We start from the raw sequence: 284,158 nt of genomic DNA, 5'->3' as shown, positions 1-284,158 counted from the left end.
TTTACAGTCTGGACCCATGGCTCAGAAAGGAAAGACTTTTCAGAAGTGACACTTCTCTGTGAGAGAGGAAGTGACCTTGCTGTGGGCTTGAGAAATCCCAAGGCTTCTGTCTGCATCTCAGGTTTCTGGCAAAAACCACACGAGCTGGTTATGTGGAGAAGGAAGCTAAGGATACCCAGTGAGACAGCTCAGAATAGTGCTCCACTTCTTCCTTCTCTCTCTTCTTCTGTCATTCACTGTCACTGATGTTGGTGCTGTCAGGTCCATGGCAACCTGCATGCAAAGGAAATCTGAGAGGAGGCTGAACTGTTCCCAAGATGCCACAGTGGAGGCTTCTGTTCTTAGCACAGTATATGCTATGTAAACTTACTGGCAAATATTTATCTTTCTAAAATTTTAAGCTAGATCTGCACATGCAATCTTGTCTCAGTGTCCCTGAGCTGTCACGGTGCTTTATGGAGTGATTTTGTGGTGTCTGTTTATCCAAGGGACTCTAGGAGCACTTGCTCATAGATGATGTGTCCAGCACGTTGGGAAACTGAGCAGGTTCTCCTCTACAGCAGGAAAATTATCTGACTGTGGGTAATAGGACAAATGTTTGTTTCCCAAAGTGAAGGTACTCACCTTGAGGAACTCTAGCTATTTATAAGTAATCCATAAAAAACAAGTGTAAACCACTATTGCAGTATCAGTGAAATTATCTTTCTTTGATTCTGCCATTAGCTGACAAAAACAGATTTCCTGGTAGTAACTTTTCATATACTTTCATGTATACATGTATGTGTATGCACATGTGTATGCATATCCATAAGTATGTATATATAAGGAATATTTTTAAACACAAATATCCAGGGAAGCTTATGATACCTCATAATAAATCTTGCAGTGTCAACATTAAATGTCGATCAGTACTGACATTTACCTCCTGGCCTGTCTAGTGAGCTTGTTGTTACTTAAATTCTTTGATTAATGGTATGCCAGATCAACAACTCTGATATACAATGTATAATTAAACTGCTGCCTATGAATGGTGCTTTCTGTGCTGTTCTCAGTTCTGTATGACAAAGTAGATTCCTGCATCAAAACAAAACTAGCCTCCATTGACACATTTTCCTGAGTCAGAGGCTTCTACATGCAGTAGATGGCAGTGGTCTTGCTTCTTTTTCACAGCACAGTCTCCACAAAGTCTTGTGAATACGTTGCCTATTCAAGTCATCATCTCTGTGGTATGTCTGTAGAAGTAAGACTTCTCTGCCCACCAAAGAATCTCACTACTGAGAGACCTCTCCATTAAAAGGATTTCCCTACTAAAAAGTTAGGAACTTTTCATAATCACAAGTCATAGAATCATAGAATCACTGAGGTTGAAAATGACCTCTAAGATCATCTAGTCCAATTGTCTATCCTCTACCGATGTTGCCCACCAACCACATCCCTCAGTGCCACATCTGCACAGCTCTTGAATACCCTCTGTGCAGCCTGTGCCAATGCCTCACCACACTTTTTGAGTTTTTCCTAATACCCAACCTGAACCCTCCCTGGCACAACGTAAGGCCATTATCTCTTGTCCTAGATGTCAACTCCCTTCAACTGTTTTTTTCTTGTCTGCCTTACCTTATTCCTCTGCCAGATTGCTATCCTCTCCTACCAAGATTTGTTTGGTCTGTTCTATTAATACTGTCAGAACTTAAGCATCTGTGTCTATTACATCTGCTTTTCCCTTCTTTTTTGCTCCTGAACATAGAAACAAGACGTGTGACTGCTCTGTTACAGCTGTGGAGAGCTACAGGATTTTTAGGATGTGAGACAGCAGCCTCTCACTACATGCTGTTAACTGATACTATTGCATTCTGCATAATGTGCAGGATGTGAAAACGTCTCAGCTGAGAACTGCTTTGGGTAAATGAATGTTTGGCCCAAGTCATGAGGAAGATTAATTATTATTCCAGTGGATTTTACTCTCCTTCTTTTCAGTTGATTTTGGTTTACTTTTATTCTACTTTGGCTCACTCCCATGTGTGACTGCCAGATCTGCAAACAAAAACATCTGTCATGGGCAGGAGGAGCAGTGAGCTCAGGTGCATCCCCTGGTCCTCAAAGGAGCTGAGAGCCTTCCGGGCAGTATGTTCAGGTGCATGGCTTTCTTCAAGAAGAAATCAATGGAGAAATGACAAAAGTCTGACTACGAATATCCCATGGGTCTGGGATTTTTTGTATGTGTCACATTGGAAACCCCTTTGTGGTTCTTCCCATCAGTGTCATTGGACATCCCACCATGGCTTTTCTCATCAGCCCATGTCGAAGTGGGAGTACCAGGCAGCATCGCTGTCTGAAAAAGGCACAGCCACATCATTCCCTGCTATTAAGCTCTGAAGCCAGCTGTGACACAATGAGTGTTTGCTCATGATCTCACAAGGGGATCGGTTCTACCATGGTGTGAGGACCTGCTGCAGAGAGATCGAGGTAAGGTAACAGCCCCTACAGCGCTAAGGACTGTTTACCTCTTTCTGGCAGCATTTGCAGCCAAGTGGTCAACCTCACTGCCCACAGTGGAATTGAAATCTGAAGTGCTCCTGTGGAGAGCTCCTGCAGTCTGTGTTTCTGTGCTGATGGTGGCCTCAGTCAGGCGTGCCACACTGACAGTTAGCATAAGGAGTTGCCCCAGCGAGGACCAGCGTGGGTGATAAGTGCTGTCAGACAGTGCTGATAGCAGCTTGGTTTGTTTACTTAGGGCTGAGGTAGTGAAAAGGCATTCTGGGGCCCTGGCAGAGCTTAGCATGGTGGCATTTGTTCCGCAGACCCTCCAAGGAGCCATGCAAACTGTAGGCTGGCACTTGTCACGCCAGCCAGGACCTGTCCCCTGCCTGGTGCCCTTCCCTCAAAAGCTGGCCCTGTTCCTAGCACGGCCGTCCCAGCAGCGTGTGGAGCACTTGGCGTGGCCCAGCAGCGGCCTCCTCCCACGAGAGCACACAGGCCTGTGCCCTGTGCCTGTGGTTGCTCCCTACAGCTTTTGTTGTGCTGGGCAGAGCCAGGCATTAGATATCATATCGTTAATGAGGTTAACTCCCCTGGATAGTCACAGACACGCTGGTAAGGCTGCTCTGGGAAACAACTCTTGTTTTTAAGTACTTTAAAAGCAACTCTTTGTAGTAAGGTGCAGCTGTAGTCATTTGGTGCTCATATTCACCTTTTTTTGGCTAAATATAGCAGAATGTTAGCATACTTCCAGGCTAATCATATTGCTAATCATTTTGCTCAGAACAGCTGCTGTAGACACAGGCTACCAACGCATTGCTTGTCCACTTATTTCTTCCATACTCAATACTATCGGACACCTCTTATGAAAATCAAAGGCAATTGAAAAAATAAATCACTGAAAATCTGTCCTGTGCTACTTGGGACTTTAACTGGGTTTTGCTTTTATGTACTCATGAACACAGCTGGGAAATACTTTAATGTATTGAACAAACACCTTGCAGTAGTCTAGGCTGAATGTTGTGAGCATAGTCCCTTTTGAACAGGGAGTTTCTGTGATAAGTTATTAGAGATAGAAAATTCTGGATGTTATTGCGAATGAAAAATTGGTTCTGGATCTGCATTTATCCTTCTAAGTTGGGAACCTGATAATGAATCAGCTAAAATGGAATCTCAAACAGATGCTCTTAACGATAGCTCTGCATATCCTATCCCTTTGTTTCCTACCTGTGAACATTTCCGTTTAATCTTAAGGGGTCCCTGGGTGGAATGCACCTTATTCTTTATAAATTTGACATTAACCCAAATCATACTGACTCATCAGGGCAAGCAAGAATGTTCCCATATCAACTCAAACCATGAGATAGGCTTCAGAATAGCAATGGGCTGAACTGATCTCTGCTGTGAAATGAAAGAAGCGAGTTAGGAGAAGGTATTAAATAAAGAAACACTCACAAATTCCTGCCACACAGTTTCCCGTGGAGAAGCTGGATTTATGGTCCTGGCAAAGGTATAACACTGTAACAGAAATGAAGCCTGGTCAATTTATTTGATGCTATCAGAGAAGGTTCTGCATTTTAACCAGGAATGATTCAAAGAAAAATGCATGCACTTCATAGGAGCTAGCCCCTTCCAACAGAGTGTCCTGATTCTTATGCGGAAATTCCCACTTTTCAAAATTCTTGACTGTAAACGAGTAGAACTTCAGCATGAAGGAGAATTTTGTTGTGCCACATTCTGCAAAAGATGACTCTAGGCTATTATCAGCCCAGGGCCCAGAACTCCATCTTACTAATCAAGAACAGCGAGCATCAGATATCATGAAGAAGATGACTTCAAACACCAGGCAACTCTTGCTCAGAAGACAACTAAATAGCCTGGATCCTGGCCTGAAGTTTCTTGTCATTTCTAGTGGCTCCCAGCTTAAGTGGACCTGGCCACTGGTTACTGTTTGGAATCTGAGTGTTTCTAGGTGTGGCAGGCTTCTTTTCCCTTTCAGCACTTTAGAAGCAGGTATATTCTCATTCACTGGTCACCTAGAAAGCCAGGCATGTAAAATTTCAGAAATACAGTGCCCAGGTAAGGTGATTGTACTGTATTCACAGGGCGTGCTGATGATAAGTGGTTGGCATGGAAAGCTTCTGCAGAGCTCTCAACATGAAGGGAAATGGTCAGAATAATCTGAATCAACTAGAGAGCCAACACCTTTGCATTCAAGCAGGGATTCAACACTTGCTTGTTCTTTGTATTTATTTCTCTTGTCCTTTCCACTCTGTTTCTGAAAGATAAAGGTGAAGGCACAGGTACCTGTCCTGCTGCTCTGTGATATACAAAATTCAGCCCCTGAGTTTTGTGAGGCTGAATGTGGCTGAGACTTCAGGTGCTGCTGCTGCTTAGTCTTTGAAAATAGTAGCTTTAGAAAAATGAAAATGTTTTATTGAAGCTCTGGATGGTAGAACAAATCACAGTGTACAAAAACTTAAGACTGAAGGCTTGTGTTCACGAACCACAATCTGATTAAGCTATTGTGTGCTTGCAGACTTCAGTACAGAATATTCAACTTTTTGTTTTCTTCACAGAAACATAAGTCCTGATACACATGCTGAAAATACACATGATGGGAAATTTGTAGACTATGAAAATAATATAGTCCAAGAAGCCAGTAAGAGGCATGCAGCAGGAGAGGAAAATGTGCAACAATTACATTTGTTTTTATTGAAAGATCAGGAAAACAAAAAGCCACAAGCTCCAACACAACATCCAGTAACAAAATAAAGCAAGAGACAAAAGAACACAAGCCTCCAAGAATTTATAGCAAACATTGCAGCTTCATCTTTTAGACAGCTGGAGAATTACTGTCTGACTTCATTGAGAAACATTTCTAAAGCTAAGAAGGAATCTCCTTGTGAATCACCTGTGCAGATCTACAAAGCAGGCATGTCTCTTAACTCTGGAGATCATCATGAACAAATACCCTCAACCACAGGCAGGTACAGAGCTATTGGACCAATCCATATTCATCTCCACCAGGGCTTTCTACCTTCTGGTGAAGCACTTGGTTTCGTTTTGCTGTCTTCAAGGGAACCTCCCAGTCTGCTGCATCAGATACAGCAAAGAAAAGCACAGCAACAGCTCCAAAATCGAGTTCAATCAGCTACCATCATTCAGGCAGCATGGAGAGGCTACCAAGTTCGAAGGGAGCTGGATGACATGAACAAAGCCTCTGCCAAGATTCAGGCAGCATGGAGAGGCTACCAAGTTCGAAGGGAGCTGGATGAAATAAGCAAAGCCTCTGTCAAGATTCAGGCAGCATGGAGAGGCTACCAAGTTCGAAGGGAGCTGGATGAAATGAACAAAGCTGCTGTCAAGATTCAGGCAGCTTATCGAAGCCATAGGACGCGGCAGCTGTTGCCCCTAGGGTTTTACAATTGCTTAAGAGATAAAAAGTTTGCCCTGGATGGAAAGAAGAAAGAAGAACAGGGAACTGTGTCAGTGCTTGGAATGCCTGGCACCCTGGAGTGCAACATGTGGTGTGAGAAAATCTCCCATATTCCAGCTGCTACCATCAAAATTGAGAGTCCAGCAGGTTGTTGCAGGGACAGACACAGTCCGAGCTCTGATGTTATTCCTGGGGCAGCTGTGCACAGTCTAGAGGTTTATCTCACACCCATCAAAGCTGTGAACCATGAAGACAATTTATTTGCCTTTGAGATTCTCCCAGCTGTGACATCTGAACAGCAACTCCAGAATGCTGCAGACAAAATTCAGGCTGCAGGGAAAGAGCACCAAAGCACAGAAGAGCTCGATAAAATGGAAAGACCAGCTGAGAAAAAATCAGAGCAGAACCTGGTCCTAGCTTACAGTTGTCAACTCAAACAAAACTTTTGTGAAAATTTTCAAATTTCAGACACTTGCAGTATCACCGGAGTGCTGAAATGGACTTCGAAGCCCAAAGACAAGGTGCCATACCCCAAACAAAGCCTCACTGCACAGTTAGAAATGAAAAAGAGGAAAAAAGCATCTGATGCTAAGAGTGAAGCCCCATCCATCAGGAAGGTTGAAGTGCACACAGTGGTGAGAAACCTGCCAGCATCCCAGCGGTGCCCCATCTCCCTCCATGTGTCCAGTCCCAATGGAACTGTGGAGTGCTCTCAGAGGGAAATGGCTATGAGGCAGCTGCGTGGGCTGTATGCTGTCAGAGGACTCAGGGGCTCTCAACCTGCTTACATCTCCATCTGCATCAGCGTGGTGGAAGTGGGAAGGGAGGCAGGTGCGAGTGCAGCGTGGTAGGAAAGCACCAAGAAGATCTAGCACTGAAATATCTCTTTTCATCCTGTGCTCGCAAAGCCTGGCCACGGCTGAAGCTCCAATCCTGGTGCAGCTCTGGCAGCACCCACTCCGGGCTGCCATCAGCTCTTCACACAGGCCTCCTGCTGCTGCCTGCTGTGGTCACATCTCTCAAGACAAGCTTCAATTGCTGTCACAAGCCAGTCCAAGCAGAAGCGCAAGATTCGTGCATGCTTTCAGAGCTCGTTACTTAGCCTGGGGCACCCTTATGCAACGCCGCAGCTACAAGCCCATCGCGCTAGGAGTCAGCTTTCAAGCCACCGCACTGCTCTCTCGCAGCAGGCCCAATAAACGCCGTGCAGCAGCCGTGCCCGCGTGCTGCGCTGCCGCGTCCCGCCTGGGAGCGGAGCTGGAGCGGCGCGGAACGGAGGGAGCAAAGTGCGGAGCGGGCGGGGAGAGGGGCCGGAGGGGAAGAGTCGCGTCCTGGGGCGGGGGGAGGAAGCGGTGCAAACGGCTGTCGTGTTGGGACGCTGCGGGAAAGGGTAGCGATGCTGGGCTGCGTGCCAGGCAGTGCGGACATCTGCGTTGCTCTGCCGCCCGCTGTCGGCTCCCGCTTCGCGGTGTTGGGGTCTTCAGTCGTACCCAGTGTTAGGGTCAGGGTCCCGGACACCTGTGGGAGAGTAAAGGTGAACCGTTGAGAAGGTTCAAGTTTCACCCCGATGCTTAAGGAATTTCATCATCTCAGGGATGGAGCATTCACACATTCCTTCCCTTCCACAAAGTGTTGGAGAGGACAGCTGGATAAAAGCTTGTAAGCAGGAGGCACCATCACCAAGCAAACACGAGAAAATGCAGCAGATTATTTCCCAGTGCCCGCCTCTGGTTGTCAGACAACTTTGGCAGCCAGAGATCAGACAGGAGAGAGATCAGAGATCAGACTGTCTCTTGCTCAACCCAGTCAGTGGGTGGAGGCAATGGTAAAGCAAACACACGGTTTTTCCCTCCAACAGCCTTCATGTAGTGTCTAAAAAGCCAGATGGTAGGTTATCCGCATTACCTCCAAGCAGTGGGCTTCTTGGGCTGCATCTCTCCATCCTGCAGTACAGCAGAGTCTAACAGAGAAGTGCCATATGCAGTCTCATCCTGTGACTAAGGTCAGCCCTGCAAGGTGAACATGGCAGGTCCACTGCACTAATAGAGGGCCTGCAGATTTCCTTTGTGTGGTTTGAAGATAGAAAAGCAAACCCACCAATTTACTGTAGGATCTGCCCAGGAGCAACAGATAAGGGAAGCCCACGGCAGCAGGAATCAGGAGGTAAGACACAAAAATAAAGTTTCTGGTATCATAGAATCCTGGAATACTAGAATGGCTTGGGTTGGAAGGGACCTCAAAGCCCACCCAGCCTCAACCTCATACCATGGGCAGGGCGGCCACCTACCAACTGAGACTGCCCAGGGCCTCATCCAGCCTGGCCCTGAATACCTCCAGGGGTAGGGCATCCACAATTTCTCTGGGCAGCCCATTCCATAGCAGCAACATGATTTTGAACTATGTTGACACAGCTTCTTTTTCACCAGAGGAAGCTGAATAACATGGTGAGGTTACAATGCCAGTTATCAGTCCTCTATACGGGCCCCAGATGAGGCAAATATGAATTAAACACAGACTGAGACAGCACCAAAATCTGTACCTTGCTAGAACAGCACACTTTCCATACAAAAGGCAGCAAAGCAAGGAAACTCCTCTTGGTTATGAATGTGCATTAGAGCATGAGGACAATCTCTAAGGATATGCAAATAGGAACCTTTTTGTTTGTGGAGAGCATATAGGAAAGCTGTGCCAGCACAGAGATAGAAAGCATCCATTGGAGCAGAAAGTGTTTTAGGTCTGGATGCAAACTGAAGTAATTTTGCACTGCTCTCCCTTGAACTCAAAAATTTCCTGGGGAAAAAAACAAAAAGGCAGGCAGAGATGTTGAAATGAGTAGGAATGCAGGAGATGAATCCAGAGATTTACGGCATGCTCTAAAGGAAGCTCAGCTCAGGGCATTGCTGCTGTTGCCACACATGGGGCCAGCAGCAGTGTGCACCCACAGTTGTGCTGGCCAGTGCTCCTTGTGAGCACTTTTGTGCTGCTCTATGTGTGTGTGTGATGAGTCAGAAATGGCCTGTCTTACCACCTATAATGTTTTGTCCCATCCCCCCCTTTTTTTTTCTTTCAAAATAGCCATTATACTATGAAAAATGAATAAACTAAGTTAGCTCTCAAGGGAGGCCACCTGATTTGTCAGACCTACAGATACAGCTGGAACAAACAATCTGTCAGGCATTTGGTGTGTTTTGGGGGCTGATTTGCAGCCTGGTTTGGTTCTGGTTTTGTTGTTTTTTTCCCAACAGTAATTGGCAGTATCACAAAATGCATTTCTCCCCCTTAAACACTTTGCCTCACATTGAATCCCAGACAGCGGTGGCTGTGCCACCCGAATTCCACCCCAAGCACATCAGCCAGAGCTTAGGACCCAGAGCCCTGCTTTAGGCTTACGGGATGTGACAGCTGATGGAAAATCAATGAAGTGTGCTTTACGGAGCGTCATAATGATGCAAGATGAGGCTCAAAAGGTGCCTGCTTGCCTTTCAGGCTCATCTGTCTGCCTTAGGTTTTAACCAGATTGTTTTAGCCCCCTACTAGGATGAGATCAATTTGCCTATGAAAAGAAAGGACTATATTTAAAGGAAAAGCTACAGCCATGCCCATGCTGTTTCTGATGCTCTGTGCGCTGTGTTGGAGCCATTCAGGTAAGAGCAATTTCTGCTTCTTCCAAACCGAGCTACAGATGTTCCAGATTTTTTTCTGACATAGAGTTAGCTGCTCTTTGCTGGGATGAGGCAGATACAGCTTCTTCTGGTCCTCATCTAGCATTGCCAAACCAGCAAGGCAGCGCTGTATCAGCTGCTGACTTTGCATTGCAACCTCAGTGGCAATAGAGCTTTAAGATTTACGGTGCATGAGGGGGGTCACAGTTTGGAGTTAAGCAAAGAACCAAGGCTTTGCTCTCACTGCTGTTGCGGACAGACCTCCATCATAGGGAGCACAGTGAGATGCCTCAGATGAGCTGATGAGGTGCCCTGCCAGCCTTTTGCAGGGGGTGCATGTTTGTGTGGCTGAGCCCCTGATCAGCCCTCCCAGTTCCTGACGAGCTGCCACCAGCACGAACTGCAGCAAGGCAGGGAGCTTCTGGCGTAGGGGGAGAAGCATGGGGGCAAATGGTTCTCAGTTACTCGTCTTTGTGACAACCTAATACGGAGCTCCAGAAGTTTTGCCTTCTCTCTATTCTGTGTGATAAACTCAGGAAATCTAGCCTACTGCCCATGTCTCAGTTTTTCCAAAGGCAGCATTGCTTTGTTCAATGTTTTCTCTGAAGCTTTATCTAACTTAATCATCACAGGTGATCAAAAGAGCTCCTAGGCTATTTTCCCCCAGGTACATTTTCCTTCTCATTAAAAACTTGTACTTTTAAACTGTCCCCCTGCATGTACTGAGCCTTACAAGAGCTCCAGTCTTGTTCTTTCTGCTCTTCTCCACAACACCACCCAGGAGCGTTTACCTCTAGCTATCACTCCAGTGGGGATGCTGGTCTTGATGCTGCAGGGCTGCCCCTCCTCAGCTGCTTGGAAGGGGCTGAACCCACTGTACTCTTGGCTGGCAAAGGGGGTAGACTCCCTGTGCACAGTGGGGCTGGCAAGGCATGTGTGGTGGAAGTGAGGCGGCAGCAGGGCAGAACTGCGGCTGGCAGTGTAGCTGTCCTGGCACAAAGATGCAGTACCAGATCCTTTTTCCCCTCTGGGGACTCTGAAGCAAGGTGACATGTGCTCACCTTTTGGTACAGCATGCATGCCAAGGAAGAGGCAGAGTGTCAGTGGGACTGGCATTGAGGAGAGGTGTGAGGTATCAGTTCTGAGCTGCCCTCCCCTTCTATGGTACAGGGCAGTGCTAGGGGAGTCCCAGGCCTTGCAGGTGCAAACCCAGCACTGAATGCATTGCCCAGTTCCTCCTGCTGCCAGCTGAGCACCTTTCAGTTTTTTCTCCCCTGGTGCTGTAGCCTTTCCTCTCCCTGTCAGGGAGAAATCCTTAATTATTATTATTTTTTTTTTCTCCCTGTAATTTGCACCTATCTTTTTGCTAAACTCAGGAAAAGGGTTCACTTCCAAGAGCTGTGTAGGGGTTACTCTCATCTGGTTTACAGGCCCTGCAGCAAGAAAATCATGCAATCCATATCCATATGCTTGGGTGGGAAGTTTCTATTCCAAAAAGGTCATATAAACAGAATCACAGCATGAGTAGGATTGGCAGGGACCTCTGGGTCCATCTGGCCCAACTCTGATTCAGCAGGAATGTGCATAGCAGGTGCCCAGGCACATATCCAGACAAGTTTTGGAGTTCTCTAAGGAGACTCCATCACCTCTGTGAACAGCCTGTGGCAGTCCATCACCTGCATAGCACAGCAGGATCATGCTGTGTTCATGTTTGTCCCCATTGCTTTATGTCCTGTCACTGGCACCACTGAAAAGAGCCTGGCTCCAGAAGAAGAGCAAGTGAAAATCCATGGACCTGAAATGTCCGCAGTTTATTGCTGCTCTTTCTATCTATCAGTCAGGAATAGCCCCACAGCAACAACCATCTCTCCACAGTATCCCACAAGTATCTGGAGAACCTGGGGTGTCATTAGCCAGGATGATCTCCTTGGGCTGTGCCATCCCATACCTCCTGCATGCCCTTCTCTCTTCCAGATGTGGCTGCCCTTGGTTCAGTTGTGGAGAATGAGGACGCGCTCCTGAGACACTTATTTCAAGGCTATCAGAAATGGGTCCGCCCTGTGGAAAATTCCAACGACACCATCAAAGTCCTCTTTGGGTTAAAGATATCACAGCTTGTAGATGTGGTAAGCGCTGTGTCAGGCTCAATAAAGCATTGCTTCTCCTATGGAGACCCCTATGCCTTGCTGTGATGTTAGTTGTGCTGCTGGCCTTGGCCTCCTGACACAACATCCACTGGTCAAGCAACAAAGCACCACCTGGTGTAGTTCCAGGGTGGGACCTCCAGCTGCCCTAGGGCTCCTTCGTCTCCCAATAAACCTGAAGGCCCCCTCTTGTCTGCAGCTCCTGTCATTAAAGCCTTGTCACATCAGAGGCTGTCCCTGGGCCTGCATTTGCAAGATAGCAGGGTACAGGGCTGGGTATTGCTTGCTCCAGGCAAGGTCTATCCAGGCCAAAACCAGCAAGTGACTCAGCCACACAGCGGGGGCCTGGGGTGAACCAGACAACTTACGCATGAGCTCACCATCCCTTTCCCCTCCATCCGTGCAGTGCATGGTGGGGTTTGCACAGGGTGGGAGGGCCAGAGGGTGCCGGATGGCAGCAGTGCTCCTGTTGCTGCGTAAGACAAGTTCTCCTTTTGTGCTTTCTTTATAAGCTTTGTCTTCTCCCTGCCCAGACTCAAGTCAGGTTGGGCAGCATGGGGATGTGAGCCGCCCCGCTTTCTGTCCTCGACCTGTTACCTCCTTGTGCCTCAGCACCTGACCCCATGGGCGCTAAGATGGGTCTTGCTGGATTGTATGTAGGGGTTGTTTCCTCTGGCTGTCCTGGTATTGCAGGCCTCTCTACCTTGTGTTGCCCTAGGATGAGAAGAACCAGCTGATGACGACCAACGTGTGGCTGAAGCAGGTAAATCAGATGGCCTCAGACCTTCCCATCCACTGCAACGCTGCTGAGTACCTTGCATGAGGGGCCGCTGCAGCCTGCCACTCTGTCCATCACCATCTATGACAAACTCAGTGCCACATAGCCCCGCCTGAAGCTCTCCTCTCCCTTCAGCCAGTGCCTGAAGGGGAGTAGAGGCAGACAGTGAGCTTTCAGGATGCAAGGTAGCCTCTTTCTGGACTGCATCCCAGCTATGAGCCCAAGCCAGCTGTATTCTGGGGAAGCAACATCTCCTGGAACCGTGACAGTTGTTCTGGGATGCTGCCTGTGTGCTGAGGGACTATCCTATCTCAGACTTAGAGGTCATCTGAGCACTGTGTCCCTTGCCCAAGCTAAGACAGTTTTCTTCTTCAACACAAGTAAAGAGAAAAAAAGGGTCAGCATGTTAAACCCCTCAAATTAAAATCTGTTGGATTCCTGCAAATTAGTCATAACTCTCTATCCTGCTTCTGGAAGTAATTTACACAAGAGAAGGAAAAGTGCAAGCTGAACTGTTAGATCTCCTTCATTCCTGAAGAACACTGTATTTGGTTTAGATTACATTGCATCAGTTTATTGACCTTGTGACAATTATTTTAAGTCTCTCAGCCATGTGAGCATCTATAGATGTGTCAGATGATCTTAGGGAGAGAACACAAAACCCAAGGCTGGCACAGAATGATGCTGTAAGGAGTAGTTCCCAGGTTTCTGGGCTGGTGGAGGAGAAGTGCAGCTCAGTTTGTGTCCTTAGTTTGATGTCTGCAGCCCTGCAGTGATTGAGCTCTGGGATGGTGTGGCATCCTGGATGCTGTATGGGTACTATGCAGTAAGATGGCCTCTCCCTTGGCTGTTTCCTCTATCCAGGACAAAAAGACTCCAGTGCCCTGGGATAGCCTTCATCCCTCTGCTGTGTGACATCTCCATAGATGTATTAATGCATTTGGGGCAGATCTGGTCAGACATTCGCATGGGGCACCTTTTTGTTCACAACACTGACCTGATTTGGAGCCTGTGTCACCATTCATGCTGTAGGAAATCAGTTCTGCTGAAGGTTCCTCTGAGCATGTTGCAGGGCTAGAGCAATGTCACCATCTTCTCAGGTATGAGGAGGAGAAGAAAGAAACCATTTTTAAAGCATGGATAAAAGAAAGACTTAACCAGGAAGTTGCACTGTAGACATGCCATTCCTCTGCAGGTGTTTGGAAACCGAGCTCAGATTTTAGCCAGGGCAGCTCCCTAGGATAACTGAACACTGAGGTGTTCTCACAGATTTCTGAGCTGTTCTTCCTAGCATTCCTTCTGAGCATTCTAAGGACCTTCAGATAGGCTGTCAAGGACCTAATGAAGTGCAAAGCAAAAAATAAGTAAGACATGGTCATTGGTTTTCACATATGCTGATATCCCCAGAATTATGGCACTAAATACCCATGGTCTGGCCCTGGTGTTCCATTCTAGGAGTCACACATTCCCATAGACTTAGTGTGAGCTGGTTTCACATGCAATTCAATACTTAGAATACTGTTAGAAATTGCAAGAACAACAGCTGAGAAAAGATGCCTAAAACTAAGCAGCATTAAAATATCTTTTTCTTTCGGTTAAAGAAAAATGAAGAATATCAAAACCCTTCCAAAGACTCAGAGCTCCTTACTCTGCAGGAGCTGGGGAGATCAGGGAAGGCTGATAGTCATCTTGAGTGTGTGAGGTGAAGGGGGAGTCTGAGATATCATTCCTATGCATGAACTTGGCTTTTCTTATATGAGCAAAGTCAGATCAAAGGATTTTCTTCTTTTATTTTTCTTTCTTTTTCCTCTCAAATCCAAGTTCTAAAGATGCTGGGAACTGACAGTGGGCTTCCTAGCAAATGTGGAAGGTGCAAAGGAGTTTCAGTAGTTGCTGAGATTTATCTGTTGTTGGGCAAGTTGTAGAATTAATTGCTAAGCCTGGACCCAATGTTTCTTGACTTGGCTTCACTGGCTTAACAACCTGAGCCCAGAGGCAGGAGTTTGGCAGAGCTGGTGGAATGGGAGAATAGTGGGGAATCTGGAAAGGCAAGATGCGGAGAAGAAAAGGCCCTTTGCATCTGCTGCTACAGTTCAAGTCAGCATAGCCCATGGGGAGATTCCCATTTTAAACTGTTCATCTTCAAATTCTTCTGCTCTAGTAAGGAGACACACAACTATTTGCCTTGCAGACATGAAAGAGCACTTTAGCTTGGAGAGAAATCAATGCAGGGCATGGGGGAGGGAGGACTGCTGCAGGTAGACAGAAACCCAGGCCTTCTGCCAGGCTTTAAAGAGCTCTACCAACCTTGCACCCATGCATGAACTTGGGCCCTATTGCTCCTTTGATCCTGGAGGAGGAAGGCACTCTCATCTCACCTGGGTCTCTGCTGAGGCTCTGGGTTGCTGTAAAGGTCTGAAATAACAAGTGGGTATGGTTGTGAAAGGCAGGTGGAACTGAAGCAGTAGGAGCAGGCTATATGACAGAAGAAGAAGCAAAGAAAATTGCTTCTAGGTTTGTCCTTAGCTTACAAAGGAAATTGATCTAAGAAAGCTGATCCCTGAGGAGTTCCTAGTGTCGGAGATTAATGGAAAGTGCTTCATTATTTTCTTCATGATATTAGCCACAATCTGTAGATCCTGTTTCCACTTGCTGCCATTCTTGTGAGCAGCTAAAAAACCATATCATGAAAGAGAACAGAGAGATGCTTTTTCACTGCGCCTCAATTTCTGGGTTGTTGGTGCCACTTTGCTAGGCTCTCTCCAGGTAGCAAATGTTCAATGTGATGAAAATGGCCAGGACTTTTCTTGCTTTTTGCATTTTTTTAAACGTAAAAATAAAATTGTAACCAAATTCTTTGCAACATGATCATATTAATTTTCCTGTAATAGCATGCTGATCTTTCTCATGAAACAACAGGGACAGTGTAATTAAGCATGTAGAGATAGCTGTTTCAATGTAGACACTTCTATAAAAGATCTTACGCACTGACATTATTACCATTACTGAATTATAAAGTAGCTCAAGTCATCTTTGTCTCCCATCCAGTACTGTGAAATATCTATAGGAAAACAGACAGTACTCTCCACTAGTGCCTGCTTTGAGGCTGCCTGGATAGGCCTTTTTATGAGGCTCACCTCTGGCTGAAGGGGCAGTGCTTGTGGGGATTAATGTCTCCCAGCCATGCCTGCATGACATCCTTCCTGCAGCTGCTTCATCATATGTCAAGATCTGACCTCAGTGCTGTACAATACAGAACCACAAGGCAGACGGTGGGGGAAGGAATGAGGCTGCTGGGAGCTGAGCAGGCAGAGGACTCTGTTGACTCTTTGCAGGAATGGATGGACCACAAGCTCTCCTGGAATCCAGAGGAATATGGTGGGATCACCGCTATCCGTGTCCCTTCTGAGTCCCTGTGGCTTCCTGACATTGTTCTGTTTGAAAAGTGAGTAGCATGTTTCTTACTACAGGCTTAGGCTGTAGCATGGATGAGACACGCCAGCTATCAGAGAGCTTGAGTACACTCTTAGAAAGCTGCTTATGTAGGCAGTGTGAATGTTTGCTTTCCTTGCATGGGGCTGTGATGGGGTACCTCTGGGGCACTCTGATCTTGGTACTGTTTCTTTCTGTCTGACGCACAGTGCTGATGGACGTTTTGAAGGGTCCCTGATGACCAAAGCCATAGTGAAATACAATGGAGTGGTGACCTGGACGCCACCAGCCAGCTACAAGAGCTCCTGCACGATGGATGTAACCTTCTTCCCCTTCGACAGGCAGAACTGCTCCATGAAATTTGGATCATGGACATATGATGGCAGTATGGTGGACTTGATTCTAGTGGATGAAAATGTAGACAGGAAAGACTTCTTTGATAATGGGGAGTGGGAGATCTTAAATGCCAAAGGTATGAAAGGCAACAGGAAGGATGGGCTGTACTCTTACCCATTTGTCACTTACTTCTTTGTGCTGAGACGCCTTCCACTGTTCTACACTCTTTTCTTAATAATTCCCTGTCTAGGATTGTCTTTTCTAACTGTCCTGGTGTTTTACCTGCCCTCAGATGAAGGAGAAAAGCTCTCATTGTCCACTTCAGTTCTAGTCTCCCTCACTGTTTTCCTTTTAGTGATTGAGGAAATAATCCCTTCTTCTTCCAAAGTAATCCCTCTGATTGGTGAGTATTTACTGTTCATCATGATTTTTGTGACCCTCTCTATCATTGTGACTGTCTTTGTTATCAACGTCCACCACCGCTCCTCAGCAACCTACCATCCTATGGCTCCCTGGGTTAAAAGACTCTTCCTTCAGAAGCTGCCTCGGCTGCTCTGCATGAAGGGACATGTAGACCGTTATTCCTTCTCAGACACTGAGGAAAAGGAAACCACCTTGAAATCAAAACTCCCAGGAAAGCAGAAACACAAGCAAGCAAAAGATGGAGAGAAGATCGTGATTGTCTTTTTGGAAAAGGCAGCTGATTCCATTCGGTACATTTCCAGGCATGTTAAAAAGGAGCACTTCATCAGGCAGGTAGGTGAAGGGAGGGCAAAGAGACATCACAGTCTCCTAGACAGCAGCAACTTCCAAGTTTTTCCTTTTCTGCATACTCTTCTGACTGCTTCTTCCTCTTGCATTCCTCTTGCGCATGTTCTGGGAGCTTTCCCTGCTGGGTGTGGGAAAGTATGTGACTTCAAGAACAGTGTTGTGTTATGGGACTCTCTGCTCTTCCCATATGGAGGGGGCCATGGCTGGTTGTCCTGGAGAAATTTCTGTCTTGGGAGTATTTGAATAATCTGGTCTTGGTTAAGATGGGGACAGAAGCAAATCTAGAAAACCTGAGTTGCCACATGCTCTGAAAGTGTGTCTTTCACAACTGTTCTAGGCAAGTTTTATGGCAATTACTAGGACTCAGTCTTGGCCTCCCAGCTATTCCATGTAGTGTAGGTGCCCTGTTTTGAGCTGAGGCCTTTGTGGCTTGCACTAACAGAAGTTCATTTCGGACAGTCTTCTCTTCCATCTTTCTCCGCCCAGCAATTCACCTGGCTATTAACATTGCAAATTTTAGAAGTTAATTAAGTAATGTGTCCATAAACAGTGCACCTGACATAAAGGTAGGATAGCCAAGCAAGGTAACCAGCAGCGTATGGAAAGAGAAGAAGTTTTCTTAGCACGCTCCTAGCAAAGGCCAGGGCTTTGTTTCAATTTTATTGATGATGTCACAGTGTGACGAACAGTAAACCAAATGTGCAGTATGTGAGCATGTACTGTCCGTGACTGAAGTCTTCTCTTTGAGGCTTGAGTTACTAAAAAAAAATAAAAGTTCCCTGAATCTGCTTTATAAACAGTGCTTCCATTTATTCAGGGTTGTGCCAGTACACACAGTGCAGAGCCTCCCTCCTAAATGCATGCAGCATGAGCCAGCAGAGCACTTAAGCAAACACAAGCTTGTGGGACCACTTGTACTGCAAGTAACATCTGCGTCAGAGTGCTTTGCTAGAGCCAGCTCCTAGTCCTCCAAGGGAAATGCAGTTATGTTAAAAGAAACCTAAATCATTACAAAGACATCCTCAGGCTTCAGCCTGTAAGTTTTTACCTATGCACTTAGCTAAAAGCTTTTGCACAGCCTGAAAGAAGTCTGATTATCACGTGCTTATACCATGAAAATGCTCTGGTGTTTTGAGAAACTGGCAGGTGTGGCTCCTGAAAAGCTGACCCATGTTGGTTTCAGTCTATGACACGCTGCAATCTTCTGATTTTTAAAAGCAGATTTTTTGGAGTTGAAATATATTTAGTAATACCAACAATGTACTGGCCTCCTTGCTGTTTCTATTTGCTTTTCCTCTCTCCTTCCCAGGTTGTCCAAGACTGGAAATTTGTAGCTCAAGTCCTGGATCGGATCTTCCTGTGGTTATTCCTGGTGGTGTCTGTGATGGGTTCAGTTCTCATCTTCACCCCTGCGTTACAGATGTGGCTGAATAGCACTTTGTAGAAAATGCTCCCGCAGTAACATACAGCAAGCCCTGTGACATGGGATGGTGGTGCCTTTGAGACTGGTTTCTGTTCTTCAGGATGGGAAGCAGTGCAAGAGCAAGAGAAGGTGATGTTAGCAGCAGGCATTGGTTACTGCTTCCTTCATGTGGCTCTGACTGTTACAGCCTTGGTGGAGACTGGAGAAGGGCTCGGTGGAAAACTGAATCCAAAAGTGAATTGGGGATGCATAAATCAGTTATAAGTATTTTACTAGTAGTTTGGTTATAATGCAGCATGAGCCAGGATTATTAGTTATACTTGGGGATAGTAGTTCTGGCACAACCATTATGTTTTACGAGCAGATGTGTCAGTTAAAATACTACTTAATAAATGAAATTAGAGTGTAGTAGCAACATAGTGCTCATTTCTCAGTGCACAGTAGCAAGTCAGTATTCAGTTTAACTACATTACCAAGTAAAAACCATGAAGTCCTTATAGATAGCTTTCTACATGTGTCAGAACTGGCAATTATATAGCATGTGCATTAGAAAAAAAGTGTGAACAACTTTTAGATGGGATACCCAAAACCTCTACTCTGTGGCCTTCCTTCAGGACCAGCTCAAACATGGCAGAACTTAGAGCTCTGCCCACCCACTACCATCCTCTACAGCATGCACATTTTGTCTCTCCTGTTGGCCATCAGGAAGTTGCATTATTATAATTCCATATAATATTCATTTTTGCCTCACATTGTGAAAGATAATTAAAGGCTGAACAAGTGAGGGTTTTTCCCTTGCTCCTCCACATTTGGAAACTATGATTCCCACACCTACATGTTCACAGGACTGGAAGATCACCTGGAGTACATCCGCTGAAGGAACACAACCATGCTGCTCCAAGAGGCAACAAAAATCTTCCTAAGTAATTCAGTTGGAGGAGATACAAGATCACCTGTAGCAAATGAAACTTGTCACTGGTGCAGAAGTGTTTTTCTCTTGAGAGCTGTGGGTGTGTTGGCTGCCAGAAGGGTACATCTTTGGTGTTGGCTTGTCCATGTTTCTCAGTAAATTCAGAATTTCATTGCTTTGGTGCATTTAAATGGAATCCTTCTGCATTATTAGAACAGAAAATGCACAGGTGAGGGTCTCTCTACATTCCCTGGGACAAAGCGCTGCCATCACTACATCCTTTTGAAAACTTCTCTCAGAAGTTGCAGGCATTTTTGAGGCTAACAAGTGGTTGGAGATTCAATTTTTGACAATATAAATGTAAATCTAGTTGCTAAAGCTTTAACTAACCTTGAAACTTTCTCTCTAAGGATGGAGGTCAGAAGGTGTTTAAAATACCCAAAGGTATTGTTGTGGGTGTATGACATGTGCACACCAGACCTCTGTGAGTTCAGGTCATCCCATCTTGTTTTGTCACTGAAGTTCACTTGGGTAAACATAATCAATAAAATTGTGTTTAGTAAATGATTCTCAGAAGTGAGAATGCTCTTATATTGGTCTGAAGGTGTTCTTAACTTTTTGCTTTGCCAGTTCAGTTTCTAGCCCACTTAAAAAAAAAAAAAATACTGGTTTCAAATCTATTCAAATACATAATTTTGCTTGTTTTTGGAAAGTACTCATAACTTTTTACCTGTGTGCATGAGTTTGAGGAAGCAGCTTTCAGAGTTGGCTATTATATTGCAGGATAACAGGACAGATCCATTTAGTTTAGCATACTCAGACAGATGTCTCAGCATAGACACTGGTATATAGATCTCACACATTAACCTGCTCTTCTTTCCATGCATTGTTCAAATCATTTTGTTACCTTGTCCAGTACAGTGAAATATCCATAAGAAAACCTATTTCCAGCAGTCAAAGACTCTTGAAATCAAACAGTGATGGATTTCCCAATGACTGTTAGTGCCAAGGGGCTGCCTATTAGAAATGGTGGATGACAGAATTCTCTTCTGTGTGAGTGCTTCAGGTGCTCAGCTGGCAGATGATCCTGTCCTCACCTTGCTTCAATTTAGTTTCCAACCTGCAGGCAGCAGACCTCTTTGTATTATGTGACCATATGAGACTTCAAGCTCCTTTTTCCTGTAATGTTCGGGAGGGCTCAGGTGCATCTACTGCGAGAAGTGTGAGTGCTGCACAATCCTCTTGGCTTTTGACCTCTGGTGCTCCCAGCACAGCCCCCAGAACTGCTACATTTTTAGTCTCTTTGCCTCTTATTCATGCTGACTGTTCCTGAGCTTCCCTGAATCTTATTCCCTCAGGCCCAGAGATGCATTCAGCACATCTCACTAAAAAACACAATGTGAAAGGACATCTGTGCAGCACTCCTCCCGCTGGGTTCCTTCCTTCTGCTCCATGTGCCTGTGGATGATGACCTTTCAAATTTAAAATCTTAAAAGAAAACCCAGCCTTCTGCCTTCTCTCCTCAAAGTGTGACATCTTGATACCTGACTCTGGTTTGCCAGGACCTGGTGCTGCATGGCAGGACCATGTGTATCTTCCATCCACCAGGAGACAAACACGCTGAACTCTTCTGGGCCTTTTAGTGAGGGAGAGGTGGAAGGATGGTCTCCCTTGGGAAGAGAATGCGATGAGCTGGCTGAGCTATCTAATTGCTTCTGGAAACAGTATTTTTAAAATAAATTCACAGATGTGAACACTCTCAGGGAAAGAAAGTTGATCACCACTGGTGGTATGCTTACTGGTGGAATATATTTAATCAGCCCTGCAGCTCACCTTCAGCCATTCTATTATTTTCACTGTCTGTATGGCCACAGGTTCAACAGCAAATGCTGGAAATCAGATGCCTTTCCTGTCAAAACAAAACATTCAGGCACAGAATGCAGCTTTCCTCTTCAAATTCTCTTTCTTTCCCCTTCCATTCTTGCTGATTGATGAGCTAGCACAGCAAAGATCATTTGATAACATATCTTAACTCATTCTACAGTGGGCAAAATGCAAGCTCTTCAGGTGTGTTCCAGGAGTAACATTTCATTAGCAGGTGGATAAAATAAACAATGGTGTACGTTCATACATCTGTCTGATTGTTGCTACACTATTATGCAATATTCAGGCAGACTATAAAAAAAAATTTTCTTCTAGAGAAGAGTGGCTACATACTTGAAGTACATATTCTTGTCGTGCCACTGTTGCCTCTGCCTTATATTTCAGCTCCACTGTCTTTAATATGAGCAGAAAAAAAATAAAAGGCCAATCAGGGATTTCAGAATGATTCTCTTCTGCCGAGAAACCGTGATGTCTGAAATAAAGACTGGTACATGGCACACTCTGAAAACATTGTACTGATACTGCACAGTTAGAGTTAAGACAGCCTATAACAGGGAAAACCTTTTTACTCTTGAAGCTATTGGTTGGAATAGCAATGATGCCCTTTAAAAAGGTATAAAACCAACAGGGACCAAAATAAGCAAAGGGCCTGAGGGTGAACTGTCCACATAGTTTAGAAACCACATTAGGTGCACAACTACCAAGTGTTTCAGGATTAAGCTTGTTACCTGGTTACCCAAGGGAAACTCCAGCCCCAGAGAATCCCTACTGTTACAAAACAGGTTGCACACCCAGGACTGTTCTGACAGGAGCTTCTGCAGAGCTGTCTGGATCAAAGTGCCCACCTTTGCATAGGATTCATGATAATCTGCCTTCTTCTGACATGGTATGTGTAATCTAATTTGGTCCTGATTTTAAAAACAGATAAGATCAGTGCTGCCCATCCAGTTCTATCTGTGATGGGTAGCTGCCCAGGGACAAATGCTTCCCAAGTGGGCTTATAACTGAACCTGAGCAAGAAAGTATTTTCAGAGCAGCCTCTGTGAACTGGGACCACAGTCAGGCTGATGTAAGGAATGTGGTTTGCATGTCCTCCTGGAGCTGACCACGGATTTTAATATTCAGTACTGGGAAGTAAAAGGGAATTTGGTCACAAATATGATGGATAAAATGGTTTTTAAAGATTTTGAGGTATGTAGATCTCAAACGTATATGCTTTACATTTTAATCATGGATGCCTCAGGTCTTTTCTGCTTTTATGTATTGCATCCAGGTTATTCCCCTCTGGTGCCCCTAAGATCATAGAATCACACAGTCATTTAAGGTTGTAAAAGACCTCTAAATCCACCAAGTCCCACCATCAGTGAATCACCACAATGCCCACTAATCACATTCCTCATTGCCACATCCACGTGGTTCTTGAACACCTTCAAGGAAGCTGACTCTACCACCTCGCTGGGCAGCCTGTGCCACTGCAGCACCGCTTTTCTGAGTTTTTCCTAACATCCAACTTGCACCTCCCTTGGTACAGCTTGAGGCCATTCCTTCCCATTCTGTTGCTGTTACTGGGGAGAAGAGGCTGACGCCCTCATTTCCACAGTCTCCTTTCAGAGCAATAAGGTCTTCTCTCAGCCTCCTCTTCTCCAGACTGAACAATTCCAGCTGCCCATAAGACTTGTGCTCCAGAACCCTCACAGCTTTGTTGCCCCTCTCTGGACACACTCCAGGGCCTTAGTGCCTTTTTTTGTAGTGAGAAACCCAAAGCTGAATACAGTACTCAAGGTACAGCCTCACCAGTGCTGTGAACAGAGGGATGATCACTTTCCTGCTCCTTCTGGCTATACTATTTCTGATACAAGCCAGGATCCCATTGGCCTTCTTGGCCATCTGGGCACACTGCTGGCTCATGGTCAACCAGCTATAAAATAATACCCTCAGGTCCTTTTCCGAAAGGCTGCTCCAAACAATGTTAGCAAGACTGTGCACTGCAATGTATGAAGCAGGTTTGTCATTAGTGGGAAGACCGATAGCTTAAGACTGATTGGGCTTCAAGCATAAAACTAAATACATGTGCTGCTGATCTCAGATCCTCATTTGTGTACATGTGTTGTAGAAGATGGGGATTGTATAAACATTACAGAGTCAAGGGATTGGTTTGATTGTACTTTTATTTGGATTTTTGCCTGCCTTGTCCCAAAAGCACAGTAAAGAGTATTGATCCAGACAGGTAGGACTGTGGTACCTCAACTAAGCACCATGCTGAAGTCTAACATTGTACAAGGGGTGAAAGAGGAAATATAAGAGTTGTGATGAGGAAAGAAAAGTACGACTTTTGTTCTCTTAGCACAAATCACTCACAATGGCCCCCTGAACTGAAACCATGGAAGAAACTCAATAATTTCTGCTCGCTACAGTGACTCTTGGTGCAATTGCTACTGAAGATCTAATTGAGAAGACAGACAGGTACTCTATAAATCTCAGCCTCTCTGCCTTAGAAAGACCAAAATTTCATTTCACATTTTCAGTACCTTTCTCATTCTGCCTTGGATTATTGCTTGCTTCCCTTCTCACCTTCCCACTGAGGCTAGATGCTGAGGGACGGTGTAAGAGGAAAGAAACACAGGGGACAGTTCCAAACTGAAAATGGAATACAAACATACGTGGAAAAAAAGCAGTGACTCAAGTTATGTATCTGCTATTAGTGGCTGGACAAATAATCCAGCAGTCCCAAACACACAAAGGATTATAAACACCCAGAGAAATACTCTGTCAATCACCATAGCTACGTATTTCCAATCATCTTCCACCTGTAAGAGAAAAAAAAAAAGGATAGATTACATATAATGTAACATATAATTGTGAGTTAGCATTTAATGGTAAAAAATGTCCCTTCTTTTTTTGAACAAGGAAGAACGTACATCCTGGCAGAAACACTGCCTGTGGTGTTTATAGCTATTGCAGTTTTCAGGTGTCTTAAGAGGGGTCTATTTTCTTAACAGTATTTATAACTTCTGGGTGAGAACATTAAACGTTCTCCTAATCTTCTACTGATTTTTTTTCCTGAGAATTCTAGACGGTTGGCAAAATATGGCTGTGTCTGACAACAGCAAATAGAATGAGATCATGTAATGGGTGTAGGTTGAGGTGATGTGGCAGGCGGCTGAGTCATCACAGCTGCCCATGGCTGGATCCTGCCAAAGGATCTGGTCTGGCTGCCCTCATACGAGACAGCCTACTGCTCTGGCATGATTGGCTGCACTGCCACTCCAGTTAAACTCACTGCCTCCAGTGAAATGGACAGCTGAGCACATGAGCGTTAGAAAAGCAAACATCCCGAGTAAGCAAAGCTGTGCCATGTGCTGAGCAGGCTAGAGTGAATGTAAGTCTCAGAGTTATGCCCTAGAACAACTTTCAATGAAGTCACTGTCCTTTAAACCATGCCTGTGCATGAGGATCACTGCATCAAAGAGCACTCACTCACATAAAACCAGTGAGTGGTAAAGAGTTCCCTGCTTAAGAGTTCTCTCCACTTGTTTTCCTCCTTTCCTTGCTGTAGTTCTTCTGAAAGGACATACAGCATGAACTCTAGCTACAGTTGTGCTTCCACAATTTTCCTAAGTTCTTCCACAATCTCCAGAGATATTCAAGGTCTTTCTGGTTGCTTGTCTCTGTGACCTAATGTAGGGAACCTGATTTAGCAGGGGGTTGGACTGAATGATCTCCAAAGATTCCTTTCAACCCCAACAGATCTGTCATTTTTAAAGGGCTTCTATTCATACGGGATATGTCCATAATAGCATGCACATAGCTCTATACATCTGAACAAAGCAGAAGCCTCTAGAATAATTTTCTCTGTGCTCACTGGAGAAAAAAAAAAAACATGTTATTTCCCCAGAGAAAGTATTTTTCCCACACGAAAAGTCCTGTTTCCAATCCTTGGTGCACTGCGAAAGATGAGATGCAGAGCTGCGGATGCACACACCAGACTAGGAATACAATTGCATGCAGCAGAAGAGGTTTGCAAAATGTGAATCAGCGTGACTGGAAACGAAAGACTTATCATGAGCTGCATAATCAAAGTGGCACATTATTTGAACTGCTTCACACAAAGTCTCCTCTTATTTGGAATGCACTGAAGAAATCAGCTGAATGCAGTAAGGGTATATTTTCTGGTGCTGTGGCACTGAAAACAGGGCTGAAATGCTGGGATGAAGCAAAGCATTAGGGGCATAGTTACTAAGCAGTACTCAAGTTCAATCCCTGCCTTACTCTGTACTGCTGGACTCCTTTCCTTTTCTTTGGTCTTATCCTATGAAGCCTGTCACCAGGCCTTAGCTATATTATTCAAAGTTATGTACTTTGTTTTCAGATGAATTTTCTGCAGGACATTAAAAAAAGGTGGGGGGAAGGGGGAGAAAGGAGGGAAGGAATGAATTTTGGGATTGCATTGAAATTGTATAAATTGGTGCTAGTTTCAACCAAATATTTGGATCAAAAGAATATCTCTCAATAATTATCTTGCAAAATATTAGCTTTTTTTTGATAGAAATACAGTAGCTTTTCATTTTGAAATGGAGTTTGTCTTCTCATAGCGTCTAAAAAGCATCAGCATTTAAAGTTAGAGCAAAAGTAAATGTTTCATTAGGATCAAAACTCTTTTAAAAAAAAATGTCTTGAAGTGTCAGAGAGTTTTAATTCCTTGTGAGGCCTTGGCAAGTGCTTATGTAAGATAATCTTTATTGGAGATGCTTTTAGTTCTGTGTTTACTCCGAAGAATTGGCTCTTGCATTCTTAAGATTCCAATGTACATCATTTTCTATGACAGCAATCCTAGCTAGGATGAAAGATTTATAGCCTCACACAAGCTAATCTATTAGTTCAAATAACAATTCTCTCTCTTTTTTTTTTTTTAAATTAAAAAAAAGTCTTTTTGTATGTGTGTGGGTGTGTGTGATCATATTCATCTGTTGTCTGTTTTTGTTTATCTGCCTCCCCCAAACTCAAAACTTTTATTTCAAAATTGGAAATAATGTCTTGCTGAAGGCACAGTGAGTCAAACCACTGCAAAAATATAAAAAATTGTCAGAAAACACCATAATGAAACACATACTGAAACCCTACATCAAAGTTTTTTACCTTGCTTGCTATTCAACCAAGAAATGCTGCAAGTGTAACCTTGTGCCCACCTTGGTGGCTACCTCCCTTACCTCTTTGGTTTCATTTTGAGACTTCATGTTCTCTGCAATGAACTGAACATTGTTGATGACATCTTTCACTTCTGGGGAGTACTCTGTGTGCTCTGCCATCCATTTCAATGACTGATGACTCAGTCGACTTCTTTTGATTGAGGTGAGTTCGGCTGCTTTATCACAGTAACAACACCGGTGCTCCTTATGTAATTTGTTATCTTTGTGTTTGCTGTGCTTTGCTTTGCCTGAAGTTTTGGCTGATCCTTTCTTGCTCTCTTTGGAGATGTTTTTTTTCTCCTGTTCTAGAGGCCGCTGCATCAACAGAACCTTGGGGAGCAGGCTAAGAAAGACAGTTTTTACCCATTTGGGCATTGTGTGTGTAGTTGGAGTTCTGTAATGTATATTTAGGACAAACACAGTGATGACGATGGAGAGAGTCACAAATATCATTGTGAAGAGCAAATATTCACCCACAAGAGGTATTACTAAAGAGGTAGATGGAATTGTTTCTGTGATCACTAGTAAAAATACAGTCAAAGAAAGCAGCACAGAGATGCAAAGAGTCACCTTCTCACCACAGTCAGATGGCAGGTAAAAAACTAGCACAGTCAGGAATGAGATGAAGAGGCAGGGAATAATCAAATTTATGGTGTAGAACATTGGTAACCTTCGAATATAAAATGAATATGTTATATCTGTGTAGATCTCTTCACAGCAGTTATATTTGATGTCATGTTTGTAGCCAGAAGCATCAACTATTTCCCACTCGCTATTTTCCCAAAATTCATTCATATCTACTTTGGAGCCAATGATCAGAAGATCAATTTTGGCTTTGTCGTAAGTCCATGAGCCAAATTTCAAGGAACAGTTCTGATGATCAAATGGGAAAAAAGTAATATCCATGGGACAGGAGCTTTTAAATATAGCTGGGGGAGTCCAGGTGATCATTCCATCGTAGCGAAGAAGGGCTTTGGTCTTGCCTTCAACCTGAAAATCTCCCACAGCACTAGAAAGACAAAAGAGGCATAGAGAAGAAAATTCTGTGAGAGGAAAATAATGTATTTTATGGATACAGAAAGAAGATATTTTTCAGAGAAAGGGTGAAATGGAGAAGTGTTTATCATACTTATTGTATAGGACAATATCTGGTTTCCAGATTTTATCTGCTGGTACCCGAACAAATTCAATTCCATCATATTCTCTGGGATCCCATCGCAATTTGTAGTCATTCCAAATCTAAGAGAAGAAGGATAGGAAATATAAACATTGTGTTATCAGCAAGTATCTCCCTCATAGATCTTCCTCACAAATGAGAGGTTACGATAGAGACTGGAAAAGAATCATGAGTAGAAGGGGACAGTGATCTGAAAGACATCAAATCACAAGCTGGAGAAACATGCGACATAGGTGGGCATTGCTCACACTGTCTTGCCATCTCTTGCTCTGTGAGGGGCTATGATAACAACAGCTATTAGCTGCTGACATGCAGATCTCTCCTCTGGCTTGCTACCTCAGTGTATAGCAGTGCTACTCTGCACTGCAAGCAAGAAGCATGGTCCTTGCTGCTGCCCTTGTTGGAGTGGGTCCTGAAGGCTAAAGGAGACCAACATCAAAGGAGACAAACATCCTAAAGGATGTGCTTGTGCATAGGACGTGCTTGTGCATAGTGTCAGGTTGGTGTGGCTGGGAAACAGGCTTTACAGGGGCAGTGAATTATGAGCTCATCATTGCTCTCTAGTGACTTATCACTGGGCTACGGTCCAAGTTCTCACAGCCTACTCTGAAGATCCTGGTCTTAAGTACCATAGCTTCTTAAGAAAACTTTGTGTGGATCACAAACAGGGTCTGGAGGAAACTGTTTTGGTGAAAGACAGCTTGTTTCTCTCAGCAGTTAAGATTTTGTAGGAATCTTTGCTTATGTATATGCGCTTACACCATCAGGTGAAGTTGAGGCATATTCTTTTTGATAAGAAATGTTTTCACTGGAACCTTCAGTATGGAGATGACTTAAGATCACAGAGTTGCATATTTAATCACTCTTAAAGGGTACATTCAACTAAATTTACTAGTGATAAACCAGTGATAATGAAAACTCAGAACACAAGAAAGATGGGATATATAACTTCTCAGAAAAAAAAAAGAAGAAGAAATTACTTATTCAAATTTTGCTAATGTAGTGTCTCCTAATTTGTACCTCTAAAACCATATTACAAACCACTTATTATATAGAGCTAACATTCCATCACATTAATGCAAAGTATATGAGAAATGCAATGCAGTCACTTACGTGTCTTAGCCACAAATTGGTTTCCATAATCTGATTGACTTCATCCTAGAAAGAAACACAGACATGCACCTCTTCACTCATATATCATTTATAGTATGCTGAGATGGCCGTAGTCTTATTCTGATAAAAATAGAAACCAGAATTCCACATTAACTGACATCAGCTATTTTCTGTCTGTTGTCAGTGGCACTTGGGTAGATGATAAAGATAACTGGACAGAGCAGGGCTATTTTCAGGGTGGGGGTTACAAGTTGTATACAGACAACAGCAGCTCTACCAAAAAAATTTTAAGGCTCTGCCTTAAAAATCATGCCCCACACATGTGTGGAAGAGAGCTGCACTTGCCAGAGGCCTGAGTGTATGAAGGACAACAAACTTACTGATCAGCTGCTCAGATCAGTGTCAGAGGAATAAGGTTCTACTGGTGTCTACGTGTTTTGTTTGGCTCAGTTTTTAAAGCACTCTATTTACATAGTAAAGTACTGGACGAAATTCAAGGAAAACAACATCTGCAGTATGTTCTTGCATTTCCATGCAAAGTTCTGTAGCAGATGAACTAAACCTGCACTAAGTTAAATCACTGCTGCAACGAAAACTTATTTTTAGAGTCACTTACTGCTGTTGTCAACCAGAAGTGAATCATAAGGGTGCTGCAAAAAGCACAAAAATAAAAGATGGGATCCTGTTCTAAGTAGTCTTCAGTCTAAAAGTGTTTGGAAAGATACAGGTTATAAGTATATATGAACGCAGCCTATCATTTCCAATGAAAATATCTGTGAGAATATTGTAAACATGTGATGTCAAAAATGTTAAAATACTTACAGACCGAAGACTACAGAAAATGCAGAGAATTCTTATCACTGAGTACGTAGGACTAAGCATCAAGATAGTTTTGAAAGCCTTGTTGAGCTCTTGTCCAATGGGCAAGGTAACTAGGCCCTTCCCAAACCCATGACTTGACAAAATCCAAATGGACCCACAGGAGAACTAGGCTGCATGTTACACAACACAAATACAATCCCATGTCCTTGGGGTAGGCAAGCCCTGTGACTGTGAACATTTGGTACTGCTGCTCCAGATGCCAGGGGTTGCTGCCCAGAGCAAAGGGATTTGACATGATAGAGATAGCCAATGAATCTGTACAATCTGAACCACTTGTATGAGGAGTTGAAGTGACCTGGCTGACAGAATGGCAAACATCTCACTGTGTACACATAGGCATAGACACGATAACATCAGCTGTGAGGGCTGTATGTGCAGACATCATGAGTATGTCTGCTGTTGGAACACTTTCTGTGTTTTACAGTCATGCCCAAATCTCTTCTGTAGTCAATCTTACCACATTTGTAAGCTGGGTAATGGCCAATTCAAAATGCACTGTGACAGGATCAGATACATTTTCCACCGGCCTGATGAACTGGTTGTAGTGGGAGAAGAGTTTGTGAAATAGCCGTTCCTCTGACTCGCAGGCTGTGGTGTCTGCATTGGTAAAGATAAATAACAAGTACTTCAGAGGTAAGGAAGAGGGAAAGTAGGTGCTAAATAACATGCTGCTCCAGTCTTTAGTTCTGTGTATCGAGATACAGAAGCTTACTTCTGCTCTGAAGGATGTCTGTTTGTTAAGTTCGGTGAGAAAAAAAATGGAGGCTTTGTAAAAGAGAACAGCTCTTTGGGAACAAGCACATCCGACAGAGCTGGAACTCCCAGTTAGTATGGGACAGATTAGAGAGCCTGGCAGGAAAAAGGCTTAGGGCAGGCCCTGAATTGCCTCACTGCAGACACAATAATTGTGCTCTGAATCCGTTACATACACCCCAAGTCTGATACAGTCATTTTCCTAGTGCTTAAAACAAAAGACTTTGATTTTAAAAGGAAAGATTAAATCACGTGGTTTCTGGCCTGTGATCACACAGATGTCCTGCAGGAAGATGCTTACTCTAAAAAACACTATTTTCATGTTTGGGCCACTCTTTCCTTGGTTGTAAACCTTCTGCATTAACAAAGCATGCTCAGATTCAGAGGATTATCATGATTTAAAGCTGAAACTTTGGTTATTGCTGATTTCATTTGTGAGTGAGTATGCCAGTAGAACTTGTATGATTTGGCATTTTGTTCCATCCTTTTTGCAACTCCTAGAGAAGAGACATGAATGTCTGCAGAATTTGGATGCTTGAATATTGTGTTTTGTGCCACTTAAAAAGGAAATTGCAGTTTCCTTTTCAGATCTCCTTAGAGCCATCCATCAGGCTGTGAGTAGAAGTCCCCTGTTGTGGGAACACGGGTTTCCTGCCATAGTCTCACATCTAAAGCCAATGAGTCTAAAATCATGTTTGGTCTGAATTTTTCCTGCTGGCTTAGTAACAGACTTAAAGTAACAGAAGCAGGGAAATCTTAGGCCTCTCATTTTTATACTCCAGTTGCAGATGCTCATCCTTTTGGTGTTGCTTTAAGACAATGACTTTGTGCTCTGCTAATATAAATGCTGTAACTCAGAAATGTCCTGGTCCTGCAGGCATTCAGAAAAGGTGTAATGACTTAAAAGCAGGAATCCTGCTGAAACTCAGTGAGATGCATGGAAATTACTGCACCAGAAACAGATCACAAACAGCAGTGAATGAAATGCATCGAGTTCCCACTTTTGGAGGTGTGAGCACAGAATGTGCACACCTGCAGTGTGCATTATTAAAGCAGTGGCAAAATTCAAAATTCAAGCATCGAGCAAAATTGTGAGAGCTTCTCTATCATTGTCATTCTTTGCTAGAAACAGTTCCTCAATTAGTTCTCAGAATAAAATGAAGAATTTTAGCTATGAAAACTAATATTGTTGTAGCTCTCTCAAAATACTGTTGAAATCTTACAAGTTTCAAGTTAGGAATAGACAATAGAAGCTTTAAATTGAATTCTAGAATCAGAAACAGAGGCTAGAAAATACTTTACAAGACTAACATCAAAGACAGCCTACCTGTAATTAAGAATGTGAGCATGAATGCCCACGCACCAAAAGCAGGGAGACACCAACATAGCCGCCTCTTGGGATGCATCGCCAGAAGCAGAACAGACCTTTTGAGAAGAGAGGTTTGAGGTAAGCCAGGAACTGAAAGCAAGAAGACACTGGAGCCCCTTGGTAAAAGAGGTACAAAGATGGACTTCAGTTTTGCATTTGCAGCAAACTCTGCAGCCTGCTAAGCAGAGCAAAGCCTGGCAGAGTTGCTTCCACAGTCACCAGAAGAGAAGAGCTTATGCTGTGCGGAGAGATGGGAGCGGGAGCATCCTATCAGGTGACTTTCACATTTCCAGGCACCCGCACCCTTGCCTCTGGGGGAATGTGTGAGAGTGCAGGAGGAGGAAAGGCAAGAGGCAGGGTGGCCGTGGCTGTGGAGTGGGGGAGGAATTCTCCTGGCTTTCCACGTGCTGGGTAAAGCACGCTTACTCAAAAGCATCTGTTTTAACTATTGCTTGGTCCTCACCAGATTGAGTCTGTCAAAATATTCAGGGATGAAACAACTTCACTTTTCTTGCCAAAGATTGATTCTGCAGCAGGAGGAATGGATATATGCATCTAACAGAAAAGATATCTGAGCCCTGAAATAGGAAAAGCATCATGCGCTGGAATTGCTTGACAGTATTCCAGGCAAATAAATACAAAGGCAAATAGATTTATTGTGGGCATCTGATGGGAACAACCAAGTGTGCTGAATTCTCTCCTGACAGACAAGCCAGCTCACAAAATCCATTTTCCTATGATTTTTTTGTGTCTGTGAGCATGTGCTCAGACAGAGAATCTCCTTTATGTGTGCTCAGTACAGCATAAACACATCTAAGCAAAGGGATGAGTGCTTCGACCAAAACAGAGCTGCTCCTAATTTCCCATCATTACATTGTTTTATAAGCATGGGAATAAAAGAAAAGCCATGAAAGGAAAAAAAGATGCCCTTTTTGTTGCACAACACAGAGGCAATGCTGCAGCTTGGGAGGTGAAATCAAAATACCTTCTATCCAAGTCGTTAAAATACGAGTAGAAGGGAATAGGTCTGCATGGAAGAAAGAGACTTAAGAATGAGTTGTCTGAATAGAACTGATACTGGAAGTGAACAAATTTGCCCATGGCAAATTTTGAGGGATGAAAAGACAGTCTTGGAGGTTACTAGCAGAAAACCTACTCCTAAGTGTACTGGATCCAGTTTGGTGCTGCTGCTGCTGGAGCTAAGTTTGAGCTGAGATTTCCCTCAGGAGAAAACTGACAAAGTAAGGAGAATCACACCGTAAGAACATTTTGGTGCCGGGAACTAGCCTGACCTCTCAAAAGCAGGAGCAAACTAAATGCGATTTTAAGATAAGGAGGTGCAGTGAGGCACGGCTATGAAGCATCTCCAAGCTGAAGTTAGATATGAATTCTTCTGTGAAGTAGTTAAAGATGAAAGTAAGGGTTTCAGCATAGAGATTTTATCCTGCACATTTTCATTTTTTCAACACTCTCTGAGAAAATAAAAAGTGGAAACAACAGGAAATTGTTTTGCTTTGTGTCTGATTTTTCCAAGTTGGAATGTTTGCTAGAGTGATGCTAACAGCCTAGGTCTATAACCTTGCTATTCCTCTACACAATCCAGAGAAGCTCATGTTTCCTTTTTGAATTTATGCTGCCCATGGTGCATTGTATTTCACAGAATTATGCAACCACAATGCATCAGAGGATACCTGCTACTGGATTGGAATGCTTTATGGCATACACCCTCCAGTTCAAGTAGAAGAAGAAGAACAGTAACACATTTAAAGTCAGTGTGAAAACAAATTGACTCCAAATTCAATTTTTGTTCTTCCAAGAAACAGACTGGCCAAGGAATTGGTTGTCAGAAGTAAACACATCTACAAACATGTATCTGGGTTAAATGGGCATCCATAGCTTGCCTGGGTAGCCTGTGCCAGGCCTCACTACCCCCTGTGTAAAGAATTTCCTCCTGGCATCTAACCTTACACTCCATATATATATATATATATATATATATATATATATATATATATATATATAATTAGTTTCAAGCCGTTCTCCCTTGCCCTATCACTTCTTGTCTAGGTAAGAAATCAGTGTCCCTCCTCTTACAAGCTCCCTTTAGGTACTAGAAAGCCACAGAGTTCTCCCTGGAGCCTTCTCCATGCTGAACAAGCCCAGCTCCCTCAACTTGTCTTCATAGGGGAGGTGCTCCAGCCCTCTGAGCATCTTTGTAGCCTCCTCTGGACCCTCTCCAACAGCTCCACATCTTTCTTGTGCTGGGGGCCCCAGGCCTGGATGCAGTTCTGCAGATGAGGCCCCAAATGGCAGAGCAGAGGGGTACAATCTCCTCTGTCTCCCTGCTGCCATCCCTCTGCTGATGCAGCCCAAGATACCACTGGTGTTCTGGGCTGCAAGCACACGCTGCTGGATAATAACCAGCTTTTGCCTACTCTGCTTCCCTACTCCCCTATCTTCCCCCTTTTTGTTACTGTTACTTGTTCTTCTCTTTTTTTCTCCTCTACAAGCATGAAGCCTGACACAACCTCTGTCTTTCTAGTTCTCTCTTCTTTCCCTCTGTATTGCTAATATCTGATATTGTTCTCTCTCTCTGTGTACTCCCTCTCATTAAGGTTTTGTTCTCCGAAGCCCACTTTACCTTCCCTTGTGCCTCACCACTGAAATGTGTAGCCCTGAGCACAAGCATGTGTTTGTTTCCACAGATGCCTAAGTAACCTCCCTCATGTTCAAATGGAGACAAGAACTCAGACAGCTCTTAATATATTATGCTGTGCATGCACATGACTGTCACCTCTATCCCTGTAAAACTGGACATATCTTCTCCAAGTGATTCACCTGGAATCCAGCTGGAGACACTAGCCTGCCAACCTCTCAGATTCCTCAGAGATCTGGTATAACCTCCTACAGCTGAGACATTACTAACAGCAAAATGTTATTACTCTCTTAATTCTTCTTCTGTGCAATGAAGGAACAGCTCTTTTGAGGGTGCTGAAGGACTAAGTATTGTATTACTATACTGCACAGACCTGCTTCGTCAGTGAGGATTATAGCTTCATCAAGGCAGGAGGTTGTTATTGATCTCTGTTGGTACCATGCTGAATGTAGTTAGGATCCCATGTTTTGTTTGACTCTTGCACTCAGCATTCAGTACAAATTACTGGTGATCTTGCATTGTAAAACAGTTTTCAGAAGAATATTAAGAACACAGTTTTGCTGCATCTCTGGCAGATGCTTAACCACCACAGAAGCACTTTCAGGTCGTCACCCTTTGTTCAAATGTGAGTACAGCATGTTTTGAAAGGTCTCACATGGAGCAGTGCACAGAGATAGTTTTCCTGCACTACCTGCAGCAAAGCCATGTGCAAACCCTGGGCTGTGCCTCTGTCCTATTCTGGGATCTTAGATGCCATCAGTGTTTGTTTGCTCCCTGATCCATTAGTCACTGGCTGGAGGCCAGGAGGAGCAGGAGATATGGAGCATGAAAGTGGATGGAACTCAGGGGGCCACTGCATGCAGACGCAGTGCCCCATGCTCTAAGATGATTTACATGAAGGCATTCTGGGGAGTGAGGTTTTAAGTGATAGGTGGGAAGAGGCTGTGAAGCCTGCATCAACCACAGCTTTAGCAAAAACTGAGCACAGAATTTCTTCAGTCCAGTAGTATACCCTATGGTACAGTCCCTTCTTCCTTGTTCTTCTGTTTTAAAGGAATAAAACCATGACAATCTGATAGTGAGGCAGTTGTTACATGCTGAATAACAGAGTACATTAAGGAAGATGCCAATTGAGGTGATGCAGTACCCAGAGTGTGAGACAAAGATCCATCTTTTTAAAGTTAGAACATATTTTTAAAGTAAAAACATCTCTGATGGCAACATCCTTGATGCACCTTACACTGTATATGTGAGTCAAATAGAATCACTCTTTTCAGCTTCCGTGACCTTCAGTTGAACAACTCTTCTTGTAATTTGATAGATACTTCTTATAGGCTGATAAAACCTCAGTTCTAAAGATCAGTTCTAAAGAAAATAAAACTCAAATCAGTAATCTCTATCTGGCTTTTCTACTACTCTTACTAAGGCAAAAAGTCCTGGGAATGTGTTTCAATATGCAAAATTTGTAATTCCACACTTTATATACAGCAATATAAATACCTTTCTTTTGTGCAAACATACTTTAACATTTGCTACAGGTCTTTAATACCAAAAAGGAAATCAAGACATATTTTGAAGCAGCTCTGAAAGGATATAGCAGATAAACCAGTAGACAATTATTTATTTATGTACTTTGTTATGATAACATCAATAATGTAAAGCAACTTAATCCTATACTGATATTTGTAATGTCTCCAGGAGTGTTAACATAGCCAACATTTTAATTCTAAGACATAAGTAAAAACAAGCAGAAGTGTAAAAGGAATCACTGAAAGGGATGCTGTGGCATCCTGTCCTGAAATGATGGATTGTTGGATTCAGTGAACACAGAGGATCTTCCTAATGTCCTGTTTCAGTACTGCGGATAATGGGTAAAGCAGACATACTGTTGGGAAAATATACCAGCAATGAGTATGATGACTAGAAAGAATAGGTGTTTTGAAATGAAAGATAAATGGTCAGATTGAGCAGAAGAGAGAATGGAATATGAGTGAAGTAAAGAATACCCGAAGGCCTGAATTTCTGTAGCTTAGAAAGGGTGAAGGGAAATTACATTATTAAAGAGCTCAGTGCCACAGAGAATGTTGCATGGAAATGTAGAAATGTGTTTTGTAGGTGTCCCTGTAAAACAGATAGTGTGAGATAACTCAGTTTTATATGTGTCAAGCTGGTTTTCCTTCTTATCCATATTTCTTTTCTTGAAAGAATGAGCTGAAGAGTAAGATGTTCAAAATGACAATGCAGAAGCAGAGTTTTAGACCTTACAAATTCATTAAATAATACAGCATTACATGGAGCAGGTTGCTCATGCACCATGTGCGTTGAGCTGCTTCCCTTCCTTTGCAGTAGGAAAAAGATCACATACTTGGACAAGCAGAAGAGATGTAAAGAGATGTATCTCCTGAAAACTTCCTGCCTATCATGTACAGCAGCAAGAATAAATGCTTGGCTACATGGCAATAAGCACTGAATCCCCTCATGCCTTATTAAGCAGATTTCTCCTTAGATAGAAACCTCAGAAATGCACCACACAGACCAGGTGTCTTGACATTCCTCAGTAACTGATTTTCTGTAACAAGAAGAGGGAAAAGCTTTTGTCAGATCTGATACCTGAGTAATAATGTCCATCTTGCTGATGTTGGAGGAGAACATTAATGATGTACTGTGCAATGAAAGTGTAACTCATCTCTTGCACAGTCAAAACGATTAAAAAAAAAAAAAGCTGAAGGAAAATTTAAAAAAAATTATAAACTTCACTCTTTCATCTTTGGTAAAACAAGACAAGAGCTGGGAACGTTGAGTAATCCTGCACATTCCAATCCCTGTGCCATATTCTTATTGCCCTGTGTGTTTTCAAGAAAGTTTCTTGTTCAAGATGATCTCCATGTGGGTATTTTTTACCCCTTCCGGTTGGTAAATATTAATGGCATTTTTTTAACCTTGTTTATTCCCTTGCTGCTCCTAAAGACCATACTCTTACTCTGGAATAATAAAAATAGTAAAAATACTTCTTTTCTGAGAGAATCTAACATTTGCCTTTCAACCGATATTCTCAACAGGTCACCAAAAGTTTCTGATGATTCTTAAAGCCAGGGGGTGGTGAAGATGCAGTCCTATAATTACTGGAGTAGTTGAAGATTTCATTGTCAAAATGAATGTCAACAATTATCAAATAGTAATCCACAAGGTATTATTTTCTTCACGATAAGACATATACACAACCATAATTTCACTTGAAACGAGGCACTGTTTTGCACCAGATTTCACTGGAAAATGGTCACCAGGAGCCCTTCTGCCAAAAAACAAGCACACAGAATCTTGAGAAATTGCAGACTAAAACGAATGATGTGAAGAAGTCAGAATTTATTCCGACAGGTCTCAGTAGTCCTGTTGAAATTCTATGTGGACACAAGAAATTGGTAGACATTCTTCTTTAGACTTGAGGCAAATCTTTCAAGTGTGCAAGTTTAGAGCAGCAGGGACTAATGGCATACAAGGATGCATTCTAAAGATGCTTGGACTTCTCACCAGTTGAACGTTTTGTCAGAATTCTTCTCAGGGAATATTTCTCTCCAGAGAGGAAACCACTGCAATGTCTGGTAATTTCTCTCCTGTTTGAAAAAGAAAATTATTCTCTCTCTTCTAAAACTGACTCCTCCCTGAGTTATTGTTACAGAGCTCGTACTCAGATTGTGCCAATATCTCTCAGCGGTGTTGTTTTGAATGGCTCAGAGCCATTTTTCTGAGCCATTTCTCTGGTCTGTCAGAAAAGCATGAGCATTTTCACAAGATACATTAATTTCACACAACATTAATTACAGAACCAAAACCAATATACAAAAGAAAAACTCAAATTGATGAAAATAAATATTCACCCAAACCTAAACTCTGACAGGGCTGATGATGCGGAGGAGTGTTCTGTGACTGCAGTGACATACAGCAGCCTCAGGAGAGCAAGCTGCATAGTGACATCTCCCATGAAATCTCACCACGACACATCTACTTCATAAAATGTTTCAATTTTGGGTTGATTTATATGAAAAGCAGAGAGAGGACTTTATTTACTCTCAGAAAATAGTACCATCTCTCTGCAAACAGAACCATGTAACCCAAAATTCAGACTTCAGCTGAAATTATTTTCAATCCATTTTAGTAATTACTTAATTGCTGGCTCTCAGAGTGCACTGAGAAAGACAGCTGTGGAACTGGTGGGATATAAATGTGCAGAGGGGCAAAGAACAAAGACATTGCAATATAACTGACCAAAGCTCCAGTGCTCCTGAAACATGTTGTTACCTTGAGAGGTCTGAGTTATATCATTTTTTAACCTCCTAGCAACAGCTTATGTTTGTATGTGGAGCGGAAGCACTTCCACGGTGCCAAAGGAGACCAGCTGCCCATTCCCCTTTAAGTGGATGACAAATCAACAACAGAATCTTCTAGCAAAGCAAGAAAAACAAAATCTACCTTCTGTTATATGAAAAGCAATCCCTTTAAGGAACCAATAACTCTGCCACAAAAGGCACAAATCAGTGCTTTCAGGCGAGATCTTGTTTTTATTAGGTTGGTGGACTTGTCCATCTCCCCTGTGGACATCTTTGTATTTGTAAGAGAAGCATGAAGATCATCAGCAAAGTTCACTTTCTTCTTTATGTTGCAGTGTTTTATTTTTGTTAAATGCCAGTCTGACAGGCACAAAGATGTGTATACTTCTTTTATTGCATGGTTTTGTGAATGCTATGAGTTCAGACATTTCGAGGACAAGCAGAGCCATCAATACCTCTTGTGCCTCTGGCCAAGAAGTGTAAGGAGAAAACCTGATGTCATTATGGTCAAAAATCTTCTTCTCTGTTGTTTTTTAAAGGAGCATTTGGAAAGGAAAAAATGAGAATAACAGCAATGTTGTAGTGAGCGCTGTGATTGAGAGAGGAAATGAAAAAAAAAAAGCAAAACATCTGCCATTATTAATTAAGAAAGATGATATGTTAAGGGGACAGGCTTTGAGTTCTGTGCATACATGTGAGATTTGACAGTGAGGAATGTTTGGCATGTCACAGCCTTTGCAGTGTTGCCTTAGGTTTTGTAAGCAGAGCTGAGAGATTACTACACTTGTTTTAGGCAAAAGCAGATAAACTAGTTAGTGGAGGATTAACTCCATCCAACTCTAGCTAACTATGAACTAGGTGACTAGTTCAAAGATTTTTCTGTCATTAGTGAAGGAAGATGGAGTTCTCTAAGCTCGCTCTTTGAAGTCCACATTCTGGATGGCTTCAGTAACATCAGACAGCTTCCGCACATTTTCCTTTCTTTTTCCATTTGGGAATGGAAAATAGGAGAATAATGCTTTGACTACGTCCAGTTAGACTTTGTTTGCTGTATGCATGTATTCCCCTAAAATCTGCCATATAGACAGTAACAAGGAAAATGTTCAAACTGGTTACAATTAAGGCAGAATTACAAAGATGATGGGAAGAATTGTATTATTTTCAGGGATAAAACAGTAGGTGACAGAAGTGAGCAAAAACATGACAATTTCTCTGCAGGCCTCTAGAGTATGTGCAGCAGGTCATATGTTAGCTTTCTGTTCCACACTGAGGCATTATAATATTGTTCATATATCACACTTGAGCTCATGGCTCATCTATATGAATAATCAGCCTACATTAACTGCACAGGGAAGAATGTAAATGAAGAATCACTCTGAAGGCTGCAAAACACCTGTTGAGCTAGAATGTACAGGATGGGGCAAGCAGAGTTTAACCATCATCTAGATATAGATACAGCTGTTTTGAAACAAAAGTGGTGAAAAAGGTAAACATAAATTGCCAGGATGCTCCCTTGACTTCAGGGGTGAAAATTCAGCAGGAAATTTCCAGAGTCACAAATGCAACAAGTTGGTGCCAGGGCAAGAGTCAGCAGCAAGATGAGCATCAGTGCCTGTCTAACATACAATGCCACTGAGATGCAGCTTGACAGGGGAAAACAGTGAAATTCTCTGCGTAGACCAGTGAGGAGCCAGCAGCAATGACAGCTAGCATTTGTTGCAACTAAAATGCAACTGGGCAAGCCACAGGACATCCTAAACTAAGCTAGCTAGAAGACTTGCAATTCAGAGAAGGTCAAAACCACCTGTATGGTAAGCAGAATTTTTTGAAGTAATTTCCCTTAAAAAAAAAATAATAATAATTTTGGGAGGGTACAGCAGCTTTGTGGAAAAGAAACTGGAGATCCCTGTGGACATCAGGTTGAGCAAGAGCTAGCAATGTGCCCTTGCCACAAAGAAGTCTAATGGCATCCAGGGCTCCATCAGGGAAAGTATCACTAGCGGATTGATGGAGGTGATTGTTCCCATGTCCTCACTAATGAGGCCACATCTGGATTGCTGTATTCAAGTCTGGGCTCCCCAGTGCAAGAGAGACATGTACATACATACATGAGACATGGATAGAGTCCATCTAAGGGTCATTAGAAAGACAAAGGGACTGGAGTACTTCTTCTATGGGGAAAGACTGAGAGAGGTGAGACTGTCAAGCCTGAAGGAGGCTCAGGGGATCTCAACAAACTCGAAACATGGGCCTGTGTGAGCCTAATGAGGCTCAACATAACAAAGTGCAAGGTTTTGCATTCACATCAGAGTAATCCCAGATACAAATACAAACAGGGAGATACTTATTGAGAACAGCCTTGCTGAGAAGAACAAGGGGTCCTGGTGGATGAAAAACTTAACATGAGTCAGCAGTGTGCTCTTGCAGCTTGGAAGGCCAATGGTATCCCAGGCTTTATCAGAAGAGGGGTGACAGCAGGTACAGGGAGATAATTGTCCCTCTCTACTCTGCCCTCATGAGGCCCCATTTGAAGTACTGCATCTAGGTCTGGGTGCCCCAGTAGAGGAAAAATGCACAGCTGTTGGAGAGGGTCCAGAGAAGGGCCACGAAGATGGTTAGATGGCTGGAGCATCTCCCCTACAAAGACAGGCTGAGGGAGCTGGGCTTGTTCATCCTGGAGAAGAGAAGGCTGAGAGGAGACTTCATTGCAGCCTTCCAGTATTTAAAAGGGGATTATAAAAAGAGGGGAATCAACTTTTTACGTGGGTAGACGACAGGAGAAGAAGAAACAGTTTTAAGCTCAAGGAGAGAAGATTTATTCTGGATGTCAGAAGGAAGTTCTTTACTATGAGAGTGGTGAGGTGCTGGAACAGGCTGCCCAGAGAGGCTGTGGATGCCCCATCCCTGGAAGTATTCAAGGCCAGGTTGGATGGGACCCTGGGCAGCCTGGTCCAGCATTAGATATGGGGGTTCGTAGCCCTACCTGTGGCAGGGGAGTTGGAGTTTGATTATCATTGGGTCCCTTCTAACCCAAGCCATTCTGTGATTCTGTGATTCTATGATCTCATCAGGTCTATAATAGCTGAAGGGAGTATGGGACTATGCAAAGAAGACAGAGCCAGGCTCTTTTCAGTGGTGCCCAACTCTGGGACAGGAGGAAATGGGCTCAAACTGGAAGACAGGATGTTCCCTTTGAACATCAGGAAGCACTTCTCTGCTGTGAAGGTACTGGAACACTGCTGCAGGAATTTCATGATTTTTTTTAAATCTTTTTTTTTTTTTTTTTTTTTTTTTTTTTTTGAGAGAGAGAGAGAGAGAGAAAGAGAGAGATACAGTTCCTTGAAAATAAGTACTTGGTTAACTTCAGCACATCCATTCCAACACTACACAAATGGGAAAACCATGCCCTGAGAAATTTTCCCACGAATTACCTAATAACAAGTGTAGTCTACACCTTTATCACTGGACTAACAACCCTAAGGGCAAGGGTAGCAACAACATTTCAAGCAACAGAATAGCATAGTGCACAAGTTCATTTTGTTTTAGCCTGGATACCACTATGAACACATAGTTTTCAGAACTTGTTTCTCTCATTCAGAATCAGGCTAAGGATGAATACAAGTCTTAGGTGCAAAACACAAGTTCTTTCCACATGCATGCATTCTGTGCTTTAGCAGGCTCCTCCTGCCAATACTGAATTTTCTATGGAATCAAGGACAGCTGGTAGGGGGCTCATGCCCTGAAACTGGTCATTAATCTTTAGAAGAAGGGTAGACTACCTTGGGAAGTTGTATAAAGTACTGGCCCAGGTATGAGTATCCCAAACAATTATTTGGAAAGGCAGTGAAGTGGAGAGGATGCTGCAAATGCCCTGGAGGCATTCAAGGCTAGGCTGAACATTGTTCTGGGCAGCCTGATTTAGTGGTTGCCAACCCTGCACATAGCAGGGGAATTGAAACTCAATGATCATTATTGTGCTTTTCAACCCAGGCCATTCTATGATTCAAATTGTTACCATTAATTTATCATCTGATTTATAAGTGGTTGTTATAAACCCGGGCCTAAGGACTAAGGACTGTACGCAAGCAGCTGACAGACCTCTGAAGAAGACAAAGAAGGGGCACAGCAGTTTCACAAACAGCTAGAGATTGTTCTGTGTAACAGCCCTGGAGGAGAGAGAGCACAGATAATTTTCTGTTTTGAAAGCAGCATGCCTGCAGAACTACCCAGTGGCTGAAATTTATGATGTCTTCCGTCCTCTCCTGCTCCTTACCACCAGATGCTGCCCAGACACTCAGAGGATGCAAGAATGCTTCTAACCACTTTCCATAGAGCACTGTCCAGCCCAACTAGGACAGCACTGGTCTTTGTCATCCCCTATTCATTTTCAGAATAGAAGTGATGGTCAGTGCTGCTACTCACAGAGAAGATCTGATGAACTCAGACATTGAAATACTTCAAGTCCTGCAATGCTGAAATGTCTCTAAAGTGTAGCTATTCCTTTAACGCATTAGTTTTAAGCCTTGCAAAATAAAGTAAAACAAATTAATAAATCATTAGGTAAAATGTTTGCAGTGGATCTTCTAAGCTCTATTCCTTTAGTTTCTAAGTATGACTTAAGGGCCTGTTACTCTGCTTTGTTCTGCAGTCCACGATTAAAATAGAAGAGCTGTGAAGCTGCAGGGAAGATACTGATGGACAGCTCTGCAAATTGTTCCAGTTGAACCATAAAACTGTCAAAAAAATGATACATGTTACTTGTGATGGCCCTATGCCTCCCAGAAATAAAGTGGATTCCTAATGGAAGACTTTGGTAAGGAATTAAATATTAATTAGGGCTTATACAAGATAGATATAAAAAGGATTAGTGATAAACTGTAAGTTTGCTGTGAGAACAGTAGAACACAAGCCAAAGCACCTACTTTTGAACTTCAGTGTCTCGACTGATTACAAGCAATATAGACCTACAGATGAGAGAAGGTCGTAGAATAGAAGAAAACTTCTTTATTCCTTGTTTTGAAAGAGATAGTGGCACAATGCCCTCAGTTCCCTTTAACTGGCTTCAGAATCGTGGTGCTAAGTGAGTACTTATATTCTCAATTATTGAAATGGTTCCCAACTGGAACAGCTTCTGATGGGTTGCCTCATGAGCTCATGTTATGGTCATAGGATGTCTGATATGGAAATTAAGGCTATGCGTAGTGTCGAAGTGGCAAATCATTCTGTAATGGAAGTGTTGTTTAATTGAGTATAGTTGTGTTGACTTGTTTAGACAAAATGAGCCAATGAAAGTTTTTCAAAGGACTCAAACAGCAGTCATTTTGATTTCTCTGGAGAATTTTGTGATTTGTTATTCCTGTTGCCTCTGCATCTCTGCAGAACACACAAAATGTCAGTTACATTACATGTTCTGTGGAACAAAGAAATGGAAATGTGAAAATGCCTTTTGTCTTTCCGTTTTTGTGGCTGGTTTACAAATCTGTAGTATTTTGACTGGCATCTAACTTGAACTTAATGCTTAAACTATAAACCATAATAAACATTAATGCTGTCAGCCCAGATGTTGACAACGTTCATTTTAATTCACAAAAGAATTTGTTGGATTCTGCTCAACTGACATTGTGACCCATCAAGAACAGATAAATGAATAACAAATATTCCCAGCTGCAAAATAGAAGCTGACACAAATCCTGTAGCAACTAGGAGCAACTGGAAACTGTTACCAAGAAAGTACTATTGTCCAGCTTTGTGACTGTATTCAAATTTACATATTTCCAGAAAGTGCAATGTGTTGCTGTGAAAGATGCACTGATAAAAGTTCTTCACATGCTAGCACACAGTACTCTCTTGGATGGTAACAGGATTTGAAAGTTTTTGTTTTGATCTTTAGCTATTTCCTCTCATGCAGGGGGAAAAAAAAAAAAAGGAAAAAAAAAAGGTGCTTTCTGAGTATGTTACAGATTCACAGTCCTCTTCCATACAGACCCAGTGCATATAAGATTTCATAGAGATGTGGACTTGTGGTTCTCTTCTACATGTAGATCCAAAGCTTTTTGATCAAAAGTTTCTTCCGTTGCTGCTCTGGGAACAAAATCACTCTGTTCCCTTGCACAAGGTCTCCTAAGCAGGCTAAGCAAACAAGGCTCTTACTAGTCCTTGCATAGGCACTGTGTTCTTTTCCACCCTGGAGGGAATATTTTCCTCCCCATGTTCAGAACCTAGCTCCTGGTAGCAGTGCTCTTCGGAAGGCTCATGTTCCTCTATTTGCTTTGACTATCCAATTTTTTTTAGCCCATTCATTGGAAAGGTGGGGATCAGAGAGAAAAAGTTGTGTTTTTCCTTTCCTAGCTTAAATGTTATTTGCACATGAGAAGAGTAAGTTTGCTGAGCAGAGCAGAGAAGAAAATGAAGTAAAAATAACAGGCCAGAGTGCTGCATCTTTGTGACATCCACTGTATTTGAAAAATACAGTGTTTCTCAGAAGGTGGTCTGGGAAATAGTCCAGTCTGACCTGGGAGGGAACCATCTATACAAACTCACTAGCTATCTGAAATGTGCTAGACTAAGACACATATGAGGAAAAGCCTTGTAGCTGCTCCCTGTCAAGGACAGCAAGAGTGATAGAATCATTAAAGTTGGAAAAGACCTCTAAGATCAGCTTGTCCAGTTTTCAACCTGTCACCACCATGCCCACTAACCATGTCCCTCAGTGCCACATCTACTTGGTTCTTGAAAACCTCCAGGTATGATGGCTTCCTGGACAGAAGCAACAGGAGCTGACACTGAATGCTGTGCTCCAAGAAAGCCCTGTAAATACAGTTTGCAACAAAAGACAAATCTTTTACCTCCGCACCAGAGACAAAGAAGAGTGCTAAATACTCTTCCAGTGTTTCTTTCATATGCACTTAGCAAAGAGAACTGTGGAAATCATCTCCCTATCCTCTATAGCTCCTAAGCACAGATGTGTTCTTGCAGAAATGGTATTTTCTATACAGGACCACAGACATAATAGATGTATGGAAGATGTCTGTTATGTAAAATCAAAGACATCCTTTCTGGTGTCTGGTGTCCCTTTACAATATAAACAAAATCTTGTTATGGGCAAAAGAGAACATAGATTACATGCAGAACTAATCCTTTATTGTCAGTCAATTAATGTCTTCACATTTCCACATTCTACTTAAAATGACAGCAGATAGCTATTGATAGTTCAGTTACAGTAGCAACAACATTTTGGAAACAAAGACTGGTAGTGCATTTAAGTCCTATAATCTGCTCCTGTTCTTCAACCTTAAGCTTAGCCTACAGTTGTCTTTATGAATCCTGATACTCAGGGGAGAGATAAGTTCTCTCTAAGCAGAAAGTGGGTATCACACTGAGTCCCAGGCACCTTGATTTCTTTACAAAGGGGAAGATAGCAATGGCTATAGGATGGTTATCTAAGCTCTGCTAAGGCTATTTTTGTATGTTTTCTTTATAAAGTCTGCTCTGTATTTATTAGCTCCCAGATAGACTTTGAAACTTGGATACAGAGTGAGTCTTCCTCAGATGCAGTGGAGTAAACCCACAACTTTACAACCAGCAATAAAATCTATCAGATTTATTTGCCTCCTCAGTTAAGCACAAATGCAGCACATGCTAGCATCAAATCCAGCACCAGAACACACCTGGTATGTACCTGAGAAATAAGTACATACCATGGAAAAGAAAGAACATTGCATTCTCACAGACATCAATGCTTTCCACATACAAATATTTAGCATTGACGCCATTTTCCACCAGACATACTCCAGCAGAGCAGATTTGAAAGACATGCCAATGGAAAATGTAGAATGGGACCTGTTTGTAGATGGTAGCAGCTTCGTGCGAGATGGAAAGTGGAAAGTGGGAAATGTAATGGTAGCAGTTAAGGAAGTGATTGAGGCCAAAGCTCTGTTATCTAACACTTTGGTGCAGAAAGCAAAACTCATAGCCTTACTAAGAGTGTTAGAATTGTCAAAGGACAAAAGTGTTTATATCTGGACAGATTTAGAGTTTGACTCTGAGGTATTCCATGCTCATGGGGACATTTGTAGACAAAGGGGACATATAACATCTCAAGGATCTCCAGTCAAGTGTGGGTCAACAACTTACAAGCTATCAATCTGCTTGAAGCAGTGGCAGTCATGCACTAATGCACATCAGACTGGAAACAATCCACTAAATACAGGAGAACAGATGGTGGATAAGGCTGTGAAGGAAGCTTTGAGGAGTCAAATATTGTTGGTCCTTCTGGAGAAAATCCAAACATAAAAGGCATAAAAGCTTTCCATATATATCAGAAGAGGAGCAGTTAGCTAATCTTCTGAAAGCAAAAAAAAAAAAAAAAATCAAGAAAGATGGTGGATGACCCCTTCACACCAAGTAAATAGTCACAGTAATTATGCATGAATTGGCCGATAAAAAACATCAGGAAACGCACTGGGTAAGCAAAGCAATGACAGAAGTGCTGAATATACAAGTGTTAACTGCATGAATGACTGAGATAGCCAGAAGTGTAGTAAAGAAATGTGAACTGTGTTTAAAGAATAATCCTCATGCACTCTGAAGACCTTCACAGGGGGTAACAAAAACATTCCGTTATTGTGAAATAGACTTTGCTGCGTTGCTACAGCAAATTGGGTATTTATATCTTTTAGTAATGACAGAAACTTTGTCAGGCTGGGCAGAATCTTTCCCTTGAAGCACAAGAAGCCCACAGAAGTTGCAGAAGTATTGCTTAAGGTAATAATACCAAGGGTACCTACAGGATCATCTTCAGATAGGAGTTCACACTTTATAGCAGAAGCAGTTCAAAATCTAGCTAAAGAAATTGGGATAAATTGTGATCTCCACACTCCATGGAAACTACAAACAACTGAAAAAGTAGGCAGCATGAATCAAAGCTTAAAAAGACAAATGAGTAAAGTTTGTCAAGAAGTTCAGATAAGATGGCTGGGTGCTTTACCCTTAGCCTTGCTATGAATACACATCCAGCCAGGAACTAAAGAAAATGTCAGCCCTTTTTAAATAATATATGTAACCTTATTAGATAACAGAAACCAGAGTTGATCCTGAAATTGTAGGGAAATGCTATTTAATGGAATATGTCATTTCTTTAGGGACATTTTTGCTTTCTCCCTGCACATACATCACAGTCAGCACGATGCTGCCCTTAGATGTTCTGTGCATCAGTACAAACCCAGGGACTGCACCTCTCCTGATTGTATTCATCACCTACATGATAGGCAGGATTGAAAGAGTCACTCTGTGGACATATCATAGAGGGATCAAGCCAGTTTCATCACTAGGATGGACTGCTAAACAAGAGGGACCTTTGTGCTTAAAGTTAAGTCAGGAATCATAAGGTTCTGGATTCTAGGGACTCTGGTGGTGATAAATTGGTCTACTATGATAAATGATTCACAGGTTTTATTGCTACAGGAGCCAGCGTTTGTGGGAAATGTTATCCAAGGAAGTGATTAATCCTTCCTTTTATCTTGATTCAGAAAAATTAGAGGTAGAAACGTATAGTTCCTGTTTAGTAAAGGTTCCCCACCTCTGTAAAAATTGAGCAAAATTACACAATATTAAAGAGCTTAGGGACAAATGCAACCTATAGGAACATCTGTGATATGGGCTGTGCAACTACAAGTGAAATGAAGAGGATGCTGAATGTAAAAGTCCAAGGCATTCTTCCATGCCAAGCATTGTGTTAAATTCATGAATTGTACCTCAGCCTGTAGGATTTTAACAAAATTACAGCCCCATTAAACAGTCCCAGAGGTAAGTTATGCTGAAGCCTACCTCAAGTTCTGCTTAAGACGGTTTTAAGTGTGTGGAAAATTGGCATATACTTATGTTCTAGAAAATACTTCTGGAGGTCCTTGTGCAGTAGGAAGATTAGCCCCATTGTTCATGAATAGAAAAGACCTTCAGGGACCCTGGGAAACACAGGCTAAAGGAAAAGGAGGAGTATTCATCTACATAACTCCCCAATAACTGAATTAATTAGATATTCTACCAGCCAAAGATGCCAAAGAGCAATCTACCTGTCAAGAAAAGCAGGCTGTTTCTCAAGGTCAGTGCCATACATGGGCAAACTGGAGGGAGAGACATTCAGAATTATGGTGCTTGTCTTCCCAGTTAAGCATTACATGTGATGGAGCTCTGCTTCACTTGAAATGGCTGAACATCTGCCTGGTGATGGAAAGAAGGGAATGGATTCCGTTTTTCTCTTTGACTGTATGCACAATTTTACTCAACCTATTAATCTGCCCTTATCCCAACCCACAAGTTACTGCATTTTTACCTTTCCAGTTCTCCCTTCCCCATCCCACTGGAGTGGATTGAGGGAGCAGCTGTATGCTTCCAGCTGCCTTCCATGTTAAACTGCAAAATCATGGTCCAGGAGAACCATTTCAGGGCCAGGAGCTTGAGTTCTTCAATCCCCCTCCCAGCTAGTCTGTAGAAGTGCTGGTCTCAATCACAGCTATGCCAACATCTAGCCATAGACCTTGTTGGCCCTGATTTGTAGACTGATTTCCCATCTTGACCTCAAAACTGCTGTCACCATGAATTTGCTTGATAGCTGGGCCTGTGGGTCAATCCTATCTCTGCTAATTCAGAGTTTGCCTTACTCCTCGATTCAGAGGTGGTGGACAGCATTCCCTGCTGAAGGCAGCAGCTGGCCCTTGTCGCGCTCTGATACATTTTCCACTGAATGGTATTCAGAGAGCTAAACTGAAAAACTTCAGGCAATAGTGACCTGATCACCAAACAGTTGTTACCAAAGCTAAAACAAGTTTGGGCCAGTACAAGCCCTGAAACTGTGTACTGCCAGGTTAATGTAAAACCTTATATAGGATTATAAAGCCTTATTCAGAATCATATGTACCTGGTTACACCTGAAAATAAAAATAGATGTGCAGTGCGCTAAACCGCAGCAAAGCAACTCCCTGGGTCATGTTGAACCAAGGTGGATTAGGAGGCAGCAACATCTCTATGATAAAGTTCATGTCTTTGGACAAAAGAGAAAGCAATTATTGAGCAACCCTGGGCTACAACCACTTGGGTGAAAGCCAAAACTTGTCAGAAGTGTACCTTTAGACAAAAGTGAAAGTTGGTGAAAAAATAAACAAAGAGATATTCTGACACCATGAAAGAAGTAGATGCTAAAGAATCTGAAACCTTGGAGATGAAATATTATATCCCAGCTTACAGAGGGGGCTAAAACACCATGTCCTCTCCTACTCAACTTGCTAATCTCAAAGAGCTGACCATATAACTCTAGGAAGACATCTTTCAGACATCTCCAAACTTTTCAGTGCCTCTCAGCAGAATGCCAACAATTGCATTCCGTTTCTAGCTGGGACTGATCACTGGTGTTCTGGAGAAAAGCAAGAACCAGCCACGGGGATCAGCACCATGGAGCAGACAGTATGTTTTTCTGCAATCTGCACAGTTTGTTGGCAGAAGCCTGCTGTAGAAGGGAGAAACAGCAGGTTTTGGAAAAAAACATGAGACTGCTCCACTGAATAGAAACGTAATGGACAGCTGCAGTTCAAGTACTCACTCCATGGTCTGCTGATGAATGAATGAGAAGGAGAAAGGATATCTCAGGGCTGACAAAGCTCACCAGATCTTGGGGGAAAGTTGCAGTAGTGAAATAAGCTGAGACTCAAAAACCAGCCATCTGTGAGAAAAGGAGCACTAAGATCCATGCTGTTGATGCTGGTAAGATTCCAGTTGGGATATATATATATATTACTGATCAACAAAATCTTTATTACATAACGTGTATGCAATTATGAGCAAGAGGCATTTAAACTGAAAAACCCCTTAAGCAAATTCACAGTGCATTGCTTTTCTCCATGGTGCCCAGATGCCTCCTGACAGACAAAGCAAATGCAGTGGTCGGAGTTAACTGATCCCTGTAAAGGAGACTGATGTGTCTGTTCTCCCAAAACATCTGCAGAGATGCTGCAAGGAGAACAACTATGACCAAACAGTTTACATGACTCATAAATTACTCAGCTCTGGAGTATCATGCTGTCACATTTCTCATCTGCCCAGTTTGAGGCACTGGATGAATTTATGCTGGGCGCAGCTGTCACTTAGGTGGGGAATGGTCAGCCTATACTTGTTGGAAAGAGTTGATTCCCTGCTACTTTCCTTCCACTCTCCCACCATTTCTTATACTTGTGTGCCTCCTCAGGAACACCTCTGGACAAGAAGAGCTCCTGGTCTGTGCAAGGAGAAAGAAAAAGGCTGTTCCAAGACATCCCCAGTGTCCTTTGTCTTAGAGCATAAGCAATGGGAAATCTCCCAGGAAAACATTTTCAACAAAATCTTCTGCTGCGGCCTTCCCACTCTCCTAGCTCCTGGATGAGCAAAAATTCAAACGCAGTGGGGGAGATTCCCTTTGGCTAAGGTCTGTATCAGGGCTCTGCCTGACGGTCTCTAGAATCACACCTATAGCAAGGGGCATATCTGCTCAGTTCTGAATGAAACTTTTATGCTTTGGAAAACGTTTGCTGGAAGTTGCCTCTTGTAACCCTGGTGTTTGCTCTGCTCCTGGGAGAAGATGCCGGGGAGTTCTGTAAAGTAGGCCACTGGGTATTACCGATGTAACCTGGCATTTGGCCTGCAAATGCATCCATGCATATGTTGATCCAGTTGGCTACCTTGGCTTACTAACAGCAATTCATTTGGCCTCTTCTGGAGCATCCCTGCAGATATTTTGGGAATAGGGAACTCTTTTTGCTTTGGTTCCTTGACATGGCAGGTGGCACAAGGGCGGCTGTGTTGAGCAGGAAAGACTTTCTCTTCAGAAAATGTATGTTGAAAAATCTTGTTGTTTTCTCAGATTAGGGTTGATGCAGAACACCCTAATCAAGTTCCCTCTCCGTCTCTCTTCTGGGAAGGGTTTTTGTCCTCCCTTCTGTCCCCCAGCTTTTCGTCTACTGTGGCTGAGGCAGCAAGGAGCACACCTTGGGGAAAACTGTCCGAAACTAGACTGGAGAAGACTTTCCCCGAGCTCTGACAGATGCTTCTTTAAAACACCAACAGAGCCCTCTAGAGCGCTAACCCTGCAGGGCAAGTTTCCTCACAGCGTCTTCAGCTTCACGCTTCAGCCATGGCACGGCGGTGTTTCAGCACTTTTTACAGCGTGCCTGAAAGGACGAGGCTTCCTGGATAAACGGACGTAACTTTTCTTCGGCATCTTGTCTTAAGAAAGCAAACTCGGCTTTTTGGCCACGCCGAAACGGAACACTCCGTTTCGGAAGCCCGCAAGCGGCCGCCCAGCACCCACCGCCTCACAGCGCCGCCGGGGCGGGGAGCCGCGGCACTCCCGCGGTGGGCGGGCTCCCGTCGTCGCGTCCGGGCTGCGTTTGTGGCCAGCGCCGGTTGGCGGTACGGAGCTCCCGCGCCGCCATGCGGGTGCTGCTGTGGCTCATGGTGCAGCTGGGCGCGGGCTCCGCGGCGTACGTAGTGCACGTGGATGTGCGGCGAGCCGAGCGGCCCCTGCGGCACTTTTGGAGGAGCACGGGCTTTTGGTAAGCGCCGGTCGGCAGCTCCCGCCTTGCTGCCGCGCTGTTCGTGGGGCCCCCGAACGCGTCACGTCCTCCCTCCTGCCCCCAAGCAGCGTGAGCTCTGGGACGCTGAACTCGCGGCCCTTCCTGTCAGTTCTGCGGGTTTCTCAGAGCGGGGTCAAAAGCGAGAGGCAGCGTGTTCCGCAGCCCGAGTGTAAACTGATTGTGCTCACTGCCGCTTTGGCACGCATTGGTTTAAGGGGCAGCTGTAAGGCTGAGAGTCACAGCAGCGTTAGATCAGCAGCCTGCACTTACATTTAGAAGGAATTTGTGCGCTTTTTAGTACAGTGCTTCAGGCAACCCTGAGAAAAGAGATGTAACAATTTACGGTGTTTTCTCGTGTCAGTGGAAAAACAGGCCGAGGCCTAAAATCAGCTAGTGTATGTTAATCTAAAAACAAGCTCATGAAGAGAAAGGTTTGAGCTTTCTGGATTTTCGCCTTTTTTTTTAATTTTAATTTCTACTTGCAAGGTAAAAAAGCTGCATTAAATAATACACTTTTCTCATTTAAACCGCAACCCAATAAGCACTCAGGCTTTTAATTATGTGAAATAAATTTTATAAGACTGCAAGTGTGAGAAAGATGTCAGGGAGGAAGCCAAGGAGCAGAAGCAGCAGCTCTACCGAGCAGTTCTATCAGCAGCTGTTCAGTGATGCTGTAATACCTGGCCAACACTGTTAGTGAAGGATCCCTTGAACAGCCACTCTGGTTCCAGTTGTTGGGCACATATGCAGCTGGGGATCATCAGATAACAAAGCCTGAGAGGCTTCAAGCCTTAAAATTTTCACTGATGAGTGCCTTCAATTCAGAAGAGGAACTGGAAGTAACTAACAAAAAATGCTGGTTTTCCAGTATTCTGTTCTGTGTTGTCATGGTCATAAGGTTTCTCTCTGGCAGTTTGAATTTCAACATTTTTATTCAGCACGGGCAGTGCCTGTGAATGCTTTATGCCTTGATTTCTGTCTAGTTTGCCACTGGGTGAAGCAGTGCATTTGTCCAACTTTGAATCTCAGTGCGATCATAAAACACTCCTTCAAAATCCAGCAGTTGATATTATCCTTATCCATTGGAACAATGAAAACCACCCAGATGGCTGGTACATTTCTAGACAGAGTAGAATCAGTAACTTCTCAGTCTCGCGTGTGACTTGAAACAATCTTTGGGAGATGGCATTTTAAGTGCCCTGTGTGCTAGTGAAGTTGCACAGAAGAGCTCCCCTATACTGGCTGATTTGCATGAAGCACCATGGGAATGTAGTAAGTGCCAAGACTTAGCTTTCCAATAAGGATGCAGGAGATGGGGTGGTAGTGTCTGTGCTAGGATGTATCAAGTCTTTTTCAAGTGGGGTCAGGTTTTTCTGCCCTTGGGCACAGAAGATTGTACAGTATCAGGCTCATTCAGTAGCTGCAGCATGTGAGATTAACTTGTAGAGGGAGCAGGGAAGGAGAAGATGACAGTTCAGCTATCTGCAGCATAGTTAAAATCATAGAGCTCCAAAGATGCTGCTACCATTAGCAGCACCAGTATCTACTACCAGTGATGATAACTGAACAGACAAGTTTGGGAATCCTTGCAGAAAAGGGTAATCGTGGCAGAAAGGAGTAATGAGTAAAACTTACTGCTAAAAAGAGAAATTTGAAGTCACACAGCCTGTCTCAACTACCCATCAGAAGAGACATCACAGTAGGCCAAGGATAAATTTGTTGCTCATCTATACAGTAACTGTATTATCTGTAAACAGTATATTATAGTACAAGTTGTCTCCTCTTGCTTCAGGAAGACATATAGAAGTATTTTACCAAACTTTGGAAACAATTATGTTTTTATCTTTCTCGTAATGTAAACAGTTCAAAACTCAGAATTTGCACATTCCTAGGACTCTAATTGAAAGTGGTGAAAGATGCTCAAAGCCAATGAACAGAGCAATGTTCTAAGTTGATGTTCTAACTTGAGGAGAACAAAGAGTGCGATCTCTTTCCATCTTGCAGTTATTTCTCTGTGGAGGTAGAAGCAGCAGGGATTTGCTCTAGTGTTCCTTAATTTTGGTGGAATAGTAAGACACTGAATTAATATTAATATGACTGTTGTTATACAATTTAACGTGCTCAAGGCTTGCAGCATCATAGAAATATCAAGCTTCATACTCCAGTACTTTCTTATGCTTCAAGGTGAGATGAGATATGATGGAGAAATAAAAACTCAGAGTTTAATTCTGCTTCTCACAGATGTAACTTTCACAGCAGAGCAAGGGTTGGTGTCAGCACATAGACTTCAGCAGGAATATCAACCCAGTATTTGCTTTAGCACAGTCCTGGGCAAACCTGGCTCCTGCTCCAGAGCCTAGAAGTCACTGTGCTGTCCTTATCATTGGTTACTCAGAAGTAAAGTGATCACCATTGCATAGCTACTTCAGGCCACCTCTGACTGAAGCTGTTACTTGAGGAGCAATGACTGCTTTTAATACTTTAAGTGTGGCAATGAGATGCACCTGATTTTTGTTCTGCTTTGCCACATCATAGGTGCAGTTCCTTAGCCCCTGTTTCATTTTCACCTCTTGTTAAGACAATGTTCCTTAAGCCAGATAAGATCTTGCAGGTGATACATGTTTAACATAGGGAGTTCTGAATACCCAGTGGAGCTGATTGCTAATGTTGTAATATGTTACTTCTTTTTTGTTCTTTTTCCAAAGCCCTCCTTTACCTCACAGCTCTGCTGACCTATTTGACCTAAGCAAAGATCAAGAGATGAACCTTGCATACATTTCTTCTGTTCCTCATGATGGCATTGAACAAGTTCGAATTCACTGGTTACTGGAATTGATTACTGTCAGGTAAGCAAATGTTTCATGTCAAAAATCTAAAAAAAGAGTTGTGACTCATTAAAGTGCTGAGCAGTTGCTCACTTCGGCAGTTCTCACAGTTTAACTGCAGACTGGTTGTGTTTTTGTGTTCATGGAAGTCTGATGATGGCCAGTGGATTGGAATAGTTTTTGGGGTATATGAGTTGAGGAAAGAGAGAGATTGTCTTGAGAAAGATGGGGCTAACTTGCATGCATTTTGTCCTAACAAGAGGCTGAGGAGCACTTTGAGGCTTCTTTTTGTCCGGTGGGTGTACTGATCATCTCAAGACCATCTCAAGTCATATGCTGGAGTCATTCTGCATCCCCTCTGGCTGCTGTTTGAAGCTCAATGACTTGATTCCCAGTTGTACAACGACTTCCAAAGAGGTCTCACGCTAGCAGAATTGAGTCTCATTACACATTTTGAGGTCATAGTGTAGTATTTTATAATTGGATGCATCCTTTTAAAATACTCCTTGGTAGAGCCTTGAAGACAGGGCTCTTCAGGAGACCTTAATGCTCCTTTAAACTAGGAAGAGCTCTGTTTTGCAGTTGGAGCAATATATGCCAAGTATTATAGAGAGAACTCAGCCAGATTTCAATCAGTGGTTATTCCAGCTGTTTTCAAGTTACAACAGAGTTATTGCTGCTGTTCAGTCCAGCTGAGTTGTTAGTGCAGTAACACCTGCATCTACTCGATCTGAAATGAAGAACTAGGAGAAACCAGACTTTGAGAGTTCATTTTTTTCAGTGTCTAGCTGACTCATATGTACTTACAGCTCCCCCTGGCTATATCCCTGGTTTTGATATCCAGGTCACAGTGTTATGCAGATTTGGAAAGGGAGTTTATGTACCTACAGCTCCCTCTGGCTGTCTTGTTTTAATATTCAGGTTGCAGTGTTACATTCTCTTTCCAAGTAATATGTCTTAGGGGAAGATTAGGAACAGGCTAAAATAGGGTGATAGTTGTAAATTCATTGCATTCCTTACCAAACACTTCAGGTGGGAGTGCTGTCACATGTAAGGAACATTAAGGAAAGCATGCCTCCCACTATAATAAGTAAAACAGGAGAACTAGTGACAATTGATGTAGAGAAGGCTGAAGTTGCCAATTTTTTTTTTTCTCAGTTTTTACTCGCAGTCATTCTTCCCTAATCACTCAAGTCCCTCAAACCCTAGCCAGGGTCTTGGAGAACAAAATCCCTCTCATTGTAAGAGATCAGGTTTAAGATCACCTGATAAATGTGAATATAGATGAGTGTCTAGTGCCCAAGAAGATGCCTTGAGGTGTTCTGAGGGAATTGAATGATGTATTTGCTACACTGCTTATCATATTTGAAAAGTTGTGGCAGTCTGGAAAAGTCCCCAGTGACTTGGGAAAATAGCACACCCCTTTCTAAAAAAAGATAATAAGGACAATGCTGGAACCAGTGACCAGTCATCCTCACCTCAGTGCCTGGTAAGACTGTGGAACACAGATCCTCCTGGAAGCTATGCTAAAATACATGAAAGGCAGGGAGGTGATCAGAGACAGCCAGCATGACTTCATTAAGAACAAATCACACCTGACTAGTGTGGTGATATTCTACAATGGAGTGATTGGATCAATAGATAAGATCTACTGATGTCATCTACCTGGACTTCTATAATGAACTGGCTGGATGTCTGCGTCCAAAAAGTTACAGTCCATTTCTCAGTGTCCAAATGGAAACCAATAGCAAGTAATGTCCCTCAAGGGTCCATACAAGGACCATACAATTTAATATCTTTGTTACTGTCATAGATAGTGGGATTGAGTGTATACTCAGCAAGAGTGCAGGTGACATCAAGCTAACTAGTGCTGTTGATTGCACCTGAAGGGAGGGATGCCCTCCAGAGGGATTTTAATAGGCTTGAGATGTGGTTCTACATAGGAATTTATGGTTCAGTAAGGCCACGTGCAAGATCCTGCATCTGGATTGGATAGTCCCCGATGTGAGTACAGACTGGGTGATGAGTAGATTGCAAGCTGATCTATAGAGAAGGGCTTGGGGATATTGGTGGATGGAGAATTGGATAATGGGCCAACATTTTGTGCTTGCAGCCCAGAAAGTCAACTGTAAGTGTGGAGTCTTGCACCTGGGGAGGAATAACTGCATGCATCAGTGCAGGTTAGGGGGAGGAGCTGGAGAGGAGCTCTGAGGAGAACGACCTGAGTATTCTGGTGGACAGCAGGTTGGCCATGAGCCAGCAGTTTGCCCTTGTGACCAAGAAGGCCAGCGGTGTTCTGGAACACATTAAAAAGCGTGTGGTCAGTAGATCAAGGGAGGTGATCCTTCCCCTCTACCCTGCCCTGGAGAGGCCACATTTAGAATACTGTGTCCAGTTCTGGCCTCCTTGTTTCAAAAAAGACAGAGATTTCCTTGAAGGAGTCCAGAGGAGGCCCATAAATATGCTAACGGGCCTGGAGCATCTCCCTTAAGAGGAAAGGCTGAACAACTCAGATATGTTCAGCCTGGTGAAAAGAAGGCTGAGGTGGGATCTGATTAATGATTATAAATATCCAAAGTGAGGTGGAAGGCAAATGGATGAGGCTTAGTGACAGGACAAAGAGGCTGCCCAGAAAGGCTGTGGAGTCTCCTCCTATGAAGAAGACCTGTCTGGATGCATACCTGTGTGACCTATTGTAGGAAACCTGCTTTGCAGGGTGTGTGGACCCAATGATCTCTGGAGGTCCCTTCCAACCCCTGCAATTCTGTGATTCTGTGATCATGATCTTCATCAAAAGAAACATGGCCAGCAGACTTATGGGGGTAATTATTTCCATTTATTCTGCTATTCTGTGGACTCACCTGGAGTACCACAGCCAGTTTTTGGGACCTCCAGTGCAAGAGATATATGGACCCTTTAGAGTGAGTCCTGAGGAGGACCATGGAGATAATCAGAGGACTGCAGCGCTTCTCCTTTCAGCAGAGTCTGAAAGAGTTGGGGTTGATTAGCCTAGAGAAGGCTCAGGGGAGACTTCATAACATCTTAGAGTACTTGAAGGCTTCATACAGGAAAGAGGGAGGGGGACTTATTAGCAGGGAATGTAGTGATAGGACAAGGAGTAAGTTAAGTAAAAAGAGCATCAATTTAGGTTGGTTACTGGAAAAAAATCTCAAATATTAGAGTGGTAGAATACTACTACAAGTTGCCCAGAGAAGTTTTGGATACCCTTTCCCTAGAAGTGCTCAAGGCCAGGTTGGATGGGACTTCAAGCAATCTGATCTAATGGATGGTATACCCTGCCCATGGCAGAGGGGTTGAAAATAGATGATTCCTTCCAACCCAACTATTCTGTGATAGGGAAGACATTTTTTATGATGAGAGTGGTGAGACACTGGAACAGATTGCCCAGATAAGTTGCAGATGCATCGTCACTGGAAGTGTTTAAAGTCAGGTTGAACAACAGGGCTGTGAGCAACCTGATGTGAAAGATGTCCCGTTCTGTGACTGGGTGTTGGGTTAAATGGTCTTTCAAGGTCGCTTCCTACACAAACTTTTCTATTATTCTGTGATTTAGTGTGCCCAGTGGAATAAAAAATGAAGATCCCTAGAACAGGAGTGATTGCTGTAGGAGGAAACCAAACAGACAATCAATCAATAAATAAAAATCCAAAACTGTAATCTTAAAATTCAGCTTGGCTCAGGATGTTGCTTATCTGATCGCATTTGCAAAAAGGTACATTCTCCAAAGATGGCATTTAAACACTGGATAGACAAACAGTAAATTCAGCAACAGTGATGTTTAGAAAGGGAGACAGCATGAGCCCTGCAGATGAACATTGGGCTTGGAAGAAGGAATAGGTTTAAGGTCGCAAATCAGAACAGGAGAAGTTCCGTGCTGATGCTTACTTCTGTGCATTTGCAATTCTTTTTCTAAACCAGTGATTACCAGAACAACATAGAGAGGTTCTGAACAAGATCCCTGTAACAGCAAAGCTGGCTTATATTGTGAGACTGGTGAATAGAAAGGATGTGATCTACCTACAGAAGACAGTGTGTTGGGAGGTTTCACCACTGAGGATGGCCAGCAGTAACATGTTGCTTTTCTTTCCAGTTGTGCTATGTGTAAAAAGGTGATATAAATATTCCACCCAAAAACAAATGCGTCTATGTAGAAGTGGAAAAACTGTCAGTCTTCTAGAGTGCTCTTCCTCATTGTGTGTTCTAATAATAGTTGCCTCAATTCCAAATGCACCCCTATGTTTTAACTCTTTTCTAGGACACCAGACCTACCTTTTGTCCTTTATTCCACATTACCCTTTTATTTTACCACCCATGAAAGTATACCAAGAGGCAAGCTTAAAGAACTGTTATTTTTATTTTTCAGCCAAAAGCACACATTTATATCCACGTCATGAGACATAGGATTCATGATTACACAGGAACTCATAGTTTCTTTCATGGACTGGACAGTTCCCAGGATTTCATTTGGCAGTTCCAATAAATGTAGCTATTTCTGGAACCTAGACCATGTATTCTGGCTATCTGCCAGTAATCAAGAGAAGAGTTGGAAGTACATACTCTCAACTCTGTGCCCAGCTCCATGGGAATCACACAGTCCTCAAGATGAGGTCCTGTTCCTATTGTTATGTAGCTGTACTAAAGTTTGTTGGATACATGATCTGTGCAAGGCACCATAGTGAACAAAAATATTGTCAATATACATGATAGATATAACATTTTCTAATAGTCATATAACAATTTTATTTCAAAATTAGTATTAACCTAGTTGGAATTACAATAATATCCCCAGCTCCTCTCCCAAGTCACAGTACATAGTTCATGGTACAGTAGGAGAGAAGAGAATTGGCAGTTTGTAACATTTTCAGTCATATGCTTAGTCTTGATGCAGACATTAACCTGATGGAACATTAACCTGATGGAAAAGGGCTTACTTTTTTTTAAGTTACATTTTGTGTACTCTGAAGTAATTCGTGGTCTCCCTACATCATCACACTGAAGGCCATTTCCCTGCTGTGTTTTTTGCTGTCCAACTCAACTTGATTGTGAGTCAGATCTGTCAATGAAACAGGTAATGGTTCTTAAACTTTCTTCTGCTGGATGGTTTCCTTCTAGTAAAAGCTCAAGCCCCTTCTTGTGCATAGAAGAGTTTCTCTGCTCTCCTTTGGTGACATTCCTACAAAAATATGATGAAAAATAGGCTTCCAACTTATTTTCTCAGTCTGATGGGTAAAAAAGAACTGCATGGGCAACTTCTGCTTATTTTTCCCCAAAGGTTGCTGCAAGCATACACTTTCCATGGGGATAGTTGTTTTTCTTTCTTTTTTTTTTTTTCTTTTCATCAAGAGTCAAAGGAATTTATATTTTTTTCCCTTTTATGTTCTAGGTTGGTGACTTGATTCATGAAGATAAATGAAATGTAGATTGCTAGGAAATGCTTTTCTTTTCTATTGAAAAAATTTAAGTTGACTTCCAACAGCAGCTTACTTGGTCACAGCAGCCTAAAATTGTCTGTATTGTTACTAATTGTCTAGCTCTAATTCTTGTGAACCCACTTCCTCTTGTGACTTCCTGGCGAAACATTAAAAGAGATACTCCCAGATCAAAGAATGGTTACAAACAAAAATAAACACAACACTTTGTCCTTGGACTTTGTCCATTTGTTTTTATGACAAAAATAAGCCAGTCGTACCAAGTCAGCACTTTAAAGAATTATATTATTTAATTGTTTTATGGCAGGAATTGGCTGCCAGTGGTCAATCTTGTAATATCTAGACAGGCATTTCTGTCAGGCTTACTGCTCTGGCAGTGCTAGCAGTGTACAGTTGATAGACTTTTCTGTAATGAATACATGAGAATGTCAGCATTGAGTCACTTAGCTAATACTGTGCTACTCTCAATCCCTATTAAGACACTTCTTATTTTGTCTTTTGGGAATGCATGGTTTTTTTGTTTTTTTTTAAATGAAATATGTGCTCTTGAGAACCAAACAGGCTCTGGGGCAACTGGAGAACCTCAGTTTGATTGTTTTTCCATTCAGTGACCTGAAAATTGAAAAAATTTCAATTTGTCGGTGTGGCATTTGTTTTAATGGTATATCTAGGAAATAGTTTCAGCATACATGTAATCTATTTCTGGTGTCTGCTAAGTGTACAAAGCACAACTGTGACAGTTTCCTTCTATGCTTGGTTCCACATGTGAACTAGGCATGAATAAGAAGAGAAAGGTAGGACAGCTGTCCTCCCTTTGATGCGGGTAATTTTAGACTTCACTGTAAGAGTTTTCTGTCAATGCCATATGCTAGAACACTAAGTACCGACAGTACTAAAATCAGTACAACTAGAATCAAAATCTAGATGTATGCTTATTTGTATAGAGAGAGCATACATATAAAGCAACAAAACTGACTCTGAGGGTATCATTTGACACCATACAGAATAAATAACTCAATGCAAATTGTCATGAAAATTAACACAGACCTATAAAACATGGGTTATTAGATGTATAACAAAGAATTACTTGGTGGGGAAAAAAAAAGTCAGTAGTATGTAGAATGGTCTGGAGTGTGGTGAGATTTTTCTAGTGTTTGGGGATACACAACTTATAAAGCATTGCTCTACTTGGATTAGTTATACTGCTGTGGACTATATATACTTCGTTAGAAGTGCATCAGAGAGTATCAGTCTGGCATTTTTGACTGACTAACCATTCCCCTACATGGTAGATCACAGATTAACTTCTCATTCTATCCTCTTTTCTCCTGCTTTCTTCACTTACCCTTTTACCTTTGCAGGCTGCTGTAGGAAGGGCACGATGTGCTGCATTGCAGTCTTGGGGTTTCTATTTAGTGATCCTTGTGTGTCCCTTGATTAGAGTTGCATCAACAGAGGTAATTTTGACAGGGTGATATAACTACTCAGGTAACTATATGATTGCCAGAAAAGCCATTCTGTTCTCTTAATCTCATATATCTTTTCTCCTTAGACACAAGAAAATTGTGCATCGGGGTCATGTTTCTTCCTGTGTTACTAGAGGTATTGAAACCTTCAGTAACTAATTAACATATGGTGGTTCCAATATCACAAGTGACTCCAGGAAGTTATCTTGAGAAGATGGTTTTGAGAGAAATGGTGATAGCCTGTGGTTTCTTCACTTGTGGCAAGTTGTGTCATTAGGCCCATGCAATCAAGGTGACGAGGAGAGGCGTAACACATCCCACAGTACTTTATACATTTTACTTGTTTGCAAGTCCTGGGAGTTGCTAAAGTGCATGTCTTGAATGATGGAATGGACAGGGCTTTGCAAGCCAGAGTTTAAACCATTATGTGTCCATGATCAGAGATCCATTGTGTTTGGATATATGGCTCATCCTTCATAACACAAACAACTGGGAGAGGCAGATGGCTCTTGACAGACTTCCAGCCACAGCTGTCCCATGACACATATATTTGGGCATGTATTATAATGGCAGAAGGAGGAAAACTGCCCCAAGATGCACTTCTTTTTCACCCACATTCTGAAATTGAGGTGCAGATAATTATCCAGCTTGTCCCAGCCTGGCCCCGGACTGCATCCCCAGGGGCTATTCTAAGCGGCATCCAATAAATTGCAGAACTCTTCAGGGAACAATGTTTTGTAGGCCCATTACTGTACAAAACCAACAGTGTATCTGATAACTTAATTATTGCAAACTGCCCTTCTCCATCTGTCACTTTCTTTAGCGTATTGTCAAGGAAAACATGGGATTAAACAGAGCAGTCTGCTGTAAGCTTTTGGTCTTTTGCAAACCGCACAGCATTGTGTATACTGTAGAACAGCATTTCTTGCATACTTCCAAAATCTTTCCCAAAGTAACCTCCTCTTTTCAGAGAGTCTATCACTGAGGGATTACAGCAAGCTAAGAGAACAGAAATATTTAACTCCTTGTAGTCTTTTAGAATTTCCTTTAGAGTATTGACTCCAGTGGTGTCCAAAAATGGGATGGAAGAGCAATCTACTACAAGGGCTTGGAAGTCAATTTGCTTAGGGACTAGTTGCAGAGTGGTGTCTCTGCTGCCCAGTCCATTAACAGTTGGTTGATTTTCTTTTTTCAGATGCTGCTTTTCCTTCTTCTCATATTTCTTCCTTCTGGCAGCTTCTAAGTTAGGATCTAGGTCAGTCAGTCTGTACAGAGACTTTAGGAAATAGTTTCTATTGGCATAATAAAGTGGTGCCTCAAAACGGAATATTTTGACCTTTGGAACCAAAGTGAGATTTTCATATTCTAAGTCATCCTCATAAAAGTTGGTATCTTGGATTTGACCAAGTAGGGCTGTCCGTGGCTGCTGTGTCCGAACAATGATGCATAACATGGAGAAAACAATGCCAACTAATAGCCCTATTTCTGTGCTGATCAAGGCAGAGGCAGACATAGTAACGACCCAAACCACTGTGTCCACCTTATTCACATGGTACCGTGCTGGCACATCTCGGAACTTTCTTAGAGCTCCTCGAAGGCTGACAATGATGATACAAGCCAGGACGCACTTCTGCAAGGAGTAGAAGAGAGGTGCCAAGAAGAGTAGTACCAGCAGAACCACCATTGCACTAATCACTCCAGAGACTTGAGTCTGGCAGCCTGTAGATGTTTTCACAAGTGTTTTTGCCAGAGCTGCACTTGTTGCAAAAGAGTGGAAGAAAGAGGGAATGATGTTGCAGAACCCTACAGCAAACATTTCCTGATTGGCTCGGATAGTGTAAGCGTATTTCTTTGCACACATTTCAGAAAGGGAAACAGTGAAGACAAAGCTGACTACTGCAAGAGGTAAGGCATCTATAGCGACACGGATCATTAAGTCAAAACGTGGTACCTTGGGGGCAATAAATCCTGTTGGAATAGCTCCAGAGACACTGGATGAATACACTTCATTTAAGTTTCCATAATGTGACACTAGTGTCGCCACAACAATAACTACCAGCTCTGTGGGAAGAGGGAATTTCAGCTTATGCTTGTAACGATCTCCCAGTTCCTTAGCAGTAACCAGCACAACAATACAAATGGCACTTGTAATGATATCACAAATGTTAGCCTGAGAAATGTTCCTGAAAATGTTAATCCAAGTAATAACAAGCATCCCATGCCCTTGGCTACGTGGGATTTTTATTCCAATCAAATACTTCACTTGAGCTGTTAAAATTGTTAAGGAAGCGCCAGTTGCAAAGCCATCTAGTACTGATTCAGACAGGTACATAGATACAAAACCCAGACGAAAGACTCCCATTAGAACCTGGGGAGACACAAAAAAAAAAAAAAAAAGAAAAGAAAAGAAAAGATAAGCCTTAAATGACACTATGATGCTGCAAGTAAGTACAAGTAAGTACAGATGAGAGAGAAATAGTTGGAGGCAGATAGCATTTGGCTAGTTGAATATTAAAGTAGGAGTTATCCTTTAGTGCTTCCAATCTGCATTTAAAACATGATTCCTGATACTGTTATGGGATACTGCAAAACCAAGGAATGAGTTAGAAGTTTGAAAAATAATCAAATTGAACTTCCTAACTCCAGCATTGTTCTGGAGTTGTGAAGTGGCTTGTCTGAATTTTATTTCCTAAGTCTAAGAGCAGTGGATCAAAAAGTGCTGTTTTATATATATATATATATATATATATTTTTTTTTTTTCTGGCTAAAGGTGACTACAGTTACAACTTGTAGACACTGCTTTGTAAAGAGAATTTGAGTGACAACAGTGACAACCCTAACCCTAAGTTCTCTGGTGACATGGTTACATTAAGCATGTCAGCCTTGTGAACAGAAGGGAAAGTGGAACGAGGCCTTTATGGCATGCCTACAATGAACAGTGGCAGAAGAGACCACAAACTTTCACACATCTGAGGATACTGTCCTAACTAGTTACTGCTGCTTCTTTTGATAGCTTTGGAAAATTTCCTATTTTATTGTTCATGTACGTGATCTGAAAGTTCTTAGTAGAGGGAAGGTCTTCCCTCTTAATTCTTATGCAGACAATTCAGAGGTATATTCATGGTGCTTCCTTATTTGTTCTCTTGATATCCTTATGATGGGCAGCAGATTGGTGAGTGTCCAATAGTCCAATGAAACCACTGTCTGAAAGTTAGTTTAGTCTACTTCCTCATTTCCTTTCTTCTTTCTCTCCTTTCTGACTTATCACTGGACAGTGCTTTGGTATAACATAGCACCTGGTAGGGAAACATTGAGCAGTATGTTCTGAGCTAGTGTAGAAGTAGGTGAATGAGCCTGCAACTTTATTAAAATATCTAGGGAGACAACATTATTTAGAATCACAGAATCATTGTTTTATTGTTGAAGTACATAGGTACTTCAGAATTTCCCGCATGATGAGATTTGTATTTGATTCACAGTCCCATGAAATCAGCAAGACTAAGAGCTAGTAGTGTTAAAGCAGTGTTACTAGTCTTGCAAAAGATTGTTGTTTTACTTGTGCTTGCTTGAAGCTGATAAAGATGCCTACATCATGTTTTCTCTGAATTGCCTGCAGAGTTAGGCTTCCTGGAGAAAACAGTCCAAGATCATTCAAGTGAAATGATGCTGATTGATTCATGATGTCTCTCATGGAAGGACAGTCAAAACAGAATTTAGGTTATGCAAGAAAGCTTTAGGAATTTCATACTTTGTCTCTAAATATCAGCAACTACTTACCTGATACACTCCAGCCACAAATGTCAGGGCTGTAGCAATGCCAATGGCATAGCATTCTTTTCCACATTCAGCATTCATCCCCTCAGTGGTAAAGTTGAAGACAGTTGTGTTGGACTGGATGTCAGTCTGCAGGGAGCCATGACCCAAGGCTGGTGTGGCATCATCATTCAAGTCAAACCCAGCTAAGAGAAGTTCTCGGTCCACAACTTGTCCCACCATTAAACTTATCAAGCTGAAAATGCCAACTGAGACGTGACGAGATGTGCCCATTAAGAAGTAGATGATGTTGGCAAAGAAAGATGTGTAAAGACTGTAAATGGGCTTCAGGCCTGCCAGTAGTGAGTATGCGATTGCTTGGGGCACCAGAATGATCCCAATCACTAACCCAGACATAACATCACCCCAAATGTACTCTTTGCACTGGTACTTGGGAAGCCATCGTAAAACAGGAAAGAAGTCCATTACAAAGTTCTTCGCTTTCCTTGGTGTGCAGGAGAAGCTCTTCCTCAGCTTGGCTAGCACAATCTCTTTTGTATTAGCCTTCACACGAGTCTTTCTTTCCATGAAAAAGCAGGAAGAAGTGTTGTTTTCCATCTTCGTAGCCTCATGCGGTCTTTCCATTGTCTTAGTGTTTACTTCATGTATTTTTTCCTGCAATGTGAAGAAAATGCCTCTTAGATTGGAGCTAGTGAATGTTTTTTTAGCACAGATGTATTATAATAATAATAGTTTGTCCTCCTTAAAAAAAGCTTCTAAGGAAACATTATCCCAACACAGGGCTCTGGTGGCTGGGCACATAACACTAAGAAACAAATCTTCAAATTGGTCCTTTTGTACAATACCTTAAATATGCCTCTGATTGAATCCAGTTTTACTAAGAAAAAAAACTGAGTTAAAATAGTCATCTCTTTGTATGACAAATAATTCCATCAGCTCTTCCAGATGCTGCATCATGGAAGTCTCTGTCATAGAGGTCTCTGTCGTAAGAGGCAGCAGTTGATGGTGTAAAATAAGCTCATAGTAGTGGGGAAGGGTGTGGTCTTTCTAATAGTATATTTCTAGTAACTGATGTGGAATTCATGTGTGTTACAGTGATCTGTCACTGCAGATGTCCTCAGCACACAGTGGATGGTTTTTGCTAGTAGAACTGGCTAAAACAGAGTTCCTTGGAGTGCAGCAATTTAGTCTCAGGCAAAAAATTGTGCACAAACCACCAATGACTCTTAGAGATTTTGTGTAGTACTAATAACTGCTGTGTAACATCTGGAAGTATGATTGATTATGATTGATAGACAAATGCATACATTGCCAAGCCTGTAAGCTTTTTAAATGCAGGCACCCATAATAGAGGGTGGCTCATTATGAAGTGTTTTATGTCTGTCCTGTTTAAGGTGTATGTCCTGCTTAAGAACCTTTTCCAGCTTCTAACAGATACTTTTGTCAGGAAATTGAAAACGAATATAAACTATGTGCATGAAGCCAATGCAAAAGTCTTAAAAAAAAAATATTCAAGGTATTGTTTTGAATCACACAATGTAAGTGCTATGGCCATCCAGAGTTTAATACCTCTCGAAACAGGGTGCTTAAATGTTTAAAGTATGTAGTTCATAGTATGGCAAAAGGCAAAAAAATAGATTATCGTTGGAGATGTGTGAAGTGGTTGTCCAAACTGAAAATAACCTGCATTTAGTAGTTTAAGTATATTTTTAAATATTACTAGATTTATATCCATCCCAGATACATTAAGTAATCTTTGACTCCGACTGTGTACATTTGTAGACTGTGTACATCTGTGTAACAAGAAGTTACAGCTTCTTTCCATCACAAAAGAAAAGAAATTACAGTTCAAGTGTAATTATTTAGAAAGATCTATGTCAGTTTCTAGTTGTATTGTCAAATTTAGTTTTGACTCTACTGTATTGAGAGGTTATGGTAGGCAAGACATTCCTAGATAGCAAGGCTAGATCTAACCTTCATTAGAATGCAAAGGTGAGAGAAAAGAGAGAAGTTATAACACCAAGAAGATTACTTAAGAGCATATAATTAAAGTTTATGGAATACTAAACGCTAGAAACTGTAATGAAAATACTCGTTTAAAAAGATGCAAAAAAACAGTGCTTCCTCTCTTACCTAGATCAGTTTGAGAGTCTTGTACTTGAGGACTGCAAGTTCTATGCAAATGCCACCTACTTCTTACAGCCAAGTGAATTCAGACAGCCAAGAAATAAATACAGTGGCCTTGTTTAACGTAGTTACAAGCTAGTGGGCAGTTCAATATCCAGTGCTTGCTTTTGATAGGCCACTTAAAAAAAGGTTTTATTGGCTTCTGTACTCTAGGCTCAGATGCTTAATTGTACAGTTACTGTCTGCTGTCTTCTGATCTTGCAGAATTTACTTACAAATAAATTTGTGTTAAAAAGAAATCAACAATAAAACAGCATTAACAGACATTTGCAGTCTGTGCAGCTTCCTGAGGGGATAATAGTAGCTTTTAGTACATAATATTTTTAGAATAGAGTTTCTCTGTCAAATCTGTTAGGAGATATTGTGTATGTGTGATAATTTTGTAGTACGTCTTAGCTGTACTGTATAATCTGTATCATATCTGCTCTGCTGGATAATCAGAATGGTAGTTTGTTGTAAACGCAAATTAAAAAGCTTATTTGGAAAAAAAAAAAACTTCCTATGTATTCTTTCAGAATTTTAGCCTAAGGTTAAAAAACCTTCCTGATGGAAAAATGTTTTTGAGTTAAAATGCAAATACTAACATGAGATCCTTTTCTTCAATTCTTTTTCCTCACAAAAATAAGGACTTCCTTCCTGTAAACAACCATTTCTTCTACTAGATGTATTTTCAAACTGCACGTCAAAAGAACAGGCTAGCTGTAAAATAACTCTAAAATGAGTTTCCATTTTTGGCAGGTACTGTTAATGGTTATAGCTTAATTGAAGCTTTTAGAATGTAGTAAAGCCACAACAAATAATGGAGGGGGTGTTGTTACCAGCAAAACATTTTTCAGCTATGTAAACCAAGAGTTCTTAGACTGCCAGTAGCTCAGCAATAACTTAGTTGCTTCACTAGATGGAAATGGCATTCCACTGTGAATACCAGCTATCACCCTTACCTTTGTGTAGCCTAGCAGAGAGCTGGGTGCTCTTGCCTCCTCCGAAAACAGGATGGGGAAGGACAAATCTGCATACTTGCATGAATGACTAGCCAGTTGATTCTGGCACTGAGATACAACCATTCTTCCTCAGTGGTAATACTTGAGCAATATTCAGGCACCCTAAGGGTGTTAATGAACAGATTCCTCTGCCGTTTGGCTGAAGTGACTTTTCAGTCACTTCAGGGACAACACGTTTCCAGCTGCCTCTTACCCACCAAAGCTTCACGGAACATAATATTTGCCTTTATTCAAGTGAAGGCTTCCCATCACTTACTGAAAGAGCTGTTCTTAGTGGCAACATGCAAATGAAGCATGATATAGAACAGAACGTGTCCATCTATTGCATTTAACTTAGATATTGGAACATTCTCAATTGTTCACTACATGTGAAGGCTGCATGCTGCATGTATGACCTATTTATATCATATCAAAGTAATGGGTAATTTTTGGATGTTTGGATGTTTGGAATCTTAAAGGTTAAGTTTTTTTTCAAATTCTCCATGGAAATATGAGCAAAAAACATATATATTATTTTCTGTTTTAGCCTGAACCTATCATTTGATCAGGGTAAGTGCAGTGATTCTGTTTATCTTGTGAAGTAGTGAAGCAAAGCAAGGAATCAATCAAGCTGAGCAAACTACTGATTTTCCAACTGGCATTAGTCCTTGTCTTTCTTCCTGTCTTTTCACCATACCATGGAACTGACAATAGCTCTCTCAATGAGAGGAAGCATTCATCACAACACCTTCAGTGGGATTTATCTTGACAGATTCCCTGACAGGCAGTCCCTGGTAGGACGCATGTAACCATTCTCCCTCAGTTGTTTTCTGTGAAACAGCACAAGCTGGAAAAAAAAAAAAAAAAAAAAAAAAAGTGTCCTGATGCATCCTTTTCTTTCCCCATCATGATCTTCTTCCACAAACCAAAAAAAAAAAAAAAAAAAAAAAGAAAAAAAAAAAGAAAAAAAAGAAACTGTATGTCTAAAAAGCACAGGAGGGAAAAACAAGATGACCCTGCTTCTCTGTGCTAAAGTGATCTTAGAAAAGCTGAAATCACAATTCTGCACTAGCATCACTCTTGCTGTAACAGTAACTGCCAGTGTAAGATGGGATGAAACTCTATTATGATTCAAGCTAAGTGTTGATGCTTGCATTTTTTTCAGTGTTCAGTGAAAGACCAGCTAAAAGGTAGTATGGGTGGAGCAAGTTTTGCATTTGTAGTCTGAAATTTTATTGTAGTTTTGTTGCATAAATCACAGAAAAAACAAGACACCTCACTTCATCTAAGTATTTGATTTAAAGTGTGTTGGTGTTGAGCCAAGCTGTTCATATTATTTGTATTTCATATCAGCAGCCTTTTCTGCTTGTAAGAAACCTCTCTTGAACTCCAGTGGCTGTGACTACATTACTGTTCTGTTTCTGGGCATTAACATAGTTCTGAAAAAAATCCCGATAGCTTCACCTACTGTGCACTGATTCAGTGTGGAGCAGAGTGTTATGCATGCAAACCAGCCTTTTTCAAAGGAAAATACCCAGAAGCTTTGCCCCTGTGTATCCTGATTAATGGTGATAAAAAAGCCTGAACCAGAAATTGTTTTTTTGGGTGAATTTGAGTAGATGTGGTAAGGATCTGAACTAGACTGAAATAAAATCGTCTGAACTGCTTATAATACAATACTGTTTCAGCATTTGCTGCTTTGATTTATTAAATTTTTATTGTAAAAATAGCGTGGGAACGTTGATGTAGATAATAAGTTTTAGGAACAAAACAGGAAAAGTAAAATGAATGTTTCCTTCTGTCTTGCATAAGAAATTGTGTTTTCGGCATTTGATAACCAGGGCCTAAATGTGCTTGGAAGCAAACTTAAGGAAGGTGCCCACAACCAAAACCATTTATTTAAGAGCTGACCTAGGAAATTTTCCCACTCTAGGCCAAGAATACTGCGGTGCTTTTGAGGAAAAGCATGTGAAACTTGATTGGAACAGTTTATTTTGACTAATTGGGCAAGCTGCCATGGCTTTAAAGCACTTTTCTATTTTTTTTTTTCAATTCTCTGCTTATATGGAAGTGAAAGAGGAAAAAAATATTTACAGTTCCATATTTCTAACTAAAATCTCAAAATCACAGTTTTTACTTCAGGCTCTAAATCTAATATAGCGTTTCCAATGCAGCTTAAGATCTTTTTCAAATGTATGCATTCACAAAATATTTGATTCAATTCCTGTTTCCTCAAAGGATTGACCCTTAGTATAGTGTCTCAGTGAGAAAGAGGACTACCTCAGATGCTTAAAGATCCTAGAGGTGGTATGCTGGCCAGAAGAGAAATCACACAGTCAAACAACAGCTGTTTTTTAAGATCACCCATGGAATGATCAGACCTTGGAAATAAATAAAAAGGTAGTTAGATTGGTTCTCCAGGAACTATTTTTCTTCACGGTTTCCAGAACATGCTGATCAAAATACAGGGAAGATTGTGTTGTCCTTCTGGAGAGTTCTAGGGCATGACTGCCAAAGAGACTTTTTCTGTGGGGGCTAAAGAGCATTCCTTAAAATCAGACTTCTTTCTTTTGGAAAGGTAGCTGGTCCAAGTGAAAGTCTGCTTTTTAAAAAAGTCTTCCAATACAGCTCTCCCCAGACCTTAGTCTTCTGTTGCAGTGATAAACAGAAAACTGTTTTATGCCCTACGCTTTTGCTGGATGCCTTCACCATGGCTGTTAAGCCATTTTAAGCTGTTGTAGAGAAAAATAAATAGATAGCTCGTACTTGTGTTTTTTTCCCCATTATCTTCATTGTTATCTTAGGTTTACTACAACCAATGCAGACAATGCTTATGGTTTCTTTCTCTTATCTAACTGCTCTGAAGATGCTGTTTTACTAATAATACTCTCTGAGCCAGCCAAGCTTCATATAGTACTTATAAGTATGAATAGGAACAAGCCAAATACCCAGTATTAAACTCTTAGACCAGGTTTGTAGGAAAGTTTAGTTCTATTCCAGTTGCAGACTACAAGTTTCAAAAGCCTTGGTCCAGTATCTACCTTATGAATAATATCTATGAAGCACGGAATAATGGCAAAACTTACAAATCAGCATCAGTGTACAAAATAAATGAAAAGAAACAGTATGACACATTTGAGAACAGGCATAGAATGAACAAAACCTGAGTTTAGAGGTGTGAAAGGGAAGGCAAGACTCTTACCTGAATAACTTTCTGACAGAAATGTTCAGCTCTGTTTTTGCATGTTGGAATGAATGAAAATCGTCAGTCTGCCTTTGATCTATTTGCATAAATGATAATTATTAACTAGGCAGTTTTCAAGAGAGGAATTGGTAGTTAAGGAATCTTCGGCTTTCTGCTTGGTAGTGTGCTGTCACTTATACTTCTCTGAAAACTTGGATATATGTGCAGCACTCACTGACTTTGAGTTTAAATACTAAGTGAGATTATTAATTAACTAATAGTGATCCAAAAATTATGCTGAGTTCAGGCTAGCACGTTTCTGACCTTTGAAGCTGCTTCTTATTTGAGATTTTCTCTGCTTTATGCATATAGCATTAGCTTTCAATTTTATGTGCAGTGCAAGAATTGAACTGCAGTCTTGTCTAAGATTTGTGCATTTCATGGTCTGGGGGCAAGTATTCGTCTGTTCTTTGCTGAGAACAGGACTGCTGGAGGTCAGAGTTCCATTCCTCCAGGTCACTGCATTTAGATCACAAGATCTCTGTTATTTTGTGTAAACAAGAGACTGTAAAATGTAGGCAGGTCAGTGGGACAAAGACTGTGTTCATTGTTTGTAAAGTGTATAAATGACCAAGTCACTTCATCAGGGTTGTGCCTGACCAGTGTAGTGGCCTTCTGTGATGGAGTGATGGCATTGGTGGACAAGGGGAGGCAAGTGATGTCATCTACCTGGCCACCTGTAAGGCCTTTGACATGTTTCCCCACTACACCCTTATCTCTAAATTAAAGAGAGATGGATTTGGAGGATGGACTGTTCAATGGATAAGGAATTTGTTGGAAGGTCACAAGCCAGTGAATTGTGGCCAGTGGCTCTATGTCCAGGTGGAGGCAGTGTCCCCCAGGGGTCTGTCTTGGGACCAGCAGTCTTTTTATCAGTGACATAGATGATGGGTTTGAGTGCATCCTTAGCAAGTTTGCTGATTACACCACGGTGAGGAGTGTTGGAATTGATACAGCAAAAGGGAGGGATGCTATCCAGAGGGAGCTTGATAAACTGGAAAGGTGGCCTATGTGAACCTAATGAGGCTCAGTAAAGCAAAGTTCAAGTTTTTGCACTTGGATTGGGATAATTCCAGATATGTGTACAGACTGGAAGAAGAACTCCTTTAGAGTAGCACTGCTGAGAAGGACTTAGGGGTCTTGGTAGTTGAAAAACTTAACATGAGCTAGCAATGTGTGCTTGCAGCCCAGAAGGCCAATAGTTGCCCAGGCTGCAACAGAAGAGGAGTGGCCAACAGGGAGAAGGATTGCTGTGACCAAAGTGCAGGACCTGTTTGGTCCTGTTGAACTTTTTCTCTCAGAGAGTGGTCAGGCATTGGAATGGCGGCCAAGGGAGGTGGTGGAGTGTTCAGAGGCGTGTGGACGAGGAGCTGCGAGATACGGTCTAGCAGCTTGTAGTAGCAGAGGTAGTGTAAAGACGGTTGGACTAGATAATCTTATAGGTCGTTTCCAACCTTGTGATTCTATGATTGATTCTATGATTCTATGAACTTCATCCCGCTGACTTCAGCCCAGCTATCCACCATACCCAGATCTTTCTGAAGAGCCTTCCTAGCCCCAGGCAAATTGACCTTTCCGCTCAGCTTGGTGTGATCTTCAAACTTGTTCAGGATGCACTCAGTCCCCTCATCTCGGTCATCAGTGAATATATTAAACAGGATAGGCCCCGGTACTAACCCTGGAGAGCACCACTCATGAAACAAAATGACCAACAAAATTTGCCTACTCTTTTCCTTCACAGTGTTTTTCCAATATGATCCTTTTTTTGCAATGTTAGATGTTGCAAATTATTTGGGTTCTCTCCCACTTAAAACTTCATGAAATAGACTTCTTTGCATTTCTTTCTGACAGCACCTTTCCCAGGCATTTTAGAGTACTACAGGACATACATTTATCGGTTGATCTCAACTAGAGTCAGTTGTAACTTTCTAACTTTGTTTTCATAGAATCATAGATGGATAGAATGGTTTTGATTGGAAGGAATATTAAAGATCATCTGGTTCCAGTCCTTCTGCCATGGGCAGGAACACATCTCACTAGAGCAGGTTGCTTGAAGTCCCATCTAATCAGGCCCTGAATACTTCAAGGGATATGTCATCCACAGCTTCTCTGGACAACAGATTCCAGTTTCTCACCACCCTCATAATAAATAATTCCTTCTAATGTCTAATCTAAACCTGTCCATTTATTGCTTAAAACCATTACCACTTGTCTTTTCATTACACTCACTGATGTAGGGTTCCTCCCCATCTTTTCTGTGGGCCATGTTTAGGTACCAGAAGGCCACTATAAGGTCTTCCCAGAGCCATCTCATCTCCATGCTGAACAATCCCAGCTATTTCAGCCTGTGTTCATGGGAGAGGTGATTCAGATCCATCTTTCCGGCTATTCTCTGGATCTATTCTAACAGGTCCATGTCTCCCTTGTGCTGGGACCCCCCAGATATGTTGTTAGAAAAATGAACATTTGCAAGGTGCCTGGAGTTGCAGTACTGTCTGTGAGCTCCACTGGTCCCAACAACAGTCAAAGCTAAGAACAGCTAAATGAAGCTCTGAAACAGCTCAGTGAAGGATAGATTACAGATTCTCTGAGTATTCAAGAATAACTGTATAAAGTTCAGCCCATGATTAATATTAAATACAATAAAATGTCAAGAATGCTCCTTTTCAAAGTTCAGGGGCAAAGTATGTAATTCAAACTTAGGCCTAGAAATCAATCAAAACTGCAGACATTTGACTGTGATGTTACAGGAAAGACGAGAGCGTTCACTGCACAGTCCTTTTGTCAAGATCCTCCAAGACTTTCACAGTTAATTTTTTTTTTTTACTTCTCTAAAAGAGCAGAATTAGAGGAAAACAATTGACAGACATACAATGGAAGTTTAGTCCAGAACAATCTGTAGAAATGTTTCTACATCTTTCTGCTAGCTTCCACTCCCCCCTTCTGCTCATATGCAACCCTCATAACCACCAGTATACCAGGATCTTGTAGCAGTGTTGGGAAGGCCACCAAGTCTGCCATCTGTCCACAGAAGAAATTACAAGGACCAGAAACTAAATCCTTTCAGCAGCATAGAGTCTGTTAAATAAAAATCACCGGCACATTCCCAATATTCCCGCAAGCATCACCTGAGAAAATTACAAATGCAGTGTTCCAGCACTTTTGGAAGCCATTGCCTGCTATGCATAACATTCATTCTCTAGCTCTGACGAGCAGAAAAAGTGCAGCTGAAAATGATACATATGTGGGAGTGGAAAAACAGATAGGTTTTTATTTCTTTTATTTCTTTTATTTCTTTTTTCTTTCTGTAGTCCCTAATGTCAGGAGAAACACTGAGATCAGTAAAGTTCAGTGCAAACAAACATATATCTGTATAAAGCTGAACAAGACCATTCTTTAATATGCATTCTTTCCACTACGAACATAAAACCAGTTGCATAGCACTTACCAAAGGCACAAAGCAGCTGCAGTAAATCCACAACAGATTTCTTATCAGTGCACAGTAGCACAGTTCCTCAGGAGCACAGCTTTCTACAAGAGTAGATTAGAAGTTATGTTGTGATATAGATTGAATCTGTCCAATTGTATTACCCCAGTAGTATTTAAAGTAAGATAACACAAATAAATAGTAGCAGTATCTTTGTCCTGTAGAGTGTAATTACAGGTAAAAGATAAGCTTGAAAATGTAAAACTACAGGGGCTGTTAATCTCTGCCTTCTTACTCATCTCTGCTATTCTGTTTTAATACTACAAGGAGCCCAAACAGGAGTATGGTCTGCTTTAGCAGTTGCAAGGGTTTTGAATACTTATTTAGTTAGGACAAAAAATAAACTATATTAAATGAAATTACAGTAAGGCTGTGTGCAGAACAGTCCTTAAACACAGTGATGAGCTGTCCATGGTAATTAATGCAGATGTATCCACTGAAAAAGAATTTTCATGAAAATACATTATAGTGGAAGCTTGGCTGATAACTTTTAGGTCCAGGAAGAATTTACATACTTTCAGATGGCGCTTAGTGTAAAATGGATGAGCTTGTCTGCCTAGTAAACAAAACTGCAACAAGTTTCCAGAATTGATGCCCCTTAGTAATGATTTTCAAGAATCTACCTTAATGTCTGAAAATTACTTTCAAAGATTTTGTTAGTTCCTTTAAAAAAAAACAGGAAAAAAAAATTGAAATCTCTTTCTACACTCAGCTTTTCTGAAACGATGTCATTTCTCCTGTGAGAAAGTTGTTTTCCAGACTGGGACCTGTGAGCTCCTTTTCACATTTTCATCCATAAACAGACAGAACTATGAAGCCTGTTTATTTATCAGTTAGGGATGAATGTTTCCAGTGATACTTTTAAATTGTAGAAGCAAATTTATTATGGCAAGGATAGTCCCTAAGCACTTTTGAAGCCTCTTCATCTGTACACTGCGTTCACGTGTGATCTTGACTGGATATTCAAAAACCCTTTTCTGTATGCAAAGAAAACAGAGCACTTCTTACTGCATTGTGAACTAAATTTTCATTTTCTTTATTTTGAAAAGATTTTCCATATTAGTGAAAGTTTTCAAGAGCAAATAGAAAAAAAAAAGTGTTATATGTGAAGCAAAGAAGACCGTGTGGTGGAAAAGCTATTAGTGATCACATATCACTACCCTAAGTTGTAATGCCAAAACCAGGTTCAGAATAATGTAATTAGCTAGAAGTATACAGAAAGCTATGTATCTTATTGAAAACTATGTGCAATTTATTAGTTTTATCAGCTCATTTATAAGAGGTATTGCTGTATTCTGCATTTCAGGAGCCAGAAAGTGACATGTCTGCTCATTTTATATTGGGTGATAGTGCTCATTTAACAGTGCTGAAGTATTGAGAAACAACTCATCACAAAAATCCAGGAAAAATTAAGAGCAAGTCATATTCACAGTACCTTTTCAGCATCATACGTTATTCAATGTCAGTAAATTAGGAAGTGGACCCAGTATTGTTTATTTCTCATTTCGCAAGTAAATGATATATTCAGAACAATCACCTCTGCTGCCCACAAACCAGGATTAACATAGGAATACATACCTGAAAGGACATTTGTCGTGCAAATAGATCCAGCAGCATCTGGGCTTAGACACCATGTGCTACCTGAACTTCAACAAGGCACTTAGAGAAATACATCAGCTGACTGCTTGCTGAGTGTCCTTGCAACTTTAATATTTAGTCCCTGTTTTTGTTTTTCTATAATTGTTTGCTGTTGTTAGCACTTATTACGGATTTAGTCTCCCTACTCAACTCTCTGAAAGTTTGCTTATAGCTGACATCATTTAGAGTGCCATCAGCAAGAACAGTGTACAATAAACATTTAACTGGTAGTCGTGTGTTAATGCAGAAGCAAGATCATAGCTATACATCAAACCCAATCAGAAAGAAAGGTCTGCTTAAGAAGCCCAGCAGAATCTGAGCCTACCTTTCTAAGTGCCTTTAAATCTGTGGCCAAGAATCAGTCAAAAACAGGTCCCTTTTTTGGATTCTTGTTATTATTACAGTTTAATTCCCTTTGCAAATGAATGTAGACACATCAGATCTCAGCAAGAGATCACAACAAGATCTCACAAGAATAAATTATACAAGCCTAGATAATCTTATGGGATCTGTTCATGTCTGGAGAGGCCAGGTGGCAAAATGCCTTCTGCTATTGCCTAAATTGCTACGATTTTGTAGCCTATTTTCCCTTTTATGTCTTAAATTTATTCCAAAAGTAGGGAGGTGGGGGTTAAAGACAAAACAGACTAACAGTATTTTCCTAGCAAGCTAACTCACCTTGATACAGGAAGCTGCTGATGCTTTGTCTGCCTCTCTCTTTTTCTTCCCCCCACAACCAACATGCACATTGCTGAAGGAAGGACTGTTCTCACAAAAGCAGGCTGAGTGAGAAATAGGAAATCATAGGCCTCAATTAGCATCAGCTTGAAAGCGTTCATTGTTTGCTTACATTTCTGTGCATGTGAGATTTAGCCAGATCACAGATTTTGTAAGTTGCTTTGCAAGGTAAAGGTCAAATAATGCTGATATCAAAGAAAGGAGATAATTAAAATGCTCTATAAATGAAATACAAATTTGATTTTATATATTTCAAAATAAAAAAGATTCAACTGAATGCACAGCCTCCTGGCCGGCTTCTAGAAGAAGTAGTGAATTCCAAAAAAAAAAAAAAAAAAAAGACGTGTTTTGCATGTATGAAGCCAGTTTGTTTCTAAGCCACAAAGATTCGTACCCGTCCTTCATTTTGTGCGTGTATCGTGCTGGTTGGTTGTGTGGATAGATTAACTGTGACAAGCTGTGACATCAGCAAGAGCTGGATGCTGCCTGGCTGTGTAGTTTGCAATGCATCCTCCCTTCCCTTACTGCTGGGCTGACTCATTCACTGTACAGGGTGAGTGTATTACGCTTAGTACAGACCCAGTTCTGTCCTCAGAGAGGCATAGCGTGGAATGATGTCTTTGGCATTCTGCCTCTGTGCAGAAGCCTCTGTGCAGAGGCTGTGCTGTAAGCAAGCAGATTTTAAATCTGTGTTTACACAAATGATATAGCTGAGAAGCAAATAAGGTTTGTATTAATGCTAACAAATGAAACTGGAAGTTACAAAATGTGCCAGTCTTTAGCATGGGTGAAGTAATATTTGGCCTTACAGTTTGGAAAAATTGTCTAAACTAGGCTTTCTGTCCTGTGCCTGTGTGAAAAGCATTGGCAGTGTTTGTTTAGGGACTGGTAGGGAGGAATAATCAGCGTTTGTGAGCCTGCAAACGGTTGAGTGATTGTGGTTATTTTGAGATACAAGGATTTCACAGAAGAGGACTGACTTCCATACACATAGTGATCGTAGGAAACGAGATTGAGTGGAGCAAGAACAAGGTAGAAGAAGCTCTATTGTGAATGAATACCATACTGCCAGCATCCAATGAGTTCAGAAGGGAGAGTGCTGTTTATTAGTAACCCAGGAGTCTGCTGATTTCATAGTTAGTCATTAATGATCTTTGCTTAAAGCTGAGGTATCAATTTAGTAGTTTTTTTAGTTTGTGTTGAAGAAACTTGAGCAATCACCACCTCTGGAAAGGTGAATGCTCATGAAATATACTCTGCCCTTCACTCTGAGGTATCATTTCCATAATACAGTTTTAGGACCTGCTTCTGAGATCAGGAAGTCTTAAGTAATCAGCAGAACAAGAATTTAATGTATACTGTTGGTGGTTTTGGAGCAAACAAGTTCTCTGTAACAGTCTGAACTTTAAGCATTCCTCACAGCTGCCAAAAAACAAGGAAGCAGGATCCTTTTGTGTTACAAGAGGCACTTGGAGGACAGCAAGTTGGCCTCCTGGAAAAGATAAACTTGCATACGTATTCTCTCTATAGCTCTTGACCTTCATCTTGAAGATCCTGTGCCCACAACTTATGTGACTTACTGTCGCTTCACAGCCTGCTTTCCTGGCTAAAGAAGACAGCTACTTCCAAAGATGGGTCCTTCTGAGTAACCTTGTGGCAATAAGAGGTTGAGTTGACAGAGCTTATCAGTGCTTGTGCCTTCATTTTTTCTGTGAACATTTCCTGGAAGAAGTTTCTCCACTTGCATAAAGTAAGACTCAGGGTAAATGGACTTTTTTTTGGTTCATCAGATATATTGCGTCTGCTCTGGAGATTCATGGTCTCTTAAAATGGCATCAAGGATGCTAAAAATGCAGTAAGCAATTCCTTGGGATACTGTATCTAAGGATGCTCGTTATAGTACTCACCTAAAACAGTTGTTTACACTTGAGAGGTGGTGCTTAATTACCATGCACACTATATCACCAGAACAACAGTGACTGCCCAGTGTAGCCAAAAACTACATCCTTGCACTATGGGCCAAAGGAATATACATAGCAAACCTTGCAAGCTTGCATGAACCAGCTTACCAGGACACATAGTGATGTTCCAGCATACAGCTAAACATCTCTGTCAAATTAATACTGGTATGTGATGTGATCATTATCTCAGCTGACATGGTAGCAAGTTGCCTAGTATCTCAGGCCCCACTTCCAGCTATCTCTAGGTAATATAGAAATCCTCCCACAGATGAGAGCCTTTTTTTAGGTGGCTCCCTTGTGGACTTCAGCTTTCAATTCTGAAGCCAGCCAGTGCCCCATGGAAGAATTATGTTTACTGTTAAGAGATCATTTGCACCTCACATCTGCTAAAACCTTGTGCCAATTTTCTGTCCCTGATTTTGTCTGCATCCACAACTAGACCACCAATCTTTTCCAACAGAAGCTTCCAATGAATACGTAGCAGGCTCTGCTGCTCTGAGACTGGTGTTAGCCACCACCACAAACCTGCTAGAAGAGAGCAATAGACAAACGACAGATATGTCTGGCCTGCTGCTACTGCTGTTGTGAGGCACTGATGGAAGCAAGTCAAGTTTTTGACTTGCATGGCATCTGTATCCACCAGAAATGTTAAGGAAGGCTACACAAGTTGAGTGGAATATCTGTATGAGAAAGCACTACTCTAATACATAGGTATTTCCTGTTCATCTTAATGACAAAACTCTCTTCAGTAGAAGACCTCTGCTGATGATTACCCCATATGCTGCCTTTCATTTCCTAATCAGGACTACGATGTACCGATGGAGGTCAGCCACAGTATTTCCTCTTACAGAGAATTTTGATCATTGACGTTTGATAAAATTACCTTCACATGTTATCAGAGATTCAATACCTGTCAGAAGATTACCTGGAACAGAAACACTCCCTGCCTGTGTATTTCTTGCTGTCTTTACAGATAAGATATTTGGTCCAATGTCTGTACATGCACTTGCTTTTCAGACTTTAATTCTGTACTCCTGGAAAGGATCAACTTAGGACAGAAGAGAGAAAGATGCAACCTGTTGAGCACAGGAAGGAAGCTATAGCCATAGGCCAGGGAACAGAAGCAACATCTGTGCTAACTGGCTGTGAAATAGCTTGCTGACTTGCTAAAGCAAACTCATCAGTTCCCCCCATGAGAGATTGAGTGAGTAAATGGGAAATAGACTGAAAGTGGAATGGATAAGATTCACAACATGAAGATTTTACAATATGTTCATGGAATTAGAGAATCACAGAATAGTTTGGGTTGGAAGAGACCTTAAATGTGCTATGTGCAGGGTTGCCACCAACAAGATCAGGCTGTCCAAGACCCCATCCAGCCTGGCCTTGAACACCGCTAGGGATGGGCAACCACAATTTCTTTGGACAACCTGTTCCATTGTTTCACCACCCTCTAAATAAAGAATTGCCTGTATCAAATTGTATCTAATCTTAATTTCTCCTCTTTTATTTTAAAGCCATTTTGCCTTGCCCTATTGCTGTTTGCCCATGTAAAACATCAGTGTCCCTACTTTTAATAAGCTCCCTTTAATTACTGAAAGGCCACAGTGAGGTCTTCTTGAGCCTTCTCTTCTCCAAGCTGAACAGTCCCAGCTCCCTCAACCTGTCTTCATAGGAGAGGTGCTCCAGCCCTCTCTGATCATCCATGGCCTTCTCTGGACCTGCTCTGACGGCTCCACATCTTCCTTGTGCTGGGGGCCTGAATGTACTACCCCAGATGGGGCCTCACAAGGGCAGAGCAGAGAGGGACTATCACCTCCCTCTCTTTCCTGGCCACCCCTCTTTTGTTGTGGCCGAGGACGCCATTGGCCTTCTGGACTGCCACTGCACACTGTTGGCTCAAGTACAGGACTTTGTCTACCAAGACCCAACATCATTCTCCATAGGGCTGTTCCTACTCTGTGTTTATATCTGGGATTGTTCCAACTAAGATTCAGTGCTTTGCACTTCACTTCGTTGAACATTACTATGTTTATGTGGACCTACTTTTCAATCTTACCCATCTCCTTCTAGATGATAACCTTCCTTCTGTCATATCACCTGCACCACACAGCTTGGTGCCATCTGCAAACTTGCTGAAGGTACACTCAATTCTACTCTCTAGGTCACTGCTAAGAATGTTGAAGAGCACCAGTCCCAAGACAGACTGTTTTGGGACACCACCCATCATCAGCCTCCATCTGGATGGAGAGTCATTGACTTCAACCCCGTGTCTGTGGCCATGCAGCCAATTCCTCAAATCCTTATCTTTTCTATTTAGAGATAAAGATGTTGTGTGGGACCATGTCAAAGACTTTACGTAGTCCAGATAGACTGTATCAGTTGGTCTTCCTTTGTTGACGGATGCTGTCACTCCACCCTAGAAGACCACCAGATTGATCAGGTATGATTTGCCTTTGGCAGAGCATTGGCAAGCTGTCCAGGAGCTGCCTATGCACCTGAAAATTATTTTCCTCCATATTCTAGAAAAACAAAACTGTTAACAATGGTCTACAATCTTTGACTCAGCAAAGGATGGCCCACAAAAAGCCTTTTTTCCAGGAAAGAAAGAAATAAGATTTTGTGACAGCAAGCAGGTAGTCCCTACACACACCTCCCCTTACTCATCACTGTTCATGTTCATAGCACAGCTGTTGCTCTCACGAGGCAGCACAGATAAATGGGTCTGGAAGTGAGACTGTGACAAAGACTGAAAAGAAGTGCCATCACTGGAATATAGCAAACCTAGGCCTAGGCTTACAAGGATATTGCTGCCAAAATACCAGTAAATATGCTAACATGTATTTGCTTGTTGTGACTGAAGAAGGGAAAAACTTTATCTGGCAAGTCTCCATGAAAAGCCCAGTTAAATGACTTTTGAAAGCCAGGCACAAATGGGACAGTGACTGCTGCTCCACATCTGACATAACCAACAACAAATTGAGAGTAGTCTCAGCCTGACAGGTGTTCAGGTGAAATGATTTCTTTCTGCTTGCTCATAAATGAAGACAGAGGCATCTGGAAACCATGACTTAGGAGAAATCAGAAAGGGAGAATGCAAAAAAAAAGCAAAAAGAAAGCAAAAAAAAAAAGCTTGAAGATCTGTAGGAGTTAGCAAGTTTATCAGTTATCAAAGGCAATTCAATCTTTTGACTGCTGAGTTGATCAGTTTTGATCTTGTCATTAGTGTCATAAAAATATATTTACTATCACGTCTTGCAGCAGCCTTCACAGTTGAGCCAATATTTGTTAGGCAGAATGTTTGGAAATGATACCATCTTGTCTCAGTCGTGACAGCCAGCATTACTTCCAGACACCTCATGACACGTAGTGGTGCAAGCTAAATCTTACAATTCTTGGTCATGAAATATCCTTCATTAATTTGACATATTACTAAGGGTAAGAACAAAGTCTATGAAAGTGGCAGTCCTATCACTCAAGCAATCATTTTATTAATAGCAGAAATACTTCTTAATCAGTTTGCAAGTATGAAATGATTCTTGTAAAGTGGCAGATGAGCCGAAGGAAGTAAAACATGCTTCTACACTTCAACACACAGTACAACATATAATTTACTGTCACCTCTGTTATGGCTGGCATTTGCATTCTCTTTTAAATGCTTAACTTAGTGGAGGCAGAAGGAAAAAAATAGATGTGTTGAGATCTTAAGGATAGATGTATCCTTAAGGATAGAGGACTGTGTTTACTTTGGTGTTTTGTGTAGTACTATGTTGCCATTAGATTGCAGTTAGAAAGACTTCTTCTGCTATTATTTGGCATTATTAAGTATTTACAAGACAGTAGAGTTAATCATTTCTCTGCTCACTGAATGTAAATGTACAGGTAAGCAAATATTTCAATAGAACACAGGGTATAACTGGAAATAGTTAATGGATCTGTGGGAGCAAGACAACATTCTGCAGCAAAATATTTGTCTTTGAACTTTGGAATGGGACTGCCAGACTTTTTTTTTTTTTTTTTTTTTTAATGTCTGTGTAAAGAAAAAAACCCTCCAAAACCAAAAACCCACTGTTGTTCCAAATAATTATTCTGTAAGTCCAGCAGTAACTTCTGAAATGCTCTACGGGCACTAAAGTAAATACTGAAATAAATCTTTCTTCCATTTGCTTAATTATTTAATCATTCTGCTACATTATTTGACTTCGGCAGGAACAGCAAACCTGTCAGTAGTTGTAGACACTGTCAGTCATGATGGCAGGGCATACCTTGAAAGAGGAAAGTCAGCCTCAGGTCTTTGGTAAGAGTGTGACCTTCTGGGACTAAAAATATGTGCTTGGTTGTATCACAGATGGAATTGGTATGGTAAATATGGCTTGGATTATGGTTTTTTTTGCCTGTTTTGCTCTGCAGATGGTAGAGATGCAGATGGCACTTTCTCTACTTCACGTCGTAATTCTTTATTCAGTAGGCAATTCTGTGAGCCCCTTATTTCTCTGAGAACTTCAGGATTACTATTACAAGTTCTTCAGTGAAGTTTTCCCTTGGCAAGAGAGGTCAGAAGAAGCCTCAACTAAGCAGGCTTGGAGTCCTTCTCCTCTGTTAATGGCATGGAAAGAAATGAATTGTGAATCTCAACACAGAAACCCAACAGTGGTTTAATAGTTCTTCTGTTGATTGTCCTACTCCCACTTTTTACTGTTTGTGCCCAGCATTCCTTGCCAGGTCTAGTCAGTCACAGATCCTGCAATCGATTGTCTCTCCTGCCTCTATCTTAGGACATTGTATCTGCAGCTCCTTTGTACCACCGTAGCAGAGACAAGGTGCCTAGGACAGAGTGGATGAGACAGCAGGGGCAGAGCTCAGGCTGCACTCTATCAGTGAAATCCAGTTTCTCTGGCAAGACTGGAGAAATCATTTCTGACATGGTGCTGGCAAGACCCTGATCAGCCGTCTTACTTGACTAGAGTTGGACTAAAGGAGTGCTTACAAAATCTTTAGTCAGTGCATATTGAGGGCAGAATTTCGACACCAGTCTGTGGCTTGTGCTGAACAGCAGTAAGTTATATTACCAGAATATTTTCAACAAAAGTTAATTTTAATTCCTGGGTGACACATCATACTGGCAAGAATTCTATCCTGTCAGATTTCAGTTAAATCAGGCTACAGGTTCAGAAGTTATGTGAAACAGTACACAACCCATGTAGCACATCATATCTGCTTTCATTGGATACTGTTTAAGAAAAGCCTTTCAGGCATTTAAGATATGTCTTCAAATGTATCATAAATAAATTGCAAATAGAAATTCTCAGCCCTTGGGTGGAAGAATTTCACTGATTCCATGCAGCTCCATTCCCAAATCATGCACTCCTGAATTGCCTACTCCTGCAAGCATTGCAAAGGCAAAGGGAAGCATCATGGGGCATTTCCTAAGTGTTTGAACATATGCATTTAAATGTGGCTAACATAATTCCACTTCTAGGTACAGATGCAAGTTGGAAATCAAAATCATTGCAGATTGAAATCCTAGAAGTGCAAAAGAAATAGGAAGTAAATGCTAACAGTAAAGTAAAAATTGCAGGCATTGCACATGTAAATATGCTGTTCTTTGAAAGGCATGGAGCTATTTCTCAGATGGGCCTAAACTCATAGAAGCAATATTAGTATAGCTGTATTATATATTGTAAATTAAAGAGCCTTAGCAATATGAGACAAAGCTGGCCTTTGAATAGGAAATCAAAAGAAAACTGAAAAATCAGGGTAGCCAAAAGCAGTCTAGGTAAATTTCGCTTTAGCAAAAAGTTAGAGAAACTAACACTAAGCACTCAAAACCCAACAAGCATCTTAATTATATGGCTTTTGTTGCTGCCACTGAAGTAGGAAAAGGGCATGTGTTGGACAAGAAAAATGGCTTGCTTGTGCTGAACACCCTTCAGAGGAAGGAAATCAGTGTGCAGTTCCAAGAACCCTAGTTACATGTAAATTCTGAAAGCCAAAAGAAAGCAGGCATCTGACTCATTATCTGCAGCCAAGTACTACAGTATTTACATTTAAATATTTTATTTTATTTTATTTTTTCCAGAATGATGAATGAGAAACTTTACTACAATTTTACTGCCTTGGATAACCTTATGGATCGTCTGTGGGAAAATAAGCTTATTCCAGGTAAGAGTAGCTCCCTACCTCCAGAGCTTGGTACATCTGCTATTTTGTCCACATTGTGCAATCATCAGATAGAACTATTCTTAGGGAACTTTTTATTTTGATAAAAATTTGGTTTTTTTTTTACTACTTGCATTTACCTCATATCCACAGCAATGTAAACACTCTTAGAAAAACATGATTGGGGTAATAAAGAAAACACAAATGCTTTTCCATAGTTTTCAATGATAGTCTGAGATGTACTGATTGGGAAATTACATCTCTTGGAGAAAGTTTTTTACTAACTAACATGCACCTACTGGGGCCGGAGAAGCAGGTTCTCAAGATACAGCATCCCTTGAATCTCTGCAGATATCTACTGTTTAAAGTTCCCCCTCTGCACTGGATTTATGATGGAAGTATTTCTATTGGTTACTGTTGTCATCAGCAAGGACCAGATGCAGCAAACTCACATCTGAAATATTCCCAGAGGGGACATACAGAAACAGGAAAGAAAGCCAACTTGTTGATGTTTCTTCATTGTCTTTGCTTCTTCTCTTATAAGTTTGCTTCAGATAATACAATAACCCTTTCACTAATTAAAAGGGGATAATATTAAAAAAAAAGAGAAAGAAAAGAAACTCATATTTTGTGTCTGTTTTAGGATTTGAATTGATGGGGAATCCATCAGGGTATTTTCTAAATTTTGAAGATAAAGAGCAAGTAGTAAGATGGAGAAACTTAGTTACACTTCTGGCCAGCAGATATATAGGTAAGTTCCAAAAAATGGAAACATCCCTATTACTTATTCTTTGTAGTCCTTTTTAATTACTTCAGAATGTTCTGTGGCTTGTTGTAGTTTCTTGACACTAGATTTCATTGCAAAACAGGAAAATCTGTATACCAGAATAGCAAATGGGACCCATTTAGCTGATCCACAACCAAAAGCCGGAAACTACAGTATGTGGTTTGGGTAGCCCATTTGACCTGCCCATGAGGACTGAATTTTAACTTATATTGTTTGTGCTGGGTCATTATAGCCTGAATATATCCCACACGGTAGCTTCAAGAATTTCTGACAAGGCAGAAGCTTTAGCCGAGGACTCGTGCAGTCTACATGCCCTGACAAAAATCTATTACTCACATCACCTCACTCTGCAGTTCTGTTCTGATGGTCTTCTCACCTTTCCTCTATTGCTATACCCAAGATGAAAGATCATTTTGAAATTACCCAAATTTTTCTGACTATTTTTCTGACTATTAAACTGAGATCATTTACACCCTATTGTAGCTCTAGGTGCATACCTTCACATACAGCACATGACTAGCTCATAGGATTGTCTGTGCATGCACTGCAGCTCACTGATAAATGAGGCCTCTTGCACAGATAGATACGGATTGGAGCATGTTGCTAAATGGAATTTTGAAACTTGGAATGAACCAGATCACCATGACTTTGACAATGTGTCTATGACGGTGAAAGGTAAGCATATTTTTGAGCACTTACTAGTGTAGTAATGTCAGAAGGGTGTGTGTGTTGAGTGAAAAAGGAGAAATGTTGAATAAATAAAGTAGATTTGAGAGATGTGCATGAAAAATATATCTAATCTCTTATACTATGGCCATGTTACTGACTACAGTAGTTACTCTGTCTCCTGCTTGAACATAAGTATAAATACAGGGATAGCAGAACAGAGAAAACAGAACACAGATTACACTCTTAAGACATTGATTGGTTATAAAATAAGTTTACTAGAGGTAATGTTGCAGTAAGATGAAAATAATTCATTGTCAGATAAGTGCTTTAGGAGCCTGACTTAATAAGACCTTTGGAAGAACCTTAGAACCTTGTGAATGCAGTGGAGGCTTTCATATCTTCTTATATATATTGTCAGTCCAAATAAATGCAGTAATAGAAAGAGTTATCTTTAGTTTTAGATCAAGATTCTGAGTTATCATCATTGTTATGTGCATCTGCTTGGACTTCAGGGTTTCTCAACTATTATGATGCTTGCTCAGAAGGATTAAGAGCAGCTAGTACTGAACTAAAATTTGGAGGACCTGGGGACTCCTTCCACCCCTTTCCCAAGTCACCCATATGCTGGAGTCTTCTGTGTCATTGCTACAATGGAACCAACTTTTTCACAGGAGAGACTGGTGTAAGGTTGGACTACATCTCTCTTCATAAGAAGGTTAGTCCAAGACTTCAATTTAAAGCTATTCTTAAGCAGTTCATCCTAAGTTATGTTTTATTCTGATTTATGATGTTGATTTCCTTGTAAGTGTGCAGCCTATGGAAGGAAATACAATTACTAGTTCTAAAGAAACGTTTAAGAAGAATGTATATCTAGGAATATATTTTCAAAATATGGTGCTGCATCTTTTTGGTTACTGCTATTTCCTCACTTTTACTAAGCAGATACAACATATTGTTGCAGGGAGGTGGGCATTCTCTCTACATCTTGCAACAAGAAGTGGAAGCAGTTGAACAAATACAGAAGTTATTTCCAAATTTTGCTTCCGTTCCCATATACAACGATGAAGCAGATCCAATGGTTGGATGGTCTGTTCCACAACTGTGGCGAGCTGATGTGACATATGCAGCTATGGTTGTAAAGGTAACTCAGTTCATTGACAGGCTTGTCATAGTACAGTCTCTTGAAGCATTAATGCAATTGTAAAAGTAGTAAAAGTTTTGCAAAAGTTGTCGATTTTCAATTTTTATTATTATGATAACTTAGTAACGGAGACTAGAAAATACAGACATAGCTGGTGTTTCCCTGAATTCTTTGTCCCCAGTAGCTTTATTTAATTTATATTAAATTTCTTCATCTTCCCTTAAAAAAGATAACTGGCAGATAGCCTTCCATGTGTTGGAGAATGTGTTGGATATTGTATACAGTCTCTCAGTTAGATTCACTTGTAAGACTACCCATTCTCTCTCTGTGTAATACTGCTGTTGCCACTTCCCTTCTGTGGGACGTTATTTTCCAGACTCTTCACAAGTTCATTTTGTCAAGGGACATCAAGTACAATTAAGAAGTAAATTGATCTCTAAGCACAGGCCTGTTCTTTGGCTTTGGATAATGACTCCATACATATGGTCTTATTAATTAGTGCTAGTCATTACTACTCATGCTTGGAAAAGCAGAAGTAGAAGAGAATGCTCAGGATGCCTTTGCAGGATCTGTATTCTGTACGCGATGCAAGCTCAACTTTTGCCCCTACATAGCAACAATTCCCATTGTATGTTTGTTGTTCTGTGAGTCACTACCTCCTATAGCAACCATGGCAACATGTGTTTCACCCAGAAATGTGATACATCTTTTCACCTGCACCTCTGGGACAAGGGCTTCTACCTCGTAAGTCTTCTCCAAAGCAGCAAGTCACTGGCTGCATCACAGGGAATTCATGAGAGCAAACAGCAGTGTTTACAGTGACATAGAGTTATGAAGGAATAGAAAAGACATATTCAGCAGAAAATTAACTCTTTGGTAGATAGCTTTTAACCTGTGTGGTTAAAAGCCCTTATTTGAGGAGTACAACTATGAGACCTTCTCTGTTCTAAAGTACCATTTGATTCTGATTTCTAAGCAAAATATGTTAGGCAGAGAGGTTGGATGCTCTGACATTTTGCAGGAAAATGGCAAAGTAACCAGTGAAATACTGAAAGAGAATTTATTCCACATTAGTGCCAAATGCGTAAAACTACTCAATGAGAAACAGAATCCAGGAGCAACTTGCAGGCCCAGCTCCCTTTGTAGTCCTTTGTAATGGCTGCAAGGTATCTCCAGAATGGAATAAATGTTTTTTTCAGATGGTAAATCCAGATTACTAATCTACTGTTCAAACAGAGGAATATTATTTGTAGTTCAGACACCAAAGAAATATATTAATAATTTATGCAGACTACCAGTAGTGCTCACTTCAGTCTTTAATTAACTGAGCTGTGTGAATACTTAAATTTTCCCATGTTTAAACTTTCACTTAAAAAATACTTTTCTTCATGAGCTGTGGTGAATAGTTTAATTCTTCACACTTTTCTAAATGACAGTGACATGTCTTTCCAGTATGCTGTGAAGTTTAAAAATAAAACAAATAAAGACATCATTGTGTTTGTTGGATATTTTTCATCTTCTCTGCTGTTTTGCAGGTAATCATCCAGCATCAAAACTTACTAATTTCCAAAGCCAACAACACCATTAACTACACACTGTTGAGTAATGACAATGCCTTCATGAGCTACTACCCGCATTACTTCACACAGCGGACTCTGACAGCACGTTTTCAGATGAATAATACAAAGCCACCTCACGTCCAGATGGTGCGGAAACCAGTGCTGACTGTCATGGGCTTGCTGGCACTGCTAGGTACAGTAGTCATTGATTAGGAAGTGCAATAGTTACCTCATCTACGTAGATATTTCATACATGAGAGAGATTATTTCAGCCATCTCACCCCAGATAAAAAGCTGGATTTTTCCTACTCAACTGTGATTTTTAAATAAAACAAACTCTCATTTTCTTGGAGATCAGGAGATCTTCTTGACAGCTTATCATCTCTTTGATTTAATCTACTGTTCTGTTTATAAATTCTGCAAGCCAAACATTTCTTTTTAATGGACTTGTAACTCCCCTTGTGTGCCATCATTTCAGGCTGCAAATGACTTTAAGAAATACTCCCAGCTGTAAGACTCATACAGCCCAGTAAGGGGAAATCCTAATTCATGGTTGCATGCTTAGACATTGTTTCTTGAATTGCTAAATGTAGGACTTGCTGTAGTGCCTGCATGCTTTTCAGTAGTAAAAACCATACATAAGCTTGACTGATACTACACCTGGTAAACTAAGCTAGAACATAGCTCAACCTACAGACCCCTATGTTTTGACCCTTCTTGCATCAGAAGTTGGATTGAATAGCATGCTAACAGAGTTATCACATTTTTCAAAGGAGAAAAGCAGATTTTTGCGGAAGTAAACAGCAATGGAGGTGAAAGCACTGAAAACAGCACCTTTGGTGTCCTGGCATCTGTGCACACCCCAAGTGAGCTTCAGCCCTCAGACAGTTGGCAAGCTACTCTGCTGATGTATTCAAGTGAGGATAACAGGACTTCATCCAATGTCAGCACCATCACAGTGAACGCCACCCACTTCCCCAAGCTTAGAGGTAAACACATATCATGTAGGCAATTCTAAGAATTGATTGTGAGGACAGAACATGTTTTCAAACATCTCTGCTTAGTTGCTTTTCCTGGTAAGTTTCATTTGCTAGCTCTCTTACTTGTTTTTTGGGCACTCACAGATATTCTGAGATACAATGGTGCTCTTCTAGGAAAAGTTCTTAACATTTTGCTCCTGCTTTTTATAAAGGCAGGAAAAAAAGCTAGCTTTTCAGAAAGCTCTTCATCTGAGTTCATTAGCTGAGTGGTATCAGGCAACAAATTATCTTACTAGGATCACTCAACCACTCAGCATGACTAATGACTACGTGATTACACAAATGATGCAGTTGTCCAACAAATGCTTGCAGGACTTCTGCAAAAAAAAAAAAGTGGGTTTCAATTCTGGGTATGGAATTTGGCAAGTATAATTACAGAGCTTCATAAGAATGCTGGTCCTATTTTTACAACTTTGCAGTGGAAGCAACTCTAAAGTGCTGAAATTACTTTTGAGAAAGTAGACTTCAACATCTTCTGCTAAATTAATTCATGTTGGTATTTAAGTCCAATTGAAGTGTTTACTGTCTTTCATTTGTGTTCTGAAGAGCCAGTGTATGTGATGTATTACCTGGACAACAACCAAACCAATCCCTATCTGAAATGGAAAAATCTAGGAAGCCCTGACTTTCCTTCCCCAGAACAGTTCCAGCAAATAAGGGATGTTGAGGTATGACCATGTCTTTGCTTGAAGTGTTGTATGGGGTATGTGCTTGTAAGTTAGTTAATTACAGCTAAAGAGGCAAAACACCAGCTATGGTAGATAAAATTTCCATCTCCTATTCAAGTGACTTGCAGCCAAGCAAAGAAACGTAACTCACAGATAACTGATAGTTTTGCATCCATTTTATACAAGGGTCTAAATGTTTATCATCAGTTTCTTTGCTAGTGGCCTGGAGTAAGTTGCATGGCCATGCATGCATTACAGAAGGGCCACACCACTTCAGGAGACAGTTGAAAAGAAAAGACCTCAGTAACAAAAAACAACTTCCTGAAGTGTAAATTCAGAAGACTCTTGGAGCTCCTCCTTGCACCTCTTAGGGACTCTTGGGAAAGCCTGCAATTTCTCTTTCTCCTCACTAATTCTGATTTCACCCCATAGGGGATCGAGGAATGTCTTTAGATGTCACCTCTTCATAAGAAAAGCTATGCCCAGATTGCTTACTGTATATGCAAATATATAAGTAGATTATCATTTAGGTTCTCTCATATTGTTCAGCCCTTTGGGTTAAAGTAAGGGGACCACCTTTACCACCTCTATGCTCAGAGAAAGTAATTGCCTTCTGATGTTGGTATACAGTATTGTATCTTCCCTTCCTAGTCACTATACTGCTGAAGTCTTTGAGATCCTATAGGAGTCATACGGTCTGCCTTCAGCAAGAAAGCAGAAAGGTTTTAGGGCCTCTTGGCCATCTTGTGATACCTAATCCTCAGTGAGCAAGCTGTGTGATTGTTACAACTAGCAATCACTTTCACTGTACACTGGTGATCCATAGCAGAGAGGTAGAAAAGGTGGGGAGTGCACAGACTCAGACTGAGCACATAAAGTATTCAGACTCTACTAGAAATTTATGCCTCCAAAATAAATATGCAGTCACTTTACTTGGATGTAACAGTTAGATATTATGTTCTATAACATTAATGAAAGATTATTCACAGGGCATGTTTTTGGCTCCACAGGATCCAGTGGTAACAGGTCCCTTGCCTTTTCCTGAAAGTGGCACCTTGACACTGAAGCAGGACTTCCCTATTCCATCAGTCTTTTTGATCCACATCTGTTCAAGACCCAGTTCGGTTCCTGATCAAGTATGTGTTGTATTCTGTCATCACACACCAAATTAGGAACTGCTTCCTTCTTAAAATCTCATTAAGGAGAGCTAGACTAGCATTTGGGCCCATTATATATTAGAAGCACTGTGTAGTAAATAAACAGTTATTCTCTCCTTTGATAAACAGGCTATCCAAGGCGTAATTCAAGATAAAACATTTCCACTGAAGTGATAGGAGCCATCCCTGAGATAAATGCAAGTTTAACATATATGGTGGGAAAATATAATGTAATAATGCAGTTTCTTTTTTAAAATTATATGATGTGCTACCGGGCTTGACAACAGCTCTCCAGTTAATAATTTATGGCTAAAAATAAACTGAAATAATGATGTCTCAGATTAGATAACTGCTTCTGCTTGTTCAATCCCAAACGATTAAAATGTTCATAGTGGTGTCCAGAGCCTCTGAAAGTCTTATGCAAGGTTTAGAGGTTGGAGATCTCTACACTACAAAGCCACAGAACCAGGAATTTTGGTTTTTCCCTGTCTTAATGGAAAGAATCAAACTCGGTAAGGTAGGGTGAGCACAGAATATCCAATCTAGTTGACTGGTTTTGTACAGCTTTCTGACATGGGCATTTGTCTTTGAACAGGTTACTGGTGTTCGTTTCATCCCTCTCACAAAGGGGCAGGTTGTTGTGCTGTGGGACGATGGCTGTGTAAATTCAAAGTAAGTGACTTCTAAGATAGGTACAACCAACATGTGAATTGTTAAGTTGCCACCAGTACTACAGATTCACTAATTAATGACTGCTTGCGCTTCGAATGATACTACAGTGCATTTCCCTGACAAAATGAAGTGTTGGATTTCCATGCAGCATTTACAGAGAAAATGCTGTTTGCACAGGAAAACCTGCCTGCTGTTCACAAGCAGCCAATGACATTTTCGAGAGATATTCCTTAAGCATAGCAGGCAGGAAGATCCATGATAAAAGTTGCTATATTAGCAGTAAGCGCCGAGGAATCATCCACAATGGGTATAGGCTGGAATAGAAAACTTCATATTTCTTACTCCAGCAAGCTGTACTAGAGTAGCAACTCTATGTAGATGACCTATCAGAAGTCCAAGATAGATGCAGTTTTCCTCAGGAAGCACTGACATAACCAGTCTAGATGCATCAGCTTTGTCTCTGTGATTGAGATTTGATAATTTATTGTATTGTAAGTTATGTATACTGACTTGTCTAGTTCTCTTTTCTAGGTGTATAAAGACATTTGAAGTTGAGTTCTCACCAAATGGAAAAATCTACAAGCGGATTAATGCCAAAGACACAATATTCACTCTGTATGTCTACAGTCCAGGTAAAGTTAGACTATACATAGTGTTATCTGTCATGTTAATAGCTCCACTCATGAATGTCTGAAAGTTCAATTAATAAGTTCCAAAAATATGTAATTTGTTATTGTACACATTCCTATCACAAGAAGAATATATCTTTTTCAGTAGGACTACATACTTTTAAAAGCCTTATTGTCAACACAAGCATTTATTGGAAAAAAAAAACCCAGCAGTTATGAGGACATTACTAAGAACATTGCATTGAGTAAATTCTTTGTCACAGAAACCAAGGTCACCCAGACATAGGCCTGGTGTGCTCTCTGGAAGGAAAAGCAACTCCTTTGTCTCTATTCCTAGCTGATGTGGAGGCATAGAAAAATGAGAACAAAAAAACTTTCTCCACATGACCAGAGTTCAGCATTGTGCTGATTGTGTTGGTAGTAGGCTCAAAGCAAGAAAAGTCTGAGGTCTAGGCTCAATCCCAGTGGCCTTGAGTCAGCTTAAGTGTGTGGCAAATACAGTTTGTACAGTCCTCTTGGCACAGGGTGATAGGAGCAAACAGCTTTGGTAACACTTGTTTTGTACCACTGAGTTTTGGGGTGTTAAACTGCCCAAGTACTTCAGTTCAACACACAGATAAGTGTGAGTTCACGTCCACCTTTTGAAGAAGAGTTGATTTATGCATGCATTTATCGTGTTCTTAGCTGCAAGAGTGGAAGTTTGCACTTTGCTCTTCACCTGGTCATCAGTCCTGCGCTTACACCCCCTTATGGTTTTACAAGCTATTGAAGTTCTCACTTTTTAAGAACTAAAGATGTCCTTCTGTCAGGCAGTTTGTTCTAACATCTGAATACCTAACCAAAGTGAGATGTATCTCTTTGCTCTTTCCTAGAGCTTTCTTTTCAGATACAACTAGCTGCCTAAGTTTTAGATATTTCACATTAGAAGGGAGTTCATCTGTGTCAACAGATGTCTTGCCTGGAAGTGATACTAATAAACTGCAAGCCAGAGAAGCTTTTGCCAGAAACAAAAGCTCATTTTAGCCCGAGAATGACTTAGCATCAACAGTGGGCACACAATAAAGTTCAGAGCCATGATGTGTTATTGCAACAGGAAGGTTAGAAAAAATTGTAAACCATGGCTAAGGCAAATTTCTGAGATTAGAATCAATTATCATCTAGTGCTGTTCATCTGAGGAACGTACCATATTTACTTATTTGTTAAAAGAAAAAAACTTTTTGAAAAAATTTCCACATCTTTGCAGCTTTTTTTTGCTAGATACTTATTTATTACTCACTATTCCACCCCCTTCTTTTTCTTTAGGAAAAGAAAAAATGCTAAAGCTCAGATTTAAGTCAAGTAAATAGATTACAAAAAACATATTGCTTGTGAAATTGAAGTCTTTGCTAGTGAAGACTGTCTTCTTTGAGCTAGATAAAGGATGAAAGCTAGCAGAGCTGCAGAACAGCAACTCACATACCTTTGGAGAAAGCCGTCCCACTACTGGAGTTGAACAGAGGATTTTCAGTCAGCTTGCATAATCGTTGTTCTCCTTTGTTGATCCTGTCCGCATATAACCTGTCCCAAGCACACAACAATAGGCAGAATTCAAGTCAAAAAAAAGGGAAATTTCTAGAGATATCCTAGCCTTCTTTTGGAAAGGCTGCTGGGAAGGCAGTCCTATAACTGTAGAAACAGATCTTAATAACAAGAGAGAAGGTGCTCAATGCTCGTGAAAGTAAGAGCTAGCATTGGCCCTGAGGATTTTATATGCCTTTTTAGTTAGGCAGGTACAGCACACTTATGTAGCATTCACAGCAGAATTAACTGCTTCCCACAAACCTACATTTTATCAGAGTATTGCCTGTTCCACATCCTCCAAGCACCACAGCTATCAGCCTTTCACACTGACCATTTCTAACCTTTTCATTTGCAGGAAGCTCAGTCTCCGGCTTTTACAGGGTGCATGCCATTGACTACTGGGGAAAGGCAGGCCTGTCCTCTGTTCCTGTGGAGTATGTTGAAGCTCTCAAGTGACTCTGAAGAGTGGTGCCTGGTTTGTTGACTGAGTGATGTATTCCTCCAGCAGATAACAACTCCCCAGAAAAGTAAACTCCTCCCAAGCTAAGGGGGGAGTATAGAAAGGACCTGATAAAGCAAGTTAGGAACACAAGTTAGAAGAAACTGCCCCTATTAACTCTTCAGAGCTCAAAGACAGTGTTATCAAACAATCACTGCTGACAACAATTATAGGACTGGCATTCAGTTTGGTAACTAGAAATTTCTGTTTGCTATTTTACACCGATATAATACGCAGAACAGACAAATATTTATAAAGGTCACAAACTGCAGCAGGAGCAATGCCATCACTTTACTATATGAGTGAGGAAGGCAGTAAAAACACAAGGAGAACCTGACTGAAAGTGAGCTGCCTGCTTCAGCTGCCTGGCTATCTTGACATACAGAGTGATAGAAGAGCAGACGGCAGCCAGACTTTCACATACAGATCACAAAGTGGAAGGTCCTGTCTTTCCCACCAGTTAATCATACATGCTCCTGAGGGTTGTTTCAGAGCATTTCTGCTCTCTTTAGATGTACGACGCCTGCTGCTTTCTGCGTTTGCCTAAGTCACCTTCTTGCCTTTGTGGAAGTCTTTGTATTTGTACAGAGCCATCAGTTACTTCCTTTTTAGGGTGAAGACTCTAGCTCCAAAAGTTTCTCTTCCTCTCCATTCCACTCTTACCTAATCTCACTTTATACAGCCCTTCAGGTAACATCTCTCCCTAGCATGCTTCCCTTCTAGAGTTTCATGCTTAGATTGTAAAGGAGCTGAGGCTTGGCTTTGGATTCCCAGGAAAATTAAAATGCTGGTTAAAGCCTTTTTTGTTATAGCATAACACACAGTTACATTTAACAGAGGGCTACAGCTGAAAACCAGCTAGGAAACTAATCAAGAACAGTTGAGTTTCCATATTTCAGAAACCACATACTCAAGTGTGTTATTGCTCCAGATAATGAGCTGCGGAACACCTCTGGCTGTCCTTGCAAATGCCAAACACTTTATGCAACAACAAAGTTCCTTGAAATTGCAGGGGTGTTTTTTTACTCACCCCTCTTCACAGCCAGCACAGTTTGAGCTGTGCCTTTAAAATGCTTGTAGAGAGAAAGATATTGCCAGTGAAAACAGCTGGAATGTTTTCCATTAGAGGAGCAACTTTGTCACACAAACATCTCCCCTGCTGCTCTCTTTGCTGACGTCAGACACCTCACCAGCCTCACAACAAAGCTTGCATTTTTGATGAAACACAGACAAAAAAAAAAAGTTTGCACAGTAGGAGATAGCTGAACTATCTAAAATGGCTGCGTATTTAAAACATGGGAAAGAAACATATACAAAATGTTGGTATGCATCCAATGATACTTTCTAGTTACTTGTTCACGTGCTTATACTAAAAGGTAGCCTTAAAAGATCCATTTGATCTCAGAATTCAGGTGGAATATTTCTTAACTCACTGAAGTTTGACTGAGGAGTGATTGTTACATCCTTATCTGCCAATTCCTTACTTATAAAGACTTGTACACAGCAGGAAAAAAAACGTCAGAGCCTTCTTAGTTGGTAACTCTTCCAGTTTCAGAAAAGCATCAGTGAGAAGTTCTACCAGAATGGGGATAGTAAAAATACATTTTAATGTTACAACTACGTTCAAGTGAAGAGTCTGAAAATGAAGATAAGTAGATCCAGAGTTTGCTAGCATGAAGTGGAACCACTGAAAAAACAGCTTTTAGAAACATTTAGGTATGAATAGTGCATCTGAAATGGGAAAAATATAAAAGTGTGAGAGGACAGTTAGGATGTCATGTTTATGTAGTCTTACTTATGATGAATCTGTGTTTCATCAACTTACTTATGATTTTCCTGCATGGGCAGCTATTGCATGTAGCAATAGTTTTCAATTCAAGGACTATACAGTAATTATAAAAATAATATTTGCAAAAGCAGACCTAAGAATATTGTAGATGCAGGTAGAATCTATTCTGTCAGGACCAACTTCAGCCACTTTGAAGATCTGTCACTAGCAACCTCTTTTAGGTCTCCTACATTAAGCATCATCCAAAGTGTGGATGGTGCTTTTTCAAATATTTCACTGGCACTGGCAACTGTGCATGGAAAACAGCTGACCAAAAATGATGCACTAACTGTTCAGAAACAAGTTTTACATATTCAGCAAGATTTATTTATTTTTCTACTTCCTCTTCATTGCGCTAGTATAAACTTACTCCTTTAAGCAATGAGCAAGTCTAAAAATCTGTGATAGAGAAGAGGAAGTTTCTAGGCTAGAATTTGTTTCCAACAATGTATGAACTTGCTGCTCTGGTCTTTTCTGTGTTTCAGTGACTACAAAATCTGCTATTTAGTACTTGAAACTTGAATTTTCTATGACTGTTTGGCACTGACTGTCTAATAGGGCTTCCAACATTGCTTGCTTAATTGTTCATTTCTACCATCTCCTCCTTTACTGGGAAGTAGTTAGCTCTCTCCAATGCTTTAAGCTTTCATAAGTGCTGGATGTGCATAAGTGGTAAGTGGGGAGTAGCAGGCGCTTGGTGGTTTTTGTAGCTTCTGAGCCAAAGCAGCACTGCAGTGTTCTCAGATAAGTCTTCTGCTAACTGAGCAATAGAAATAAGAAAATCTAACTGCAACCTGAGGATGAGATGGTGTGCTTTTCAACAAGCAAAAGCTTCTGAGATTGTTTTGCAATTGTTTGTTTAGTGAAAACAAAGAAAAAAGCTTTCAAGGGGATATTTTATATTGTTTAATTGTGTATTTACTGAATTTGTTACCATCTTTTGTGCTACACAATAAAATATCTCTGGTGTGAATCCTGTTAAAACAAGATGCAATCATTGTGCTCAGTAGCTGCTCAGTACTCTTACGTCAGCAGTTAATTGTGAAGCATTGCCACTGTTCTCAAGGTATAGGAGCCTGACTGATGTGACTTCCAACCTTATATAGAACTGAAGCATGAAGGAAGTGTGACCAAAAAAAACCATATGTCACTGCTGAATAAAGCCTGAGAGACATTCCTGCATCCTGAGGATCATGTGTCTGGCCCTGGGGAAATGTATTGTTAGTGTTTTACATGCTTCTCCTGCAGATACAGTGGATCGATTCTACCATTGGACTTACAGTGTCCTTGGTGTGAGGAGGTGCACTGGCATCTGAAGGACAAGATCCTTGCAGTGTTCCTCCTGCTGTTGCACAATCTCAGCCTTTCTGCCAGCACCAAAAGACCTTCTGAGGACAAAACAACAAGTCCTTTTCATTTGTAAACAGCTTTTTCTTTGCTCTTGTTAGTGGAAAGTTTGCGCAGAACGGGAGTGACTTGGGACCTCTAGACACACTTAGAACAAGGAATAATAGTCTGGTTTCCATTAGCCTGCTGAAACAGCAGGCAGAAGTGTGTCTGCCTCTAGACATACACTGAACATCAGATGCTGAACCCAGTAGAGTGAGAGGACTTTGGCTCAGAGCAGAATACACTTGTTACTGCCTAACTGACTTTACTTCACCTGTCACAGTCTGAGAAGTCAGTGGAGAGAAATGGACATGAGCTAATTAGATCACTTCCATCTGTTTATTAACTAGTCAGATCATACAGTTAGGGCATGCATGTGATCGTGATGGGAATGTGTTCTCTCAGGACAAGGCAGGCTCCTGGGACACGTGTAACTCTGTGGTGTAATCTCCCAGAGTCACCACTGTCCTGCCTTCCTGGAGACACAATCTTTTGTGACTGAGAAGGGATTTTACTGCCTAACTCTTATGGACAGACTGTGCATAGTGCAGTAAGGATGTGCTTGGCCCTGCATCTGGATTGTGCTTGCTAGAATGCCCGCCCACCTTGGTATGTTATAGCTGCAGACAATTTAAAATCCCACCACTCTGTGACTGGTAGTCTGGTCTGAATGTCTTGGCCAAAGGTCAGGCTCCTTCATCTAGGGGCTTGTGTTGTCTAATCAGCTGTGATACAAGTCCAAAGTTCACAGAACTCCACCCCAATACTTCCTCATGGAACTGGTGGACAAGTGGTGAACATTAAATCGATTCACTAACCTTGCACTTAGTCCAGCTCAACAGACTGGAGTCTTTTAACACTCAATAGTCTCTTATCTGTGTGGTTTCCTTTTGCGTTGCATGCTGCTCTTCTGCTTCTGACCTTAACTTTAGATGGTTCACCATCTTGCTCCCCTTGAAGGTAGCTAACCTAGGCCAGAAAAGCAAGAACACCTTAATACCATAGTTTCTCTGCTGAGAGGCTTTAGAGTGCTTCCTGGGAAAAGAAAGCCTGAGAAACATCCCTGCATCCTGAGGATCATGTGTCTGGCCCTGGGGAAATGTGTTTAGTTAGTGTTTTACATGCTTCTCCTGCAGATACAGTGGATAGTGTTTATGGATACTGTAAGTAAGATATTGCATGTCGCAGAAGCTGTTCTGTGATGTGGCGTTCTGAGGCATTTCTCTATTTCATCCTGGTACCACAGAACTAATGCAGGGCTCAGGAGTGGGAACTGCCCAGCTTGGTCTTATGTGTTTCCTTGTATTGCTAACTGCAGGGTTCAGCATGGTGTGGGTGTGTTCTGTTCTGATAGTTTTATTCATAGGAACATTCTGAGTGAATTTGATTGCACTAAGGAATGTGGAAAATACTGACTCGGTTTACCCTTTTTCTACAAGGAGTTGTCTAGATATTATTATTTTTGTTCTTTTATCAATGAAAATCTTGCCCACAAAACATGCCAGTTGTGTACCTTTGAGTTCTATAGCTCTCAGGTACCAGAGACTGGATAAGAAGGCAGTGAAGAGCAAATTATTGCCTGTGTCATTAGAAACAGAAGTACCTGCTCCCTTAAAGCAATGGCCCAGTGCTACTGAAAGGAGTGCTATACTGCACTCTAGAGTTGGGGTCAACTCAGAAATATTATTTTTCTATTCAGTTGTTCCAGAAATAATTTTAAGACATTACCAGGCAGCAAGGATCAAACCCTGCTGGCCCCATGAGGGGCTGTGGCAGGCTACCCTGGTCTCATCCCTTCCCAGGGAGCTGCCCCACTTCTGCTCCCCAGTGGCATGCAACAGAAAGCAATTATAGATGGGTTTTTTAAAAACTTTTATTGACAAATGCCACATTAGGTATTACCTTGAAAATTCAGATACCACTACTGTACTGCACACAGTTTACAAAATCCCCAACATTTTCATGTGTTTTTCAGAGAAAACACACTACTATGATTTATTAGCTGAGTGGCAGCTTCAGTACCAAGAGGTCTGGCTTCTGTGCTTAGGGGGTAGAATCACGTACTCTTAGCAGGCTCCTGCAAAGAAAGAAAAGAAACCTCAGCCCAGGTAAGTAAATCTGCAAAGTGTTCTACCAGCCTTTTAGCCTTTAGTGAAACTGGAATTAACATCTTCCTAGACTACTACTGATTCACAGAACAAGACAGGCTGTGTCATTCTGTACCTGTTCTCCCAACCTTTGCTAGATCCAGACAACTGAGTTTTTAGCCCTCTGAACACCTCAGCACGATCCCGTGAATATGAAGGGGCAAGGGGCAGGGATGCCCCCCCATCCCCATAACCAGGTGTGATGCCAGTGCTTGCTCTGCCTTCTCCTGTCTGGCAGTACAGAGCACTTGAATCAGGGTGGCAGCCTTCAGCCCGTTCTGCTTAGTACAGGGCCTATCTCCAGGCAGTGTGCTATGTGTAAATGGTGGCCACCAAGAAGAGACATTTTTGCACCCAGCATAGCTGTAGAAATTAATCTGCCTACCACGGGGACAGATCAGCTTCCATGGCCTCAGAAAAAAAAAATGTCCTCAAAATGGGCCCAAGATATGCTCCATTAGCACGTATGTGAAGCAGCTGCTAACTCACTGCCATCAGACACAGCCAGAACTGCTGCTCAAAGCCCCTCATCGCTGCTGTTCAGGTAGCCTAGGACACAAAATGAGCTAAGGAGAGGAGCACATTTCTCTCTGGAGGCAGTTTTCCCTCCTTTTCCTCATAGATGATGCACAAACATGAAGTAAGATGCTGTTAGTCAGGTGGCCAAGCCAACCATTTCCAACCATCAGGTTGTTGCACTCCAACCTATCTGATACAGAGGAGCTGGTTCTCCTTTGTAGCGTGTCAGCGTTAACACACAAGGGGAAACTTAAGGCCGTGGATCAGGGTCTCTACCTGCTGTGTGTTGCAGCTGTTATGAAGTTAAAAACATCATAAACAATTACAGCTTGGCTTGCTGCGGCTCTGCCACACTGACAGCAAATGCGGTCACCTCCCCTGCAAGCTGCCCGTGCAGCCATTTCTCTGCAGGTTGGCTTGAGGTACCTGACTGCAGCACAGGCTGGAACTGGCCAGACATGCAGATCTCCTCCTGCTTCTGGCGCACGATGCGCTGGATGGCGGGGGGCAGGCCACGGGGGTTGCGAGAGAAGATCAGGGAGTAGCCGTCATCGCAGGAGCCGTCCTCCTTCAGGCTGCGGCAGGCGTAAGTAATGGCGTAGTTATCATAGTCGGTGTCAATCACCCAGTAGTTGTCCCCTGAAACACAGAGCACGTGTTTGTTACCATAGGCACAGTAGACTGATAGAGGACTGGGCTGCAAAGCAGAGAGAGGCCGCACTTCAGCAAAGGGCTGGGCAGCCTCCTGCAAGACTGAGAGTCCCCCACCCCCCTCCACCTGTGAGGTGAATAATGGAGCAGACGTGGTGCAGCCTGAGTTGTGGCTCACAAATGCACAAATCCAGGCAGTGGTATGCTCTAGGCAGCACAGTGAGGAGGCAGGAAGAGGCACTCACCACCACTGGACAGATAGCTCGCCAGGCCCTGGTACGTCATGTACATCTTTGCAGGAGTGGTCGGGTCTGGCACTGTGTACTGAGCAGCCATGTCAGCACAAATTACCCAGAACCTGCAACGAGACCCGCAGGACTGATGGTAAGACTCTGGGTGAAGCCCACTGAGGACTGGGCAAGCACAGGCCAGGTTCAGCTCAACAGCCTCAGACACAGTCATTCCTAGTGCAAAGCTAGTCTGCTATTAAACACAGTGAGTTTGTGGCTCCACTAATGCTGATGCCTGGTTGCTCTGCTCTGGCCCCACTATCTGCAGAGCTGCCATGCTGAGGCTAGGCCAGGATCTCACCCCTCTGCTGGGTTCACCTTCCTTGTCTGTGGCACAGGGATGCCTGCTATATGCGCAGAAACAAGCACAGACAGCCTCTGCTGGCCAAACCAGTCAAAGTCTTTCGCCCAGACAAAGGGAGCCTTGTAACTACCCGGACAGACAGTCTTCTTTGTCCTCTTCCACTAAGGGTCCTTATTCACACCTATTGCTTTGTGCCTCCCCACAGTATGGCAAGCATTACTGGATTTGTGAAGCAGTGGAAGGCTCTCCATTCGCATTCTAAAGGATGTATTTCCTTCTTCTGCTGCCTTTACAGAAAGAAATTCCTGGTAGCCTTTATATCCCACCTGGTCTCTGAAAAGTCCATTCAGGAATCTTCCCACCCAACTGCATGGCATGCCCGCAGAGCTTCCTTCAGACTTCAAATAGCCTAGAGTGCCATGCTGTTAGAACTAAGGTCTGCAGCCACCTACTGTGCTCTATTATTCATGCAGTTAGGCAGTATTCAGTAGTTGATGCAGAATGGAAGTAGCACTGGCCTGCTGGAAGCCTCAGACTGTCTTCTCCACATGCAGAAAGCTTTTTAATCCCTACACATACTGTGATCCCCTATAGTAACCATGACTGACAAGCAGAACTCTCAAGGTTCTTTCCATCTGTCTGTTCAGGCACCACAGTGGTATCTAAGAGCTAACTGAGCATTTTTCTCAGAAGTCTGTTTAATGCCATGTTGAATGATCAGCAAAAGCAATTCTTGCTTATGCTTATTTCCTCCCCTTGAACCTCTGTGAAATCAACACTGTTGTGTGCTCATCTGCCTGCAGGCTTGCTAGCTCTTTTCTCTTGTCTGAGATTTACCTAACTGCTCCATACTCAAGATTGGGCTTTATAATTGAACTGGAGGTTACACAGTCATTTTTTGATGCATGCAGACCAGAGCCAGGGTGAGAACTAACCCAGATTTAGAAGTCTAACCACTAAAGTACCGGCTTGATCGATCTTTCTTTTTGGACAAAGACAACCTGGTTGCATTGTCCTGGTGCCTAGGACAGATCACCATCTGTGTCCCCACCTTGAGTACCTCATGGCAGCTGCTGGAGCTAGAAGTTAAGAAAGCTTACCCAAAAAGCTTCACCCGGCCTTTGGAAGAAGCTGTCATTGTGCCATCTTCCTCAACAGTGTATTCAGCAGAGATGTTATCCTGAAGGAAAAGGCCTTCTGGATCCTTCTTGGCCAAGGCATACCATTTCCCTGCATACTGAAGTGAAAGATTATTACTATATAGATTAACCACCACTGCAAGATTAGCACAAAAGCATTTCTATAAACATAGTGCACTTCTAACTACTGATTGCCTTGCCCATAGGGAATGTGAGTCATGTGAATACATCCCATGCAGGTCCTGCTCTACTGTGTGGTAAACACTTGTCTCATGCCTTGAGAAATGGGTCTCACAACTCTGCATTTCTGTATGCATTTCCTCTATCACTTGAGACATGCTTGACACGGCGACCCAACTCTGAAAGCTTCTCCTGCCCTGGAATGCCTGATCAGGACAGTTCTAGTTACTATTTAGCACTCTGCTTTTCCATGGAAGATGAGAATGACAATAACAAAATGCATCCACAAAGACACCAGCAATCTGTCTGGAGTCACCATGGCAGCTGTCAGGGGCCAAAGCTGGTCTCTAACAGTGCCAAGGGTCTACCCTGCACAGCAGGAGATGATACAGAGAGGAAATGATGTGCGAGGGCAGCAGGGTGGGATGTGGGACAAGTGAGATTAAGAGGAAAATTCTTAGAAAAAAACATGGAGTTCCTGGAAATGCAAAAGCAATATCTAGCAAAATAATAATAATAAAAAAAAGATGTAAGCAAGACAGTGAAAGGCAGAAAGGCCCTCAGAAATTAACACTATCCATGGAAACACTGAGGAAAGCTGAATTTAGCTGTGATAAATTTGATTGAGGTCTGAGCTGAATTTCAGCTAACAGAAGGCTGGGTGTAACAGTGTGACAGCCCTGAATTGGGCCAGCTTTTCCACAACACTCAGAAGGTGTTAAGCAGTAACAAGGCAAGCAAACTGTAGAAGCAACATTTGAGAGACAGTGTGGGAAAGAAGTTAACTTCTTGGTGAGGAGCCCTTTTAGCAACATCTAGGTTGGAAAATGAGTTCATATAGCGAAGCTTCTTCACACATACTCTATTTACCAAGATGAAGTAAAACCGTAATTACCCTTTTTGGATCAAAATTGTCTTTCACAGAGAAAGAGTCCACTGCACAGGTCTGAGCTAGGCTATATTCAACCGTGGAGAGGATTGATGCCAGGAAAACATATTGTGCGTATTTCATTCTGCAAGACAAAAGCAAATGGGCAGAGTTTTATTTCATGCAATAAATGTGGATAGCTAATGCTATGCCTACAGATGCTATATATATAGCTCCTGATTTTAAAGCTAGTTTTCTTCAACACTCAGTACTGTACTGTTTTTTGCACTGAGAAACTTGGGTCATCGTGGTGCCTGATTCCAGTCAAATCTGAGCTCTATTGGCAATTGTTTTGTAAGATAATTTTGCTTGACAGTAGTGGCACTGCAGAGAATAATGTTCTGATGAATTCTGATATAGCATTGTAGGATGGAAGGATGTTATTTCTGAGTGAGTATCCCCCAAAACACAGCAAAGCTGTGTTCACTATGGCCAGTTCTTGTCAGTGAATCAGGTTCCTCCTAGAAAAATACATCTTAGGATTGTTTAACCTTACATCATTCCCCTTACAAACATAACAAATAATACTTCATTTCTGGAGCTTGATCTGCCATTGAAGCACAGCTACCAGATGGCTATGGCTATTTTACTTTCCCAGGGTATTCCATTCTCATCCATACCTCTGTATATTTGTTCTTCACACTTTAGGAAGAGAGAGCAACTGCATATATATTCTTACATAGTACTCGACCCTGAATACCTGCTCTGATGCCCCCCCAAAAAACCACAGCTACCTGTATCTTGCCTTCAACATCCAAACAGCTATCCACCCAGGTCTTCCAGACACGCAAGCAGCCACTCTGTTCCCAGCTGCTGCTGTACAAGCTGCTCTTTCCTACTGGAAGATCTGCTGATCTGTCTCACCTCTGCTGAAGAGACACCTACCTGTTGGGTAGAGGCGCTGGAGATCCCTGAGACTACTCTGCTTCAATCTTCAGGCTGCAGTCAGCAGGAGAGTTTTGTGTCAATCGCCCTCCAGCTGCCTTTAAATAATGAGTCTGCAAAGTCACTAATTGGTTATTTTTGCTCATGTGCCTGAATAAAACGCTTAATCTGGATAATCCATTATGTAAAAACCAACTGTAATCCTCACACTGGTGTGTCTGACTGCTATTCTAATACAAACACAGCTTTTACATAATGGAAAAAGCTGTCCAGAAAGCTAATAACTTTGCTGATGTGATTGTACCACACCTTTGTCTCATTGAGGTCTTCCTGCTTCTTACACGTGTTAGGAGAATAAGCATCGAGCATTAATCAGAAACTCATGGACCATACATATTCATCTGCACAGGCACGTGTTCATATTTGATTACTCATTTGGAACAGTTATATTATTAGCACTTCCAGTATCTGCATTATCAAATGAGGATAATCCATCCAGGAGTAGACAGATACTATGCATTGTCTGCTAAAATGAAACCCACTACTAAAAAAACATATGCAAAAAATAAAAGATTTTGCCTCCCTATAAAAAATGTTGATTGTGAAAAGTGCCTGCCATTCTTTCAATTTCCTAAAGTGATCACAGAATTTCCCCAACTGTACAGGCTGACTGTGTATTTTTTCCAACTAGGATCACCTGGATAGTGTTAGAAGATTTCAGCCACTCCTTTAGGAGCTGGCACACTGTTGATTACTTCTTCCACTGGGCTGATGGGTGCTGGAAAGACTCAGACACCCTCACTAGGGTTTCTGTCAAGTAAGGCCAGGGAGTCTTGAATTTCCAGGGCTGCTCAACAGTTTGAACACTGGCAGAAAGGGTAAAGCCTTTTGGATGTGTAGCCTTGTTGCAGTGATCACTTGCTTGCCCAGGAATTTCTCAACAGAAGCATACAACCCAGCTGTCTGGCTATCTTGTTTGGTGTGTGCTATCTTGCTTTCCAAGCAGCTTCTTCAGGGGTGTCCATTACGCAGGAAAGACAATGCTAGCTTTCTGCTAGGAGAAACTTTTTTTGATCTTTGTGCAACTTCCGTTTATATTTTAGGAGACAAGGATACTTGGCATCTGCAAGTCTTGTGGAATGACTGAGTGTACCTTGCTCTTCCAAGTGAGCAGTGTGAAATTGGCTTTCAGTGTTTGCTTTGCGTATAGAACCTTCACAGGCACAGCCTTCCTTATAATAGCAGAGGCTTGCTGAGCACAGGCATTAAAACAAAAGACTTTGGATTAAACAAAAATTGGCTTTCAAGCCAGTTTTCATAACCAGTGCTGTGGTCAGGGTGAGAGTGTGGGAGGACATGGCTAAAAAGACAGTCTGGCTCTTGGGTGGGTAGGAACTCATTCAAAAACATTCTCTGTGGAACATTCCTTTCATGATTCTAAATGTCACTACCAAGTCTCTACTAGATCCCTGCACCAGACAGGCACACACAGGTCATGTTGACAACTGCCAATAAAATATCTGTAGGCACTACTGAAATGTCTGCTGGAGACTGCCCTGCAACACTTACAGGCATTGACAAAGGTATTGTCTTCTTCCTGTGAGGTGGGAAGACTGCATGGCAAGCTGCTCAGTAGAACATGGAGATGCTAAAATTGCTGTCTTTCAGCAGCATATTGGGCAAGTTCACCTGCGGCCACTGCATACCTAAAACTTGCTCCTGGTTCAGGAGCCATCTGGGTTGCATATCATGTGGAGATTGGGGCCGATTCCAGAGGTGTGCTCATGCTTTAGGAACCATGGGGAGAGCAGACAGGACAGGGTTTTGATACTCAGCACCTATGGGAAGGGGATAGCCAGTGGGGCATTTGGAAATGGTCACTGTTAGGAGCAATAGCCCTTTCTTCTCTCTTTGTCTGTTGGTGGCTGAGTTTTTCCAATGACAACAAGACATGCAGGGAGGTGATGCATGCCCAGCTGATCCAACAAGGCAAGGGGCACTTCATGTTCTGCCTGGAACCTTGTTGTTTTTGTTTTCTGGAAAGGCAAATAGCCATTTGCCAAAATAACCCTTCAGCTGCAGCTGTCTGCTCACCATTTGTACTGTACCTCAGGGATCAGCAGGGTCCCTGAAGTGCTGGTAGCCCCCAATAGCGTGTGTGAAAGAAACCAGCTCTGTTAGTTCAGACACAACAGCTTACCTGCAGCCTTGTCCACATGCTGTGTGGCCCTGGGACACACTCCTTGCCTTCGCTTCTTGTTCAGAAAAAGTTGCTGCGTTTAGGAGTGGGAAGAACATCAACAGAAGGCTATAAATGCTTGGCAAACTACGCTGTCAATTTCACTAGCTGCTTTGTGAGAGGTTAGGTGCCCACCAGCTTTTCAAACAACCCTCCCTGAAATAAAATCCAAGCTCAGAATTGTTCTTTTCTGCTCCTAAGTGGTGACTTAAGAGAGAATGAACTGTAGCGTTTTCTGTAAATTAGAATGGCTTTGAAACACTTATCGCTTCATCTGTTTCCAACAAAAGAGATTAGTTTATGTCCCTGTGAGACATAGGTGACACTTGAAGCCATGCTTAGGTGACCACTTAATCCCTTGGAGATTATAGACATGCTAATAATAGCTAATCACAGCCCAAGATTTTGGTTGGTGACTGCAACATCTGTCACTCCATTACTTGCTGTTTAGAACAAGAAGAAAACAATATCGAACTAACCTTCATTTTAACAGTATTACTGTAGTGTATGCTGGGCATAGGAAAAAAAAGGGGGGAGGAAAGCCCTAGTATGCTCCTGGACCGGTTAAATTTGATGTAACATGAAGTGGATCTTATGGAAACAAAGGTGCACTGAAGGGTCTGGTTGTCAAAGAAGACATCCAAGAGCCTCTTTCAGACCTGCTCATCAAAACTGGCTATTGTTTATACAGGAGGTGTTCACACTAAATAAAATGTTCAGTCCATTGGTCTAAGCACAAGAGTCTGAATGGCCTACAGTAAAGCAGGATTGCAGATGAGATAATCGTGGCCTATTCTGCCTATCCTATGAAATACAGAAGCAGCAGTTTTGGTTTTCCTATCCCTGACAGCCCCCTCCTTATGCCTTATTATTGGAATAAGCATTGGGTAAACTGCTCTGGGAATTATTGCAATTGCACTGCCGGCTCAGATTTAACAACATGCGCTAGCTCAGCAGCTGATAGCATAGTCTGAGATCTCTAAATAGCCTCCAGCATCAGGCCTTCAGTTCCCTGCTGCCCAGGAGGCAATTAACTTGTTTACCAATGTGCTGAAGAACAATTGCCAGTAGATGGATTTTGAGTTAAAGACACAGTGGTGGTTATTGTGCTATAAGTCAGGAGGATTTCCAGCTGTAGCTTCAGCTCCAGCTCATGCTGTCAGGGATGCAGGGCATCCTTCTGGGATTGTCATATCTGTGCCTCCAATCCTGGAGGATCCATGTCCTCACCCTAGGTCTGCCCAAAGCCTGAGAGGATGATGATGGCCTGCCCTGTTTCCTTGCCAAGGCAGAAAGAAGGAGAATGGAGGCATTCTTGTGCTGGCAGACCGCATGAAGGCCACTGGATGAGGACTTTATGGTTTCTGTGATTTCTACTCCAAAATGCTGATTTTTCCTGACAAAGACAGTGGTGCAATACTGATGACAGAAAAATCACTTGAAGTTTGTTCCTCTGTGATTCAGGGGTAAGGTTCTTGGGTGTGTTGCGTCATTAGATAAAAAGGCAGCATAAATCACTGCCTTATGACTGTTAAGGCACAATTTAAATACTTCATTGCTTTAAATGACATAAGCTGAAAGACATTCTTCCTTTCTGGAATATGATAGTGACATTCTTACTAAACATATTGACTGGCACTTTGCAGATGAGGGGTCATCTGCTCCTCTGCACATGACACACAGCCCAGGTGGAGATGGACTCGCACGTGTTCCCGGCTTGCAAAAGAAAACAAGAGGATGCAGAAGAGACAAGGAGCCAACCACAAGGTGTGGTTGACATGGTGGGTGTCCTTTTCCATCCTGCCCACCCCTGAGAAGCAGGGGAGGAAGGCATTAGGCTCCACCACCGTTCATTGCATGCCACCCATTTCAGTGACAGGTGCAACTTGAATTTCAAAAATATGCAGGGACATCAGCTTTTTTCTTGCAGCTATTGCAAAATTTTTGAGACCTTAGATGGACTGTTTCTCTAAGACCTGCTGCCGAGCAGACAGATGAGTCCTGAATGTCTGTGTCCTTTCTTTCCAAGGCTGCAATACAGTTGGTATTATATATTATAGTATCATAGAGCCATATAATTTTTTGAGTTGGAATGGACCCTTAAAGGCCATCTAGTCCTACTCCCCTGCAATGAACAGGGACACCTACAGCTCAGTCAGGTGCTCAGAGCTCCATCTACACTGACCTTGGATGTCTCCAGGGATGGGACATCCAACACATCTCTGGACAACCTGTGCCAGTGCTTCACTATCCTTTATCATAACATTTTTCTCCCTTCCAGTTGTACTGTCCTTGCTGCAACCAGCCTGGTTGGATTTTTCTCATTTTATATGCACTAAAAGCAGAGTCTCAGTGGTTTCAATAGTACCATTGTCAAGGGTCTGGCCACAGAACTAAACCATGGCTTCTGTCCCAAGCCACAGCAGCACAGAATGAATGCAGAGCTGGCTACATCTCTCCTGAAGTGAGACGTGAACATGCTGATGATCTGCTGGCCAAAGAGTGGATCATTTTTTTGTGTGTGTGTGCTGTCACCTGTTTCCTGCACAGCTATGCAAAAGGTGGTGTCAGCTTGATCATTAAATTGCTGAATTTTGCCTCAAGTCACAACAGTTTTCCCAATGGCCTCTTGCTTCTCGGTACAAAGAGAGCACTACCCAAGCCTGCGATAACTTGATGAAAAATAGACATTTTTTGGACTATCAAATACAGAAGTGGATTTTTTAAAATTTTTATTCTTTCCTAGCATTTGCTACTAGACATACTACTCATATTGTATGTCTACTTTTATTACTACTGAGCTGTGCTATTTGCATATGTTGATGGATTTATTCATTTCAGCAACATTTGTCTCTAGACAAAACATTTGTATTTTCTGCCAGTGCCCTGGTGCCTAGAGCACAGAGGGCACCCACTCCAGCACAGGAGGCTTTGGGGAGTCTGCCTTTTCCAAATAGATGAGGGTGGCATCTGCAAACATGCAGGGAATTAAGCTGTCTGGAGCTAAAGTCTTTGCACATGGAGGCAGTCTCAGGGTATCTCAGTAACCAGATGTTGTTCTTTTCCTGGAGAGAGATGGGAGAAAAGGGGCCGTCTCCTTGGGACAGACCAAGCCCCTGCCATGCTGCTCTGTCAGGAAACAGTCTAGAGCTCATTTAATCCCCTCTGTTTTTCACAGGATGCCTTCTAAAGATGAGAAGCACAGAGGTTAAGAACTGTCTTTGAAGTAATAAATTATGCATATAGCATGGTAGGTCTAGTTCATGAACCAGGAATGAATCTATAGGCTTTAGCCTCAAGTCAACCATGGTGTAAGGCTAGAACCTTATAGAATAGTATATTAATTGCTTTCTGTAGTATATGATATGATATAGTATATGATAGAATCATATCTACAGAAAGCAATTAATACCTCCCAGATTTCTCCAACAGGATATTTACAGCTCCTTACATGGCATCTCAAGGTGGTTTACAATAAGATACTGCTGGCACAGGGCTTGAGCACTTCTGAATAAGCCTGGATGTTCACTGCAAGCTTGAAGATGGATTTAAAAGCTAAAACCAGAAGCACAAATTAACAAAGCCAGGGGAATCTGTACTTGCATACAGCCAAAGACCATTAGTCAGGCACCTGGCCTTAGCAAGCATTAGAGGACACTGTTTCTATCTGCAACAGAAGGTGGAAACAGACTAAGGAGGAAGATTTATATCACTCTGTTCTCCAAGGGGAGGGTGGTTGTGAACATGAGGCTTAGTGAGTCACAGAGCTAGAGAATAAGCCAAAGGCGTTTGCATGCACTTGTATTTCAGCTTTCAGCTTTCTGTCTGTTTTCCCTATGGCCTTTATTATACTGCTTTAGAAAAGGGAAAAGAAATGTGGCAGTGTATTATTTTCAAAGATATAAAAAATGATTAAATTATTACTTTTTTTCATGGAAGATTTTTTGTTTCTTTTATAATTTAAGCAGATGACCTTCTTTGAAGCTGCAAGACCTGAGATAGGTTAAGTCTTCCACAGACAGGAAACTTCGACATTTTCACCTTGTCCCGCTTTTTTACAGGTACCACAGAGGGTACTGAGATAACAAAGTGATTTGTTTTAGAGAGGGATCCAGAGGTTCCAGTCAACTTTTAGAACCCCAACATGTTATTAAACATTTAATGCAAAAACTACATTTACATACATATCAGATTGAGCAGCAAAATGGAAACACTGGGAATTGCAGTATTGCTTCAGAAAGATAGCTACTAATTCCCATTAAAAATATTATAACTACAACAACCTCTACTGAGGAGTGAACGTGAAGCATTCCTTGGCCTATAAGGAGATAAAAGAGTAGGAGTCATGACCTTTGCAGTCCCACCACTGGAGCTGCAGTGACTCCGTACTTCTGTTTCCTCAGTTAGTCAGAGTTGTCTGTCCTTTGAATAAGAGCCACTCTCTGTGAGTCCATGGCAGTGCCCTGCACCATCACGTTAAGCTGGAAATGCATGTCTACAAGCCATTTCCATCTTCTTTATCTTGGCATGCCATCAGCTTCTTTCTAAATATGCAGGAACATCTCTGAGCATCTTCCTAGCCTGATTTCATTGCCCTGGTGCTCTTGCACTGGGAGTTGCACAGCATCACCTGCTCCTGTCTGAATAGCCAAAAGCAAACTACGACACCCATGGGATCTCTGCAGCCTTGATTTCCCTCCTCATTACAGCCTCCTTAGTGTGTCATCCCCTAAATGTTTCCTTTCTCAACAGCGGATGCTCAAAGCATAGATGGACATTTTCTGGTAGTTTTTGTCTCATGGCCTGTCTCATCATCACTCTTTTTATCCACTGTGCTCTCCATGCTTTCTATACTCCTTCCCAAGTTTCATTCCTTGGCTGTTTCCACAGTTTCTTACAGGTTTGTCAGCCCTTTTCTTCTTAACTGTCACTTTGTCATCTTTTCTGTTCATTCTTTATTCTTGAATTAACTGGAGTTAGTTTCTCTTCCCCATTTGTCCTTTGCTAAGGAATAGTAATATTACTTCTGCCTTTTTTTCCACAGTGGACATGCTTTCTACAAATCACTTTTCTCATCTGAGATGATGCCCTCTTGTTCTCCAGGCATTTGCCAGCCCTGCGTTTTTCTTAGAGCCTCTTCTCTTCATCATGTCACTTTCACTTTTGGGTAGATCTGAGCACTTATATTGTGACACTAGTGGTCCTTATTTAGGTTTCATGTGTTCTGGTAATGTCATACACAGCTTATTTGGGAAAGGCAGTTACAGAGAACGTGCACTGAGTTTGCAAAAAGCTGGTGGGGGGCAGCCCTGTTCATGGTACAGGGTTGGAGCTGGGTGACCTCTAAGTTCTATTCTATGATGAAAACTAAGAGTAAGAGAATCTGTGCATGTTTGCAATGGAAATAAGGAGGATGAGAACAAGAAGTCAACTCACCATGCTAGATTTGGCGGACTTCCTCAAAACTAGGCCATGTGTCCAGCTTTCTAGTATAGCAAAAATGCCTTTTCTCAAAGATCTCTTGCAGCTAGATATCCTAAATTCCAAACATATTTATGTGCTGGAGTGTACAGGAAGGGCTGCTAGTTTTGAACACCCAAGACTTCTTCTGGAACACTGGCTAATGTGGAGGCCAGTCTCCTAGACACTGCTTTTATCTTTGAGAAAAGAGTTTCCAGCATAATTTCTCTCTTAACTGTAGACTGTTATAAAGGAGAAGAATAAATAAATACTGGCATTCATTTAAAACTTTGCATTAAGCTATTTTTTGTTTGTTTATTTTCCTCTCTGCTCCTCTTCCACCCCTGGTCATGCTGGGCTGTGCAGCAGTGCTATCTAAGGGTGCTTGGGGCATGGCTGAGGTGGGAGGATCCCAAGCAGCAGCTCCCAGACTTCAATTGCCAGTCTCAAGGGACTTCCTTTAAGTAGGGGTGCTGGCTGGCTCCAGGTTAGGAAGCAGACCCTGGTTCTGGAGGGGTGAGGGGCACGGCCAGCATCCTCACTGGGTGGAAAGCTTATTCTTGGACACAAGCAGGTGGCATGAGAATATTACTCAGTAAATCAGATAAGCTGCAATCTTGTTATGCCAACGGATGAGTGAGCCTGGAAGGTTTGAGTGTAGCTGTCAATACATCATCCTGTAAGGATAATGTCTAATCAAATTAGCTACTTGCAACTCCCCTCACCCTCCTCAGCCTTTTGGTTAGGAGAAAAACATTGTTTCCATGAAGGAGGGGCAAAAACATCTTCAGAGCTGTCATCCCCAGCTTTTGCCATCACTCTTTATTGCTTTATGGGCGGTACTGGCACCATCTGCTTTGGGCACAGGCCCATAGATGTCTCTCACAGTGATGCTTCCCTTGGGCAGTATGCTTTGCTTCATCTCCACTGGATGGTTTTCCTTCGCAACTGGAGCTCTCAGTATCATCCATCCCAGGGCCACAGAGAGACTGTGATATGTGTTGTTCAGAGGATAGGGATTTTATTCCAAGGGACTCCCATTTGTTTTCCCAGCTACCAGCCATTGGGGCAGTTTAAACATTTGGGATTTCCATCTGAAGCTGCATTTAAAGGACATCCAGCACAGCAGAGGCCTTATGCCAACTCTGCAATTCACTTTTAAAGCTATTAAAAACAGATGTGTGCAACCACACGTGCTCAGATATTATTATGCTATGATAGCCTGGTGCAAGTTTCCTGAAATAGCAGACTCATCCTTCTCCAAAATCCTCCATTGTCTGCCTAAGCCCAATCAAACAGCATTATCCAGATGCAGGCTTAGTCTGTATTCACCTAAGTTATCATTGTTGTGCCAATACAGTCCCACAGAAGTTTCCCTGAAGACCTAGGGAACACCTGCAGACTGTGCTCTGTGCTTTAAATTTAGGGTATGTCAGTCCATCTTGATCCAAGGGGTTTACTCTGGAGCTCCTGGCTCCCTGCATGCTGATGATTCAGATTTCCACCTCTTATCTCTCCCTGCCTCCAATTATACTACAGCCCTAGCTTGGCTTAATCAGTTTCATCCATGTTTCTCCACTCTGTGGCTATAATATTCAGTAATTCAGAACTTTGGTATTTCCCCAGTGAAAGAAGTCTTATCTCCATGTTAAGTTTCAAACCTTGCACACTGGGGAAGAAACTTGGATCTTCTATATTTTGAGCCTGCAGTGTCACTGTTGGATACTGTTTGTTTTTCTTTTAATCATTTCAAAACAAAAACATTTATCTTGAACTGTACAAAATGTTTTGTACTGAACAAAGTACAGAAGTCTGCAAGACTGAGATCTAAAAAAGTGTCAGCTTTGATTCAACACAAATAGTTTCTCCACTTGCCATTGTCCAGTTCCCAAATCAAAACCCCAAAGTGCATATAGTGATTTATATACTCCTTAAAAGAGTCACCAAACCTGTTTACGTCAGCTTATATGTAAAGAGGAAAGCCAGCTTGCCTGGAAAACACCATATGGTGCCAATCCCATAGGACCTTCTGTTCAGACACAGGGCATCCTGCACACACCCTCCAGCTGCACAGATCTGTGCAGTGATATCCGTTTGATACACAGCCTGGTTGTTAGACATTGAAACAATTCAGGGAAGTGGCTGGGAGCTCCCAAAGAGATGTTCCCATCACAAAACTGACCTGGAGCAAGGAAAGTCCAAGAAAGAAAAGCTTCCAGGCCATAGGATTCTCAACTATAAGAGGAGCTACACTTCACCTCAGGCTATTCTCAAAATCCAGGTGGTAGGAATCTTCCGTGGGATATCAGAATCCTAAATGTCTGTGTTACTCTCCTGAAAAGTTTTTTAAGTACTTTGACCTTACCTGCTTCTTTCCATTCCCTGTTGGTATGGGATGAAACACAGCTGTCATTTTACAGCATGTTGGAAGGTCCCAAGTTGGTACTGAGTGGAGGTGGAGGTCTCAAAGAGCTGAAGAATGACTTCGGTTTTCATCACTAATCATCACAAAAATTACTCCTGTCTGGCAACCTTACAGTACTGCAAGTGAAGCTTTTCCTGGTGTTTAAATACTGATTTCTTCACTTTTAATAGGTCTGAGATGCAAGGGAAAGTTGAGGGCAAGGGAAGCTGGACCCTCATGAAAAGATGTTTTACTCCACCTGTTTCATCCATATCTCTTCCAGCAAGCAGGAGTCATTACATGTGCATTACTTCTGACGAGAGTTTACTTGGAAAAGGATGGTATCTTTATTTCTCAAGGTATCTAAGAGAAGAGTGGTGTTTTTCATTGTTTTCAGTATTCCACCTGTTGTGGAAGCCCTTCCAGTGTGGTTCCATTATTTTCTCCTATCCTGTATGTCCAAATGACAAACAGGCTGTTTCCTTCTTGTATCAGTAGCCTTTTATACACCTATACTTTCAAACTTATACTGTTTTGTTTAAAAAAGGAGATGACTCAAAAGAGAGATGATGAATCTCAGTCTTTTTTACTCAGAGGTCACCTTTTCCCATTGTCTTTCAAGGCAACACACTTGTTTAGAACAAGTTGGTATAAAGTGTTAGGCAATGGAATGTTCCTCCAAATAGACACATATCCCTTTCTACATATCAGTTGTCCATGCCTGTGATAAGCTCAGATACCTGCTCACTATCCTGAAATCAACAAGTGACTGCTCTTCACGTAAGCTGGGCTTTCCATGCACTCCTGGCAAGCTACAGCCCACTTCTCCCATACATACTTGTTTGCAATTTATTTTAACAAAGGTGCTCAAAAACATATACAGACAGTGGAAACAGCTGTATAGCTATGACTATTCTGCAGACAACCCTACTCAAAAAGTTTTTCCAATTAATTACTGAGCTACTAGAAAGCACTTTTCTTGCAAATATATTTGCCACTACCTTTAAAACATTTCATCTAAGCCCTCATCTTGAGAGAACATCTCACACCTCATTTCATGAAGTCAAGTGCTTTGTAAGTAGTCACTTTTCCTTCTGTCCTTAGAATTCTTACTTTGGTGTGCAGGAAATTATGCTGGTTGGATACAATTTGTTCTTGACAAAAACACACTGGCTATTATTTTTCTCTTGCAGTTACTTACAGCAACTTATTTGTTCTTGAATTTTCTGAGAGGTTAGATTTAAAGCAGTCTGATATGGGATTCTCTTATTGTTCTGTTTTGCTAAAAGAAAACTGAATCTATTTTTTTCTAGCATTTCAGAGCCCCAGAAGGTTATTAGAAATAACAGCTCAGTGGTTATTTCATGCAGTCCTCTAAACACTCCAGTCCTTCAACATTGTTCTTGATATTCCTACTCTTCCCAATGTGTTAACATAAAATGCTCCTTGCCCTTCATATTCCTATTTTCATTTGATTTTGCATCTTGACCTTTCAGACTTTCTATTTTTACTGGTTCATGGAGTTTTTATACCCATTTTCAATAAAGTTTTCGTGCTTAATACTTCCTATTTTTCTATTTGTTTTTTTTACTTTTTATCTTAAGATTAAGCAGATTAATAAAATATCCCATTTCTCCAATTTCAAATTCTCATTTCATGGTTTCACTGACTTTAACACTGTCTCATCTTCAAGTTCTCTCCTATAGTTCTTCCCCTGAATACACTGAAAAGCAAAGAAAGCTCCCTCCTGCTCTTTCTGCCACCCTTAGCAGCCAGAAAACTACTGTAACATTCAAGACCTTAGTGGATAACCTACAACCTGAAGTGTTGCGTTTCCTGCAGATAAAAGGCAATTAAATTTCCCCACTGCTACATAGTCCTGTGCTTGTTGCTCACAAAGATACGCCATCCATCTCCATTTGAGAGATCCGGAGCAGACCACCATGATGGTCCTGAGATGGTTCTTGTCCCTTCTTCAGAATATCAACATGAAAGGCAATATGTGCATCTCTGGCCCATACCGCTTTCTACTGCAGTTGTTTTTCAGAAACAATTCTGTTTTAATATCCTGGCTGTGTAACCTACCAGAAAATCTCTGCCACTCTAGCATAAATTCATTTCAGATGCTCAACCAGTTGATCCAACACATTTCTTACTCCGTCTCCAGTAACCCCAGGGAACTGAAAGCCAGAATAGGAAGATAAGTGAGATTATAAATAACAAATTTCTAGATCTGTGTGCCTGCCTGTACACCACCATTTTACCTGTATTTTCTGAAAGGACTTTTCTCTTAGCTATCTCCCCCTACACTTCAGTTTGCATGAATTTGTGTGAGGATGCTCACCTCTTCTTTCAGAGGCAGACAGCATCTAGTTGATCTGTTCTCCCTTCTGGTGGGAGACAAAGTCCTTCCCATTTGCCCTCTTCCTGAGCTACAGATTGACATGCGTATGTATTTCTTAATACTGCTGCCCTGCTCCCTCTCTTGTCACCATCCCTTTAGGCATTCACAGTCACATTTGGGCTTCTGTACACTCTTGTAGTGCCAGCATTCTCAGGGGCAGGCAGCCTGGACCTTTACTCCTTGAGCAGGTGAGCTTTGGTTATTTTCCACTACCAAGGACGGTTTGGACTGAAATTCCCTGTTCTCCACTGATGAAGACTCTTGTACATTGTTTAATTTCCCCTAAGAGTAGTGGCCTTTGTGGCATTTTGTGTCTGAAGCACAAACTGACACGTTCAAGATTAGTGCCTGATAGCACCAAGAATAATTTACAGCAGCAGATAAACTACAATAGCAGTGGCCCTACAAGAACAGCATTACCTCATTATTTTTATTTTGACCATTGTACTCTTTTGTGAAAGATAAACTTCATACCACTCCATCTAGACTTGGCATGACTGGGAAGTTCCCACTGGTAAGTGAAACCCAGTTATATAGGTCCAACACCCTGCAGCTGTAAAGGTTTTCCAGGCCTTTTGCTGCAGTCTGAACAACATCTGCACAGGGGGATCTATGTCTGGCTGTAGCCAAGCTCAACTAGGACATCTGACTGCAAGTGGGCATAGGAAAACCTCTCACATAAGTGACAGTTACAGAGTGGCCTGATAATTGAAGGTGATAATTTTAGGTCACAATCTGAGGGATTTGGGGATCTATCCCCTTAAGTCTATTCTCTTGAAGGTATACTGTACCTTCAGCACAGCAAAATGGAGAAATCAGCTCATGGCCCTTTTGTCTGATGGGGCAACATGGTTCTTTGTGTTCGGAATGCAAGAGGTCTCAACTCTCAGAAGGAGGGCCAGCATGAACTTTGCACACAAAGTGCAACTTGCATGGAGACTCAGAGAAGAAAAAATACATAGCCAAGCCTGATCTCTGCTACTGCAAAGGGCACAAACTCCAGCCAGATCTTTTTGTCATTAGATAGGTTTTCTCTTTTGATGTTGGATGATTGCCACATCATTCTGTGCACTATTCTTTTAGCAGACACTAAAGCTCCTGGATTGCTTCTGTTGCTAACATACTCCAAGGGTGTCTGTAGATTATACCTGCAAAGTCTGTACATGGTATCATTCACTTCAAAGCCTCAGTTCCAGTAGAAATGCAGGTCCAAACATTTTGTTAAAGGAATCCTGAAGTTCTTTGCCCTTGCCCTGTCCACTGAAGGAGTAAATAACTATCCTATTTCCTCACATATCAAATACTATATACATTTCAGTCTTGCTAAGTAGATGAATGGGATGCATCTACTCTCTCTGAAACAATGCTTCATAATCCTGAAGGACTGCTGCATTTCTTCCCCCAAGAGAGGGCAAAGAAATACAGCTGGGGATAATAATTTGGCAGTGTTTATAGTACAGCTCATTCAGCAGTGGCAAGATTAGAAAATCAGGAAGACAAACAAGATGGTCTAGGTAGAATGAATCCTGTCAACATCAGCACCAAAATCATGCTAAACCGGGACCATGTTTTATATTGTCCAAGATAAGTGAATTATTCATAATGGAAAACTTCAGTGTTCCTTTCGAAACAGTGAAAGGAAAACTATGCAGAGAGTTTCTCCTTTCTTAGCTGATGAAAAAAAAATATTATCCATAATATTCTTTTGTAAAGCAGGAGACAGAAGTTCTATTCATTTGCTATCATAAAAGCCTCACAGAACTGACCTAAGTCTGCATGGACAACTGGAGTGTGTGTGTATCTACCCAATCTGAATGGAAACCTCCATTCTTTTTATGCTCATTAACCACTTCAGCAGAGGGATTTGCTAGCTTGTAAACATAATTTATAGTTGCCGTAGTCTACCAGTAACTCCATCCAGCTTTAAAGATTGACATATTTAACATTCAGTTAGAGATGTTTCTTAGACAAGCTGGGAGAGCAGAAATAATAAGATGCTCACCTTGTTAGCTGAGGATTAGGTCCAAGCAGTATATATTTAATTAGACTTTAAAGAGCTTATTTCAATATTAGAAGATGCAGCTCTTCTCTTTTGCTGCTACCACAATATAATCATTTCAGTAAGTTTTCTGCTTGCCAAGAGAAAGGAGAGTGCTTTAAGATATTGTGAATACTCAGTTTTTGTTTGCATTTAGATTAAGAAGAAGAAAGTTGACCTAAAGCTTTTGTAGAGGTCATCTAATCTGTTTGGTTGAGAAGATCTGTCCTCCCACAGACTCGCCTCCAGCACTATAAAGGAATACCTTCCTGATGACGATCTCTCTTTGCAGTGGTACATCATCTCTGGCTGTTCTAGAAGCAACATCTTCTATTATGAAAATTTAGGAACTACATCAGAAATAAGAGTGCTTCTTGCATAGACCACATCATTGGACTACTACAGGATCCAGGACATTCACAATGAGCATTAGTGAAGACGACGTGGAGAAGTTTCTTGATGGCAACCCTGCTTTTGCCAAACAATACTTTGAGAAGAAAATGAAAACAGAGCCCTGTGATGACAATGAAAGTGAAATTCTTTTTGAGTTGATACAAGACATGCAAGAAAGCATCAACATGGAGAAAGTTGTATTCAAGACTTTGAGAAGAATCAGGTCCCTTATTCACGCTGATCGCTGTAGTCTTTTCATGTACAGGCAAAGAAACGGCACACCTGAACTTGCAACAAGGCTTTTCAACATTCAAGAGGGAAGCACGCTGGAGGAATGCCTGGTTTCCCCAGATTGCGAGATAGTCTACCCGCTGGACTTAGGCATTGTGGGCTATGTTGCTCAAACCAAGAAAACCATGAACATCCAGGATGTCAGTGAGGTAGGTCTGCCATTTATTCATTCACTCAGTAGACAAAAAGCTCGCATGCTTGCTGGTTCAAAGGGGGCAAAAGACGGAAGGGCATCTTGGTCCCAGAACTGGGAGCACTGGAATCGCTGTGTAGTGAAAACTAACGCACCAGTAATCAGTGTGTAAGTTGCTTCCAACTTCATTTATGGAGAGAGGTGAAGCTAAACTCATCATAGAATTATAGTCATAGAATTACAGAATCAGAATGGTTTGGGTGGGAAGAGACCTTAAAGATTATCCAGTTCCAACCCCCTGCTATGGGGCAGGATTGTCACCCACCAGCTCAGGCTATTCAGGGCCCCATCCATCCTGGCCATCCTTCTCCAGGAAAGGGGCATTCACAAATTCTCTGGGCAGCCTTGCCACTGCCTCACCCTCTGAGTGAAGAATTTCCTTCTAATATCTAATCTTAATTTCCCCTCTTTTAGTTTAAAACTATTCTTCTTTGTCTTATTTCTATCTGCCTCTGTAAAAAGTTGGTCTCTCTCCTGCTTATAAGATCCCTTTAGATACTGGAAGGCCTCAACAAGGTCCGCCTAGAGCCTTCTCTTCTCTAGGCTAAGCAAACCCAGTTCCCTCAGCGTTTCTTCATAGGAGAGGTGCTCCAGCCATCTGACTGTCTCTGTGGCCCTCCTCTGGACCCACTCCAACAGCTCCTCACCTTTCCTGTGCTGGGGGCCCCAGATCTGGATGCAGTACTGCAGATGGGGCCTCAAAGGGCAGAGCAGAGGGGGACAATTCCCTCCCCCTCCCTGGTGCCACCCTACTTTTGATGCAGCCAAGAATACTGTTGGCCTTCCAGGTTGCAAGCACACACTGATGGCTCATGTCCAGCTTTTCATCCACCAGAACTCCCAAGTCCTTCTCCACAAGGCTGCTCTAAGGGAATTCTTTTCCCAGTCTACATACATATCTGGGATTGCCCTGACACCAGTTGTCACTGGCCTCCACCTGGACATAGAACTGTTGACCACAACCTTTTGGCTGAAACTATCCAACCAATTCTTTATCCACCAAATAGTCTAGCATGTGGACGAATTGTAACCTGAGTATGGGAGATTTTCACCAAAAGCAGCAAAAAGCACACTCTTTCAGCAGTGCAGTGTAATACTGAAAGAGGTGCAAGGAATTTCAGTGTTTTATTCCTATGGCCTTCATAACAATACCTACCCTTCATACTCCTCAGTTCAATCACATAAATCTGAATGGCTGGAATTACAATCTGCTTGCCCTAATCGTAGATATAAAACTAAAATCCATGTGACCCAAATATGGCATTTGGGATTACTCCACCTCTCATTTGCTAGATACAAAGAGACCATCTGTTCATCTGTCCATTTGTTGCTTAGTATGATCATATCCAAATGCTTCAACAAAATCTTCCTTGATCTCCATAGAACACACTGATATTGACTTAGTTTTGCAACCATTATTTTGCAGAATATGCATCAGAATATAACTTATAATTTTAAAGTTCTCTCTTCAGGCATTTCTCTAAGAATAACTAAGGACTTCAGAACTGGGAGCCAAGAGCTGCACTCCAACTGTAACTCTTCCAGGTGCTGCTAGTCTTATGACAGTTCTTTTGAAGGAAACACAGACATTTAAATGCTTGATCTACCCTAGTTGGCAGGGAAGGCTAGAGGGATATGCAGGGAGAAGGTGTGTTAGAGTGATAGTTCTTTCAGGAGCAACATCTTGACTGTGATCAGAGGCAACAAGGCCCTGGGCTTTTAATAATTCAGATAATAGAAAATGTAATTGTCAGTTCGTTCAGCTGAGCAGGAAGATGATGGTTCACCCTTCCCACATTCCCCATCAGAAGGAAAAGAAGGTATGAGTAAGTCATTGTGCAGGACCTTGGGCTATCTGACTTCCTCACATTACCCTTTCTATGTCTCATTTTCTTTTGGCACTGAGAGACAATGACACTTACAGTCACACTGAGTTCTCTTCATACTGCTCCTACAGCATGACCTAATGCTCTCCCAGTGGTTTGAATGGCAGTTCTCTCAAGGGCAGGACTCCCTGTGCAGCCAAACCCTGATGGTGCTATCTGCATATTGCAACCCTGGCCAACAAGTTCCTGGGAGAGATGGGGTTGAGTTGCTCAAAGTGCTGGGGAAGAGTGCCAGGAAAAACATGTAGGTGGTGCCTGCTGCATCCTCCTCTGGGCTATCCTGCCCACTATCCCAAACATAGAAGCCCAACATCACTGTGGTTTGTACTGAGGTCGCCATAACATCTTTCCCAATGTTTCCCAATATCAGTAAAAAAACATTTGGCACATGAAGTGGTTACAGGTTGATTTCCCATGCCTGCTGCTGCTCTTTCATTCGTGAAAGAGTGATAAACAGATAAGAACTGTAAGAGTAGGGCTGAAGGTGCACTAATAGAGAAGGGAATCCTCTGGACAACAATTTTGTATCAAGAGAGCCAAAGACTAGATTGTTCCATGGAGAAAAATGAGATTGAATGAGATTCCTAGTGACTGTAATAGAAAGCATGATTTATAAACTGTAGCTATGCAGTACTGCACAGAAATTGGTTATATGCATCTTGCAGTGTTAATACAACACTGGAGAAAATAATACAGGAGGTATAATGAAGGAAGTCAGTTGTTTGAGGACGATAAGTGGATACTCTCCTTGTTCTAATAAGTTAAATGATTACAGTTAGCAAGATCTTTGTAAAAAGCAGGTATATTGCAATAAATAGCCATAGCCAGTCCTTTGATACTAGTTCTATTACTTATTCGTTATACAAACTTCTACTAATTTTTTATCTTCCTCAATGTTGTAAGCAAAACTTTTCTCTAGACAGTTTGCATCAAGAAGCTGTGCTTTGGTTTGGCTTTAAGGCTACAAATTTTGCTTAAAGTGATTAATCTGTAAACTCTCCTTTGAACAGTGTCCCCAGTTCAGTTCATTTGTTGATGAGCTCACCGACTACACTACAAAAAGCATCCTTGCAACACCCATCTTGAATGGCAAAGATCTAGTTGCTGTCATTTTGGCTATTAATAAGCTGAACGGCCCATTCTTCACCAACTCTGATGAAACAGTAAGTGGTCAGTAGTTCAGTTTCTACCAAGCAGTTGTTGCATTGCTGTTAACAAGTATAATATGGGCTCTACATCCCTCTACATTAGGGATGTCTGCTTTACTGAAGCACCATGGTGTAAATTTCCCTACAGAGGACCCACCCTGTAACAGAAGAGGCTTATTATGAAGATGCTTATCTCAGAAATCTTTCAGGGAAGTTACAGTGGGATAAGCCTTATCTCACACTGGTGCAAAGCAAAGCATTTATCGAGGGGAATTACCATGACGTTGCTGAAGTGGTGTTACGAAATCCAAGATACATGAGACTGCTACTGCATCTGACCCAATTCCATTGTTTTTCTTTACAGCTTTTCCTGAAGTACCTGAATTTTGCTTCCCTAAACCTGAAAATTTATCACTTGAGTTATCTTCACAACTGCGAGACTCGAAGAGGCCAGGTAAGAGCAAGGATGCAGATTGGGCTATATCTTAAAATCAAAAGAACTGGTTTCTGGTTTCAGAAATAGAGATGATCTGATTCAGAAATTTGTGTTTAAAGAGCAGAAAGAAAAGGCAGCCCCTGGATGCTTTCGCATACTCCCTCTTCCTCAGAGTCTTTCATCACTTTGTCTGTCTGCTGATAAAGATATTGTGCAGAGTTCAGGTGATGGAACACTCTTGAGGCATTTATCTACTTCAGACAACAGCACTGAAAGATCTCCCAAAACAATTAAAAATGCTACAATTATCTTTTATGCTTATAAAAATACTATAGAATTTCTTCTTAGTGAAAGCAGAATGATTCTCATCTGCCTGTTCTATTTCTCTCCTTCAGCAGAAATTAATGAATTTCAAGTAGTTTGAATGGAACCTGTTCAGTCACAAGTTTTTCCCATGGTTTGTTCTTTGCACAGTTCTTTCCACAAACATAAAACAATAAATGGTGTCCAGGTGATACAGCCATCTAGCAATGCTAAGTAATTTAACTAAGGTAGAATTAGCCAAAGTTCATTCCTCTTGAGGGCTTAGCAGGCCTGGGGGAGGCATGGAGGGGTCTTAAAGGAAAACACATACCCAAGATGTGGAAGATCCAACGCATCCTGCGGGATGTTCTGACCTGGGCTTGAACCCTGGAATCAGATGTTCATATGCCACCGCTGTATTAGCAGATCCCACAAAAGGCGGAAAAGAAAAACTAAACTAGTTTTTCTTTCAAACATCAACTAGCAGATGTTTGGCCACCTAGATCAAAAGGTATCTGCAAGAGTTAACACTGTTTGTTGCTTTAGACTTAGAACTACGTCAGTACAGTCTGAGCAAACAACATTCTCAAGGATATGTAAGATTTTTATACTGCAAAAACATCTGTACATAAAACGTCATGTGCAAAGAGAATACAGTCTGCTTGTTAGACTGTACTCTGTTGGAGTCTCAGTAGAAGACCACATAACATTTTGCCAGAGTTCTTTACATCATTCCATGAACTGCCCTTTTTTCACACATTTCTTTCAATCCTTGTCACTGCATTTGTGGCTTTCAGCCTCTCATATTGCATGCAGTAAAAGAGCAACAATTAGCCATTGCTCATTTTTCATTAACAATTTGCATGGCAACAACACTGTCCTGTCCGTGGGATGCTGGTAGCATTTAACACCTCAGGCTTTACAACAGTGCCAGAGCTTTCACATTCCATGGGTCAGAAACAGACAGCGATGCAGGCCAGAACAGTGTATGATGTTTGCTAGCTCTCAGTGCAGCAATGAGCCAAACTTTTCCTGACTGTGGCCAAGCAGTAGTGCTCCATGTTCCAAGCATAGGTCCAGTAAGCTTCAGGTAGAGGCTCCCAGCACTTCTAGGCACTGCCACTGTTGTTTCCTGAGAGCAAAGCACCCAATCAGGCACACAGGCACTAGCAAAGGTCAGCATTTGCATAGATGCTTCCTTAACATTTCAGAGATAATAAAGCTCCCCTTATGACTACAAAGACTTCCTTTTTACTATTAGAAACATCTGCCTAATTCACTGCAGAACCTCCATTTTTACAGATGAAATGGCCTAGTAGCAACAGCTTTCTTAAGGATATATCCACACTGCATTGCATGGGGAAGAGGGTCACAGGGCAGTGTGCACACAAGATCCGTGCAAAGGCTTTAAGGATAGAGTTGATTTAAATATTTCCAACTCCAGCCTTTGCAAGATTTTACTCATGTATATAAAAAGTAAGTGTACAGTCTGTTTGGCACCATTACCTTGGTAAGACTGGCCCTTAGCACAGTACTCTGTGATGGCATGACTAGTCCTCAGAATGCATCTCTCCTAAATAATTCCCAGTGTAAATAAGCAATGAATTTACATTTTGCAGTTGCACTTTTGTTGCTATTGCACTGGGACTGTAGTACAAAAAAAAAAAAAAAAAAAAAAAAAACCAACACAGTTTCCTTGTTAATGCAAACACATTTGGGAAGTCTAGCTTCAAGGGAAAGCTGTGCTTACAATTGGCTTTTATCCTGCAGGTGCTGCTGTGGTCAGCTAACAAGGTCTTTGAGGAACTGACAGATATTGAGAGGCAATTCCACAAGGCCTTCTACACAGTGAGAGCATATCTGAATTGTGACAGGTACTCAGTAGGCCTCCTGGACATGACAAAGCAGAAGGTGAGTGTTCACTGATGAGCTACAGATATATCTGATTGCTACTATCCATAGCTGACTGAGATAAGGTTTATTGGGACAGCCAAACTCCAAGCTAGGTTTAAGTCATTATTCCTGCTTTGATTTGCATTTTTAATTACATTGTACAAATGAAAAACATGGGATGAGGAAAAGAGGAGGAGAGTAAAGAATTTATCACTGGGATGGGACTACTTGAAGAGGCAGAGGACAAGAATGGAGTCAAAGGAGGGGCAAATGTGTTTAATTATCAAGCAGCAATCCCACCCAAAGCCCACACTGCAAGCACAGCCTCAGCAAGTCTTTGGATGCCAGAAATATAATGAGATTACAGTGGAGACACGCAGCAACAAAGCAGACACTCTCTTCAAGACCTCATCCATATACATATTATCTAGGCTTCAAGGTGAAATTTGACTTCAAGGAAATGCAGGCTAAGAGCATCTGAATTACCTCTGCAGCTCCGATTTGTTCTGATTGTTAGCAAGCTGATTGACAAGCTTTACATGGGAGTTACACAGCAACATCTACATAGCGTTTCTGCTGTACTCTGGGGTCAGGCTAACTGAGGCTACCACTGACTTTGATTTCCACACTGCCTGAGCCCTTACAGCACTTGGTCATGTGAGGAGATAAACTAGAAGATCATTATTTTGGTAAAGATTCTCTGATCAGCATTATAATATGGCCTAGGAGAAACTGTTCTTTGGGTTTAGTGAGGTAGTAAATCAGCCCAATTGAAACACTCTGGAAAATGAGGAACACGGAAAATATAGAAATAGGTGCTTGTGCATACAGTCCACACTGTTCACTGATGTCTTGCATATAAGCTTTACATAGCCATATGCAACCTTGTAAGTGTAAGGCACCTGACACTTCCCGGCTTAGGGACACCATTGTGCTGCCTACGATTGGTCTAGCCATGTTGTTTCATGTCTTGTTTACAAAGTACCCAAACCAGCATAGTAAAGCAGCAGTTACTCTGAAATTTGAGGCAAAATGCACTTTTGCATTCTAAATATACTTCTTTTATTTGAAAAACAGGAATTTTTTGATCTATGGCCTGTCCTGCTGGGAGAAGTTCCCCCTTACTCAGGACCTCGCACTCCGGATGGCAGAGTAAGAGACACCCATATTGTAGTCCTATATAGTCTTATAGTCTTATTGTCTGGATGAATCATCTCACCACTAGATTTAAGACTGCTCTTCTTTTTATTTGCAGGAAATAGTTTTTTACAAAGTCATTGACTATATATTACATGGAAAAGAAGACATTAAAGTCATCCCGTAAGTGCCCAGACTGCTGCCACTGTTTGTGTGTGCTTGGTACAGACACAGAGTGCAGCGAAAACAAAGGTTGTCCTTGATTTAAACACTATGTTCATAAAGAGATATGCAGAAGACTGATACAAGACTGAGTAAGAAGCCAGAATGTAGGATGCTGTTTCAACTCACATTTAAGTGGGACAAAGGTTTTTTTCCAGGGCAGTGGGATTCTCCTGGCTTGTAAGTCAGGCACCAAGAACCAGTGCAACAAGTAATTGTTTTTGTGTGAGAATGAGCTGCTTTGACTGCCTGCAGCTTTGCCATTGTCTGTGCTAGCCCAAGGCATCACTCCTCCTTGGTATCTTTCCTGTGCTAGCCTCTGAGCCCACCCAGCTTGCCCTGGTGGTGAGGCATCTGCAGTCGCAGCCCTGCCCACCACTCATCTGGATATCCTCTCGACCCTCACAGTTCCTCCTGTTCCTCTGCCTGTCCTCTAGCTTCTTTTCTGCTCTCTTCTCCTTTGGTCACCCCCCGCAAGGCTGCCTCTGACCTTTCCTCCACTCTTCACTCTACCCTGAGACTCTCATTTTGAAAATCACCTTCACGTCTTGCCACTGAGTTTTGCAGAGTAGATTTGAGATCCACTCCAGTGGGCTCTGAGAAGACTTCTCCCACCAACCTTCTTCACTATTGGTTTAACTCTCCAAACTGCTGCTTCTGTATGGTGTTTCTCTCCTCAACGTTCACTTACCAAAACACAAGAAGGGAAACATAAGTGGCTGCATTTGCAGGAGTTGGTGAGAATGCTTCCCTCTCATCAAGCGTCCTAGCCACCTACGTTCATCTTCATGCATCTTGCTTCCGCACATCGATACACACGTGCCCTCCACCTCCTCAGATGCCTTCTGGCATACTTCCCCACATCCCTCTGCACTTCCACTCACCACCTGTCCAACTGCTGTAGGATGTGACTACAGGTCTCCTTGAGAACTCTGACACAACAGAAGTTTTACCTTGTGCTGGTCACACCACTCTGCAGTAATATCCACCTTATATTACTGCATGTATGCAGTAATGTCCACCTGACTCTTAACCGGAGACTTTCTTTTCTTTTTCTCTATGCTGTAGCTCTGAAACATGACTCTCACAACTAGGAATAGTTTTTTCTTAACTCAAAAGTTCTGCTGACTATATTCTATGAGCTAACCTGTACTGAATCCTTGAAAGAAGATATTTACTTGTATAAAAAATTATGCTTGTGGTAGGTCATTTGAAAGTAACAGAACTACATGATAGCTGCGAGTGAAGTGTATATGTCGATTGTGCAGCCAGCTCTGTTATCATCATTGTCTTTCAATAACTACATATCCTTAATTACCCTTTTCAATTTTCTTTCTATCAGAAACCCAACGCCGGATCACTGGGCACTAGTTACTGGACTGCCAACATATGTGGCTGAAAGTGGGTTTGTAAGTGCATAGCTTGGACTTCATTAAGGCTTTCTGAAATGAAGTCTCATCAAAGCTGCTTTTCAGTTTTTTTTGATTTGGCATTTTAATCAATTTCGGTGTCCAATTTGTAAAATATGTATGTTGGTTTTTTTTGCAATCCCCTAGATTTGCAACATTATGAATGCTGCTGCAGACGAGATGTTTAACTTTCAGGTAATGTGAACTCTTCTAGTTCTATGAAGCATTCTACTTTACTTACAGAAATGTAATTCAGAGTCAATATCAGGCACATAGGTATTTTTTTCATCAGAAGTCGTGATGTAAAATTGGATTGCTGCTGTATTTAGAAAACAAATTAAGCATATGGTGTCTTTCTGCTTGCTATTTCTTCAAGGAAGGTCCTCTAGATGAATCAGGATGGACTATCAAAAATGTTCTCTCCATGCCAATTGTCAACAAAAAGGAAGAAATTGTTGGCGTTGTCACATTTTTTAACAGAAAAGATGGGAAACCATTTGATGAACAGGATGAGACCCTGATGGAGGTATAATTCCTTATTGTGCTGGAAGAAGTTCATACGGTTGAGAGAGGTCATTTTTTTTTTTTCTCACAGCACTGCTGCAAACATTCCCCAGTGTTCTGCAATTAAGTTTCTTAATAGGTTATGCAGTAGATGGAAAGTTTTGAAGGTGACTCAATGAAATGTTGGATATTTTTGAAATTTGTCAATTCACTTATGTTCAGATCATTTTATTTCAGCATTCTTAGATTGGACACCTAGCCATCAGCAGCTCTGAGGTAGTAAAGTGACTATATTGACCTGTGCTCAGATACAGCTGGGCAACTCCCTCTGGCAATTACACCTAAGTTATCAGTGTTGCTGTGATTCAAGGTGTGGCCAGCTACTGAATCTACAAACAGTAGCACTAATCGAAGCCACTGTGGCTGAGAAATGCTTCTTTGTTAGTTTCAATCCAATATGGACATATAGATCTTGGCATCCATTATCAATCAGAGCACTTGCTGAAATACTTTTACTACCAAATAAAACGATCAAGCAAAAAAATCAATTCAAATTGGCCACTGAGCAGCAAATAAGATGAAAGCAAACAAAGCATGAGTAAACAGATGTGAAAGGTGACAAGACCATCATGTTTTTCCTTGATATGAGGGTTCCTAACCTGCTGTCATGGTTGTGACAGCAGCCTTTCCCATAGACATGGGGTACTATACTGAATACTTGTAACAACATGGCAAGTAGTTTTCCCAGGACAGAGGGTCCTTGAATCTGCATGGTATGGACAGTCTCAAGATCTAGGCAGATCCACCAGCTGGGGAGCTGCTGTGGTGAAGAACAGTTAGCAGTTAGGAACAAACATGCAATTGCTCATTGCTAAACTTGGGGCCAGACTGGAGCTCATGTTTCTATAAAAATATATTACATAGCATTATCTTTCTGTGGCTATAGGGAACAGACACTTTGGTTACTTCACTGTTTCTCTTTTTCCTCCTCTCCAAGTCCCTGACACAGTTTTTGGGCTGGTCTGTACTCAACACAGATACGTATGATAAGATGAACAAACTGGAGAACCGGAAAGATATTGCCCAGGATATGGTACTCTACCACGTGAAGTGTGACAAGGATGAAATTCAGGAAATTCTGGTAATGCCTTGCAATGTACAGCACTCCTGTGAGCTTACTGGCCTTGTCTGCACGTGACAGCCTGGTCAGTGCTGAACAGTAGCTGTGTCTGTGGGACAAGGTCTCCCATCCCATATAAAGTCTTCCAGCCACAGAGGCCTTCACACTATAGCAAAACAAGTCTTTATTTTGACTTGAGGCTGATTGTGGTCTGCTCTCTGCCTCAGCACGCTGTGCCAAAGCCAGGCCTTGAAGTGGGCTCATGCAGATGCTGCTCAGGGCAGGCTATAGGTTGTGAAAGAGAAGCTAATTTATACCCTTAAACCACCTTGGTACAAAAGATAGGGAGTCGCTAAGCATGGCTGAGACATGGGGAATTTTCTAGGGGAATTTTTCAAGTGGAGGAACAACGAGTCAAAATTAATGCAAGAGATAACATTCTTTCAAGGAAGAATATGTTGAAGGATCAGAAATAAAAGCAGGGTCTGAGAGGAAAATATGATCTTCTTATCAGAGCTGCCTCATGTAGGTTCACCCTAGATTACCCCCAAGCTTTACAGCACACAGTCTTGTAAGATATAGCAGTCAGTGTAACGCGTCCATGCTCTTTGCAGCCAACACGAGAAAAGCTGGGGAAGGAGCCAAGTGAGTGTGAGGAAGAGGAGCTGGCAAGTATTCTGGTAAGGGCAATGTGCGGGTGAACTTGGAAGTGTGGCAAACAACTATTGCCTGGGTGGAGGCAGGGGAGAGTTTCTGGAGTTGGTAGATATCAGTGAGGCACCTGGTGAAGGGTGAAGGTGAAAAACACCTGCCCCTCCTGTGTTCTGTGTGAGGTTATTATTTCGAAGTAGCAGAGAATGCCTTCCTGTGAAGTGCCTGCCTAGTGCCTCCTTATCACAAGGGGTTCCAAAGTCCACCTGGGAACATGCCATCCGCCTTGAACTATCATACATTTTGTTCACAAGAATGATGAGGAACTTTAAGACTTCTCCTGAGTCTAAGACCTGACAAGTTTGGGGTCTCCAAACTACATCAAATTAAAAAGAAGAGTGCTTAACAGAATGCAAACAATGTCTTGTGCCAGACCAAAAATGTTCTCCCTCCTCCCCCACTAACAGGGCTGTTTTAACGGAGGAAGAGGGAAAACATTTTTGTTCATCTGTACTAAATCCTTGAAGGAAAAATTTACTTATGTAAAAAGTATCCTTGTGCATGTATGTCCTTTGGAAGTAACAGGATTGCTCGGTAGCAGTCCTAACCCTAAACCTAACCTAACCCAAACCCTAACATAGCCCTGTTAGGGCTGGTTTTGTGTCACATTCTAAAAGAGATGTCTTCCACCAGCATCAGACCAATAACTTCTTATTTAGCAAAACCACTTCAAGGTATTTCTAGGGACAGCATAAATACCATAGCAACAAACCATTTTGCCTTTCACAGAAAGAGCAACTCCCAGGGCCCAGCAAGTTTGAAATCTATGAGTTCAGGTTCTCAGATTTCGACTGCACTGAGCTGGAGCTGGTGAAGTGTGGCATTCAGATGTACTATGAGCTTGGCGTGGTGAAGAAGTTCCAGATCCCACAGGAGGTAACTAACCCTAACCCAGGACCCCCACCTCGCTCATGAGTTTGGAGCACGAAGCTGGCCACTTCTGCTCTGTACAGCGGTGGGAAGATGAGCGCTCTGTGGGTTTGCTACCGGGCCTCTACAGACTGAGTCTGCAGAGTGCAAAGTCTGCCTCCCCCATTATCGAACCTTATTCAACCCCAAAGTCTTCAATTTGCAAACTCAAAGCTTTTTGAAGCAGTCCGTATCCGTCAGATTAGGAAAACGCGTTTTCGCTCCCCGTCTCCTCGAGGGGATGTTTCAGCACATGCTGTGAGTTTTATCCCCATCTAGTGGGACCCGCGGGTTGCTGCACAGAGAGCCTCCCGCCGCACGTCCCTTGTACCGGAGTGGCCGGCAGGGGAGCAGGGGGTAACGAAGGGCTCTGCACAAGAGTTACCTCTGTGCTTCTTACCCACAGCACGAGTCAGTGCTATAAGCGTTCAAAATGTCCATTCTGGAATGACGCTCCTGGTGCAGATGTGAAGAATAGCCATTCTTTGCTGCCCCTTTGAGATTAAAAATAATGAACACTCTCTTATTACCTCTCCAATGGAAAAAAAACCTCTGTAGCTACAAGGGAAAGACCACATGGAGAAGCAGAACACAGGTGGAAAAAAACAATCTGATATTTAATGCTCTGTATTTTAACCATGTAGGGGGTAAACATTCCATCTCTACAGACCTATAGAGCCATCTCTCTTGAAGGTCTGACCATTATCCATTATTTCTATGCACTGTCTTTATTCCAAAAGCAGCAGCAGCCACCTTACCCACAAGCCAGCTGACATCAAACACTCTCCTCCCCATTTTCAGGTTCTGGTGAGGTTTGTGTACTCTGTCAGTAAAGGCTACCGGAAGATAACGTACCACAACTGGCGCCATGGCTTCAACGTTGCACAGACCATGTTCACACTTCTCATGGTAAGGTAACACCATCCCTATTCATTCTGTGGCACAGCTTTACCCCAAGTAGGGCTGATGTCATGGCTCAAAGACATGCAGGGCTCCCTTCAAACCCTACATCAGATTAGTTTGTCACTTCTAGCACCATATGAGGCCCCAGTTTACATTAAGTGCATGCATGGTAGGCACAGACATGTCTGGTATTGAAGAGCCTCCAGGATAATCCATCCGCGTGGTAGGGTGAAGGACTGCAGGACATCCTTTCCTCCAGTAGTTTCTGGCAGTGACTGATGTTAGCTCAGATGAAGACAACCACACATTTCCCATTTGTAGGCAGAACAGCCATGTATGTAAGCCCATTGCTAAGTCTGCCTCATCTCCCAGGAGAACTGTGGGAGGATGAGATGTAACAGCCCTAAATTGAGCCAGGGCAGGTTCAGGTTGGATACCAGAAAAAAATTATTCTCAGAAAGGGTAGTAATTGGAAGAGGCTGCCCAGGGAGGTGGTGGAGTCACCATTCGTAGAGGTGTTCAAGAACCGTGTGGATGTGGCACTGAGGGATGTGGTTGGTGGGCACGGTGGGAGTGGGCTGACAATTAAACTTGGTGATCTTAGTGGTCTTTTACAATCTTGATGATTCTTTGATTGTAGTATGAGTGTAGCAAAGTGCCATTTCTCATGGGTGAGAGATGCCCACAAAAGGACAGAGGCATCAGAAGTGCTCTAGTCACCATAGACTTGTGATGGATCAGTCCTATGGCCCAGCACTGAAGGCATGCAGGTGGCTGTCAGGGTGCAAGCGCCCCAATGGCACAAGGCTGCTATAGCAGCAGGCAGCCAACCTTGCAGATGGGCATAAGCTTGACATGTGTCTACACATGTGTCTACACATGACAGGTGTCTACTTGAGTCTGAAACATTTTGTTTCCAGTTGCTTCCCCATTCTGATCTAAACGTGCTGTATGTAATATCTATCTTTGTAATACTTCCAGTTCTCCTGGGCTGTTTCAGTGGGGATTGTCCAAGTCACCTTTTCCTGTAAGACATACTAATAGATGGCATGCACATTTTCACCCTCCAGACAGGCAAACTGAAGCGCTACTACACAGACCTTGAAGCCTTTGCAATGGTGACTGCTGCTCTGTGCCACGATATAGACCACAGAGGAACCAACAACCTCTACCAGATGAAGTAAGTGCTTTCTTGCCACTTCCAACCATTTCCTGCTTCTCTTGCATGGAGTGGATTCAGGCTGTGATCCCACTAAACTCCAGCACAGCTCTGTTATATACGGGGTAACAGTCTTACTTGTCAATTAACTTCTTTTCTGCGTGCTGTGAACTTGGGCTCTGCCTCCTAACAGGTTGCCCTCAGCTCTTTGGTTAAACCAAAGCTCTACACTGTTGGTACAAGGCAGGCCAGGTGTAGTGTAGGCATTTAGTGGTCTGAGCATCACAGGAAAAGCAGGATGCTTCAGTGAGCATCCTGGACATAGGAAGCATGCTTTCTGCTGGAGAGCACTATGCATAGCACTGCCCTTGCTGCCTGCAGAAACCTATCAGCTATCACATATGTGAGGATGTGAGTACTGCTTTCAGTATCTGATTGAAAAACCAGCATGGTAGTGTCAGATCATAGCTCTTCTGCAATGCTTTTTGGCTGTGCTATCCCACTGCTTTCTGGAGCTTTGAAAAAATGTAAGGGAAGCTGCAAGTTTCATCTCAAGTGGTTTGAATATGAGATTGTCTTGCACTTTGCCTAGGAAGATGTTCAAGGACCAGTGGTTTTCCTGTTCCTATTACCAGATGCCAAAACATACTTTTTCAGGAACTTAACAAGAAGTTCATTGTGGCCAATAACAACAGTTCTGACAAGAATAACAATTTAGGTGAAATCCACAGGCAGAAGAATACTATATGCAGTGTACAAATAACAATAAGCAGAGTCACCTGTTGACAATATTACTCCTTAGCTTTTGCTAGATAAATTGAATGGACATGACAAATATCAAATGGGATACTTTTTTTTTTTTTTTTTTTTTTTTTTAAGTGCTAACATTTTTATTTTTCCCTTATTCTACCAGATCTCAAAATCCTTTAGCTAAACTTCATGGATCTTCAATTTTAGAGAGACATCACCTGGATTTTGGAAAGTTTTTGCTCTCTGAAGAGGTTTGTAATTCACTGTAATATAAGAGCCTGAATAATTTAACTGCAGTGACTTTTTGTATCAGTAAACACCAGGCTGTCAACTTCTGTGACCCGTGGCCCACAGGTTTAACACAGGTTATATCTCTGGTTTGGGTTTCTGAGATTCTGAAGCCAGCTCACTCTCTTCCACCCTCAGGTGCTTTCTTCTCACCAGTGACCAAAAAACTTGCATGACCCAGATTCTTCAGAAGCCGTATCATTAGTCCTTTTAGGAACACATGAAACACAAGATTGTCCTCCTGTAGTCCTGTGGATAGGACCAAGGCCAACACACTCCCCCAGCTAACTTTCCATTTCAGGCAAATCGGCAAATTCAAGGTGTATCAAGGCACAGACACTGACGCTGCTCAGTGAGTACAGCGGAAGACCAGGCACCAACAGATCTTAGGGAAATAAGCTGCAGCTCTTAGAAAAAAAAGCAATTTTGAGAAAGGAAGATTCCCAGTAGCTCACAGCAGCACAGTGCTTGCATTTTGCAGCTTCCTTTTCTTTTTCAGTCACTGAATATATGCCAGAACCTCAACCGGAGACAGCATGAGCACATGATTCATCTGATGGATATTGCCATTATAGCAACAGATCTGGCACTCTACTTCAAGTAAGTTGGTACACTGTGGGTGAAGAGCTGCATGCAGCTGGAGCTGTACAAAGACAAAATGTGATGTTTTGCTCTGAGAGCCCTTATGGTTAGCAAACCTCTTCACAGACATTACCTCCAGAGGGCTGCTTTTAACGTCAATACTAGAGCTTCCAGGAAGAATTCAAATTGTTCAAAAGAATTTTGAACTTTGATTAATTACATCACATATGTGACTTTCAGCCTTCTGTCTCCAACAAAGCCCCATGTGATCCCCAGCAGAAATAAAGAGATGATTTTTTTAATAACACTTCAGCACTATAAATACTTACTAATGGTTAATGATTTGTCCAGCATTCCATTAAGTTCTCTGAGAGAGCAACACAACTCAAATAGTAAGTGGTCCATTATAGGTGAATACTCAGTTCAGAGTCTATTTCACTCACCAAAGCCAAAAATACTCAAGACCATGTTGTCACATGCACTAATTTCCTGGGGCATAAGCTGGAAGACTATGATATTTGACATCTTAAGTAGCAAAGAACTTTCAAAATGTGCTTTGAAATACAGGGCCAGAGATTACTTCCGTGTTTTACACTGAAGAATGGTTACACACAATATAAATAGTAAAAAGAAAAAAAAAGAAAAAAGAAAAAAGAAAAAAGAAAAAAGATTATGAGGAAGGAAAACTAACCCCAACTCTAATCCAGTTCACTTATTTTGGAGGTTTGGTGGTTGTATGGGAACAGATATCTGCACTTCCCTTCCCTACCAGGTAGGAACTAGCTAGTCTTTGTCATCTGTATATGAAGACTTAATTTAGACCAGATTCCAGGTGAAAGAGTGTGGACAGAGCATGTGGATATGGCCTAAAGGCCCTTCTTTGTCACTAGCATTGAATCAGCAGATTTTTCAGGATTTCATGCCACTCAAAAAGTGGCTGTATGGTATATAAATCCCTCCCTGGAATTTGCCTCCCATATTTAAGTTTATAACTAATATTAACAAGATCAGACTGAACAACAGGTAGTCTTACAGGTGCTTTAACACCTGAGCTAGCTCTAAGTTTCTGCTATTTGCTTAACATTCAGGCAAAAAGCCTTCTTGTGCTGTCAGCAAAGCCAGAAGCCCTTCTCATTATGCATTACTTGAAGTAGCACATGCTTTCAAGCTTCCTACTCCAGTCTCACTACTCTGCTTATTATTCCTTTAAGCCATTTACAATAGTTCCCTCTACTTAAGAAAAGCAAGAGATGATGCCTGGTTTTGCTGGAGGCTTCCCTGAAATTTTTTCATATTTTCATAACATGTTTTCAATTTTCATAACTACCAGGAAAATGTCTACTGGGAGCACAGACATCTATTTTTAACACACCTGCTTCATTCTTTTGGAACTTATTTTTTTCTTTTTCTCAAAGAAAAAGAACAATGTTTCAGAAGATCGTTGATGAGTCTAAGACATATGACAATACAACTGCCTGGACCGATTACCTGTCTCTGGAGACAACAAAGAAAGAAGTTGTCATGTGAGTAGATAGTCTCTTTGAGGGTTAGAGACGTGGTAGTGTCCCTCTTCTGGGGCTGGGTGGTGGGAGCTACAGAACATGCACACACCCACATAAAAAAGATTCTTCTGCTTCAGCAGCAATAGCCCCTAGCTGATACATTCCTTTGGTTTTGATTTCTAATGTAAATTGAGTGAGGAAAAAAAAACAGACTGGTGATGTGCAGTCAGTACATTCTTGCATTGCCCTTAGCAGAAGGTCAGCATGTGGAAGTGTCCACTCAAATGGGATCTTTTGAAGAAGCAGGGCAAAACCACAGGATAAAAATGGAACGCTCTGCAAAGACAGAGCAAAGGGAACCTAATCCATGAGTTGTTCTTCCTAATGGCAATCCATCTGAGTTGCACAGTGCTGTTGCAACCAGCAGATGCTCTGCAGAACACTCTGTGCTTGTGATGAATTGTACCTACAACCTTGCTGCAGTTTCCACTGTCAAACATTCACAAGGAACTCAGATGAGTTAGCCTACAGACACAAGGTTCAGCTAGCAATGGCTGAAGTGATGAACTTCCTAGTGTCAGAAGAGAGCAGTTCCCTAGCACCCCATTTGATTCATGAAGCAGTTCTCAATCCATGTCCCAGTCAGAGACACGGCTGCTACAGCAGCCTGCCTTTCTTTATCCACCACTTTGGCATCGAACTGAGACATCTGGTAGGACATGCACATCCTGAGCCTTAGGGCTCCAGAGAAGAGACTAATTTATTTTCTGTTTTTAGGGCCATGATGATGACTGCCTGTGATTTGTCAGCAATCACTAAGCCTTGGGAAGTCCAGAGTAAGGTCAGGTGCTTGACATACTGTCAGATTTCTCTAGCTTTGTACTTGAAAGTATTGTATGTTTCTAAGCTACTCAGTAACTGTGTTGAAGTTTCCTACTAAAACTACTGAAAATACTTCATAATAATAATGTTCTTGATGGACAAATCAATCTTTAAAAATATAGTTTTGGATTCTGCAGGGAATTTACATTCACCAAATGGAGCAAAGAAAAAAAGAAGGAAAAACTTCACAACTGTTTAGGTGGTTGTTGTTTTAATGCAATACCTCCTGTTTGGTTAGTTGTTTGTTTTTCTGTTAGGAGTTCCTTCCTGAACTGAACTTGACCAATTACTAGGTAAGAAACACTAAAATTTAAAGGAGGATAAAGAGAAATAAAACTTATCTTCCTGTTCAGTATGGAAAAAAGGACAGCTGAAAAAGTCCTAGTAGAAAACCATAACTGTGACCACAAGGCAAATCCTTGCAGGACACAGTAGAAACATTTCTTAATAAATGAACAGAGAGCTGACAAGTCCAAGTGCAAAAACGGTATTTAGGCCATCACTACTCAGGTGCAATCCCACGGCTACTGCTGCCCTTCCCAGCAGAAAGGCTGTGGCTGTATGTGGGTGTGCAGCAACCCAGGGCTTAGAAGTGACATTTGCTTCAGAGTGAGCCCTGTCCTAAAGTCCATCTGGAAATCAAATGCTAACTTTACTTTTTTCTCTCCTTCGCAATGTAGGTAGCTCTCCTGGTAGCAGCTGAATTCTGGGAGCAAGGGGACTTAGAAATAAGCGTCCTTCAACAGCAGCCCATTGTAAGTATCGCGTGAGAGCTAGAGGGCGCAGTTCAGACAGAAAATAGAGATTTACTGCAAGCAGGGATGCTCTCAGAAAGCTGTGTCTTTCTGTGGCTCCCAGGCTTGCCAAAATCCACCAGAAAAGTGGGCATTCAGATAGGGAAAATATTTAAATTTGGCATTGAAAGAACCAAGAATTATTCTTTGAGATTGTCTCCATCCATCTCAGCTTGTTGGTCTTTTTGTAATCATAGAATATCCCAAGCCATGACAGACCCAGCAGACATAAGAAAATCACTAAGTAGACTTTCATAGTATATCATCTCCACAGTGCAATATAAATGATACAGTAATGGTGCAGTAAGCAAAATGGCCATATTAAAATATAATTCCATGTTCAGAAATATTTTATAAAATTGAAATTTGCTTGAGAGAGGGAAGGGAAAAACTCTGTCCCTGGTCCCACAATAGACAGAGAAAGAGCTGTCTAAAATTTCTACAAAAACAGCATAGGAAGTAAACCCATTCCACGTCCCTTCAGAAGAGGATGAGAGAGGTGATGGACAGCACAGCAGAACAGCCCAGCTTACACAACAGGGCAACTCTGGGTAGAAAAGAGAATAGTGTTTTCCAGTGCAGTGTTCTTATATATCATGATGTGATTGTGTCCTACCGCAGCCCATGATGGACAGGAGGAAAGCTGCTGAACTCCCAAAACTTCAAGTGGGTTTCATCGACTTTGTGTGCACATTTGTCTATAAGGTAAGCACACTCTTGTATACACCATCCTCTCAACACGAGGTTCCGGTCCTAGCGTCCAGAGCCCTGGCGCAACAACAGCACTCAGGAACACAGGGGCAGGTAGAAGAGATGACAACAAAGGGATTCCCATCTCCCAGTGAATCTGTTCTGCTACCTCTTGAAGGAAAAAGGTTTAGAGACTCCAAAGAGATCCAAGTCCAAGAAAAGCATGGAATCATCTGTATACCAGATGAGGCCAGGAGCAGCAGACAGAACCTCACTGTCCTCATCCTGGCACAGGGAAGGAGGGAGAGGAGGAGAGAGGGAGACTCATCCTTCCCCCTGCTCAGGAGGGAAAAACTTCCTCCTCTCACCATCTGCTCTCTCCAGGATGCTGCAGGGCCCCTCTCATGCCATCTGCACCCTCCTTGTGTAGCCAGCCCAGCAGGCAAGGATCAGGGCCAGTCCTGGGTGCAAAGGATGGGTGGCAGTCAGCACCTCCACACTGCATGGCACTGATGGCTGTATTTTGGTCAGGAATTTTCACGTTTCCATGAAGAAATTCAGCCTATGCTTGACGGGCTGCTGAACAACAGGAATGAGTGGAAGACCCGTGCTGATGAGTATGATGCAAAGATGAAAGCTCTGGAGGAAGAGAAGAAGAAGGAGGAAGAGAAAATGGCTGCACAGAAAGGTCAGAAACAACGCTTATCATTTTGTTCCTAACTCAGAATGCACTTACTCAGTACACTCTGAGAATTGCAGCAAGCTTTGTAGACCCAGCAATGTCAGATGCCAAGAACAGTTTCCTCAGCCTTGCTCCACTAGCAAAGTTTAAAACAGAACTCTAAAATACATTTTTGTCTTCAAGGCCTGGCAACATGACAGGCTGTCAGAAAGGCATCAGGAGCATAGGGGGCTACTTGTGCCTTACAAATGGGGCTACATGCAGCACAAGCTCCCATGAAGCTGGGATCAGCAAGAAGTTCTGTGCAGTGTCTGTAGGTCCCTGGAGAAGTGCAAGGACACACCCTTTGCACAGGTTTGGCTGATGTGCCATCTCGCAGCTTGAGAAGCAGGAGGATTTGAAAATAGCTAACGCATTCCTGGGGTAGGTAGTTCATCCCATTTCTAGCCCAAATTAGCACCTTGCCAATTTATTTGGGTTGAATCTATTTCCCACTTTCTGTAGGCCAATCTGGATAGCACTGAAGTCCATCAGCTGCAGTGAACACTGGATGGAAGCTTATATTAACATGTACTTCGTATCTTGAGGGTTGGTTTGGCTCTGAGAAAGGTGCAAGTGGAAGCTCCTGGCTGCCACCCCTGGTGCCTGAAAACCAGCCTGTCAGAACTTGCTGCCTCTGTTCCAGAGGCTGTGCTGAAGTGTCCTCTTGTTGCACTACAGACCACTGCTACTCCCTAAACAGCTCCTTAGGGTAGACGTTATTCAAATAACAGAGTTTAGAGGTCTTATCTCATTTCCATTCTTAAAGAACTGAAAATAAGTGCTATGGGTATGATTTCTGAGGAGTTATTTCCTGACTGAGTGAGCAGTATTTAAGAGAAGAAGGTTTCTGCCAACTCTAAAACAATTCCAAAATAACTGCATTTACAGATACTTTGCATAGCAGAAATCTCTAGATAAAGGGACTGCAGGTATTTCACTGACCATTCAATATTTTATAAGTCCAAAAACTCTGCTGTGGTGAATGAGAAGAGATTCTAGTGCTCTTATGACTGTACCTCTAATTTTTTTTTCTTTTTGTATGGCAGATGGAATAACCTGCAACGGAGGAACAGCTCCAGCTTCAAAAACCTGTAGTATACTTTAGATCTATTTCCAAGGCAATACATCCACCCAAAATGAGAATGCCCATGCTTAGAAACAAACAACAACAAAGTCCTGGCTTAAAATATATATTCCTGCTTGGACTATTTTAATTAGGCTTATGACCAACCAGGAAGGAAGGGCTAGATCTCGTTTGCCTTAATTGCATCTCTTCCTGACTCTCACTGCATTTAACATACCTGATGTTGTCAGATGACATGTGGCAAGTCAGAGCAATGTTTGGCCCAATATATCAGGTTGCATGCCACAGAAGAAACACTTGTCCAGCACTGAAATACTGCAAAGCTAACCCCAAAGCTGACAGGGCCAGTGAATATCCTAGATTGTCCATGTGCACAAGGAATAGCCTGCAGAGTAGAAAAAGTGAAGACCAGCTAAATTTATAGTATCTAAGTCTCTATCTTTGAGGATATCAGAAAGAAATCTGTAGGTGGGGATGAAGTATGACAACTTTTGAGCTGTTCTAGAAAGCTACATTTCTCTGTAAGTCCAAGGAATACACATAGCAATAATTCTGCATTCACTTTAGGAATTTGGGTAGGCTGCTGCTGTGTGCAAGATCCCTCAGCTGCAAGACCCAGTAGATGCTGGCTTCACAAACAGGACCCACATTGTGCACTCTTTGAGGCTTTGTGCTGTGACGTGGTTGTGAGAAGGCACTGTCACTGTCACTACCCACTGCAGCGCCTCATACAGTTACCCACACAACCTGAACTGTGGCATCTGACTTGGTTCTGTTTTACCTTGTAATGCCAATGTTATCTAACACATCCTCCTCTGATTGGTATCAGCCCTCCTTTTCTCTTCCTGAGAGATGTCTGATTTTCTCATTCCACTCCAAACTTTAAAAGACTGAGGAATTCTACCCCTTTATTTCAGTTAATTAGTTTTCCTGTTTATTTATGTAACCATGTTAGAATACTCTTATCCTAGAGGAAAGACCCTTCTCTGCTCCCCTGCCCTCTCTCTCTTTCTCTCTCTCTCTCTTACTCAGAGCATGGCGGGCACGTCAGCCATGTAATGAGAGTTCTGATTTGTGGGGATCTTCTTCTATTACTCCTGCTACCTTCAGTATTTTTACCCCTTAGTAACTTATTTTGCATTACAGAAGTACTGTAAGTAAAAGGAAATGATAGCCATAGTGGTATCTGGTGATTGTTTATCCAGATCCAAGTGCACTAAGAAGTAATCTTCTGTCGCTATGCAGCTGTTGTGTGAGCAGCAAGTTGTCCTTCAAGAGAATACAGAAACCTTTCCACTCAAAAGCTCAAAAGCTACATATGCAGCTAGTAATTGCTTCAAGTTGTATATCTCAGCTTCATCAGCAACCATGTAGGAGGCTTTCATCACATGGCAGCACTTCCAGGACACCAAGCCAAACAAGATGTTTCCAGTGGGCAATACGCCATGAGTTGATCTTATTGTGGTGTGCTAAGAAGTGAGTTCTTAAGATCACCTCAAGCCACTGTAAGCTAAATGCCTGTTGCTGAGAAAAGCTCTCCTTGACCTCAGATGTTTTCCTGGAAATAAAGCCAAGAATTAATTCCTTGTCCTGTGTGCTGGATGCTGAAATTGCTGTGGGCCGCATTGTGTGAGTTCAGAGATGCGGGGCTGGCCTGTACAGTATGTGGGCTGGGGAACCCGTGCCCACCCACCTGCATGCGTGCTTTTGGAGACAAAGGGCTGCTCCCCTCTTGCCACTCCCATTTCTACTGATGGCAGTGAGGTGCCCCATGTAGAGCACATGCAGCTCTACTGTGCAAAGCCACTTTGTTGGACTGCTTCTGGAACATCACCACTGGTTCCTGAGGCTGCCTGCCTCTTGAGCACTGTAGCCTTGCCATCTCAAGCACCATTCACTATCTCCCGTTGTGCTCCACACAGTTTTCTTGCCAACAGAAATGCAGTCAAACCGGCTTCCTCCAACTTGTTCCTCAGCTGCCTGCAGCTGACTGCCCCTCATCTTCCTGCAGGAAGCCATGAGCAGAGGCTTTTCTGTTCCTTAAATTTCTTTGCAAACTGTTGGTACGTAGCATTACTACTGAAGTACTAATATAGTAATACTATTACTGGTAAAGCAAGTATATACAACAAGTAATTACATACCACTACAAGTAAAAAGAGTATGTGATTATGATCAATTACTTAGATGTGTGCCTATATACATTTCTATTCTATCTCAAAGCACTCACCAAATCACTCCCACGATTGGTGCTTATCAATGATGGACAAAGTTGTGCTGAGATGATTCATAGCACAGTCTGGAGCCAGCCAGGCACCCCCAGCATGGCTCCCACCCATTCTGGCCCATGCAGGTCTGACACAGGGAGGATCACAGAGGGGGGTCTCAGAAAGATGCTCCATTTTGGGTAGAAAGTGAGGCATTTTTATGTCATTGCAGACGTAAGTGAGCATAGGACACCACCATCATCTGAGCAACCAATAGATGCTGCTGACTTTTATGATTCACCTGGAATAATCCATGGACAATGCAGTTGTCTATTTTCCCAGAGTAGTTTTGACTTTTTCAGACTGCTTTTTCTATTTTTCCAGTTTCAGCAGACAATAGCTGTTGCCAATTTCTACATGTTCAGACTGTGTTCCACCCTTCTAGACGGTATTTTTGTCATTGCACTTCTGTGGTTTTGCACTTAGCAAGGCTATCTCAGCCATGCTAAGTTCACAGGAGCACAGCTGCACTTCAGGGTCCCAGCTGTGCTTCTTACAGATGCTCCTTGTTCTCAAGCCAGTACATATCTTGTGTTTTCGTGTTCCCCATCACACTCAGCTTAATTTATGGATGCTCCCATTAGCAGCAATGGCCCAGAGTGGATCAACTGAAGGGAAGAAACCCTTCCATTATGGACAGAGGATCTCCCTGCCCGTCCCTGCGTCTCTCACTCCCAGTGTCCAGTATGTGCTAAGCATTTGAGAGGAACACTCAAAGTCTCTCAAAGACTTTCTTGCATCACAGACAGGATCATGCAACCCTTCTTTTTTTTTATTTTTATTTTTTGCAAAATGGTTGTATTTAACTGCATCATCCTTTTGCCAGAATATTGGAATAGGTGTCCTTTCTGATCAGCAAGCGTTCACTAACAAATGTCTCTACATCTTGTTGCACTGTCAAGAACTACACGTATACTTTGCTTCCCACTTAAGATACTGGCCAGTTAGACAAGACTGAAACCTGGCATGGCTCCCCCTCAGCAGCCCAAGAGAGATTTTTCATTTTGAATCAGCTCTCAGCACCAGTGGGAGACAAGGAGAGGAGTCTTGTTTATCAGGATCTCATGGCGGGAGCTAATGTGGACAGGTCATAGTTGTTTTTGAAGCAGAGGGTGGAAATTAATACCCCCGTGAGACTGGAAGTAGGACATGTGGGGGGGTGGTTCTTGGAAAGGAGCTGAAGGACAGAGATAAATCTGCTTAGGAAAGCAGAAAGCATAGCTCTGTCTTCAGCCACTTCACATGGATCTGGAAGACGTGCTCACTGTTCCCCAAGCTGGCCAGGTTCTGACTCCATCTAAAGCTGGGAAACACTGTTCTCCTTTCAGTAAGGCAAGAGGAACAGTTCCACCTCCACTCAGCTTTTGAAAAGAAATGCTACTAAATTAGTGGTTAAAGGCTAATAGCTTTTAAACTTCAGTCACATAAGTACAGTCAGCCCCATTTTACAGATAAACTACAATCAGATTGCAATTTGTTCTTAGTTTCAGGGAGCATCTGACCATCTGTGAAATTCTGAAAGACAACTGTTTAAAAACAAGCTATTAAGTCAACACTAATTCCTCATGTTACAGAACAGCTTGACAAATCAAGGTCAAATTTGACTGTAACTGTCAAAAGCAAGAGCAGTTCCATTTTCCACTGTGGTAATAAAGCTGAAAAAAGATCACAGCAACTCTACTTAAGCTGGTTAAAACAAAGGTACAGGCCACCAGTGCAATACTAGCCTTCCCCATGGACTCCTATGTGTTTTAAAATCTATGAATTTCCTGATCACAACATTCACTGAGTGTAACTAGTGTTGAGACTATTTCTGTTGATAGAGGAATACACAGATTGTTTCATCAGCAGCTGTGATGGTCAGTTTCCGACTAGTGCAATCTTTGACACTGTGTAAATATTTGTTGTTGCTCTGTGCAATTTAGTCAAAAATACCAACTGAAGTGTTGTTAAGTACTTTATTGGTAGAGTAACATGCAGAGACCATCAACCACTACACCATTCAGAGCCTAGCCATCTAAAATTAAGATCCAGTCCTTTGTTCATTTCAAAATGGAATCTTCAGATGCTAGAAGGGAAGAAAAACAAACATAGTTAGGACTACCCATAACTTCCATGCACTGCTAAAACATGCAAAACATTCATGGAATCAAAGATTAGCTTTAAATATGCCATTTCTTTCTAGCTGGTTTTTGCAATTTCTGCTTCTGCTAACTCAACTGAAGTGTATTTCATTGCTGTAGGGTAAAAGCAAGCAAAAAGCAAAAGCCTTGCTCACTGGTTAAGTAAAAACTTTCTGAAATGGTAATTCACATAAGCCCCGAAAGTCATCAGCACAGATGCTTCCATTTATCCATCTTGGAAGAACAATCCTCAACTTCTGGACTGCACTGATTCAGGTTCTAAGAACTGCTTTTCTTACCAGAGAACTGTACCATGCCACTACTGAGAAAGCTAACAGCCAACCTATGTAATACTTAAATAAACATCCTAAAGAAATAATCACAGAACTCACTTCTAAATGAACTACCAATCCTCCAGGACAGCCTTTGTCCCCCAAAATGCAAAATTCTTCAACTAAATAAAGAAATACCCCAAAGACTTACATACAAAGTTCAATGGAAGCTACATATTCAAGACACAAAATAGCTTTATCTCCAATAAAGAAAACCATTCAACAACTTGAATATTTGATTGTATGTATGTGTAATTCACTCAGGTTTGTTTTTTCACAGGGTTTTGTTCAACATTAGTCTTTTCTCAAGACAACCCAAATGTCAGTATTTCCCAGAGAAACACTATGAAGCTACACCAAAACCAGTGAGGGTTATTGGCCAGTTCTGTTCAAGTTTTTTCTCACTTTAAGTCTACTTAACTCACAGCTATTCTGTACATATTAGAAAGGCACGGGGGACTAAAGAAATAATCCTAAGGATAAAAGAAAGCATGCTGCTGCAGCAGTGCTATATGGTGGGAATGAGAAAAGCAGCAGTCCTGACGTGAGAGGCACCACCAAGTGAAGCTGACCTCTACAGCTACGCTAGTGATGGCACTGCCAAGCGGGCTGTGGACAGAAGCAGTGATCTAGGACGTCTGGCTTTGGTCATCAGCTGCCTCGGGGTGAATTGTACCCTAATGAAGTCGAGCAGTCGGACCCAAGAGCCCACCTTCTGCCAGTTCCTTTGCAATCCGTTCCAGCTCCTCGCGCTTCTTCTTCTCCTCCGCCTCTATCCTTCTCTCCTCCTCAGCAATAGGCTTTAGGTAGTCTGTCATTGACACGCACGGTTAAGAACACCGCTGCCGAGGCTCGGGGCAGCTGTGCGGCTCAAGCTCACCGACAAGCGGAAAGAAAAGCCAAGCCAAGCGGGAAAGGGCGGCGGGGCCGCTCGCGGGAGGCCTTCCCCCGGGGCGGGAGGGAAATGGCGGCCGCCTCAAGGTGCCCTTGGGAGGGCGGGGAGGAGCGGGCCGCGGGGCCAAGGGCCGCCGCACTCACCGTATCGCTTCTTGCCGTAGATCATCCCCACGAGCAGCGCCGAGTACCGGGTGAACTGCGGGGACAAGAGACAAGGGCGCGCCCTGCGCTCAGCCGCCGCTGCCGCCATACCCGGCCCGGCCCGGCCCGCAGAAGCGCGGAGCGGAGCGGGATGGCGGCAGGGCGGCCTCACCTTGATGAGGGGCGAGACCTGCACCGGCGGGATCATCCTGGCGGCGGAACTGGCGGCAGAAAGCGGGGCCGCGGCGGAAGGAAGCGGGAAGAAGGCCGGTCCTCAGCGGCCGTGCCCGCCCTCCTGCCCGCCCCCGCTGTCTGACGTGCTTAACAATGGACGTCGGCTCGCTGACGGCGCCTTGAGTCTAATGAGCCCTTCCCGAATTTGGCGCGGCAAGTTCAGCTTTTCAGAAGTGAACAACTACAAGAACGCGTAGATGATATAATAAAAGGGGCAAAGCGTCCTCCAGTTGTATAGGTTACAAGATTGTCCCCCCTCTGCTCTGCCCTCACGAGACTGCATCTACAGCGCCGCGTCCGGAGCCGGAGTCCTCAGCACAAGGATGTGGAGCTGTCGGAGCGGCCAGACGACGCCACGAAGATGCTCAGAGGGCTGGAGCATCGCCCCTGTGAAGAAAGGTTGAGGGAGCCAGCCTTGTTCAGCCTGGTAAAAAAGAAGGCTCCGGGGAGACTTCACTGTGACCTTCCAGTACTTAAGAAGGACGGAAACCACCTTCTGCGTGGTCTGATAGTTATATGACAAAAAGGAATGGTTTTGAACTAAAAGAGAGGAGACTTAGGCTGAATGTTAGGCAGAAAATAGATTTGATTCAAATGCCATCTGCAGAGCAGAAGTAAAGGGTTGTAAGTTTTGCTATTTTCTTCAACGAGTGAAATTTATTACCAGTACACATATTCACTGCCTATGTGCCAATTGAACCATAGAAACAAAACTGTATAGAACCAAAGTGCTTTTATTAGTCATCAGAAAAAAAAAAAAAACCCAAAACAGTAATACATTACACATCACAGAATCCTACTGCAAGTCATTTAGCCTCAACCAGGTATAAAACTCCTGCGTATCTGAAGGTATATCTTACAGTAAGCATATAATACCAAGGCGCTTCAAACCAAAAGCAAAAAAATGCTTTCAGAGTAATCTCAACTGAAAGTAGGTACCTAAATTTGTTTTCACTAATATTTATTCCAAGCATTATTTACTGCAGGACTTTGTTGCTTTTTTTCTATATATATTTTTTTTATTATTCCTTTTAAAGAGAAACACCAAAATCCACCAATGCTTTTAAACATGGCATTAAGGTTATCAGGCACTAAGTTCAAAGTACGAACTAATGCCTCTACCAGAAAGAAATGTAAAGCCTTCCAGAGGGTAGCCAGAGCCTTGATGAATTTACCTGCTCTACAGCTATCCACAGGAAAAACCTTGAACATCAGCACATAAACTTTAAAAATACCAACGTCCAGTGGACTAGAACTTCTACCAGTTAGTTTCTTATGAGTTTCACTATTGCTTATCCAGCCTCTTGTGGAAGACCAACTCAATTCATTTTTCCACTGGAGAATTCTTCTACATGCCAAGAAAGTCTCACATTCTATCAGAATATAGTTACATGAACAAAAAGAGGTTCCTTTCTATGGCATGAGAGCAGACACTGAAAGCCTGAGAAATTCAAACTGTTCATTTCAGATGTTGAGCTGCTTGAGAACTGAAGACAAATTTACTGAGTCTCACAACTCTTCAAATTTCTTCCCTAGGAGACATCAAAACTAGTTCAAACCTTGCATGTGTAGCCATGAATCCTCATATTTTAAATACATCATTTAAAAAAAAAATGTAACTGAACTTTTGTTCAGGCAGCCTGGGGGACTGCATACACAACTGAATTCTCAACTCTCAAGAGAAGTTCAAAACTGTTCAAAAGGAGCTTTCAAAATGATCACTGGCTATTGAGAAGCGATGCTGCTGACTTTAGAATAAAGGGGTGAGAGCAGAGACCAGCAATCTGTATACACAAATATCCTATTATGATACACCATCCAGAAAACCAGAGCTGTCCATCACATCTGCCAAGCCTAGCAGCATAACCAGCTTCTATACTTGTGTTTTGTTTCCATACTGACTACTGCACATCAGAGAAAGATGCCCAGTGAAATGCCCTATGTACACCTTCACTGACTATCACTGCAGTTATACTTCAAGCAGCATTTTTTTTCCCCAAAAGGTAATTTTCAGGGTAGGGGAACATGCTTTCTGTTTTCCCCACTTACTTTTTCCTCCCTTGCCCCCCTTATTAGAAAGGCTTTTAGGCATGACCAGCTAAAATTAAAATACGCTCCAGTTATGGCCAACACAAGCTTTAATTTAGGTCAATATACAGATCACACATCAAGACAACATGAATTAGAAGAACTGAAATTAATGATTTAACTTCACATGCACTGCATGGAAATTTATGAGTGTGTTTCAGTAGGAGACAAACATGCCTCCTCTTCTTCTAACAACACAACCTTCCGCCTGGAAAGAGACATCACAGACTTTATGACAGTTAAAGAAATCCTAACAAAAATGCGCAAGGCAAGAAAAGCAAATGGGATTACAATCTGCATCAGATGGAAAATTTCTGTGCTAAATTCACTTAACAAGCATGTTAGAAAGAAAGCTCCAAGGCTCACACAAGGGTAGAGAGCCAGCTTGGCAAACATGAAGGCATGCTCCTTGCCACCATATCTAGCAAAAGGATGCAATGTTTCCCTTTCATGGAGGAGGGCTGTAGTCCATATTGCAAACTGAAAAATGCTGGCAAAGAAAGTAATTACACAGCTGACCTGAATAGCTTCTATCTCATTGTGTGACTTCTCTGCAAATTCACTGGTCAGCTGGTAAGCCAGCGGAAGACCACCAATGAAAGCCAATGAAAGTATATTAAGCAGTCCCATTAATCGTGTAGCTTTTGTTACATACAGGAAAAGTGAGTGATGGACAAACCACAAGAGACCAATTGTCACAAAAGAACCAAAGTAGGCAAGATAGTTTGGTCCATATTCACTTAAAGCTTCAAGAAGGCTTCCATGAAACTTCTCCCCAACTTCTCTTGGATCAGGAACATTGTCTTCACTGTGGAAAGAAAACTCACTTTACTTTCATGCACATTTCATAAAACACACCTGGACCAAAAATGTTCTATGTTGTTTTACTCTGAGCAGGTAAAGAAGAATAGGTATCCATTCTGTAGTTCTCAAATTTTTAACTCAGCATGGGCATTTCAAATAAAAGTTCTGCAAATAAATTAGATCTGAAAGGAAATCTGAATTCCTGGCATTCCTTCAGATTAGTGTAATAAAGTTGCCACAGGAACAAAACAGCTTTTCCTGACAAAAGTCTTTTTATCTGAAAACACAATGAAGTATAAAGGAAGCTTTGTTCTTCAAGAGTCCCCAGCATACATTACATAGACTGATGATCACTAGGGCTATAATGTAGGAGGTGTAAATACCTTTCGTTTGCACTCTTCTTGCAACCTTCTGGAAAATTACATTAAGGTCACTGCTACAGATTTTAAAAGTGAGTGTCAATGTTTAGCTGCTTTATTTCTTCAAATACTGCAGGTATATACAAATTGATATTACAGTTAACAATACAGGTTGTGAGAGTCAGCACAAAGCCTTACCATATATCCAAAATGAGTAAGGTTGCTACAATAGCATAGACTCCATCACTGAATGCTTCTACCCGTTCCTTACTCAGAGGCTCACTGAGGTAAAAACTAAAGGTTTCTAAGCTATAGCTTGCTTCCTCTTCCTCTCTGGGACCTGGAAAAAAAATCTGGATGTTTTTATACTAAAGACAGACAAAAATCAGAAGTTACAAAACCAGGTAGTTAAGGGAAAAAAATATATATATATGAATCAACATAAGAACAGCAAAGCTACCATAATTTCCCCACCTACTGTCTTTGACCACACCTGACAAAATCTTTCTGTAGAAAGAAGGGTGCTGCTCACGCACCCAAGTCAGTCATTCCACCTTTTTTCATAGAATCATATTTTTCTGCAGTTGTGACTTTCCCTGAACTGGACAAGTGCTTCAGGGGCAGAAAAGTCAATTTTTTCTCCTTCGTGGTCAAAAAACTTTGTTCAGATGCTGTGCTATATACCCCAGAATAATCTAACAGCAGTAGGTCCTCAAAGACATTGTGGAGAACTATGCTGTATTGGAAGAAAAGACTAAGTGAGAATGGAAGCCACACTGGGACATCACACCATCTGCTTTAAAATAAATCCAGTCTTTGCCCAAAAGACGTGGCTCTGTATGTTTGACTGGGCTTTGAATTGCCCAGTTAGCCAATCTGCACCACCTCACAAGTATACATTCAATGAAGAAAAGGCCTGAGGCTTCCAGAGAGAGAAACTGAATTAAAAAAGCAAGTGTAAACACATGAATCAATAGAGCAGTACATTATGTTAGCCATCTGACAAGAGTGAGAAAACACAGCCATGGCCTGACTGTGGACAGATGTGTCCCTGTTGCAGAAGGCAATATTTGTGTACAATTATTCTCTGGCTCTGAGCATATGTCTTTAGGTGTTTCAGAGCTTTTCTGCCTGCCTAATACTGCTGCTGCATGGTGAGGTCAAAGTAAGTTGCCATTTGCAGTGAAAACAGATGGACTTGTTCAGGGCTAAACAAGAGCAGTGGAGAGACAGAGGTGTTACTCTACTAAGTCTAGTAGGCAGTTCTGATTCCAAAGATGTGAATATTTTTCTGGTTAATTTTGCCTTCAAAGGGGAAATATTACTTTCAAAAACTGTGTAGGTTGCATGATACTACCTTCTCCTTTATTGTGGCACTGGCAATGTCTTTTCTCAATGGAGTTTCAGTAGAGCTTTATCTGGCTTTATACGGTTATGCAATTGTTAGTGTTGACACAAGGGGGCAGAAAGAACCCAAGCAAAACTATGAGGTAAGGCAGTATGCTTTTAGGCTGACTTTAGATATGTGAATTTACACTTTTAGACCACTTAGCACTTTTATTAATAAGGCATAACAAACAGTTAATTACTCTAGCAGTGTTTCATATATGTGCTTATTACTAAGGGACATGCTATTACTGGGGAAATACTTATGGTAGGTGCATGGTTGGACTGGATGATCTTGGAAGCTTTTTCCAATCTTGGTGATTCTATGATTCCAGAATCTCAGATGTGCTGTTGGATGCCAGAGAACATGGCACCATAGAGTACTGCTGAAAAGAAAGTCATGCAGGCACAGAGATTGCTTCCTATATTTTTCTGTCCTCATACTCTCCTTTAAGGAAAGAAAAGGGATAGACAGCCTGCAGTTATCACTCTGTATTTGTATGTGTATAATATTCAGAACAAACCAAGAGAGGTTTCACTTTCAGAAATGATGCTGTAACATATATATGCTATACAAATCCAGTAGGAAACATTAAGTAAGCAGGCAGCTGAGGAGAAAATGGAAATACAGCTAAATAAAATTCCCACATCCCCCAAATCACTATATTCCAAGACTGAGATTGAAAGAATTGAAATGACATCATTCCATGATGTTTGGATAACAATTTGACAACCTAGTACATGAATATCTGAATACACTCCCTGTAAATACTCACCTACAATCTTGGTTTTACACCATGTTATGAATCGACTGAGATGTGGAAAAACAATTACAAGCCCAAGAAGTAAGTAAGACTATGGAAAAGAAAATGAAGACAATTTAAATTTAGCAATCAAAACATAAATTTCTCCCCAAATTTAATATGAAACCATTATTCACAATTCTTAGTTATAATTTTCCCATGGAGAAAAAGAAAATTGTGATTTTATGATGGGAAAATTACTTTAAAATTACTTAATTTTTTGTTGCACATCCTGAACATTAACACTTTTTGATAACTAATTTAATAAAAACAGCAAACCAAGCTAAAACAGGAAGTTAGAGAACCACCACATGTTCCTAATGATACCTGGCATTTGCTATTTAACCTGCAATACCACATTTCCCAATTAAATCTCTTATGTACTGTACTGGCAAAGGTGTTTGGATAACCGTGTAATAATGAGGTCAGGGAATGCCTACTGCTTTACAAGTAGAAAAAATAATAAAACCAAGCCTGCAATTACTTTCTTTTTGTCAACTTTTATATTTCTAGCAGGCTGCTCAGAAAGCTGCACTAAAAAAAGGGTGATGGTGACAGAGAAGTATAAGGGTTTCTTAAGTTAGGACACAGAAACAGCTGTGAGAGACACTCCCAAGGACAGAGTGCTTTGCAAATTTTGACTACTTCTCTACAAAGATTTTGTGAAAATGCTCAAATCTCTTCTGGTTCCTTTGTATCTCTGATGAAGGCTGTACCTATGTTAAGCATTTCCGTGAGGTGTCATTATTATAAAAATACCCCCACCTCCCTGAAATTCGAATACATCTCAGCAAGTTCCCCCCAGAAAGAGCATGATTTAAGTGTCCATCTCCTGAACTTCGTTTTGAAGTATGTAACCATTATGCTGACTCACTGTGCCAACTGACTGTTGGGGGAACTTGCATAAGCTGCATCAGCCTGCAGACAACTTCTGTCCAAAAGACAGTCAAAAGTTTATTCACAGATTCTGCACAAGTCTAAGTTGTTCTCATTAATATTTCACTGTTGTTAACATTAAAACAAACAAACAAACAAACAAAAACTATACTTGTGAAGAAGAGTGGAAAATAACAGTGAAGTCCCAGATGAGAGAAGTATTTTCAGTTACAGTTAGGCATTTTCACACTTGGATTGTTACTTTTGTGAAAAAGGACTAGTTACAGATCCAATTCTTGCCAAATTTGGGGACTATGACAGTGTATTTAAAAACTCAGTTAAATCCATCTATTCCTAAAGAACAAGGCAGAGCAAAGGAAACTCTGAGTATATTAAAAACTAGATTCCAGTTCCAAGCAGAAATCTTGAGAAAAATAAGAGCTATGAATATGTAGAAGTAACTCCACCATTTAATAAAGATGGTAGAGAAAAAGGCTATGTAAGAGCAAGACTTAGCCAAAAGCACCTGTTTTGAGATGCAATTAGGCTGGTTGGTCTGCTTACTCTATTTGCTCCTACACCTTGCAAATACAACAATTATATTCACCTCTTTTCAGTTTGTACAATATGAAGCTCACTTCCCGTAGCCTTTCACATCATATAACTTACTTATGATAGGAAAGATGCTAACTTACTTTTCAGAAGCAGATTTTCTAAAATGTAATTAAGGAAACCATTAAAAACACCTAGGCTGAATAAAGTAAACACTGTAGCAAAAAACTCCTCCAAAACCTATACAAACTCAGTCTAGGGATTGGTCTCTGTGAACTGAACGCACTCAACACAGAGTACAGACCATAATTACATCACCACAGAATTGGCAACTGAGAAAATCTGCATATTTAACATACAGATCATTATTTTAACACAGTTTTAACAATAACCATAAATACAACTAATATAAGCTGATTCATCAATGTAATCTGATAAGTGGGAGAACTTACCAATGGAATAAAGAAAAAAGAAAAGATGGCTGCTAAAAAGCATAAAACTGGTCCTCTTAGGATAATCTTTAGGATGTGACGTTTATAGAAGTTCTGATTTTCAGACACCTGTATCTGCTGATTCAATAAGTGTGGGTGATAGAATCCATACACTACTATTACTGCCTGCAAGAAAAATGTCATAATTGCAAATTACTGAAAATAATTCATACAAGCATACACATCATTTCAATTTCAAAACTGTAAATCAACAAATTCCAGAACACATTCAACCATATTCTTCAAAATAAGACACAGAAGGCAACTAGTGACTACCCCAGGAGAAAACAGAGCCATTTTCAAGTACTTAAAACAGTGGCAGAAAGCCTATGTCCCCTTGGCCACTGCTGTCTGGCTCAGTGAAAACCACAGCAGGAATGGTGAACTGCTATTTCACCAATTTTAAAACTTTTGAAGAGTGAGGAAAGAATTCCAAACATTGAGATCAAAAGATATGTTGCAAAAGGGAGCTGCAGAGGACAGTATAATGCAAACATTCATGCCATCAACGGGTACTATAACCCACAAAACTTGGAAAACTACTGCTTACAAACAAAAAAAGGTACTTGTCAGTTTATATCCATAGCTAACAAACCAAACTTTAATTTCCATTCAAAAAAATATAGTCTCTAAAAGAGAAAATGTAATTAGATAACTCACCTGTATAAGGCCAATGACAACAGCACAGACACTGAAAAGGAAAATTCCAAAAGGTACCCCTGGAAATGAGGCCATTAAGGAAAACTAGAAGACAAAGCAACCAGATCAAACACACTGTTAGGTAGCAATTAGAAATAAAGTATTCTTCATTTGATACTGAAACTTAAAAACATAAGTAACGCTTTACTTTTCAGTGCAGCTCCACTATATGCAGTTTCTAGCCACAAATACATGCAAGCATCCCAGCTGAAGGTGTCTGAAGAGATGGCTTTGCTCTCAGGTTCATTCTGTAAATCTTAACCTCACTGATGCTATGTCTTCCCAGTAACTACAGACTACTTTGCAGCTGAGCATCAAGTTTAACACCATTTCAGTAGGTGTATGTCTGTAACTGAACAGTCTTGATATTAGTATACTTTGTTGAATCTTTTTTATTCCTCTAACTCCATGGCTGCATGCCTTATTTATTTCTGTAGCTCCATTATGTGAAAAACAAAAGAAGAAAAAAAAAGGAAAAACCAATAAACAAACCCATAGGAATTGGTATTAGATAACAGTGCCAACCTTATAAAAACTATTTCAGCTTCAAAGCAAAGAAAAAAGTATATACGCTTGGTGACAAAGGCCCTTTTACTGACCACAGTCTTATTCTTTGTAGAGTAATAATAACAGAGATTTATCCACAAAGAAATGGCCTGTCATTTAATCTGTTCTAAACATACAATAGAAATCAACAATTTAAGCAACTGTTTTGTTTTGCTAATTGTGGTGTTCAGTTGCAATTATTCTTGCTAGGTTATCTGACCAAAATTGCAGAGCAGTATGAAACACAGCTTTAGTTTCCTTACAAAATGCAAAATTCTCTCTATTCAACTTTGACATCTCTCAATACATCCACTTCTTTTAAAGAAAATGCGTCAAACTGTGCCTTTTTATGATTATACTTTTTGTTTCACAAAATATCCATCTTCTGCTCAGTCTGCTGTAGTTGCAGATAATAACATAATATTGTGAATTTTCAAAAATTAAGGATTAATAAATTAATTATAGAATTAACTATTACAATGGATTCTGGGTTTACACTACAGTAATTCTATCTTGGTTTTCTGTATACTTTGGTAACGTCATTCCAAATAGGAAAAAAAACCCACTAATTTAAATACATGTCAAATTTTGGAAAGGTACTTACTGTGTACGGCAAGAAAGTTATGATCATCATACAAGCCTTAAAAAAAGAAAAAAAAAACATACTGAAAATCTAGGTAAACTACAAGCAAACAATCACATAATTCAAAACAGAGTATGCAACACAAGCTCTAGCTAAAACAAGAATATGTACCCCAGAGTAGCATTCCATTACATCTATCAGTAACCAAAGTATTGCAGTATGGCTCATATAAACACACTCTCAAATAAGTGAGGAATTCTTATAAGATTTAGGAAAGAGAAGTCAAAACAGTGCTTTAGAGACCATCTCAGCAGTAAGACCATATAATACTGTTTTATATACACTCCACAATGAATTTCAATAAGAGAAATGGCTGAAGTCACAACTGAAACTCAAACTCACAGCTCTGATTTTTGCTACAAATGACACAGAATTACATAAAGGACATACATGAGCAGTACTGACCACAAGGGTCAAAATCTGTCTAGGTACCTCTTTGGGAACTCCAGCTGAACTGAAGTGCAGAGGTTCTTTTAGCTTACAGTAAAACACATGCAAAATACAAGCAAGTTAGCTTTCTCTCAAGCTTTGCCTAACAAATTCTATTTTTCTCCTGCCTTTGAACTCTGGCAGAGTTAATTAGAAGCTTTCTGTTTCATAGATGCATACTAAGAAAAAAGTGACATATATTTGATAGTTAATCACCAAGCATGCCTGGTAATACTCACCAGATTTAGAAGAGCAAGGACATCATCTATAAGCTCTATCACCTGGAACAACCTGGCAAGGCAAGATACTATGAACAGGACAGATCCAAAAATCTGCACTGAAACACAGCATACAATTTATATATGCAATATAGAGAAATCTGACTTCCCCTTCTCCAGAATGTATGCAAGTAATTCAAATGCTACCAAAACTCACTAAATCAAGTATGGAAGTCACTTGCTAGAAAAATCTGAAAAGCTAGATACAAACAGTCAAGTTCAATTGCAGAGCAATTCACTTCTGTTTAAAAGACATGTGGCATAAGACATACCAACTTGGGTTTTTTTGCATGTTTATTTCAGTTCTACCCCTCCATTGCACCTGATATTTTAGTTCTAACCTTCCACCTCACTTGTACCTTTAATGCAAGGTAAAATTAACTGCTATCTAAAGCCAATTCTGTTGTCAAAGAGCAATAAAGATGGCAGCTCTGATCCATCTAGTCACATACCAAAATCCTAACAAGGCATAGGGCTACAAATGGGTGTCACACTTTAGCAAAATCAAAGATGTTGGGGTTCATGCACAAGTAACATATCAAGTCCATTTGATACTCAGATACCCAAACAAATACAAAGTCATCAGGTTGACTTTTCACTTTTCAGGTGCTAAACTATGTTGTGACAGAATCTGAGCAATAGGACTGCAAGATCCAGACTTCAGAGACCATCCAAAGTCTCTGAACTCAGCCTCATATGCCATTGTGAAGAGCTATTTTTGTCATTTTCTCTGAATCTCACTTGTAGAACAGAGTTAAGTTCATGCTGTTAGAGCCTGATTATCTGCAGAACTTCAAGGCTTAAAACTATTTCTCCCAAAGATACAGCACAGTTGTTGCACAAAGCAAATCAACTCTTCTTCCAAACTGCCACACATCTTAATGAAGTTCCTGATGCACATAAGCATTACTAAGAATCAACAGCACGCACCACCCTCCACAAAAAGAAAAACAAATTTCTTAAAAACTATCCTTCAACATTTATTTATGCAGGCAAGAAGTACAATGTAACAAAAAGCGCTGATATGACCAGTTTCAGGAATTGAATTACAGGCTGCATCTCTATGAGAATGGGATCAATCCACTTCCTGAAGAGAAGGAATGTAGCAGAATTCAAACAAACACTGCCCTGATTCCAGTAAGCTGCAGAGCTTCCTTAAGCAGAAAGAAAGATGCAGTTACCTTGATTTTTAGCTTGACTGAGAGGAGCTTAGCAACACTATAGCTAGGGGTAACATTTATTCAGGTCATGAGTCTTTTAAAATTATACTATCTACTCACAGCTTTCTAGCTGACTTAAAGCACTTAATTATGCTTTTCATTTTCCTTAATCATGTAGATAAACCTTTAAAAAGGTTTATCTCTTTATTCAAAAGGAATTATAGCAAACAAAGACCAATGGCAACATTCTATCTCACCTTAGCACTGCAAGCATACAGAAAGGATTAATATATATATGTTTGAAGAAAAAACTATGTTGCATTGGGTTATAATTGCTTTCCATTTAATTACTATATATATTTGGGAGTGTTACTGGGGGGAAAGAAATGGCAAATCAGAACTGCCTACAAATAGCCGAGCTATAAAGAAAGCAAAGAGGTAATTTTTAGTGACTTTACTAGAACAGAATCCATATTGTTTTTAATGGATTTGGAAACTGGACCAGCTGACCTTGCTCTTAAAACCCCTTAGAACAGCATGGCAGAGAAGAAAAAACTTGCTTGCTGCTCCACTTCCAGTGAATGCTTATAAATTAATTTATCTCTACATATTCATTTGACTACTAAGATATAGTGTAGTGGCAGCATACATAGCACTGCAAAATGCTGCACCTGCAACATCACATCTGATTTTGTGAGAAGCACCCCTAGGACAGAGAAAGGCAAATTTTAAGCCGGCTATACTGAGTTCTTCTATTTCTGTACTTCACAACTTACGAACTCTCAATTTTTCAGCATAATTTTAATTCCACTGAAACTATTAAGTGAAATAAAGAGTAATTCTAATTTTAAAGATACATAATGCTTGATTTTTTTTTCTCATATCACAGTTTCCATTGTGGAGAAATATATTTATTCATGGCTTTGGGTAGAATTTTTGTACTAAGAAAATCCAGAAATGTAACAGCAACATAGAAATGTTAACTCCCAACTTTTTAAACAAGAACTTTTCTTTAATTTTGCAATGGAGTTCACATTTTTCTGTCTTCCTACCTTACATGCGCTGCCCATGCCACTGTGACTATTAAGAAGGTCATCAAGTACACCGCAATTTTTGTTAGAAGAAGCTGCTGAACGCTTTCACCTAGTTTCTGAAACAAAATAAGAAGTTACACCCAGATAGAAATGAAAGATTAAAAAAAGTTACTCATGCAGCACACTTGCTATGACCATGGACCATAGCTGAGTCTCCCAAATTAAATTAGACAAAATGCTCAATATTGAGTCTGGCTGTTTTTAAGAGCAGAAACACATACTGTGATTAGAGAGAATGTGAGTTTTTTCAAATGATTAATTTACACTGCCCAACACTCATGCTTCATTCAGATTTATTTTCTGTACTTCTTTTTCCTTCCACCTTTATTCTGATTAGTTATGATTAGCCTGATTTTAAAACCCATATTCAGTTTATGCTATACTAAGTGGCTTCTCTAACTGATGATGTATTACAGACAAAATGCAATGATGTTTTCTGGCAGATGCTTCAGTGATATAGGTCATTCATTTTCATACAAAGTAACAGCATAAAATCTATGGTCTGCATATTCTATACAGCTTACTAAGACTTTATATCATTACTTTTGTAACCTATGCAGGCCTTCAGTATCTAAGTTCTTCACCTCAACCTATACAGCTCCTCTTTGAGGTTTAATACTAGTGGTTTGGGAGTTCAGGTCTTGAATGGAAGAGGGGCGTTGCATTAGGGTGCAAAATGCATTTCCAAAGACGCGAGAGACGACCAAAAAACGGCAAATTAGGTACCTGATCGGGATGTATTTTTGTGTGAGCCACAGGCAAAATCTGAAATAACAAAGTTCTATTAGTACAAGTTAGAACGCTATAAAAACCTAACGAACTTCAGGAGGGAGCAAATACTCGGGGCTTGTACAACGACTCATACTGGGTCACGTAGCGGCTCATTAAAGCAATGCTACCCCCGAACTTGTTCGCGGAACCCGCTCGCGAGCGCCTGGGGCCGCCCGACGGCGGTGACCCTTCCGGGGAGAAGGGCGGGGGAGGGGAGCGTGAACACAGCTCGGCACCCGAGCACGGCGCTGGGTTCGGCGGTACGGCAGGGCAGCGGCTCCGGGGGAAGCGGGGCGCGGCCCCCGTCCCTCCCCGGCCAGCCTCCGCCCGTCGGAGCGGGCCGTGGCCCCGCGCAGGTCCCCGCGGCCGGCGCTCACCATCACCGTGGCGATGATGGACAGCAGCGCGTCGCTGTAGGCCAGCAGCCGGTGCGACGTCTGCGTGCTGCTCCCCAGCTCCAGCTCCAGCTCCGTCTTCCTGGCCCCGCCGCCGGGGCCCGGCGTGGCGGCCCGCGGAGCCGACATGGGCCCGGTGCGGTGCGCCCCGCCCCGCCGGCACCTCCCCCGGCACGGCGGCCGCGGGGCGGGGGCGACTGCGGAGCGGGCCGAGGGCCGCTAGCCTCGCTGCAGCGGTTGCGAGGAGGAAAACGCCGCCCGGAGCTCGGCGGCGCCGAGGCTTCCGTCCGCGGCCCTGCCCCGCAGCACGCGGTAGCTCCGGCCGGCGGAGCCCTGCAGCCTCCCCGGGGATCGCCCCGCCCCGTCCTGGTGCCGCCTCGCCTCGCGTGCTTTGTGCAGTCTAGGCGGCACGGTGTAAGGAGGACTTAAATGTATGCATCCAAAAGGGATACGAAGATGGTGAAGGGTCTGGAGAGGAAGATGTGTGCGGTGCAACTGCTGTCCCTTGGTGCTCTCAGCCCGGAGCAGAGGAGATCAGCATATATGTATGCGTGGGCAGCTCGAGGGCTGAAGGCTAGAACACGGAGTGATGCGCTCCCTCCAGGGGTCAGCAAGGACTGATGGCAGTGCTGCCCCGGCTGGGATGCTCGGGCTGGAGAAGTGGAGAAGCTAAGTAGCACACAAAGTATGTCCGTGCTAAAAGGTCTCGCAGTGCTGAAATCTGGCATTCAAGTGAGTTGGTAGACATTGGAAATAAGATAGTATGGTCTTAGGCAATAAATAGAAGAACCTGTGAGTTATTCAGCTGCGTCCCAGGCTCTGCTGTGGTGTTTTTACAACTGGTGGAAGTTAGCTTTCAAGCCTACCTATATTCCACAACTGATCACCCTGAGATGGTCACATGCATTCTTTCTGGAAAGAAGAGTAGGAAAAAAGAACCTGACAATCTTGTCTGCACTCAGGCCAGAGAAGAAAGCTGCAAAGGTGGGGAATGGGCAGCAGGTTTCTAATGCGTACTCGTGGAAGACTCATGTCAGGAACTGGAACAGGCTAGTCATGAGCGTTAGCAAAGAGGAATCTAGGGAATCACCTCTGGAGTTTTTTTGGGAAGGCAAGCAACAGCCTAAAGAGAAGACTGTGAGTAAATTTGTCTGTTAGAATAGCATATGTTCTGCTGAAGTTTCCTGAGACAGGTAGGTGATTTGGGATTGGTACTCCTTGGCTCTGACCCACAGTAATAAGTTTAGCAAGCAACCACAATACGTAAACAGGCTAGTAACATATCACCCCCTGCCAGCTTTCTGTCTCTCCATTTCTAGTGCCAGGATGTTGACAGGCAAGCTTCCTGTTGGTGGTGTGATTAAGCCCACAGTTGTTATCAAAACTTACATGCTGGGGCCACCAGCATGTAGTGACAGCTGTCACAGAGTAGGGATGCCATAAGAGCATGTGAAATATTACCTTCAAAATGAAGCAGCACCATGTCTAAGGGCTGGGGCTAGAACTGCTGCTGGACAGTAAAACCTGTGATCACTAAGTGGCCATGGACACCTCCACAATCATCTACTTCTGAGGACTGAGTGACGTGTGTTCTTTTAGGTAAAGCCTGAGTGTAACCTGTAATTATTGTACTGTGTGTTGATTATTGAGAATTTGACACATGATCTGCAGGGTGTCCAGGTGACTGAAAAGTCCAAGTAACTAAGAATTCTACGTAATTAGATAGCGATGGTAATTACTAGGAATTCTATGTTAACTGTAAGCTAAGTGCTAGAAATTGTAGATAGCAGTAAGGTATGCTGATCACTAAAGTTTTTGTGTAATAATGAAGCTCTAATTGTAACCACAGTCCTATGGCCGTTCTTCATTCTGCTGAGGATCCATCAAAGAACTTACCTGTCCTCTGTAGCATGGGATGGTTCAACTGTGAAATCTCAGAAAACTGAATTTCTTTTAACAAGCAAGTTGAAGTAAAGTTCAACTAAACTACAGATGGCGAAAGAAAATAGCAGGACTGCAGCAAAAATAAGTTTGTAACACAAAATGGGACAGGCCTTTGGCTGAAATACTGAGATAATGTGTCAAACACAAGCAAACTCCAATGTGTGGACTTCAGCTGGGAACTGAAGTTGGACTTCAGTTCTGTGGCTCTAGTAGTAATTTCTTTTTGAGATTCTGGATTGCAGAGCAAACCATTGAAAGTGAAGCTACTGAAATGATTTCATTTTAAAAAAGGTCTCTCCATTTTTCATTGCAGTTTTCTGAACTTGGTGACATCAGTAGTGTTTTTTATGCTTGGTGAAGAGGCAAATGAAAATGACTCCTACAGAAGCTGTTGCTGTTGCTAGAACATATTTGCTAGTAATAAATATTGTCTGTGATATCTGCAGTATAAAACAAAACTTTACTCAGAACAGAACAGGTTTGTTGCAGGAAATTTGTCTTGATTTATTGCCACATCTCAAATTTTCAATTACAGATTCTGGTATTGAAAAAAATAATAAAAACAAAAGAACACGTAGAAAAGATGCTTCATCTTCCCAGTGGACGCTTCTCACTGCTTCCTGACATCAGCCCATTGGGTGTTTTATACTCCATAGCTCTGAAACGGGACCCATCCATTGTCTGTGATCCCTCTGAAGGTATACTTTCTCCTCTGCTGTCTTCTATGCATCTGTGCTGCATGGGTGTCTCTTTGCACTAGCCTCGTTCAGGCAACTTTTCTTGTGCTTCCTTTTTTTTTCTCCAGCATCCTCCTGCCCCTGCATATCTCCTGTCCTGGCACCTCCTCCTTGTGCTCTGGTTCTCTTTTACCCATGATCTTTTGGATTTTTCCTTAAAAAGGTTAATGAAAGTTAACTATACTCTGTACATTTTTTTTTTTCCACCATAAGTATTCATGGATGGAGTCGGAGTATATGCAATGTTATGCATTGTAAAGCAAGCCAAGAAGCATATGTTGAATGGAAACTGTATAAACCACAAAGTAATGCATAAGAATTGTAGAGTGCAGAATAATATAAATTCATTATAGAAGAGTTCATGTGAGCATTTCTATTTGCTTTGCATGAAGTGCTTTGTATAACATGCAACTTGAGCTCAAAGAGTATGGCACAGAAGTGATATCCTTCAAGGGCATAAATCTCTGTATGATCAGTTTATTTTCATATAGTATTCTAATGTACTCTTTGAAGCTAAAGAGAAACAATTAAGTAAGTGAGTTAATGGTCATATGGTGTTTCTGATAATAATTACCTGTGGTTTAAAGTATTTCTTTTTATTGCTCTCCACACAGACGTGAGCAATTGTCCTTCTGAGAATAGGTGCTCCTTACTGTTATGTACCAAAAACTTTTGCCCCATAAGATTTATTAAAATGAGAACAGAAATTTAAACAAATAAAAAGCCAAAATGAGTTTCTTGCCACTACCTCTTTTGTTATCACTCTGCTTTCAGCAGAATGGTGATTTTTTCCTGGGGTGGCTGGCTCATTGTAGCATACCAGCTACCACTTGAGTTATCACAGCTAGGCAGCACTTTTTCCATTCATCTTTGCAACTGAAAGACAATTTTGCTTAATCCTACTTTTGTATGAGTGAGCTTAACTCAAGATTAACTAACTATTTTATCATCTCCAAAGTGAAAGGTTGTGTTAGGCCTCATGCTCACTGCTAAAAACCTGTACAGTTACTGTTTCTGGAAATCTGATACACAGTTTTTGGAACGTACCTATATTACAACATAAAATATACAAGTTACAGAAGAAACAAGCATACCACAATGTAAAACCCCGTGCTGTGTAAGAAGATTGATTTTGGTTCATTTGTCTAAGTGTTTTGTGTTTATTACTGCTTTTGCTACCATACCTGCCTTGTAAGCGGGAAGTGTCCTGAGGTGGAAGACACTGATTCTTATCAGCAGTCTTCGTAGAATCAACACACATCTCTTTGAGACATTTGCTGGTAGGCTGGTGAGTAATGTTTTTTGTTCATGACAGCCAGTATGGCTTAGAGTTGCAGTGCTCCACCTGTATCTCAATGCCTTTCCCTTTGGTGTGTATTATGCCTACATCATGGAACAGCATTTTTGAAAGTGGCAATTGATTTGTGACCCAAGATCAACACAATGAATTGTAGCAGCATAGAACTGCTCAGTGGTATGGGGATTTTCAAGGCCAAACGCACCTGCTGTTGTTTCCTAAGTAATTTGTGATGCTGCATTTTACTTGGGTGCTCCATTATGCTACTGCAATGCATCCTAAAATAAGCTAATGTAACACAGAGCTTCTTGAGGAGCAGAGTTCTTCTCTGTTTAGACACTTTGAATCCTTCTGTTTTGCAGTTCATCTCTACATTAAAGAAAACAGTAGGAGAAAAGAGTTCTGTAAAAGGAGATGGGAAAGTCTGACTGTTGACAAATTTACTATGTTTGGGGCAGGAGTATGGATTTTATTCTCAGAATTTAAGGTAGGTTATAATGAGCATTGCCTTTGCGGATGGCTCTACAGAATGTGCAGTGATTACTGTATAGCTCTTCACTTACCTACTGTCAAAAATACTATTAGGGAAGGACAGCTCACCACCCCGAGGTCTTATAAACTTCTCACATAAAAGGGAGATGTTTCTGCACAGTTCATTACAAAAGCTAAGTACAATGTGTAGATACTATGTCTAAGAGAAAAATTCATTTGCCCTTAGAAATAAATCTCATTGCTTTTTGCCATCTTGAAGTGCTTTTTACTTAGCACTTAGAAGAAGGGAAGAATGAAGGATTTGGGATATGTACAAAGGTGTTCAACTCTGGCTTAGCTATCTTTGCATTTAACGCTTCTGCAGAGTTTAAGAGGACAAAGGTTATCCAAACATTAAAGTCTTATGAGTTTCTGTAGTGGTGTGTTTTAAAATTCACAAAGATCAGTCTTAATCTTCCGAGGAACAAACATGCGGAAGCTATTGCGTCAGCTGCTTTCATATATACATTAACCTTTCCACCTGGTCTTCTGTCTCGGCTTGTTCTGTAGTTGTTTTAGGTCTTTCTCATTTGCAGGCTCGCTGAAAATATTAAGTCATGTCAAGCCATGCCTCAAAAAAAGAAAAACGGTTTCTTTTTACCTCAGAATCTGTTGCAGAAGGACATTCTGGTAAGTCAAAATACTGACCAAATTTTTGCTTTTATTAATACTTGCACTGAATAATCTGTGTGATGAAAGTTGAGTCCTAGCTCCCATAAAGAATAAAAGAAAGAACCAATTAATTATTTTGATTAGTGTTTTTACTTCCTTGAGAAGAATTTGTTTTATTTGTTTAATATGCAGAATAGTCTGGTGTAGACAACTTAGAACTTCTACTTGAGAGGAAGAAGCACGGAGGTGTACAGTAGACTTAGAGCTTCTACATATACTGGACATTGATTTTAATTGCAGTTTCAGTGAAAAAAATGTATCTTTCACATCTTTAACTCTGAACTTCTGAGATGTTTGAAATACTAAGCATTGGTTTTCATTAGAGCTGCCTTCCATATACTTCTGTAAATACTAAATATGGCTGTTTGGCCAAATTGCTCTCTTCAGTGCAAGTTTGAATATGCTGTAGGTAGTTCAAAAATCACTGTATTTTTCTGGGACTGAAAGATAATACCAGATCTCTAATTGCTGTTCTTTAAGTTCAGGCATTTTTCACACAGTTTTATTTAGACAAATGTGCATCTAGAAGATCTATTAACTAATGGAGCAGAGAAAGTTCAGGCTTCCATCAGAAATACTAGTGATTTAAATTTATAGTAAAGGCTGCAACATCTATACATTTTTATTTTAACCTTAAAATGGAAGATTTTAATGTTAAGACTAAAAGTAACACTACCTTTTTATTTTGCCATAATAAAATAAATGACAAAAAGCATAAGAGAGAGTACATAAGGGTGATCTCAAACACTGAATAGTTGCAGGTGATTTTTCTTGTGTATGTTTATTCTTATGAATCCTATTCCTTATGTGGGAATTGCATAGTGTGAGAGCATTTATTATAGTATCCCATGTCTGCTCAGTCCTATCTGAACAGCCCAAGAGCTGCAAGACCACTGCTACATGTAGCATCATATCAAGAATGACTGCAACCACTTGTTTGCTTTTGAACATTATGCTGTATGTTGTAATGGGGCAAGTAACTGAAGGCAATAAAACTTATCAGTTCTTCCAGGATATGCCATTCCTTGCTTGACTATCAGACTGTGTGTTTAGAATCCCTGTCACACTTACAGGACCTTGTTTTCCTCAGGGCTGTTGATCAATAAATTTTGGAATTTGACATTAGTGATTCTATGCTGGATTGAAAAAATAATTTCTGGGTCTGAAATTGTAACTACATGTTTCTGTCTTTCATCTTGTGCCCTTGGATCTTCAAACTGGTCAGTTTTTATCAGTATGGTACAATATACTTACGTAACTGACCATGTTTCTGATCTTGTAAGTAAACATACTAGCAAGAAATTTCAGTAAGGCTAGAGTGCATGTGTCACACCCATTTACATGAGGGGCCCAAAAGAGGATACAAGAAACTATGAGGCCATTATTCTCACTTCAAACTGTGTGAAAGTAATGGAATGAATCCACTTAGAGAATATTGTAAACAAATGAAGCAGGCACCTAGGAAGATCCAGCACAACACTGTTTCCCACTGTCTCATCCTTGGCAAACTGGCTAGATGTAGAGGGGATATATAGTCTGGGAGATGGAAATTGGCCAACAGACATTACTCGGAGGGTAGTGGTCAGTTGTTTTCATGCAGGCTGGCACAAGTGGAATCTGCCAGGGATCAATACTTGGCCCCATGCTGTAGAATATTTGCAAAAAAATATCTGAAATTAATAATGATGATAAAGTGACCATGCCAGAAGGGAGAGCTGTCTTACAGAGACTAGGACTAGGCTGGAAGTGTAGTCAAGCAAGAGCTGCATTAAATTTTATAAAGACAAGTTCAAGGTTCTGCATCTGGGATGACATCACCAAAGAACCCAGTACAGGCAGGAACTCTCTCTGTGGTCCACTCTAAGCCAGTTTTTAGTTTATACCTCAGTGAAATGGTATTGATGGCACAAAGGTTCGTACATTCTAAGTAACAGGTTGGCATTTTTCGTATTTATTTGCTTTTAGAGTATGTTGGAAGGTACTACTCTATGGTTCCTGTGTTAATTTAATTGTGAGCCTTGAACTTTGCATTGAATTACAGACTTTTTCTTTCTGTTTTATTAAATTTATTTTTTTTTTTCCCAGAGGCAGACCAAGAGGTTGAGGTTAGTCTTCCAAACTCCTGAATCTGGAGGCCGTGGTGCAGGCAAACTATGACTTAGTTACCATAATGAAAAATGATGAGATCAATTCCATGACTGGAGCGCTGCAATGAATGGCTATAAGCTCTTCAGAAGGGATAGGCAAGGAAGGAGGATAGACAAGGATGATGTAGTTCTCTGTGTTAGAGTGCTTTGATGTTGGTGAACTTGGGGCATAGAGGTTGAATCTCTATGGGTAAGGATCAGGAGGAGGACCAACAAGGCAGACATCCTGGTGGGGGTCTTTTATAGACTGCCTAACCAGGATGAAGAGACAGATGAGGTGTTCTATGAGCAGCTGGGGGAAGTTGCATGATTGCCAGCCCTCAAGTCTCATGGAGGACTTCAACTTCCCTGATACATGTTGGAAATACAATACAGTGCAGAAAAAGCAGTCTAGGGGGTTTCTAGAGTGCATGGAAGATAGCTTCCTGATGCAGCTGGTAAGAGAACCTACAAGATGAGGTGCCACACTAGGTCTGCTGTTCACAGACAGAGAAGGACTGGTGGGAGATGTGGAGGTTGGGAGCTGTCTTGGGCAGACTGACCATAAAATGGCAGAGTTCTCGGTTCTTGGTAAAGTCAGGAGGATGGGCAACAAAACTTCTACCTTGGACTTCTGGAGGGTGGAATAAGAACTATTCACTGGTAGGGAGAGTCCCTTGGGATTCAGTCCTGAAGGTTAGAGGGTTCCAGGAAGACTGGTTGCTCCTCAGGAAGGAAGTCTTAAAATTGCAGGAACAGCAAGATGAGCTGGTGGGGAAGAAAACCTGCGTGGATGAAAGAGATTTTTCTGAGTCTCCAAGAGGAGAAAAGAACCTACCTCCTGTGGAAGAAGGGAAAGGCAACTCAAGGAGAGTACAAAGAAATTGTTAAGATATGCAGGGAGAAAATTAGAAAGGCAAAAGCCCAGCTTGAATTCAACTTGGATGTTGAGCTAAAAGAGAACAAAAAACTTTCTTACAAATATATTAACAGTAAGAAGATGGCTAAGGAGAACCTCTGTCCTTTACTGGATGCGGTGGGAAAATGACCACTCATGATAAGAAAAAGGCTGAAGTTCTCAATGCCTTCTTTACATCTGTCTTTAAAAGTCAGACCACTTATCCTTGGGGTACTCCACCCCCTGACCTGGAAATCTCGGATGGGGAGAAGAATAAACCCCTCATGATTCAGGTGGAAAGAGACTGACTGCCACAAGTCCATAGGGCCGGATGGGATCCACCAAGGGTAATGAGGGAACTGGTGGAAGTGAGAGCCTGGCCACCTTTCATCACCTACCAGTATGCATAGTCAACTGGTGAGATCCTAGAGGATTGGAGGCTTGCCACTGTGATTCCTATCTACAAGAAGGGTTGTAAGAAGGATCTGGGGACCTACAGACCTGTCAGCCTGACCTCAGTGTCAGGTAAGGTTATGCAGCAGATCATCTTGAGTGTGATCACACAACATATATGGGCCAGCATGGGATCATGAGGGGCAGGTCCTGCTTGACCAACCTGATCTCTTTCTATGATCAAGTGACCCACCTGGTGGACAAGGGAAAGGCTGTTGATGTAGTCTACCTAGACTTCAGCAAAGCCTTTGAACTGTCTCCCAAGTATTTTCCTGGAGAAATTGGCAGCCCTTGGCTTGGACAGATGTGCTCTCTGCTGGGTAAAGAACTGGTTGGATGGCCAGGCTGGAGAATGGTGGTAAACACAGTCACATCCAGCTGGTACCAGTCACGAGTGGTGTTCCCCAGGGGTCAGTGCTGGGACTTGTCCCAGTCAGTATCTTTATTGATGACCTGGATGAGGGTATTCAGTGGACCCTCAGTAAGTTTGCGGGTGACACCAAGTTGGCTGGAAGTGTCAATCTGCCTGGAGAAAGGAAGGCCTACAGAGTGATATGGACAGGCTGGATAACTGGGCTGAGGCCAGTGGGATGAAGTTCAGCCAAACCGAGTGCCAGGTCCTGCACTTTGGCCACAACAACTCAAGGGAGTGCTCCAGGCTTGGGGCAGATTGTATGAAACAAACAGACCTGAGGGTGTTGATGGATGCTTAGCTGAACATGAGCCAGCAGTGTGCCCAGGTGGCCAGGAAGGCCAGAGGGTTCCTGACTTGTATCAGAAATAGTGCTGCCAGCAGGAGCAGGGAGGTGATAATTGCTCTGTACTCAGCACTGGTGAGGCTGCACCTTGAGTACTGTGCTCAATTTTGGGCTCCTCACTACAAGAAAGACATTGAGACCCTGGAGCGTGTTCAGAGAAGGGCAACAAAGCTGTGAGGGGTCTGAAGCACAGGCTTTATGGAGAGCAGCTGAGAGAGCTGGGATTGTTCAGTCTGGAGAAGAGGATGCTCAGGGGAGACCCTGCTGCTCTTTACAACTATCTGAAGGGAGGTTGTAGTGAGATAAGTGTTGGCCTTTTCTCCCATGTAAGTAACAATGAAACTAGAGGGAATAGGCTCAAGTTGCACCAGGAGTGATTCAGATTGGACGTTAGGAAGTACTTTTCTGAATGAGTGGTCAGGCACACGAATGGCCTGCCCAGGCCAGGTGGAATCACCATCCCTGGAGGTGTTCAAGAAACATTTAGATTTTGTGCTGAGGAAAGTGGGAAATACTGGTGATAGGTGTACAATTGGATGGGATGATCTTGGAGATCTTTTCTAACCTTGTAGATTCTATGATTCTGTGAATTATTTTCCAACCTCACTGAGTATTGGATGGTCTTTATATTGTGCCCACATATGGCACATCTCGTCTGCTTCTTTACCCAGCAGAGCAAACAGCCATTGCAAAGCTGGGGGAGACAGGTATAAGTAGGTCACATCATACCAACTGTACCCACAGGCACCTCCATGTCCCCGGGCTGTGCAGTGAGCTGGGGAGAGATGAGATTAGGAATCTCCTTGCCTCTCTGGCACTGCAGCCGCAGGAAGTGTCACAGACTGCAAAAGAAAGCAGAAGACCATGGTCACTTGCTGTTCCCAGGGCAGGCAGCAGTGACTCTCCAGCCCTAGCTCCCTGTGACCATCCTGAGGGTTGTGTTTCCCACGCTGCTCTCCTCTGCTCCTGCAGGTGCATCCTGGCTCCTGGAGTCAGATAGGGCCAGGGAAACACTAGAGATGCTGTGGGATGAGCACCAAGAACTGCTGCTGACAGCCCTACAGCACAACCTGACCCATTGTTCCAAGACTTGCAGCTGTGCTCAACTACCATCCAGGCATAAGTCCATGCTGGTCTCTACTGGCAACTAAATTTGTACACAAAGGTCAGTGAGGTCACATTCATCTCTGGTTGATACCACAACCCTTTGGTCAATGACCACACTGCCCATTGCTGTATGTATTTAGGCACCACCCTGGGTCCTTCATCACCTTCCATCACTCAGTGATTTTTCTTTGTAATGGTGACATATATGGGAAAATAAAAATTGCACATGTTATCCACAATAAGCCATCTTCCACAAACTGTTTGTACTTTCTGAAACTTAGAGACACTTATTTTGCTTGTTCTGGATGAAAAACCAATTGGTGGCTGTCTCTATGTCTGGCTTGCTTTCTATATCAAGTATAGAAATGTATCACAGCAGGCTTTTTGCTCGTGCTTTCCTGTGTAACCTACTCTATGGAATTTACTTTGGCAGCGAATTGGACTTGGTGATCTCCAGAGGTCCCTTCCAACTCCTGTGATTCCATGATTCTGTGATGTTTTGGGGTATAGAATAGCTCTCCTCTTATTTTGTAATTTCATTCTGATGCTTGTTTGCTTCCAAAGTAGATTAAAAGCAAAAAGTAATTTAAGGAGTATATTCAATTATGCTCCTTCATTACTTTCTCTTTGGGTCCTCTAGTTTACCAGAACATGTAGTAGTATTCTCACTTGAAAAGTTATTTTAGACTGACAATTGCATAGATAATTATATAGGTTCTTGCAAACAATAAAAATACCTCACTGATGTAATACTGTAGATCCAGCTGTGTAGCTGTACTGCTGAAGGTATTTTTTAATGATAGTGGGTCAAGATTAATGCATATTTCTCACACTGATTCTGCAGATATGTAATATTTTAAATATGTACTTCTTCAGAAGCAACATAATGTGCTTTTATCTGGTTCGGTTACCCTGAGGAGACAAGAATCTCAATTTGTCCCTTAATCTGTTCACTTAATTTAAACAACACACAATTGTCCTAGTGAAAAGAAAATTATGGCACATTCATGTTTTACTTCTTCATTAAGTAGTAGGTACTATAGGCAGAATTGGTAAAAACATTTTTCACCAATGCTTTCTAAACTCAAATGAGCTGTGCATTATTGCAAGAGTGGGCTTCAATCTAACACACCTGTTTGTAGGAAGAACAACACCTACTTCTTTCCTTAAAAAATGTAGACACATGAGATCTCAGAGACCCTCACTGGGGGTAGCAAAAGGATAAATGATATCTTAAATGCAAATCTCCAACAGTTACTAGCATGCAATATGGAGGGTAAGAACTACTGAAAGAGCATGGGTTAAATATGTATTCAGGAGATACTTCATACACTTTCTGAAACTAATATTCCAGAATGCCTTCACAGGCTTTGTCTTTGTGCCTTCACCTGGCAGGCTGCTTGTCCTTGCAGATGATATGTAATATGTCTGTTCGGATTAACTTGAGGAGAAGTTGTGGAAACAGGAGAGGACAGATTCAGATTTTAAGTTGCTGAAATTGGCTCTTGGCTCCATAAACAGTGACGTACTGGCTGCTGGATATGAAATGTTGTTAAGAAATCACTTTTCAGTTTTTATCACAAAATAGAAAAGTTGCATCTTTTTTTCTTTTGTTTTGTCTTCTAGACAAAATGTGTGATCAGATAAGTGATGCTGTTCTAGATGCTCATCTCAGTATTGATCCAGATGCCAAGGTTGCCTGTGGTAAGTACAATGCAGACATAAAAACAGATTGATGAAGTGCAACAAGTAATCCATGTTGCTAAAAATGTCCTGTCATCCAAAATTCTTACAGTGATTGGCTGGCAGTCAGTTCTTCCTCAGTTAGCCAATGGCCAGCACTTACATACTAACTATGAGGAGAAGGGAGAGCAAAAGACTGCAAGGCATAAACAGGAAAAAGAATACAGAGTATTTTACTACAAATTAGAAATGATAAAATGTAGAAAACTGCTCAGAAGAAGTCATTGTTGTCAGAGAAAACTGGGGATAACAGAGCTAATGATTATGAGGAGTTTAAGAAAACTAGGGAAAAAGAGAATTGAGAAACAGTGTGTATGAGGATGTATTTCCCAGGTTACTGAGTAAAATGTATTATAAAATCCAGAAGTGCTAAATAGATACATACTATGCTTTTACAGAACCAGGGTGATGCCCTTGGCTCACAGGAAGGTAAATGCACAGTTTGTTTGGGTGTGATTCTGATCAAATGGACTTGTATTTTTTGGGGTGACTTTCTGTTAAGTCTGCCTGTATTCTACACTGGATATTGTCACTAGCCACATCTCTGTTTCTAGAGGCTAAGGACTTACTCTAGGATTGGAATGAATACAGAATGGGAATGTTTCTAAAGAACTCTGAGTGCAAAGTCACTACTTTCATGGGACAAGTCATAGAGGCCATAGCTGGAGCAGTGAGACAGTGGTCTAATGTGACACTTGGTCTATAACATCTTGTTGCATAGATATGAACAGTGAGAGTAAGAGTTTAGCATACATATTAGACTTGATGAAGACATATTTCAGTGTTGCAGGAAGTTGTGCTGGAAAGCTGGAAGACGGTAAGACAAATGCTGTGATAATGACAAGGACTGAAAACATACCATAAGCAATGTGAGAAACATGATCAGTTTGTCTTACCAAAGCAAAGGCTAAAATGTAATATGGTTACATAGGTAAATGCCTGATTTCTGTAATCAGCTGTGAAAAGCAAACAAACAAACAAACAACCATCAGTGACAAAACCCTCACAAAAATGAAAACAACTAAAAAAACCCCAACCAAACAAAAAAAACCAACTATGTTAAAACTTCTAAATGGAATCAGAGTATTTTAATATGGTATTACATTATTAAATCTGGCCATATACACCATTTGATTCAATTCAGTGGCTGGGAGGGGAGAAAGCAGTTTCTGAGTGAAACTTAGAATTTCTGTTTAGTTGATCAAGATTAATCTCAAAGCTTCTTGGGAAAAAACAAAACAAAACAAACAAACAACAAAAAAAAAACACCACAACAATAACAACAAAAAAACCCACCCAAAATCTCAAAGCATTTTGTAAGAGGTAAGTCCCTGTAACACTGCATTTTACATAAATATGAATTGTAGATTTATGGAGATGTTGAAGTTAAATTCAACCCATCAGTAGAAAAAGATTGCCTATAGTTCTCTGAATTTTATTTGCTGCTTGGACTTGTATGATTAGCTAGCTGCACGTGAATTTCTGAATTGTTAAACTGGCAATGCCTCATTGTGGCAGGAGGGAGCTGGCCTGTTTATGTACTGTCAACATATAACATAACAGTAAAGTCAAAGCAATAAGGAGTGCAAGTAGCATACAGCTAAAGCAAAGTAAGTATTCTGCTTCCTGCCTGATTAAATGAAGTCAAATGGTTTCTTGAGTATAAAAGATCTTTCCCAATGTGTCCAACAAATCAGAATCAAGAGAAAAACTTTGCTAATTATAAACCATGACAGTACAAAAGAGAAAATTGAATTTTCTGCCCAGTAGTTTAATTCAAAATGTTGTTTTGGGGAGGCCTAAACAAGAAATCAATCTCCCCGTAAGGAGCTCCAAACCTTATATGGTAAATTTGTCTTGGATAGAGCAGATGGGGTGTTGCTGAGGCTCAGGTATTTGTTGCTGGTAGAGTGCTGTTCCTGAGCAGCATTTTCTTTAGTTTGCATTAAATTTTGGTAAAAATGAAAAGCAAATGTAGCAAGATGAATCATTCCTATTATGATTCTAAAATAACATCTTCATGCTGTGAAGTCCTTCATCATTATCAAGATTTGCTGGGCCTGCAATGGGCCTAGGAGAGTTTGTAGGGACTGTTGGTGTGAGTGGAGCCTTATTTTGGCATTTCTCAGCCCCAAGATCCATGACTCTGTGTTCTTTCAGTAAGGCTTTCCCTTTAGGTAGGGAGCAAACAGAATGAATTGAGAGTGTTCTTCTTCTCCTCATGCCTGAAATACGAGGTCTCTTCTCCCAGCAGAGGAATCACAGTGCAATACATGTCTCACAAACATAAGTGGCCTGCTATGGTGAGGCAGATAGGAAAATAATTGCTGGTCAATGAGCACAGAACTGAGTGTGAAAATAATGGTACCAGAATACTCTGTGCTGTTGTGCTACCACTGCTTAGGTTTGATGTACTGTATTCATTTAGGGCTACTGTATTATCATGGTCATGGTGTCATCCAGAGATATCATGTGGGATACATATAGCTTGGTAGTTGAGTGTAGTTCAATATTCTTCTTGCAAACAGAGAAAGGTTGCCCTGTACTGTATTCTTAACTGCCTATATGGATTGTCTAACCTAAATTGTCAATTAATGTTAGTTTGGTCACCTTTCTGTGATACTGCAGTCCATGGTTGTGCAATTTTATAGTATATTCCTGCCTGTAAAACTTAGTTTTGAAGGCAAATGCAATTATTCAAACGAGATGATGACTGGATGGTAAAATTGAAGGATGAAATTCAGTGTAGGCTTATGTAAGTGGAAAAAGAGCACACATAATCACAAGTGTAGTAGGTTAGGTTTGGAGTTCATTGCAAGCTCTTGGAGGTGTGATCTTGGGGTCGTAAAAGACTTATTGTTTTGTTAACAGAGTCAGTCCTCAGTTGTAATACTCAGTGTTTGAGATTTCTATTAAGTTAAGGGATAGTGGAACTGAAAAAGTAATTAAGGTAGTAAGTAAATCCATGGATGCCTCTCTTGAATAATGTGTGTAGTTTGTTTACTTCTCTGTCCCTATGGGAAGATAAAACTACTGGGAAGACTAGCAACACTGCCACACACTGTCTGGCAGTGAGTAGTTTAGGCTACTTTTCTACTTTCCTCAAGGGACGATTGAATGGGATATGAAATAAAGCTATGTATATTATAGATTGTATTGCTGTGGTGAACTTTTTGTGATTGATTGCTATATGTTTAACACCAAATGGAGAAGATATCCCTGTTCATTGCAGAGGTGTTGGACTAGATGATCTTTAAGGGTCCCTTACAACTCAGCCAGTTCTGTGATTCTATGAAATTCAAAGGCTGCAATGATGCTTGGAATATGAAATGATTCTGCACAGAAGTGGTAATGTAGTTGTGGAGCTTCCCACTTCAGGCTGCTGTAGATGATACAAGTTTTCTTGGTTGCCAGAGGCAACTGGATGAATTAGTACAGCAAAAATCTGTCAAAGATTAGTAAAGCCGTATGTTAGTAAGTTATATCCCTCTAGCTTTAGAAGGTCCCTGAACTGAAGCTGGACCAGGAAAGCATGTGGAGAAACAACTCTGTATAATAGACCTGTCCTTACAGATGTTTGCTGCTGGCTACTGTGGAGATAGGATAATTGCACTGAATGAACCCACATTGAAGTGATTTTTATGTTAGTATCAGTTTAAAAGAAGAGTAATGGCACACAGACATATACTTAAGCTAAGACATTTCTCTGAGTTTCCTCAATAAGCAATCATTTGTTTAGGGAATCTTATTCAACATCATTTTGTGCAGTTGTATAAATAGCAACAGTAGAATTATTTATTTATTTATTTATTTTCTTTCTTTCTTTCTTGTTTTTCCTTGCAGAATGTGTGGCAAAAACTGGAATGATTTTGCTTTGTGGTGAGATCACATCCCGGGCTATAGTAGATTACCAACAAATAGTAAGAGAGACCCTTAAGAGGATAGGGTATGATGACTCTTCTAAAGGTGAGTGAGATCCTTCTTTCATTCATTGCTGGATCTGCTCTGCATGTGGCCGAAGTCTTGTTTTTATGATCTGCTTAAAAATGAAACAAAATGCACGTCTAACCTGCAGGAAAACTGCACGGATGTTGATACATATTTTTGTGCTGATGTTGAAGAAGCTACTTGAAGGTAGAATATTCACGAAGCACTTATTCTCCAAAAGACTGTCTACTCCTTTCTCCTCTGATAAAGAAAAACTAGTGTTTACTCAATTATCCAAAAGCAATTACATCGCAGGTTTATATAGTAAGAGCTTAAACCTTGATGATCCTTGCCCTTGGGGCGAATAAGCCTACAAAACTTGAATTTAATTCCCAAGGGAATTCTTTATGTACTCATAGTATATTTTCCCATGGTAACTTAATTTCAGCAATTTAATCCCCAACACAACTATTTTCTTTCAGTTTTCCCTTTTCATATATTACTTGCATAATTTTTCTCCAATTCTAGAACTTGAAGCAATAACAACAACAAAAGAGTAACAATTTCTGGTAACATTTTTCACATGTGGTTTGAACCCTAGGCATCTGTATGTAAGCACTATCAGAAGCTTTTGTGGGGCAGCTAGAGTTACACTTGACCTGTCAGTTTAAAGAGCTCATTTCAATTGCAACTTGCCCAGATCCTAATACTGTAAAACCAATATTCTAATATTGTCTGATTCTGTTAGCAGTACAAAACCATTTCTGGTATAGGAAAGTTGTTTACTTAGGTTTGTTAAAGTCTTAGCCAAGGTAACTAGATAATCCCCAAAAGCTTCTTTAGTAGATAGTAAACTCTCAGAAATATATGACCTCACTTCCCAAAATTTCCTTCACTAGGATTGGACCATAAGACTTGCACAGTTCTAGTGGCCTTAGAACAACAGTGTAAAGAGATCAAGCATGCTGTCTCCCATGGCAAGAGTGATGATGACATTGGAGCAGGGGATCAGGTAATGGGATTTTATTCTAGACACTGAAATGGAGTGTATGTACAAGCAGTTAGATTTGAGCTGGACCAAACACTTTCTTTTATGGACACTGCAGAAATTTAAGTGTAAGAATTAAAGCCAAATACTTTGTCTTCTCTTAACCATCAGAAATGCAAAAAACAAAAACAAAACAAAACAAAAAAAAAAAACAACCAAAAAAACCCCAAGGCACTAAAACCAACCAAAGCAAACCAAGCAACCAAACAAGTACAAGAAATGACATAGCCATCACTAACTTCTCTTTGGAAAGAGAAATGGCTTTTCCTGTGGCGCTACTGGTAGGAACTGCAATTAAGCTTTTCATCAGTAGATGGCAGTGCTGGTCTTTCACGTCCTATGGTAGCCTGTTCTGCCTCTCAGGCTGCATTATTTCAGTTGTCGTGAATGGGGAAAAGGCAGACCAGGCACTATGAGCTTTACGTCTGTTAGGCCTTTGCAGTGAAATCTTGTGGATGCTTACATCACTCTTGGGAAGCAGACCTTTCTGTAACTCTCATTCTCATGCAATGCAGATACATTTCAGCCTGGTTATGCCTCCAGGTGTATTCATTCTGCAAGTTACTGCTGTCTGTTTCTAGATTTGGCTGATTTTAAAGTACGTTGTGGCAAAGACATGTGCGGAAACTAAAAGAGAACATGGAAATGGGTGGCTTAATTCCCTTTATTTCAATGCAGGGTTTGATGTTTGGTTATGCCACTGATGAAACTGAGGAATGTATGCCCTTAACAGTCCTCCTGGCACATAAGCTTACTGCAAGGATAAAGGATCTGGAACGAAATGGAACATGGCCCTGGGTTAGACCAGATGGGAAAACACAGGTTTGTAAAGTAAATGCATACATATTATTTTACAAACTTTCATGGTGAATAACTACAGAAGTCACTTACCCTGTCTGTTACTAAACTGGAATATATATATGTAATATTTATACAATACATGTATACACACATATGTTTAACAAATGATAGTGTTATTTTCAAATTCCAAGGTGAGCTGGATTTCACAAGGTGCATTTGTGTGTAACACATATGGGATGTTCTGCCATTGTCTTTACAGTTTTCTTCAAATTAACTCTGGTACTTTGCTTCTTTTCCTCTGGTGATTAGAAAGATTAACACATTACTAACAAGTTTTGTTTGTTTGTTTTTGTTTTTATTTTCTGCATAAACATCTATATTCCAGAATTTCAGATTGATAAAAAGCAGTTTTTCAGTCAGACAAAACAGGCCTGTTCCTGTGTGAAACTCCATACGTGCCATACATCCCGTTTGTAGGCTCCCTTTAGGTACTGAAAGGCTGCAATGAGGTCACCCCGCAGCCTTCTTTTCTCCAGGCTGAACAAGCCCAGCTCCCTCAGCCTGTCTTCATAGATGAGGTGCTCCAGCCCCCGATCATCTTCGTGGCCCTCCTCTGGACCCTCTCCAACAGCTCCCTATCTTTCTTGTACTGGGGGTTCCAGATTTGGATACGTGGACTAATGATCAGAGCCACTGACGGCTGTGTTACAGAGCTGAGTAGATTGAGTCACTGAGGCACACTGTAACAGTAGTGTACTTGGTCAGTCTCAAAGGCTGTCCTCCCAGGCTTTGAAATCTGCAGAAGAGGAAGGGAAATCCATAAATGCTACACTTCCAAGACAGCATGTTGTTTTATTCTTATGTTCTGTTGCTTTTATGGAAATGAACTGTACTGGATTATACTGCTACAGCTGTTACAGCAGCAGTACAGCAATGTGGATCACCTGTATCTTTTGTTGGCAGTGCATAAAACATGTAAATAGACTGGTTTCTTCTCACTGTATGTATCCAAACATACAGAAACATACAGAAACTACAAGAAAACTAAAGGTGGAGCAATGTCATGTATTTGTATGTATATAAAACCTGTTCAAAGGGTAGCAAAGAGTACAGCTCACCGTATTATCAACCACACTTACTCATTTCAGCAGGGTTCTCCAAATGTTATTTTGATTTTACTTTGGAGGCTTACTATTTGGAGTTATCTTACCATGCAAAACTGAATGAGTTTAGCTTCTTCCAGGAGCAATCCTAGGCAGAATCCTTCTGTATGGAAGTGATTCTTCTTCTTTTTCTTTTCTTTTTTTTTTTTTTACTACATGTGGAAATACAGGTAATATCCTTTACTTTTGGTAGTGGTGCTTTAGCACTTTCTACATTCTTTTCCTACAGTGATACTAAATATCAGCAATAATATATTATTTTTCTTCCCCTTTCCCTTCACTTATTATTATTGTTATTGTTATTATTTGCTACAGAAAAGAACTATGAAGTTCTTTCTAAATTTTCAGACTAGTATTCTACATGAAGAAGTGTGCTCTAAGGGTATTCCTGGCCTTGATTCAGTATCTTTATTTCTTTCCAGGTCACTATGGAATACAAGGAGAGTGATGGAGCAGTGGAACCCATCCGAGTGCATACAGTTGTGATCTCAGTACATCATGCCCCAGATGTACCTCTACAACACATACAAAAGGAGCTAATGGAAAAAGTTGTTAAAGAAGTCATTCCAGAGAAGTATCTTGATGAAGACACGATTTATCATCTTCTTCCAAGTGAGAAGTTTGTAGAAGGTGGTCCCAAGGTATGGTACTTTGAAAGTAGAAAGAATAAAGAGACTTGGATTCAGAGAGCCTGATCAAACTTTGCCATGTGTTTCTAAATGCTCTCTTGCACTGGTATACCTCTAATGAATAAAGTGTAAATATTTTTAAGGTATCTTCAGTCACTGCTACTGAAGATTTTGTACTGGATGGCTTGCACTGAAACGGAATGCTTTACATGCTTGGATAGCCAAATGTAAAAATCCCTGTATTGGTCCCAGAAGGTATTTTTAAACGACAAAAAGTCAGCCTTTAAGTTACAAATTGAAATATCTGACACAGTTTGCCTGTGCTTTCATAGTAAAACAAGCAAACAAATGCACACACACACACAAAGAAACAAAAAGACCCAGAATTAACAACACCTTCTATAAATGGATTTTTATATATGTATATTTTCACATTTGAATTATTCAGAAAAGCTGCACAAATTTCATTGGAGACCTTAATGCACCAAGCTCCTCAGCACTCATCAGAATCTGACTTGTGTTCTGCTTTCTGGGTTCTAGGAAGTTATAAGCAGGTCATTTCTATGAAAATGTAAAAAGTTTTGCTGCACTTTTTTTTTTAGTTTTGTAAAAGGTGTTTAAGGAAGGACCAAAACTACAAGGTGTGCTATTCTGCAGTGAAGTAGAAAAACTGCTTTCACCGAAGAATAAATATCAGTGTTACTCTGCTATTATTTATTTGAATATTTAAAGTTAGTGGATTAATACAATTTGTGCTCTTTCAGGATGGAATTTCTTGACTTTCTGAGTTCATTTATCACCTTGCAGTCACCAACTTTATTAATCTCACAGAAAGGCAGCAATTCTCTGCTGTGTGAATAAGTTAAAACATCTCATCAAGTTGTGGGAAGTAGGCCAAACACCATGCAAAAGTGTTGGGTTCCATTGCTAAGGACAAAGGCAGACAGGAAGAAGAAAGGAGAAATACCAAATCACTTTTGTGCTATCAGTGAACTGTTTGGTGAACTCAGCTAGAGTATTTCAATGCTCTTGTCCTACACAACACTGAACTGTAGCCCAATGAAATTAATCCTTCCTCTGTAGTATGTGTACGTAAATGGATCTTGTTGACCTGTTAGGCTACATATGATCTGTTCTTCAGCTAGGCTTTTGTCTTTCTAAATTCTTCACCTTTGTCAGGTGTAGTGAAGTAATTGATCAGTACTTTGACACTGTGAATTTGCAGGCAGCAGTCTTTTTGTAATATGTACTGTTATGCCACATTCTTATTGGTCTTCAAAAGTTATTGCATAACAGATGGTACCATCAGCTAGTGAAAAATAATCCAGTCCTGCAGAGCTCATTCATTAAACAGTTGTAAGTAAAAAGATGTGCTGAACATTACATTTTATTTGTGGAAAATATAACAAAACAAAATGATACCCAATAACCTAATATGGAATTGGATAAACTGTTGTGTTTCACGAGTATTCAATTGCTTGTTCTGCAGAGTGATGCTGGTCTGACTGGCAGGAAGATCATTGTTGATACATATGGAGGTTGGGGAGCCCATGGTGGAGGAGCTTTCTCTGGAAAAGACCCTTCCAAAGTTGATCGTTCTGCAGCATATGCAGCTCGATGGGTTGCAAAATCTCTGGTGAAAGCTGGTCTCTGCAAAAGAGTATTAATCCAGGTAAGAGCAACTGTGAAATTAATAGACCATAACAGACATTCTATCCCTTGTGTAGCCATTCCTTCAGAATACATGCTTGCAATCTCAGTCCCAGTCCAGTCTAAGAATTATGACTCATACTAGAATGAGTCATCCCATTGGAAAAGTATAAAGGAGTCAGTCCTATGAGGGAAGCAAAACACAGGCCAGAAAGCACCTGGAAGTGTTCTCAATAATGTTTTTTCTCCAGCTGTGTTGCTACCCCTGCTGCCAGTACCTCTTTGCATTATCACTGCTTTTACCTCAGCAATTCAGCTGATGCTCTGCATACACACCCATTCCCAGCACTTCAAACTGCGCTTTACTGCATGTCACAGTTATCTTAGCAGTGTCTAGACATGGTTATGTAATCTGCACTTCTGAATAGCCAGATTGTTTGTATCTTAAAGCACATTAAGCTTTGAAAATACCTTAAGGTTACCATGAGTGGATTCCACTATGGTGCTACATGTGACTAAAACCAAAATTCAATCATATGATTATTTATTTTTAAAAGCTTAAAACAAGAAGAGCTTTCATCATCAGAAGAAAAGCATTTCTTTCCTTGGTATGAATTTTTGGGAATCCTAAGTCTTGGCAGCTGGAAGAGGTGTTTTATTGGCACCTAGACATCTATGCTATTGGTTGGAACCCAAACTGAATGCTAAAACATGGAGATTTGTCTAGGCATTTTACAATACTTATATATATATATTTATTCCAAGTAGCTGCTACGTAGTAGCTTTAACTCAGGATGTTAAAATGTAGCAGTGATCTTGCTGGTATTTTTCTGGAGAAACAAGTTTAAGAACCCTTTACTTTCTCTATGGGTCAGAGAGAACATCCATGGTGATGTAATGCCAGACATCTCAATTAGGAACAAGACCTCTTGCTTTAGGTGTGCATGTGTTTTATATGTGCAGTAAGACAAGTTAAGGGCAGACAGAACAGGGAGAGCAAAGATAGTGATAGTTAGCAAATCTTTTTTTTTTTTTCTTTTTTTTTCTTTTCTTTTTTTTTTTTTTTCTTCTCTGAGGTGATAGAAGACATCTGGCTTCCTGGGCTGCACATTTTTAGTGGTATTTTGGAACACATACACCATTCTCTTAATTCTTCAGTCAGATGGGAATGTTGTTGCTGTTTCACAACTCTGAGAGATCCTCCTTAAATTCCCAAGCCTGACTTTAGATATGGCAAGACTAATTCTGTTAATAGAAACTTGGAGATGTTGGATATTAACAGTGAAACTAAGAAAGGAGGAGAGAAGAGAATGAGAGCAGAAAAGCAAAGGTTTTGTTAAGTCATTGGAGTCTGGATTAAAGATAATGAAAATAAAAATGTATCAAGTAGAATTAGAAATGTGTTTTCAGCCCTGTAGTAGCTGTATGCTTTGGTAAGATCTTGCTGGCCTTCAATTAGCCTGATGATTGAGCTGGCTTTGCAATGGACACTGTTTCCTTGCTAGCCAGCCTGTAAAACAGAAAAGCCAAAATAATGGTGAGAACTACAGGCTGATCAGCTGTATGATATCACAGATACTACTTATGTTTTAGTTAGTATGACATAAAATTATTGGCTTATTTGTTAATGAAAAAGAGGCCTAACTTAGTTCTATCATTAGACTTAACTAAAAGGACAAATAGCAAAAGCATATTCCCTATATATATATATGTATATGGAATATATATATAAAAGTACATGTGATCTTCCCTTGATAAATGAGATAGCCATTTCCTTTCTCCGAGGCAAAATGTAGGAAGGAGTGTTTTAACTGCATCTGGGTTACATGCATGTCTTCCACAGCTATCATACGCTATTGGTCTGAGTCATCCTCTTGCAATCTCTGTGTTTCATTACGGAACCTCAGACAGATCTGAAGAAGAGCTGCTTGAGATTGTACAGAAAAACTTTGATCTACGTCTTGGGGCTATCATAAGGTTTGTGTGCTGTTAGTATTTGCTGAAATAAATCATATTCTTAATATTCTTTTAACAGTTTAATATTAAAGTTTCTGGCTCCTAACCTCCCAAAAGTCACCTTCATCATATGTCTAATATTGCTGTCATTGCTGCTGCTGCCTCTCCCACATACTGATATACTGATATACATTACTGATATACAAAGGCCAAATCTCAAATCTGGTCACAAGATGTACTGAGTAAGTGAGACTTGTGTCAATTATTTAATGTTACATTTCGCAGTAACAGTAGTAGAGTGTTGTGTTGCAGTTTATTAGCCAGGTGGTAGTGTGCTTGATAAAGTACAATTAAAATTTAATATCAGATGTAAATAAGTTTTTCAAACAGTCTGTTTAAGGGGTATGTAAGCCTTCGAATCCCAGACTTATCTGAAAGGCATCAGAAAGACTGGCCTTTAAAATTTGACAGGGTCTCCCTGCCTTTAATCTTTAGATTGTAACAGTTTGTGAGACAGCTGCCACAAGATGGCAAGATTCTGGTGTCCTCACTTCACAAGCAGTCCCTTTGAAATGAGTGTGATGTTTTAGTGTTTGCCACTGCTTTTCTGGGAATATTGGCCACTAGCCCAGAAGAGAAAATAACATTTTTAAGTTACTAGCTTCTTCAAGCCTGCAATCTGCATCAGAAAATCTGAGCAATGAGACCCTGTCACTAATTGTCGTACAGCCCTACGTAGCCTGTTTGAAGTCAAATGAATTTGATTTAAAAGGAACACAGATTTCTTAAACACTTTCATAAACCTTGATAAGAGATTGAAATATCTTGTGTTAAAAAAAAAAAGGGGGGGGGGGGGGGTAGGGGGTGAAGGTTGGGGGGAAGGAAAAAGGAAAAAGGAAAAAAGAAGAAAGAAAAAGCCCACCATGAAATGAACTGTCTTGAAATGAAAATTCAGTTGTGTTCAGAAGCATGAGTCATTGAGTCTACCATATAGGCAGTGAGGACATGGAAACCCCCTGCAGCCAACTCAGCCATATACCTTTCTGAAATATTTCTGGGCCTCAGCAAGCAGGTGTTTAGACAGATACTAGTCCTTATACTTAAAGAAGCATGGAAATTATGGAAATTATCTCGTTCTCTCAGAGATAGGGCTGGAAGAGGAAAGTAGATTTAGATCTGTACTTATCAGCAGTGATTGACCTCCATACAATGTAGCTGTTATTTAAATTAATATTTTTCCTTCTGTTTCTTCTTTTCCTGATTAACTCAGACATATGATTCTTTACGTGAACCCTTAGGGGATAGAGGTTGTTGCAAATTTGTAGTCAGTCTTCCACAGACCTAATGCTAGAGGTTCAATTTCTCAGTTCTGAAGAACTTTTGAATCTCCTGGCTGATTTTCACCTCTTTTTTTTCCTATTAAAGAAGCCATCACACTGTGAATTCATCCCTTATTAAGCTTCATAAAATTTGGCATTGGAGCTCAAGTCTGAGATAGGTACCAGCAAGAGTATGATTTCATGCATCAGGGAACCACTTTGTCAGTTTCAGCAATGCTAGTTTTAAAACTAGCTTAATGTTAACACATTTATTTGAGTGAACTGCTCTAAATGATTTTTTTCTCTTTTCCATCTGGAGCTATTCCTATCATTCGAGTCTATTTTCTAGTCTATTTATCTTTCTAGTCTATCTATCTAGTTTATTCTAGTCTATATTCTATAGGAATCTTTACTGTATTTTATTCTGAGGGGTAAAATGCCAACATCTGAATGAATGAATAGGGAGTTCTTTTGTTCCTTGAAATGAGAGCCAGCTCTCAGAATCAAGCATTATCAACACGTTTTTCTGGTTTGACCAACCTATTGCACTTCTTTTTAGGATCTTACCTGAACATATATACTGACAATAGAGCTAACTTCCCCCCCACGCAAGTATTCTGAGATAATTCAAAGCATTTTAGCAACTCAAGTTGCTAGGTAACATTTCTAAATGTTAACAGCTTAAAACTCCACTGTGCCTTTGTAATTATGTTAGTTCATCACCATCAGTAACTATCAGACACTTCCCTTGATTGAATGTATTCAAAAATGCCACATTTTTATAGTACATTTTCCTATCCCTGAAATGGTGAAAACATTAGAAAAGGAGAAGAAAGCAAGCAGAACCAAGAACATTGTATAGTGAGTATTTCCTTGTTAAGCTTTACCCCATGACCTTCAAAGTTATTTAAATGGTGCTGATTATCAGTTCTGAGCAGCTAAGCATCAAAATACTTCATGCTGTCTTACTTTTCATCTGGTCAGAACTCATATTTGGATGGTCTTTCTACTAGGGTCAAGTACAAATGACTGCTCTAGCTCTTAGAAAGTGTGATCACATTGCAGAAAATGTTATTTGAAACAAGACTTAGCTGCTGTACATCATGAGATCAACAAATGATCCCTTAAGTGTGAGAATATGTAATACCTTCACCATCTGAAATAGATTAACTATGCTGCTAGTATTTGCTCCTCTTTCCTTACTCTGCCATTCCTAAGACAGTTTTCAAGGCATGATCTATTTTAAACATGCTTTCAAATATCATTAAGTAGAATAATAAATATAAGAAAGCACAGATAGAGGAAAATGTATCAGGCCTTATCTAAAATAAAGAGAAACATCTGTGTGGATACCTGTGACTAACCATTTAGCATAGCTGCAATATACTGCATAGTACAGACTGAAAAGCAATGATCATGACTTGCATCTTTACTTTTTATCTAATCATAATTGCTATTAAGCCCTATTCTAATGATTTCATGCATCTTTGCTTCTTTTGAGATCACCATTGTCTTTGTAGCACAGAAGCATTGGAAAATATTCTGTAGTACACTTAAAATAAGACAAAATACATTAATGCTTGCACAATTGCACCTAAGCTTTATTCCAATTGCTGTGCTTCTGTATCACAAAGTTTAAAAAGCCTTATTAATTTGTCTTTGACAGATCTGAAGAAAGCTGACTGTAATTACTTTAAATTGAAACCTTCATCTTACTGCTTTTGCTGCTATAAACTTGTGTGGCTGTGCAAGGAAACAATGCCTAGCTCATCTTTCTTCCAGGGATAATACTAATTGTCCCTCTGGTATGTCTAAATCGCAAAACATGTTGGAATATATATATTTTTTCTTTTCATTTAGGGAGCTGGATTTGAAGAGGCCAATCTATCAAAAAACAGCATGCTATGGGCACTTTGGGAGAGAAGAATTTACCTGGGAAATACCCAAAAAGCTTGTGTATTAAGCTTCTCAGGATGCTTCAGTTAACTGAGAGGTGGTTTAACAATCAGGTACAACTTCGAGCTGTGCATGTAAAGACTGCACCTACTCTTGTTTTAAAATGACACTGTGTAGCTAATAGATATACTAAGAAACATATGTATTCAAATTCTAACTTTCAACTTCAAATGCATGCAGCTCTATCCAACTCCATACTCCAGCTTTGTCTTTGATAACATGAACGATTTAGGCCTTTGGCGGCGATAAGAATTTAAGTGCACAGGGAACTCAAGTCAGTACAGTACTGCCAGGGAAGCTGGCTGCTGCTTACCCAGTTAACTTTGTGTTGAAGTGGGTGAGGTACCTTCAAATAGCCCTCTGCCAAAGGAAAACAGTAATAGATCTATTTGTCTTAACGCTTTGGGCAGTGACTTCTACGACTACCATTTCCTTTGGTCCAAGCAAGTTAGTAGAAACACTTGTTTCAGAACACGGTCATTGTAACTCTGGATGAAGTTAGATCTGAATTAGCGTTACATTTGCTTGGACCGTCGTAATTTTCTAATGAGCTTGTGTGTTGTAATTCTTCTACTCACTTATTGTTACTCCTTTAAAACTGCAGTTTTCTATGTCCGCAGTTGGATGATTTTGTTAAGTTTCATTGAGCCACTGAATGAAATGCGGAAGTTTTTTGTAAAAAAAAATAAAATTGGAGGGCATTAGCTTCTTTTGAATTCTCTAGCTGAAAGCACAAATTGAAGAAAGAATTCAAAGTCATTCAGTTTTTCTTTAAGGACTGGAAAATATGTAAAGGCTTGTATACAGGAAGTAGCATTACATACCTAATCTCCAGAGCTTCTATCTAAATATTTTAGCAGATTATCTAATAACTATTTATGGGGGATAGCTAATTTGCCCAGTGTAAAGTTTTCCTCAAGAACAGTAAAAGATGTGTGCCTTGTTTAAAACAAGCGAGCAGAAAAAAAGCTACCTCTGCTAAGTTTTGTTCTGCTTAATACAGTACCAGAGGTGAAGCAATTTCTCCACAAAATCAATGAACATCTTTTCAAATATTCTCATTATCATTCTAGAAATGAATTACTTAAACTGTGGCTTCAGAAATGAAAAATAATGTCCAGAGCAGACATGAACAGCAAGACTGCTGAAAATTTAGCTAAATTAAAATGTTGCTTATGTAGAGGGCTCAATCAAAATATTTTTATTTCCAAATGTTGCAAGTGCTGCTTTATTATACATGTTAGTTTAATGTCAAATAAGCAGGCTCTTCTTTGAAATGCATGGCTACAATATATTATGTAAATCTCTCAAAATACAGTGGCTCATAATCTATGTAAGAAATAAACTATAAGCACACACAAGAGTGAAACAATTAACAGTTTATGCATTGTATTTTGTGACTTCATCCAGAGTAGCAAGCTGTATGGATATTCTGATAATAAAGTTACACGAATGAAAAAAACGTGTTACTGTAAAATTATTTGAGTATAACATAAAGTATAACATGTAGAGGTATTAGTTGCTGTTCTATGGAAAAAATAAGTCAAATAATGAATTTAGATGTGAACTTCCAAAATTTAATGCTTCTCATGAGGGTCCGTGAGGCAGAATTAAACCTAAAGCTTTCAAAAGGGCATAGTTTCACTCAAACTTAGACAAGCCAATTAGAGAACAAGACAGAAGTGCCAACTCAGCTATGAAAGTGCCTGTCTTTCTCATCTCAGAAGAGATGAAGTGTCTCTGCAGGCGAAATGAAGACATTAATACTAAGAAAGGTCAAAACCTGTTCTGTTTGCTTTGTGTCAGAATTAGCTTAATGACTCAAGCTTTCAGAGTTTTTCACGAGAGCTGCTGCATCAAAAAACACAAACATTGTAGAAGTATTTAATCTTCCTTCTAAGATGTACTTCTGAAATTGATTTTCAGCTGAGCTGAGCCTAATAAATTTTATCTAGGGCCATGCAGACATTATGTATCTCATTTTGCTAGCTCTATTTCTTTTAAATGCTACAGAAAAATGCAAAATGGAATGCTTATTCATTACTCTTTAATTCATTTCATTCCTAATGAGCTGAAAGCAATTACTGATATGGCAATAAAAGTGCATATCATTACTAAATGCTAGTAAACAGAAGGAACTTGTCATTTAATAATACCTCAATTTATAGCTCTCCACTGCCTCGACCTAATGATACAAAGGGAAATTTCTTCTTTACTACCTTCCCCATCCAAGACTGGTCTAAATCCAAGACTTAGTCTAAATACTCTTGGCTTCTTTTGGGCGAGGCTGTAGAAGGAAGAGAGGTGGATGAGAGTAAAAATAGGAAGACAAGGGCATAACTTTCTCATCAGGATCTCAACAATCCTGCAGCATTCCGTTCTGTATCTCAGAACTGGGATGCAAGTTAGCAAAAGGTGGCACAGCCTTGTTTTCTTCTGCTTTCCAGGATGCCAACATAAAAACAGACAGGCCTTAATACCTTTATTAACTTTAAAGAAAACATCCAGAAGACTCTCAAGATGTGTAAATAACAAATAAAATGTTAATCTTTTTGGCCAAGTACTGTTAAAATTGAAGTATTATACATTATTTAAAAAACCCAACATCTCAGCTTCATTACTGCAGAGACTTTCAAACAGTTGCACATATTCCAAACCTCTATCCTACTTAGTGGTCTGCTTGACAACTCAAGTGAATAGAGAGATGGGAAGTGAGATATTACACTGTCCTTCTTTCCAACTTTTGTCCAGGAAAACCTTATCTAAATCAAACCTCTCCTAGCATATTTGTAGTAGATGGGGCTGTGAAATCTATCCTGACTTTTCCAAGTGTAGCATTCTTGCTTCTTATCCTACTTTTTTTTTTTTTCCCCTTATAATTCCTTCTCATGCAAAATGGTTACTTTCCTGCAATCTTTCTCATAACAAACTCCCAATGTAATCTGTCATGTAATGTAGATGTCACGTTTAGTGCCTATTTGCATGCAATTTTTTCACTGAAATTTTGAGATGGTTACCCCTTGTGCCAAGATCCTTTCTCAATAACCACATCAAATGACTTTTCTAAATGATGTAGTACAAAATGAAAGTTTAAATAAAATCAATTTGATTTAATTTTATTTGCTATTTTTTATACTTCAAAGATGCACATACATACTGACAGGGGACCAAGACTTAGGCAAGATTGTAAGGGCATTTCAAACAGCCATAAGCCTGTACTGCTGCTGAAAGAAATACGTCTGCTGTCTCGTCATGCTCAGTGGTTTCTTCAAGCTTTTTACCTGTGTCTTTTGTGCTGGGGTAAACATGACACTTAGTAGAGAATCCATCAGGAACTGTTAAAGAGAGTTGGCAGGAGAAGAAAATAGAAAGGAGGTCACTGTAACCTGGGTCATTCAGTCTGTTACTGAAGATAAGGAAGAAGTCTCGATTTTCATTTAAGCTAAAGTCTAAATTCCAGTTGTTTTCTGTTCCCTTTTTGATGCAGTTCTTCTTCTAGGAATAAGAAAGGTGCTAACAAAATTCAAACCTTCATGTGCAGAAGAATTGAGTCTCAGGCTCCTTACAAAAATCCTGTTCCTTTTCCAGTGGTGACCTTGTGTGAATGATTCTTAAAGGAGGAATGTGCAGATTAAGTTAGGACAAGGGCAAAATGAGTTGAATGGCATGGTGTAGTAAGCCTATCTAATAGTGTCTTCTGGTCCCAAATAATTCCAGCCCTTGCCTGAAAAAAAGATCTGGAGAAGTCAGGAACAAAAACAGACTGAAGGTAAAATGCTCCTGATGTGAATACAGAGTCTGCTGTTCTCGAAGAGCTGATAGTGGTATAATTTATGACAGTAGAATACATTGTTTTCCTAGAGGTCGAACCAAAAACAGCAGCTGACTTCTGTTGCAAATAAGAGGAAGTTCTCCATCTAATCCAACGTTAATAAACATTATTTTTTCTTTGGTAAAAGATAAAAAACATTGTAATCTCACCTGCTACTATTTAAGACCACACTTCTTGATTACTAAGGCATTACAGCTCAGTGAAGGAAGCACAGAATTACAGCCATGCAAGAGCAAGAGCAAGTTAAAGGCATGGAGCTGCATGGGGGAATGTTGGGCCAGAGGGCGGTGGGCGTGGAACGGGATGCACAGGGCGGTGGGCACGGCCCCGAGCTCAGTGCGTTCAAAGGGCATTTGGACACCGCTCTCAGATGTTAGGTTTGAGTTTTGGGTGGTGATGCGGGGAGCCGGGGGCTGGAAACAGTGGTCATTGCATGTTGGGTTGTTCTATCGTTCTATGATTCCTACGTGAAGAACAGTGAGTCAGTTTGTGGAGGCTGACTGAGAAACACCACTTTATTACTCATCATCAGCGCGGGAGAGAACCAGCACGGCTATCTGAGCCCTCAAGGAACTTGATGACGACTGTGACTGCATCAGCGATGGCTGTCAGGCAGCAGACAGGAAGTGAGGACAGGACTTTCGGAAGAGACATTCTGGCTTCCAGCGCTCCTCCCACTAGCGAGCCGCCTCACAGCAGCGACGCGCTAAGCCCACCTGCACACCTCAAACCCAACCGCCGCCGGCAGGCCGGCAAAGCGAGCTCCACTGGGGGGCGTGGCTTCCGCAGAAGGGGCGTGGCTTCTGCAAAAGGGGCGTGGCTTCCAGGGAGGGGGCGTGTCCGACCGCACGGCGCGCCGGGCCGAGGGGCGGCAGGAGGGAGGTGGCGGCGTGAGGTCAAAAGTGACGTAGCGATCCCGGAAGCAGACCGGAGCGGAGGATACGGTGGCTGAGGAGGTCGTCCCCCGCCGCGGTCGGTAGCTCGGCGGAGCCCCCCGCACTCACCTCTCTCCTCCCTCCTCCCTCTCCCCCGGTGCCGCCGGGCAGCGCGCGGCCGAAGCCAGGCGGAGCCATGTCGCTTCTCCAGTCCGCCCTGGACTTTCTGGCGGGCCCCGGAACCCTGGGGGCCGCCAGCCGCGATCAGAACGACTTCGTGGGGCAGACGGTGGAGATGGGCGAGATGAAGCTGCGCATCAGGCGGGTCATCGCGGAGGGTAAGCGCGGGACGCGATGGCGGCGGCCGGGCGGGGCCGCGCTGCGCTGCGGGAGGCCTTCCCGCGGGCCGAGCCCCCAGCTGCGGGGCCGGCCTCGGGCGGGCGGTGCTCGGCAGCGGCTGGCTGGGGCGGGGGCTGCCGCTGCCGTCGCCGTTTCCTCGTGTCCCCGTGGAGCCAGCGGGGCCCGTGGGAGCTCCTTGTCACGGGACTGGAGTTAAAGCGCAGGACTTGAGCTGGAAAGGACGCACGGGGATCAGCACCGTCGACTCTCGGCTCCACGCTGCACCACCCGAAATCCAACCCTGTGTCTGAGAGTGGTGTCCAGATGCTCCCTGAGCTCCAGCAGCTCGGGGCCGTGCCCACTGCCCTGTGCAGCCTGTTCCATGCCCACGGCCCTCTGGTGCAGACCCTTTCCCTCACCGCCACCTGACCCTCCCCTGGCAGGGGGGATGCAGTTGAGCAGGCTGCTCAGTGGGGTGGTGGAGTCGTTATCTGTGGAGGTGTTCAAGAATCACACGGAATCACAGCATGGCCCAGGTTGAAAGGGACCTCAAAGATCGGGAATCTCCAACCCCCCGCCACAGGCAGGGCCACCAACCTCCACACAGAACACCAGACCAGGCTGCCCGAGGCCCCTCCAACCTGGCTTTGAACACCTCCAGGGACGGGGCATCCGCAACTTCTCTGGGCAGCCTGTTCCAGCACTCACTGCTCTCAGAGTAAAGAGCTTCCCCCTGAATGATCCTTAGGGATATGGTGTGGTGGCCCGCAATGGTGGTTGGTGGACAGCTGGGCTAGATAATCTTGAAGGTCCTTTCCAACCTTGATGATTCCATAACTTTGTGCTTGTAAAACTGCATTAGTGATTTCTGACCAGCTGGTTGGCCTCAAAGACCAGTGTGTTATTGAAGTGTTAAATGTGAGGTTTCAGTAATCTTTGCTACGTAGAACGCAGGACACATCGCTTAGGACCCTGCGGTTAGAGAGGAAATGAAAGCATATAACTTCTGAAAGAAAGAATTTCTGCAGTCAAAAGTGGAAGGCTTGGAATTTCCTTGGATGCAGATGTCTCAACTATCTCAAGGTTTTACCAACAAGGAGAGAGTAGAAGTACAGAAAAGTCTCCAGACACAACTACCTCACGCTGGGCTTCTTTGGGGCAATTTTCACTTTCAGTGAAGATTTTTGGATAGACATTATAGCACACTGCTTGGTAGCCTATTTTGAAGTAGGTGCAGCATTTGGTGTGTGTGCACGTGCTAATTAGATTTTAGTAGAAATTAGGATTGTGTGCTTATTTTCAGAGGAATTTTTTTTATTTTCAACCAGAAGGAATGTCTTGAGATGAAAAATGGGAAATCTGTTATTGTTTATACATAATTCATGAACTTTGCACTTTATGTTGCTGTTTTTTTTAGGCTAACATCCCAAAGTTCTATTCAGAGCTTCTTTTGATTGTTGAAATTACTTTCTATAGCTATCTCTTGACATTGTCTTGTATGGAAGTAATTTTATAGATAGATATACTATTTGTTCTAACTTAGTTTTCCTAGAATCTCATAGTGACCAGTCTGAAAGAAAACTGTGCTCGTTTAAGATTAGTTTCTGCAGTTGAACTCAGAAAAAAACTTGCTCCATAGAACAGGACATCAGTTTTCACTGCTGTTTTATCTCCCTAAAAGGCAAAGCAAGTATTGCTTTAGCTCTCAGTCACTTTTGGGAAGCGATGTCAGGCAAAAACTCACAGATTCATCTGAAAGAAGGTGATCTTAGATGGTGGGCAGCATGTGAAACATAAATGTTGGCCCTATTCTGCCATCAGCCCTTATTTACAGCTTCTTTTCAAAACATACTGTCAAAATTGTGAGTGCAATGTAAGCAATCAATATTATGTTACTGTAGCGTGAACGCTGAACTAACTGGCTGTTGCTGCTAATAACCTGATGTTCCAGTGTGGACTAATCAAAACAATTTCCAGGGAACAGCAAAGAAAATGCTGGCCAGACAGGTACTGTCAAGAGAAATATTTATTCTTGGTTCTGAAGCAAGTATTTCATACTTGAGCAGCAGCTTGCCTTCTAAAATGTCAGAGTAGGGATGCCAGTTAGATGATTTCAAGCATATAGAGATGTGCTTTAAGTCTAACCCTCATAACATGCGTTACTTGTCACCACAGTTTCTGGTGTTCCTTGTTTGCCTTGGTCTTACACGTTTTACTTTCCCTTTCACTGACTGAAACCACTCCTAACAGCTTGTGTATGCTAAGAGTTAAGGCTTTCTACCCAATACGGTGATGCTAAAGCAATCTATCTTTTGGTATATTCAGTATTCATGCAACTTCAGATTGCAGTAGTGAACCTGTGCTGACACCTGTAAGTCTTGTGGGGACAATTTGTGGAGTAGATGTTGCAAGAATCTTGCTTTGTTAATCACTTTCTCAAAACAAACAGCCAGCAAAAACCAACATAAAAACAAAGAAAGAAAACCCATTGTGCACAAAAAACTCAATGATTTTTCAGTAGGAAACTTACATGTGGTGGTCTGAATGTTTTATCTGCTGTTTTTAGAGTTAGATCAGGAATGTTTGTGTATTAGATTTAGTATGATTTGTTGCAGAAATTCAACTTTTCATCTTGCCCTGAGCCTTGTGCTTGATGATTTCTCAGAAGTGCATATCTGTGGCTTAAGAGCAGCCCCTCCAGTGTTTAACACATTGAAAATCTATTTCTTTTAAATGAGTTTTCATGGCAGATTCCATAGCGGAAATTCAAGTGGGGCTTTCAGAATTTACATTTCAAATCTGTGGTGAAATGTATCTGAATAGGAAATGCGTGGAGATGACCTTATCTTTAAGGCAGTACAATTTCCTTTGCTTTTAGTTGGTGTGAGTGCAGTCTGTGGGTTAGCATTATGGAATACGATGTGGCAGTGGTTAATTTGACTGTTCTTGCACCCTGCAGCTCTTTCCAGCTCAGTATTGTGTTGCCTGTCTGCATTAGTGTAAATATATGTGCGCCTGCACTGCGAACCAAGACACTAGTTATGCAGTGCATGTAAGCGTGTTTCCCTCTTTGTTATGCACAAATGCCGCAGCAGGAGTAGGACTGAGCTCATGGTATGTGCAGCCACAGCTTCTCTGGGCAGCCTGTGCCACTGCCTCGCTGCCTTGTGAGTTGAAGCTTCTGCTTTGCATGTGTGAGCCTGTCCATTTTCTGCTCAAACTCTGTCTCCTGTGACATTGTCCAGGCTGTTTCTGTGACTAGGTTTGGAATCTCCACTTGCTCTTACTTCAACCACACCATGATTTTCACCTTGAGGGAGGTAGGTCAGTCAGTATCTTTGTCATCCTCCCTGTTAAAATGATCCAGAGCAGAAGACTTTTCTTCCATCCTTATGTTAGCAGCAGATTGGTTATTTATTTCACAATCTATATTAAAGTTAATAATCTTTATAAATAAAAGTAATCTTTATAACTTTCCATCTTTGTTACTAGCTCCACACTGTGTAATTGAGCTGCTATTTATTTCATTTCAGCTACTGATTCTTTGATATTTATGGATCCTTTTTTAGAATCACCTTTTCTCCCTTCTGTTTCTTCCCCGGTGTTTTCCTTCATGGCATCTGTCAGATCAGATGTTTACTATTAAAAGCAAACTAACTTGAAGGAACTGGTTAGCCTCCTATGTTTTTTAGTTCAACATTTCAATAGTTAGTTGTGGCCAAGTAATTTTGGAGGAAGTGAGTCAGTGCCTTTACATTTACTCACTTGCCTTTCACGTGGTGCTGGCTTCAGTGCTTATTATGGTTCTTTGGGGTCTTCCAGTTAAGTCTGTTACTGCCATGAAATTCTATTTAACTAAATATTGATTACATGACTAGTTAGTTACGTTGACTAATATGATGCTATCTTAGTTGCTTTCATGTGGGCCACATCTTTCATATGCCCATGCATCACTGACCGATCTCAATATTTTGTCCTGTGTTTTGTGTTTCCATCACAGCATGAACATCTGTTCTTACCGGGCAGTCTGGATGCATGTAGTCCAATTACATGTGGCAGAACTCTTCTGATGTTTTCTGTTATCTTTGAGTTTTACAGTGTTAAGTGTCCTTCCCGTTTGTTTAGGAATGCTTAAATTCCTGTATCATTCTATACCAGATAGCTGAGGAACTGAGGCTCTTGTGGCTGGTTCAGCTATCAATACACCTGCATGTTTGACCTTGTAAGAGTGGTTAGGAACAGGTGATCAGAGCAGGCTGACCAGTAGTCCTCAGAAATTAATGTCTTAATTCTCAGTCCTGAAAGTTGGCATATTTGTGTAGTAACCCTGCAGGTTTTTTTCTAAATGCTGAGTGTTGCTGGCTGTGCATTTTCCCTGTCTAGGAGAAAGAATCACTTACAGTAAGCCTTATGCTTGTTTGCCTGCTAATAGTGACATTCAGTGGTGATGAATAGGGAAATTTTATTGTCTCCACCTGTCCTGTAGGAAAAATAAAGCCTGGTCACTGAGCTGTCAAAGTATTAATTGAAAAACTGTCAGTGTCAGGCCATCAGTGAATTACTGAAACTTTTTTTGGTCTCATTCCTTTATTCTGTCCAGGAATGCTGCTGCAAGGAGAAGGTAAATTAAATGAGAACAGCATGTCTCTTCACATACACTGTCATGAGAAAAACAAGATTTTTTTTCTGTGACAGTTGTAATAGCTTCAGTATTGTATTAGTATTATTCGTGATAACTGAAGAGGGAGAGGCCCATTTGCTCTGTGCTGAATGAGTATGTAATAAAATACCTTTACTTTTTAGAGCACGTATCTGAAAGATGGGATGACAATTTAATAGTTAATGTAAGATAGTGACAAAACTGCTTATATACTTAAAAATTAATGCATGCAATAAGCAACGTTTGTCTTTCAAAGCATAGTGAGAAAAATACTGCCTTATGTATAATATAACATAATATATGTTAGTTGTGATACGTATGAAGCTTGTGTTTCTGCTTTAGTGAGATACCTTTGGGCTGACAAATATGTAACAAAAGCTGAACATAGAGTGGCAGTGCATGTGAGATTCTTTAGCAAAAGAATCAAGGAGTTTATGTTCTCTAATGAATAATCAAAAAAAGATGGAGATTTCACAATTTGTCAGTAGCCTAGTGAGCGGTTTGTGTGGTGCCTGGCTACTTTACATCTTGCAAAACACATTGACTTCTTAGTGCAGATTTTTTTATGAGACAGCTGAGAGAAGTTTCAGAAGATTGCTTCTCAAACTGTGTGGACAGAGATAGTGAAAGAGACAGAAAAACAAATTTGTAATGTACGAAGGCTGAACATCCACGTAGCCTTCTTTCTTCCAGATGCTGTAGTGAGACGGTGGAGACATTGTTTTACTTGTGTGTGTCCCTCAGTTTAGAAAGAAACACTTTGAAAGTATTTTTCTTCCTCTGGTGGAGATCAGGACTATGACTTTCACTTCTTGTGCATTTGAGTCTTTAAGGTTCCATTATATGGATAATATTAATACCAGTATTTTAAATATGGCATCTCCTTAATACAGCAGCATTTTTTTGAAGAAGGCAAGTAAGTTGGCACATCACAGGGGAAACAATTTGTCCAACTGCGCTGCCAGTAAAAGGAAATCTCAGTTGGTTGTGGTCGGCTTCCCGTGTGCAGAGAGAAGCCAAAGAAAATCAGGATTGATGAGAGAGAGGGAAGGAGATTTCCCGAAAGATCTCCCTCTTATTGTTATGTATCTAAATTGAAAACAAAGTACTTCTGGTTCCTCTTTGTGCTTTTCACAACTTTAGAATGTTTTTGTTGCTTGTTTTATGTGGGAGACTGAATAGCTGAGAGTAAACCAGGTAGGTGGCTATGTGAAAAAGCAGGGAACAAGCAAGTTCTGCAGCATGATTTATTAAGCTTCCTTTGAGCAACAAGGATGAGTAAAAGATTAGGAGCATGGGAGAGAACTATGATGACACAAGGTGTGCATTATTGAGGCTGTTTGATCTGAGTCTAAATATTTCCCCATTAAGAAAGAATCATTTTGTAATGAAAAAGGTAGTAATACCGGCTACAGACCTCAATTTCTTCAATTTAAAAAGCTGTCATGTGTTAAAGCCACGTAAGTGACTTGCTCAAAACAGCATTCCAACAAAGTGAAACTTGTCTGCCATTGAATCATTAAAAAAAAAAAGTTATTTTTTTTTAGTTGACTTTCTTTATATTGGAGGAAGACCTTGTATGAAAGTCTGTCAGACCAGCTGAAACCATTGGCGGAGGTATCAAAAACCTCTAAGGATCTTCAGAGTTTGGACTAGATTCTTTATTTTCAGGTACATGCTTGAAAATGATTGAACTCATTTGATCAGAAATGAGTTTATTTCTGATGCTTTCACCTGTATAAATCCTAAGGGGGCACATTTGAATGAAGCGTGGTTGTATTTTGGAGTGTGTGTGTGTGTGTGTGTGTGTAGGTGTGTGGGCATTGATGTTGGCAGTGTTAGCAAGGTGTATGCTTGAAATGCTTTTGGGCTTAGCCATGCCAGCCTTTTGAAACCTTGCCGGTGCGCACAGCATAACTGGGCTTGGAAAACAATCATTCTGTGATCTGGGGTGTGACTGTGACCCCTTTGCATTTGAGTGCCTTCCAGAAAACTAATTATGCAGTAACTTCCTGTGCTTTAAATTTTGCTACCTGGAGGTCCCAACTTGGTAATCTAAAATATCTGTTTTTCAGATTGAATTTCAGGAGTTAACAGAATAAAACCAGAGAAATTTTAAAGTGTGTGTGTGAAAACTAAGTTTTGTAGGGCTAATGGTACTTCCATATAAGAGGTCTGTGGGTTGTGAATGGAACAAGGGCATGGAGGCCACGCTGAGGCATGGTGCTCATGTGTGCACTGATTGCTACTGGTGCTTGCAGCTCACTTGGACAGTGGTTTTTGAACCTGGATCATACCTTTCAGCATGAGAAGGGATTTGATTAGGAAGTCTAATCAAAAATTGTGGCTTCTCAACACTGAGTTTAATTCCAAGGATGACAAGGTTATCTTGCTTGCTTTGCAGTGCTGTGAAATCTGTTATTGGTAGTCATAGCTGATCAGTGCCGTGCAAAACTGTGGTTTTCTTGCAAATGTTCTTATTCAAAAAGGAGCAGAATTGTTTCAGATAGCTGTCTGAAGAGTACTCTCTGTGGTATACTTCCATCTGTGGTATACAGATGGTGTGCTTTATCCCCTGCTCCATCAGCACCCATATGGAGGTGCATGTTTGTAATTGTTAATCAGAACACTCATACAGAGGGCATTAGGAATGCAGACATTACTATTACAGAATGCAACAAAGCTGCTTTTAGAAAATGAATCAAGTAAGTGGTAAATGCAATACAAACATGAGTGGTGTATGGCAGGATTGAATTACTCTAGCAGGGGCTGCTGTCATCCCAGGTATCAGTGATGATCTGACTCTTCTGTAGTGTGTTGCTTTTTCTATTTGCTGTTGGCATGTTTTGGTTTTGCTGTTTCTATATGGAATCTCTCTAAAGAAAACACAGTATCTGGATGCCTGTCATTCATGCAGATCCTGCTGTTGATGCTAGTGGCAAGGTAACAGGAAATATGTAGGTGGTGACCTCTAGGTGTTGTGTAAGAAAAGAGAACCTGGTGGCTGATTCCCATGTGACACTTTCTGAGGTTCTTCTTTGAAAGCCTTGTATCTCACTGAATTGCACAAATAACTCTGGCGTCGTATTAGTCTACCTCATGGACAGAGAAAAGGTAATGAGCACTACTATGACTGCACCAATTTAGATCCTACGTCTTTTAAAAAGTATCTTATCAAATTTTCTCCTTTCATTGTTGCCTTTCTATGGAAAGGCTGACAAACAAACAAAAAAAACCTCCACGAACAGTTGTCTAAGCTTTAAATAATATTTGCTGAATTGAATCTTGGCTTTATATATGCATGCTTTAGAAACAGTTAAGATCTACATATGCAGACTGACAAAATAGAGGACAGTAACCAAGTTGGTGTGGCTTTGACATGTGCAAAAGAAAGCAAGTATTGTCAAGAATATTTCAGCTCTGATATGCAGTTTACATATACTGTTGGTACCAAACAAAGTGTTTATTTCTTAGATTCAGAAGCTTCTATATGTGTGTGTTATCTCTGTTCAAATAAAAAATTGGTTTACCCAAGAGCTGAAAATCAACAATGACTTGGTGTTGTTGTCTTGCAGGTGGTTTTGCATTTGTCTATGAAGCTCAAGATCTTGGAAGTGGCAAAGATTATGCTTTAAAGGTAAAATGAATTTTCTTCAGTTTTGCGAAGTCTATCTTTGCTTAATGCTTTATTATGACTGCTGATTCTTGACATACTCCATTGAAGAAGTCATTTGGAAAAGCCCACGATGAAACCCAGTGGTGTTTGCACTGCAGTGTACCCATATTTAGAAACATCATTGCTCTTAGGACCTTGCATCTTATACTGAAATACCAATGACAAGAATTGTTCTATTAAGTAGTAGTGCTGCTTGTCTCAATTTATTCTAGATGTTCATGGCTCTGCTTTAAGGATTCGGTTGCATGGTTAGAAAAGATCTTGCGTAGTTGCCTAGTGGGAGATACTAGAATATTTTCATATTAAAATACTAAAAATGGTTTAAACTTCCACATTTTGAGAAAAAGCATGTCTTGGGGAGAAGATGGAAAAAGGTAGTATAAGAGGTGAGAGTAGTAAGTTGGCTTTTTTTTTTTTCCACACCACATCCTAGAATAACAAAATCTGTGACTATAAGCATGCTGTTTGACTTTAGTAATGTTTTGTTACTGCAATACATGTGCAGTTTGTGTGTTCAAAATGTCATATAGAAATAGCCCCATTTAAATGTCATGAAATCCATAGAACAACTTTGGTTGAAAGGGACCTTAAGGATGATAGAGTTCCAAACTTCCAGTAGGCAGGGATGCCGACCACTAGATCATGCTGCCTGTGGTGCTATCCAATCTGGACTTTAATGCCTCCAGGGCTGGGGAGTCTGCAACTAATTTGGGAAGCCTGTTCCCCTTCCTCAGGACCCTTTTAGGAAAAAAGTTTTCCTAACATCTAAACTTCCCTTCTTTTAATTCAAAGCCATTCTTTGTCCTATTGTTATCACTGTGCTCATGTGATGAAAAGTTGATATGCCTCTTGCATATAAGCTGCCTTCGAGTACTGGAAGGCTGTAATGATGCCTCCACAGAGCCTTCGCTTCTCCCGGCTAAACAAGTCCATCTCCCACAATCTCTCTTGCGTAGGAGTGATGCTCCAGCATCTTTGTGGCCCTTCTCTGAACCTGCTCCAATAACTCTATATCTTTTTTGTGTTTATGGCAATGGTCTTTGCAGTATTCCAGGTGGGTCCTTATGAGGACAGACTAGAGGGGTGTAGTCACTTTCCTTGCCCTGCTGGCCAATCCTCTTTTGATGCAGCCTGAAAGACATTTGGCTGCCTGGGCCACAGGCTCCTGTTCAGCTTTTTGTCTACCAGAACCTCCAGGTCCTTCCCCACAGGACTGCTCTCAGTCAGTTCTTCCAGATATTTGTGTCTGGGACTGCCCCCAGTGAGATGCAGCACCTTGCATTTTGCTTAGTTGAACTTTCTTACATTCACGTAGACCTGCTAATCTTAAGGCTGTTTGGTTCCCACTGGGTGGCATCATTTCCTTCTGTTTAGCAACTGCATCACTCAGCTGGGTGTCATCAGCAAACTTGATGAGGATACAGTCAATCATCTATGTCACTGATGAAGATGTTACAGCACATCAGCCTGAAGATGGATCCCTGATGGACATCACTAGTCACTGACCTCCACCTGCCCATGGAGCCATTGATCTCTGGCCCTGAGCTTCTGGCTGTGATCATCCAACCAATTGCCTCTCCACTAGTCCAGCTTTCAAATCTTTACCCTTCCAATTTAGAGATAAGTATGTATGTGGAACTGTGTCAAAAGCCTTGCAGAAGTCCACAGTGATGGCATCAGTTGCTCTACCTTTGTCCACTGATACTGTTACTCTCATCTAGAAGGCCACCAGGCAGAATTGTCTGCAATGAAACCATGTCATCTGTTTCAGATCACTTCCTCATCTTGCGCATGCCTTAATAGGTGTTCTTGTTCAGAGCCCTGGGATGCATGTCATCCGGCCCCACAGACATAGACACATTCAGTCTCATCAGCCAGCCTGAAATTTTCTTACAGTGAGAAGGATTGTGTTCCCTCAGTCCTTAGTCCCCAGTGCTTAGAGGTTCAGGGACATGAGAGGCATGGGAAGCTTGGCCCTCAGCGAAAACTGAGGCAAAGAGCTGGTTGAATAGCTGAGCATTCTCCAGTCTGTTGTTGCCAGTTCTCCCTTTTCATTTATCAGAGGGATGTACACCGTCCTTGGTCTTTCTCTTCTGACCAATGTACCTGTAGAATCCATTATTGGTATTTTTCACATCCTTTACTGAGTTCAGTTCCACACACCTTGGCTTTCATTATCCCATCTCTGCATGTGTGGATGACACTGGTGTATTCTTCCCAGGCCACCCTGCTTTCACTGTCTGTGTACTTCCCTTTTTTCCCTCATTTTGACTAGTAGCCTTTGCTCAGCCTTGCTGGTTTCCTACTTCCTCTACCTGATTTCTTTTTCTGGGAGATAGATGGTTAGCTGTTGTGCTGTCAGAAATCTCCTTGAGGAACTGCCAGCTCTTCCATTCCTAAATCCATCCTCCCTAAGGAGAATTTCCCAGCAGACCCCATCTAGTAATTCCTTAAACAGCCTGCAGTTCCCTCACTTGAAGTTCAGGGTCCTAACTGCTCTTCGCTGTGCCTGCATTCCTCAAGATCATGAACTTGACCAGGGCATGGTTGCTGCAGCCCAGGCTGCCTTCAGACTTAACCTCTTTTAGTGTTCTCCTCTGCACTGGTGAACACCAAATCTAGTAATGCTTCACCTCTGGTGGATCTGTCCAATACCTGGACCAGGAACTTATCCCCAGTGGATTCCAGGAGTCTCCTGGATTGTTTGTAGCTCACAGGGTTGTTTTCTCAGCACATGTCTGGGTGACTGAAATCCCCCATCAGGATGAGAGCCAGTGAGCTCAGTGCCTCTTGCAGCTGAACAGCCTTGTCAACAGGCTCCCCTTGATCAACCAGCCTGTAGTAGAGCCTGACTGCTAGATATCTTTTATTGATCAGTTCCTAATTTTAACTCACAAGTTCTCAACCTGGTCATAGCTGTTTCTCAGTGACAGCCCTTTGCAATCTATCTACTTCTTCACACAGAAGGCAACTGTACTCCCTCTTTGTGGAACTAGTAACAAATGCTCAGATTGATCATGTTCAAATGTTGATTTCAAATTAAAATAATATTAAAAGTAGTGATGTTTGATTTTGTTACTCATTACTCAGGTACCTAGAAGCTGGGCTACATGTTTGGAGAAGTTTTGATGGAGTTGGGTAAAGGCTGTTTTTAAAGATTTGATACAGAAGTTAGATCTTTACTTGGAAACTGCATAATGATGGAACCAGGAGAATTGAATGCTTCGTACAACAGATAACTCAAGAGCAGTTCCTTTCTAAGTGGCAGAGGTTAGCACTGCTCAGTTGTCCCTAGGCATTAACAGAAGAGAGAGTTGGAAAACTGACCATTACATTTGTAGTAGTCTGTCCCAGTGTGATAATATTTTGCCTGTTGTCCTGTTGCATTTGCTTCAGGCTTTTTGACTGTCTGATCCTTTATGTTTTAAAAAAAGTGTGTAAAATCAGTGTGTGTTGCTTTTCTGTAAGTTTTAGTACATAAATCTTCTAAAATATTCTTTTTTCTGACAGCGGTTGTTGTCCAATGAGGAAGAAAAGAACAAAGCTATCATTCAGGAAGTTTGTTTTATGGTATCCTTTTCTAATGTATTTAAATGTTTTTGATTGAATTGCCTGGTATCACGTATTTCTAAGAGACTCTCTACAGATTTCTTCCGTGCCTTACTCTGCTTAGGAGTACTGACATTTAAGAAAGGCAGGAGTTTATGGTCCGTCATGAACCTGATGATGACATTCCAGCAAGCTCAGTTCCTCAAATTGCAGAAATTTAATGTGTGTGGATGGTTTTAGTAGCTGCTGTAGACTTTGTCATGCACTTTGTCTACCAGAAAATAATATTTTTTTATTAGGGTTTTCTTTAAAATGATATTTAAATCTTAATGAGACTTCTCTCATGTGCACTGGATTTACTGCAAGGTTTTTTTTGGGGGGGGGATGGAATGACGACTCAAAATTTTGCTTTTACTATCAGTGTATCATAGTTTCTGCCTCATATACACTTGGCTTTAAAAATAGTACTGGGTATCTGGAAAGGAATTTCAGTAGAGTATATGCAGCAGAAACCAGAAGCTGTACTGTCAGTGTGTTTGATAGTTTTCACTTTCAGTGATGGCAGCTAGTAATGTGTGATGTTATCTCATGTTTTACTTCTCAGTCAAAATAACGCTTTCAGTGTTTGGCTTTAAGTAAACTCAGGACTTGCACCTCAGCATCTACTCTAAGACCCTTTGTTTGTTTAAGTGTTATTGAATAGCTGTATTAATGCTGCTGTTTTTTGGCTACCACTGAGTATTCAATTGCGTTAGGATTAGCAAGCAAAACCACTGATCTTAAGCTGCTCAGATGTTTTTTGTGTGATTATCAGTATTTATCAAAACCTTAAACAGGGCGTGTTCAAGTACTGAATATCCTAATGCTATGTATTTTCTAGCTACTCTGATTTCATCTTTCCAGGAATATCTGATAATACTTTGGATGTCTATTCACAGCTTACTTGTTCATGTTGTGTAAATATTTTAATAGGGCTAACAGTTGCTCACTTCGAGATACTGCTGAAATGAAAGCACTTCCTACAGCTCTGAGCAGAGAGATCTGAAAAGAAACATGATTTAAAAAAAAAAAATTAAGAACTAAAAATATTTGTGTTCATTCTAATGGTGAATTCATCTTGTCCTTTGTTTTACACCTTTGTTGTTCTTGGGTCATCTTTCTTTCTTCTTTCTAGATTTGGTGAATGCAACTTGTAAATAAAGTTTGTCATGTAGGTGTAGCTCTCAGTGTTTGGCTAGTGTGGTGCACATCAGGACCAACACAAATGGGCATGATGTGATGTAAACCTCCCTTGAGCTCACTTATACATTTTTTCCCTTTATCCTACATAAAAAATGATAATTTAAATTTTTGAGCAGCTAGTGAAAAATGATGAAGCTTGTAGTTTGAATTAAAATTCCTTTTTTTTTTTTCTTTGAAGTTTTGTGTATTAGTGAAGTTTATTGTGCTGACTTTGAATTAAGCATTGTGAAGTTACAAGGGCTGCTCTGGAAGTAATGCTGTGGGTCCATGACATCAGAAGTGGCTGTTGGTGATATGACAGTAGAACTTTCTGACATTCCATTAGATGTCGTTGCTGTGTGACAGCTGGCTGTAGAGGGGCAGTCCAACAAGAGAGTGTGGATATAGTAAGTCTTAAGGAAAAAGTGGTATCTGCTGACATTCATCAGTGCTTGCTGAATGTTTATGGAGACAAAACACTGGATGTCATGCAGTGAAGCTTTGGTGGTGGTGTGTTTTGGCAGTGGGTCATCTCTACTTGTGCAGATTTTTACATCGTGGCATGCAGGCTCATTTTTATTGCTGGTGAAAATGCATAGCTAATGGTGATGACTTCTGAAAAATTGTTTTGTAGCTGAGAATTTGCTCTATGAAATAGTTTTATTGTGCTCTTTTTTTGTCATTTCCATTGAAATAAACAGGAGCCATAACTTTGGGAGCAACTTTCTGTGAAAAGGCAGGGGTTGATGCAATAGGCCTTTCTAGATCAGCTAGCTAGGGCAGCAGTCTCTCTGACCCTTGCGTTGATGTCTTGTAGTCATTGTCGAAGAGAAAAAGGAATACCTCGATCTGTTACAAAGTCTAGTTTCCTTGCAGCCTTAATCGTATGAGTATTTTTGAAATGTTTAACTTCTTGCATGTTACCTTAGTAGCTTGCCTTGAAGTCTGTTTCTGCAGTTGGACGTGAATTTACTTGTTCTGCTGAGTATTGTAAGTCCAGCTACAATGATATCTGGGTTGAGCTAACATTTCAAATGAGTTGCCTGTGAACTGCTGTATACAAAACTATCAATAGACTTGGCAGTTTTCTTCCTTGAACACTTTGTCTCCAGAAAAAACTTTCAGGTCACCCCAACATTGTCCAGTTCTGCTCTGCTGCATCCATAGGGAAAGAAGAATCAGACACAGGACAAGGAGAGTTCCTTCTGCTTACAGAATTGTGTAAAGGTAAATTTTATTTTCTTAGCACTGCACATTGTTTTTTAAAGCTGTTTTGCACAGGTTATTTCAGAGCATGGAAGTTCTGAAAACCTCTTAAGGTTAATCAGGTGGAACTAGTGTTCGCCTTTGTAAGAAGAGCATTATGTTCTTTCAGGGAGTTAAATTTTATCATAAGTATGTAATAATTGTGAACGTCTTAATATTTGAGGCTGGTCAGGGAAGGAACAGCAGGAGAGTATTTCCTAGGACTGTCATTTTCTTTGGCACTGCAGCCTTCATGGGTTTGCCACTTTCAGAATATGTCTACAACTCAATACTCTAAGTCTTCCTTGTTGACAGGCGTTTCTCTATACTTGACAGGCTTTCAGAATGTATGGTGTTTTGTATGTGCTTATGTGAATTTGTTTGATTTTCCTCCAGGACAACTGGTGGAATTCTTAAAGAAAGTGGAACCCAAAGGGCCAATCTCCTGTGACACAGTGCTGAAGATCTTTTATCAGACCTGCCGAGCAGTGCAGCATATGCATAAACAGAAGCCACCTATTATCCATAGAGATTTAAAGGTGAGTATTTAAATGGAGTTTTTAAATAGCGGAAGCAGCCTGTAAAGCTGGTGTTTAGGCTGTTGATCAACTACAGTAGGCAATCTTGAAAATGTGTATGTGTGTGTGTATATGGTGTTTAGATGGATTGTGTTGCTAACATTACTGTATAATGAAGATCTTCACTGAAATGCTTTTATCTTTTTAAGCAGCATTTTTTCTTGTGTATGTGGTGTTAGTACTTATTGTACTCAATCTAAATAAGCTGACAGATGTCGCACAACATGGTTTGCTGATGAAATTGAACTAGAGGTGTTTTTTTGATTTAAAAAAAAAAAAAAAAAAAAATCATACCAAACTAGAGTTATGGTATGATTTGTAGTTTTGCTAAGGAAAATTGCTCAGTGCTGGCAAGCAGTCTTGTAGGTTATCTCAAGTAAGAGACTTTAACCAAGTCTGTATTAAACTTCTTTGGTGATACGTTGTAGAATAAAATTTTGTATATATGGCTGAAGTCTTTTCTGTCTATGAACAGAAAAGGTACCTCTCTTCTCTCTAAAAGTATTAGTAGTATTTACAAATAAATACGATTTTTTTACCTTTGTGAGAAATGCATAAGTTTTTTTATCTCAAGTGTTTTATAGCTGAGCTAGTGCTATGTTTGACCAGTTTTTTTTAAACCAAGAGATGATCTTGTCAGATATAGAATACAGAAAGAGGCAACAGTTTTTTGTTTCTATTGGCTTTGTATTAGAGACTGTAGAACAAGAAGAAATGATAGATGTTGGAACCTTAATTAGACCCAACTTAGTTGATAGTTGGGCAAGGACCTGACTATAATCAAATATCAAATAGGGTTCACTTAGCTGTGCTGTGTTTTCTGGAAAGCAGGTCAGCAGCATAAAAAAATTGTAGGTCAAAGTTTTGACCTTACTTTCAATACTTACAATAAAAGGATTTACAATACTCAGGTCTGCGATGGCACTGTGGTTTTTAGGAGAGAAGCTGGAATCCAAGAAGGTTTTCTAAATTATTTTGACCAAAAGTATTAGGATTTGTGAAGTTTCTACAGTACAGCTTAAAATTCAACTTCATATAGAAATGTCAGTTTCTGTGTTCTCGGTGTCCTTCTCTTGTTTGTCTATTCATTTTTTCCTGAACACTTTTGCACTTCGAATGGGTGTGTACAGCATTGTGAAAATCCAGGTAGTTTCTGGTTTGGAAAAATTTCAAGCTAGTGTGATTGATAAGCTGTCAGTCTTTATTTTAGTTATCAGAACTTGAATACTACTGCTGTAGGTCACAGCTAATCTGTGTAGCAGAGACCACAGAGCCTTTAAGAGCCAATTTCAATAACCAGCTGAAATATTCCAAATTACTAGCAAGCTTCAAAGCACAGAACAGGACATAAGCGTACAAAAGCCTGATTTTTTTTTTTTTTTTTTTCCCTTTGGTGATACTATAACTACTTTTATTATTTAAGTCATGTTTGATATTGAATCACAGAATCAAAGAATGGTTTGAATTGGAAGAGAGCTTAAAGATCTTCTAGTTTTGAACTCACTGTCTTGGGCAGGGATACCTTCCACTAGATCACGTTGCTCGAAGCCACATCCAGCTCGCCCTTGTACACCCCTGAGTGTGGGACATCCACAGCTCTGGACAGCCTGTGCCAGTGCTTCACCATTCCCTGAATAAAGAATTTCTTCCTAACATTTCATCTAAATCTCCATCTTTTATTTTAAAGCCATTACCCCTTGCCATTGCCTGCCCTTCACATTTTACAGAGAAGTAAGGAAATGTTTTTCAATAGAAGAGAATTCTATTTACTTGTTGAGATAGATACAACCAGCTCAGCGTAATCCTGGGGGTAGTCAAAAATGACTGTATGGTGGAAGAAAGAGCACATCTGAGAAAGGATATTTCTGAAAGCTGAGGTGTTGAGGAAGGGCATCCAGAATTGTAGTAGTGTCAGTGGGGAAGGGGGAAGCCAGATCTGGTTATCTGAAGTTTGGCATTCTAATGTTGGAAAAGTTAAAAGGCACATTCATTCCCTTTCCTGACTTTATGTAGGAGTACATGTTCTTTTCCAGCTCTTTTGTGGTTGTGACCCTATGATATACCTACTGTGTACCCACTCTTCTATTCCCTTTTAATTTTCATCCCAGTTTTACATAGCCATCCAAGACGGCTGGATTATTAAGGAGAAAAGGAATGGTTAAATGCTCAGGCAGCACATGGTTCTCAAATAGCTGGTTTCTGTTTCCTCTAAAAGTCGTGGCTGCTTCTTTCTAGGCATCCCGTAGCAGCCTACTTCTTTTCTATTACTCTGTTTTTTTTTCTATTTACAGTGGTCCTAACCACTCTTCTACTACAACTGCATTAACAGTGTTTGGTTTTGTAGATGAAAATGTTTGGATTTCAAGATGCTGCATATACAAATGGCCTTCTTGGAACACTAATCTATTCTTGGATGCTAATAGGTGTTTTTTTCCACTTGTGTTTATTTCCTGTTCCTTGGATGTCCATTTGTTATTTGTAACACTTAACTTAGTGTTGTTTTCTCACGAACAAAGAAATAGACTATAGTGAAATATTTTTGTGTGTGTATGTGCACACATGATTTGATATTTGAATCGTGTGTTTTACCCTTCAGAAAGAGATGTTTTCAATTTGTTCTACCTCTTTTTTTTTAAGGTGGAGAACTTGCTTATTAGTAGCCAAGGGACAATTAAACTTTGTGACTTTGGTAGTGCTACAACAATAGCTTACTATCCTGACTACAGCTGGTCTGCACAAAAGAGAGCACTGGTTGAAGAAGAGGTAAGAATATCTTATCATTGTTAATGTTGACAGTAGACTTCATTTTCTGTTAGTAATTTGCTATTAGTTTGTGTAATTTCTAAGACAAGTGAAGATTCTTGTAGGGCTGTTCATGTTGCTGGAGTTCATTTTAACTGGTTTGCAGTTAACACTGCTTGTTTTCTCTGGCTGCCTGTAACCACTTCTTCAGCTCAAGCAGTGTCCATTCTGTGATCTGATAGGGGAATACCAGATTAGAAGAGCTTCCTCTAATTGCAGTCAAAACAGGGAGTTGAAAATTGTCTGTTCCTTAAAAACAAGCAGTATTGCTCTGCTCCCAGAACTACAGAGATGATGTTAAACATGAATTTGGTTTTTCCAAAGTGCACTTGTTCTTAGTGTTGAGGTGAGAGTAATGCTGGTAAGTTTAATATAATTAATCAACTGGTCTTAAATTTTAAGTATGACAAAATACACTGGCATTTAAAATTCATGAATACAACCTCTGATATCATGCCCCTTTTAACCTTCCACTGTTTTGGAAACCTTTGCTGTTGTAGAGTAATCCATTGGTTTCCAGAGAAGGAAAGGTAATTATGTACCGTTGCTTTATATATTGTATGCAAAAAAAAAAAAGTTATTTCAGTGGATCCTTGTAACACATGTAAATATTTGGGTTTGTCTATGCTGTCATTAAGTGTGATGAGGAAACGAGATACATGAACTGGAGCATGAATTCACTTCCTGTTTTGATGCTGATTTTCTTGATTTGTGTTCATCTCCATTTTAAATCTTCTGTGTTTTGGAAAGATTCTTGAAGATTAGTGTTATTCTGAGTCCTTCAACCTTTATCCATTGTTCTATGAAAGCCCTTGTGACTAGTCTATGACTCAGTTAATGGTGTCTTCGTTAACAAGTGATGAGTCTGAAATTCAAAGTTAACTGTCCATGCAAAATAGATAGCTTTCTGCTTCCTTTGCTGAATGTTGTTAGAGTTTGTTCAGGTTTCTGCTTCAAGAGGTTCTGTCTTCTGCAGATCACCAGGAATACAACACCAATGTACAGGACACCAGAGATGATAGATTTATATTCCAATTTTCCAATCAGTGAAAAGCAGGACATTTGGGTAAGAAATTCACTGAAGGAAATCATTTTCTTTTACTATTTCCTCTTTTCAATTTGTGGCAGTCCTTTCTGCTGAGATTCAGTATTAATTAATGGCAGTGTCCCCAGGTTCAGTGAGCTTTCTTCCTTTTGAGTGAGTCTGGATGCCTTTGTTGTGAGATTTAAGACTCGCTATGGTGTTGTAATTACAAGGCTTTATTTTTTTTCCCCCCCCACTCAGTTTACATTTCTTTTTTTTGCCTGCCAGACTACTTTGAATTTGTCAGGTGTGAAAGAAATGGCAGTGAAACTGTAAGGGGCCTGAAGCACAAGTCTTATGAGATTGGCTGGGGGAACTGTCCAAAGTCAGAAGAAGGGGATGCTATTGCACTCTACAGCTGTCTAAAAGAAGGTTGTGGTGAGGAGGTGGATGGCTTCTTCTCCCAGATAAGCGATCAGACTAGAGGGAATGGCCTCAAGTTGTGCCAGGTTGAAAATTAGGAAAAAATCTTATCAAAAAAGAGTGGTACAGGCACTGGAGCAGGCTGCCCAGGAAGGTGATTGAGTCACCGTCCCTGGAGGTGTTCAGGAAACATGTGGATATGGTACTTAGAGACATAGTTTTGTGGGCAAAATTAGTGCAGGAAGCCTAATCACAATCTAAAATTCAGTTTTAATTATCACTGCCTAAATTAAACACTTCTCTCTTTAGGCTTTGGGCTGTATCCTGTACCTGCTCTGCTTTAGACAACATCCCTTTGAAGATGGAGCTAAACTTCGCATAGTCAATGGAAAATATGCCATTCCACAGAATGACACCCGCTACTCTGTATTTCATGATCTCATCCGTAAGTTTATGATGTTATTTAGCTTAGTGTTTTTATTGATGCAACTTTGTGCTTACATTATATTTCTAGGAATTAAATCTTGTTTACTTCTACTTAACTACTCTATACTGAAAAGGATAACTATTACAACTTCTCATTTTATTCAAAATTTTAATCTATAATTAAAGACAAAACAAGCCTTTAAATGAAACTTTAGATGTGCTTTAGAGCTGTCACCTATCATGTTTAGGCCTGAAGCATGCTGAAGGAATGGCAAGTGTTTTGACTTATTTATAAAACAAATTCAAAGAAATACCTTTTCCCTTAAGGTTTAAATAGTTTACCAAAACCTTCAATTGCAGTGCTGGAACTATGATTCCAGCTCCAACAGCATTAAATACAGCATTACTTTTGAGGTGGTTCATGAATGCACCCCTGAGGTATGTTCTGTGATGTATTCTTAACCCTAAGGGTATTTCTTGAAGGTTACTTCTTAGAACAGTGATACTTTTGTATGAGTTTAGTATTTGCTGTACACTGTTCTGTATATTTGAGGGCTCCACGTTTGACCCTGCAGTGAAGAAGTTATTTCTGCAGGAAGAACGCCTCAGATGGGCATCTGTTACATTGTCTGAACCATGTTTTTTAGGCTCCACTTTGAAGGTGAACCCAGAGGAGAGATTGTCCATCACTGAACTTGTGAATCAGCTGCAGGAGATTGCAGCTGCTAGGAATGTGAATCCTAAATCCCCCATCACAGAGGTAAAGGAATCTTATGAAAGGGTATTATTGATTAGGTCTAACTACTTATCTGATGTAAGTTTAGAAATAAATGTTGGAGCAGGCTCTCAATTTCTCAGTCTTTTGAAAACTTTACACTATCTTCTTTTGAAATTGAGTAGGTCTGTATGACTTAAATGTAGTCTTTAGAAAATATGCTTAAAAAAAACCAAAACAACAACACAGAACTTGCATGACATTAAAAGAAACTAGTTGTAGTTCTCACTGCTTATTGATGAAAATGTCTTGTTCCTAAAGTGTTGAACAGAGCACTTGCCTTCTAAAGAACATGCTGCATTCAATCATAATTAATGTGCGCAAGAAACTCCAATACATGAAGGCTCTGTCTTCATTAACTTAAACCCTCTGTGAGGAAGCTCTCTGGAGTGTCTCTTGTTTGTTGCTTTATTTAGACAACAGTAGAGCTGACTAAGAGTAGTGTAACTGAGCTTTCACAGTGCCTGGCTTTCTCCTGAGCCTCAGAAATTGACTGCATGCTTGCTCTCACCAAGTTACACTTTGTTAGTTACTTTTATGAGTTGGCTAAATGAGGAAGAAATTCTTCAGTGATTATTAATCTCCACAGCTCTTGGAACAAAATGGAGGCTATGGAAACAATGCTCAGCCTCGAATATCTGTGACCTCTGTTTCACAGAGCTCCAAGCCTGCAGGACAGCTCAACAATATATACAATGCAGGTATGTGCAAAAAAAGACATCTCAGTGCACCAATTGCATATTTTGCATCTGAGGAAAGAAAGAATTTAGGTATTTTAAACATTTTGCACAAATACAGCTACTCTGAAGTTATATTGGCATTTCTAAGCTTTTGTTTTCTTTTTCCTTAGAGTTTGGTTGTATGCTGATAACACAAATAGTTTGTTGCTGGGAAAATAAAATTTAGTTTTCTTAAAATAATATATACAGGTTATGGCAAAAGAGTAAAGAGATTCACTATAAACTAAACTTTCTAATTCAGCGAGATATCATATTTGTGTTTACTAAAAAGTGAGAGCTTAAGATTTAACTGCTGAAAATCTTTTGAGAAGTGCTATATCCTAATGAAAACCTTAGTACATTTGGCGGAAGTCGCTGAACAGTTTACCGACACTACAGTCATTATATTCAGAGACAGCCATTGCTGGTGCTGGCATGAACCCAGCTAATTAAGAAACAATTGTGCTGGGTTGTGCCAAAAAACTTCAGTGGTGAGAAGAAGCTGTGGCATCATCTGAAGGAAAACAGTAGTTAGACTAACAGTACGTACTTGATTCAACCAAAACATGTCTCCAAAATGATTTAAAAGCTGGCATGTTCTTTCTAGAAATGTAAGTATTCTAGGGTTCATTTAGTTGGAAATACTTGCATTTGGTATAGTAAAGAAAGTGAAAGCTGGGTTGGCTTGCTTGCATTTGGTTTTGTAATAAAAAGCAGTTTCAGCAACCACCTTTTCATATATTACTTGTGAATTTGGAGCTTAACATTAATCATAATGTAAAACACAGCAATGGAATATTTCATATTGTATTCACTTTTTCTTGTTTTTATTACGTATACTGAATTGACAATAAGAAGGCATTAAAGCTCAATAGGAAAGTTGGGTAATATTTATTGTGGTAGTTTCATCTGTGTATAAACTGTTGTGGAAGAATCTATCTTCCTAGTAGGAATGCTCTTTTCAGCTGTGCCCAGTGTCAGAACAAGGGGCAGTGGGCACAAACTGGAACACAGGAAGTTCCGTATAAGCATAGGGAAAGTTGTCTTTGTAAAGGTGACAAAACATCGAAACAAGCTGCCCAGGGAGGTTGTGAAATCGTCATCCTTGGGAGATATTCGAAATGAGTGCTTTCCAGTATAACCTACTTTAGGGAACCTGTTTCATCAGGGGTTGGACTTGGTGACCTTCAGGGGTCATTTTAAATCCCTCTGATTCTGTGATTGTAATCAAAATCTTGTCTGGCTATCTGTTTTGTGCAGGATGCAGTGCTGTTTGCTATTAATGATGGCATGTTCCTAGCTGGGACTGCATGCTTAAAATGTAACTTAATTATGCCAGCTTGCTTTTGAAGCCCTGCTTGAAAATGTCGTTTTACTGGAGATGCTTAAGTTGACTTGCTGATGAAATATTGCATGTTGATACTGATAGTAAAGAAAAGATCATGTTTTCTTGCAGAAACAATATGAAAGAAATGCTTTACCAGTACAAATCTTGTTCCCCTTTCTCTTAAATACAGTCAATTAAACAATTTATTAAGTGATTTACTAGTAGCTCTTTACCACACAGGTATCTTTTTTTTAATTTTTGTGTAGTTTGTGGTTAAGGAAATCTTTAGTACTGTGTGCCTTACAGCAAAGCTCTGCCTGTATATGCTTTCACTTTACAGCCTTGTAGGTAATTTTCTTTAGTTTGGAGGCCATTCTTGGATGTGACTTACAGTACAATTATTTTTATTCAACTACTCTAGGCCTGACCGTTGCAGAATGTGACCAGACTTATGGAGGGTTCTTTGATATTCTGAGGGGTGGAACAGAGCGATTTTTCACTAATATTAAGGATACATCTTCTAAAGTTATCCAGTCTGTGGCCAAGTGAGTAAAAAAAAAAAAATGTTGGTAAGAATTACATTACAGAAGTAAGGAGTTTATTCCAGAAATAGTCCAACTCAACCCAATCACTTTCTAAATATGAGCTCTAGCAACTGATAACTACTGCAGGGACTTTGAGCGATTCTTATACAAAAGCTGAAGAAGCAATAGTATAGAAATGAAATTGCTGGGAGGGGAAAGCCTGTCTGTAAGTACTGCCTTCCTTGATGTTGTCTGCTGTATTCTGTACATACTGAAAACCTGAGAGATGTGAGTTGGTGGGGACTGGAACTAGGAGGAGGAGTATGAAAGTGGGATTATCATGGATCAAAATAAACGAATTCAGCTACAAGATAGGGCTTGAGTGAATAATGAAAGAATAAGATGGAGTGGTGGAAGTTAAAGGCAATGAAAGTGAGAGGAAAAAGTACAGGGAAATGGTGCATGAGCTCTTCTATCCATTTTAGTTTTCAAATGGGATCCTGTGTCTGGTATAGGTGATGAAAGGCAGAGACTTGAGGCAAAATGAGAAGTTTCACACTGTCTTCCTCATTAGCCCTTACATCAAATCAGGACGGTATTCTTTCATGTATGTTTTCTCAGGTTCTTAATCTATTTTAATGAGTTTTCCAAACTCACAGCAAATGTTTTCCATTGCCTCTATATGATTAGTGATCAGAATATGGATTTGGCCTTTTCAGTTTTTTTTATAGAGTTTTGTGCAGTATAAAAAGCTTTTTCTTAATTTTTAGAATGAGAAGATAAGTCAGTGTTGTAATAGAGCTAGAATCCCACCTTTGGACAAGTTACCGTATTCCTTTGTTGTAGATTTTTTTGACCCTGTAATTGGGAATACTGTGAAATCTTTTATTTGCAACATGCTTTTCTATCATGGAGTGTAGTGTTTATTGTGCTGCTTTAAACTTTCCATGTAGTGCTCAAAAAGGAGATCTTCAGTTTCTTAAAGGTCACAGTAACTATGCAGTTTTGGTCTGTCCTTAGCAGCTTTCTGCAGTTAAAATCAATTGTGACAGCTGTGACATCAAACTTTCTGCTGTGATAGAACCACACAGGCTCAAGTGAAGAAAAAGGGAAGTATATGGGGGGAGTAAACTGTTGCATGATGGAAAGCAGTGAATTCTTAGGAACCCAACAGAACCGTAGAAATTCTGTGTACAAAGCACTGTGATGAGTAGCGCTTTAATTTTAAGCAGTTCTTCTATCTCTTTGGTATGTGCTGAGATGCATATCTCTGTTCTTTACCTCTTTGCTACCTTCTGTGGAAGTGATCTTTATCAGCCCTTCTATTCAGTGTAATTTCTGTTCCTTTTGTGATATCTATTTCAAGAAAATTTTCTGTGTGATAATACATGGATATATTCTGCAGATTTCTTGTCTTCAACAGCTCTCTTACAGCCTGAAGGTACTTAATTTTTTGTTTTAAATTCTGCCAGTTTTGCTTAAATTTCAAGTTTTGCAATAGGGAAATTACTACTTTTCCCCTTAGCGACAGACAGTAGTTGAATTCTTGTCTTCTTTTAAATTTGTGAGCTCTGATTTGCATGTTTTTATTCCTGCAGTAGATCTTACTCTTCCACTCTACTATTTTGACAGTTGCTACTGCTTCTGCAGTACTCTTGCACTCCAGTTCTTGTGCAATTTTCCATGAGGTGTTTCTGTACTGTTGTACATATAGTTATATTTGAAGAGGCTTCTCTTCCTGCTCTTGCAACCAGATTTTCCTTATTGACCACTGGAAGTTTGACTACTTCTTACAATTTCGTCTTGCGTCATTTTCCTTTTTTCCTGTGACAAGGGATAAGAACCCTACATGTGTATGGAATGCCTTGTGCTGTATCCACACTTTATTTTTGATTCTCTTACCTAACAAGTCTGTGGGGCTTTCTGCTTTGTATATTTTCATTTGGCTCCATACCAAGGGTAGCATAGAAGGAGTAAAGTATGGACTGAATATCTAAGCTCCCATGAGGTGCTGACTGATATAAGACGGTGAGCACTTGTTGACTTAAAATATGCTGTTCAGTTCACATGCTTGTATCCAAAATCATTTGATACAAGCATAGAGATTGCCCAGAATAAGTTTTCATCTGTTTTAGTCACTGTTCCCATTTCTAATGACCAGTTACTGCTTTGTGGCTGAACTTTATACTTAACATTTCAGTTAGAATTACTTATTGATTTACTTTATTATAGTGTCTGAGCCTCTGTCAGGGATCTTCATGCTCTTGCAGTGTTATTGCATGTGCATTATGGAAGTTGTTAAAGATTCTTAACTAGGAAATAGCTCTCCACTTTTCCATCTTATGTGTTAATTGTAAAATTATAGATGTGAATATTAATGACAATAGATTATCTTGAGAGTGGGTTTGCTCAGCATGGTTTGGTTTTTTAAGACTTACTAGCTGTAAGTGTTACGATAATCAAATTAGATAACTAATCAATGATGTTTCCTGTCTAGAGGAGGATGCTGCACTTCCAAGAGCTATGACAAATTGGGAGAGGTTTGACAGGCAGTGTTGTGCTATGACTTTCCACAGGTGACTTTCTACAAGCTGATGCTTTCACTATAAATTGTCTGACTGTTAAATCCGAGGCTGCTTCTTGATGAGGTGAATCCCACTCAGATATTCAACAAGGCTGTTGAACTGGGCAGGGCTGTGTGTATAGTCACTTTAAACTATTGTTTCTGTTGACAGAGAACACAAAGTTGTCGAACTTGTTTAAAATGTGCAATAGCAAAAACAAATCTTGGTCTTGTGGATGGCCATCTGTTTTGGCACAACTTCCAGGTCTCCAGTTAACCATGTATATTTGGTCAGTGGTTTGGGAACTTAAAGAAAATGAGATTGCATCAAGTATATCATTGTGCTAGTGAGGACCGGTTACATTAGTTCTTGTTTTCCAGATAATATCTAATGAATACACAGAGAACTTTTCCACTTGTAATTTGTCAGTGTTTATTAGTGGCTCTTAACACAGCACGTTTTGTTTTCTGAGACTGCATGTTTTTCGAACCTTGACTTTTTGAACCTTGGACCAGTAGTTAATGTTATACAGGACCAGAGATAATCTGAGGTTCTTCAGCATTCACATATATCACTGTCCTTGTGAGAGTCCCACCACAAGGCTTTGTGCATTCCTGACCTACTCATGCTTTAACTGAGCTGAACTGCTTGTTCTTTCTTTGTGTCTGTAGGGTGTTTGTTTTCTGCCATGGCTGTTCTCTGCCTTCACAAATTTGTGGCTACAAGTGATTGTAGTTGAAAAGGTATTCTTAAATTCCTTATGCTAACAGCATCAACTACCTTTTTAAAACTCAGTGAATATGAGAAGCAGACTTTCTGGACAAACTAAAGTGTTTCTTCCTTGCCATGCATTTTCATCACTGCTCTGAGCCCACGTAAGGGCCGTCTCCTTCCTGCTCATGGCTGCTTTTCTGAGTTTTAGAGTTATGTGCTTTATCTTCAGGCAGATTTTTCTTCATTGAATCCACATTACTTCCTAGAAAAAGATAATTTTCTCCCTTAGCTGTCTTTATTCAAATTTTGGGTCTCCTGTTTGTTGCGATAAGTGATAAAAGCCTGAGCATTAAAATGTGTCGTTGTCTACTAGGAATATGAATGAATCAGGGGCATCTTGACTGTTCTCATGCCACCTTATTTAAAGCTATTTTGGAATAAACATATATTGTATGTTTAGGTTCAAGACAGGTGGAAGCTATTTCTTTGTTGGGCTGTCTCTCTTTAGTTATGGAGGTTCAGCCCTTTTGTTGTCACAAACTAACTTAATGTATGCTACTGCAGGGCAGCATCTGCACTGAAGGGAGATTTGTTCTACCACACATATCCATGTGTGCCTGCTAACTCAGGATTAGTTGTGCAACCTTGGTGTGATTTTTCTGTCCATCTCTCCTGTCCCTCAGTTGTGATGCTGCTGTTCCCTTCAGCTTCTTTGCTTACTGAGGCTTGCTTCCACACAAGATACAAATGTCTTGTCCAAAAAAAAAAAAAAAGAAAAAAAAAAAAACAGAAAGAAAACCTCAGAAGATAACCCATAAATGTTATGTAAAAGTTCTATAAATTTTATAAACATCCAGCATTTGCTGGCATCGAACCTTTCTGCAAAACTTTTGACCAGTCTTCCAGCTTTGCCAAAACAATATCTTCTAATGAAGGAACTAAGATTTTAGTGCCTTTCATTGCTAGCTTTCTGTGCTACTAGGGTAATTTTGTTTCTTGGTGCAGCATTAATGCTTCATTTCATGGGAATATTACTTTGCTTCATGTTACCACGGCATAGTTGAATGATTAATTCAGTTTTTACAAAGCAAAACCAAGTGGGAGCAGATTGATGTGAATTTCACCGCTACACTTCTTCATGGCTTTAAAAAAAAAAAAAAACACAAAACTCCAAGAGCAATGTTACTCAGTTAATTAATAGATCTTTATCTTAATTTTGTGTAGACCTCTAGAGGAAGACTGCTTAGCATTAGAGCATTGTTTGATTGAAGGCCATACTTTGCTCACACTGTAGCTAAATTGACTAGTATGTCTTCTTTCTTTCCCCTGTTCAGCTGTCAGTATCACAAGGTAACTGTGTGCTGCTCTAGAACTTTGTGCTGTATGCTGTCTAGCTTTTGAACTTGTTAATTTTATTTTTTAACCTTTCAGCAAACTGTGGCCTCATCAGTGCAGCTATTCTCTGACAAAACCAATAATGCCAGCCCTTTACACTGAGAAGTTTTAAAAACTTAATTAGGACTTCTGATTTTATTCAGATGCTTATGCTGCAAAGTGAGAGTTTACGTTTGCTACATTTCCATCTAGATATTTCACTGTGAGGGTATAAGAATCTTGTTATTATTAGGAAAGGGACTAGATATTGATATGATGACATACTTTCCTGTGTACATTAACTGAAGCCTTAAAGAAGCACATTTGTTATGGAATTTTGCAGAATTTTTCCATGTTGGTCACAAGCTAGAAACCCTACATGTAGTAACTTGACTACTTGTGTGTTGTTGTATTCATCACCTGCCAGCAATGATGCAGTGTATGTCCAGTTGTTAGCAGCATGTAAAGATGGACCTCAGATGGACTTGATATTTTGTTGCAGAGTAGACTTGAAATGCATATCACTGTGTGTGAAGAGTATACTCCACAACTGTGTACATGTTTTTTGCTTTCATTTAAGGAAATTTTTGTTGTCAGTCTGACGTGAAGCACTATACTAAAAAAGAGCACCTGATGTTCCAGTCTTAATACTGAAATAGCTCTGAAATACTCAAAAAAAAAAAAAAAAGAAAAAAAAAAAAGAAAAGGTTCAATGAAAACACGGAATAGGAATTCAAAAGATAGTCACCCATTTTAAGAGTCTTGGGTTGATTCTCCAGTCTGTGTACCAGCTGCACTCTAATTCACACAGCAGAACCATTTCGAAACTTTTCTGATTATAACAGGCATGCAGACTTTCTTGCAAAGCAGCAAACTTGCCTCATCTATGCTGTCATTAACAATCCAAACTACTCTTTTTCAGCAAGTTCTAATATGCAGGGAACTTTTCTGCAAGTGTGTGGTGTGACCCACTCTCCTAATAATTTTGCATTTTAATATAGACAAATGTAAAAATAGAAAAGGTGTAGGATGGTGTTGCTAGTAAAGGGTCAATATCTGAAAATATTCCTGAAGGAACAAAAGTGAAGACTTCAGGTTTTTTGCTCATTGTAGCAGTAAGCACTCATTTTGTGTTGCTGTTTAACTTATTATGGTATTGAAGACATAATACCTCTTTGTTTTTAGGCTATTGTGTTAGATGGTTCTTCATCTTGATACCTGAAAAAGTTCAAATCATTAGAATGATCTGCATGCTTTTTTTACTTGAAGTTAGTGGGTGTAAGTGACAAATAATTTAACACCTCACAATCAGAAATGACTGTGCTGGTTTTCGTTAGTATTTATAATTGGTACTGAATGTAAATTTTTGCCTTCATCAGTTTGTCTGCAGCAGTATGTTACCATCTCAGCTACCCGATGAAGTTAATGGCCTTCCAGAAATGAAAATGTTTTTGAAATAGTATTGATTTGGCCATTTTGTGTACCTCTTAATGCAGTGTTTTTCAGGGTTGAGTTTTTAGTGTTTTGGCTGGTGAGGTTCTCAACTTTTCTTATGGTGACTTCAGTTTCTTTTGAGTCTGTGGGCCATTATCATTTGTTAACCCAGTCCATACAAGTACTTGTCATTGCCTTCAGAGCTGTCATTCTTGCTTCATCCAAAGTTCTCCTCCTAGCCCCTGAAAATTCAGTAATCTTTTAATCAATCCCTCTAGACTCCTTTAAGTTAACCAGCATGCCATAAGGAGTCAAGGAGAGACTTTTGGTGTTTCAGAAATGAATGCTGTATTCTAGGTGTCCTGAAACTTTGTGATGATTTAGAGTGCTGCTGCTTTGCTGAATATGCACTATGTTGTTGCTATAGCTTTTGATATTCTGGAGATTTGCTACCAATGTAAGCTATCTAAAACAAACTCTCTAGGTGAAGTAAAGTGTAGACCTATGGGATCCAGCTCATTTGACATATGCTGGGACTTCACTGTCTTTCCCAGATTTTCACCTTGCTGTACAGCAGGTATCCTGCAAACAAAATACTGACAATCTTGAAATAGTAAATTATTAGTGTAAGATGGGGGGTAAGGCAGAGATGGAAGGAATGAATGTAAATATGAAAATCACTGGGAGGCTATTTTACAAAAAAAAACTGCAAAGGTAATTAGGAAACCAGTGAGTAATGATTAATGCTTTGCTCACTTCAGGCATTTTGGAATCTTTAAATAATCTGTTTGAAGCACTAGAATGTCCTCCAGTTGAAGTGTTAATGAATCTTCATTGGGCTTTAAAATTGATACTGTGTAAGAAATCAGGGTTCTTCAGGTCCTTTTAGAAGCTGCTTATGTGTTTACAATGAACATTTATCAGTAACAGTTGTAGAATGAGTTAAACATTGAGAGTATCTGTATAAAATTCCCAAAGATAGTTTTGTTGCAGCCACAGTGCAGGTACACCATCTACTCTGAAAACCTTGGAAACTTGAGGAAACACTTCAGATGAAAGGAGTAGAAAGTTATTCATGGTAGTGAATGGAGCCTTTGACAAGACTTTAGATTCATGGCTTGAATGGTTCTGTTTCTCAGTATCACCTCCAATATATTCTTTTTCAGTTATGCGAAAGGAGACTTGGATATATCATACATCACTTCAAGAATTGCAGGTATGATTGCTAAGTCTCACAAATAACTTCGGTTTGTGCTTTATACGTGGAAAAAAAACTATGTACCTCACCCGCTGATCTTCTTTTTCAGTGATGTCCTTTCCAGCAGAAGGTGTAGAATCTGCCATCAAAAATAACATAGAAGATGTACGGTTATGTCTGGACTCCAAACATCCTGGGCACTATGCTGTGTATAATCTTTCTCCAAGGACATACAGACCTTCACGATTCCATAATAGAGTGTGTATTGTTTTTTTTTGTATTTTCGTAAAAGGTATTTCATTTCAATGCAATGTATTGATTTATACCTTCAGCTTCTTGTCATGTGATACTTTAAAGCATGCTGCTTAATCAATAAGGTGACAACAGACTGGTTATAAACATAAACTCGAAGAGTGACCTCTTCTCTGCTTGCCTTTACTTCCATTTCAAACTTACTAATTGAAGACTAATCTTCACTATTTCTGACTAAAGACTGTTAGGCTGGTGTTATCTTTTGAAGAAGTGTACTAGTACCCTTATGTTTCAGATTTATATGGAGAATATTTAACATAATTAAAAATCTTAATAACATTTCAATTCCTCTCTGTTCAGAGGTTTTTACTTTCAGATGTAGCACTTCCTTGAAGTCCCACTTAAATAACTTACTGGTGAGACTTCTTCCTTGTCCTGCTGCATACTCTTTGACTTCTGTGTGGCCTAGCCCTGGGGTGCTGCTTTTTCTTGAGAAGTGTAGGTGTGCGGTTGTTGCTCCTGACTGAAATATTGTTCTAACAGCTGGGCCTTCAGTTACCTTCCTGGCTATTTTTGTGATGCTGCAATGAAGACCATATCCCCATTGTACTGAGGCCAGTAGTGAAACCAGCTTGGAAGATACTTGATGTACTGGACTTCTTTCTCTATTCCTAAATACACTTTAACTGTCCTATAACTAGCTCAACTGTGCAGATTACTACTGAGTTTTAAGTTTTCTAGCAGTGACCGTGTTAGACCATATCTAAACTGTCCGTAGTAGTAATGATCCTCCTCTGGTACTGACTTCTAGCTGACGGTGTAAAAGCACTGTTTGTTATGTGAAACTCCTTTTAGACATTATCCTGCAGAGCCATTCTTAGCATTGCTTCAGTTATCTGAGTTCACTTAAACTTCATCAAGCTGGGAAATAGAGAATGTATTTAATCCAGTGTTTGTCTCTTGCCTTTTTGAATCATCACAAATCTGTAGACAAGACAAAGCATGTCCAACCTGAAGAGCAGTTATTGCCTCTTTGGTTGGAGGATGCTATTCAAGATCAATATTTTTCTGAGTTTGGTTGAGTTTGAGGTTTAGCCAAAGGCTGTTCAACATGAAAGGTAATAGTTCTTCAGGGAGCTTCCACTTATTTTGTTTAGTCAGGTATCTCAAAGCAAAAGCCTCAGGAATCCTTTTTTGAACTGAAGTCCACTGAAGCTGACATATTTAAGTGAACAGTTTTATCTCCTATTCTGACAAAGCTATGAAATAAGCTTTAATAATATGTTTGTGAAATAATACGTTCTGTGTTTAGGAAATTGTTTATTTTGGAGATAGCTTTTTTGGTTATGCAAATCTAGTGCACTTATATGCTGATATTCCTGATGTAATAATACTGTAAATGGTAATATAAACACAGCTAAGTCTACCAGTAATCTGAACATTTTGTGTTCTACATTTATCTTAGTGACATCAATTTTATTGTGTGCTCTTTGCTTTGCTGCATCTGAAAGGAAATAGTATCTCATATCTTGTCAGGAAAGTCCTTATGGTAGGGAAATTTTTTATGTCCATCTTTGAAATTCAGATAATCAATGAGCAATGCTTCCTAACTTCCTATCTTTTGTTGTTCATTACTGGGTTAGAACAGCTATGCAGTAAGCTAAAGAAGTCTAGGTTTTCTTGTCTTGTGCAGCAGAAGATGATTCTGCATAGCCGTCAACGTGATCAGAGTAAAACAGCTTTTAAAATACTTAAGAAATTGTATTTTCTTGGTTTCCTGTTGCACATAATCTATCAGTAAGTTCTGAAAGACTTCATAAACCTTGATTAAAAGTCAGTAATCTGAATTGTTGGCACTTCCAGTGCAACAGACTAGAGGTCTACTATTTTTGATCCTATAGAATGCTTCTTATTTTTGCAAGACTACATTTTGTCTTGCTTAATTTCTACCTGAAGATGGCATTAAACTGTAAAATATCCTTTTCTGTGAATGTGTGCAACTATAATGTTGTTTCCCACCTCTTCTGTCTCTCTTTAGGTTTCTGAATGTGGGTGGCCAGCAAGACGAGCACCAAATCTTCAGAATCTTTATAGTATATGCAAGAACATGCATTTATGGCTGAAACAGGACCAGAAAAATGTTTGCATTGTGCACTGCCTAGTAAGTAGTAGCTAGATATTACCCCAAGTATTTTGCTCTTGCCAACTTTAGATTGTGATTAAGAATGCTAGTATTACTTGGGGAGTTCAGTGATTTTCTTCATTGTAGGGCCTGGAGGTAATTCCATCCTGCAAGGTATTTAGAAAAATAATCTCCATGTATTTTCTGTTTAGACAGTAGGATAATATAGTCCTAGCTTGTATGTAATGTAGGAAAATATATGGACAGTGCAAGGCAAAATAACTTCTGGGAGAAAAAATATTTCGTTATTTTAATGTTTGCTCTGCTTTTCATTCTACTCTTCTAATGAAGGACTTTGGAGAAAAATAGGTAGAGAACTGCAGAAACTGACTATTGAGCATTAATAGAACTTGGTTTTGCTGGTATCAGGTTGCTTTGTAACTTCCAATGTTCTTTAATGCATCACTAGTTTTGATGTAGCCTGAAAAATGCAAGTTAAGTACGCATAAAAAACTACCTCATGTTAAACGTGAAAGAAAAATAGTTTTAAAGAATAGTTTGTTTGCAAAGCTTGAGCACATGAGGTTACTGTCATGTTTCCTTATGAAAATTGAATGTAAAATACATATGCCAGGGTCTTGAGTAGCTTCTATCATCTTCAGTAGCATTTTGTTCTGCATAATAATCTGGGGTCATTCAACGTTAGTCATCCTTGAAAACTCATAGTTTTAGAGGCATGTTAGTACAAGATCATCTTGATAGAACATAATGGCAAGCAGATCTGAAACGTGATATGCTGCACCTTCATAAACAGAGTCCTGTTGTTGCTGGGGTTGGAAGAAACCTTAAAGATCATCCAGTTCCAATTCCACCCCCACTTCCAGCAGAGTTGTTACCCACTAGAACAGGCTGCCCAGAGCTGCATCTGGTCTAGCCTTGAGTGCTTCCAGAGATTGGAAAGGTTCTGAAGTGTTCTTATGAATAGCTGTATTTGACCCATGTTTAAATAAACACCGTTAAGATAACTGCTGGAAAAAGCTAAAGTATATTTACTTTCAAAATGCTTTGGTCAAAAATCTGATCCATTTTGTCAAGAGTTTGGGACAAATATTAACTTTTAGACCCTTAGCATTTTCTGATAACAGATTTTTATTGCTACCTTAATGATTGCTTAGGCCAAGGATAGTTTCTCTGTAACTAAGCCCTACATCCTTTACAAACATGAAAGGAAAACCTGAAATTCTTGATGTCTCATCTCTGCATGAAGAATTCCGTTTGTTTCTGTTATGCAAATTATCAAGTTTCTTTCTGAAGATCTGTCATCAGATTTGTTTGCTATATAAAATATTATGTATTTTGAATGCTGTCATTCTATGTAAAACATAATCTTTAAAATCTTGCTCATTTGCTCTAGCTTCATTACATGGTTGCAGAGGGTTAGCTGTTGTTTGTCAGCCTGTCTGTACAATGTTTTTTCTCCTCTGTGTGATACTTTTTTTTTTTAATGGCTTTGTAGTGCTGGTGTACATAACTCACTGCTTGTCATGCTTATTGGTGATATTTTTCTTACCCTGTACTCATTCATGTTTTGTCCTAAGCATGGGCTTCTCAGTGTAGGGACTGTGGCTCTATTGATCCCTGAAACTTCACAGAAAAGGCCTGGTCTAGCCAATAGAATCATAGGCTAACATTGGTTAGAAGTGACTTCTGGAGATCATAGGGCTGTGTCTTTTGCTCTAAGCTGAGCTGATTTCCATGTTAGAGCAAGATGCCCTTAATTAGGACATGCTAGTTACACCAGCACTAATAGTTAGGATGATTAGTAATGGCCTGGATTTGAGGGAAAAGGCTGTTATAACAACTTGAGAAGAAAAGTTTTTCTCTTCATTTCTACATATATATGCTAAATGACTACAAAAAATCTATTCCATGCTTGCTGGCCAAAACAAAACATGCACAAATTTCTGTCAAACACTGACTAAACTTCCAAATATTCAGTATTTTATTTTTAGGGAGGAATGTAGTATATCCCAGCAGTTCCTGGAGGTAGATTGAGTGTTTTGCTTCCCTTCTGTTAGTGCCCTGGCAAATATTGATCTTAGGCAGTTCTAGACAAAATGTTAGACAATATAGTATGGCTCTGTTCTTTGGATTTCTCTGGTACTGGATGTCCATAATGAGCAAACAAAACTTTAAGGCAGCACCCAGGAAACAGACTATAAATGGATGATAGTGATAGTAAGATGATAAACATCAAACTGAAAACTTAAGCTAAAAAAACCTGAAAACTTAAGCGTAACCACAATTTATTCATGTCTGAGTAAGTAGGTAATCTGTGGTATCATATGTATCATGTGGAAATAGAATGAAAGCACTTCAGATGCAGTCTTCAAATCCAGTGATCACACTAGAACTTGAGATTCATTGCACATTACAGATAGATATTATGTTCTTCAGTATCTTCTGTAATGCTTTTTCCACTAGGTTTAATAATAAAATTACAATTTTTTTTGTAGGATGGAAGAGCAGCATCTGCTGTTGTAGTTTGTTCTTTTCTGTGTTTCTGTCGTCTCTTCACTACTGCTGAGGCTGCAGTTTATATGTTCAGTATGAAACGCTGTCCTCCTGGCATATGGCCTTCTCATAAAAGGTATGGTATCAGTCTGCTTGTAATGTACTACTGAAGCAAGTATCTATGCAACTGTTAATAAGTTACTATTCTTACAGGGTGGTTTTTAGGATAAATTATTTCAGTAGTGTCTGTGAGCAGCAAAATACTTGGAAAAAACAGTGTACTATAAATCAAGTAGCTCTGAATTTGGTGAGACCTTAATCGCCAATGGTGTTCTTAGCACAGCTGAATTAAGTATGATCTGTAGTGAGGAAGTGTTAAGAACAAATATAAGAGTATGCTGTCTTAAGTATAAAATGTTTTTCCTCATGTGGAAGGCATCATATTCCATGTTTACTACCTTACTGCCATAGATTTTAATGTGTCAGAACCCCACAAATTTGGTGGAAAGAATAATGATTCCTTTTCATGTTTGGATAAAAATGCTTTTTTTTTTTTGGTAAGGTGTGAAAGCAGAGATGACTTAAAAACATTTGTCAAAATATATGAAACATTTCCTGTAATCACGTAATGATGAAGTCAGTAGTAAGCAACAGCGGTTGTAAAGGTATTTCCTACAAAAAGGATTAGATCTAGAAATGTGAGAAGTGTGTGGGATTTGTGAAGAGCAAATGACAGGTTTTATGATGTTGTACAGTTTTACTGAGTATATTTTAAGGGGTCCTGTGCAGAGTAACTTATATTAACGAATCATAGAATCACAGAATGTCTTGGATTGGAAGAGCCCTTAAAGCCCACTCAGTTTCAACCCCCTGTCATGAATGGGGTTGCCACCCACCATGTCAGGCTCCCCAGGGCCCCTTGCAAACTGACCTTGAATGCCTCCAGCAAGGAGTGTCCACAACCTCACTGAGCAACCTGTTCTAGTGTCTCATCACTGTCACAGTAAAGAATTTCTTCCTAATAACTTGTCTAAATCTGCCTTCTTCCAGTTTAAAACTATTTCTTCTTATCCTGTTGCTACGTGCCCTTATAGAAAGCCCCTCTCCAACTTTCCTGTAGGCCCCCAACTGGTACTGAAAAGTGGCTGTGAGGTCTCCTGGGAGCCTCCTCCAGGCTGAAGGTCCTCAGCTCTCTCAGCCTGTGCTTGTAGGTGAGGTGCTCCTGCCCTCTGATCATCATCGTGGCCCTCCTCTACGGCCACTCCAATAGCTCAGTGTCCTTCCTGTGTTAGAGGTCCCACAACTGATGCAGTACTCCAGTTGGGCTTTCACAAGTGGAGGGGCAGAATCTTGACCTTGACCTGCTGGTCATGTTTCTCTTGATACAGTCCAGGATACAGTTGGCCTTCTGGGCTGCAAGTACACTCTGCCTGCTGATGTTGATGTTGGGACTTTCATCAACAAACACTCCCAAGTCCTTTTCTTCAGGGACTTTTCTCAGCTGTTACCATTATCGGATGATGTAAAAAGATGGTCCCTGCCATGTCTATCAGCTCCATTAAATACTAGAGGGCCCCAGTGAAGTCTCCCCATTCCTTCTCTAGGCTAAAAACAAGTCCAGCTGCCTCAACCTGTCTTTGCAGAAGAAATGCTAGAGGATGGAGAGCTCTTGTCCTTAAAGAGCTGCCATCTCTATTCTGTTTCTGTATCTCTAAAGACAGCTTCCCAAAAGATCTCATCCAGGGTCTTGACAGTTTTTTGCTGGGACAGTATTCCTCAAGATCAGAAACTCAGCTAGGGCATTGTTCTTACAGCCTAGGCCGTGTAAGATAAACTTTAACCTAGCCTAGTGTGTAAAGTGCTGCTAGGAAGTGCTGAGTAACTAGCTTCAGAACTCTTGTAACTTTAATTCATTTTTTGTGAAACATAAATAGTTCTTCTACTGGGATACTGTAAATGAGGCTTTTGGAGAGAGTGGCTAGTTTGTTTTACAAGTGGATAATTGTGTAGACCTAAGGCAGGGACTAGAGTTGTGTGTAAGGGGGAACACAGGTGCAGATGACTTCTTTCACAGGACTGTATTTTCTGTACTGTTTGTTTTTGTTGTCCTGGAGCCATTGTGCTTCTGTGCAGAAACTGTGTTGCTGTGCTTACATGGAAAGACCAGTGAGGATTCTAAATATTTATCTATGTTTCCATTTAGTTCTCCTTTTGTGATACTGTATCAGATTTTAAAACCGTTTCCCAGCAGTGCTGTTAAGTGTTCCCACTGTTTTATTGTTACTTGTTACTGCTCAGAGGCTGAGTATTAATAAAAGTAACCTGCGTACGCAATGCTAGGATTTGCTTCTTTGGCTTCATGAGTACCTTTTTGTTTTTGACAGATACATTGAGTACATGTGTGACATGATGGCTGAAGAGCCCATCATTCCTCACAGCAAGCCAATCCTGGTCAGATCCATCATCATGACTCCGGTTCCTCTTTTCAGTAAGCAGCGCAATGGCTGCAGGCCTTTTTGTGAAGTTTATGTAGGGGATGAGAGAGTAACCACTACCTCCCAGGAATATGACAAAATGAAGTAAGTACAGGTTATGAAAACTGTATGTTTTGTTTTTCTGTAGTAAGCTTGTCTTTTCTATGAGGAGAAATACAGTTTTGGTTGTGCCAGTTGAACAGGAAGCTTCTGGAAAGGCTCCTATATCCCATTTTTGTTGATCCTGAAAGGTTAATCATGTGGTTATTAAAAAATAGAAAATAGAAGCATGGAGGTATCTCCATGGAATGGGTGAGTGATAGTGAGGTGGCGTATTGCGCTGTGGGGTTTAGGAGGAAGAATGGAACAAGACCCTTCATGTGTTGTACCACAGGGATCAGTCTTCCATTTTTGCATGTAGTTGCTGGGGGGATATAGCAGCAGCACTGAAACTGAACTTCACAGTGCAGTCATGAAAAACGGGAAGCATCCGTCAGCCATAGGAACACTAAGGAAAGTGCTTAATGCCACTAGCTGTGGCATAGCTCTTCTGTTGCAGTGCATCACTGCGAGTGCAAATGTTGCTATGCAATTCTAGGTAATAGTCACAGATGGAGGAAAGATGGGGGAATACCAAAGTCCTTATAACTTTCCTATAATTTTAAGCCCAGTAAAGAGATGTCATGAGCTTATAAAGAGTGAGAATAAAACTGCTGTGGGGTATTTTCACCTTTTTTTTTTCCCCTACCTTTGTTCCAAAGTGAGAATCCTTACTAGTAGCAGTATCGTGAAGTAGGACAGCTGCAGTTTCTTTGCACCTTTCCTTGGGACAGTCATATTCATAATACCTTGTTTGTCTTGTCCTTTGCTCTAGCTGTGCTCTTGCATTTTCCAGCAGCTTCTTAAGTGTGTTTCTGCTGCTCTAGGCAGCTGCTCTTTGTTAGCTTCTGGCTTTTAGAACAATTTTTTTTAAAGTTACTTAGAGTGAGTTCCTTTGTTGGCAGTAAGAACTTTTAAGTGCAGTTTATGGGTTGGTGTTAAAGGTCTTGGAGAAAGCAAACTAAATATAAGGAAATACACAATTTCTCTGAATCTAGACTAACAGAAGGGTATGCTTTTTCTTCAGGGAGTTTAAAATTGAAGATGGGAAAGCTGTAATTCCATTGGGTATAACAGTACAAGGAGATGTTCTTATTGTTATCTATCATGCGAGGTCAACACTAGGAGGACGATTACAAGCCAAGGTAATGGCAAATTTAACAGCCTATGTCAAGGGCTTGTTTTTCCTTTGTGCAGTCTGTGTTGAAGGTATATTTGGAATCATTTGGGTCAGACAAGTTATTACTGCAATAGAAGTTTTCTTCTACATTTTCTTTTAACTTTGTAGATAGGAGTACAAAATCCTGTCATTTGCAGAGATTGAAGGTGGGTGAAAAATTCAGCCAAGGTTAGCTTGTTTTTGTTCATTTTCAGTGTCAGTTTCATGGCTAATAATGTTAACACCTACTTGTTGTTTTTTTCTGGCAATTATTCACTAATTAGAAAACATAAGAATTCTCTTGTCTGTTATAACATGATACATCAATAGTGTTTGTAATGAGCATGACTGGGACCTTTGATGCAACAGTATTCAGTGTGTTCTTTGTTTTACGTACAGTAACTTTTTCCCTAAAGCTCTCTGCATCTAGTCAAATGGTTCTGCCCCCTGCTTTAACAGGCACCAAACCAGGCTGTTCAGGCAGCTTCTGAGTATCTCCACGGGGAGGCTACACACCCTCTTTGGGCAACTTGTGCCATTGCTCTGGCACCTGCTCAACGAATAAATGCTCACTGATGCACAGGAAAAGGGCACTCTTACAGTGTATTTCTAAACATGTTACTTCCAAAACTGTGCTGAACAGAGCTGTGTCTTTGACATATGTTTCTTGGTTGGTGTATTGCATGTTGAGTTTCTTTGAGTATGTTATTCTGAAAAGTGTAATAACGGTCATAGCATTTCAAGCTTTACAATGATGTCTAGAAACATTTGACAAACTATGACAATCTGAGGTTAGTGCAGAGTTGCTCCAGGTAGAATATACAAGGTAGAAAAATGAACGCTGAAATAACCTTTACAGAAATCCTTGGCTTCAGGTTAAGTACAGAACATGGTGCCTCTGCTTGTGAATTTATGTAGTTTCCCTATTTTTTGTTTCCAACAGATGGCTTCTATGAAGATGTTTCAGATTCAGTTCCACACAGGTTTTGTGCCCCGAAACGCTACCACAGTGAAATTTGCAAAGTAAGTTGACACCTTTTTTTGTAGGGAATTTGGAAGAAGTCTGAAAGAAGACTTATCCTTCCAAACCAGCAGATGGCGTTGGAGAGAAGGAATAGTTTACTTCTCTTGCGATACAGTGAGTTCTTCTGCTTTCTTATCTCAAGGAAGCTGAAGGTTTTCTTCACAAAACAAGATTTTTCTAAATACTACCTCTTTAAGATCTACAGAGATCTACAGAAACATGTAAACAAGTACAGCATACTTTCTAGCCTTATACTGAGTGCTTTGAAGTTCTGTCATCTGTTCATTAGCCTCATAAATTAATCTGTATACATTTTTGCAGGTATGATCTGGATGCCTGTGACATTCAAGAAAAATATCCTGATTTATTTCAAGTCAATCTGGAAGTGGAGGTGGAGCCCAGAGATAGGCCTAGCTGTGAGCAGCTACCATGGGATAACATGAATATAAAGGGACTCAATCCCAAAATCCTTTTCTCCACTCGAGAGGAACAACAGGAAATTTTATCAAAATTTGGTAATGGATCTCTTAAATATTTAGAGAAACTGATAAAGTTGCTAATAACTTACTGGTTGGTTTCTGACATTCCTTTAAATGCAATTTCAAAAACCTTGAAATGCATGAAGGATTATAATTTGTCCTCCAGTAATAATCTGTGCTTACAGTATAAAGAACATGATAGAGGTTATCATGTAAGTTATTACAAATAATGATATTGCAAGAATTCATAGCTCTTGCTTGTTTTAAGGGGTAGTAGGTGGTACAAGTGAGCTGTTAATTACTTAGAAAATGTGATTCTGTTTTATTACAAATTTAAATAGAATGCTTGTGTTTTGCTGTAAGTTTGATTTATTAATGCTGTAGTTTAAAATAGGGACTTACTAGTTTTTGCAGTTGAAGTAAGGTTAGTAATGCTATATTCAAGCCTGGGAGATTTGGTCTTTGTTCTGCCATAGCAATCAGGGCTTACAAGTCAGATATCAGCTACTACAACCAAGATTGAGTTTTAGTTTTCCTCTTAGGATCCTAGTTTAAAATCTATCTTTTAGGGAAACCGGAGCTACCAAGGCAGCCAGGTTCAACTGCTCAGTATGAAGCAGAAGCATCCCAGCTGGATCTGTCCTCAGAAAGCGCCCCGACTGAGACAGAATCCCCACACAGCAGTGGTACTGATGCAAATAACTTCTTTCATTCTCTGGATTGGAAAGGTATATGTTGATCTCTGAAGTTACCATCACTGTTTTCTTGTATGCCTTCCAGTGAGCACTGCAGTTGTTCCTTAAGTACTCTTTTGCAGTGAAGTTCACTATTTTGTCAGGCAAAGAGGAAAAACGTATTTGAAGATGAACTGTGCATGTTAGCACATGAAAAGTCAACTTCTTTGGGGTAAACGCTAAATGTTTTTTTGTTGTACATAACTTAAGTGCTGACCTATTTTTTTTTTCTGTGTAAGAATTTTAACCTTAAAGGTCTGCAAGGAAATGTTTACATTCCCACAGCTTCAGTTTAGACTGTGTGAGAAGCGTAAGAAACAAAGACTAGACAGTGGTGTTCAGATAAGCAGGTATAGTCTGAGGGAATGTAACTGTGTGGTGCATATGTAAATTCATTTTCTGGGCTCTCCTCTGCTGGCAAACAGTAACTGCTTGTGTCACTATTGAATGCTGTCCAAGAATGGAGCAATCTTCTAAGCTGTAAGTGGTATCATGTCCTGCAGTGATTGTCTAAGTCAGTGCTGTTCTGAAAGCATGAATGTTGACTTACCTTACATAGTGGTAAGCATGGTAGTTTTTTCTCTTTTTTTTTTTTCAAGGTATGCATCACAATTTTCTAATTCTTTGTAGCTAGAGAGCTCATCTGTTAACTTGGATAATTAGAACTAGAAGAATGTAAGGTGCTCCATTTCCCGTCCTGTGCAAACAGGTGGTACCTGACAGTTTTTTCCATCCCTCTTTGTAAGCACTGTTTACACAAGGGTTGATTTCATGTGTTCTTGCCATATAAGTCTGACATACCTTTGGCAGAAGAATTCTAATAATCCAGTGTTGTTATTTCATTTTATTCAAGAAGGAAAAAGTCCAGAAAGTGGAGTAGATGATAACTCGTCTAAAAATGATCATGTTCAACTGTCTGATGAGAGAGAAGAGAGTGATCCTTCAGATGAGGAGTTCCCTACATTTCCAGGTGAAGAAAGGGCAGTAACTGTTGATGAGGGAGATTCTGTTACTCCAGAAAGAGAGATGCTTTTTGAAGCTGGTTTTGATGCTCCACCTACGTTATTACAAAAATCTCTTACTGAAGAGAATGTAGATTTACTGGGACTGAATTCTGATACTTCAACAGAACAGAAACAACCTATCTCAGAAATAAATTCATCAAGTAACACAGCCTTGTTGAACAATCTTTTTGTGAGTGGTGCATCACAAGTTTCAGAAGAGCCCACTGGAGATCTCCTTGGACAAGGAACAGATTTCTTTTTCAGCAGTCAGTCTCAGCATCCAACTGCTACTCAGAAGACTTCAGCAGCAGCTGTGTCTTCAGGTATGTAAATTTAACATTAATATTCTGCTGGTCACCTGGTAAAAACTGCTGCTTCCATTGTGCTTAGGAAATGATTACCATGTTTGATACGTACAGTGAAGACATGTTGATGTATAGCAAAAGTCTGACAAAAATTGGCATTTTTAATACTTGGAGCTGACAGATGCTGTACGTTATCCATGTATGCTGTGCTTTTAATATCTTATCAGCTTTAATGTAAACAGAAGAGTATAACTTTCTGAGTTTAAAGCAGATTCACCAGTCTTAAAGATGAATAACTTTCCTGTGCAAATGTTACATGTTAAATCTTTTTCTAGATCCGTAATGTAAGCAGCTTCTTTTGGTAAGACAAAAAATGTAGAAACCAGCAGCTTTCTTGCTCTCTATGTAGAGTGGTAGCATTAGATGTAATAGAGCTGTTCTGCATAGGTCAAAAGGTTGTGTGGTATTTTTGAATGTTAATCAGATAAGACTGCCAGGCAACTGGAAATCCTGTAGCTTACTGTTCAGACCAGTATCATAATGCTGCTGCTAAAAGCTGCTTTCTTATTGCTTTTCCTGATGTTGTTAGTAGGTTTGTATCAGGAAGGAGAATGTTACTCTTACCTAACCTGTATTTAAAAGTGTTTCTTACCAAAGCTTTATTAAGGCTTATGGCTTTGGCACTTGATTGAATTTCTGGGAGCAGCAACTTCCAGCCTCAATTTGCTGTAAGACTTCTAGGAGTACTAGTCATTTAGGGTAACTATTACAAGATATAGTTGTGCAAAGATATATATTCAGGGCATTTAGGAGATTTCAAATATTTCTTCTGTAGTAATTTTCTCTTGAACTGTGTTACTGTGGTCAGAGAGTTTACCTTTTTTACATGGGCGGAAGTCTATGAAAGAAGTTTTGTTTATATAACTCTGAAAACATGAAGCAGACATGAGAAGTAGAATGAGAAATTATTACAATTGAATTGGTTAAGAAGTGAGAAGTGAGAATATTTGACCATTGTTTCACCTACTACATCAAACTTCTATGTGAAGCTTTGTGCATATCTGTTGCCATGCTTCAGTAAGAGTGCTTGTACACATGAGAAGTCAGGATTTGTTTCTTGAAGTGTTACTGAGTCCTGTATGATGATCATTGCTTCAGGATGTGCTAGGATGCTGTGGCAGGATTATTCTTCCTCATTTGCCACTGAGTAAACCTGGCAGGAGTCCCTGGGCTCTTGAAGATTTTGACCCTAGAGGGCAGCAGTAACAGCAAGATCTTAAGCTGTGATTCTTGCTGACTGTCACGTGTTATCCCATGCTGACTATAAATACCCTTCCCACTAGTTTTTTCTTCACTGTGAATCTGTTGAAAGAGTTGCTTCCTGTTGGCTTTCGTTCTTGCGTTGATGTACTTTCTGCTCTAAAGCTACCAATGCCTTCAAGTCAAAATGGTAGTATGAATGCTTTAATTGACTTTTTTTCATAGTTTAATAGTCTGTTCTGTTTAATTTTTTTTAGAGACTTGGCATTATATATAACTTTCTAAACAAATATGACGGTTTATGTGCAACTGATCACTTGTATTGAAGTATTTTTTGCATGAAGGAAAATAACGAGATGATTGAATATAGCAGCTTTACTAAGGATTTGTTGAGGACATAGTATATCAGCCATGCACAGTAAAAACAGCTTTCATGTTGCTATAGAAAGTGTCAGTGTCTAGTGGCAAAGATAGAATGGTGACTGTTCAAGAAAAAAACTCACTTGGGGCTCCTTTAGTTGCTGGTATAATTCTGCTTTCTGTCTATTCACTTGAAGAGGTAAAGTACTTTTTCTATATTGTTTTTTCCTAAAATTTGTTGTAATTTCATTTTTTGCTTCTTTCTTAGCTGATCCTTTTGACCCATTTACAATGTCATCTAGTTCTGAGAATTCAGCGCTATCTGGCCCAGACCTTTTTGGGGACTTTCTTAATCCAAGCACAACGTCTACAGCTAATACGTTTCCTTCTACACATAGTTCACTTCCACCTTCTTCCAGTTCAGATTTCCTAAATTTAGGTAAGTGTACTTCCAGTATTCTGTTTTGCAGCAGTTTCTTCTGCTCTGTGCATTTGTCTTTTGCTGTGGTCAAGGTGGGTTCGCATTTCGGAATTTGCTTATTGTGACCACTAGCTCCATGTTCTTGTAACAGATGCACATATACCAAGCAGCAAGGTTTTCCTGTATGATATGATTGTAATATTTATGATGCAAGGGGATTTTTAGAATTGTTGACCTCCTGTTAGGAGGTGGATTTTTCTCCAAGAGCTCTTAAAACTAAGGGTTTTAAGCAATCGTAAATTATAGCATTCTGTCATCTAGATAGCATTTTGAAATGTATTCAGATTTCAGTCTTTCTGAAAGTCTTTGAAAAGAACTGAGTGATTCAAGCAAGCTAGAGTATAGCCAGGTCTTAAAATACAAGCTGAAGCTAACTGGAACCTTCTTGACCTGCATGTGTCCTGATAATACTTATAGAATACATTATGTAATGCTCTAATCTTATTTGCTTCCTTTGATTTCTGATGGATTCTTGATGAAGCCTTTTATTCATGTGCTTATTCTGAAATCTATTTATCCTTAAACAAAAAGTTTTGTAATTTGTTGCTTCTTCCCCTATTTCCATCCTATGCATGTATGTCTGAAGTATTGTTAAATAGAACATCTATGCATGCTCATTCTTTAAAGAAATATGCCATTATAAAAATGGTGTCACAGAGCCAGAGGTGTTACTTCTTTTGTTTTCTTTTGAAAGAAAAGGAGCAAGTACATGGCTATACAGTGACCTATTAGTCAGTATTTATCCAAATTAACAAAAATAGAACTTGTAAAGCTTTTTTTTATCCATTGCTATTAGAAACAAGAGGATAGGACCACAATAAAAATAAAGGGCTACAGATTTGAACAGGTGTTTTCAGAAGGGTGGCAGCATATGTAAAGGAGCTGTAAATGGTTAAGATTTGATGGTATTCGAAAAAGAATAGAAAAATTGTCCTCTGCAATTTTTTCAGTTGTTATGCTTTGAAAACACGTAATTCTATCTCAGATGGCACTGATTTCTAAAATATCTTTTTAGCTTCTTAGGATTAATTTGCCTTCATTTATAGAAGATACTCTTTGCAGAGACTGTGATGGGTTAACCTTGGTTGTCTACCAGATGCCCATAGGGAAATCTCCAGCCTCTTCTCACAGAGGCAAACCCTTGTGACAAACTCTTGCCATGCAAACACAATACAGACATTGAATAAAGTGTATGCTGTCAGGAATAACAGGACAGGATAGTATTGTTCTTCAGAACTGCATTGCTTCTTAATGAAGTTGTATTTAGGAACTGTGGTATCACATTCCTCAATCCTGACTCAAGTGTTTTCTTCATATAGCTTGTATGCAGTTTTGAGTTGCCTTTCCTAGTAGAATAGATGGAATTGGCTCTACCTCTCTCTGATGTAGTTGTGATTGTTAGCTACAGAGAAATTGGGTAAAAAGACACAGTACTTGCTTGGTTTAAGTAAAGGCTTTCTCTTTTATATAAAAGACTAGAAATGTAAATACTGTCTCTACCATTAATTTAGGAGTTATGCTGCTTTTGTGATTGACTCTGCCAAGAAGATCCCTCTTACTGCTTCATTTGCAAAGTGTTCATTTCTATAAAGAAAGTAATAGATGCATGTTTTAGTTGTGTAGTTGTCAATTGTCACTTATGCCAATATTGTGGTCACAGTTGCTTGTAGTTACCAAACATGATGTTTTTTTAAACTGTTAAAAGATTTCTGAATTTCAACACTGATCTGTGAAACGTAGTGTTTACTATAATCTATCTCACTTCAGAAGCAGTCTCTTCTGGTGATTGTCTAGTTGATCTGCTCAAAACATGGTTAAATAGAGCAAGCTGCCCAGAACTGTGTCCTTTCTGATTTGTATTTTTTAATCTCCAAGGTTGCTGACTCCACAGCCTGTCTGGGCATCTTATGGCTGTATGTGACTACTTTTATAGGAAAGAGAACAGTGTTGAAAGAGATCTTTCTGTTTTTCAGTCTGTGCTTATTTGCTTCCTGACCTTCCAGTTGGGCAGTGCTGAGATGAGTCTGTCTTTTTCTTCTGAAATCCCTCACCCCCAGTCCTCTTCTGCTTAAGTGGTGCCAGTACACTCAGCTATTCTTCAGAGACAGGTCTTCAAAGCCCTAACTGGCAGAACCCTCTTTCATACAAAATTTAAGGTGAAAAAATACACAAATGGTAATTTCTGCACTCTAAATATTTACCTGTGGACCAAAGGAGGCTATCAGTGTGTTTTGTTGTAACATTTGAACAAGTATTGAAGGAAGAAAATGTTTTAAGATACCTGCCTTCTATGCTTGATCTTTTATGTTTTGTTTTTCTGACTTTGGTGATAGCTTTTACCCTCGTAAATGCATTAGTCTGTCCAGTATTTTAATGTAGTTTCTAGAGGTTTCTGTCAACATATGCAAAATATGCTAAAAATGCTCTCATCCTCAGTTTACTGTTACACATTTCCAAATATTTTTGAGTTACTGAAACCGTTGCTATGCAGGCTTTTAAAATTCATGTGGAAGTTGAGAAATTGGGGTAGCATTTCATTTTCTTTCAGTTTAACTTCTAAATGACAGCCCTTCTGTGTTTTAAGCTGAAATTGAGTATGTATTTGAGCCCTTAATGTTCTACCCAGTCACAGGTACAGTCACAGGTATTAATTTTAACAAGAAAATGAGGAATACTAGTAGGTATTGCTTTTAATATGAATGATTGAGAAGATAATTGCTAGTTAGCATTGGAAAAGAAACTGCAAAGAACAGTGTTCACTTAAATGACAGGCCTGGAAAAATTGTGTGGAGAGAGTAGAGGAAGATGTAAACACTGGTTGGTGAATTGAGAGAGAGAACTAAACCCATTAAAAATAAATTTGTAACATCACTGTTGGATACGGTGAATCTCTTGGGGTAGTAGTAATTGTCTAGAATTATGGATCAATGGATAAGCTTTATTTAGTAGTAAACAATTACTAAATTTCTATAGTTATCAGGTGAAAAGCTGATCAGTGAACAGTAGTTCAAGAACTAAAATTTTCAACTTATTTCTCAATGTGGCATAAAATTTTAAAGAGCTTTAAAATGTAATCTTAATTTATAGGAGATGCACTTAAAATCATAGAATTACCAAGGTTGGAAAAGACTTCCAAGATCGTCCAGTCTAACTGTCTACCTATCACCAGTATTTCCCACTAAGCCATGTCCCTCAGTACTGCATCTAAGCATTTCTTGAACACCTCCATGGACAATGACTCCACTACTCCCCGGGCAGCCCATTCCAGCACCTTCTCTCTTGGAGAAGTTTTTCCTTACATCCAACCTGAATCTCTGCTGGCACAACTTGAGGCCATTCCTTCTCGTCCTACTGCAAGTTACATGGTTGAATTGGCAGACTCTCACCTCATCCCAACCTCCATTCAGGCAGTTGTGGAGAGCAATAAGGTCACCCCTGAGCCTCCTCTTTTCCAAACTGAACAATCCCAGCTCCCTCAGGTGCTCTCCATAAGGGCCTGTGTTCCAGACCCCTCACAGCTTTGTTGCCCTTCTCTGGATGCACTCCAGGATATCAATGTCTCTCTTGTAATGAGGGGCCCAAAACTGAGCACATCTCCCAAGGTGCAGCCTCCCCACATCTGAGTACAAAGGGGCTTCCCTGCTCCTGCTGGCTGCACTGTTTCTGATACTTTCAAAAGAATATATGGTCAGTTAAGATGTTCTGTCCTGTGATATAAAAAATATTGATCAGCTGCTACTAAAAACATCAGTGTGTCAAAAGGATTTTCTGTGTAAATCTTTCTTCACTTGACAGAGAAGCTACGGTATAAGATGGCTGTTCACTTAAATTGAAGAGCAGGTTATCAGTTCTTGAGTGGCCACACCTATGAAACAGAACTATTCTCAATAGAAGGATGCACATCCATTTTTCCTTTGTAGGTAATTGTTCAGTGAGCATTTCTGAGAGCTGAATTGGTTTGTTTGGATACAGAAGTAGGTAATCTTTAATGGAAGTCTGACTTCTGTGAGTATGAGTTGGCCTGATGTTAAAAAAAAAAAAAAGGCATGAGACATGGAAAGTGATCAAAAGAAACCTGCGTGACCAGTGTGACTTTCTCCTCTGGTTTCTGTGGTGACTGTGCTCTTGGTCAGGCTCTAAGCAAGCTTAAATGTGCATCACATAAGCAAGGCCCTTGGTTCATACAAAATCCTGTTGTCACCAGTGATTAAATGATTTCCTGTGTAGGCAAGTTAAATAAAGAAAACCTAATGTATAGTTGAGTAGTTTATAATAAAAGGTAGGTATCTTATTTTGGGAAACTGGAAAACGTGATCTGATTACTACCAAGCTATACCTTAGCACAGTTTGAGCTGTGTAAGTAATGAACCATGCTCTGACCTCCAGTCGTGACTGCTGTATGACAGACACCTCTTAGAAAATAACTTAAGGGACCAACTTGCTATAGACCTGCTTGCTCTTCTCCAAAGTACTTATGCTTTTGTTGTGTTTAACTGCACAACATATTTCACTCTTTCTTTGTGCTGATCCTTTATATTGATGGATCTGTACAAATTCTAGTGTGTTAGGCTACAAAAGTAAGGAATTCAGTGTAGTCTGGTCATACCCCTTCAGGATAGTTTTATCACAGGACATCATCATTAAGTGGCTGAAAGCTTTTTCATCTCCATGTGAAAAACATCTAAATGTAGAGGTCATAAGCCTTAATCACACAGAATCACAGAATCACAGAATGACCTGGGTTGGAGGGGACCTCAAGGATCATGTAGTTCCAACCCCCCTGCCTAGCAGGGCCACCAAACATACACCTTTACTAGATCAGGTTGCCCAGAGCCTCGTCCAACCTGGTCTTGAACACCTCCAAGGACGGGGCATCCACAACATCCCTGGGCAGCCTGTTCCAGGACCTAACCACCCTCCTAGTAAAAAACTTCCCCCTAACATCCAACCTAAATCTTCCCTCTTTTAACTTAAAACCATTTCCCCGTGTCCTGCTATTATCAGCCCTTATGAAGAGTTTACTCCCCTCCTGGGAGTAAGTTCCCTTCAGATATTGAAAGGCTGCAATGAGGTCGCCCCGCAACCTTCTCTTCTCCAGGCTGAACAAACCCAACTCCCTCAGCCTGTCCTCATAGGGGAGGTGCTCCAGCCCCCTGATCATCTTCGTGGCCCTCCTCTGGACCCTTTCCAAAATCTCCATGTCTTTTTTGTACTGAGGGCTCCACACCTGAACACAGTACTCCAGATGGGGCCTCACAAGAGCAGAGTAGAGAGGGACAATCACCTCCCTATCCCTGCTGACCACCCCTCTCCTGATGGAGCCCAGGATCCCATTTGCTTTCCGGGCTGCCAGAGCGCACTGCTGGCTCATGTTAAGTTTCTCATCTATCAGGACCCCTAGGTCTTTCTCTGCCGAGCTGCTCTCAAGGACAACTCCCCCCAGCCTGTACAGGTGCCTGGGGTTCTTCCGGCCCAAGTGCAAAACCTTGCACTTTGCCTTATTGAACCTCATTAGGTTCACCCGAGCCCAGCTTTCCAGCCTGTCAAGGTCCCTCTGAATGGCCTCCATTCCCTCCACTTAACTGTCTCTATCTTAAAAATCAAGGGTAATTATTAATTTCAGATCCATTTAGTGTCTGGGAATGGCATGTAGTACATAAAATGTCTGAACTGATGAATAGACAATTAGATACTTGGAACTTGTTTAGCCCATTATGTTGCTGTATAGCAAGTAGCTGGCATTCTGAGTGCTGAGAGGCAAATACATTATTTCTCTGTTGGTATTAGAAGCAGATGACTTTTAAGTCTGGAGAGGGCAGAAAATTTTGCTATCCCTTCAGCAGACTTTCACAGCTGTGTGGTGTGTTTTGTTCCAATGCCTTTTACATGCAGTTGCAAGCTTCTGTAATAGAGGCTGTCAGCAGATATTTTTTGTAGAGCATCTGGTGTGCTCTTTGTGCAACTGGAGGGCTGAAGTGTTACCTTATAATTGAATTAGACAGTGAATTGTATTGGTGAAAGTGCTATTTAAGAAGCTTTCAATTATTTCCTTAAGGTCAACTAGCTTGTGTGACTTGGTATCAATATTTAGAACGTAACGTTGAGAAGCTAAGAGAAGTAGAAAAGCCATAAAATAGTAGTCAAATCATCCAAAGTATCAAGACGTCCTTATTCAGGTAAGAAAGTCTGGGTTAATGTTCTAAACTGTAGGGATTTGAAATGTTTTACAGACATACCAGCTTTTGCTGTAGCACTGACTGTTGACATAGAAGTAAAAGAAAAGTTTCAGTCAATATCTAAGCTGCCATAGGGGTGCTTACAAGGTGTGCTTCAAAAGGGGGTGCTCAGTTTCATATACCTCCATATGGTTCACTTTGCATATTGTGAGAAAGGGAGTGATCACTTGCAAGGGCAACGGTGGCAGTTACAAAACTGTGTTGAAGGGGTAACTTTACAAATTAATGATAGCACCACTGCATGCAACACAGGTGGTCTGTTTTCAGCTGATGTGGTGGTTTAGCTTTGCACACAGAAAAGTGCATTTTATTCACTAAACTAATGATTCTCCTAATCTTTCTTTGGAAGAGGCCATTCTTGCAGTATTCTGATCAGTGCATTCATGAAGATACTGACCCTAAGAGGGCTCTTAGTTTTTTGTTTTTTTTTTTAGGAGCTTGCTTTGTCTTGCAAGACCTGGTGTAGCAGATCCAGATGTTGCAGTGGCCCAGCTCCATCTGTGTAACACCTGGACTGTTCAGTGAACAGAACATCATTTCATAAGGCATTGCTGCTTTTTGGTTACCTTTTGTGTTGGCAGAAACAGGAGTGTGCTCTGAAGCATCCCACACCCCTATGCTGTTGAACTCATAGCATTGTCTGGAATGGAGTTCTCCATGAAGATAATGGGATGTTTGAAATTCAAATAAAGTTGCAAAGTGCTCCTTGGTCCTGTTTAAGAACTCATGATTTGTTATGGAGATTTTAGGCTAGCTTTATGATTGGCCAGCTGAAAATGTTGTAAGCTCTGTTGGTATTGGCAAAAATATTCATTTTTATGGCAGTTTTCTTAAAAGAATAAAATTGGATATTTTTTTTTTCTACAGGAAACTTGACACCAGAGCCACCTAAAATATCGTCTTCTACAAGCCATCCAGATCTCTTAGGTGGATGGGATTCTTGGGCAGATACTTCAGCAGCCAGCAATGTAGCAACACCACAGTTGAAGTCTCTTTTTGAAGGTAGAATGAATTAAGTTCTTCCACTAGAGGGCATAAGGAACGCTTCAAACTTCATCACTTTAGCAAGCTGAAACTGCTACACACGTCTGCACACCTTTTGGTTTGTTTCTTACAGAAGTCTTTGCTCTTGTGCTTGAAGCCTCTCTTTAAGTAGGGGCACTTTAGATTTTCAGAGTTCAAAGGCATAGAAACCAAATAGCTTCAGCTGTCTGTAGCAGTGGTCATTCCTCTCATGAGAAGAGATGTTATATCAGATTGTTGAGATGTACACCAGGAGTTGATAAAATAGTACTCCTATTCATTTTCTCACTTTCCAAATACTCTTAAGTATATTATGTGTTTTCATACTGTGCAGGTCAAGTTTTTACCTCAGGGAGCCAGTCCAGCGTGTCTTCAGGTTCATCCTTCAGCCAAGCTAAATCTCAGAACTTTGATCCTTTTGCTGATCTTGCCAATCTTGGATCTAGTCTTCCAGGTAAGATCTTACTTTTGTAAGTCTGAACTTAATGTTTCTCTTGTTTCTGATTTGCTTCTTGTTCCAGTAAGTGTAACTGGCAGCTTGTGTAAAGATTTTCTTCTTAACTAAGAAGAAAGAATGGTCAGTTCAGTACTTCTGTTTGAATTCAGTAGGCTTTCATAGCTCTGCTGCTCAAATCTGTCATGTTTGGGCCTGATTTGTGTTTGTCATAAACATACTATTCCATCAGCATTATAAACATTTGCCAATTTACAGTTGTGTACAAGATGGAACGCATCCCAGAGTAATACTTGTCCTAGGATGTTGTATTCACATAAACTCATGAATTAGCCCAGGAATATTCATGAACAGCAGAAAAAATAAAGGCAATGAAAAGAGCTGAAGTCTTTGATTTTTCAGTATCACACTGCCATTGCTAATGGCCAATTGGTGGCTGTTTAATGTGACTAGCTGCCAAGAATCCAAGAAATGGTTTGGTGCAGATTGTAGTTGCTGAGTTACAGAAATGTGCTTTTCCCTTAGCTCAAAGATGACAGACTTTTGTTGCTGTGGCTGTTAGTATTGCACATTAAGTAAGCCCATGGTGAGATTACCTTATTTAAGTACAAGGTAATGTGCAGTATTGGGCTATTCTGCTGCCTTGCAAAACTCTTAATGTTGAAGCATTATCCTTAAGGCTGCTCTACATTAAACAGTTTGCAAAAATGTTCTGGTTCAGCAATTTCAGATAAATATGAACTTGCTATCACAATAGTGTGAGTAAAACATTCCTTTTGTGTCTGACTTGAAGATATGATGCACAGCGAACTAGTGAAGAAAACTGTGCTGATACTAGAGTTAGTTCATTAACCTTTCGGATAGTTTTCAATAGGATGAATGACTATATACAAAAATGGCCAGATGTAACAGGGCTAGTTGATCTTAAGCTTGAAATGAATTTTTGAGGAAGCATAAGACCTGCAGTTCGAACTCACTATTGTCTTTCTATAGGAGTTTTTGGACTTGCAAGTGATTATTCTGAAAGATGTGTTATGCGAATGAACCCTCCTGAACTGGGAGTGCTATGTAAAAAAGCAATAGCTAAGGATGATTATAGTGTTTTGCTAATAGTAAGGTATGAGTAGTGATCTGTGATAACTGGTCTTAACACACTCTGTTTCTGGTAATGATCTTGTATCAGAAAGTAGGAATATGCTGTTTAAAAACTTGTTGTTGCTGAAAGTAAGGCATTGACTTGCAGTAGAGGAAGAATTGGTTGGCCTTGAAGACTAAAATAATGTAGAATGATTTGAAAGAGCAGTAGAATGAGCTTACTTTTTAGAGTGCAAGGTCATGAGATTTGATAATTGCAGGGCTTGTTTTCTGTAAATTTCATAAGGTAAAGTGACTGAAGATTAGAGTGACTCAAAACAGTTCTGCAGTGGGGTGCTTCTTGTGGAGGGAATTTTTTCAGGTGGTGTATTACAGTAATAGGTTTTACCAGGTGAGCTATTCAGAGGTATAGGATGGTATTTCTTATTTGGCTTTGGGGAGACATTGTTTTTGTAAGCTGTTCATTTTAGCTGCTAGTCACAGTATGTAGTACCAGGGAGAGGAGAGATGTGGGGAATCACTGGGAAGATAAGTTTACGTTGCTGTGTCTAGACAGAGAAGCTTGGGTGATTTTTTTCGAATTTTTAGGGCAAAAAAAAGGGGAGAAAGGTAGAAACAAGAACAAGTGAATTTAAACTGGCCTGGAATTGGTTTGAGCTGAAACTTAAGGTCTAATCAGCAGCAGCCGGTTAAGAAGACAATTAGAGATGGAAATACAAATTTACTTTCTTCCAGCAAGTGAGACTGGATCATAAGTTTGTCATTCAGTACTGAGTGGTCAAAAAAGGCTTTCCATCTTTGAAGTGATAGTGTTTTATTCACATTAAGCTTAATGGCTGGCTTTGTGTAAATGTGTTTGACCACTGATCTGGAATTTGTTTTGTTATTTTTAGGAATTTATTCAGAGATAGGAGTTGCTTTCTGCTTTGGAGTACCATAAGTGTGAATGTGGAATGTTTCCCTTACAGGAAAATTTAGATGTGTCTAAATTCAGCCGTCAAACTATTTTTTTTCCCTCTGATGGGTGTATGCCAGGAAGTTTCATGCTGCACCTTGTCAAAGGAACTGAATTTCTTGAAATCTTCCCAAAGTCAGTCAAGAGCAGTCTAATGGCAGCTTCGTTGAGAATGCATCTAGAATTCATTCTCATCAGTTAAACAAAAAGCTAAATAATGAATTTAAAAAGTTGGAGCTTTTTATTCAGCTTTATTTGTTTGTAACGAGTATTGTAGACTGGAAAAGAGGTCTTGAGTATTCTTCCCAAAGTGTGTACTGATGAGGCTGCTAAGCAGCTGTCTCGATACCAGCTAACAGAAGGGAAATAGAATCCTAAAAACTCAGTACAATATTAGGTTGATAAGACATGAGCCTATAGTTTACAGATGGTTCATTACATTGTCTTGAACAAGATCCAGTGTTTTTTCCTGTTCTCTGTAACATTTGTTGATAATGCTATTGTAACATTAACTTATCTTTCTAAAGCAGTTGTGCAAGAGACCACTAAGGAGACTTTGAAAGCATTCATTTGAAAATATCCTCAATATATTACATTTTCTTGATAATATTATTAGTTTTCATTGTCTATTATCATAGGATCATAGAATGGCTTGGGCTGAAAAGGACCACAATGATCATCTAATTTTGACCGCCCTGCTATGTGCAGGATCACCAACCAGTAGACCGGGCTGCCCAGAGCCACATCCAGCCTGATCTTGAATGCCTCCAGGGATGGGGCATGTTAACAGACACTGAAGTACAGTAAATTTGTGGGCATAACTGCTGTCACTACTGAACTATTTTCTGGCAAGTGCACATTCAGATGAGTGAATGCTTCTGGTGTATACTAACACTTGGGAACTTAATGTAAGACTGGAAGGCTTTTAATAATGGCTCTAGCTCCTGCTATCCAGGTTGTTAATGAGAAGAAAATCTTTTAATGCTTTCTCATGTGGTGTCACAGTAAAATGTATGGTTAGATGTTAAAGCCAAAGTGTCTTTCTTACTTTAAACAAGTGACAGATATCAAGCTGAGCAATTAATTTAGTTTTTACCTTTAGGTTCCTCCACAGGTGGATTCTCCTCTAGTGGGTTTGCTCAGAAAACTGTTCCATCTCAGAAGTCAGGAGGTCAGTGGCAGAAACCCACAAAACCACAAAATACTTCATGGCAGTCCCAAACTAAATCTAGTACACAAGCTAAACCTAACTACACAGTGAACTTCAGTGTTATTGGAGGACGAGAAGAAAGGGGAGTCAGAACCCCAAGCTTTGGTAAGTTTTCTGAAAGCATTGCTTATAATGGCCTGTGTAAAGTTAGATTCACTGTTAGCCTCAAACTTTTGTACCTTAGTCGTCTTCTTTGTTTACATTTAGGTCGTATTTAGTGTAAGTCAGCAGAGAGTTTGACAAATCTGGTAGACAAGCTGACAATGGGCCAAATATTTGCAGGCTTGGGCAAAAGCTAATAAATCTCTTATCCAAACAGGTAGTAGTTTCATGGCCATAGATTGAGAATATAAATTTGCATGAATGTAGTGAGGAGAAATGATTGATAGAATTGCTTATAGACAAAAGGTTGCACCCCTTTTTCCTACCTGAAGAACAGTAGGTCATCACTAAGCTTAAACTTAAATTTGTGTGTTTCAAACATGAGAAGGGGAGCAAATGATTTTTTTTTAACATCAATTTCTTAGAGTGGGTGTGTTCTCTTTCTGTATTAGCCTTTATGAGGAGTGGGAATAAATCTCAGGTATACTGATAGTGGGATTATGCTGTCCTTTCACTGGCACTCAGGTGAACAAGTACTTCCATTAGTTGAAGTGATGTTGATCTATGTCTGGGAGGAGGTAACAGTGAGAGACTGGGCACAATTTGCAACACAGGAAAATGCAATTAGAGAACAGAAAAAAAGTGTAACTAGCAAGCTGCTATAGGCCCCGGAATGTGGCGATTACTTGTAGAATCGGAGAATATCCCAAGTTGGAAGAGATTCTTAGGGATTAGTGTGTTCAACTCTTGGCAGTTGGGCTATGAGTTCTCAGAATAGAGCCACAAGCCCTCAAAACGCTCCACTGTACCACATCATGCCCTGATACATCCTGCCATGCCCCCAGTATACCATGGCATGCCCTCCAACCTCACTGGTGTCCCACCGGCTGCCCCACATACCTGTCCCAGCACCTTCCAGTGAGCCTAGCACCAGGGCCAGTCCAAATGCCCCTGAAGTACTTGGTGCTTGCCCCATCTTGACCCCAGGGCTCTGCAGGAGTAGCTTATTTGTCCCAGTAACATTAATTGTTTTAGCAGGTGAGCAATACCTCAAAAACAGGTGAACCTCAGCATGATAACGTTCTGAGCAGTTAATTCAATTGTCCCTGTTCTGAATGAAGATTGTGCTAGGTAACATGCAGAGATCTCACCCAACTTCAATCCTGCAGTTCTCTACAATGTATGTTCTATAACAGTGCTGTAACTGTTCTTGTTGATGGTTGGTTTGTTATTCTTTGTAAGTTTCAATGTATTTAAATGCACAATACATTTGTGACTAAACCATTAAGTATTCAGTCATCTGAAAACCTGCAGCATGACATTTAAAGTTACTTTATAGTGGAAAACAAAACAATTTCCAAACTCATGAATAGGTAAATATGTACTCCCTCAGATCTACTCAGCTTTTGAGAGAAGAGAACATGCAAGCATTTAGTCATAAATATATATTGGAGATTACCTGTTTTACTGGACTTGTTTACTGGAAAACTTGTCAGTGACTTTCTGTTTCTGTCCTTTTGTTACCTTGTGGAATTTATTAAGCTACTGAGGAATATTTATGGTAGTGATAAATGTCATGCAGGTGCATCTGAGTGCAGTGTGTTTCCACAGCTGATGTGTTTTCTCACGTAGTTTTATTTAACATCTTTCTTCTCTCATAGGTCAAAAGCCAAAAGTTTCAGCCAATGATTTTGAGGATCTATTATCTAATCAAGGCTTTTCAGCGAAATCTGATAAAAAGGGACCAAAAACTATTGCTGAGATGAGGAAACAAGAAATGTCTAAAGATATGGACCCCTTGAAACTGAAGGTTTGTTAAACAGAGATCAACTTAAATGTATATCTAAGATTGTACTTTGAACTACTGAGAACAAAGTAGAAGGATACATTGAAAAACAAAAAAAAATTGGTAAAGCGGAGGGGGGAAGCTTTGTTTGTATTTAAATAACTGTATTTTACTACTGTGTAAGTTAATAAGCATGAACAAGTGTCAGCTTGTAATGAAGCAGTAGGAACAAGAGCATCAATGTGTGTGAGGAATGCAAGTTCCTCTTTCTTTCAACTGAGCCTGGAAAGCTTTCTGAAACCAGAACTGTTCTTCATCTTCAGTGTTCCCAAACATCCCCTTAGCAGAGATGGACTTAACTGATAACACAAAACTTTTAAGGAACAGGCAAATGAGAATAGCTATATTGAGGGTGACCACTTGCACTTAACAATTAGCTAGTGCTGCTTTTGGTAGAAAAAGGCGCCGGAACGAGGGTTTGGACTTCTTGTTGATATTATTACATTTAATACATTTTTAGTGTTGTTGTGAAGTCAGTGGAGTGAATAGTTATTCTAAGTGTCGTGGGGATATCTGAAAGAAGTAATCTGCAGAGGTGCAAAGTGTGAAGTAAACGTTAACTATTAGCATACATGAACTGAAAGTTCTGTACAAATCAGGTGAGAATCTTAGGAAATGAATATTGTGCTCTGACAGGGAAGTAATGTAATCAACAGATGTTTTTAATTGCTCCTTTCAATTACCTTTCAATTATCTTGTCATTAGTTGTACAGGTTTTATAGTATGCAGCTATTTCAGTTTCTTTTCTAATGATAATTTCTCTACTAAGCTGATAACTGCCAGTTAATCTAGTAGCAAATGTATCACTTCTGGTTGCTAATGATCTGGATTCAAGAATGAATGTAGTAAGACAACTGGACTTCAATGTTGAATAAAACAACACTACTGTACTTGGGTCTTAATCTTGTGCAGAATGTGAGCTACGTCTCTAAACAGGCAGAGAATGCTTGCAGTGTTGCATTCAGTTTTTGTGTGTTCTGTTTTTCCCAGATTCTTGAATGGATTGAAGGAAAGGAGAGAAATATCAGAGCATTAATATCTACTCTTCATACAGTGCTTTGGGAAGGAGAAAATAAATGGAAACCAGTTAGCATGGCAGATCTAGTAACTCCTGAACAAGTGAAGAAATACTACAGGAAAGCAGTGCTTGTAGTTCATCCAGATAAGGTGGGTGTTTTCCTCTGGTGTTTTCTCTGTAGACAGAAGGAACAGAAACTTTTTACTGTGCTGTATGAGTCCCTGATGGATGCTGTAGTGTTAGTTCTTGACTGAGATCCTAGATGCTTTTTGCTTCAATTCCATTGTCTTCTGAAGTGCTGTGTCCGTGTTGTGCATGATTTTTTCATGTAATCTTTACACAGCACAGAATTCAACAGATAAAATTTTATCAAATAAAATATCATTAAAAGGTAATTAGCCACTGAAATCAGTTGAGCTTGACCGGCTTCTGGCAGATCTAATGATAACTACTAGATTGTTTGATTTCTGCCAGATGTGTCTTTAGGTTTTCTAGGGCTGTTTACCAGTACATGAAGACTGAGGGGCTGCCACAGCAAAACTGGTGAGGAAAACCCATGAAACATCTTTACTGGAAATTACTCAGCAACTGAAAAAAAAGAATGCAATAAACATAATATTTCACTTTTTTTTTTTAAGTATTTAGTACATTCTCTTGCTGTATCCCAGTACAAGAAGATAGCTTCTTGCTTTGAGTTATTGTTCTAGGCTGTGCTTTAGGTGTGAAGGGAAAGTATTAAATAATACCTAGTCTGAGTTTTCAAGATTACCTCTGGTTTAGTGAGTAGCTGTCGAAGTCCTGTGTCTGTTGCATCCATAATAAAGAAACAGGACATCTGTCTTTCCTTCCCTCATTTTTTTCCTGTTCCTGGCTGTGTGGTTTCCTACAACTTAGTGCCATTCTTGGTGCTTTCTGCAAGACCTTTCTGAAGCATTCTTTTTTTGGCCTTATGTTCTTTTCAGACGCTGGAGTTACAGCAGCACACAAAAGAGTCAGTGTGCTACAGCTGGCAAAAGTTAAGCAGCTGTCATGGTTTTGGTTTTTTTTTATTTGATTTTCAATATTCCACATCAAAACATCATGTACTGGAATTAAAGTGTTAATGCTCTAACTCTACGTACCTATCCCTATACATTACGGAAGTCACGGGATCTGACCCTTCCGGGGGGACGGTCTCTTACTGCCTGGCAGTGGGTGCTGGAGGGTGCTTTCCTAGCCGTTCCAAGCTTTTTCAGGTTTGACTCGGTCTCGGGAACTCTCTCTCATATCTTGTTTGACTTATTAGTCTCAATTCCAATTAGATTGTATTATATTGTATTATTTTGCATTCCGATATCATAGTTAGTAAAATAAGTTTACCTCCATAGTTTGTTGCCGCTGTTTTTTTCCTTTTCCCCCTACCTTCCCATTTTGTGGGCCCAGGCGGGGGGTGGGGAAGGCAGGGGCCTACTGCCCCTGTCACGGGCATTAACTGATCTAGTTAATTCCGTGACAGATTTTTGGTGGAGAATGCGGGCATAGCTGCCTTTTGCTTTTTGGTTTTTGCTTTTTGGCTCTTAGAACGAATCTCGCTCTCTGCTCTTAGAGAGCAGCTTCGTTAGGGAGCATTATCAGTAGTTCAGGTTTTTGTGCTGGAAAACTTGACCTTGAAAGACCAGGCGTACTGCCAGTATTCTGGGATATCTATAAACTTTGAGCACTGCTTAGTCTGAGTAGTGCCTTTTTTTTTTCCTTCCCCCCCCCCCCCTCTTGTTAGTTTCAATTCATTAACCCTTTTTGAGCAGAAACCAGCGATGAACCCACTCTTTTTCGTGGAAACGCTGAGTAAGGGATTAAAAGCTATGGTGTTTCTCGCGACCTACTGGCGAATCATCAATGTCATCTTTACTTGTTGTGGAATGGTGTACGTATATAACTACATAAAGGCACTGATGGAGACGCCTGTATGGTACCTATCTTGGTACCTATATGCAATGTTTAATATGAATTTTGACTCTTGCATCCCGGATGGAATGGCTAATTTCACAAGCAACTACATCCCAAATGGAATAGCTGATTTTACAAACCACACGGTGTTCAAAACCAGAGAATACTGACTGGCAGGGAATATGGAGAGATTTAGGAGAAATCTTAGAAGAATGGGGACCCACAATGTCATGGGATTTCACTCTTGAGCATCTGTGGCATCCCCAGAAACTTAGCCAGTATCTGAGACAGGGGCAGTGCGGCTTAGGTAAATCTAAGGAGGTACAACTTATTTGGGGTTTGGCTTGTGCTTACCGTGCCCTATATAATACTGTTTTGGAGAGAGAGAGTTTCCGAGCTGAGGTTCAAGCCAAAGGGGAAGTCAAATCTGATCAATTACAGGAGACACCAGTAACAATATCAGTTGCCCCTGTGGAGGGCAAGAAATGGAAACGAGTGTCCTCACGTCTAGAACGGAAAAAAGAAGAAGAGGAGGAGGAGGTGGAGGAAGATCCAGGTGAGGGGCCCTCCTCGAAACCATCAACATCAAGAAAGGCAAAAGGAAAAACTAAGAGACATGCAGAAGAGAGTGATGAAGAGGAAGTTTCTATTACTACTCGTCGGCCTCTGAAGATGACTGAAATCCAAGGCTCAAGAAAGGAATTTACACGGCGCCCAAATGAAACTATCGTTTCCTGGTTAGTTCGCTGTTGGGACGACGGGGCCAGTAGCTTGTCTCTAGATGGTAATGAAGCCCGCCAACTAGGAGCCATTGCCAGAGATCCAGCTATTGACAGAGGAATTAGTCGATGTCTGGATGGGGCTGCCTCCCTCTGGGAACGAGTATTAACAGCCGTGAAGGAAAGGTACCCCTTCAAAAGCGGCTTGAAGCCTATGACAAAAAGGTGGGATACAATTGAACAGGGTATCCAGTATTTGAGGGAAATAGCCGTGGTGGAAATGTTGTATGACCCGAACTGTGTTTTTAACGACCCACAAGGCCATGACCCTGAGAGAGTGAGAACAACGCGTGAAATGTGGCAGCAACTCACATCAACAGCACCAGCCAGATACGCCTCTGCACTATTGGCAGCATCGGACAGATACCAGGACCAACAGAGAAGCCCCTTAGTTTATGAATTGATTCTTATGCTCCAAAGCTATGAACAACAGCTACCCCCAACTCGCGCCGCCATCGCCGCCATCTCACAAATGACGGAGCAACTGAATGAAATGCGAGAGCAAATGTCTTCACTGATGAATCGTGACAAACCTGTAGAAGTATCAGAAACGCTTGATGAAGATCAGAATAGTCAAAAGAGTCTACTGAAGGAGATGAAGGAGATGATGGAACAAGTGTGGATCCAACTAACTAAAGACGATGAACCCTCCTTCTCAGGTACAAAATCAAAAATCTCAGCTGTTAGAGGCAAACGCTCTCCAGCTCCAGGAAGGAATCCTATATCGCGACTTGCCTTGTGGCGTTACTTACGTGACCATGGAGAAGACATGAGGAAGTGGCATGACCAAGCTACTCATGTACTACGAGCACGGGTGAGAGAATTACAAAGCAGATCAACCGCCAGTGCAGTTGCTCCGGTTACCACAGGTAATGAATAGAGGGGCCCTGCCCTCAGTCAGGGGGGGGAAAGGGATAATAGAGTTTATTGGACTGTGTGGATCCGATGGCCTGGCACATCAGAACCACTGAAATATAAGGCATTGGTGGATACCGGTGCACAGTGCACTCTGATGCCCTCAACTTATGAAGGGACAGAATCAATCCATATTTCTGGAGTGACTGGGGGCTCTCAAGAATTGACTGTGTTGGAGGCCGAGATAAGCCTCACTGGTAGGAACTGGCAAAAGCATCCTATTGTGACTGGTCCAGGGGCTCCATGTATACTTGGTATTGATTACCTCAGAAGGGGGCATTTCAAGGATCCTAAGGGGTATCGATGGGCCTTTGGAATAGCTGCTGTAGACACAAACAACATTAAGCAGCTGTCTGTTTTGCCTGGCCTGTCAGAAGATCCGTCTGTTGTGGGACTGCTACAGGTAAAAGAGCAACAGGTACCAATTGCTACAAAAACAGTGCACAGACGGCAGTACCGTACCAACAGGGATTCCTTGCTCCCCATTCATAAGTTGATTCGTCAACTAGAGAGTCAGGGAGTGATCAGCAAAACTCACTCGCCTTTTAATAGTCCCATATGGCCAGTGCGTAAAGCCAGCGGAGAATGGAGGCTGACGGTGGACTATCGTGGCCTGAATGAGGTCACACCCCCACTGAGTGCTGCTGTGCCGGACATGTTAGAACTCCAGTATGAACTGGAATCAAAAGCAGCCAAATGGTATGCCACCATTGACATTGCTAATGCCTTTTTCTCCATTCCTTTGGCCAAAGAATGTAGGCCACAGTTTGCTTTCACCTGGAGGGGTGTTCAGTATACTTGGAACCGTTTGCCCCAGGGGTGGAAACACAGCCCAACCATTTGCCACGGGTTGATCCAAACTGCATTAGAACAGGGCAGTGCTCCTGAGCACTTGCAGTACATTGATGATATCGTTGTGTGGGGCGATACAGCAGAAGAAGTCTTCACAAAAGGGGAGCGAATAATCCAGATTCTTCTGCGTGCTGGTTTTGCTGTTAAGCGGAGCAAAGTGAAAGGACCTGCTCAGGAGATTCAGTTCCTAGGTATAAAGTGGCAAGATGGCTGTCGTTACATCCCGACAGATGTGATCAACAAAATCACCGCTATGTCTCCACCCACTAGTAAGAAAGAGACACAATCTTTTTTAGGTGTAGTGGGCTTTTGGAGAATGCATGTTCCAAACTATAGCTTCATTGTAAGCCCCCTTTATCATGTGACGCGAATGAAGAATGAGTTTACATGGGGCCCCGAGCAGCAGCAGGCTTTTGAACAGATTAAACAGGAGATAGCCCGTGCCGTGGCCTTAGGGCCAGTACGGACAGGGCAGGATATAAAGAACATCCTCTACACTGCTGCTGGAGAGAAAGGCCCCACTTGGAGTTTGTGGCAAAGAGCCTCAGGAGAGACCCGAGGCCGACCCCTGGGATTCTGGAGTCGGGCCTACAAGGGATCGGAAGAGGGCTACACTCCAACTGAAAAGGAGATCTTAGCTGCTTATGAGGGGGTTCGGGCTGCTTCTGAAGTGGTCGGTACTGAAACACAGCTCCTTCTGGCACCTCGACTACCAGTGTTGAACTGGATGTTTAAAGGAAAGGTTCCCCCCACCCATCACGCAACTGATGCCACTTGGAGTAAGTGGATTGCGTTAATTACGCAACGAGCGCGGATGGGGAACCTCAGCCGTCCAGGAATCCTAGAGGTGATCATGGACTGGCCTGAAGGTAAAAAGTTTGGAACATCACCAGCAGAAGAAGTATCACGAGCTAAAGAGGCCCCACCATACAATGAATTACCAGAAAATGAAAGAAAGTATGCCCTGTTCACTGATGGATCATGTCGTATTGTGGGAAAGCATCGCAGATGGAAATCTGCTGTGTGGAGCCCCACACGACAAGTTGCAGAGGCCACTGAAGGGAAAGGAGAATCAAGCCAATTTGCAGAGGTAAAGGCTGTCCAACTGGCCTTGGATGTGGCTGAACGGGAGAGGTGGCCAATGCTTTATCTTTACACTGACTCATGGATGGTGGCAAATGCTTTGTGGGGGTGGTTACAGCAGTGGGAGCAAAATAACTGGCAAAGAAGGGGTAAACCTATTTGGGCTGCTGAACTGTGGAAAGACATTGCTGCCCGAATAAAGAATATGGTTGTAAAGGTGCGCCATGTAGATGCTCATGTGCCCAAGAGTCGGGCTACTGAAGAACAGCAAAATAACCACCAGGTGGACCGAGCTGCCAAAATTGAGGTGGCTCAGATAGACCTGGACTGGCAGAACAAGGGTGAATTATTTCTAGCTCGGTGGGCTCATGAGACCTCGGGCCATCAGGGGAGAGATGCAACATATAAGTGGGCTAGAGACCGAGGGGTGGACTTAACTGTGGATGCAATTGCACAGGTTATTCATGACTGTGAAACATGCGCCATAATCAAACAAGCCAAGAAGATGAAACCACTCTGGGAGGAAGGGCGATGGCAAAAGTATAAATATGGGGAGGCATGGCAGGTTGATTATATCACCCTGCCACGATCCCGCAGTGGTAAGTGTTATGTGCTTACCATGGTAGAGGCGACCACTGGGTGGCTTGAAACATATGCAGTACCCCATGCTACCGCCCGAAACACCATATTAGGTCTTGAGAAACAAGTCCTGTGGCGACATGGCACCCCAGAAAGAATTGAGTCAGATAATGGGACTCATTTCAAAAATTCTCTTGTAAATACTTGGGCCAAAGATCATGGCATTGAGTGGATTTACCATATTCCCTACCATGCACCAGCCTCTGGTAAAATCGAACGATACAATGGGTTGTTAAAAACAATGCTGAAAGCAATGGGTGGCGGAACATTTAAGCACTGGGAGAAGCATTTGGCAGAAGCCACCTGGTTAGTCAATACCAGAGGATCTATCAATCGTGATGGTCCTACCCAATCCAGCTCTCTACATACCGTAGAGGGAGATAAGGTCCCTGTTGTACATGTAAAGAGCATGTTGGGAAAAGCAGTTTGGGTTCTTCCAGCTTCTGGAAAGGGCAAACCTCTCCGCGGTACTGTTTTTGCCCAGGGACCTGGATCTACTTGGTGGGTAATGCAGGAAAATGGGGATGTTCAATGTGTACCACAAGGAAACTTGATGCTGGGGGAGTGCAGACAGTAATTCTATGTATATGTATATAGACGTGTGCGTGTGATGCATTTGTAATCATTTTGTTTGTTTGTATATGTATGTGTATATATATATATATATATAAAGCATGATGTAGCGATGTAGAATAAGGGGTGGAATGTCATGGTTTTGGTTTTTTTTTATTTGATTTTCAATATTCCACATCAAAACATCATGTACTGGAATTAAAGTGTTAATGCTCTAACTCTACGTACCTATCCCTATACATTACGGAAGTCACGGGATCTGACCCTTCCGGGGGGACGGTCTCTTACTGCCTGGCAGTGGGTGCTGGAGGGTGCTTTCCTAGCCGTTCCAAGCTTTTTCAGGTTTGACTCGGTCTCGGGAACTCTCTCTCATATCTTGTTTGACTTATTAGTCTCAATTCCAATTAGATTGTATTATATTGTATTATTTTGCATTCCGATATCATAGTTAGTAAAATAAGTTTACCTCCATAGTTTGTTGCCGCTGTTTTTTTCCTTTTCCCCCTACCTTCCCATTTTGTGGGCCCAGGCGGGGGGTGGGGAAGGCAGGGGCCTACTGCCCCTGTCACGGGCATTAACTGATCTAGTTAATTCCGTGACAGCAGCATAAGGGCACAGACATGGAGAAGTGCCTTTGAGGCTTTACTTCAGTGTTATAAAGAATCTGTTACTCTTTGCATCACGTGGAACTGCATCCTTAATTACCATGGGGTTGGGCTGGCCCAGAGGCAGGGAACCAGGAACATAACTGTCTCTCTTCCTTCAGGCATGGAGACGAACAGACAGGCAGTTATGTGCAGTTAACGCTGACTGCAAACAATTTTAAGTTCAAACATTACTGTATGATACTACTAGGGCTGTCAGGAAGCTATTTCTAAAATGACTGGATTTTGTTTTTTGAGCTGTTAGCTGAAACATTTTCTAAGCTGTTCTTCTCATAAATAATTTTTTAAGTCTTAATTACTTATGGAGTGTACTAGAGTTTGAAGTAATGTTAGGAAAACAAGGCTTTGTTTAAAACACTTGTAGCAAAATTTGGGTAAAAGAAGGCAGTGCTCTGTGCCTGAAAATGGTACTCACACTGCAGTCTAATGTTTGCTATACAAGTAAACAACAATAACGAGTAAATAACAAGTAAAAAAGGTTGAGATGCTTCACAAACCACGAATTCCTAGTATTTTTATGCTTTTAATGTTCTTCTTGTTTTCAGGCGACAGGACAACCTTACGAGCAGTATGCCAAAATGATATTCATGGAATTGAGTGATGCGTGGTCAGAATTTGAAAACCAGGGGTCCAAGTCCCTCTTCTAAAGTTCATCTTTGTTGAACTACTTCCAAAAACTGGAGCTGAGCATTGTTGTGACCTGTTTGCCTATGGTTTATGAAGTGCTTTTCCATGATTTCAGCACAGTTTGCAGTACACACTTAAATGTAATGACGTATTTTGTAAGACATAAGTACAAAGCATTACGTAGATGCATTAAAAAAACAACTGCTCAGTACTTGAAGAAATCATGGTCTGGGGATAAACATTTTCTTTCAGATTTTATATATAGCAAAACGGAATTTTTCCATGGTCTCTGGTACACTCAGATCAATTCTAAATCATTCCAATTCTATTGATCTTTGCTTTACCTTTCTCTACCACTTTCATTTTTTCAATAGTTCTGTGATTCAGTTTTGTTTTGTGCCTGTCGCCTTATTTGAAATGCTTTAGTTATCAACAGTGAATTTCTTTGGCTTGCTTCAAATCTGAAGGTGTATATTTTCATCTGTATTTTATGTAATCAATCTGATAATCATTCTGTAAATATTTTCTGACAATACCTGTGTTCTTTACAATAAATTAATAGGTTAGCCAAAAAGACCTCAATTGTGAGGAAAGTCAACCAGGGTTGTTCTTGATGTGTTTTTTTATTATTTTTTAAATTATTCTTTACATTTTGAATCTAGAAACAAATCTTGGCTTTAAAGTCTGCATGTTCTTGCAATTTTGTTATTTATTATGAGCCTTTGGAAGTCATTACTCTTACCAGTGCTTATTTTATTAATTCTTTAAATATCGTTTTCTTCTCATTTCAGTGGAACATGCCTTCCATTGGACTTAAGATGCTCTGATAGAAATGTTTTTTCGAGACTTGATGTAGAAGCACAAAATATTTTGCTCTGCTTTGATTTCTTATGAGAAAGCTATATTACTTATCATGTAGAGAGTATTTCGTATTTTGCTGCATGTCTGAATTTCTGTGTTTTTGAGATATGCATGACATCAGTGTATGTGCAAACAGGGATATATTGGTAGTGTTGTATTTCTGCTCATCCCCCTTCCGTGCACCAACTAGTACAAGATGAGCTAGTACAACTTGAGATCATAACTTACCATGTTTTTTCATCTGTATTTGGATAGCAGCTATTCACTTGATCTGGGGTAGATGAATACAATTGACCAATGGCTGTTATGCTCTGTAGCATAACAAAATGCAATCCTCAAATCAAGTTTGAAAATGTCAAAAATCAGTATTGCTGTATTAATGCTTGGTAGCAGTCTCTTAAAACAGTGTAGTTTGGCATTCAAATGGTAAAAATATTTTAATCTTGACATTTTATCTGGTTCTCATTCTTAACTGAGAGGGAAGCTGTAACAACCAAAGGTAAAATCAGCTGAGCAGCATCTGAACAGGACAAAAGAATATTCTAATGTCACCTGGATAGTGTGTTGGATGCAGTTTTCCACTGCCAAGCCAGTGACTTAGACTTGTGAATACAGTGTACAATTCAGTCTCTTAAGCTCTGACACATTTAATTACTTACCCAGTCTTTCATCAACAGAGTATGTATATTTGCATATCTATTCAGCTGCTGTAATTTTTTTTTGAAGTTGGACACCTGCAATGGATCAGGAAGGTTATATGTTATTCAGAATAACAGTTGTAGTTCAGTTGTGGTTTTGAAGCAGCCAGAAAGCAAGAAATCTGATGAGATTTAAGATATTTTTTTTTCCCCTTGGGACACCTCAACTGTCTACAAATAGTGGTCTGCATCATTAGAAATCAAAGGCTTGTGGCAGGATAAATGTCAGAGACCTGCATGGTTTTTTTACAGTTCTAAGGTAAACTATTTATAATAATAAGTTTAAAAACAGACATGTAATGACTAGAGTACTGTGTACAGTACTCAATCTTTCTAAAGAGCTTTCTAAAGAGCTGCTTTCTTGTAAGGAAAAAAATGTAAAGTCTACTTTAAATGTCCATATCACTTTCAACACATACAAGAAACTAAACTGAGACATTTTTGTGCTCTTCTTGAACTGTGTACAATTTAAAAAAAAAAAAAAAAAGTTTTGGAGGAAAATATCTTCCTCTGTTTGCTTGGTAGTGTTTTTTGTATGGTAGCTACATTTCTCTGGTTTTCTTTGTCCACTCTTGTTTGCAAAAGCTTTCTTGAACATCAGGGGAGAACCTTAGGATTTCAAGTGAGCAGGGAGAAATGTGTGAGTATTTTATATGAAACTGAAGATTTCTGCAGATAGATTCCCCCTTTTAAATATCACGGAAACTCATGAAATTTGGCTCTTGGAATAATTCACAGCCATTTGTACAGGAACCTTTAACTTACAGCTTACTTAGCTCTGGTCTTTGGTGAAGGAGCTGTCTGGTTCATCTACCCTGCTCCTTTCTGCTTGAGTTCTAGTGAGAGGAATCTGGGAGAGGCTCAGAGTTCAGTAAGCTTTTGAAGTGAACATTTTACTGAAATGTGGCTCTTTTCCATCCTTATATTCAACTCAGTTAAATGACACAGTTAAAAAGTAAATCAAAATGTTTAAATTGTCAAGATTTAAGTGATGAATGCAGTAAAGTGAAATTGTGTTTTCAGTGTAAGATAAAGAAGAAGGAAGACCATAAAAGGATCTTCATAGTTGAAGCCTGAACTAAATTTTCTGAATTATGTGAATGTGGGAAGAAGGAACTTAAATTGTATATAGGCTTACACTGGCTCCTGATATTAGTCTTAAATGAGAAGATAATTTGGAAGAAGGGTGTCTAAGAATTCTTTTTTAATTTATCTTAAAGCAGTAATAAAAAATGGTTAAAGACCAAAAAAAAACCACAAAAAACAAAACAAAACCAAAAAAAAAAACTCAGACTGGGAATGAGGGTTTTTCCCTTCCTCGTGCTCATTGTTTATTGAGAGCTGTATGGAGTGGGTCTTGAAAGCTAGGCTTTTTGTCTGCTGCTGTTGATTACAGAGTTTGAGGTAAATCCTGGTATTGTGGGGTATGCTGAAGTTATAACCTTGTATTGTGAAGCATCTCCTGAATTCTTCCAGCAGCTCTTGTCTTCTGGCCCATGTTTGTTGTTATTTCATAATGACAGATTGTTGATACAGTTCATTCTTTGCAGTCTTCCATGCAGCAGAAATTAAGGGAAGAATAGAGAAGGACACCTGGGCTATAACTATACTGTATCACAAATGTTTTCTAATTCTCTGACCTGTCCCTACTTAACCCTGACAAGGACAGATCTAGGATAGTAGGTCTGTTGTCTGCAGTTCCAATCCTTTCAGAATTGCTCCTGACTGGTTGTGGTCAGGTAGTAGTAACCAGGTGCTTGGAGTTTTTGTAGAAGGTTGTATGAAGTAGGGCCTATGAAATGGTAAGGTAGATTTCCACTAGTTATTTCTGAATTAAGTTGCTTATATTACATTGTTGTTAGGTCTGGAAAGTCTGGCAACTTCTCTTTTAGGACAGAAATCTGCAAAGAAGAGAGTTGGTGTGAAGAGTACACATGGCTAGGATCTGCCAAATAGAGAAGAATAATATTTTGTCCATGTTGGTATCTTTAACATTGTGCATGCCTGTCCTGTGCTTTCTAGTGCTGTTAAATTTCCTTGAACTTAACAGCAGGGAAGAGAAATGAAAGCAAGCAGTTAAGCATTTACATTCCTATTAAAATCACAAAGTTGAGCTCAGTGTTGTGAGTGGATATGAATTTCCAGGCATCAAGTCTGGGAGGAGAAGTTCTGTTCATTGCTGTCACTTAAAGTTCAAACAGTTTGCTTATTTGTCATAGCTTCCTTCAGCACCGTTGTAGCCTCTCCATTCTATGTGTGTTGATAAAGAACATTTCCTTGGAACAGTGGCAAAGTCTTTGGCATTGCATCCATGAAGGTAATTAGTGTGCATGGAAAAATGCCTTGCTTTACCTCCGTTTTCATGTTGATTGTAGAAAGTCCTTCTAAAGCTGTTTGCCAAGCACAAAGTAACAGCTCCTTCCTGAATGCGGACCATCTCAAAGCTGCATGCAAGGGATTAACATTTTGCACGAACCAAAGCAGAGGTTGAGCGTAACTGCAATCTCAGCTGCCCTTTGGGATCGCTGGGCTGCACGGAGCACTCAGCTCCCACGGCCAGCCTGCAGTTTCTCAGCAGTGTCAATACACCTGAGTGGTTATTGGCCATCAGTTTTCTTTGCTGCTCACGAGAAATTTTCAGGGGATATATAACTGTGGAACTTTGTTGCTCCTTAGCTCTTTGTCTTAACAGTTGCAATGAATGCTTTGTAAATAGATTCAGAATAGTTCTGTACAGTTGCCTGTGCTCTCAATCTGGCATTTTCTGTCAAGAACTTGCAGGTGATTGACCTGCAGAAGCTGTTGAAGGAATGTATGCTTTCCTATCACCTGAGTCTGTCTCTGGTGCAGAGCAGCTCCAGCTACCAGCACATGGTGACTGGGAGCAAGGGCAGACTAAGCTGTGTGGTTCTCATCTTGGTGAATCTCAGTGTTTGTTTGCTCTGTTCAGGTGAGCTCATTATTGGTAGCTGCAGTTTAGACTGCATCGAACTTCAGACATACACTCCAGAAATTTTCAGTCATTTTTATGAAGGATACAATGTGACATAGAAGCTTTTATTACCAAAAGAGGATTAAGAGGCATTGTGACAACTCCTGAAACTCTTTAGTGGAATGTACTGTATTTTTGCAATGTAGACTTCTAGAAGCATTTGTCACCTCTCTGTGAGGACTTAGTTGCTCCGAGGTCCTTGCTGTAGTTACATGTACTTGTGATTGTACTTTCTATACCTGTGATTTTTCCAGATTGGGTTGTGTGGAAGGACAGAACAGATACTGAAGTCCTCTTTTTTTTTTTTCCCCATCTTTCAGGAAATGCAATGTACTTTTGCTACTAGTAAAATGAAAATCTATATACCTGTATGTATATAAAGGCAATATAATCAAATTAAACATTGTTTAAAAATAGATTTGATGTTTGGCACAATGTCCTTGAACAGAATATTTTGCTTTGAAATGTATTATGACTTAATCAGTGATCAATTAAAACAAACAAAGTGACTTGACTTGTTTCATTCTTTAGCAAAGGAGAAATGTCATCTTCAGAAGGGTTTTCTCTCTCCTGATAGAGAGGAGGTCACTGCAGCATCTCCTGTGGTTTGACTGTGCTGGGCTGTGGCAAGGTGCCCACGCAGTCCTGCTGAGGGGAGCTCTTGCATAGGCACAGCAGCAATTGGAAGGGGACCAGGAACAAAGGGACAAGGCTCAGGCTAGAGAGAGGAATGGAGCAGCATTTGGGAAGGGAGGTGGGACGGGTGGGATGTGGTGAAGCACTGTGCATGGCAGGAATACTGGAGAAAGTTTATATTAACACAAACAAAAACCACAGTCAAAATGGATTATCTTAGGATTTCTTTAAGGAGAAGGCTGGAAAACGGGGAGGGTATTGGAGGGTATAGGACATGACTGAAGGAGGATGGATGGGGTGGAAGTAAGTTCCAGACATGTAAAGTGGAGGAAACTATAGAATAATGCATTAGGGATGAAGAGAAAAGAAGAATTGCAGAGTACAGGGTAAGAAAAAAAAGTGTTGAAAAGCATTTGGTAAGGACCATTATTGGTGATGTTGCTCATATTCTGCTTACTGCTTTGAACAGTCTGCTGAGTTTGTAGGAATTTAAGCCAGGTCTTCTAGGGCTTTTTCACTGAACAATCTTCCCCTGCTTTCCACAGAACATGCTGCTACTTCTCAAATATTTCAGTATCTTTGCAGGTTGAGAACCCTGGTATGTGTTTCCAGTCCGTTACTGATATAGCACTGAAGGTTAAGGTAGTCAGTTGCTTCATTCTCCATATAAAGATGCACTAACATGTATTTAGGAAAGCTGCATTGGGAAAGCAATCCATGCCAGATGGAAATCCTGTAGTGTCAGGCTTAGGGTGGATTGTGGAGCAACAGCATGTCCATACATTTAATACCAAACAGATAATGGAAGTGAATGAGCAAATAACATGGATAAAAAAGGTATACTGCTGTAGTATGCAGTGCAGCCTGCTGCAGCCTGAGTCAAAGCACTCCAAATCTACACCATGGGCCCGTTTCTGACCCTGACTCAGCCCCTCCTTGAAGGCCAGAGGAAGGCTTCTGGCAGCTGTTTAGCTTCTTTTTGGCAGAACTGAACAAAAAGCTCTGTGGGAAATGGACTGTGTAAATATGCACAGGCTTCGACTCGAAAGATAACTTTTACTATAAACTGCAGGAGGTTCTTTCTTTGTCAGCCTCACCTCAATCTCTGGTGAGGTGTTGGAACAGCTAATCCTGAGAGTATGTTTCCAGGCACATGAAGCACAAGAAAATCATCAGAAGTAGCATGGATTCACAAAGGGAAAGTCATGCCTGACCTGCACGATAAGCTTCTGTAAAGTGCCCAGCTGCTGGGTGAGGGGGAAGCAGTGACTGTTGTGAAGGCCATACTGGAGTCGATGCTGCTCCTCATAAGATCCTCACAGAGAAACTGCTGAAGTGTGGGCTGAATGAGCAGACAGTGAGGAGGGTCAAAATCCAGGTGGACTGTGAGACCCAGGGGTAGTGGTAAGTGGTGCAGAGTTCAGTAGGAGGCCAATAAAGAGACACACTGGAACAGGCCCAACTCTATGGGCATGAAAATGACAAAGGGGCTGGAGCACCCTTCCACTGAGGAAAGGCTGGGGGAGCTGGGACTGTCCAGTCTGCAGAAGAGGAGGCTTAAAGGGATCTTACCAATCTGTGTGAATGCCTGAAGGGAGAATGCAAAGAGGACAGAGCCAGGTTATGCTGAGTGGTGTGTGCCTAAGTGCCAGAACAAGAGGCAGTGGGCACAGACTAGAACACAGGAGGTTTCCTATGAACATTAGGCAGCACTTTTCTGCTGTGTGGGTAGCAGAGCACTGGCATGGGTTGCCCAGAGAGGTGATGGAATCTCCTCAGATGTGGTTCCTGGGCAACCTCCTCTGGGTGTCTCTGCTAGAAACGGGGAGGTTTAACAGATGCCCTCCAGAGATCCCTCTCAAGTTCAGCTTGTCTGATGTCTCTTATCATCCCTAAGACAGGGTTGACTGTCTTCCAGGAGTGGCCCCTGCTCCTAAACAAATTTTGGGATGTAAACAAAATAACAGTTGGGATGTTCTCTGGTCTGTAATGCTTATAGCAGTCTATAAATTAGCAATTTGGGGGCTCATATGAATAAAGCTATCATCAGTCAGTGAACTTCTGCTTGCTTTTGGTGAGCAATAAGGCAGCAAAAGCACTGCAAACAGCACTCTCAGAACTTGGCCTCACACAGCCTGCAGTATATTCAACAACGTATTTCTAATGTGTGTGGTGAAACCCGATGTGACAGCCCATTCAACTTCTGCAGGAAGCCAATTTAAATGAAAGGCTCCTTCAAAGGTTTAAGATTGCAGCTCTTAATCCTGTTTTTTATTTCTACTGTATGAAATTAACTGAAGGACGCATACCCGGATTTTGAGTATGGGCCTAAACCTTGCTGGCTTTAGAAAAAGAAATGTTGTGTTTGTGAAATAACTTAGAAAGTAGAGAAGAAACACAACAAGAAATAAGGGGCCTTCAGGAGACTTGATTGATGCTGGTTCATAAAATCATGGAATGAATCATAGAATGGCCTGGCTTGAAAAGAATCTCAAAGATCCTTCCACACTGGAGTGATGGCAGACCAATGAAGAGCAATCAATCTATCTGGATATGTGCAAGACCTTTTGTTTTGCCCCCCACCACATCCTTACCTCTGTACTGGAGAGATATAGATTTGAAGAGAAGACTGAATAGTGGATAAGCGATTGGTTGGATGGTCACAACCACAGGGTCGGGGTCAGTGGCTCATGTGCAAGTGGAAGCTGGTCACAAGTGGTGTCCCCCAGGGGTCTGTCTTGGAACCAGGGCTCTTCAACATCTCTATCAATGATACAGATAGCAAGTTTGCTCAAGCTGAGTGGTACAGTAGACACAACAGAAGGGAGGGATACAATCTAGAAGGCCTGTACAGGCTCTAAAAGTAGACACACAAGAACCTAATGAGATTTAACAAGACTAAGTGCAAGGTGTTGCACTTGGGTCGAGGCAATCCCAGATATGCATGCAGACTGGGAGAAAAAACTCCTTGAGAGCAGCCCTGCAGAGAAGGATTTGGGGGTCCTGTTAGATGAAAAGCTGGACATTAGCCAGAAGTGCGCTCTTGCCTAGAAGGCCAACAGCATCCCAGTCTGCATCAGCAGAGAGGTGGCAGCAGGGAGAGGAAGGGGATTATCCCCCTCTGCTCTGCTGTTGTGGGGCCCTATCCACAGGACTGCATCCAGGTCTGCTGCCCCCAGCATGTAGAGATGTTGGAGTGGGTCCAGAGAGGCCACAAAGAGGATCAGAGGGATGGAGCACTTCTCCTGTGAAGAGACGTTGAGGGATTTGGACTTGTTCATTCTGGAGAAGAGCAGGCTGTGGGGAGACCTCACTGTGGCCTTCCAGTTCTTAAGAGGAGCTTATAAGCAAAAGAGAGAGACTGATTTTTTACGTGGTCTGATAGTGATAGGATGAGGGGGGAGTGCCTTTAAACTAAAAGAGGAGAGATCTAGGTCAGAAGTCAGTAGGAAATTCTTTACTCAGAGGGTGGTGAGGCCCTGGCACAGCTGCCCAGAGAAGCTGTGTGCCCCATCCCTGGAGGTGTTCAAGGCTGGGTTGGATGGGGCTCTGGGCAGCTGAACTGGTGGGGGGCAATCCTGCCCATGGCAGGATTTTTAAGGTTCTCTCCAATGTAAGCCATTCTATGATTCTTCAACAGGGATGTTAAAACTGGTATGCAGGCTGAGGGGCTGCTTTCAGATCACTGTTTCTTCTCCTTACGTGCAAGGGGCACATCATTACCCAGGGAGGAAAGAAGCTGTATCTGAAGGCTGCAATTGACATGTGCATTTCAGAAGGATTTTTTTTTTTGAGCAGGATCACTCACTCTGTTGGTCCCAAGCAACAGCCACTCGCTGCCCAAGTACTGGGATGTGCATGACCAGCTGCATGAGCAGAATGTGGCTGATGCACTTGATACAGGTTGAAGTGAAATGAGTGAAATGGTAACAAATGTGTGAACTTTTGCAGAAGGCTTGCATCCTCAGCTCATTATAGTCATACCTCTGATCTGGAGATGAATCTCCAGCTATAATGGGTTGGGGTGGTGAGACACTGAAAAGATAGCCCAGAGACGCTGTGGGTACCACCTCCCGTGAGGCATTCAAGCCAGAGTGGATGGGCTTCGAGTAACCTGGTGTAGTGGAAGGTGCCCCTTCCTATAGCAGGGGGGTTGAAGGGACTTCAGTCTGCTTTCCTGGTGCAGGCCTCTCCTCTCTTCCTTGCCTCCTCATGCCCCATCGCAGTCAGAGGGGAGGTGGCAGGCAGGAGCTGTCCCGGGCAGGCCTTACTGAGGGCAAGCTGCTGGAGTTAATCCTCAGAAGGAATCGCGCTTTTTGATTGCCATCTTCTGGTAGAAGGACTTGCATGACCATTTCAAGTGGGGCTGCATGGCGCTTTGCAGCCAAAGCGGCGTCAATAAACAAGAACCCAGGTGGCCCAGAAGGCCAATGGCATCCTGGCTTGTATCAAAAACAGTGCAGCTAGCGGGAGCAGGGCGGTGACCTGTACTCTGCTCTGGTGAGGCCACAACTCAAGTATTGTGTTCAGTTTTGGGTCCCTCACCGCAAGAAAGACACTGAGGCCCTGGAGTGTGTTCAGAGAAGGACAACGAAGCTGTGAAGAGTCTGGAGCACAGGCCTTATAAGAGCAGCTCAGAGAGCTGGGATTGTTCTGTCTGCAGAACAGGAGGCTCAGGGGAGTCCTTATCACTCTATACAACTCCTGAAAGGAGGTTACGGTGAGGTGGAGGTTGGCCTCATCTCCAGCATAACTGCAATAGGACGAGAGGGAATTGCCTCAAGTTGCATTAGGGCTGGTTTGGGTGGTTCAGGTTGGATACTGGGCAAAACAACTTTTCAGAGGGAGCGGTGATGCACTGGAGCAGGCTGCCAAGGGAGTCACCGTTCCTGGAGGTGTTCAAAAACTGTGTGGATGTGGCACTGAAGGACGTGGTTAGTGGACATGGTGGGGGTGGCCTGGTGGTTGGCTTTGTGATCTGAGTGGTGTTTTCCAGCCTTAGTGACATTTGTGTTTCTATGAATACCGCAGCAGAGGGGCTGCTTTGGGATATCTGAATGGACAGAGCTGGAGGGCAGCAGGACACCCAGAAGGAGGAAGCACCTGGCTCAGGCACCCAGACCCCTGCAAGTGGATGTGAACTGGTGGTGAGGCTTTTCAGAATCACCTTTTTCCAGGTAGTCGCAAGCACTGAGCAGCCTCATAGTAAAGACCAATATCCTGCCATTGTTCCTATGCCCCATCATGAATGCTATGAAATTCATCCTTTCAGAATGTGAAGTACTTAACTGCTGAATTAAGTTCTGCCTGGGAAAAGTTCCTGTCTGAAGAAGGACGCCAGTTAGTAAGAATTTTTTTTCCATGTTTGCCTTTATGCAAGAAGGTGTAAAAGTTACAGCAGTTCATGGGTATCAGCTAGTCCTTAAAAGCTAAATTTGAGATTTACTTGCAGGAACGGCTGGAAAATGCATCATTAATGTGATCAAAAATCTTGTGTATGGTAAATAAAATTAGAGGAGCTTCAACTTCTAATTTTGTTGCTGTCAAGTGTAATGTAGCTGCTTCTATTGCGAAATGATAAATGCTCTTCTTTAATTTCAGTTCTGTGCAAATAGTGTTAGAAGATTACTCCTGATGCTGGAAGATCAGCATGTGCTAGGAGATGAGCATCAGCTGGAAAAAATCTGCTACCATGATCCATAATGATATTTAATACTTAGTCTTCACTACAGAGAGATTGACATGCAAATGTATATCCCAAAGGCTTTTTTTTCCTAGCACAAGTGTTTGCTATTTGTTCAGAAGCATACAAGGAAGGATTTGGTAAAAGACTGTCTCATCTAAGAATCTGAAACTCAGATTCAGGCCCAGAGAGAACTAAGAGGGTGGAGGGGAAGGGAGGGAGGTGAATATTTAAATCCCTTCATTGGACCATTTACAGGAAAAGGCATACACTCCCTCACAGCTCCTGTCTGCATCCAGCACCTGGCCTTCCTCTTGAAGATACCTCAGGGCTCACCATCAAAATTCTCCTGGAGCCTCCTTAGGAGAGTTTGGAGAAGTGGTGTTTGACTGAGAGGAAGCATGACAAAGCATGCTGCGGGAAGCCAGCATGCCAGCAGCGCTGCTGTAGCCCTGTGTGAGCCTGGGTGCACCCTGGCTTCATGTGTGGGCATGGCTTTGCTTCTTAGTTGCTTCTCCAGCATGAGAAAAGGAAGAAATGGAAGGAGTTGAAGCTTCAGAGCAAAAAGCATACCCCAAGAGGAATTATGTTTCCCTTCTAGCACTAGGGAACTGACCAACAACTTGCCTTAGGCCTTCCTCTTTGCTGCTCACTGATGTCCTGTGTACTTTGCCAGGAGAATTGCAGTCTTGATGATAAATAATTTCTTCCTTCTTCTTGGGTACCACAAAGATTACCTTCATATGCTTCAACTCCATACTTGCTAATAAGTACACTTTCCTCTCCTGTAGGTCCATGAGGTTACCATAAATGCTTAAGTTTGCTGTATCTTTGCATGTAGCATGACTTCTTAGGTAGGGAGAACAAGATAAACAACACTTAAGCTAAAGAAGGTGGGCAATAGTGCAATGAAAAGAAGCTTAAAACCACAGGATAAAGAGCAGACCCCTGGCCACAAGGCAGTGTTACTGTCACAGGTGGGTCAAATGGGACATGGTTCCCTGATAGTAGGGTGAATCAGAGATGTGGGTGACGTATCAGAACTCAAGTTGTAGATATGGCTGAAATCAAGCTAAATCAAGCTAGGTTCAGAGCTCATGACTAGTAGTAAATCACCTTTTTAAAGCTCAGGGCCTGTTAAAAGTGTGGCTAGACCTGGTGGAGGAGTGAGGCAGAGGAGGGTTTGAGGGTCTCCAAGGCATTAGCAGTGGGCTTTCCTCCCAGTAGGAGTGACAAGTAAGAAAATTGTGCTTTGCACTTCTCCTTTCTGCTGAAGAGCAGAATAAATATTGTAGGGCTACAAAGATACAGCTGAGCTGCCCAAATAATCTTCTAATAAATTATGTAACAAGAAAATGAATTCAGTAGATCAGCTGTTTACACTGCACTATAACTGATCCCTAGCAAATAACACTCATTTAAGCATCTTTCCTGTTCTCATATTTGCTGAAATGGACCTTTTGGCCCTAGGGGCACTGAGGATAAGGTGGCATGAGCTCTTCCCTCTCCTCTCCTTGCAACATCTGCAGAGTTACCAGGACGAGGTACATTTTGATGGCTGGTTAAATCATAGGGCTTTGCATAAGCCTGAGGGGCTGCAGCTGTGCAGAATGGTGTTGGAAGTGCAGAAATGCCTTTGTGCAGAACTGACACCTCTACTGCTGCTGTGGGCTCAACACTCACATCTGGCACAGAGTTAGCTCAGCAACTTGCAGGGAGTGTTGCTTGCATAAGTGTGTTCCAGGACTTGCTGGTACTGCAGCAGAAGTTGGACAGACTGGAGGTGCCGGTTACCACTGAGTGGGCTCCCAGAGCTCTGAACCTGAGGCATGTATTGCAGATGCGCAGTGTGTGGCCCTGGTAATCTGCATGCTACTCACCTAGCCCTAGCTCCACTTGCCTGGCAGAGCTCACAGCATTTGCCCCGGTGGCACCAGCACAGAGCAGACCTTGATGTTTTTGGAAAATTCGCTAGTATACCCTTCGTAACAACAGCAGCATGGGCACAGGAGCAACTAACCTTGCAAACACTGTTTCAGTAGGTCAGCAACAGGGAATTGCTTCCAGAGATCATTGTGGTGGCAGCATGATCTTTTACATGATGGGGCAAGAGCCTAAGTGGAATCAGGTGCCTTCAGCCAGTCCTCTGCAGACAGCCCTCCTGTTTCCAGTGCTTCCCTCTGTGCTTGACAGAGCAGAAGAATGAGTTCATTTTTGTCGAAGTCCTGCAAATCCTGGCTGAGCATGCTGGGGAGGGAGGTGATCAGTGCCCCTGCTTCTCCTCCTCTCACAACAGCTGCAAGTGGATGACATCGTTCTTCATATGGCCATAAGCTGCACTTCTTGTATTAAATCTTCTGCATGCCATTCTGAAAGATGAACATCTGCCTCCTACAGTTTGGCAGTGTGGTCCCTTCTCTCCTGCTCCCCTGAGTGTGAGAGTTGCTCAGAGCCACTTGACCACAGAATAAGCTTTGTGTTCTGGTGTGGTGCTTGTTCAGCTAATAATATCACAGAGACCTTGGGTGATGTGCCCTGCAGGGTCTGGGCAGTGGGATCTGGCTGGCAGCATCTCCATCTCACATTTGCATACAGAAGCATGTGTCTCCCCACACTCTCTGACTGCCCCTCAGAGTACACAGAGACTGAATTTGTTAACAGGATGGTTGAAATATATGGGGCACGTTGCCTGCTGCATCACCTGCTACACTGCAAGGAGGGCTTTGGTGGCTGCACAGTAAGATAAACCAAGCAGATTTACATTGCTGTGGGTGAACAAATGAAGGGAGAGTAAGGGTTCTGCATAACAAAAGCAAGGTGTATTAAGTATGATGTTAGATGGCTCATGAAATAATTAGCATCTCCAAGTGTCCTCTCATTTCAGACAAAACTGAGAAATACAACAAGAAGAAAATGAGAGGTTCTTCATCTGCAACAAAGCATTCTAGCTGAACCAGATAAATCCAGATGTTTACTCCCACTCCAACAGAAATGATCACCTATCCAGAGAGAAATACTGTGGGAGAAACCACAACAGAGATGCAAGAAAAAACTTCCCACAAGCAGTGATTACATGAAGGGGACTTCAGGCAGCTCTTGCTGCTCTAGTGGGGCTAACTGTATGAAAATAGGAATGTTTGAAGGCAACTTAGAGAGGCACTCATAGCTGCTAACTCTTCACTTTTCATTTTGATCCACTTCAGTCTTCCGTCTCAAAATGCCTTTGACTTCAGGTTTCCTTTTGGTTACATGCACTTTCTGGCTAATGCAAGGAAAACTCTTCTATCTTCTTTGTGTTTAAACTTTCCTGCTGAGTTTGACAAAGGCTAGTGTTTTTCTTCTTATCCATTTTTAGAGCTTCAATTTGAAGTTTCACATGAGAGGAATGGTTTTCTATCATGGAAATGTTCAATACATTCAACCTGACTAGAGCTCTTTGAGGAGCATCTCACACAGTGAAGGTCTCCCTGCCTCCCTATACATGCATTTGAAGCTGACATGGGACTACACTACACATTCATATGGAAGTGAAAAGCATGCTTTCCCTCATATCTAGATGTGCCTAGAGTAAAAAGTGGAGACTTAAGGCTATAACACTAGGAATCTGGAGGAAGTGGAGGCTGCTGCATCTCCACTGCATGCTCTGCTCCTCATCTTCCTGGCTGCAGTCAGTTACATGTGATGTGAACAAAATTTGGTTTCTTTCTCTGCACAAGACTGCAGTGGTCAGGTGCAGAGCTACATGGCAATTGTCCCTGTATGTATGATCACATACAACAGTACTCCTTTTTCAAGATCTTACTTTTTGCTGCCCTCATCTTCCCCTTTCCTAGAGTAATACACTCCCACCTAAAGCAACTCACTCCTAACTCCTTTTCCACTTATTGCAGTTTTGCTAACCCTATATGCACACTTAGTTTTTCTGATACTCTCACCTGTGCAGTCACTGTCCTCTCTGCTATTACTCATGCTGTTCCAATTTTGCCACTCTGTAACTTTGGTTGCTGGGGAATCTTTTGGCTGAAAAGGGCTTGAAGAAGACTCAGCAGCTCCCAGGGACGATGTCACACTACTTCCTTCCCATACCAGATATAAGACATGCTGCCTACACATCTCCTGGCTACTGCTCAGTTTGGGCCTGACTACAACTCACTTCTCTGCAAAGCACTCGACCACCAGTATCAGCATTGGAGCTGTGGTTCTCCAGGTCCCACCCTACTCAAAGCAAGAGTTGATGGGCCTTGGACAGTGTGTGAGGACCTCTGCCTCTTCAGAGAGATTCAGCTGTGCACTGTTCCTCTAAGATCCACATCTCAATGCAGCTCAGCTGAGGAGGAGGGCAGGTAATCAATGGTGAACCTATATACTGAGTGCTGCACAGCAGTATTTCTCTGATGCTCTTCCACTGCTGGGAACTGGTTCCTGCTAGAAGGCTTTTCTTCAGGCTGGTGGAGCAAAAACCCCAGGGAAAACCCACTGCTTCCTCTTCCTCCCTGCTTTAGAAAGAGATTTGGATATCTTTGTAACAAACAGGCAACAGCAGGTTTTCTTTTGGCCTATACAAGGCAGCATGTTTCTCACCACAAGCCTAAAACACTGTTTCAATTACAGAACCATAGAATATCCTGAGTCCCACAGTGATTGCTGATTCCAACTCCCCGCTACACACAGGATCACCCCAAATTCAAATCCTATGCTTGAGAGCATTGTCCAAATGCTCCTTGAACTCCAGCGGGCTAAGGGCCATCATCACTGCATTAATCAGACACTGACAGATTCTTCTCAGGAACGGACTCTCTCTGCACCAGAGAGGAGAAGAGCTGAATGATACAGACCAATCACCCCTCCTGCAGAGACCCCATTGTTCACCTGGGCAGCTTTTCCCTTGAGTGCTGCAGTCTACTCATGACCTGAAGATTTCTGTGAGGGCCAATGCACAGCTAAGTCGTTGTCTAGTACTATGCTGTTAGCACGATAGCCCATAAGACAAAATTCCTTTTAGTTCCTACTCATTGTATAGGAAAAGCCTAAAGCTGTTTGACAGGTCTTTAGATTTGTTCTTGATCCTGGTGTGTGGATTGATCATGGGAAGCCTCAGGGAGCAGAGATGACACTCATGTTCAGTTGTTACTAGCAGGCACTACAAGCCAAGCAGCCCCTAAAAACAATTCTATGAACTCATAACTCCTCACCACCCCCTCACACCTGTCACCTAGTACTCACAAAATTTCCTTTCTGCTGGTGGGAATAAACGTGCTTTTTTCTCTCTCTTTTAAGTAGGTTTCTAGGTAGGAGTAAGTTGCACAGAAACCAAAATCCCAGTGGTTCCTGCACTGATTTTGATGTAAGACAGCAACTTACATGACACACTGCCATCTCAGGTGCACCTGAATGGCATGTTGATCAGCAAGATGCTGGTGGGTGGGAGAAAGATGCAAAGGCTTTTGGTGCAGTACAGCTGGATAGAAACACAAATGTGCCTTGAAATATGTCTTGTTTGCTGGCTACCTGTAGCTATCATTACCATAGGAGTGCTTGAAATTTATTTTAAAAATTGATCTCAAGCATAACCAGACCTTTCATACAAGTCCCTGTTATGATGAACAGAAGGGAGATAAACAACAGCTGCAGAGGAGGGAATATTCCCTGAATGCATCCTGGGATATGGGAGCACAGTTCCCACCACTTTGGCAGCCCACGTGCAACATTTCTGATGAACTGGACAATTTTCAAAGTTGTTTAGAATCATAGAATATCCTGAGCTGGAAGGAACCCACAAGGACCACTGAATCAAACCCCTGACTCCGCACAGTACCACTCAAAACTCAAACCCTATGTCTGAGAGTGGTGTCCAAATGCTCCCTGAGCTCCAGCAGCTCAGGGCTGTGCCCACCGCCCTCTGGTGCAGACCCTTTCCCTGACCCCCAGCTCCCTCCCCTGGCACAGCTCCATGCCGTTCCCTTGGGCCCTGTGGCTGTCACACAGAGCAGAGCTCAGCGCTGCCCTCCTCTCCCTGTGAGGAGCTGCAGCTGCCATGAGGGCTCCCCTCAGCTCCTCTGCTCTGCACTGAGCACAACAAGGGACCTCAGTTGCTCCCCACATACTATGCCTTCAGACCCTTTCCCATCCTTATAGCCTTCCTTTGTCCCGATCTTGCTGCAAGGCCTTTCTACCCTCCTCCCACTTTAGTGTCATCCACAAATTTACTTCGCATAACTTCCAGATCATTATTGGAATCAACAGTGAAAATACAGAAGAGAATGGGCCCTAAAATGGAGCCCTGTAAACCTCACTGGTGGCAAGTAGGACAACCGTCAGGCCTGCCTTCGCCCAACACAGCCATGTTTTTCTTGTCACAAGAAACTCTTATGGTCACAACACCGTGGCCATGTGATGTTACAACCACCTCCCTGCCAACCGCTACAGATACGGGCATCCTGAGAACAGAACACCGGTTGCTGACCGACTCATGTCGTGGAAGCACCTACCTGTGAGCGGGAGCTACAGAGAGAGCCTTCTCTCCCATTGTGGGAGCATTTGTGGAGGAGGATGGATCCTCCTCCACCAAAGAAGCCTCGGCTTCTCGAGAGCGGCAGCGAGCCGGAGCCAATGGATGTAGATCCTCCAGAGAGCGATCCTGAGCCTATGGAGGTGGATCCACCTTCATCAGGCCCGGGCAAGCAATATAACATCATGCTTGCTGGAGACATCACTTCATCCATCGGCAGTGCAGCAGGGGCACTCGGTTTCCATCTCGGCGTTGAAGAGTCACCATCCTCCAGAGAGTCCCTGGGCCAGCTGCTGCTCTCTGTAACCCCTTCTTCCCTGTTCCCCATCTTCATCCTTCCCCAAGACCTCTCACCTCTTCCTTCCCAAGCTGTGAGGAAAAAGGAAGGACTGGAATGCTGTCCTCTATGCTTCTGTACCATGACAGTGGGAGGAATCCAGCAGACAGCCCCGAGCTCCCTGCGACTTCTAGGCAGCACCAGACAAGGTAGAGAGGCAGCTTTCCATTGGAGAAGCGGAAGGCTTTGGTTTGGATGGGAAGAAGGAATGGCGTTCAGCACAAAGCTCCTTCCAGGTGCTCCCTGAGGACTTTTGTTTCAAAACCAGACAATAAACTATTGAAAAGAACAGTGCAGAATAGAAATAATGATAAAAACCTGAAGTTCTTTTCTAAAGCAAAATCAGTAAGTGCCTTTCTGTTTCTGGTGCTTTACAGTCTGCCCTGGGCCTCCTGGGTCCCCTCCATTCTCCCCAGAGGGAACAACACGTGGGAAAAGTACACTGAGGCTCCTGAAAACACTGCAACAGCCACTGGGGGGAAGGTGACAGATCTGCAGAGAGCAGGCCCACAGCATTATTGATGCCGAGGCATGGAGGTGCCCCCCTATTAGCAATAGTTCCTTCAGGGTTGAAACGCACACACAAGGTGTTATACCCTTCCAATCATTTTTGAGCTGAACTTCCCAGCAGAGTGAGGCTGAGACAGCATCTTGTAAGCAGCAGGTGAAGTGGAGGACCTGGATTACCAGCTGGGGGATGTAAGGACAGACCACAGCCCTGCCAGAAAGGAGCTGGGGGTACTGGAGGATGGCAGCCAGATGTGTGCCAGCAATGTGCCCTCGCATCCCAAAAATCCAACCATATCCTGGGCTGCATCTAAAGCAGTGTGGCCAGCAGGCAAGAGGTGATCCACTGAGGAGAGGTGCTGTGCTGGACCTCATTCTCACCACCGAGCAGGAACTTGCTGGGAACATGAAGGTCAAAGGCAGCCTTGGTTGCGGGGACCACATAATGGTAGAGCTGAAGATCCTCAGGGCAGGGAGGAGAGCATACAGCAAGGTCACAAGCACAGACTTCAGGAGAGACTTTTCAGGGATCAACTTATTAGTGTGTGATGGGATAAGACCCCTGGAACAAAGCAGGGCCAAAGAGAGATGGTTAGTAATCAAGAGTCACCTCCTCCGAGCTGAGCCAACAAAGAAATAGGGCAAAAAGGCCAAGAAGCCTGCATAAATGAGCAAGGAACTCCAGGCCAAATTCAAATGCAAGTATGAAACCTTGTGTTTGAGGGTGGAAACAAGGACTGAAACTAGCGAGAGATGTCAGGGGCAACAACTGCCTCTGCAAGTATGTCACTGCCAGAAGGAAGACTAAGGAAAATGCAGACCCTCTGCTGAAAGAGATGTGAGACCTGGTTATACAGAGAAGTGAAAATGCTGAGGTACTTCATCTGCCTTCTTTGCCTCAGTCTTTACCAGCAAGACCCTCAGGAACCCTCAGTCCCAGAGGCCAGTCTGAGGGGTTGCAGTGAGGAAGATGACCAGGTCAGAGAACACTTGAGCAAACTGGACCGTGGGCTCTGATGGGATGTACCTACGAGTGCTGAAGGAGCTGGCGGATGTGACTGCAAGGCAATGTTAGATAACATTTGCTCACTGCAGCACCTGGAAGAGGTTCCAAAGAGTAGAAGAAAGCAAATGTCATTCCCATCTTCAGGAAGGAGGACCTGGGGAACTACAGGTTGTTCAGCCTCAGCTTGGTGCCTAGAAGGTGATGCAGGATCTAATTCTGGAAACCATTTCCCTACACAAGAAGGACAAGAAAATCATCAAAGTAGTCAACATAGATTCCCTGAGGAGAAATAATGCCTGACATGCTTGGTAAGCTTCTACAATGACATAATCAGCCTGACGGTCTGATGGTGGGCCAGAGGGAGAGCAGTGAATATTGTTTTCCTGGTCTTCTGAAAGGCTTTGACACTGTCTTGCATAAGATCTTCCTATAGGAGCTGCTGGAGGTATGAGCTAGATGAGCAGACAGCAAGCAGACTGAAAACTGGCAGAACGGCTGGGTCCAGAGGGTAGCAGTCAGCAGCAGAAAGACTAGCCAGAGGCTGCTAAGAGGCAGGGGTCAATACTGGGTCCAGTCTTGCTGAACATCTTCATTAATAATTTGGATGAATGCGTAGAGTGAATTTAGTAAATGTAAAGATGATACAAAATGGGGAGACGGGCCTGATGTACTACTAGTGGGTCATGCTGCCATCCAGAGGATGTCATCGGACTGGAGAAATGTGCTGGCAAGTACCTTGTGGAGTTCAGCAATGGGCCACCCAGCTGGAAAGCAGCTCTGCAGGAAAGGGCCTGGCTGTTCCTGGTGGACAGGACACCTGGTGGACACCAAGTTCAACAGGAGCCAGAAACATGCCTTTGATGAAAAGAAGACTAATGGCATTTTTGGCTATGTTAGGCAAAGTAAGATCAGCAGGTAGAGAGGCAATCATTTTCCTGAGTGCTCTATAACCAAAGTTGTTTGGACACAGGCCTGGGCAGTCTGCCCCAGGTACCCCTGCCATCATCTCAAACATTCTGTGAGTTTGTAACTGCTGTTTGCTCAATTCCCATTCACTTCGAGATAAATTCCAAGAGCCAATACAAAAATAAAAAATACTTTCCATCCATTCTTTTGTTTGTCTTTTCATCAGTCGTTATTGTTCTGTCACATTTATTTTGACAGTTTAAAAACTGAAATGAAAACAAGATCTTTTATCACCATCAAGTTTAGAACAAATTGCTACAGAGCATGTTGGCAGTGATAGTGATACAGCTCTATCTAACTCCTCCATCAAGCAGGGATGCAACAAGGAAGGCTAAAGCCCACTTGGAGTTGAAGCTCGCAAAGGAGATAAGGGATAATAAGAAGGGGTTTTTTTAAGTATGTCAGCATTAAGAGGAAGACTAGGGACAGTGCGAGTTCCCTGCTGAATGAGGTGAGGGTTAACAGGTAACAGGAGATGCTAAGACAGCGGAGGTGCTGAGCACCTTCTTTGCTTTGGCCATCACTTCAAATACTGTCCCTTGGTACTCCTGGAGCCTTCAGAGAAGAGAGAGAGTCTGGGAAATGGAGAGCTTCCTTCTGGTTGAGGAGGGAGTGGTCCAGGAGTGTGCAGGTGAGATCACTGCACAAATCTATGGGTCCTGATGGGATGCATGCATGTGTGCTGAGGGAGATGGCAGAGGTGATTGCCGGACCACTCTCTGTCATCTTTGACAGGTCTTGGAGAACAGGAGAGGTGCCTGAAGACTGGAGGTTAGCCAATGTCACTCCAGTCTTCAAAAAGGGCAAGAAAGACCATGTGGGAAACTGCTGGCCATTCAGTCTCACCTCTGTCCCTGGTAAGGTGATGGATGCCATCTCCAAGCAATTAGAAGAAAAGAAGGCTATCAGGAGTAGTCAGCATGAATTCACCAAGGGGAAATGGTGCTTGACCATCTTTGCAGCCTTCTATGATGACATCAGTGGCTGGGTAGATGGGGAGAAAGCAGTGGATGTTGTTTACCTTGACCTCAGCAAGACTTTTGATACTGTCTCCCATGACATCCTGATACTGAAACTGAGGAATTGTGGGATAGATGAGTGGATGGTGAGCTGGTTGAGAAATGGCTGGCTGGTCAAGCTCAGAGGGTGGTGATCAGTGGTGCAGAGTCCGGCTGGAGACCTGGGAAAGTAATGGAAAGTACCAGGGAAAGTAATGGAGCAAATCATCTTGGGTGATATCGCACAGCATGTGCATGGTGTCCAGGGGATCAGGCCTAGCCAGCACGGGTTCATGAAAGGCTGGTCGTGCTTGACCAACCTCATCTCCTTCTATGACTGGGTGGCCAGACTGGTAGATGAAGGAAAGGCTGTTGATGTAGTCTACCTAAACTTCAGCAAAGCCTTTGACACGGTCTCTCACAGGCTTCTTCTGGGGAAACTGGCTGCCTGTGGCCTGGACAGGTATACATTCCTTTGGGTAAGAAACTGGCTAGAGGGCTGTGCCCAACAGGTAGTGGTTAACAGAGTTAAGTCCAGCTGGCCACCTGTTTCAGGTGGTGTCCCTCAGGGGTCAGTACTGGTGCTGGACCTGGTTTTGTGCAAAATCCTCACTGACGACCTTGGCAAGGGGATAGTGTCCACCCTCAGCTAGCATGCCCACGATACAAAGCTGGGAGGAATGGCCTGTAGGCCACAGAAGGCTATACTATCATTCAGCAGGAGCTGGAGAGGCTGGAGAGCTGGGCAGTGAGAAACCAGATGAGGTTCAACAAGAGCAAGTGCAGAGTCTTGCACCTGGGAGAAGATAAACTACAGAGCTGTGAGATACAGCAGTTTCTCAGCAGATTCATACACACTGTCTTAGGAGTCTAAAAGCAGTGCTCATATCCAGAACACAAATTCTCACATGAAACAGGTGACAGGTAAGGGCAAAAATAACCTTTAAAGAAAAAAAAGTCATAAAGCAAAGAATCTATTTAATAGATATCATCTCATCACCAGCAGAACAGCTCTGAGCAAGGGAAGCCATATATATTTAAATAATGGCTTGTCCTCGACTTATGAAAAAAAATGTCTGCCTTATTGATGTAGGTGGAATAACTCCCCAAAATTGTTTCATTTCAGCCCTAAGAGAGCACTTACTCTCTGCATGTGTGATGCTCACTGATTGGAAACACAGGTCCTTATATCTTCTGGCAGGAAAGGCAAGCTGCTCCTAGCAAGCGAGTTGCTGAGGGCACAGGTGTGCTCAGAATGGACTGCGGAAAGGCCCACAGCTCAGCTTCAGCAAGGATGCAGCATGAAAAACTCTCCCCACAGACTGAGGGGGCTCTGGCTGCAACTGTTTCAATGTACTGCATGCTGGGAGGAGCCCAGAGAAGTGGAGCTTGCAGAGGTATGTGCAGGAAAATGTTAAGTCAGAGATAAGGATGCAGCAAAGCAGTCTTAAAGGCAGGGCTCCCTCCAGCAGCAAAGTTAGGATGTTGTATTCTGCTCCTTTTGCATAGGTAAGAGGGAAAGAATTTGGTGCCTTTTGTTTCCCTCCAGACCCAGCAACATAACACTAGCTCTGTGGTTGAGAAAGGGACAATGTACTGCTGTTCAAGCAAATTTTTCAATTCTGGTCTTTACAGAATCACAGAATCACAGAATTGCCAGGGTTGGAAGGGACCTCAAAGATCATGAATCTCCAACCCCCCTGCCACAGGCAGGGCCACCAATCATCCCACCTAATGCTAGACCAGGCTGCCCAGGGCCCCATCCAATCTGGCCTTGAACACCTCCAGGGATGGGGCATCCACAACCTCTCTGGGCAGCCTGTTCCAGTACCTCACCACTCTCTCTGTAAAGAATTTCCCCCTGACGTCCAAACATCAGATGACTTTAGATGACTTCCAGGTTCTAGCTCACTAGAAGGCAGATATTTGAAAGGAACTGAAGTTAGAAATTACATATGCAAAACAAATTGCAGTGTAGCAGGTGAATTTAAATGAACACGATATAGATATTAAACA

At 41.3% G+C, this 284,158-nt stretch overlaps 12 protein-coding genes and 2 long non-coding RNA genes across 21 annotated transcripts; 9 read left to right on the top strand and 5 right to left on the bottom strand.

The window, feature by feature from the left end:
* The first annotated feature begins 2,378 nt into the window (after nt 1-2,378).
* Nucleotides 2,379-6,800, top strand: LOC149912743 (uncharacterized). The gene is made up of 2 exons (XM_090130856.1): nt 2,379-2,463; nt 5,055-6,800. The coding sequence occupies exon 2, from the start codon at nt 5,413-5,415 to the stop codon at nt 6,763-6,765; it is 1,353 nt and encodes a 450-aa protein (XP_089986982.1). The 5' UTR covers nt 2,379-2,463; nt 5,055-5,412; the 3' UTR covers nt 6,766-6,800.
* A 660-nt stretch (nt 6,801-7,460) lies between these two features.
* On the top strand, nt 7,461-19,884 carry CHRNB3 (cholinergic receptor nicotinic beta 3 subunit). The gene is made up of 6 exons (XM_031609372.2): nt 7,461-9,558; nt 11,551-11,702; nt 12,439-12,483; nt 15,834-15,943; nt 16,140-17,022; nt 18,347-19,884. Exons 1-6 carry the CDS (start codon nt 9,510-9,512, stop codon nt 18,479-18,481), a joined length of 1,374 nt encoding a protein of 457 aa, XP_031465232.2. The 5' UTR covers nt 7,461-9,509; the 3' UTR covers nt 18,482-19,884.
* A 2,157-nt stretch (nt 19,885-22,041) lies between these two features.
* On the top strand, nt 22,042-43,521 carry LOC116239290 (uncharacterized). 2 transcript variants are annotated; one of them, XR_016461500.1, is made up of 4 exons: nt 22,042-22,140; nt 37,450-37,577; nt 41,787-41,940; nt 43,364-43,521. It is a non-coding gene; the product is annotated as an uncharacterized LOC116239290 (long non-coding RNA). The 2 variants fall into 2 exon arrangements; XR_004169081.2 differs by lacking the exon at nt 37,450-37,577.
* Nucleotides 23,210-31,887, bottom strand: CHRNA6 (cholinergic receptor nicotinic alpha 6 subunit). Of its 2 annotated transcripts, XM_031609371.2 has the most exons (6): nt 31,693-31,887; nt 30,070-30,209; nt 28,731-28,775; nt 27,570-27,679; nt 26,462-27,449; nt 23,210-24,061 (listed from the first exon to the last, which is right to left on the bottom strand). In XM_031609371.2, exons 1-6 carry the CDS (start codon nt 31,769-31,771, stop codon nt 23,939-23,941), a joined length of 1,485 nt encoding a protein of 494 aa, XP_031465231.1. In that variant the 5' UTR covers nt 31,772-31,887; the 3' UTR covers nt 23,210-23,938. The 2 variants fall into 2 exon arrangements, with proteins under 2 accessions (XP_031465231.1, XP_031465230.2); XM_031609370.2 differs by lacking the exons at nt 28,731-28,775; nt 30,070-30,209; nt 31,693-31,887 and adding an exon at nt 27,866-28,143 and having other exon boundaries at nt 23,219-24,061.
* Nucleotides 43,522-51,896: 8,375 nt separating the features above from the next.
* On the top strand, nt 51,897-99,406 carry IDUA (alpha-L-iduronidase). Its single transcript, XM_031609367.2, has 14 exons — nt 51,897-52,292; nt 55,019-55,159; nt 86,144-86,226; nt 86,867-86,974; nt 87,590-87,685; nt 88,192-88,394; nt 88,641-88,820; nt 90,356-90,572; nt 91,153-91,368; nt 91,966-92,087; nt 93,098-93,223; nt 93,840-93,916; nt 94,448-94,548; nt 96,462-99,406. The coding sequence occupies exons 1-14, from the start codon at nt 52,171-52,173 to the stop codon at nt 96,560-96,562; spliced, it is 1,893 nt and encodes a 630-aa protein (XP_031465227.2). The 5' UTR covers nt 51,897-52,170; the 3' UTR covers nt 96,563-99,406.
* SLC26A1 (solute carrier family 26 member 1) lies at nt 58,185-96,585 on the bottom strand. Of its 2 annotated transcripts, XM_090131347.1 has the most exons (6): nt 96,438-96,575; nt 96,006-96,103; nt 78,044-78,147; nt 75,689-75,771; nt 65,833-66,483; nt 58,185-64,422 (listed from the first exon to the last, which is right to left on the bottom strand). In XM_090131347.1, exons 5-6 carry the CDS (start codon nt 66,451-66,453, stop codon nt 62,902-62,904), a joined length of 2,142 nt encoding a protein of 713 aa, XP_089987473.1. In that variant the 5' UTR covers nt 66,454-66,483; nt 75,689-75,771; nt 78,044-78,147; nt 96,006-96,103; nt 96,438-96,575; the 3' UTR covers nt 58,185-62,901. The 2 variants fall into 2 exon arrangements, with proteins under 2 accessions (XP_089987473.1, XP_031465229.2); XM_031609369.2 differs by lacking the exon at nt 78,044-78,147 and having other exon boundaries at nt 96,448-96,585.
* Nucleotides 99,407-101,069: 1,663 nt separating the features above from the next.
* Nucleotides 101,070-102,982, top strand: LOC149912742 (uncharacterized). Its single transcript, XR_016461628.1, has 3 exons — nt 101,070-101,157; nt 101,798-101,930; nt 102,900-102,982. It is a non-coding gene; the product is annotated as an uncharacterized LOC149912742 (long non-coding RNA).
* Nucleotides 101,824-107,386, bottom strand: LOC116239299 (purpurin). The gene is made up of 6 exons (XM_031609384.2): nt 106,715-107,386; nt 105,948-106,065; nt 104,834-104,970; nt 103,385-103,497; nt 102,915-103,127; nt 101,824-101,899 (listed from the first exon to the last, which is right to left on the bottom strand). Exons 1-6 carry the CDS (start codon nt 106,732-106,734, stop codon nt 101,889-101,891), a joined length of 612 nt encoding a protein of 203 aa, XP_031465244.2. The 5' UTR covers nt 106,735-107,386; the 3' UTR covers nt 101,824-101,888.
* A 14,434-nt stretch (nt 107,387-121,820) lies between these two features.
* PDE6B (phosphodiesterase 6B) lies at nt 121,821-144,996 on the top strand. Its single transcript, XM_031609377.2, has 22 exons — nt 121,821-122,243; nt 125,184-125,336; nt 125,686-125,775; nt 127,831-127,971; nt 129,031-129,105; nt 129,209-129,273; nt 130,655-130,721; nt 130,869-130,916; nt 131,098-131,247; nt 132,223-132,366; nt 132,960-133,025; nt 133,786-133,932; nt 134,767-134,874; nt 135,939-136,048; nt 136,941-137,028; nt 137,565-137,665; nt 139,063-139,170; nt 139,927-139,990; nt 140,712-140,786; nt 141,447-141,530; nt 142,047-142,203; nt 143,286-144,996. Exons 1-22 carry the CDS (start codon nt 121,833-121,835, stop codon nt 143,342-143,344), a joined length of 2,511 nt encoding a protein of 836 aa, XP_031465237.1. The 5' UTR covers nt 121,821-121,832; the 3' UTR covers nt 143,345-144,996.
* Nucleotides 144,997-147,534: 2,538 nt separating this feature from the next.
* Nucleotides 147,535-149,415, bottom strand: ATP5ME (ATP synthase membrane subunit e). Its single transcript, XM_031609374.2, has 4 exons — nt 149,256-149,415; nt 149,084-149,138; nt 148,758-148,856; nt 147,535-147,658 (listed from the first exon to the last, which is right to left on the bottom strand). The coding sequence occupies exons 1-4, from the start codon at nt 149,289-149,291 to the stop codon at nt 147,633-147,635; spliced, it is 216 nt and encodes a 71-aa protein (XP_031465234.1). The 5' UTR covers nt 149,292-149,415; the 3' UTR covers nt 147,535-147,632.
* A 371-nt stretch (nt 149,416-149,786) lies between these two features.
* TMEM175 (transmembrane protein 175) lies at nt 149,787-162,998 on the bottom strand. Its single transcript, XM_031609373.2, has 10 exons — nt 162,674-162,998; nt 162,252-162,290; nt 161,484-161,581; nt 159,233-159,284; nt 158,526-158,561; nt 157,337-157,420; nt 156,638-156,802; nt 154,731-154,809; nt 152,767-152,908; nt 149,787-152,213 (listed from the first exon to the last, which is right to left on the bottom strand). Exons 1-10 carry the CDS (start codon nt 162,818-162,820, stop codon nt 151,550-151,552), a joined length of 1,506 nt encoding a protein of 501 aa, XP_031465233.1. The 5' UTR covers nt 162,821-162,998; the 3' UTR covers nt 149,787-151,549.
* Nucleotides 162,999-163,011: 13 nt separating this feature from the next.
* Nucleotides 163,012-190,860, top strand: LOC116239303 (S-adenosylmethionine synthase-like). 3 transcript variants are annotated; one of them, XM_090130868.1, is made up of 12 exons: nt 163,012-164,290; nt 165,171-165,333; nt 167,032-167,156; nt 167,737-167,830; nt 174,841-174,918; nt 178,801-178,923; nt 179,784-179,896; nt 180,611-180,754; nt 182,319-182,537; nt 184,015-184,197; nt 186,019-186,152; nt 189,311-190,860. In XM_090130868.1, exons 4-12 carry the CDS (start codon nt 167,758-167,760, stop codon nt 189,411-189,413), a joined length of 1,170 nt encoding a protein of 389 aa, XP_089986994.1. In that variant the 5' UTR covers nt 163,012-164,290; nt 165,171-165,333; nt 167,032-167,156; nt 167,737-167,757; the 3' UTR covers nt 189,414-190,860. The 3 variants fall into 3 exon arrangements, with proteins under 3 accessions (XP_089986994.1, XP_089986995.1, XP_089986996.1); XM_090130869.1 differs by lacking the exons at nt 163,012-164,290; nt 165,171-165,333 and having other exon boundaries at nt 165,909-167,156; XM_090130870.1 differs by lacking the exons at nt 163,012-164,290; nt 165,171-165,333; nt 167,032-167,156; nt 167,737-167,830 and adding an exon at nt 171,109-171,421.
* A 3,261-nt stretch (nt 190,861-194,121) lies between these two features.
* GAK (cyclin G associated kinase) lies at nt 194,122-263,800 on the top strand. 3 transcript variants are annotated; one of them, XM_090132461.1, is made up of 28 exons: nt 194,122-194,451; nt 202,688-202,749; nt 206,299-206,358; nt 208,671-208,785; nt 209,200-209,342; nt 212,019-212,144; nt 213,160-213,249; nt 213,940-214,075; nt 214,704-214,816; nt 215,421-215,532; nt 217,299-217,422; nt 224,654-224,703; nt 224,795-224,943; nt 226,976-227,098; nt 229,576-229,709; nt 231,958-232,152; nt 233,174-233,291; nt 234,249-234,328; nt 234,651-234,844; nt 235,378-235,536; nt 236,399-236,869; nt 238,740-238,910; nt 246,056-246,190; nt 246,546-246,665; nt 249,818-250,030; nt 251,689-251,837; nt 252,864-253,040; nt 260,869-263,800. In XM_090132461.1, the coding sequence occupies exons 1-28, from the start codon at nt 194,310-194,312 to the stop codon at nt 260,968-260,970; spliced, it is 3,963 nt and encodes a 1,320-aa protein (XP_089988587.1). In that variant the 5' UTR covers nt 194,122-194,309; the 3' UTR covers nt 260,971-263,800. The 3 variants fall into 3 exon arrangements, with proteins under 3 accessions (XP_089988587.1, XP_031465245.1, XP_089988588.1); XM_031609385.2 differs by having other exon boundaries at nt 236,396-236,869; XM_090132462.1 differs by lacking the exons at nt 194,122-194,451; nt 202,688-202,749; nt 206,299-206,358 and adding an exon at nt 206,416-207,965 and having other exon boundaries at nt 208,726-208,785; nt 236,396-236,869.
* On the top strand, nt 254,991-256,476 carry LOC149912741 (uncharacterized). The gene has a single exon (XM_090132463.1). The coding sequence runs from the start codon at nt 255,043-255,045 to the stop codon at nt 256,474-256,476; it is 1,434 nt and encodes a 477-aa protein (XP_089988589.1). The 5' UTR covers nt 254,991-255,042.
* Nucleotides 263,801-284,158: the final 20,358 nt, after the last annotated feature.

The sequence above is a fragment of the Phasianus colchicus genome, chromosome Z, assembly GCF_987193195.1.
Source record: "Phasianus colchicus chromosome Z, bPhaCol1.hap1.1, whole genome shotgun sequence".
NCBI lineage: Eukaryota > Metazoa > Chordata > Aves > Galliformes > Phasianidae > Phasianus > Phasianus colchicus.
Note: the sequence above shows the minus strand (reverse complement) of the source record. Positions and strands in the feature narration are given on the sequence as shown.

What these genes read in the sequence shown, in the direction of transcription:
- ATP5ME (XM_031609374.2), bottom strand. Translation starts at nt 149,291, where the DNA reads ATGATCCCGCCGGTGCAGGTCTCGCCCCTCATCAAG. An exon ending in CTACGGCAAGAAGCGATACG is followed by an intron (nt 148,857 to 149,083) that starts GTGAGTGCGGCG and finishes TGTCAATGACAG; the next exon opens with ACTACCTAAAGCCTATTGCT. An exon ending in TGCAAAGGAACTGGCAGAAG is followed by an intron (nt 147,659 to 148,757) that starts GTGGGCTCTTGG and finishes CTTCCCTTCTAG; the next exon opens with CATCTGAAGATTCCATTTTG.
- LOC116239303 (XM_090130868.1), top strand. Translation starts at nt 167,758, where the DNA reads ATGTCAAGCCATGCCTCAAAAAAAGAAAAACGGTTTCTTTTTACCTCA. An exon ending in GCAAAAGAGTATTAATCCAG is followed by an intron (nt 184,198 to 186,018) that starts GTAAGAGCAACT and finishes TGTCTTCCACAG; the next exon opens with CTATCATACGCTATTGGTCT. An exon ending in CGTCTTGGGGCTATCATAAG is followed by an intron (nt 186,153 to 189,310) that starts GTTTGTGTGCTG and finishes CTTTTCATTTAG; the next exon opens with GGAGCTGGATTTGAAGAGGC.
- TMEM175 (XM_031609373.2), bottom strand. Translation starts at nt 162,820, where the DNA reads ATGTCGGCTCCGCGGGCCGCCACGCCGGGCCCCGGCGGCGGGGCCAGG. An exon ending in TCCTTGCTCTTCTAAATCTG is followed by an intron (nt 158,562 to 159,232) that starts GTGAGTATTACC and finishes TCTTTTTTTAAG; the next exon opens with GCTTGTATGATGATCATAAC. An exon ending in CTTTTTTCTTTATTCCATTG is followed by an intron (nt 154,810 to 156,637) that starts GTAAGTTCTCCC and finishes TCTTTTCCATAG; the next exon opens with TCTTACTTACTTCTTGGGCT.
- SLC26A1 (XM_031609369.2), bottom strand. An exon ending in TGGGACGGCTTTCTCCAAAG is followed by an intron (nt 75,772 to 96,005) that starts GTATGTGAGTTG and finishes CTACTCTTGTAG; the next exon opens with AAAGCTGTGCTCCTGAGGAA. An exon ending in GCAGCTGCTTTGTGCCTTTG is followed by an intron (nt 66,484 to 75,688) that starts GTAAGTGCTATG and finishes TTCACATTGCAG; the next exon opens with GAAAAAATACATGAAGTAAA.
- GAK (XM_031609385.2), top strand. Translation starts at nt 194,310, where the DNA reads ATGTCGCTTCTCCAGTCCGCCCTGGACTTTCTGGCGGGCCCCGGAACC. An exon ending in GCTTACAGAATTGTGTAAAG is followed by an intron (nt 208,786 to 209,199) that starts GTAAATTTTATT and finishes ATTTTCCTCCAG; the next exon opens with GACAACTGGTGGAATTCTTA. An exon ending in CATCACTTCAAGAATTGCAG is followed by an intron (nt 224,704 to 224,794) that starts GTATGATTGCTA and finishes CTTCTTTTTCAG; the next exon opens with TGATGTCCTTTCCAGCAGAA.
- LOC149912743 (XM_090130856.1), top strand. Translation starts at nt 5,413, where the DNA reads ATGTCTCTTAACTCTGGAGATCATCATGAACAAATACCCTCAACCACA.
- IDUA (XM_031609367.2), top strand. Translation starts at nt 52,171, where the DNA reads ATGCGGGTGCTGCTGTGGCTCATGGTGCAGCTGGGCGCGGGCTCCGCG. An exon ending in CTGGAATTGATTACTGTCAG is followed by an intron (nt 55,160 to 86,143) that starts GTAAGCAAATGT and finishes TATTTTTTCCAG; the next exon opens with AATGATGAATGAGAAACTTT. An exon ending in CCAGTTCGGTTCCTGATCAA is followed by an intron (nt 93,224 to 93,839) that starts GTATGTGTTGTA and finishes GTCTTTGAACAG; the next exon opens with GTTACTGGTGTTCGTTTCAT.
- CHRNA6 (XM_031609371.2), bottom strand. Translation starts at nt 31,771, where the DNA reads ATGCATCCCAAGAGGCGGCTATGTTGGTGTCTCCCTGCTTTTGGTGCG. An exon ending in TTACCCAGCTTACAAATGTG is followed by an intron (nt 28,776 to 30,069) that starts GTAAGATTGACT and finishes GTTTCTTTCTAG; the next exon opens with GATGAAGTCAATCAGATTAT. An exon ending in CTCAAAATGAAACCAAAGAG is followed by an intron (nt 24,062 to 26,461) that starts GTAAGGGAGGTA and finishes TTTCTCTTACAG; the next exon opens with GTGGAAGATGATTGGAAATA.
- LOC149912741 (XM_090132463.1), top strand. Translation starts at nt 255,043, where the DNA reads ATGTCATGGGATTTCACTCTTGAGCATCTGTGGCATCCCCAGAAACTT.
- LOC116239299 (XM_031609384.2), bottom strand. Translation starts at nt 106,734, where the DNA reads ATGTTGAAGGCAAGATACAG. An exon ending in ACAATTTTGATCCAAAAAGG is followed by an intron (nt 104,971 to 105,947) that starts GTAATTACGGTT and finishes CTTTCACTTCAG; the next exon opens with TATGCAGGGAAATGGTATGC. An exon ending in GGCCGGGTGAAGCTTTTTGG is followed by an intron (nt 103,498 to 104,833) that starts GTAAGCTTTCTT and finishes GTCTCGTTGCAG; the next exon opens with GTTCTGGGTAATTTGTGCTG.
- PDE6B (XM_031609377.2), top strand. Translation starts at nt 121,833, where the DNA reads ATGAGCATTAGTGAAGACGACGTGGAGAAGTTTCTTGATGGCAACCCT. An exon ending in TCACCAACTCTGATGAAACA is followed by an intron (nt 125,337 to 125,685) that starts GTAAGTGGTCAG and finishes TTTTCTTTACAG; the next exon opens with CTTTTCCTGAAGTACCTGAA. An exon ending in TCCTTCAACAGCAGCCCATT is followed by an intron (nt 140,787 to 141,446) that starts GTAAGTATCGCG and finishes GTCCTACCGCAG; the next exon opens with CCCATGATGGACAGGAGGAA.
- CHRNB3 (XM_031609372.2), top strand. Translation starts at nt 9,510, where the DNA reads ATGCCCATGCTGTTTCTGATGCTCTGTGCGCTGTGTTGGAGCCATTCA. An exon ending in GACATTGTTCTGTTTGAAAA is followed by an intron (nt 15,944 to 16,139) that starts GTGAGTAGCATG and finishes TCTGACGCACAG; the next exon opens with TGCTGATGGACGTTTTGAAG. An exon ending in AGGAGCACTTCATCAGGCAG is followed by an intron (nt 17,023 to 18,346) that starts GTAGGTGAAGGG and finishes TCTCCTTCCCAG; the next exon opens with GTTGTCCAAGACTGGAAATT.